This window comes from Ursus americanus, chromosome 32, assembly GCF_024610735.1.
Source record: "Ursus americanus isolate L20-20 chromosome 32, mUrsAme1.1.p, whole genome shotgun sequence".
Classification (NCBI taxonomy): domain Eukaryota; kingdom Metazoa; phylum Chordata; class Mammalia; order Carnivora; family Ursidae; genus Ursus; species Ursus americanus.
The window spans coordinates 7,914,579-8,200,177 of record NC_142158.1 but is presented as its reverse complement, the minus strand read 5'-3'; the positions used below and the strand labels follow the sequence as shown (position 1 = coordinate 8,200,177).

At 49.1% G+C, this 285,599-nt stretch overlaps 3 protein-coding genes, 1 long non-coding RNA gene and 1 other non-coding gene across 7 annotated transcripts in view; 2 read left to right on the top strand and 3 right to left on the bottom strand.

The window, feature by feature from the left end:
* The first annotated feature begins 63,219 nt into the window (after positions 1 to 63,219).
* SLC22A23 (solute carrier family 22 member 23) lies at positions 63,220 to 236,251 on the top strand. Its single transcript, XM_045811557.2, has 10 exons — positions 63,220 to 64,451; positions 101,519 to 101,622; positions 107,355 to 107,509; positions 188,225 to 188,393; positions 207,334 to 207,461; positions 215,547 to 215,649; positions 217,622 to 217,854; positions 219,487 to 219,519; positions 220,723 to 220,846; positions 232,248 to 236,251. Exons 1-10 carry the CDS (start codon positions 63,786 to 63,788, stop codon positions 232,603 to 232,605), a joined length of 2,073 nt encoding a protein of 690 aa, XP_045667513.1. The 5' UTR covers positions 63,220 to 63,785; the 3' UTR covers positions 232,606 to 236,251.
* Positions 135,131 to 135,235, bottom strand: LOC148107310 (U6 spliceosomal RNA). The gene has a single exon (XR_015722671.1). It is a non-coding gene; the product is annotated as a U6 spliceosomal RNA (small nuclear RNA).
* PSMG4 (proteasome assembly chaperone 4) lies at positions 207,455 to 252,992 on the bottom strand. 3 transcript variants are annotated; one of them, XM_087858239.1, is made up of 3 exons: positions 252,693 to 252,992; positions 241,329 to 241,404; positions 207,455 to 208,657 (listed from the first exon to the last, which is right to left on the bottom strand). In XM_087858239.1, the coding sequence occupies exons 1-3, from the start codon at positions 252,864 to 252,866 to the stop codon at positions 208,560 to 208,562; spliced, it is 348 nt and encodes a 115-aa protein (XP_087714365.1). In that variant the 5' UTR covers positions 252,867 to 252,992; the 3' UTR covers positions 207,455 to 208,559. The 3 variants fall into 3 exon arrangements, with proteins under 3 accessions (XP_087714365.1, XP_045667623.1, XP_087714366.1); XM_045811667.2 differs by lacking the exon at positions 207,455 to 208,657 and adding an exon at positions 238,122 to 238,311 and having other exon boundaries at positions 252,693 to 252,905; XM_087858240.1 differs by lacking the exon at positions 207,455 to 208,657 and adding an exon at positions 238,318 to 241,188.
* A 1,202-nt stretch (positions 252,993 to 254,194) lies between these two features.
* LOC123801601 (uncharacterized) lies at positions 254,195 to 260,282 on the bottom strand. Its single transcript, XR_006782272.2, has 3 exons — positions 260,152 to 260,282; positions 259,893 to 259,999; positions 254,195 to 256,251 (listed from the first exon to the last, which is right to left on the bottom strand). It is a non-coding gene; the product is annotated as an uncharacterized LOC123801601 (long non-coding RNA).
* Positions 260,283 to 283,069: 22,787 nt separating this feature from the next.
* The window catches only part of LOC123801555 (tubulin beta-2B chain), a 3,200-nt gene continuing 670 nt past the window's right edge, over positions 283,070 to 285,599 (top strand). Inside the window, exons 1-4 of the mRNA XM_045811637.2 lie at positions 283,070 to 283,240; positions 284,085 to 284,193; positions 284,483 to 284,593; positions 284,945 to 285,599. The exon at positions 284,945 to 285,599 is cut by the window's right edge and continues 670 nt beyond it. Of these exons, the coding sequence (XP_045667593.1) occupies positions 283,184 to 283,240; positions 284,085 to 284,193; positions 284,483 to 284,593; positions 284,945 to 285,599 (932 nt within the window). The 5' untranslated portion in view covers positions 283,070 to 283,183. The remainder of the gene's footprint in view (positions 283,241 to 284,084; positions 284,194 to 284,482; positions 284,594 to 284,944) is intronic.

The following is a 285,599-nucleotide window of genomic DNA, read 5'->3' as shown; positions in this document are numbered from 1 at the left end:
ATGCTGAGTATTGACACCATGATTGATGATGGCTGGGCTCCCACAGCACTCACCTAATTGCTTTTTTAAAATTCCTCCCCAAAAGGGTATATTTGGTTAAAGGGAAAGATAAGACTCATGGAGAAAGGGGGGGAATGTGAAGACTGCCCCTTTGGGATGAATACAGGAGTTCACACCAGTGGAGTAATCAGACAGCAAGGGTCCAAGCACCTGACTGATTTCATATCCTCCTTCAGATGCTGCCCATGGCAGCCCCAGCCATGGACTGGACTCATCAGTGAGCTGACCAAGGTGACCTGCAAGGGACAGAATGACTGAGAGTCTCGCAGTATATCTCCTATTTCCATTCCGGGCACCACGCACGAACTCCATTACCTTACCGTCTCCTCAGAGACAGGTGAGCTAGTCTGGGCTCCAGTTTCATCGTTCCTGTATAATCTGTAAGAAAAGGTCAGATGGACTCGACAATGGCTTCCAGCCCAAGTGTTCTTAATTCCAATCACAAACCTCAGAGCCTTACCACCTTCCATCCTCGCAACTAGCCCTCGAGGTAGTTCTCTTTTCATTCCCGTCTCATGGATGAGGGAGCTATGGCACGGAGACGGGAAGTCGCCTAAAATAAGGTCACACAGCATGTATGGCGGAGCCCAAAATTCAGATCTGTGTCTCCCTGACTCCAGGATCTGAATTCTTAGCTAACATGCTGAATACTGCCTGCAATGGTTGATTTTATGTGTCAACTTGACAGGGTCACAAGATGCCCGGACATCTGGTTAAACGTTGTTTTATCTGTCTCTGTGAAGGTTTTCCAGAAGACATTAGCATTGGAATCCACAGACTGATGGAAGCAGATTGCCCTCCCCAGGGTGGGTGGGCCCCATCCATCCGTTGGATTAGATGGAATAAACAGAACAACTGTTGTGTCAAATAGAACAAAAAGGTGGAGGAATGGGGAGTTCTCCATCTTTCTGCCTGACTATGAAGCTGGGACATTGATCTTCTCCTGTCTTGGGACTTAGACCTGGACTGACACCACTGGTTTCTCTGGTGGTCAGGCGTCCAGGCTCAAAATGGAGCTGTACCCATGCTCTTCTGGGTCTCCGCTCTTGCATACAGACTGCGAAACTTCTCAGGCCCCATAATCACATGAGCCAATTCCTCATAATAAATCTCTCTATATAGATAATAAGTTAGATACACATACAGATACAAATGGATCCTATTGGTTTTGTCTCCCTGGAGAACCCTCTCCAGAACAAGCAAAACTCATCTTTTGTGGTTCTTTTCTTTTTGTCAATTCCCTGGGATATGGATGATGAAATTAGGGGCAACTGGGGGGCTCCATTGGTTACGTATCTGCCTTCAACTCAGGTCATGATCCTGCGGTCCTGGGATGGAGCCTTGTGTTGGGCTCCCCGCTCAGTGGGGAGCCTGCTTCTCCCTCTGCCTCTCTCCCCCTTGTGCTCTCTCTTTCTCTCTCCCTCACAAATAAATAAATAGAATCTTTAAAAAAAAAAAAAAAAGAGGGGCTGATGAAATTAGAAGTCTGAGTGATAGTATTATCACCCATCTCCCTAGTCAACAGTGGTTGCTATTATGTTAAACCACTTCAGCATAAGTTCATTATTGTTAGTAGTGAACTTCTGAGTTAAGGTGGTTTTACAGAATTTCTCTTCCCAATGCTCAATAAAAGTAAGGGGAAAAAATTACACTGGCAAAAAAAAAAAAAGGAATTTTCTAATAGCAACCAAGGGGGAAATGAGGAAGAATGTGGCATGGAGGACAGGCGGTCAGGCAGCTGCCACACTGCTCCCAGAGCCATAATTGTGGTTCCCCTAAATCCTGAGAACCAAGCTAGGAGGAGAGCTGTCTCTCTCTCCTCTTCTGACAGAGGAGTAGTGGAATCATTCGTGGGGTAAAATGGGTAAAACAGGGAAGTGGGTGAAGCAGGGCCTGACCTAAGGCCTGGGGGAGTGCACATTGTTTTGGGGAAATAATCTGAAACCCTTAGCACAGTTCCCGTGGGAGTGGGGTTGGTCCTGCAGCTGGGTGGAGAAGGGCCCGTCACCAGATATGAACGAAATTTCCTTTCATGAAAGAAAGTCTAGACAGTCCAACAAACGTACCGGCTCACGTCAGTTGAATTCCTTCTTTCTACACCTGCGATTCTCTGAGGCAACAGAAAGGGAAATACTCAGGCTTCAAACTGCTCATAGAGAAAAACAACTTGGTCTCAGAGAAGGAAGGAGTAATGCCAAGTTACCATCTTTGATTCAGAGCAAACAGAAGGTCTGCAGAGAGCTACTCAGGCTTGTGTCAGATGAAAGAAAGGGCTGGGCAGCTAAGCAAACACATAGCACAAAGAACAGGGCAAAGGAAGGGGGGCGAGGGGTGGGGAGGGAATTCACCAAGAGTTCAAAGCCGAGAAGACAAAACGACAAGGCAAGAGGAAAGGGAGACCGCACGCCTAAAGAAACAGCTAATGAACAATGAATCTATGTCATCATAAAACACACGCGTCACACACAAGTAAGAGTTACGGTTACCAGGGCGCCTGGGTGGCTCAGTCAGTTAAGCGTCTGCCTTCTGCTCAGGTCATGATCCCAGGGTCCTGGGATCAAGCCCTTGCTTCTCCCTCTCCCTCTGCTGCTCCCACTTCTTGTGCTTCCTCTCCCTCCCTCTCTCTCTCTGTGTCAAATAAACAAAATCTTAAAAAAAAAAAAATAGTTACGGTTACCAAACAGAACGTGACTGATAGACAACGGAAACTGGGACGATGCAACAATATAAGTATCCATTTGCTGGGGCTGCCCTAGAAGTGTCACCGGCCGGGGGGTTCACACAACAGAAACTGATTCCGCCACAGTGCTGGAGGTCACCAGTCCAAATCAAGATGTTGACAGGGTGGGTTCTTTCTGGAGGCTGAAGGAAAGAGTGTTGCAGGCCTCTCTCCTAACTTCTGGTGGTTGCCAGCAACGCGGGGCATTCCACGGTGTAGACTGCACCACTCCGATCTCTGTCTTAGCACAGCTGTCTTTCTGCTGTGTGTCTGTGTCAGAATTTCCTGCTCCTTATAAGGACACCAGTCACTCGCCGCCTTAGGGCCCACTGCAATCCAGTACGACCTCATTAACTTTATTACATCTGCAAAGACCCTATTTCCAAATAGAGTCACATTCACAAGTACCAGGCGTTAGGACTTGAGCATATCTTTTAAGGGAACTCAATTCAACCAGAATTAAGGGTATAACTGAATAGAATTAAGAGGAACAGACACGGAAGCACTATGAGAATGCCAATATTTTCATCTTCATTTGGAAAGAGACAACCAATAATGTTCTAAAACCCAGACACAGAGCATCGATGTGTCTGTGTGTGCATACAGATATAAACCCCAAACCGAATTTTTCTGTAAACTCTTATATTTAGAGAATATGCGGTAAAGAAACATTTACGTAAGGTTCAACAACTTCAGTTTATTTTTGTTCTTTTATAAAATAAGTAAAATTTAAATGGAATGCTTTTTGGTCTTTCATTCTAGTGACTACTTACGAGGTTGTTCCATGAAGCATTTCCAATACCAACTTCCTCCCCGACAACCATCAAAGCCATGAGAAAGCATATGACTAAGTCAGTCTTAGTCATGTTTGAAGCCCCCCAGCTAGCAGCATGCCTGCTACATAGTTGCCATATAAATGCTTGCTAAACTGGCTTGTTTTGTTGCTAATTATGCGGACGGTTGTACCGGATAACGTACAGCAAAACCACTGGGGACATGCCCTCTGGACTCTTGCACCATACAGGCACGCGGTGTCCAGTGTTCGAAGACTACATTTTTCATTTCCTTTTTGCACCCAACTGTCTAAGTATGGGAGATTCATTCGGGACACAGCTGAGGGGGAGACGGCATGGTTGTCCTCCGATGGGCTGACCCTGCACTCAAAGGGAAACGAAGCCCTTCTTTCTGTCTGGAACGTATTTCGTGCTCCCTGCTCCGAAGTCCTGTTCTCTGACAACATAGTCGTTTCATCCACGGACAACAGAATCTGCTGGTAAAAAGCCAAGGGTGAATGGGTCAGCTCCCTGGGCTCAGTGCCTTCCCGGCAGAGGCGTGATTACCGCTGAAGAACGGAGCCTGGGTCCGGGAGCAGATGTGGCTGCTGACAGAAGCGGCCAGGTGTGCAGCCTTGCACACCCACTCCTGCGTCAGCTCACCCCCAGCTTATCTGGAAGGCAGCAGAGGGCTACTCAGGGCTTAGGGAAGCTACAGCAGGCACGTGTGGAACTGACCTTAGCTGCTAGAAGCAGGCTCTCGGGAAGGAAAACCAGGGCCGGATGCCTCTCACCTCTCTATCTGCATCTGTCTGGTGTAAACGGCTCTCTCTCCCTCCCTATCCTTCTTGCTCTCTCCTGTGCGCCCCAGTGCAATCAATATTCTGCTCCATCGCAGCTTCGGGACCTGACAGGCTGTGTTTGCCATTCCTGTGCTGACTCATCCATGGAGCCCATCACGGGCCAAGTGCTCCCTCTGGCCAGAAATGCTCCTCAGTCAGATCTCCAACTCTGGCTTATCTTTGCTCCAATCGGTTTCCTTTTTCCTTTTCCCCAGAATGTCATTTCGGTCTCCTGTGCCCTGCCAGCCTGGGAGTCCCAGAGAGGCATCAACACAGGCTCGGGGGGCTGCAGGACACTGATGGAAGTTGGGCGCGGGAGAGCGTTGTCCCTCGTAAGTATCAAGAAGCAGCAGCTAAAAAAGAAGGAAGCCCACACGCTGGTGACCAAGGGCGAGGTCTGGGGCCGAATGACACACTAGAAATAGCTGCAGAAGGGCATACTCTGTGGCCAGGTTTGGTTGGATTTCCTAATTTTGTAACCTAAGAAGGACAACGGGGTGGAGAAAAATAAACTCTCGTTTAAATTCTTTCCTAGAATGTCAGCTGTCAGGTGATAGAGATTTCCAGCTGGCGGAACCTCAGAGATGACTGCTTTCATCGTTCCCCAGCCACAGAGGTGGAGCCAGAGGGATGCCAAGACGGGCTACGTCTCCAAGGTCAGACAGGGGCCAGGGGCCTGCGTTTCAGTGCAGGGCTGTTTTCCTGCCTTCAAGTGTGAGCTCTTTGCGTCGCGCCATCGGAGTGCTCCTGCTGTCAAGGGCTTTACTCGGCAAGGTCTGGGCTTTGAAACAGCTGGCAGAGAGCGATTCCAACAGAGGCCTGCTCAGGGATGGAAAGTGTGCTTGCAGCCGGTGGTGCTGGAAGACGGCGCTGCAGCCAGGGGCTCCGGGTGTGGGCAGGGGTAGCGGCAGGATAGACTGGGACCAGCTTCAGCACGGAGGGTTCCCCAGAGATTACAGGAGCGGGGGCTCTCATCGGCCTCTCTATTACACTTCGGGGGCAGAGGACAGACAAAATGGCCTCACCCTGGAACTTCTGAGGAAGGTAGTGAGCAATTCTGCGTCTTTAGGTCATCAAGCAGCAGGATCTCCTGAAAAGTCCTCCTTGCAGCCTGTGGCCATCTCTGCAGAGAGAGTGCTTGGCTCCCATCTACTCGGCTCCCTTGGTCTGCAGTGAAGGGAGGGCGGGGGGCAGGGGGACGATCATAGGGAATACTGGGGGATGAAGGGTAACAAGGTGGGGAGATAGGAGGAGAGAGCGAGGGGATGGGGAGTTGGTGGGGGACCTGATGGGGTATGAGGACATAATGCGAAGAGAAGAAGCCAGGTCTGGCTGCTGCACTGTGACCCCCACAGGCTTACTCCAGCTAAAGCTCGGGGCTCCCAGGGCTGCTGGCCCACAGACTAAGGGGAGAAAGCAGGGACCAGCAGGGACTGATCAGGCCCAGCTGCTACTCCAGGGTCAGGGTCTGTCAGCTCAGGGTTCTCCCAAAGGAGCCCGTGCATAGGCTGTTTTGATGCAATTGTGGGCAGGAAGTAATAAAGTGAGGGAGGGGAAAGAAGACCCCCAAGGTACCTTCTTTAAGGCTGTGAAATCCCAGGATCATAGACTCAGAGTTGAGAGTCACCTTCGAGGCCATAGGCCCATTGGTGCACCCCGTGTAAGACTGTCTCCTCAATCAGCCTTCTTCGAACCATCCCGAGAGCGCGCTCGTCTCCTTGCAGATTAACCATTCCATTCGCGTTGCTGCCTAGCTGCTAAGACATTCATCATTATACGGAGTCGGAACAGGCTCCCTATAGCCTCTAGCTTTTTTTTTTTTTAATCGTCTAGCCTTTATTCTAATCTTTCCACATGATTCTCAGAAGTCAAATTATTACAGCTTTGTAACACAGTTCAGAGGTTGTGTGTGTGTGTGTGTGTGTGTGTGTGTGTGTGTGTGATCTTGGCAATTACAAGCAATTAGCAAGCAATCCAGTGATTTGTTCAGTTAGACGTTATCAATGACTAATTCAAAAATCATATTTTTGTTTTATAAGTCGATTTGAATTTATGAATCCTAAAACAATCCATAAAAACCCAAGCTCAACCAACTTTCCAAATGTGATGCTGGAAATATTAAAACAAACCTCAGGCTTTTCCCAAGATGCACCTCCCATCTTCAATAATGATGGATTCTGCCAGGTCACTGAGCCCAGAACCTTCCAGTCTTCTTGCTGCCTCCTTTTCTCCCACCCTGGTGCCAAGTTTGCTGGACCCGTCAGCACCGAGAGCCTGCCCTGCCTTCCGTGAGCAGCACAGGTCTTCCTTCGCCCCCAGCCCACCCCTGCTCCAGGCTCCAGCTCCTCAGGCTGCCTGTCCTGCCCCCAGCATGGAGTCCAAACTCCCCGAGCTGCCGGTTCGCGTCACCCGCCCAGGGGCCCCTCAACACCCCACCCTCTGCCTTAGCAGCCCCAGCTTCTTGCCATGCTCCCTCTTCTCTCAGTGCATTTGAACTTGGCACTGGACCCCTAGCCTGGGCCCCTCCAGTGCGCATGTGCCAGTCACATCTCAGCCTGCTCTCCCCAGCTCTCTGCTCCTGAAGAGACTCTATCCCCCTAGGCCCCTCAAAGGAGCTGGCTTTTGGTCTGAAACTATCTTTTTTGTGCATCAGCCAGCCCTTCTCTTTACCACTCACCTACCTAACTCCAGGTCCTAAGACCCCTCCCTGGAGCTGTTGGGCCATAGCCCCTCCTTGTGCGGCACTGGGGTACTGTGCATTTCTCTTCTCTTCCTCAGGGTGACCCCTCCCAGGTCTCCATGCATGGATGGCCTCCACCGCAGAGAGGCCCCACCTATGTCATTTGTGGCCACTTCTCCTGTACCCGGCACTGCGCCTGGCCTGCACGAAGTGCTCAGTGCATAGCCGTGAGGAGCGAGTGTCCCCATCTACTGAATGCAGCTCAGATCCCCACAGAGCCCTATAACGCTAATCCTAAAATCCCTTTCCATCCTCCTCTCCCACTCTGTGTCCTTGTACAGGCTACACGTAGCCGACTGGCTGCTCTTGTCTCCTCACATGGACTGGAACATTCCCACCATGAGACCCTTGCTCACAATAATAGGTAATATATATATATATATATATATATATATATATATATATATATACTATGTATATATAACATACTAACACATAATAATATCCAATTTTATACATTAACTTAATATACTAAATTAAATGGTAGTATTAATATGTGATGCTTAATAATTACTAAAAATATATTATTGCACATCATCTGTTAATATAACAATATAGCAATTAACATAAAGTGATATCATATACATAAGATATTGATATAATAATACATCACACATAAGATATTATATAATACTGTTATAATCTAATAATTTATTAGTGCCCATTACTGAGTATTCATATATTATAATTAAATAAAGTGGTATGCACAATTACACGTGTGTATGTGTATGCATAAGAACAATACTCACTACATCTTTTCTGGGCCAGCTACTGTCCCGGACGCTTTGCACTCATTATTTCATTAATTCTCAACAATGGCCCTATGAGTTCAGGTCGTCTGTCTGCACCTCACCCGCCCACCCCTACTACTCACTGAGTGTGGATCTATCCTTCCCTTCACGACATCAGTCCTTTCTTTACACCCCTTGGGTGCTGAGCATGCCCCAGGGTCTATCCTCTCCTATATCTACTAGGACACAAGGGATACATGGGAAGCCCATCAAAAGCCAGAGGGTAGCCTGTCCCTTCCGTTTACCTCCAGCACAGGAGCTGGTCCATAGCTGCTCAGACTGGATTACACAGGGCTCCCACGACAAGCTAACGCTCCGTCTAGAGACTTGATACATAAACAGGTGAGTGATTCATACATTTGCTCATTGTGTTCTGCTGCAGACATTAGTTTGGCTGAACCTTTGGTATGTTTCTTAGACCCATTAGTTGAACGGCATCTATTCTGTTAATTTGCTCATGATATGCAAGTTCCACCAAAATTCAGACTTAAAACACAGGTCTGATGGGTGGTTGATGTGGGAGGGGCCAGGTGCTCTCTCCACCTGTTAAGGAACGTCCCTATACTCTTCACTTACAAATGAAAATTCGTTGTCCAGGACTGCACCAGAACCCCCCCCCCGCCCAACGTGACTCATCCCACAGTCATGGAGGGTCACCTCTAGTCCCACCATCTGACTCCCTCAGGCTACTGGGAAGTGCACCAGGAATACCCTGGTCTGTAGCCGCCGCCTCCTCCCTCGAGGACTTCAGGGCCACTGATGGCCCCTCATGCACGCCCCTCCCAACCCTGGCAGCCTCTGCCTTTCTCAGCTCCTTTTCAGAGAGCTCAGTCGAAAACCTGCCTCTTTCTCACCAGGAAGCAGGGGCAGCTGGAGGCCTATGGGTACCCCAAGAAATGAACATTTTAATGGAATTTAATACCATTCAATGTCCATTTCGAGGAGGAGCTGAGTGCTGCTGCAGCCCCCTTCCTTCCTATCCCCTCGGGGCAAAGCTCAAGCGCCACACCCTTACCCCAAACAATTCTGCTCAGCCCCCCCCCCCCCCCAGTTTATATATCTAGTCCGGAAGCCAGACGGACAAAGCCCGCCGGGAACTGGGGTTGCGCTCTGTACAGGGCACCCACGTTGACGTGGGTGGGGCTCACCCCTCACACCGAGTAAATAGTCAGGGATTCTTCCCAAACACATTGGGCCATGTCTCCCTGAGTCACGTTCTGCAGGTAAATGTCATTTTTCTCTTCCCCGTTACATTTCTCGGAACGTGAGAGCGGTTGTCAGAGGCCAGATTCCCCAAAGCAGGGCCCGAGGCCAGGATTTGTGGGCATGTGATTTATTCAAGGTGGGACAGCAGAGCAGGAAATGGGAGGCAGCCACACACGGACCCATCCCGCAGATGAGTCTAGAGTGAAAATTACTCCTTGGACCTTGTCCTCTGTCAGAGCAAGGGACTGGGCTTTCACACTCCTTCCCCAGACAGCTGTTGCTAAAGCCCACCCCACCCCCCGTGGGGATGTGACTCCCAGACACTTAAGGGACCACAAAGACAGGCCACGTTCTCCAGCCAATCCAGGAGAAGGGACTGCCATCAGAAGCAAAGCTCAAGGACGCTGGGCTTAGGCACCCAAGAACCAGTGGGGCCATAGGGACCTGGGTAGAGTACCAAGAGTGGCCACTGCAGTGGCCCCATATGGAGTGGCACTGGGGCCATTGTGGCCCAGCTGGGCCACTCCTTAATCGGGAGCTGCCAAGAATTGGGGATTAATAACCTAGTAGAATCCAGTTATAATCCTGGCATCGCCAGGTAACCAAGATGAACCTCCATGGTAGTCTCTGTGTGTGTGTGTGTGTGTGTGTGTGTGTGTGTGTGTGTGTGTGTGTTGTGGGGATGCATGTGTGCATGCACACACACACACACACACACACACACAGTGGCAGATGGAACACACGCACACAAACTCTCCTGATAGCCTTCAGAGCACAGTGGAAGGGCAGTCAGTAAATGCAGGAGCGCATCTGCCCCTGGCTTGGAGAAGACTTGCCCAGGTGGGAGCGCCCTCCATCCTGCTCGACATCCAGCGTCTCCCCGCGCGGCATCTCTGCCCCCGTGCTGCTTCTTCCTGCGCCCACCTCTCAGCGCTTCTGGGTCTGTTTGCAAAAGAGCATCTGTTTCCTGAATCCTGTTTCCTTTCGTCCCTGACCTTGTGTCTTCCTTTGCATCCACAGGATTTATTTGTGAATCCTTTCCTGGAGCACAGTTTGTATACAAACCCTTCTCAAACTGTTCTCACAGGGTCCTGGAGGCTGTGTCCTCGGCCCATAAGGATTCTGAGTCTTTGAAGCACTGGGCCACACTTTATAAGGCAAAGAGCTATCTGTTTCTAGTGATTATTATGGTTTCTCCCAATCTTACTGTGGCCAGAGCCTGCTGGCGGGGAGGAGGCCACCTCACAGCCCCCACCCTTGAGACTGCACCTGACGTGGGGCGTTGTGAAGATGCCACAGAGAATATAAGGAGCATATTCTAGAAGCAGATGGCCAGCTTTGAGTCCCATTCCTACCACTTGTTAGAGGGGGGTGTTAGCTCCCTTTCCCCATCTGTCAAATGGGGGTAATAATAGTAACTACCCACCAGGTTCTTCTAAGAAAACAAGATCATGCGAGATTAAGTGAACAAAATAAAGTCTGGAGCACTGTTAGCATTCCAGAAATTAGTGCTGGGAGGCACAATCACAGCGGCCCCTGTTCTTATCGTTGTGGGGATGGACCCAAAGAAGAACATCTCAGAGATTTCCTCCAGTTTTGCAAACCGAAGTCAAATACCATTTGCTGGCCATTGGCACTAGGAACACCCAGATCCCAGGGGCAAGCTCGGCTCCCTTGCATGTTCTCTTGGTCCTGTGAGAAGGTGGTACTCGTCCCATGGCAAAGCCCAATACCGACTAACTCACTGGACCTGCTTCAGGTGGAAGGAATTTACGTGTGTGGCTGTGTGTGTGTGTTGCAGTCAAAGCAGTGACTAGTTATGGGAATTGAAAATAAGATTGGCTAATATTGATTCACTTGATATTCCTCTGGGTTTTAAGACAACAACCGTTACAAGGCAGAATCAAGCTCAAATTGGCTAAAGGCAGGAAGGAGCTCATACCCTTCAGCATTATCTTCTCCCTAGCCACTCACCCAAACTTTCTTCTGTTTTAGCTTTTTACTTTCGAGTAATTTTAAATTTACAAAAGAGTTATAAGAATAGCACCAAGAATTCTTATCTATTTTCACCCAGGTATCAATTATTAACATTTTTCCATATTTACTTCATTACCCTTATCTCAATACATAGGAATATTATTTTTTTCCTGAGCAATTTGAAAGCAAACACCCTTTACCCCTAAATATTTCATTGTGCATTTTGTAAGAACAAGAACATCCTCTTACAAAACCACAGTGCAATTATCAAATTCAAGTAAATTGACATTGATACAATACTATGACCTAACTGACAATACATACCCAATTTTCATCAGATGTTCCATTAACATCCTTAATGGATATTTTTCCCTGATCCAGGATCCAAACAGGACCACACAGCACCTGTAATTATCATGTCCTTTGTCTCTTTTAATCTAGAACAGGTCCTTACCCTTTAATGTCCTTCAAGATCCTGATTTTTTTTCAGCTTTATTGAGGCATAACTGATAATACTCATATTTTTGAATAGTATAGACCATCTTTTTTGGAAAATGCCCCCAGTTTGACTCTGTATAACACGTTCTCATGAGTAGGTTTAGGTTAGACATTTTTGGCAGGAACACTACTTGAGTGGTGTGTTCTGAATGCATCCCATAGGGAGGGACTTAATATCAGTCCCGTTATTGCAAATGGTAACATGCTCATTGGTAAAGTGGTATCTTCCAGGTTTCTTGACAAATCATTGTTTCAAAGAAGAAATCAACTGTGATTTAAAGATGTGAGTCAGCCATCAGTAAATTTATAAATTTAACATAATCCTCCGAAATGTACTAATAAATTTCCTTCCCTCGGAAGTAGACAAGCAGGTTCAGTCAAAATAAGTAAGCAAGCATAGCCCGGAAATCCAACCTAGAAAGTAAATGAGGAGGGACTGGTCTCCCCAGTTCTTAGAATCCATCATAAGGCCTTGGTAATTAATACAAAATGGCACATGAATAGCCACACAGCCTGATGGAACAGAAGAGAAAATCCAGAAATAGACCCAAATGTACACAGGACATAAATATATGGCAAATATGGGTACCCTAATCACTGGGTGAAGGTGCACTTTGTAATAAACAGTGTTGGGACAAGTGGACAGCTGTTGGGGAAAAGGTAACGTTGGAACCGTACTATACCTAGTACACCAAGGTAAATTCTAATTTAAGTGTAAAAAACAAAACTATGGAAGTATTACCAGTAGGCATTCTATAACTGTGCTGGACCTCCTCCACTTTCCACCCCCACCCCACAGAGTTCTGACCGACTCACCTGCTATTCCCTGCTGTGGAAGGCTGCTCACATGGTTGACACCAGTAGGATCCTGCACCCTCCGGCCAACGGGGAGCCATGACAGGACAGAGGAGGGCCTGAGGGAAATGAGGGCAGGGTATTCCCTTCCTGGCTTCCTCCTGCAGGCCACTGTTTCCCCAACAGACACGAGTGCTTTTCTCTACTTGGCCTGGTCTACACAGCTCTCTTTCCCTCCTGGAGGAGGGAAACCTGTCTGCCCCTCCCCTCCTGGAGCCCAAGGGTAATGACACCCCTGTTGCTCCGAGGCCCTGATTCTTGCACCGCCTTGGGGGGGCGGGGAGTGTCCCTAAATCTTGTCCACACTCTCTTGTAACTAATCCCTTTGTACATAAACTCCTCTTGAATTATCCTAATTGGGACTCTGATTAGGACTCTGACGGATACAATAACCTTGGAGTCGATTGGCATATCTATGTCTCAAACTCCAAAAGCACAAAAAAAAAAGAAAGAAAGAAAGAAAGAAAGAAAGAAAGAAAGAAAGAAAGAAAGAAAGAAAGAAGAAAAAAGAAAGACAGAAAAGCTCATCATTGTAACTGGAACCAATAGCAACCACTTCTACGGAGAAAACGTAATCAAAGCACACCACAGAGAACACAGACAGCAACTAGGGGAAACATCGGCAGCTCAGGACACAGAAGAGTGTCATCTCCAAAAGATGTAGGGAGCTCTGAAAGATAAAAAAGAGTAAGACCCCAAGACCAATAGAAAAATGGGCCAAGGTCACGAGCAGTTCACAGAATAAGAAAGCCAAATGGTCCCGCACACCTGTGAGCACTCATAATCACAGACGCGAAAATTGAAACTCCACTAGGACACCATTTTTCCTCGTTCAAACTGGAAAACTTCCAAAGGTTTGACAAAACCCCCCGCTGGCTCTGTGCGAGGGAAGCAGATGTTGGTCTTCCTCAGTGGAAGGACCAAACGACCCAAGCTCCTGGGGGTGCAGCCATCAAAATTTCAAACGCACTTTCCCTTGGACCCAGCGACCCTGCTCCTAGAGTTCTGTCTCATCAGGATGAACTGACATCGGAAAGATGATTCCTCACAGCGTCATTTGTGATAGTAAAACATCTGGAAACCACCCAAGGGTCCACGTCTGAGGAACTGGCTAAATAAACGTAGGATTTATTCACACGCTAGAATAGCCTGTCCCTGTAAAAAAAAAAAAAAAAAAAAAAAAAAAAAAATTTTTTTTTTTTTAAATGAAGAAGCTTCCTGTGAACTAAAATCAAAATATCTCCTGGACCCATCACTAAGGGAAAACAGGGAAGTGTAAAAGTATGTTCTAATGCGGTATGCTAACTTTGGGGTAAGAAAGTAGGAAATAGGAACATCATTTCTGTGTTCCTGTGTTGGCGGAAAGACGCACTGAAAGGATACCAAAGAAACAAACGATGGCAGAGACTTGGGGTGGAGGCAGGAGCGCGTGGCTGGGCAGTGGGGGAGCAGGATTTCTCAGCGCCTACCTTCCCCGTTGGTTCCATTTTTGAACAATATGAATGCGGCGCCTGTTCCAAAAGATGAAGAAGATAAAAGAGGAGGGAGGAGGTGACGCAGAAGGCTCAGATGGAGAAAATGAAAAGAAGACCAGAAAGAAGACGAAGACAAAGGAGATGAGCGTGGAGATGGAGAAGGGGACCGCGGTGCTTGGGACGGAGGGCGGGGTGAGCTCTCGGCTCTGGAACGGTTTCTCGGGTTAGGAGAGCCACAGACAGAGAGGCAGAGGTAAAGCACAGGGGCTTGGGAATAAAAGGGACCTCGGTTTGACCTTGGGGCTTCTGCCTTCTTGCTGAACGGATGAGTCCCCCTCTCTGAGCCACAGTGTGCTGATGGGGAAGCAGAGAGAGTAGTACTGACTTCACGATGCTGTTGCAAGGACCCAATCAGGTTAATATACACCCATAGAAGGCGCTGACTCATAGGAAATATGAGATGTTCTTATTTTTATAGCTCTCAGGCAGCTATGTTGAAAGGTAAGAATTTAATTGCCCATGTAAACTCTTTTTACCGAAAATTCTCCCTGGAAAATGAAATTACGGTCTTCCAAATAAATACCGAGCCTTCTATTTCGAGTTGCATTGCTGAGGGCTCTTTGCTCTGCTGTGCTTCCATCATTTAATTAGCCTCCGTTAAGGATACAAAATGTCAAGGCACCTGCTTTACTCTCAACGAATGCAGTGTTGGGTTTTCCTCTGTCTTTCCATACTCCCTCCCCCTTGGTCTTCTCTCCTGTCTTCTCTCTCCCTTCTCCTCTTTATTCATCTCCGTTTTGTCTTCTACTTTCGCCTCCTTCCCTCTGGACCTCTGTCATCACAAATGATCAGAATGTTAAAAACGGAAGCGACCTTAGGAGACCAATAGTTCTATCCGCTCTTGCTGCAAAAACAGGTGCAGAGAGGAGTGTTCACCCACGGGCCACAAAGTGGAAAGAGGGGAGGGGGCAAGGAGGAGTCCACCCCCGCTGGTACCTACTTGTACTGCCCCCTCTCCAGCTCCTTGTCTCGGCCATGGATCTAGCTCTGAGAGGCAGGAGAGCCTGGCCGTCATCGGCTCTCTGCAGTGCGCTGTTTAGGGCATTCACTCTGTGCTTCAGAGCGTAACCTTTGTCAGAGCCCAGGAGCGTGTTCTTGCAAATCAGAAGCCTTTTCTCCCAAGACTACCATCTCTGAGTTTCCTTTCTCTTGGCCATGCCTTTTTAAAAAGTATCAAACTGATACATGTGCACAATTAAAATCAAAAAGAGTAAGTCTCGTGATGAAAAATTGTACCTTGAGCTCTTCGCTATTCTAGTCTTTGCAGCCCTGATTCTAAATAATGTCATTAGATCATGATTTCTCAGTTTATTGATGTTAGACATTATCCGCTGATTTCATGTCGTGAAAACTGTGTTCTGCATCCCCTTGGCGCTCCCACTCTAGCTCCACCGCCTCCACCTTCTCCATATTCGCTGGATCGATCGTCGGCATTTACAATATTACGACCGGACACTGTGATTTAATTCATTCCGTATACAAATTTTTAAGTTTATTCCCCTGGATCTAATCATAGCTATCAGTTTTAGAGCCAATCATTTCTGTTTGCTTGCTTCGTCTCATTCTTCTTCTTCTTTTTTTTTTTTTAAGATTTTATTTATTTATTTAACAGAGAGAGAGACAGCCAGCGAGAGAGGGAACACAAGCAGGGGGAGTGGGAGAGGAAGAAGCAGGCTCACAGCGGAAGAGCTTGATGTGGGGCTCGATCCCATAAAGCCGGGATCACGCCCTGAGCCAAAGGCAGACGCTTAACCGCTGTGCCACCCAGGCGCACCTGTTTCATTCTTCTTAAAACCCTCAACAAATCATGGAAAACTTCTGAATGTTATTGCTCACCTGCGTGATCAAACATATCAGATATCTAACTTACCTATTTCAGTTTTTTTCTAGGCTACAACTCCCCTAAACCCTCAGTCTTCCGGCCTCAGGCTGGACCAGAAGCATCAGTGTGGTTTCAGATTCTCTTGTCTGGAGCTTACCACTTGCTCCTTGGTGCACCCTGTTTTCTGTAGCACATCCTCAAATAATTCCCATGAAATTGTGCATAAGAGGTCAGTATTTTTAGACCACACATATCTGGCAAATGTCCTTATTCTACCCTCCCTCTAGATCGATAAATCAGTAAGTTGAGAATCATTTCTCCCTGGTCCTCTGGCTTCTATTATGGTTTTGAGAAGCCCCCATAAAATCTGGATTCTTTTGCCTTCATATGGAACTTTCTCTTTTCTCCCCGTAAGCTTTTAGGATCTGCTCTCCTTACTGGTATTTTAGTATTTCTGCCATGTGCCTTAGTCAGGGAGTTTTTTTCATTCATTGTGTCGGCCACTTCGTGGACCTTTCCATCTAGAAAGTTATGTATTTTGTAGTTGAGCTGTACGCTTAAGATTTTGCGTGCTTTATTTGTTCTACCTTAATCAAACTTCAAGAACAGGAAAGGAAGAGCCTATTTTGGAGCTCAGAAGCTAAAATGGGCACATTCTGGGGGTGCCTGGGTGGCTCAGTCTGTTAAATGTCTGACTCTTGATTTCAGCTCAGGTCATGATCTCAGGGTTCTGAGACTGAACCCCACATGGGGCTCCACACTCAGCTCAGAGTCTGCTTGTCCCTCTCCCTCTGTTCCTCCCCCCACTCTCCCTCTCTCTCTCAAAGTCTTTAAATTAATTAATTAAATAAATGAAATAAAACGTGAATGCTTCGTGCCTGTGTTCCCTCTCTTGAGGCTTCTAAAAGAGAGGGCAAAGGCAGTAACTCTGTTTACCAAACTCAGTATCACCGAATTCTGTCTCGCCTCCCTTACCTGGCTTGCGGATCCTTAGCCTCTCAGATGGGTGGGTGTTCTTATCCCCATTTCACTGATGAGAAAATCAAGACTCAGAACACGTAAGTAACATTCCCTAAAATCCCACTGCTAACTCACATTTCAACCTGACTTGGCATCTTGCTGACCCACAAAGAGGACGTTTGTTTTGTTTATTTATTTATTTATTTATTTATTTATTTATTTATTTATTTGTTTGTTTGGTGGAGGTTAAGCCTCCATTTGAGACCGTTAAGAAAATGCCAAAATTTCATAAATTTTCTGCTCCCTATGTTAAATTCCTATCCATTTGGAAATATTTAATATCCTGAAAATAACATTTGTTGATATAAATAACTACGAAAGGTACCGTGGAGAAATAATAGTAAATTAAGGTGTTTCTGGAATTCAAAGAAATTCACTGGATATATTTTTTTCTGCCATTATGGTACATATGAGAAAATGCTAATCATTGAAGAAAACCAAATGAATCTACGTGAAACACTATAATCATGCATTTTATATGTTTATGTGTTTTTACAAATGAGGTTTGCAAAAGCACATAATTACATAAATTATAAATTATTATTTTGTTCTAAATGTAATTTATAAATTATAAATAAGCCGCAATTTTGGGAGACCATGAATCTTGGGGAGTAGATGATGCTTTTATTCCTAGTCTAATCTGTAATATTTAAAACAAAAATTAAAGGTAGACAGACATTCTTTGGACAGCCTCTGTCTATCCTGTGGACGTTCATATCGTCATCGGGATGTCTTTAAATCTCCTGAGGTGAGTTTTCATGGGTCGCTTCCAGATCCGCACCACGCCACCAATGGACAATTTGCCTTGCAATCCTCATGGACTCAATCTCTTCTGTACCATGTTGGCCGGATGCAGAACTCAGGCTCTCTCCTGTATTTCCACAGAGACCAGCTGCCAGGAGACATTTGTGAATTTGGCACATTTCCTCAAGTTTTGTAAAAGCTCGCATGGCAAAAACACTAAAAACCTTTGTTTGCATGATGTAACACAATCACTCCTTTCTTCATCTTTACCTACAACAAGCTCTTATTTGTATCTTTTTTTTAGTTAATCGAGGTGTAACTGACATATAACATTGTATCAGTTTCAGGTGGACGCCATCATGGTCGGTACATGTATGCATTCTGCAGTGATCACCACAGTGAGGTCTCGTTAACGTTCATCACCTGCAGTTAGTTATTTCCTGTGCTGAGACCTTTGAAGATCTACCCTCTTACAAACTTTCAAATATACAGTACTGTATTGTTAATTGTATATGTATTGTCACAGTGCTGTGCATGGTATCCCCAGGACTAACTTACTTTATAACTAGAAGTTTGTACCTTTCACTACCTTTGCCCTTTTCCCCCACCACCCAGCCCTCACCTCTGGCAACCACCAATCTGTTCTCTGGGCTATGAGCTCAGTTTCTTAATTTTTCCTTTCTCCTTTTTTTTTTTTTTTTTTTTTTTTGGCCTCCGCATATAAGTGAGATCATACAGTATTTGTCTTTTTCTGTCTGGCTCATTTCACTTAGCACAATGCCCTCTAGGTCTATCTGTGTTGCTATCAATGGCAGGGTTTCCTTCATTTTTATGACTGAATAATATTCTGTTGTGTGAATATATATGATATGTTCCTTCTGTATTCATCCATTGGTTAATTAAAAGCTTCTGTTCTTAATTCCAATTCTGGAGTGCTCCCCTGGAGAAGCATAAAAGGGGTCAGGGAGGAACAAAAGAAGGAGAGGACACCGGCTGCTAAAAGGAGACGTCTGGGGGCACCTGAGTGGCTCAGCTGTTAAGCGTCTGCCTTCGGCTCAGGTCATGATCCCAGAGTCCAGGGATCAAGCCCGGCATCAGGCTCCCTGCTTGGTGGGAAACCTGCTTCTCCCTCTCACGCTCCCCTTGCTTGTGTTCCCTCTCTCACTGTCTCTCCCTGTCAAATGAATAAATAGATAATTAAAAAATAAAAAATAAAAGGAGATGTCTGTGTGCAGCTGGTGTCACGCCCCAGACCTGAAATTATTTTGCTTCCCATTTTCTCTTTCTGAACCTGTAGGGAGGTGGTGAATCTCTATCTCCCAGGTAGACTCCGATGAAAATCTAGGCTCCCTAAGGCTAGAGAAAAGTATTTTAAGGTTCTATGTTTTCTCCATAGAATACAGCAAAGATTAGTAATTTGTAGATTACCTTTTAATGGGCTAAAAGGTATGGCATTCTCTTGTCCATTTGATTCTAAGGCGATATTTTACATTTTTATAAATATATATACTATATTTTTAGAAATATATATGTGATATATTTATATTTTCTATTTTGGCACTGACCGCTCCTCCAATAACCACAGAGGCGGAAAGAGAGCTCCCTGTTGGATCTCCTTCCTTGAAAAGAACAGATTTCTTCTGGGGGGTGACGGGGCCCTCCCTCATGTAAACATGGAGAGTAAGCCAACAGCCAGCTGGATCCCCGTGGGTTTTCCCCACCAGGTGCGCTGCGATCCTTCTAGCTGATTCCCACTTAGTCTACCTATTTCTTTTCCAATTCGGTGCTACAAAAGTCAATTAAGCATCGTGGTTTCTCTGGTGACACAAAGGCCTCAAATGAAGAAGGACTACTCATTGCTGTAATAGAAATCTGGAGAAAATGGAGGTAAATATTTCCCTGATAAATGAAATCTTCAATTGGGCTCTCGTTCCACAATTAAATTTGCTAGCTTAGCCTCCTGGTTTTGCCATGCAGTGATTAATGCATTAAACCAATTAAACTCTAAGTAACTCTTCACATTTGTTTGCCTATTTTTTAAGGCGCACACACAGAATTAGTCTGAACCAGAGGTGTAATTTATTTGTCTGCGATCTTGAGTCACTGAGTTCCCTCGGGGTATCTTTCCACTGGCTCTTTCTTAATCTCAACGGAGTGGTTTTTTTTTTTTTTTCAAAACATGTGATTTATTTAGAAACCGGTTACCCAGCAAGAACCCAAGGTGTGCCGTGTTTCCTATTTCAGGATTTGCTCACATGACTTACGAAACATCAGGACTATGCGCTCTGTGCTTGTACCGCTCTGAATTGGTACGCGGCGGTGCGTGCTGTCACTGTGCTTGCTTCCTCCCAGAAACCGGAACTGGCCACGCTCCAGATGCACCTGTCAGGAGTGCGAAGGGAAAGTGAGAATGCGTGAGTGACAGTCTTCACACACCCTTTCAAGTCTATTAAACTTCTTGTCAAAGTTTTTATTTTAATTCCAGTTCTCGTACAGTGCTGTCTTAGTTTCAGGTGTGCAATATAGTGACTCGACAGTTCCATACGTCACCCACTGCTCATCACAACACGCGTACTCTTTAATCCCCATCACCTATTGCACCCATCCCCCTCCTGCTCCCCTCTGGTGACCATCAGACTGATCTCTATAATTAAGAGTCTGTTTCTTGAGAAAGACAACTATCATATGATTTCTCTCATCTATGGAACATAAGAACTAGAATGATCAGTAGGGGAAGAAAGGGATAAAGAAAGGGGGGGTAATCAGAAGGGGGAATGAAACATGAGAGACTATGGACTATGAGAAACAAACTGAGGGCTACAGAGGGGAGTGGGGTGGGGGAATGGGATAGACCGGTGATGGGTAGTAAGGAGGGCACATATTGCATGGTGCACTGGGTGTTATACACAACTAATGAATCATCGAGCCTTACATCGAAAACCGGGGATGTACTGTATGGTGACTAACATAATATAATAAAAAATCATTAATAAAAAAAAAAAAAAGAAAGCACTGTGATAACAAGTAAGTCTACAAATAAAGTTTCAGTCTTATCTTCAAAAAAAAAAAAGAGTCTGTTTCTTGCTTTGTCTCTCTCTCTCTCTCCCTTGTTTTTCCTTTTGCTTGTTTGCTTTGCTTTTTAAATTCCACATATGAGTGAAGTCATATGGTATTTGTCTTTCTCTGTCTGACATATTTAATTTAGCATAATACTCTCTAGCTCCATCCATGTCCTTGCAAATGGCAAGATTTTGTTCTTTTTATAGCTGAGTGATATTCCATTGAATATATACGGCATCTTCTTTGTCCATTCCTCAGTTGATGGACACGTGGGCTGCTTGCATATCTTGCTGTAGTAAATAATGCTGCAATAAACACAGGGGTGCACGTGTCCCTTTGAGTTCGTATTCTTGCGTTCTTCGGGTAACTACCTAGTAGCTCAATTGCTGGATCCTAAGATAATTTTATTTTTAACTTTTTGAGAAACCTCCATACTGTTTTCCACAGTAGCTGCACCAGTTTGCGTTTCCACAAACAGTGCAAGAGGTTTCCTTTCTCTCCACATCCTCACCAACACTGTTGTTTCTTGTGTTGGTGATTTTAGCCATCCTGACAGGGGTGCGGTGATACCTCCTTGTAGATTTGGTTTGCATTTCCCTGATGATCAGTGGTGATGAGCATCTTTTCATGTGTCTGTTATCCATCTGGATGTCTTCTTTGGAAAAATGTTTATTCATGTCTTCTGCCCATTCTTCAGTTGGATTATTTGGTGTTTTGGGTGTTGAGTTGTATAAGTTCTTTATGTATTTTGGATACTAATCCTTTATTGGATATGTCATTCGCAAATACCTTCTCCCATTCCGTAAGCCGCCTTTTAGTTTTGTTGGTTGTTTCCTTTGCTGTGCAGAAGCTTTTTATTTTGATGAAGTCCAAAGAGTTCATTTTTGCTTTTCTTTCCCTTGCCTCAGGAGACATTATCTAGGAAGAAGTTGCTGAGGCCAATGTCAAAGAAGTTACTGCCTCTGTTCTCTTCTAGGATTTTTATGGTTTCACATCTCACATTTAGGTCTTTAATCCATTTTGAATTTATTTTTGTGTATGGTGTAGGAAGTGGTCTAGTTTCATTCTTTTGCGTGTAGCCGTCCAGTTTCCCCAACACCATTTGTTGGTGAGTCTGTCTTTTTCCCATTGCATATTCTTGCTTCCTTTTTCAAAGATTAATTGACTATGTAATTGTGGGTTTATATCGGGGTTTTCTGTCCTGTTCTATTGATCTATGTGTCCATTTTTGTGCTAGTCTGTGCCTATTTTAATCACTACAGCTTTGTAATACAGCTTGAAGTCCGGAATCGTGATGCCTCCAGCTCTGCTTTTTTGTTTCAAGATAACTTTGACTATTTGAGGTCCTCTGTGGCTCCACACAAATTTTAGAGGAATGTTTGTTCTAGCTCTGTGAAAAATGCTCATGGTATTTTGATAGGGATTGCATTACATGTGTAGACTGCTTTGGGTAGTATAGATATTTTAACAATATTTGTTCTTCCAACCCATAAACACGGAATATATTTCCATTTCTTTGTGTCCTCTTCAATTTCCTGCATCAGTGTTTTATGATTTTCAGTGTACAGATCTTTCACTTCTTTGGTTAGGTTTATTCTTAGGTATCTTATTATTTTGGGTGTAATTGTAAATGGGATTGTCTTCTTACTGTCTCTTTCTGTTGCTTCATTCTTGGTGTGTAGAAATGCAACAGGTTTCTGTACATTGTTTTTGTATCCTGAAACTTCACTGAATTTGTGTGTCTGTTCTAGCAGTTTTTAGGCAGAGTCTTTAGGATTTTCTATGTAGAGAATCATGTCATCTGCAAATAGTGAAAGTTTGACTTCTTCCTTACTAATTTGGATGAATTTTGTTTCTTTTAGTTGTCTGGTTGCTGCGGCTAGGACTTCCAGGACTATGTTGAATATAAGTGGTGAGAGTGGACATTCGTGTCTTGTTCCTGACCTTAGGGAAAAAGCTTTCAGGTTTTCCCCATTAAGGATGATGTTGTGGGTTTTAAGTCTATTAAATTTTATGGCACTGCAGCATTAGATAATATGTTATCTAAAGTTCAAAAGAAGTTTTCTTCCTAAACGTTTACTTAGCTTTTGGCCTTAAGCTAAAAGAAAATCAAAGATGCACATAATTATTAGAACCCAGCTAGAAACAAGACCACAGTTTTTTTCCAGACTGACAACTCTTCTAGAACATTCATGAAACTCTATGGTGCATGGCCACGAAGACACCAGTACTCAAGCTTCAGGTCTGCTACTACTTACCATGTAACCGTGGATGAGAGACTTACCCTCTCTGGGCCTCAGTTTCCTGATGTATGAAATGGGATTAACACCTGGTTGGCCCAACTCACAAAGTTGTGTTTGGATTCAAATGATTTCAAGCCTGTGGAAGTCCTTTGCAGTGTGTGAGGTCGGCCTGCCACAGAGCATTGTTGGTGGCTTTTTATTATTGTTCTCAACGACTCCTTAGAGAGGTCTACAAAAGGACCATGTGGTGCAGGGAGAAATTATCAGAGTGCCTACAATTTTACTCTTAACTTCTCATTTCTCTTTCTGTGCGTGGTTGTGGAGTCTGCGATGTGTGTGTGTTTGATGGGAGACTCGCTTGCTCAGCATCAGGTCCAACGTTGTGGTTTGTCTTCCTGACTGCGAAGCCTGGAAAGCTGCAGAACACTGCCCAGCTCCCTCGTGGCCAAGGCTCCACAGCGTTTGAGCCCTGTGTATCGACCGTGTTTCTCGCTGCTGTAAACTTGACTCTTGCACATCTGCCCCACATGCATAGACTGACCGAGCCATAGCCTGGACAACCCAGTGATCTGCCTGTGCCACCTTGTCTCGGTCTCCTGCCTCCGTTGTCGTGCCCCCCCCACCTTCCCCTCACACACCAGGAGGAGTCTTCCTGGGGTGGGGGGCACTTTCCAAATACAAACCAACCAATCAGAGCCCATACCCCCAACCACCCACCTCCTCTATGGGCTGTCACACTCCAGCCACTGTCTACCTGCTCTGATCACCCCAGGGCTAGGGGCCAAACAACCAGGGACAGCTCCCATGCCCCCGGGTCTGCAAAAAATTTCCAAACTAGCCCATCCTAAGCCTGCTTACCCCACTTCATCTACTCTTTCCCAAAGAAACCACAAGAAAGACTCCTTTTTTAAAAAAATGATTATTTATTTGAGGGAGAGAGAGAGAGAACAAGCAGGGGTAACAGCAGAGAGGGAGCAGGGAGCCCAATGCGGGGCTTGATCCCAGGACCCAAGATCATGACCTGAGCTGAAGGCAGACGCTTAACCGAATGAGCCACCCAGGTGCCCCACAAGAAAGGCTCTTATTCACGTTTCCCTTCTCTTCCTCTGCCTCCTGGATGACCCCCGTGCTTCCCGTGTGGTCCTATGTGGTATGCGCTTCTCTTGGGATCAGTGAGAAATAAGCTATCCTTTCAACGACAATCATTTCCTGATCTGTTGGCCTCACCCACCTCCAACTTTCTATTAATACACTGAATTGTAAAACATCTGCGAATCAGCTGCACTCCCAGGAGACTTGGAGTTGGAAGGTTAAGCGGAGAGTAGGTGGGCCATCGACTTGCCGGGTCACCCAGGTGCAGCGTGGCTCTGGAGCTCCAAGTTCAGGACCAACTTCCTGCCCTCTGCTTGGCTGCTAAGGTTCTCTGTTCCCAGAGCCAAGGGATCCTGCGTTTGTGCTTCCTGACCCCACAATGCCCTGAGTGGCAGAGGTAGGGCTCCGTTGTCAGGCTTGGTCTGCAGTGTGATCCTGGGGGCCTTGGCCATGTCCGAGTCTAGACTATATTCCTCTAGCTCTTTGTAAACACCTGATTCTCCAGATTAAATCTCTGTTTAGACTTTCTATTATCTGTAACACAGCCCTGCCTGATTCAATATTTCTTGGTAAATGTATCACATAGGATCCGGTCAGGAGACAGAAGCCACAGGACTCACGTGGACAGAGAAAGTTTAATATGTAGAATTATTGAGTAATACAGGATTCACTCCTAAGAGGGGTAGAAAAGACACTGAAAATACAGCAGTAGCCAACGCAGGTGGCAGCCACTGCTTCTGTGATGGAGGGAGCACATCCCAAGGAAGCGACACGGTTGGACAGGGTTTCCCTCCTCTCCCCATGGCTGAGATCCGGACCTCATTGCAAGGTGTGGCTGAGCTCGCCAAGGGTCACGGGCTGGTGTAGGACGCAGCTCGCCTTGGTGCCAGCAAAAATGGCTAGAAAGGCTCCCGCTGGGGTGCACCCTCAGGGTGTCAGCAAGACCCGCTGTGAAGTCACCTGGGCCACCCACAGAACAGCCGGAGGGAAGGTGTTTTGCCCTGTGCCGCTGGTGGGGAAGCTTCCCAAGGGCAGCCAGGGCGTAGGTGCAAGAGGAAAAGGCCATGGATCCAGGGAGAGAAGCCCCTTCCTTTTGCAAGCCTATCCCTCTGGGTCCATTCAGGACAAAGAAACCGCACGGTGATGTGAAACAGGCAAACTTCCATAAAAGGAATTATTAGCCGTATGGGGGATGGGAATAACGAGGGAGAGGCTAGTGAGACACAAAGAGAACTCTGAAAACTACAGGAAGCACAGATAGAAGAAGGAACGATAGCTCTGGGACTAAAAGAGAGCTCCCCGAGGAAGCAAGCACACCCCACCGAGCGCTGCGCTCCGCACCCTGCTGGTGACGTCACAGCTGCACCTGGGTCAACAGCAGATGTGTTGCTCTGGTGCCTCACCCACAGAACTTGCTGGAAATCTGTCCTCTAAAGTACCCCCGGAAAGCTGTTCATGGGAGGTGTCTCAGTGGACTTCCTCCGCTGCAAACCTCGTGAAGGGCATGCGGGGTGGGGGGGGGGGGTGCTGACCTTCAGTTGCCGTTGGCGGCCATGCCCTGCAGGACACAGATCCAGCTCCAGAATCACAAAGTAGCTCAGAGCAGGGAAGATTTGGTGATACGAAGCACTAAATTGATCCCTGATAACAGTCTACCCCTTGGCTACTTGGCTTCTAGATGCATTCTTTTACACACATTTGAACTTTTGTGCTCACCCCTTCCCCCCATGAGGAGGCGCAATCGCCATCATCACCCCTCCTGTTCAGTCATGGTGCCACCGAATATTCTGTCACCTAAAGACTAAGTGATAAAGTTAATTCATATATGAAATAATAATGGAAGGAGAACAGAGAAGATGACACACAAAGATACACATCTAAGCAAAGAGAAAAGAGGCCAGCTGCTTCAGGTCTCCTTTATGTCACTGGACACAGGGCTGTAACTGGTACCCATGGCTTCCTTCTTTCACCTCCCGTTCCGTATTTCCCTTGCCTTCAGCCAGAACCGCAACGGGTCGCTTAGGTCATAACCTGGTAAAATGACCTGAAACTTCATTGGCAAAATGGTCTGAATCCTAACTAGTTCTTCTCCCCTTTTTTGTGGGGGCGGGGGAGAGGTCTGTAGTTTCCTATAAACCTCCACTACGAGGCATGGAAATATTTGGAGTTACCCGAGGAATCCCCTGGGTTCCCCTCGCGTATCAGGATTGATCACTCCAGCCGTCAGAGGGACCTCTCCCTCTACCCAGTGGTTAGTGGCATAATAAGCCCGAAATAGCCTGGTGGCCGTCTCTACCACACCACTCAGTGAAACCGTCACTGTGTCCAACACTGGAAGCACTAGCCCTTGGACTGTGATCTCCAAACCAGCAGAGCTCAGAGATGCTGGGACAAGAAGCACACTCTCTGCGAGCAAGTTACTAGTGACAATGGCGAGAAGAGCAGCTCTACTTCCATTTCTTGATTCCTAGATCCGTGGATCTTAGCAAAAGAGAAACATCCTTTAAGACAGAATCCCATTCTTTGGTGTGCTGTGTCCCAACTGGCATTCCAACCGAGTCTTCACGAAGACATGCCCGCTTCCAGCTCGGCCAGCCGGCTGCTTCCCGCTGAGGGAGTATACGGCTAATTTCATGGCAGGAGACCATCACCGCACTTCCTTCGCTGTGAAGTGATTTCCTTGATCAGAAGCCATGCTGTGCAGAATACCACGACCGTGAACGAGGCATTCCAGAGTCCACAGCGGCAGCCCTGCCAGAGACAATACAGAGAAGTGAGGCATAGCTGTATCCTGAACATGCGGTCCAGTCCTGTGAGGATGCCCTCTGTCCCCGCCATGATGGAAGAGCGCCAGCGTAACCACTCTGCCCCAGGTGGCTGGCTCGTCTCCACAGGGAATGGTGCCATCCTGGGGACTCAGGGTTGGTCTCTGCTGCTGGTAGATTAGGCCCTCAGGAAAGATCCAGGCTGTCTAACCTAGAGCCAAGAGATCCAGTGGAGTTCTCCTGATCCCACAACTGCTTGGCTGAGATAGAGGTAGAAACCCCCTTGCCAGATTCATCCTATAGCGTTTTTCTAGGAATCACTTCTAGGATCTTAGAGCCTATTCTTCCAGATCTTTCTCAGCATTGAATTTCTTGTATTAAATCCTTTCTGTTTAAATTTTCTCTCTTCTGCAATTAAACCTTGTGTGTTATAGTGTTTTATAATTAACTATTTGTACAATAGTACAATCGTATGTGAATATATTTGATATGCCTGATTAGTTTTTTTAACCAATGGATATGCATGATTTAAAATTTTTTAGAGACTTTTACCTAGAGAGCATGCAGTGGTCCCTCGTGGGCATAAAGATTTACGGGACTTCTGGAACACTGTAATAGTTATTAACGGGTTATTTGAACCAAGCTCAAATTTGCTCTAGGCTCGTGAAGCATGGAGCATGGCTCTCTGCCATGGCCACATGCTCGTGTGACCCCTGACACAGGTGTGAGCAGTTGTTTGAACATGCTGCCCTCCTAGGGGAAAGTGGTTGCTGCTTCCTCCCCCTCCTCCCCCTCCTCCCCCATCACTCCTCCTCTCCTTTCCCTTTCCCCTCTTTCTTCTCCTCCTTCTTCTTCTTTTTCTTTCCAAATCACCCTTAGGTCAGATTCCTTTTCCTATGCCTGGACTATATATCTCAGACAGACGCCTTAACCTTTATGATTTTAATGGATGGTCTTATGGTACAAAAAGTTACGTTGGGTCTCAATTAAGCCTTTAAGGTCAGTTTTAGTCTTTCGCTGCTTTCCAACTTCACCTGACGTGGGTGCAGAGACACACAGTGGACAAGGGAGCCACACGGCTGCTCGGCCATTTCTCTGCCACAAAGCTCCCCTCCACTCCACTCTCCCTGCCACCTCTAACTCCCAGAGTGGGCGGAGGGGAGAGAGGAGACTCAGGAAAATGACACGGGACATGTGCCAGTGTCATATCGGTGGCCTCTGGAAGTGGCCTTTCTCCCACAGGTGGCCTTGCGCGTCCCTTAGAGACCCCTCCTCCTAGGACCCTCCCAGTGCTCCACAGCCGGGGCAGGCTGTGTCCCCCCTGCTTGGCCATGGCCAGCATCCTCTCAGCTGCCACTCTCGGAGGCAGACCCCGCTTCGACTCTGTCTCTCCTAGTGGCAGGTCCCTCGGGCATGGTCCCATCAGAACGGATCACTCTGGCTGCGTTCTCCACAGTCCATTCGCCTCCACTCCCCGGTCCTGCTGCTGCAGAAGCCGGCTCTCTTCCGTCGGCCATCGGGCAGCTCCAGCCACCTCTGCCTTGGGCTTCTTCAGGCCCTGGGATTTGTGTCCATGTGAAGTTCTCTGAAGGTGCCCCTCCCCGGACCAGATGTGGATGGGAAGCCCACCCCTCCCGCCACACACAGCCTCCCACAGACCCTCCCCAGAAGCCCTCGTTCCCCACCAGGCTCTTCTGATCAGTCCCAACGTGGGCAGGAAGTGTGGCATGGACAGAGCTGGCAGGGCTGGAAAACATCTGTCTGCTCTACAAGGTTGGCTCTTCTCCTAAGAATGTGTCCCTAGTTTTTGTTGTTGTTTCTGTGTGTGTTGGGTTTTGGTTTGGGTTGTGCTTTTATTTTGTTGTTCTGGGTTTGGCCCAGAAAATAAGAAGACAGGAAAAGCGGCATCTCGACACGGGCTTACATTAGAATCTTCCTCTCTTGGCTCCAAGACACATTCGGGTTCTTCACGTGGGTATTGTTCTAAGAATTCTTAGAGGTCAGCAGGCTCACATGTTAGCATTATGCCTATTTTTCCACTAAGAAAACGAAGGCAAAGGAAACTAAGGGGCTTGCAGGGGCCACACAGGGAGTTATCCCCGGAGGCTCATTTGAATTCAGCATTTCCCCACATTATTTTAACAGTCTATACCCACCGAAGAGCATTGCCCTTCCATGTCCTAGCACATCCGTATAGTATCACAACGATATGAACCAGACTGGAAACAGGTTGTCAGCCAACGTTGCTCATAGACATAGACCTGGTATATGGGGAGCACTGCGGCTGGTTGCGACATTTCTCACTCATTTGTAACCCACGCCACCATCACCTTAACACCTAGATTACGTGGGCCTGAATCCCTACCCCAGAACTTGTCCAAGTTCAGTGCCATCGCCAGGGTTTCTCCTGGTTCCCTCTGGTCCCATGCACTCTGCAGGTGAATTCATTCTGCAGTGTATCCTTCCCCGGGCACGTAGCCCTTCCTGGGCCCAGTGTGGGTCTGGCCCTTCCTGAATCTCCACCAACGAAACAGCACACACACGGAGCCTCTGTGTCCCCAACACATTTCCTGAGGACGTGAGGAGAAGGAAGTTTTCATCAGACTAAAGTCAACGCTCCTGTTCCTGATCTTTTTCAGCTCCTCCGAGACCAGGCAGTGCCCACCAGCCACACCCTCCCGGCCTGCCCCCCAGCTGCACCAGCGCCCCAGGTCAGCTCAGCTCCTTTCTCCCCGTTTACATCATTCCTTCCTCCATAATTGCTGCCGGGAGCTCTGAATTCCTCCCGTTCGATTTTGTAGAGTAACTCTTCAGCTCTCCCCGCCCTGATGCCCAGATCAGCTCTGCACTCTTCTGGACAAATCCAGATCAAGAGGCTTGGCCGAAATAAAGGGGAGCTTTTTCATTAATGGCACAACATTCCGTGTTTACTCGCTAACACGTCCTTTAAGAGAATCCAACCTCCTCAAAAAACAGATGGATTTGATTTCAAACAGCAATTTGTTTCTTTTTTTTTTTTTTTAACATGCTATATTTATTGAAGGAGGGCCAGGGAGGCCCCCACTTGGAAAGACTTTATATTTCAAGCTGGTTGGATTGATGAGGGTATTTTAAATCATGTAAATGAGAATTTCCAATCCACGCGACCCCTGCTCCCAGCGATGAAGACAAAGTAGCAGAATTCACTTAACTACGTCACAGGTATCTTTCAGTCAAGATGGGACGGCTAAAATCAAATGACCCTGAAGGAGCAATGAAGATGTTCAGGACAGATATAATAAAAGAAGGAGTGAAAGAAAGTAAATTTCTTGTGCCTCCATACCGCACGTGTGCCCAGGTCTCCCTTCCAGCGGATTCGGGCCCTGCGGATTGATCCCGCGTCACTCGTCATTCCTTGTCTCACCCTCTGCCTCTCCGTAGACTTCCTGAACACTTCCTGCCGGGCATCCACGTCTCACAATCCAGAAACAGTTTCTTTTGTTGTCAGTCAGCCTACTCCCCAAAGCCCCCAAATGGGTTTCTCAAGTTGGCACATTTTAGGTGCCCGTTCTCCCAATAGACCCCAGACCTCACTAATCTGCAATGGTCATTCCACAGGACAGATTTGCTTTCCTATGTGACCATCAAAGCATTCCTTCTTCCCTTTCCAAAAAGAAAAAAAAAGTCAAATCGTGTCTAAGCCAACTAGTACACTGTTCCTTCTTTCTATTCCTGGTTTCTTTTCCTCCCTCAGTCAAGTATTTTATCTCTGCTCTTGAGGCTAATGGCCCCAAATTAGTACCAAGCGTCCTATTTAAGTCACTTTTAAAATAGCAATAATGAGGGGTGCCTGGGTGGCTTAGTCGTTAAGCGTCAGCCTTCGGCTCAGGGCGTGATCCCAGAGTCCTGGGATCGAGCCCCACATCAGGCTTCTCCACTGGGAGCCTGCTTCTTCCTCTCCCACTCCCCCTGCTTGTGTTCCCTCTCTCGCTGCCTCTCTCTCTCTCTTTCTGTCAAATAAACAAATAAAATCTTTTTAAATAAATAAATAAAATAAAATAGCAGTAATGGAATTGGAATGTAGCTTTTACCAGGAGGAGGAGGAGGAGAAGATGAGGAGGAGGAGGAGGAGGAAGAAGAGGAAGAAGAAGAGGAAGAGGAAGAAAGAGGAAAGAAAGAAAAAAGGAAAGGAAGGGAGGGAGGGAGGGAAGGAGGGATGGAGGAAAGAAGGAAGGAAGGAAGGAAGGAAGGAAGGAAGGAAGGAAGGAAGGAAGGAAATGTCAAGAAACTGGGCATTAAGGCAGGCCAGCTTTGAGTCACACCAGAGTCCTTTTTTCTCTCCCACAGACACAATTTCCATCCCGAAAGCCTTTCTCTGTCAGTGATCTATTGCTTTCAGGCTAGCTTTGTGTAGAAAACAAGTAATTTAGGGGCACCATAAAAGCTTATTGATTACCAATGGTCCACTCTGTGGTACGTACTTAGGCAAGGAGAAAGAAGGAAAAATATACATAAGCCCCAAGTTTACCTCTGCAGAAATAAATGGACCAAATACCAATATGGCACCTTCCCAGCCCAGATCATTTCTTGCACTCATTAAAATTCAAAAGCAGTGATCCAAGTGTGTCCTGGAGGAAACTTCCCAGAGTCTCACTAATGGATCTCTCTAGCCTCCCTCTCCACCTCCAGCAAACGCTCTCGGAGAGAAGAAGGGGAAGAAAGACAGCGGCTCTCACCTGGAGCGGGTCTCAGAATCACCTCCGAGGCCCGTGAAACCACAGCTCGCTCACCCCACCCTCCAAGGTCAGGGTTAACTTGCATTTCTAACCAGTGCCTGGTAATGCTGGCGCTGCGGGCCCCTCCCTGAGAACCACCGGTTACGAAGCTGTCAACTATGGTGGTTAAGAACACAGACCCTGCAAGTCAGACTGCCCGGATCCAAGCTCTTTCTCCACCCCCCTCACTGTGTGGCCCTGGGCAATTACTTGTTGGTGCCTCAGTGTACTCACCTGTAAAATGGGAATTAAGGCTACAGTCCTACTGCATAGCATTGTCAAGAGAATGAATGCACTTATGTGGATAAAGCACTTAGAACAAACCTGGCACATGGTAAGAATCATGTACATGCATTAGCTAATATTACATATTTTTAAATTTAGATGATCGCATTGTTTGTTCCGTGACCCCAGTCTGGCCCAGAGTAAGGAAACCCGGTCTGCCAAATGTCTTATAGGTGAGCATGCATTGTCCTCTCAGCTGTTTGCTGTTAGACTGACTGAGACTAGTCAACCCATAACTGGGCCTCAGTTTCCTCACCCATGAAATGGGAGGGTTGGATAGTCAAGGTTCCTGTTAACATAGACACAAAGTGATTTCTGTAACTCTTTGAATGTCCCTGGGTTGTAAACTACACCCAGTCACACCTTCCTTTTGAACTTTCCAATGTGACGGGGGTCTGAGTCCCGTACCCGTTAGACTGGCTGACGGTGTGCAAACTTGCTCTTCTGCTCCCCTTCTCTTTGCCGGGCGTATCTCCCGCCTCCCCATTTGGTTATGGAGGAAAGAAGGGAAAAGGAGCTGAGTCGGACGCTGTATGGGCACCTCCCGTAATCCTCAGGGCAGCCCTAGCGGGCAGGTGGCATTGCCCCATTTTGCAGATGAGGAAAGTGAGCCAAGGAAGATAGTAACCAGCACAGAATTATCCACCTGGGAGACAACGCCGCTGCAATCTGAGCCCTGGTCAGAGGCCTCAGGGAGACGCTCAGGGGTGGAGAGGCACGGGTACAAACAGACACAAACGAACACACCAGAATGCCCCCAGAGGGTCCAACGAAACAGAGTGGGCACTCTCAACACGTGGCTGCCAGACCAGTTCTCAGTGGCTATTTGACGCCATCATCCCAGATTCCACCATTCAGCAAGGGGTGGCCACACCCCTCATCTCTGCCCCAAAAGCTCCACAGGAGAACATGGGGTGACCAGCTGCCCTCCCTGTAGTTCCTTCTGCTTGTGGTCAGGAAGCTTACCACTTCCTCTCCAAGTCTGCGCCCCACGGGGAATTATTCACGCATGAAGGCCTGGCCCCTCACCACCCCTCCAGGGGATTTCTGTGGCCTGCACCCCCCCATTCCCACACCCCACATGTTTCTACCACAGCATCTGAGACACTTTACAGCATGCTTTCCTTCCCCTCTCTGGCCCCCAGTATGGGCTAAATTGCATCCCACACACACAATTCACATGAGAAACCCTAACCCCAAGAGGAAATGAGGGTTAAATGAAGTCATTAGCACGGGCACCAATCCAGCATGACAGGTGTTCTCATAAGAAGAGGGGGATCAGGACACAGACACGCAGAGTGAAGACCGTGTGGGGACGCAGGAAGAAGGTCATCTACGAGCCAAGGAGAATGGCCGCTGACACCTTGATCCTGGACTTCCAGCCTCTAGAACTTGAAGAACTGGATTTCTGTGGTATTTGTTACAGCAACCCCAGCAGACTAATACGCCCACCCCCAACAAATGTAATAAACAGCTTGTCATCTTAGAGATCAGCACTGTTCATCCCAGAAGGCCTCATGTCCGGGATAGTCCCTGGATCCTAGGAGGCCTTTGGTAAATGGATATTGACTAAATCAATGGATGTGTCCAGATATACACAGGTATACATATATATACCGTATATACACGGGCCTAATGTTTCAGTAAAGCCCTATTATGTCCCTCACATGTGAGGTAAACAGGCCCCTCACCCCTGCCCAGAGCTACGCTTGCAAAAACAACAAGCAAAGGGGATTGGCTGCAAACACGCAGGTTTTACTTTTGCTGAATGCAGAGACGATTTTAAAAGAGCAGTCCCTGACACCCAGATGCTGGCCTGGCCACGCTCTTCTCCTACTGAACGTAAGCCTTGGTTGGCACAGGACACCAACCTCAGATGTCAGTCTGAAACCACAATAAGATGAGACAAAGCAAGGCCACTTCATAATTTCATCTAAGCTCAGACAAAAACAAGGTCACTGTACCACCCACAAAAATACTGCCCCCAAAGGGTCCTCTATGGGCTAAAATGAGTGACTGCTGCTTTGCCAATTACAGCTTCAGGTTGTGTTAGTCTCCCCTCCCCATAAAGATTTATTGAGGTGCCCAAAGAATTGTTCCCACTTTCTGACAGCACCCAACCTCCAACCAATCTCTAGAGCCAATCCTGGCTTCCTTATCATGCAACCCAACCCCCGGTCCTATAACAGGTCCTTTCTAACACCCTCCTACTGAGATCCCCAGGCTCCTCACGGTGAGGTTCTCACTGTAGCTAGTAATGAACCCTGCTTGTCCAAGTGCAAGGGTGCCTCTGTGGTCTCGGGACTGAGCCCTTGACAATGCTGTTCAGTTGGCTTTTGTTTGATGCAGCGGATATGTTAAAAAGCAAAATTATAAGAAGGGGTATTAAGAGGAAGATGAAGTAGAGCCATTAAAAATTAAGAAGAGAGCTTTGGCAATTTCCAAAGAGAGAGACAGGATTGGAAGCCGTATTAAAGAAGGTTGCCTCCGTGGGGGCAACCCTTTCCTCCACCTCCCAATAAGACCTGCACTAGCATTGGTACCACTTGCTAAACTCTTGAAATTGGGTCTGGGATTGGGGCAGAGAAGGGCTGAGTCTTACAATACCCGACTGAAGAAACTGGACTATAAGCAGATACCCCAAGAGAGGTGAGTGGCCCCCAAAACTATCTATTGGGCTACCGAGCCTTCTTCTCCACCAGTCTGCAAAGTTCTATAGAGCAATTTGATAACGAGAATAATTTAGTCCCCACAGCGTCCTACACAGTGCTCTGGCCGTGGCGGGTGCTCAGGACTGATTAAGGGCCTGGGTGACAGCGACATCTCTCCGACCATTCCAGGAAACCCTTCAGCCTTCTTAGAAAGCTGGTCAGGGGACCCACCACTACTCTACCCATGGCTGATGGAATGAGCACTGGGCTTCTGGACCCCGGGCAGCCAGTCCAAGGGCTGGCTAGTGGTCCATGAAGGGGTCCTGATCCGAGGGTTCAGGGGACCAGGAATGACAGTGGTGGATGGATAGATTCTGGTCCTTTTGTGGGCAGGGTGTATGTAAAATAGATAGAAGACAGCATGGGTGAATTAGTTTTTTGTATGACTGCTGTAACAAAGTACATGGCTGGCTTCACAGAAATGTATTGTTGCTTCATCATGGAGACCAGAAATCTGAGATCAAGGTACTGATAGATTTGGTTCTTCCTGAGAGCTGTGAGGGAAGAATCTGCTCCAGGCTTCTCTCCTGGGCTTGTAGAAGGACATCCTCATGTTCATATGATGTTCTCTCTCTCTGTATGTCTCTGTGTCCAAATTTCCCCTCTTTGTAAGGACATCAGCCATATTGGATTAGCACCCACCTGGATGAGGTGGAAGGTCACAATCTAACTTGACTTCCTCTGTCAAGACCTGTCCCCAAATAAGGTCACACTCTGGGGTACCGGAAGTTAGGATTTTGGCATAGGAAGGTGGGGGGGGGGGTTTTCAATTCAGCTTGGAACAGTGAGTAACTGAGTGGATACCAAAGCAGATATTTGAAAAACATCATTTTGGAGGCACCGGGGGTGGCTCAGTTGGTTAAGCGTCTGACTCTTGATTTCGGCTCACTTCGTGATCTTAGGGTCATGAGATCCAGCCCCAAGATAGGCTCTGCGCTCAGTGGGGAGTCTGCTTCTCTCCCTCCTCCTCTCCCTCTGCTTCTCCCCCTGCTCACATGCACATGTTCTCTCTCTTCCCCTTAGATAAATAAATAAATCTTTGAAAGACATTATTTGTGCAGTCCCTTTCAAACTGTAATATGCCCATGAGTCATCTGAATACCTTATTAAATACAGATTCAGATTTGGTCAATCTTGGGTGGGCCCTAGGATTCTGTATTTTTTTATTTTATTTTTTTAAGATTTTACTTATTTATTAAAGAGAGAGAGAGAGCGTGAGCAGGGGAAGGGCAGAGGCAGAGCGAGAAGCAGACTCCCTGCTGAGCAGGGAGCCCAACTTGGGGCTCGATCCCAGGATCCCGAGATCACAACCTGAGCTGAAGGCAGATGCTCAACCCACGGAGCCACCCACGTGCCCGGGATTCTGTATTTTTAAAACAAATGGCAAGATGATGCTGATGCTGATGCCGGTGGTCTATGAACCACACTTTGAGTGTGGAGAGAATAGGACCTCTCCTAGGATCACCATTCTCCTTCTGAAGAGGACTCCTGATGCATGAGTAAGACTGGCCAGTTCTCCGCGGTTCCTTGTGTTCTGTGAACTCAGGGAAACAGTCCTCAACCTTCACAGCACATTGGACCCGCCTACGGAGCTTGGGCAAAGTCTTCATGGTCCCACCTCCCAGAGTCCAGATTTGTCTGGGATAAGCCTCAGGAGTTTTAGAAAGTCCCCCAGGTATTTCTTCCATTGCTTTCCAGAGTACCCTTTCCATGGGTCATATATTTATGTTTTAACAAGTGCATTTGTTCAGTAAGTGACCCTGCTTGTGAGGATTTCAACCACCAATTTCAACGGTGAGAAAGTAATTTTGGACAGACAAGTCTTTTGTTCTTCCAATAACAGAATGAGGTCACGTTAGGGCTTCGTGAGATCGTCCTTGCCTCAGAGTATAGGGGGCTGAGACATAGGCTATCTTGTCAGGCCCCTGATTTAGAACAGAGACATTTACTCATTTTCCAAGAATTCACGGAGCTGTGCTCAGGGCAAGAACCAGCTCCCACCCTACACAACACCTGTAACCCTCAAAGGACAGGAAACTGTCTTTCTGTTGTTGGTGCTTTAGCAGAACGAGGATGTCTGGATGGAAGTGGGCCTTCTGCCCCAGGTTCTCTAGGGACCATGACCCAGTAGACTAGTCCCAAGACCAGGTGCTTGAAAAGCATCAGATATTAGCCTCTGTAGGCCTGTTAGTGTTGGCAGTGGAGGCAAGAAGCTGAGATCTGGGGAAATAGGAGAATGGCATTTCCGAGAAGAGTGGCTTTGAAAAATCATATAGAATTTGAAACAACAAAACAAACAAAAACAAAATGGGCCCCTGTTAGGTTCTTTGTCCAGGCGTACGACACCTGAGCGCTATGTCCTGAATACCATGTTATTCAGAATGCGTGCCCCACACTGTGCTGCTAACCGCCCCCTGACGACTGCCTCCCCCCGACCATAAGTCCCCTCTTGTGAGGCCGTGTTACCTGCATCAGAGAGTCTCCAGTATCCAGCACAAGGCCTAGCACGTGGCCGCATCACGTGCTAGGGGGGCAGGCTGTCCACAGGGTCCCTGCTCTATTCCAGTGCCCGGCGCATGGAGGAGTTCAGCAAGTATTGATGAATGAGCATCGGGTGACTGAGGACCCCAAGGTCAAGTTCTCACTATCCAGAGGCATGCCCTACCCTGTAACTTTTCATTTTTTTTTTAAAGATTTTATTTATTTATTCGACAGAGATAGAGACGGCCAGCGAGAGAGGGAACACAAGCAGGGGGAGTGGGAGAGGAACAAGCAGGCTCTCAGCAGAGGAGCCTGATGTGGGGCTCGATCCCATAACGCTGGGATCATGCCCTGAGCCGAAGGCAGACGCTTAACCGCTGTGCCACCCAGGCGCCCCTACCCTGTAACTTTTCAGATGATTCCATCTATGCAGATTGATGCAGCTTCAGTGGGAGAGAGAATGGAAAGGGTGGGAGATGGCTGCTGGGGGAGGCAGGGATGGTGAGTCACCTTCGACCTTGACCTTCCCTTTTCCCCTGAACACAGTCTAGGCTCCAAAAGCCTGGCCACCTAGTTTCCTGCCCACCACTGAGATCTGAGAGTCCAGAATCCAAGCGGCCTTTCTATAAAGTGGTGTTTCTTTATAAGATGACTGAAGTGTCCTTGTTGACAGCTCCTCTGTCTTACATTTCCACTGCTTCCCACACAGTTCTGCCCTGACGCTCCCAGCCTTGCCCTCAAGTGACCCTGAAAGCTGTCTTTTTCCAAATGAAGCCCCAGCGCATTTTTGCCACTAGCAGGCACCTTCGGGCCAGGACTGTGCATCCTAAATAAATTCAAAATAGCTCAGCTGATATTTTGGAAACTGATTAGTAACCTGATGTTTGCTCAGCTCAGCTCTTAAGTTGAAATCTATTCCTATCAATCAACTATAGGTATGGAATATCAGTTGAGAGGTCAGGGCTCTGCCAGGTCAAAAGGAAGCAGAAAGGCATTTCTTTGGTGGTCCCTACCAGAAAGCATTTTCCCCCTTGTCTGGGGAGGCCAGGTAATGCTGAGGACCAGGCACTAGGTGCTTCACTGTGCATTGTAAGTGCTGAAAGTAAAAGCAGTCGAAGGATGGGGAAATGAACCGTGGCAGGTGGAGGAGGTGGGGTTGGGACTTGAGCAGGGGAAGCACCGAAAGGGGGAAACATGGGGTTTGGGGTGACATGGGCATGAAGGCACAGAGGCAGGAAAGTCATGCTGTCTCAGGGCACCTCCGGGAGCCTGGTGCACCTGGACAGCGTGCACGCTGGGACAGCTGGTCAACAGGGTTACCCAGCTGGGTGGGGCCGGCTGACAGTGGATGTGCAAAGCCTTGATGTACGAAGCAAGGCAGGTAATGCAGAGAGACTGGTCAGGAGGCAGAACAGGGCGAAGCAGAGGCCGCAGCGACACTAATCAGAGAGGAGTAGGGGAGGATTAGGAGAGGCCAGCCTGGCCTGGGGTAGGGAGTTGGGGATGGGAAGGAAAGAACGGCTCCAAGGTAAGAATGGCACGATCCGGTGCAAAGGACGGAGGAAAGGAAAGCTTTCGGTAAGAGGTAAAAAGTTTTGACTCGGGAGCTCCTGGGTGGCGCAGTCGTTAAGCGTCTGACTTCAGCTCAGGGCGTGATCCCAGCTTTCTGGGATGGAGCCCCGCATCCGGCTCCCTGCTCTGCTGGGAGCCTGCTTCTTCCTCTCCCACTCCCCCTGCTTGTGTTCCCTCTCTCCCTGGCTGTCTGTCTCTCTCTGTCAAATAAATAAATAAAGTTCTTTAAAAAAAAAGGTTTTGACTCTGCTAGGTCAAATGTTTAGGGCAAATTCTCATGACATGAAAATTAGCTGAAGAGTTATTTTCTTCCTTTTAAAAAAATTTTATTATTTTGAAAAATTGTGCTAAAATATACATGACATACAATTTACCATTTTAACCATTGTTCGAGTGTAAGGTTCAGTGGCCTCAAGGACGTTCACCGTGTTGTAAAACTATCACCCTCGTGCATCGCCGGAACCTCATCATCTTCCCAACATGAACCTCTCTACCTATTAATCACTACCTCCCCAGCCCCTCTCCCCCAGCCCCTGGCAACCTTCCTTCTACTTTCTGTCTCTATGCATTTGATTGCTTTGGGAACCTCGTATGAGTGGAACTATCCAGTATTTGTTTGTATCTGGCAACGCCTTCAAGATCCATCCACATGTAGCACGCGTCAGAATGTCCTTTCTTTTTAAGGCTGGATCATATTGCACTGTGTGTATAAGCCACATTTTCTTAGTCCACTCATCCCTTGATTGACATTTGGTTACTTCCACCTCTGGGCTATTGTGAATAATGCTGCTGAGGCCGCAGGCGTACAAATGTATCTGTTCGAGCCCCTACTTCCAATTTCTCTCTCCGATCCTGTTTTCCCATAAGTGAACCAAATCACTTCTTCAACATTTTGCTTGGGAATCTCCTCTGCGAAATATCCAATTTTATTGCTTGCGAGTTTCACCTTCCACAGAACCTGAGAACACGGCTCAGCCAAGTTCTTTACCACTTTATAGGAAGGATCATCTTTCCCCCAGTTTCCAGTGACACATTCCTCATTCCTGTCCATATTTCTACCAACCTTCTGCCCGTGGGGATACACGTATCTTCTAAGATAACAGAGGCTTTCCCTCCAGCTCTTCTTTTCTCTTCCTGACACCTCACCAGACTTGCCTTTAACATCCATATTTCAACCAACAATCATGTCAGGGCAGCTAAGCTTTTTTCTGGCATGCATCTTGAAACTCTTCCAGTCCCTCCCCCATCACCCAGTTCCAAGGCCGCTTCCACATTCTGGGGGGGTTCTTACAGCAGCACACCAGTTCTTGGTACCAGAATCTGTATTCGTTGGCTCTGGCTGCCATACAAAATGCCGTGGACTATATGGCTTCAGCCATAGAAGTGCTATTGTCTCACAGTGCTGGAGGCTAGAAGTCCAAGATCAAGGTGTGGCCAATTCAGCTCCTGGCTAGAGCTCTCTTCCTGGCTCGTGGACAGCCACCCTCTTGCTACGTCCTCACATGGCCTCTTCTCTGCACACATGTGGAGAGAGAGAGATCTCTGATGTCTCCTCCTCCTATAGGAATACCAGTTCTGTCACGTTGGGGTCCTACCCTTATGACCCCATTTAACCTTAATTACCTTCCTAAATGGCCCATCTCCAAATACAAGCACACTGGGGGTTAGGGCTTCAGCATAAGAAACTCATTCCACAATTCAGTCCATAACAGCATCCATCTGTTTAAGTGACATCATGGAATGAGCACTGGCTTTTGAGCAGCTCAACTTCTGCTCTCATCCTGGCCCTACCTCCTCGAGAAGCCATTGAACCACAATAGGTCTCAGTTTTGTTGTGGGAGGAAAACATGACCTTTCCCCAGAGTCGTAGAAAGGATTAAATCCAATCATGCATGTGGAGGCATTCTAGTGCCCCGCACACCTAAAGAATTTCTCGTCATGGCCTTCCAGGCCCCCATAAGTGGTCTAACAGTCAAACAACCAAAGCCCATTTCTATCCTCATCCCTGGGGGGCAACCTTCATACTGACCTTTTGCCTGCTGGTAAGTGCAGGAAGGGTAGCCTCCTCTTTTGGGGGTAGTTTTTTTAGGTACTCTGTTTAGAACAGAGACCAAGGATAGCAAATACTGTGTTACAAAGGAGTCTCGGCAGTGATCAGCCTCGGCAGGGCCTGACTGGGGGGCGGGGTCTGCCTGGGGCATGGGGGAGGAGCCACACTTAGCCCAGAGTACCTGAGGCTTTGGGTGTCAGTCACTGGGCTCTTGCTTTTTTAATTTCCTAGGTTCTCAGTAACCCTGCCAACACTCTCCAGTATGGGGATTTGTTGTCCCAGGACATGGAACCATGATATCAGAAGGTAATAAGCACTGTTTAATGATTAAACCACAAAAGGACATCCTGTGAATCCTCAGTATTCCCAGAAGTGAGCACAGAGCCATACACGAAGTGAATATTTGATGAGTGAATTCCCACGCACGCGCACAAGGCACTGCTGGGAAGCATGGCTAGATTTCATGCCTCGAGCTTCATACTTTGAATTACAAAGCAAGCAGAACAGAAGACTGCCACACATCATCTCAGAGAAGACAAATACTTAAGATAATTAAACCAAGAAATAGTTACAAGCAGATATACCTATGTTGACATGCATCTTACTTCTGTATGCTGAGTTCTTTTGTCATTCTGTCATTTAGGGTTTCCCATGCGGTATTATAATTACGTAATTCTATTTTGTCTCTCTCATTAGACAATAAACTCCTTGCAGGCCAGAAGCCCGTCTTAATCTGTGCTGCCATAGCCTGCTACACAATCCCCCACATCTTCAGGGCTGTGTGTGGGACGGATGACTCAACAGATAGACGGGCAGGGGTGCTATGAAGCTCCCAGAGCTGGAGATGCCAGCCATGGCTTCCTTTTCTCGTGTCTTTCTCCCGTATCCCATCACCTAAAGGTACCAAAGTGGCACCACTTGATTTATTTTGGTCTTTGTGTCTGCAAACGCATACATTAGCTGGGTTTTTAAAAAGAGGTGGCTACTCAGAAGCCTGGAATTAGATATTATTTTGGTGCTCGCAGAGCTAATTATGGGATTTGAAAAGATGCCCTTACCCCGAACAGGAATTGTGAGGCTTCCTATTTTTTAATGTAAAACATGAAGTAAACATAATTCACTGTCATTTTTAATGTCCCGGTACATTTCAGAGACCCACTTAAGATAAATGATTTTCAAATGCCTGATCAGTCTGGTTTGAAAGCCTCTATGGAATTAATGTTCTATAATGTATTCAAATCACTTTAAATCCAGGTCCTGCTTTGATATTTGTTTTTCATTGACATCATTGATAGAAGTACAAGTTCACATAAATAGGACATTGCCAATGGGATGTGTTCTGCCCCAGCCATTAATTCCAGGGCTCATTTTCTAGCTCAGCCCTGATGAGCAGAGAAGTTGCAAGACAAGCCACTGGAAATGTTTATTGTGACACATAAGTAGTCAGGCAGGATAGAGGTGGAGGAGTGTAAAAGTGTGTGCGTGTGCGTGTGTGTGCGTGTGCGTGCGTGTGTGTGTGTTCAGCTTCAGATACTCATATAGACAGAGGAAAGATTTTGAAATCTGTCAGATATAACAGAAAAGAGTTTTTAAAATAGATCCACATGGTTAAAATTCAGAACAAGTGAAAACACTGAAAAATTCGTACATTAAAAAGTCATTCTCCTACCTCTTATTTAGTAGTTGTTGGTATGTCTCTCGAGCATTCCTTTGTGCACATGGGGATATATTTTATTTCTCCCCCAAAAAGGATGATTATAAAGGAGAAATGCAAATTCCAGATGACATTTATTAGGTGTTGACAACATGCTTTAAGTGTTCATTTAATCCTCAAATTAATTCTAAAAGGTGAGGGTTTTTACTATCCCCACTTTATAGATGCAGAAACTGAGGCAAGTACAGACTGAATTAAGTTCTTGCCCACGTGAGCGGAGAGGCAGGATTTGAACCAGGCAGGGCTGGAGATCCTAATCTCTACCTTCTTTCCATTTGAGCAGAGAGAAAAATCTGCAGAGTTTCTGTTCTCTCCAAGAAGAGAAACTATTTTAGAATCAAATAAATCACTACTCCTCGGGTATTAGAGAGGCCAATGTGGTCCCTGGAATATCAGGGTAGAGTAGCAAAGACTGTCCCCAGACAGAGAGCCATGGAGGGGTCGTCACTGCCACAGGTTGCCTCAGTGTCTGTGAGGGAGACCTGTGCTCCTTTTGAGTCATGTCCAAGGTGTGGTAGAAATGTAGACCAACGTGGCCAGTCCTTCTGTCTACTCCAAGATGAAGTCCAAGCCCACTGGAGTGTCAGGACCTAGCTAGCAGTGAATTTGCGTACCCAGCACTTAGGGCAGTCTCTCACCTATGAGATGCTGAATGAATGGATGCCCAGAATGAGAAATGGAACAAGTCACTAATCCATTCGGGGAAACAAGGGGCGGGGGGGGTTGCAGGATAATTAAAAAAAAAAAATTATTTGGTCTTTGTTCCCAGTTCCTGGCACGGATCTTCTAAAATTCTCGGCATTTTCTCAGTGATGGGCACGTCTTTTGTTATTCATAATGAGCTCCTTTCGACCATACCTGAGTTTATGCTGATGAGGCCACAACTGGTGGGTCCCTAGACAGCTTTAGGATGGTGTTGGTCCACAGAGGGACCACCACGTGACCAGAGAGCTAGAAATTTCAGCCCCGCTCTCTGACCTCCTGGGAGAGGAGAGAGCTTGGAGGTTGAGTTCAACCATCAATGGCCATCAATGGCTGATCAGTCATGTCAAAGGAATGAAACTTCCACAAAACCTCTGACAACAAGGCTCAGGGAAGCGTCCTGGTTGGTGAACATAGTGATGTGCTAGGAGGGTGGTACACCTCAACTCCACGGGAATGGAAGTGCTTGCACTCAGGACCTCTGCAGACCTTGCCCTACACATTTCTTCCACTTGGCCACTTCAAATTCCATTTGAGTCATATACTTTATAATAAAACTTTAATTGTAAGCATAGTGCTTTCCTGAGTTCCACAAGTCATTCTAGTAAGTTCTCAAACCTGAAGTGCACTGTGGGAACCCCTAAATTTGTGGCCAAGTTGGACAGAAGTATGGGTCACCTGGAGACCTAGGATTTGCAACTGGCATCTGAAGTTTGTGGAGCTGAGTCCCCTAGCCCGCGCTCACTCTGGGTGGTTAGTGTCAGGATTGAACTGAATTATGGGACATCCAGTTGATGTCAGAAAAATGGAGAACCGTTGAAAGGACATGAGGGTGTTAAGGCACCCAGAGTCTGGTAGCAGAGAGAAGCTGTTGCCACCCCTAGACCTGTTAGGACAAGCAGAAATAAGAGTGGGACCTGGGGAGAACGGGATGAGAAGAAGCCACTCGGGCAAGGGCATTCGTCTTGCGTCTTGCGTGGGGCTGGAGCCGAAGATTCTGAGGGAGTTAGGGGATTCTCCCATCTACCAGTGAGTGCCAGCCAAAGACCCCAGAAGTGAGCAACACATTTAAAAACCGAAAGAAGATTAAGAAATAAAATGGACAGCATCAAGACTTGCTTTACTTCTATTGAGAAGAACTTACCAGCCTTTTCAAGCAGACCAAACAAGACCACAGCTGTGCAATAACTATTATAAAGAGACATCATTGTACTAATAGTTCAGAAAATAGTTAAGAAAACTGCAGTCAAGTTTACCTGCAATACTGTGTTGACTTTTCTCAACTGACTCCTATTGTTGGCAAAATCCTGAGTTAGCACACCTTTATGATTTCTTAAATAATATCTAGAAAGCAGCAACAACAATAGAAGAAGATTGACAAATTGGACTACGTCAAAATTTAATACTTCCATCTAACAAAAGTCACCATAAGTGAAGTTAAAACCAATACCGACAACAAAGTAAGCCACAGACTGAGAGATAGTCACAATGCGTGTAAGCGATAGAGAGTTTGTATCCAGTATACACAAAAACCCCTCTACAGCATTGTTTTTTAAGAATGATCAATTGGGGGGCGCCTGGGTGGTTCAGCCGTTAAGCGACTGCCTTCGGCTCAGGTCATGATCCCAGGGTCCTGGGACTGAGTCCCACACAAGGCTCCCTGCTTGGCGGGAAGCCTGCTTCTGCCTCTTCCGCTCCCCCTGTTTGTGCTCTCTCTCTCGCTGTCTGTCAAATCAATAAATAAAATATTTTTTTAAAAAAAAAGAATGATCAATTGGGAACAACCCAAACAACCAATAGGGAAATGAATGAATGAGTTGCAATAAATTTATAGAAATAATACTAAAAGAGCAGTTCAAAATAAACGTACTAGATCTCCAAGTATCAACCAGGTCAAATTTGGAAAACCTAGAATTGAGTAAAAATGTAAGTTGCAGAAAACTGTATGAAGTATATTTATCTAAAATACAAACACCACTAAGTATTGAATATCTACATTTACACACATAAAAACATTAAAGCATGGATGGAAAAGAGAGACCAGGATCAGAAGAGGGGGCTGCTGAGAGCAGGGCGAGGGGCAGGGTGAAGGAAGGTGGGAAAGGATTGCAAAGTTACCGCTAAAAAAGCATGAAGTGGTTATGCAAACATTTGTAAAGTCTGGATGGTACATGCTTATATTATTCTCTGTAATTTTTGTGTGTTTGATATAGTTCCGAGAGAGAGAGAGAGAGAGAGAGAGAGAGAGAGAGAGAGGTTCTTCCAGGCATTTGGAGCAGAGCCACCCTGAGCTACTTGCTGGTCCCTAAACGGCCAGGGACACCTCTTCTCCACCCCTGAGACTCAAAATGGGGATGGCCAACAGGGATCACTAGCAGCTTCTTGGAAGATCTCAGGTCCAACCCAGACCCGAAGATTCAGAATCTGCATTTTGAACAAGCCCCAGGTAATTCCTAATGTAAGTCTGAGCAGCCTCCACGAAACTGCCCCCGCTGCCCCCTCCCTCCTGCCCACTGCCCCATCACTAGCCGAGCCCTCAAACTCTGACCTGCATGTAGCTCAACGATTGCCTATTCTAAGGTTTCTTTGAATCCCTGTCTCGGTCAAGAGTTGTCTGTGCGTGCAATATGCGTCCTTTTCTCACAACAGGCAGCATTACCATCATTTGCTAAATGGACTGTGAATTCCTTGTTGGTCGCATTAGCCTTTGGGCGGTTGTCCTTATCACAATATATGGCACATGACACGAACTCAAGGAATGTTATAAGAATCAACAAGAACCACGTTTTCAGGCACCAGTAAGGCCATCGTCCATGCTCAAACGGCTCATCCAGGGAATGGGAGTGTCTGTTCTAGGGCACTTTAATACGTGGAATCAATGTCCTACCACCTTTTTACATTCTCAACCTAAAAGAAATTAAATTTACTTTTAAATTTTCAGCATTTAAGACAATGTGCATGCTTAACATTTTGTAGCAAAGTGCTGTTGTTCTTTTTGGGGTTTTTTTGGCGGGGAGAGGGTGGCACACCTTAGTAAATTGATGTAAAAAATGTCTCTACTTCAGGAACTCTTAATCTTTCCAGAACTCTGGGCCCCATTTGAGGCCTAATGAAGAATGTGGATCTTCTTCCAGATAAATGCACATAATTTAAGTTTATAATTTCAGTATCTACAAACTCCAGATAAAGTCCAAAAGGTGGTGCAGATACCCTTACTTAGCATCGTCCTAGAGTTTTCCACAGTGTCATGTAAACAAAATGTGTCTGTGGACATTCCCTCCATATGACATCTTTGACAGTGACCTCATTTCTTTTGCTACAGAAACAATCCCAGCAACCCACTGAAAATCATGAACACCTTAAAAACTTTTACCATCACTGGCTGATAAAGTGGGCTTTGTTTTGTTTTTTTTGTTTTTTGTTTTTTTTTAAGATTTATTTATTTGGGAGAGAGAAAACAAGCGCATGAGCAGGGGGAGGGGCAGAGGGAGAGGGATAGAATCTCAAGCCAACTCCCCACTGAGCGTGGAGCCTGAGATCATGACCTGAGCCAAAACCAAGAGTCAGACCCTCAACCGACTGAGCCACCCAGGTGCCCCTAATAAAGTGTTTTAAATTTGAATTAATCCTACCGTTTCCACCGAAGAGTCTAGAAGACAGGAAGTCAGCACTAGAATCAACACTGAGAATCAACACTTACAGTTGGAGGCGATCACAGAGGAGGGACTGGACCTGAGCAAGGAGTGAGTCCTGTCCTCAGCTGCCTGATCCAAACAATATTTTATCAAGTGGCTTTTATTTTCCCTTTAAGATACACAAAAAGGTCCTTGGTAGCAGTCAGAAAAGCAGTGGAAATCTTTTATTCGATTTACAAGTGCCATCTAACTACGACATGGTTCAAGCATGAAAAATCCCCGAAGTATCAAGAGATGGGAGGAGCCACCTGCCTAAGACTCTGGTGATGTAAGAAGCCCAGAGCCTGAGGTTTACCTCCCCCAGGTTGTGCTCATTTGCCTCCAAGAAAAGCCCAACGCCCGCCGCTCTCGGTGAGTGACCCCCAAGCCCTTTGGGAGAAACGCCACCTTCCAGAAGCGCTCATCTCCCCTGACGCTCAGCCCTTGGAGCTGTGAGTAGTTAGTACGATAATAGCACTAATATAATAATGAGCGTTTGCCCTGTTCTCAGCTTTGCAAAGCTCTTTCACTTTGTGTCGATCTAGCATTTTAATTATGTTGCCAGAAAGAAAGAGGAGCTTCTTTCTCCACTGAGGCCCTGCGCCCCCTGACAAGCCCCCCCCAGAACCCCCCCCACAAGCCCCCCCCCCCAGAACCCCCCCCCCCCGACCTGTGTGGCCCTAGATAAACGCTGAGTCACGGGAGCCTGGGCTGTCTGCGGCCCTGTTTGTGTGCAGCTCTCAGATATTTGTGAAACGATTCCCTGGGGACATAAGGCAGCTCTTCCTAGAATCAGAGTGAGGTCAGAGGTTGGTTGAAAGAGACAGACATTTTTTAAAAGGGCAGAAATTTCAAGCAGGGCGGAATTCACGAACGAATTCACGTAGCCCTTTCAGAAGGATGGCCTTTTTCTCCGGGACTTACATAATTAAAAATCTGGAGATAAGGTGAAATTTTGAATGAGTAACATTTTATTTTGGATTTTGAGCTACTTTCAATATTGCACTGATGTTTGAAAAAGAAGCCAACTTCATCAAAATAACAGAAGGACACGATGGTGGTGGAACTTGCTTCCACCTGTGGCTGGTTACCTAAATTCATGTGCACCAGCGGGGGTCCACGCAGTTCTTTGTGGGTTCGCTGGTTTCGCCTTGTGCTCTCCCTCCCTCCACTCACGAGTCGCTGAGCCCCTCCTAGTCTGAGAATATGAAGCTGGGTCTTCAGAGAGCTGGCGGTCTCTGGGATGAACTCAGAGAGAGCTCATTTTAATACACGTAAGCTATTTGTTTACGAAGAAATGAAGTAGAATCATCAGTGTAAAACCGTCATTCCTGCTAAAGGGGAAAAGGCCCTGTCGAGGGCATGTCAATGGTTTTGTTATGGATCATAAGACATTCTACACAAATTCCATTTCCAGGGAGGCTAAGCATCAAGGATGTGTTACTGGGAATCAGAAGGCCTGAGCCCTAGTCCCAGGCTGGCCTCTGGTGAACTCTCTACTTTAGGTCAAAGGATTCAATTTCTCTGCGGCCTCAGTTTCCTCTCCCAGAAGAGGCGGCTTCAGGAAGGTGACAAGAGGTTCCAATCAGCTTTATCATTTGTTATCATTCAAACACTGTATTTCCCGCCTGAGAAAGGGAGAAGTTATTTTTTTGTTGTCTTGGAAGAAAACCAGCTGTGGTGTACTAGCAGACTGGTACCAAGCCCAGCCCCGAACGAGCTGCTTCCATCCCTCTTCTCTTTTGACCAGCGACCGTTGGTGGCCACCGTCAGACCTTGAAACAGATGAAAAGAATGTCCTCCTTGCCCTGGGCAGGAGTACAAGTGGCTATTTGCAAAGCGACATAAAGGCCGTCATTAGTGGGAGTTCACACTCGGTTTAGAGCAAAACAACATCTCTCAGCAACAGAGACCTTCAAGCGGTGAAGCCAAATTCCAGCGTAGACACTTCCAGAAGGGAGTGAGGAATCCATGTTGAAGGGGAAAATGAGAGCCATCTGATGAGTCCAGAAACCGTGGTAGCTAGAAGAGGAAGAGGAACCACCCGAATTATCTTCCCCGAAATGGCCTAGGGAGCAGGTCAGCATGCTCCCCTGACGTGACCGAAGATCTCTATCCAGCTCTGGGTAAAGGTGCATTGCTGTTGAAACTTGCCAACTCCTCATCGGCAAGCTTTCACACTCTGAGATTTAATTAGGTGGGAAGGTGAACCCATCACATGTTTACTCCTTTGAAAGGGGAAAAAATGAAAAGAGAAGAGAGAGAGCACAGAGGAACAGGACTTTGAATTCTATCCTTTTATCTCACCGCAGTTAGAAAGCAAGGCCCAGCCAAGTAAAGGCAAATATCACACATACCTTTATGTGAAGGACGTATGGGCAAGGAAGGATTTAGATTCTTCACCCATTTCTCTTGGGATTCAGACTCTTGTCACTCTCGTTAAATGAAAACGTGAAGGATAAAGGGGTAGTATTTTAAAGTGGGACCAGAGAAGAAAGAAAGCTCTTTAGCAGCTAGCCAGAACCTGATCTCGAATTGTCTTGTCACAGGGTGAGGGCTCCCCTCCCGAAAAGCTTTTGTGTGCCCCAGAACTCAGTCATTACCGTTAGAGCCACCTGAAGGACGACAAAAGACATTCATCCTCCTTATTTTATACTCACAGATCCTTTTTAGCCTCACATGGTATTTCGCAGTTTAATCGCTAAACTGGTTTCAGTGGACTTTTAGCTACTTTTTCTTAAAGTCAAGAGCGTAAAAAAAAATTTCACAAGAGAAAATATTCAAAAGGTTGTGCCACAATCTCCAAATGCAATTTCTAGAAGAGAGGGCCAAGAAAGGTTTGAACAATGGCTGCACCTTTTTCACAAGACTATTGTCCTCCATTGAAGAGGAGAGAGATTCGTATGTACACATTCAGGTCTGCTCGTTTGAAAATATCCATTTCTGTATGTAAAAGTCTCATCTGATGCAAGGCATTTTTAAATGAATTAGGTGGGGGGGGAGGCAAAAACAAAAAATGGATTCACTGGTCATGGAATTTAGATTCTCCTTTTTTGGAACTTTGCTGCAGAAAGGCTCCCCCAGGATCTCGAGAGGTGTGCTCGGCTCCGTCGATGACCCAAACCAGCTCTGGCTCTAGCCTGGGATGGTGGATCCCTAAGGCCTCGAAAGAAAAGTGAGGGGTTGAAGTATTCTCACCTGTACTAGTTCCGTTTGCAACAATGGGATTTTCTGAGCATCTCACACAATGAAGACGGAGAGGGAGACACAGAATTCTGTCCTCCAAAGCCTTTTCAGTGGGAGAATTTTTCTGAACCTGAAACAAAAGGGAGTCAGGCAAATGTATAAGAAGCCCTCTTTGTGTAGGGTCCTGTTTTGTTCACCGACTAAAGGTGAATGCCAACTTTATCCCCTTGATGAGGTAAATGATTCCTGGAGAGCTCAAAGGGCTCCAAGATGTCTCCAGGGAGGGCAATGGGTGACAGTCATGGCCTGCAGACCTGTACGTGGGCATTTTCTTGTAGGGAAGCACTTTGGGGGTTCCCAAGGCCACTGGTGTTAGAGCAGAGAGGAAGTTGATTCCAGGAGGAAGGGCACTCCCACAGGCCAAGGAAGTCCAGTAGGTGTGACTTTCTGCTGGGAGGATGGGGAGAGAAAGGGGCAGCAGCCCTCTGGCCGGGGATGGGCCCTGTCGGGTCTGGACATTCACCCAGTCCAATCGCAGAGACCTGCGGGAACTCCCTGCTTTACGAAGCTCTCTCCTACCAGAGCTTGGGCGGGGGGGTTCTTGCTGCGAACTAGAGAATCCTGAGCTCCGCCGCAAGCCCGAGTTCCGGGTGTGAGTCCTAGTTCTGATACTGTGTGACCTCGGGCAAGTTACTTAACATCTTTCACACTTGCCTTCCTCATTCCAAAATGGTGCAATGGGGCTTCCTTCATAGGTGCGCAGGGTACTTTAAGTGAGGTAACGCACATACAGAAAGGTGCTGGAGGACTCCAGAAACGGTAGCTGTGATCGTTATTAAGGTGATAAGGAATGTGTCCAATTTCTGGCTCTGTCAAAGATGCAGAGCTACTTGCCCGCGGCAAGATAAGGCAAGCAGGATGAGCTAAGGCCAGGACCTAGCATCAGAGCTGCCTGGTGGACAAAATCGGGGCCAGGGAGCAGGGAATGCTCCTGGGTGGGCTGGGTCAGGTGGACGAGACACAGCGTGACGGTTCTGCACTCTTCGTGGTGTTTTTGTAGCCTAGTCGACAAGGTGGAGGACCGGCTTGCCTGCCCCTGGCCAAAAAGAGGCAACCAGGATTTCAGGACAATCCACAAAGGTCCGGGCCAGCAAGCATTCACTACCAGGAAGTCTGACCACAGGCAGCAAACTCCAGCTCTGTGTCTGTCTGACTCTACCGTAGAATTATTTAGCAGAGCTAATGGAATGAAAGGTCTGCTGGGGATTCCAGCCTCTTTTCTCTATTTGATTGCTGTTGAAATCTGACCTTGGGTTTGTAGTGAGGAAGCATCAGATAAACCCAGTATAGCTATCTCAGGTGGTTGGGGTCAAGATGATCGTTCTGATAGCACCTGAAAAATACTGGATGTTCGTGTAACCATTTACGTTTGCAAGTCCCCTTTGTTCCCATTATCTCATTTGCTCCTCACAGCAGCTCTGTGTGGCAGGTGGGTGAGGCACATGTTATGGTTATTCCCATTTTACAGTTGAGGAAAGCAAGGCTCACAGAAGTGATAGGACTTCTTCAGGCTCACACCACCAGAAGGTTTTAAGGTTGGGACAAATAGTCGGGAAGTCTCACTTCAGATGCTGTTTTCCTACCAAGTGTTTCTCGGGTTTGAGATTTTTATCCTTGTGTATTTAGGCTCTGATGCCTAGAGGCAGACCGTGAAATGGGGCTTCGGGTGCCAGGAAGCCAGCAAGGGAATTGGGGCTTTTGTTGTCCCACATTCACCTGTCACAGATTAAGGCGGAGCTAAACTCCTAGGGACTTCCCATTCCTTTGACAAATCTGCTTCAGTAATTCAAGAGCAATACTTTGGAGGAAAGCCTGAGTTGCAGGATGGTGGAAGCAAAAGACCCTTAAAGCTGGCCTCCCTCTCTCCAACCCCCAGACCTCCAAAAATAGTTAAAAGGGCTCTGAGCCATCTAAGCAAAGCCCTGACCTCATTGCCCATGGTCACCTTAGCCGGAGGGCTTCGGAAGGTCCTGCATCCCTTTTGCCTGATGATGGGTCATGTTAATAGGGCTCTCAGGCTTGCTTTAGATGAAAGATAGGGTTTAATTTGGAGTCCTTGGGGTTTTTGTGGTAGCAGTTCCCTCTAATTTTTTTGCTGAGTTATCCTGAAAAGGAGGATGCTTTCCTGACACAGTTTGTAACTAGCAACTCACCTACTTTCTGTTTTAGCTTGGGGACCCAAAATGATTTCTATATATTTAAAAATCTAGAATTTGCACATAATTTCTAACAGGAACAATGGAAATGGACATTGTTGTTTCTCCTTCCTGTAACTGGGCCTGGGCAATTCTACTATTCCACTTTCAATCATCATGGCTCAGAGGAGGCTAAGGCCACCTCCATGACATGTGACTAACCTCGGCCAATCAGAGCATCACAGGCTGGAGACCACAGTGATAGGGTCAAAAACAGTACTGACCCAACCCAGCCATAAATCTGAGTCAATGAGATTGGCTGTGATATTGTTGGAGCTTTTAGAAAACAGGCATTCTCTTCCTGTTGGAGCTGCCAAGGGTGAACTGGGGAAACACCACACAGAGCCGAAGAATGAAGGTCGCAGAGAAGAAAACAAATCCAAGAGGTGGAAACAGACCAGGATTCAGCCATGCCTAAAGCCATGCAAGCCTTGGTCTTTCTGGTTACATAAGCTAATGAAGTCCCTTTTTGGCATAAGTCAGTTTGCCTTGGGGTTTCTATAGTTGGGGTATGAAAAAAATACTAATGCCCTGACAGTATTGGTAATTTCCTACACATTTTTTGCTATGTAAGAAAGTATGATGAGGGGGCGCCTGGGTAGCGCAGTCGTTAAGCGTCTGCCTTCGGCTCAGGGTGTGATCCTGGCATTCCGGGATCGAGCCCCACATCGGGCTCCTCAGCTGGGAGCCTGCTTCTTCCTCTCCCACTCCCCCTGCTGTGCTCCCTCTCTCGCTAGCTGTCTCTGTCAAATAAATAAATAAAAAATCTTAAAAAAAAAAAAAAAGAAAGAAAGTATGATGAGACCCTAGTCTGCTGCCTAAAATAAGTCAATTTTCAGATACTGATGTGAAAGAATTCACTTTAACCTTAGACTCACTAGCCAGCACATTCTATGGGGTCTCTTCATTGTTATTTGTATCCTCAAAGAATACAAGCATTTTTCTAATTTCATAAACATGTAAGCTGTTCCATGGTGGCTCAGATGATGCCCTCGCCAGCCCTGGTTCTTTGTCTCATAGTGGCCATAAGGACAATTTCTGTGGGTTGGTGACCTCCCCGGTATCATTTTCAAAAAGTGAGACATGACTTACTGTACAGCCCACTGTACTGTACATTCCTACTCCCAGATATTGACCCAAGAGAAATGAAAACATATGTCTACACGAAGAACCATATACGAAGGTTCACAGAAGCTTTATTCAAAGTAGCCCCGGACTGGAAACAACCCAAACGTCCGATAACGGAATGGATAACAAGTTCTAGCATAGTCACGCAATGGGACAATACTCAGCAATGAATAAAGAGGAATAAAATACTGAGACATGCAACAAGGTGTGGGTGAACCTCGTATGTGTCGTGCTGAGTAAAAGAAGCAAGACACAAGAGCACATGTGCTGTACGGTTCCGTTTAGTGTAAGTTCTAGAACAGGAAAAACTTATCTATAGTGAGAGAAAGCAGACGAGTAGTTGCCAAGGTCATGTGGGGGGTGGGGGGCTTGGTTGCAAAGGGGCACAGCAAACCTTTTTTGGGTGAGTGAAATATCTTGTATCTTGATTGGGGTGATGGTCTCACAGGTGTATCCATCACAAAACTGTACATTTGAAATGTGTCTATGTAAAATATACTTCCATAAAGTTTTTTTGAAGTGAGGTATTTCCCTAGGACTTTTCTTAACTTCAAGACTCAATGTTTATATTTAAATAGTATCATCAAATTTTAGCCTATAAATACTATATTATTATAATTATATTAGTATATCATATTATCATAGAAATGCCATGAGGTCCATAAAATTGTCCAACTATGCAATTCTCACTACTACCTTTGTATTTTTATTCCTGCTGTCCCTTCAGCTTGGAATACACTGTTTCCTCTTCTCTCCCTGACAAAATCTTATATATCGTCCCATTCTTCATTCATTCATTCATTCATTCATTCCCCAAATATTTATGGAGTGCCAGACCTTGTGACAGGCAGTGGGGCTGTTGAGACATATAAATCAGGGGCCCTGCCCTTTAGGGACGTATCCTAGAAAATGGAGTTTTACTTGAATGTCCTGAGATTTATATGCCTAGCATTTTCTGGCTGATACAAAGACCATCAAAGACCGATAACCTGGAGGTATAGGACGCTCTATTACATTACCTGAAAGTGTGTTGGTTTTTCCATACCCATTATTTTGCAGCCTCCCTAAAGGTTCTATGTTAACTTTAAAGAAATGAAATCTTTGAGGAGGTTAACAAGACAGGAGGAAAATATCTCTGAGAAGTTAAAGGGAAACTTGGTTTCGGCGTGTTTCTACCTCTATGATGGAAACATGACAAGGTATGGGAAAGTAACTCAAGTGAAAAGGAGATCGAAACAAAGTGATAGCTGCCAGCTTTCTCAGATGGGGCTTGAAGCTCCCCTGGGCTTGGTGGCCTTTTATACAGACCAGAGCCCGGACCCCAGCTGACAAATTTGCTGGTGGCATCTTTTAACATTTTAGAGTATTTTTAAAAATCAGTTACTATAACAAGCTTTTATTAAGATTTATTTTTTAATTATTTACATTTTCTTCTGCTTCCCCATCAACTTTGGGTTACAAACCATTAAATCTTTACTTGATTCAAAATATCATCACAGAGACAGGACCTGTGCAGAGCAAAATTACTTACTTACACTTAAATATTAATGTTTGAAAAGACTGTTAAATCACCTTTTCAAAAGAAAGTTTTTACTTTAGAATAGTTTTAGACTTTTTAAAAAGATTTTATTTACTTATTTTTGAGAGTGAGAGTATGCTTGGGGCGGGGATGGGTGGCGGGGCACTGGGGAGAGGCAGAGGGAGAAGCAGGCTCCCCGCTGAGCAAGGAGCCACATACAGGCCTCAATCCCAAGACCCTGGGATCATGACCTGAGCCAAAGGCAGACCCTTAACCAACTGAGCCACCCAGGTGCCCTAGAATAGTTTTAGACTTCTAGAAAAAGTTGCAAAGATAGGACAGACAGTTCTCATATGCCACACATCTAATTTCCCCTATTATTGACATCTTACGTTTGTCACAACTAATGAACCAGTTTTGATACATTTTTATTAACGGAAGCTTATAGTTCACTCAGATTTTCTTAGTGTTTACCTAATGTCCTTTTTCTGTTCCAGGATTGCTTCCAGAATGCCATATTACACTTTGATCATCATATCTCCTCGGCCTCCTCTTGCCTGTGATAGGTTTTCAAACTTTAGATCACCTGGACAGTTTTTAGTACTGGTCAGGTATTTTCTAGAATGTTCTGCAATTAGGATTTGTCTGATGTTCTCCTCATGGTTAAACTGGGGTTATGAGTTTTGGGGAGGAAGATGGCAGAGATAAAGAGCCGTTCTCGTCACATCCTGTGGAAGCTTCATGCTACCAACGTGTCCTATCACTGTTGTTGATCTCGGTCACCTAGCTGAGGTAGTGATTATCAGGTTTCTCCACTGTAGCTTTTCTCTCTCTATCTTTTCCCCCTCCCTTTCCATACTCTCCATTTTGGAAAGAAGTACTCTGTACAGCCCGCACTTGAGAGTCACGCTCGACCTCCTTGAGGGCTGTGTATCTACATACATTCCTTGGGATTCTTCTACCTGGGAGATTTGTCTCATCTTCCCATTTCTTTCTTTATTCCATCATTTGTTTATGTCCGTATGGATTCATGAGTAGTTATTTTAGACTTCGGGTCATTATACAACACTACTTCATTCTGTCGTTCAAATTAGGAGCTCTTTTCAGTTGGCTCCTGTGACACAACCCTCCACGGCAGGGGTGGGGGGTAGAAGTGGGGCGGTCATCCATTTCTCTTTTTGAGGCACACCACAAGGTGCCCTGGGCTCATCTTGTATAGTTCCTGCCCCAGTCCTAGAATCAACCATTTCTCCAAGGAGCCTTGGTTCCTTTTGTTGGAGAATGGTATTAGAAACCAAGAACTGGTTCTAGGTGTGCTCATTGCTACGGGGGTGTTAAATAACCTTTTGAAATAGCAAAGGTATTTTACTCGAGTTTAAAAATTTAGTTTCATTTTTAAAAATGGTGTTAACAAAAAATGCTTCAGTGGGGGCGCCTGGGTGGCACAGCGGTTAAGCGTCTGCCTTCGGCTCAGGGCGTGATCCCGGCGTTATGGGATCGAGCCCCACATCAGGCTCCTCCACTATGAGCCTGCTTCTTCCTCTCCCACTCCCCCTGCTTGTGTTCCCTCTCTCGCTGGCTGTCTCTATCTCTGTCAAATAAATAAATAAAATCTTAAAAAAAAAAAATGCTTCAGTGACTTTATATGCTGTATATTATTTTGCTATAGAAACACTAAATTTTTATTCAAAGCACTATTCGGTGGCCCACAATTTAGAGTGACAATAATATGCATATGTGGCTAATTTTTTAAATACAGAAGATCCTTCAGGACTATCTAAGAGCCATAAATTCAAACCAACCTTATTAGAGACAAAAAAAATTATCTAAAAAATTTTTTTAGTCAAAACATCTTGCCTCGGGGTGCCTGGGTGGCGCAGTCATTAAGTGTCTGCCTTCAGCTCAGGGCGTGATCCCAGAGTCCTGGGATCGAGTCCCGCATCAGGCTCCTCCACTGGGAGCCTGCTTCTTCCTCTCCCAGTCCCCTGCTTGTGTTCTCTCTCTTGCTGGCTGTCTCTATCTCTGTCGAATAAATAAAATCTTAAAAAAAAAAAAAAAAAAAAAAGAAGTGGTGTTAAAAAAAAAAAGTCTTGCCTCAGAAAGTATATTCTGGATCTATGATTTACCTCATTTAGGATTATTCCTTACTCTCATACTCTTCTAGCTTCTAGTCATTGAAAGAAATCAGCTCAATAGATTTACATTTGGCTAGAACACCTAGACCAAACAGTAGTGAGTTTTTCTTCATCTCCATTTAGTTTAGTAGGGAAAGAGGGGGAAAGAGTTGTTTAAAGAGGATTATTTTATCTATCTTAGGAAGTGAAAGATCTCTTTCTCTCAACCTTTGTTACTTGATTGTTGTTCCCACAAACCCTCCTGACGATGATTATTTTCAGATTACCCGTTCATTGCTGAAAGCCCCAACATCCATACTTGAAACCTGAGGTTCATCTGCAAATCTGGGGATGATTCTCCCACGCACCAGAGGCTGTTTCCATACTGGAAGGAAACACAGAATGTTCACAGGTCAGTCCTGGAGTTCTATCCTTTTTCTGTGTGTGTGTGCGGGTGTGTGTGTGTGTGTGTGTGTGTGTCAGAGAGAGAGAGACAAAGAACATTCTTAAGCACAATGAGGCAAATGTGACATCTGTGATTTTTAGCAAACAGAAGCCAACATCAAATTCTAGACCAATTTGTTATACTAATTGTTTTTTAACTCAATTAAAGGAGTTCACAATTAAATTTTGAGCAAGCTTTTAAAAGTAATTCAGCCTTATCAATCACATTTACAATTGAATAGCTTTTTGCATGGAAATCTTATCATCATTTTGTTATTTCTTTTACTTGGCCTTTTGATCAGGAAGGATGAATTTGGCTGTGCTCACTGTGTAAGTTTTTCTTAAGATATTACCTGTAGTTTTCCTTTGGATAGATTACATGACATTTTTATTACTTCTGCCAGCGAACAAAAGTAGCTTTTTCATTTTCATTTATGATAGGCCTTGTAAATGTCAAATTCCTTGTTAGAAAGTCAGAGTTAATGTTCCAAAAGTCAAAGGATGATATAACTAATGTTCAAGTAGATACATTTAGAGTTCGAGGTAATTTCGTATCACTTTTTCTAACCCCCCACCCAAATCAAGATAACCTACTTTCGAACAATTATTTGAAAGAGAGAAATCAAACTGTAGTAAGAAAAAAGAAAGACATACTATTCCAAACTGTGATATCTATCTATTATTTCAAGTATAAATAAAAAACATGAGCATACAGAGGGGTCTGGCTGGCTCAGTCAGAAGAGCATGTGACTCTTGATCTTGGGGTCGTGAGTTCAAGCCCTATGTTGGGTGGAGAGATTATATAAATACATTTTTAAAAAAGTGAACATACAAGTAAAACTAATGTGAAATCCATTTGCTATGACTAGTATTATACATTCTAAGTTAATTAACCCTGACACCAATTCCTTGGAACTCACTTTACAGAATTATGGAGGACTTAAAATTAGATTTCTATCAACTTTAGAAGTAAGCTAAATTTTTTTTTCCTCCTGTTATCTCCAAGGAAATAAAATTGTTCAAGTGTATTTGTGATGAGATGGTATCTTTCTTTTCTTTCTTTTCTCAATTTTTAGGAAATTGCAAACCGATAGATTGTTTAACATGCTTTCAAAGCAAGAGAGAATGGCTCAGCTTCTTCACAGTGTTAAGTGACGAAAGTTCAACAGAGTAAATTTTAAAGATCAAATAGGCTTTATTAATTCATTTCAAGTATAAATAAAAAACATGAACATACAGATTCACGCTCAGAGATGCGAGCTCCAACAGACTACAGAAAGGGAAAGGTTCTTAAAGACAGGACAATGAAGTCATAAACAAAAAGTTTCTTTTGGGTGAGATTACCTTCTTTTGGGGACAAAAAGGTCTCAGTGTGTGGATTACCTCATCTTCCTTTGGGGGAGGGAGAGGGCCCATGTGACAGATGACCTTCTTGGTACTGACCAGAAAGTTCTTTTTTTTAAAAAAAGATTTTATTTATTTTTATTTATTTGACAGAGAGAGAGACAGCCAGCGAGAGAGGGAACACAAGCAGGGGGAGTGGGAGAGGAAGAAGCAGGCTCCCAGCAGAGGAGCCTGATGTGGGGCTCGATCCCAGAACGCCAGGATCACGCCCTGAGCCGAAGGCAGACACTTAACAACAGAGCCACCCAGGCGCCCCTGACCAGAAAGTTCTTGACTGACCAGTTAAGACTACATTTCTGGATGTAGGTTATATGTACAATTAGGTTAGGTGTTAAGCCCCAGTTTGACAACATGCCCTAGCATAAGTGACTCCATTTGGGGCCCTTGGTTTTCTTTTTGATAATGGAGATGGCTGAGTTCAGGATAGTAATATAAATTAGGGTCACAAGCTCAGATGCTTTGGGGGACCAGACAAATGACAAGCATGAGGGGTGTGTGCCAGGCATGGATGAGGGGGAGCTGGGAAATACCTGCCCATCTTCTATATTCGAAGGAAGCACAGCCCTGCAAAAACAGGCATCGGGGCGCCTGGGTGGCACAGCGGTTAAGCATCTGCCTTCAGCTCAGGGCGTGATCCCGGCATGATGGGATCGAGCCCCACATCAGGCTCCTCCGCTATGAGCCTGCTTCTTCCTCTCCCACTCCCCCTGCTTGTGTTCCCTCTCTCCCTGGCTGTCTCTATCTCTGTCAAATAAATAAATAAAATCTTAAAAAAAAAAAAAAACAGGCATCAAAAGGGCCGCGGCTTCTTCGTTGTTGTTTTTATGGTTTTTTAAAAAAAAATGTTCAGTCTCCTGATTTTCAAACATTGACTATTATTTTTCTGAGAACATTGTGTGTGGTCTGTGAGCTGCATTTGGCTTCCAGGCCAATCGTCTGCAAGCTGATAACTGCACACAAGAACTTCATACAAGGAGCTAACCCATTAACCACAATAACTTATAATAAGAAATATAATTGTTCAAATGGATTCTCCTGCTGGCCGATCTGAGCACTGTGTATGAGAGATTGAGCAAATAGGAAAAGGTCGCTTGGTGACTTAAGAATCCAAGTAAACAGAGTTGTAGGATCCTTGATGATAATATCAGGTGATAATAACTTTTTTTAAAAAAGATTTTTACTTATTTATTATTTGACAGAGAGAGAGAGAGAGACAGCCAGCCCGCGAGAGAGGGAACACAAGCAGGGGGAGTGGGAGAGGAAGAAGCAGGCTCCCAGCGGAGGAGCCTGATGCGGGGCTCGATTCCAGAACGCCAGGATCACGCCCTGAGCCAAAGGCAGATGCTTAACGACTGAGCCACCCAGGCGCCCCCAAGTGATAACTTGATACACTCATTTATTCAGCAAATTGAATGTCTCGAGTGCATTGAGTGCCCTGTGTGTGCCAAGCACTGTTTTAGGCACCAGAAATACAGCTGAGTACAAATAGGAAGGACCTGTCTAGATGCAGGAGATAATAAATAAAGAAGTAAATGAGAAAACTAGCACTTGATAGTGAGCAACCAGAAAAGTAAAAGAGGGTAATGAGATAGCGGGTTCCTGATTGGCTGCCCCACACTAGCTGGTGAGCCTAAATACTCACGCTGGAGGTTATCAGAGTGTCAAATTCCTCTTCTTCACTCCTCGCATTCTAGGTTCCTCTGTGAAGTCGTTTGTGATAGAGCTTAGTGAATTGAAGGCCAGTTTAAGTTGGCTCCTTTTTGATCTTGACTGCGTTTGGGGGAGGGAGCATGTTGATCTGAGAGGGATTTTGTCAAACCTCTAATCTAATCAGGAACTTAATTACAAGTTAAGTCAGGGCGGGGTCAGGCCTGCAGATGGCTAATCGCGAACATTCTATGTTGGTTCCTTTTAGCTTGGATCTTGGAGGGTACCATTTTCTAGTGTGCCTCCTAATTCTGGACTGTACCATTTGAGGATTTTTTAAAAAAAACGTTTTGCTTATTTACGTGTTTGAGAGAGAGCGGGCACGCACAAGCCTGGGGGAGGAGCAGAGGGAGAGGGAGAAGCAGACTCCCCACTGAGCCGGGAGCTGATGTAGGAAAGACAGGAAAGACCCTGAGAACAAGACCTTAAAGGAGCAGAAAGGCAGATGCTTAACTGACTAAGCTTAACCGCCCCCCATCTAAGGATTTTTATCACCTTTTGGGGACAAGGACTAATAAATAGCAGCTTGGCAATGAAACTTCACCCCAGAGTTAGGGTTTCTCCCACCTAAAAATGCATATTAACAAATATCTCTTAAAACTCTTCCTGTGCCAGGATGGCTCAATTGGTGGAGTGTGAGACTATTGATCTCGGGGTTGTCAGTCTGAGCCCCACATTGGGTGTAGAGATCACTTAAAAATAAAATATTTTTTAAAATTAAAAAAAAACAAAACAAAAACCCCCAAACTCTTCCTATGGTATTACAATCTGCCCCTGCACGTTAAAATAGAGACACCCTGGAATGTCCAGTCAGAAGGTATGGGTTCAAAGCCCATTTCTTTGGCTCTGCTGTGGGCCAACTCTTTGATCTGGTGCACAGTTAACCTTTAGAGCCTCATCTGGCAGACCCACCTCTTGGGGGTTCCATGAGGACTGAATGAGAGTGTGTATTTGAAAGCCAACCCTGCAGAATTCAATATGATTTATTATTACGATTGGAATGGCCTTCAAGGTCCCTGGAAATGCTTATTTTGTGATGAGTGCTAAGAAAACAAAGGGTCCTTGTGACTTTGGGATATAGAGGTAGAACTCAACACAAAATAGAACTCTCCTGGAAAAATCAGTCTCTGAAGAGGAAATAAGTATCTGTGCAGTTATATTTAAAGTCAGAAATAAAATGTTGATTTTATATAATAGTAATTGTGGTGGTAATAAGACACAGCTAACATTTATTAAGTACTTTCTCTGTTCCAGGCATGGCAAACACTTTGTATTTATTATCTCTTCTAAGGGAGAGAGGGGAGAAAAGAAAAAAAAAATCAAGGTAATAAATAATATGAACTTGGAAAAGAAATCATTACTATACAATGTGCCCTATTATCCCCCCCAAAAGCTCTTTAAATACGTGCAGGTTTTGAGACCCAGTTCTCAGAGGACTGGTATCTTCTGCAGCCCCATGGGTCCCTTTGGCCCACAGTTATCTAATCTCCCCTTCTCAGCTACTCAGAAAAGTCCATGACCTCCGATCCCCGAGGCCCAGCTCACTAACAGACTTCAGAAATAATTTTTTTCGCGGATGTGCCAGTATTTTAGTAGTAAGCACATGATGCCCACAAAAGAACTGCAGCTTAAAAATGTAAGCAAATAATTGAAACGCAAACGAATACACTCAGTATGCGTAGCTTAGAGTGTATTCCTTTGTAAAGCAAAAGCATGGCTTTCACGTTTTCCCCCCAAATCATACTGGAAATGGATTACTCTAAGACTTCCATTAATAAACTTCTCAGAATGTGAAATGTCTCCAACATGTGGGGACGCCGGGGTGAAAGGTGCCACGCTATTCTCATTGCTGCCAGGCCCCAGGTACAGGAGGAAATATGCTAATGCAGCCGTTTGCCGCAGGGCTGGTGTTATTTATATAGCGCTGGCTGGGCAAGGTTCGAGCTGGAGCTAAGGAGAGGTGGGAGAGGTTTGTCTTCTTGTGTGGACACAGATGTGTGCGCCTGTGCACTTGGCGTTCGAAACGTGAATTCAAGATCTCGGGGAGGGGGTGGGGAATACCATCACTGTTCACGTTTATGTGTATACAGTATAACTCGTGCTGGCGATGTATCCTTTTAGCATTGTACTTACACAGAATGCATTTTGGAGCGGGGAAGACATGGCGATTTGGGAGTGGGTGCCGCGCATCGTCGCCGGTGACCCGACGCTGCGGGTGACCAGCGACCTGAAATTGGCAAATGCGCATTCTTGACACTGCTCTGTGGGCACAAAAATCAACCATTATCTGAACCCCGAAAAAAGTGCGAGGGGGTTGCTCCCGAATGCTGGCGACTTTGGTCTCAGGACCGGGAGTGGGGTGTGGACAGCGGGTAGTGGGCACCTCTGAAGCGAGCAGAGGTCACCGAGACCCGGCGCACGGGGGTGGGTGGAAACCCCTCGCGGCTTCGGGAGCCGAGCCTCGAAGACAACCCAATTCACACGCTCGGCGCACAAGCCGACTCCTCCGGGACCCCCAGCCCACCCGCGCCTGCTGCGCCGCGCGCCTGCTCCTCCTCCACCTCGCCCGGCGCGGAGGGGGAACAAGCAGGGGATCCTCCAGCCAGGCAGGCGCGGGGTGTCCCGTTTCCCCGCCCCCTCCCGTGGATCCCGCGGCAGCGGCGGCGCGTCCAGGCTGGAGGGGGCGCTCGCGCGCAGGAGCCGAGCGCAGCAGGTGCCGCGGTTACCTCCACCTCGGCGGGGGGAGAGGGGGCGGGCCGGGGGGCAGGGGAGGAGGAGGAGGAGAGAGGCCGGCTCGCGGAGCCGGAGAGCGCGCGGCCGGCTCGGCAGGCTGGGACCCGAGCTCGCGGCTTCCGGGAGGCGCCCGAGGCCGGATAAATACATCCCGGGCTCCCGGGGAGAAGCGAACGCTGCCCGCGCCGCCGCCAGCGCCGCCCGCGCCGCCCGCACAGCTGTCCGCAAGGCGCCGAGCCGCCCGGCTTAGGTGCGGCGCCCGCTCCTCCTCCTGCGGCCGGAGCGGAGCAGCGGAGAGCGGCGGGCTCGGCCGCCGGCGCCCGGGCCGCGGAGCCGATGAGCGGCGGCGGCTGAGGGCCCGGGCCGGCCTCTGCCTGCCCTCTGCCCGGCGCCCGAGCGGGGCCGCAGCGCCCGGGGCGCAGGGTCCGGGCCGGTGACATGGGGGCGGACTGAAGCACCCGGGGCGGCCGAGCGCTCTCTCTTGAGCCGCGGGCCCTCCTCCGCGGCGGCGGCGGCTGCGGGCGCCCGGCCCGGCGCGCTCTGCCCGGGGCGCCCGCGGGAGCCTCCGCCGCGCTTCTATGCGCCTCTGCGGGCGCCGTGGGCCCGGGCCATGGCGATAGACCGGCGGCGCGAGGCGGCGGGCGGCGGGCCCGGGCGGCAGCCGCCCCCGGCCGAGGAGAACGGCTCCTTGCCGCCCGGGGACGCTGCGGCCTCGGCGCCCCTCGGGGGACGCGCGGGCCCCGGCGGCGGTGGCGGGGAGATCCAGCCGCTGCCCGCCCCGCATCCCGCCGGCGGCGGCCCGCACTCGGGCTGCAGCTCGGCGGCGGCGGCCCCGAGCCTCCTGTTGCTGGACTACGACGGGTCGGTGCTGCCCTTCCTCGGGGGCCTGGGCGGGGGCTACCAGAAGACCCTCGTGCTGCTCACCTGGATCCCGGCGCTGTTCATCGGCTTCAGCCAGTTCTCGGACTCTTTCCTCTTGGACCAGCCGAACTTCTGGTGCCGCGGGGCCGGCAAAGGCGCGGAGCTGGCGGGGGTTACCGCCACGGGCCGGTGGGACGCCGGCGACGTGGCCAACTGGACCAGCCCCCCGACCACCCCCTTCTCCACTGCCTCCTGGGGGGCCGCGGGCAACCTTAGCAACGGCAGCGGCGCGGACGGGGGTGACACGCCACCCCTGCCGTCCCCTCCGGACAAGGGGGACAACGCCTCCAACTGCGACTGTCACGCGTGGGACTACGGCATCCGCACAGGCCTCGTCCAAAACGTAGTCAGTAAGGTAAGGGCTGCGACCGCCCCGGCCCCTTGTCCTTCTCCAGAGTCTTCCGCTCCTGGATCTCCTCCACCCTTCCCTCGTTCTCCCTCCGAGCAGACCGAGGTCCCTTAAAGCGATGCTAGCCTGTGTGTACATGCATCTGGCATTGGCTTAATCCTCCGTCCCCGAAACGAGATGCATTTGCTTGAGTGTGAAGCGGGGGCTTTTCGCTGCCTTCCTCGAGGAAACTGCCTCCCAACCCTAACGGGGCTCCATAGCCTTTCCTAGTGTGCACCCAAACTCCTGCCCGAGTGCACGTTTGGAAAGAGAGCCCCCCCCCATGACTTGACCTCCCTTCCCCTACCTTTCCAGCTGTCACCCTCATTCAGGCAGAGGTGGCCCTCGAGAAAGGTAAGGCCGCTGACCTGTCAGCCAGCCAGCTCTGAAGACTCGCCTCATGCAGGTTTGATGGCTGGAACCAGGATCTCGGTTCTAGTCTTCTGCCGGGCTAGTGGTCTCCCACAAACAAGTCTCTATCCATGAGACCAATGTCATATTCCCAGATGTTCTTTCTGGCAGACCTCAGTCATCCCGTGCTGGGTTTGGAAACAGACTAAAGCCAACTAAAGAACCCAAGTTAGAGCCAGAGAAGCAAAGAGCGTTTGCAAATTCCCTTTCTCGCCTCATTGTGTTCATTCCTCTCCAGAGATTGGTATTTTTGACTTTAGATTTTGCCACAGTGGTGTTCCCTCAAATGTTTTCTCGGAACTTCAGTACTATCTCTAGAGTATAGGAAGGAAACTAGGAATTTGTTTTGTATCCCCGGACCAGCGCGGCTCTCACAGAGCAGCTGCTTTTGTCTGAAGCAGCGAGACCCTGGGAAGCTTCAGCTGAGCAGCCGCCTTGCTCAGAGTCCAGACGAGCCCCTGCAGCAGGGGGATGGCATTGTGTGAAATGGAGCAGCAGTGTTTTTTGAGAGGAGCTGTGTGGCCAGCAGAAAAATGGAGACTGGGCAATGTCAGAAAAATCGATCCCTAAGACATCTCTATTTTGTAATTTTTCTTAACATACAAGAGACGTTCGTTAAGCAATTTGTGTTTTTTGTCCCTTCTGTGTTTTAAATAACTCATTTGCATTTCAAAGTAAGTGTAGACCCCTCCCCCCTTCTGGGCAGTTCTGGGACGAGTTTTAAATGCTTTGTTTAAAAGTGAGACTGAAATGCGACAGAGTGCGTGTGCTTTTCCTCCCCAAATGAGTGTTAGTAAACAGTTGTAGCTCATGGATGTGTAAGATGAAACTCTTACATCATCATAATCATTGTTTTAATCTTGTACCAACGTGGCAAGAAATGATCTGTCCTGTGGGAACTGCCAGGATCAGCTGTTAACGGGGAAGATCCTTCAGGCTTGGTTCATTCACCTTGACACCCCCCAACCCCAGCCCCAGCGCCTCTCCTTTCCAAATGTGCTGCTGTGACTCTGTTTCCCATCCGTGCAGGGCAACATTTGTCTTTTGTTACCAGCATGGAAAAATTCAGAACAATGACTACAGTGACTATTTTAACACCCTTTGTATGTCTGTGCAAGTAAGGATTTGGCGACATTTTCAAATACTTTAAACCGTTTTTTAGTAGAAGAGGAATAATAGAGATCAAAGCAACTGTGTTTAGCCGGTGCTCTGTCCTAGGGTCAGAGGGGAGGGGAACTTGGAAGTTAAGAGGTGGGATGGAGCATCATTATCCTGGTGGTGGGGACCCAGGAACAGCTATTCACACTCTGCCGGATGGCGGGATGAGAGGACTAAAATAGTCCTTGAAAACAGGCTTTAAAGGCACAGTGGAGAGCTGGCCAGTTTTTCTAAATTAGCACTCAGGAGGGTCAAAGATGGCAGTAATGTGTGCCGTATGCTTTGGGGCTGCTAGGCAAGACGGGGAGCTGAAGACCTGGGGACAATAGTTAGAGACACATTTTCTTGTAACATAAAGACTAGAAAGGACATATTGATTTTCACGCACAAATAAGATCTAAATAAAAGCCTGTCCTTCTACAGTGTTCTATTCCATAACAAAAGCCTTAAAGAGCCCTTGAAGCACATTTGGCATATACTGAGGCCGACTTTCAGCGTCAGCTAGCTGTGCCCACCGGCTACTGTATCACAAGGACAGATATGGAGCGTGCACTGTGATGGGTGTGCAGTTCTAGGGGTCAGCTGCCTGTCAGCTTTGTTTGTTAGAGCAGAAGTGGAAGGTGTCCCCTTCTGTCAGTGGATGAAAGTTCAGTCTGAGAAGTTGCCTTTTGTACCCTCTTTCCCCCGCTCCATACCATGATCTAGCCCCTTGAAAATAATCTCACACCATGTCTCTGTCATTAGATTTCCCTCCGCTTATGTCCCCCTCTAGTTAGTGTCCTGTTCTATCCCTAAGTGTTAGGTGGGGAGGGGATATAGAAAAACTGCCAGGCATATAGTACGTTCTATTGTATTATATTATACGTACATATTTTATTAGGAATATATATTATATTACAAATATATCATATTCTAAATATACATTATGAATGTATGTTATACGTCGTACAGAGCCTGTCACATGTAGGCTGCAATAGCACCTACACCCGTGAAACTGTCAAGCCAGTTAGAATCCCAGGTTATTATAGTTAAAAGGGACCTTCAGGCTGACAAGCCTCTCTCCTCTCCTGATTAATATCGCTGACATGGGTGCCCCTTCCAGGATGGGAAAGGGGGGCCCCATTGGCTAGGCAGCTCACTCCATAGTTGCTCTTCCTTGCAGACAAGCATGTTTTGGGGTGAATGTCACTCAGGCCATCTCACGCCTATTCGTATGGCTTGCTCCTCTGAAGGATTCTTTTTCCTTTATATAACACGTGTTCAGATATCAGAGGATACCCAGGTTTCTTTCCTGGCTAGAAAATCTCCAGCTGCTTCAGCCATTCCACACATGACAAAATTTGCCATACTGATTGCTCCCCTTGGCGTGTGTGTCTCTTAAGCATGAAACTCAGAACACAGCCGGGCAGGCCCTGTGTGTCCTAATCAAAAGCGACCCTGGGTGGACACTCACGAAGCCTGCCGTTGATGCCTGAAGGCTTTCAGTAAACATGACAAGCATCTATCTCAAGACCACGGTCACCAAATCTTTGTGGGATTGCGTTGTCAAGGATTTCTCAGGCTACACTTCTGTGACATGGCACACAATTTAGGTTTCTTCGTAATAGTTTTGGGTTATTAGAAGGCTCCTGTTAGGATCTGTTTACTTCTATTGGGCTTTGGTATTTGTTCCAAAATTTTCAACGCCTTCAAAATAATAATAATGATATCACCTTTCTCTTGTGCAACCCTATAAAGTTTTCGAAACGTTTCCTTTTATTATGTTACTTCCTTTTATTAAGAATGTTGAATAATCCAAGGCCAGTCTTAACATTATCGTGGATATTCAATTAACTCCCATCTGGGTGGGCCCAGTGCTGTGCACCTTAAGCCCTGTGTTCAGATTCCCAGTGACATTCCTAGCTCCCCATTTTATCTCCCAACCATGCCTTTCCGAAACAAATCTAACAAAGTTCTGCTGTCACTTAGAGGTCAGCTCTGGGAGAACTGAGGCCAGACACGGCTCCCTGTCCAACACCAGCTTCCCCTGGCAGCTCAGATTGTCAAAGATTCTACACAAGGTTAAAAAAACACAATACTGCTGACTTTAAAATATTCCTCTTAATAATTTGCATCGTTATCCTGTATTGTTCTAAGTGAATCCTCCTTGGTTTCCAATGCTCACCACTTCCTCCAATAGTCCTTGGAATGTTGCCAGAAATCAGTGTCAGCTGCTAAACTTTCTAAGCTCCATTCTTTTTCTGTATATAAAGTTTGGGATGTTTGTCCCCGGTCTTCTGATACTTCTTCTGTTCTCCATGAATTCTTAAAGATTGCTGGCTTTCATCCTGTAAGTACATCTGAGAGTTGTTTAAATATCCTGGGAAGTAATTTGTATTCTTTTTCTGGGGCTCAAGTGTAGAAGTATTTAAAGTGATTCAGTACAATTTAATTAGGGTTAAAAATAATTACAATTTCATTGCAATAGTAATATTTTTAAAATAACCCAGTGTCAGGTCATCCCAGTGGTGGTTGGCTTATTTTGTCTAGTGTATACAACACAACAGTGAACATCTTTATGCATCTCTATTTTTAGAAATTGACTAATAGATAATGCATGCACATGGTACAGAAAGCAGACAGTAAAAGTAACATTGCCTGCCATCTCTGCCTCCAGTTTCCCTCTTCAGAAGCAACCATGGTTACCAGTTTCTTATGTATCCTTCTAGAAATAGCCTAAGTATATTTTCATTTATATACTTGTCTCTCACAAACAATGGCATAGTACATACATTGTTCTATGCCTGTTTCCACCAATATTGGGGATGGGGGCCTATCACTAGTGAGAGAAGCCCTCATTTTGCATCTGTAATATGTCTGCATAGTATTCCATTGTATGAGCAAGCCATACTTTAATTAGTCACCTATTAAGGGGGCGCTGAGGTTTTTTTCCAGACTTTGCTGTTACATAGTATGTAATGAAAATCTGGCATGCATGAAATTCTTAAAAGTGGAGGGTCGAAGTCGGCTACATTTTTATTTTGATAGATGTTAAATGCTCTCTCTAGAGAATTTACCAATTTCCACTTCATCTGTCATGCTGGAGGTCCTGTTCCCCATACGCTCCCTGACCAAGAACTTACCACACTTTGAAATGTCTCTTAGTTTGATCTGTGAGGTGTATTTGGTTGTTGTTGTAATTTGCATTCCTCTTGTTATGAGGGAGGTTAAATGTGTCTCTGAAATTTTTTGAGCCATTTGTTTCCTTTTCTTTGAACGGCCCTCCTGGGGTCCTTTGCCTATGTGTGTGTTTTGGGGGAGGAGTATACAGAAGTACTTCCAGCAGAAAGTAAATTAACTCTCTGCATGTCTTGTAAATGTTTTCCCCCTGGCTCTCTGTTTGTCTTTTTCTTTTATTTATAGTGTATTTGTTATGTAGACACTTTTGGTTTGTACAGATTCAAACTAATCTTTTCTGTTAGGCTTTCTGGGTTTTGCATTAGATTTAGGGCTTCCATAATCCCAGAATATTAGAAAAAGACCTTCATACCTTCTTCTAATATTTTTTTGATCTTGGTACCTCTGTCATTTGGTGTTGCAGATATCTGTTTTGCTTTGATTAAGCTAGTAGGATAAATTTCTAGAAAGGGAAATAAATATGAGGTCCCTGGATATAACCAGTGTTTCATGCAGGCTTCGACTTGCTCCTAACAATGTCCTAAAAACTGCATTCGGCAGTGGCAGAAGCTAAACGGTTGTTAAATAGCCCTTGTCATTTTTGGGGAGCCAACACTCTGCCCCGTGCCGTGGGGTTCACCTTTCCTGCATCTTCTTGTTCTGAGCTGGCTGCAAAACTTCTTTTTCTTCTCTTTCTCCTCCTCCTCCTTTTCTTTTTTTTCTTCCTCTTTTTCCTTCTTTGTTGGTAGCAATTTTTGCAGGTCTCAATTCATTTTGGCCTTCAGTCCAGAGTAGGATTGGGTCAAAAGTTGACGTCATTTAAAACCATGATGGGCTTTCTGAATGTCAGTCCTGGCGTCGCTGCAAACCAGCAGGGAGCGGGACCTGGCTTGGTCTCTACTGACGCTGAGCCAGTGTAGCCCTCTCTAGCCGGCTGCACGCTCGGGAATGTCTCGGTGGCTTCTGATCAGCCATGGTGGGAGCATTTACACCATGGAATTGGCAAACACTACACGTTGGGGTTTTATGTTTTCTGCAGAGATCCAGGTGTTAAACGATCCTTACGCCACTAAGCGTGACCCTAGGCTGCTCCTTCCTTCCTTTTTCTTTCTTTCTTTCTTTCTTTCTTTCTTTCTTTCTTTCTTTCTTTCTTTCTTTCTTTCTTTCTTTCTTTCTTTCTTTCTTTTCTTCCTTCCTTTCTTTCTTTCTCTCTCTCTCTCTTTCTTTCTTTCTTTTCTTCCTTCCCCTTTCTTTCTTTCTTTCTTTCTTTCTTTCTTTCTTTCTTTCTTTCTTTCTTTCTTTCAACTTTTCTCCCTCCTTCCTTTCATAGATGAGTCACACTTTTGGGCCGAGCTTTGTGCTATGTGTCCGGGATACAATGACAGCTATAAGCAGTTCTGCTCCCATAGAGCTTATAGACTAATGAGGGAGGCACACCTTAACTAATTAATAATAATCCTTTAATTACACGCAGAGTTAAGTGTGTGGAAAGACAGGGAAATGAAAGACAAGAACAAAAAGCCTGGCCTACACTGACTGGTCTCTGAGTGCAACTGACATCTGAATTGAGATCTTAGGTCTGAGTGGGTGAGAAAGGAGAGAGAGCAGAGAGAACAGCATTTGCAAGGGTCCTGTGGTATGTGAGAGCTTAGAATTGCTAGGAGACAGTGAAGGTGGGAACGTGGCAAGGGGTGGCTATGAGTCACATTCAGAACATCGGCCATGAGATGAACCAAGTCAGGTGAGGGGATGAATTGGGATGGAGGGCGGCAAGGCAGAGCAAGAGAAGGGGAGCTAGGATGGGAAGTGGGGCTCTGTGGAGAAGCAGAGGGGAGGGTGCAGAGCATTTGATGGAGTGAGGTCACCTGACCGAAGGTCTTGGGGAAACCGAGTGGTGCGGGCCTTGGGAAGGAGGCCAGCCAGCCCAGGAAGAGGTTCTGAGGAGCAGCTGTGGGAAATCGCTTTGCAGCTGCAGGCCCAGGCCAGACTTGGGGCAGGAAGCAGCCCTGGCCTATTGAAGTGTTCCAGCATTTTCTCCTGCCCTCCTGCTCAAAAGGGGGGAGTGCTAATTGAATTTGAACAAAGCTGAAAGACCCTGACATGGGAGACCATCAGTCTAGAGTTTACTTTGATCCAACCAGCTTTACCTTTACCAAATGCCTAGTATAGGTAAAAAATATCGTCCTGGGCACGGCTAGCGTATAATACGATCTCTTCGTCCAAAGTCCTCAGTTTACAGATGGGAAGACTGACGCTGGAGTGAGTATGGGGGGTGGCTCTGACTTATCCAGAGCCACCAGCTCTGGAGGGGCTCGAATCCCGCTGCCCTCACCCTGCAGGGTAGTCTTGCCTCTGCCCAGGAGCGGCCCCCACCGGGAGAGGGGCCAGCAGGCGCTGGTGGGCTTGTTTTCTTGGGCTTGTTCCTTTCCTCTGGGCTGTCGGGGTGGTCGGTGGGCTTGTGCAGACCGCCTGTCTGGGCAGATTGCGCGGACCTCCGCTCCTTCTGCCTGGTCAGCCCACTCGTCTGGGACGCCCTGTCCTCCCTCCTTCAGCCCTGCTCATCCTCGCTCTGCTCTCCGCCCTTGACTGGGTCCCTCTGTGCCAACACCAGCTGTGTGGCGTTCAGAGTGGCACCTGGTCCTCTCCCCACTGGAGCTGTGTCTGACTCGCCTTTTACCCACCAAGTCTTCACTGTGACTGTCTGAGCTCACGTGAATCTGAAACCGTGAAAAGAGGAAGAAGGGCTTTTTCGTGTGGTGGGAGTGGGTTCACGTCCTGACAGCTGCTTGGGACCAGCAGGTATTACCAACAGCCGGGACAGTCACAGGTACAAGGCCGTTAGCGTTATCTTTGGGAGCGGCAGGAAGCTCATTCTAGCGTCATCGCTCCCTGACCATGAGGCTAGAATGAGAACAGCTGGGGAGAGCCCCCCCCAGCCGACCCCCCCCCCCCCGCACCAAGCAAACCCGAGGAACCTGGGGATCTCAGATCCCTTTCTCCCTCCTGTGTGTGGGGTGAGGACCAGCCGAATGAGTCATCTGAGAAATACTTCAGTGGGGAGGAGCCCATAGGACACACCTGGGAGAGTGATTTATTCCTTGGGCACTCCGAGGTGCCTGTCCCTTCCTCTCCGTCCAGAAACCCATCACGGAGGGGTGGGGGGGCAGGTGTGCCCTTCCTACGGGACGCGGGAATCCAGGGTGGCCTGAAGAGTCTGACCAGAACGGACCTCTAGTCTGAGGAACAGACCATGTAATGGCTTTGTTTGTTTTCAGGTCACTGGTCACAGGGCTCCAAAGGGTCTGAAAAGGAAAAGGCTTTTCTGGCCGATCTCGAGGAACAGGAGAGCAGGGCTCTGCCAGGGGCTTCACACCCCCTCAGAGGTCTTGGCTCAGACACTTGAGTTCCTGCCATTACGGGATGGAGAACCAAGTACACGTGTTAAAAAGTCTGGGCTAGCCGTGCTGGTGACAGTGGATCACAGAAACTGGAATTTTAGAGGAGTTGGTGGTAACTTTGGACCTCAATGGCGGGGGTCAGAGAGCTTACCTCGGGGGCAGGTGTAAACAGCACAGAGGGCCAGGCACCCCCCTAGGGCTGCCCAACCCACCCCGAGTGCTGTCGTTGCTGACTTGTCATGGGAGGGCCGTGACTGGCCTCAGTAGCCTTCAGACTTTGATCACCTGTGACTTGGGGCTTGTCCTTTCCTTTGCTCAAGGCTTTCAGTGCTGGCCATTATGTGTGGGCAGATGTTCCTCCAAACGAGTGACCTAGAGAATGACAAGGCCTTTATTTCTAGGAAAGAGGGGCAATGGTTATTGACTGATTGAGGTGGATTTCCCCTAAAATAAATCACTGCTGAAATAGAATACCGCCCAAGGGCTCACCACACCATTCCATTTGCATAGGATTATATTCCATAATACCTCTCGTATGACTCTTGGTTGCAAGTAAGGAAAACAAACTTCCCGTGACATTGACAAAACAGGAAAGCAATGTATGGGAAAAATGCAGGAATGACTCCGGGAACCTAGGGTGGGATCTGAGAGCAGAAAATTGTGCAGGGGGGGTTGAATCAGGAGCCCTGCTGCCACTGCCCTTCTGTCAGAAGCCACATGTGCTCTCAGCCCTTCCTCCAGAAGTCGGTTTTGTTCCCCCTACAGACTGACTTTGTCCATGCTTTTGCTTACCTCGTCAGGCACCAGTCAGCACGGAGGCCTGCATTCCTCTGTCCATTCCACGTTCCTGGGTTCAAATCTGATGCCCAGGCAGGGTTCAGAGTAGGGGATGCAGTTACCCAGCACTGGGGGTCTCCTGCAGACCATGTGGCCCAGGGTGGTAGTAGCCATTCTTTATTGGGGTGGAAGGGATTAGAGGTGAATCTTTTTGGCAATTAATCGAGAATAATTAAATATTGATAATTGAACTATTACATATTTTAAACAAAGTATTCTTTTTCTTCCTAAACACTCAGGATTAATTTACCTGGCCCCTTAAGCTTAGTATAGAACTGGCAGAGACACTCTCCCTGAGGCTTCTTTTCTAGAAACCGGGATACATGGTCTCAGTTACTAGCTCCAGATCAGAGAGAGAGCTTGGAACAAGCCCTTGGGCAGTCCCTGAAACAGTTTTACAAATTGTGACCCCCACCCCTGGCCCCACACAGGGTGAGTGTCTGTTTTTCCAAAATTTTATGCTGGTCAGGACCAGCTACGTCATTTGCTGGGCCCAGTGCAAAATGAAAATGCAGAACCCCTTGTTCCGAAATGATGAAGATCAGGACAGGGACAGCCTAGCATTAAGCCAAATGCGGGCCCTTCTGAGCAGCGGGGCTTCTGGTGGGCTCCAGCCTGCCGTCTTTCACAAAGCCAGCTGTCACTGCGGCGAAGCTGAGCAAGGCTCCCTGAGCCCTTGCAAGTCTTTCTTCCAGATTTTTCAGCGTCTTTTCTGCTTCTCTATTCCTTGGTTGTGTTTTGTGTCTTTTTCTGGATTTCTTGTAGTCAAAGTGAAACATCCTTTTTGTGGGTCCATTTTTTCCCAGGGAACAGCTTCACAAAGCCCTAGCCAATTTTGTTTTGAATGTTTAGTTCGCTCAAAAGTATGCAGCAGCAAGAAGGAGCCACGGACGGAACCGCCTTACATTTGAAAACACTGCCCCAGAAGTGAGACAGTTGGTTTACTTATCTGAGCAGTGAACCAAACAGCTGAGTCATAGGAATGTGTGGTAAAGAATGTTAAGTCATAGGAATGCGAGTTAAGTGTTTATCGGCCATTTTTTTTTTAAATGGAGAGGAGGGTCAGTCCTTCCTCTAATTCTGCCAGCTAACAGACACACTTTATTTCTTAGTGTCATTTAAAGAAGAAGTGCAAAGGGGATGATACTGGCATAAAACAGCCACCGGCGTTCCCGTGGTCACATTAAATTATGGATGGGTTGTGCACTCAGCATCGTAATTTGCACAACAGAGTGTTTCCTCCCAGATTAGATTAAAAGCTGCTTTTTCTCTGTGTGTTTAAAAGATGCTTTACAAATTGGGCACCCTTGATTGTTACATACTGAGGAACGCCACTGTTCTCCAATGAATATACATGAGCGTTTGCAGTGAACACCAAGTTTTTGTCCTACTTTTTAAAAAGTTTTTTTTTTTAATTGTGGTAAAATACACATAACATAAAATGTACCATTTTAACCATGTTTAAGTGCCAGTTGAGTGGGATTAAGTACAGTCACAGCGCTGTGCAGCCGTCCCCACCGTCCATCTCCAGGACTTTGTCATCTTTCCAAACTCAAACTCTGTCCCCATTCACCGCTAAGTGCCCACCCCCTCCCCCTGCCCCTGCCCCTGCCCGTGGCAACCGCCATTCCACTTTCTGTCCCTGAATCTGACTACTCCAGGGACCTCACGTCAGTGGGACCGTTCTAGTACTCGTTCTTTTGTGACTGGCTCCATTTTACTTAGCGGAATGTTCTCAGGGTGCATCTACATTGTAGCACGTGTCAGAATTTCCTTCTTTTGTAAGGCTGACCAATATTCCATGCTGTCTAGACAGCATTTTGTTTATCCATTCATCCACTGGTGGGCCCTTGGGTTGCTTCCACCTTGCGGCTGTTGGAACTAATGCTGTGGACATAGGTGTTGTTCTACTTTTTGAAGACCGTTACGTAGAACCCCTTCATCCCTCCCCTCCCGTTAGAGGTGATTTCTGCAGCCACTCGTGTGGCACCTGGCCCTGGTCCTTCTGTCAGAACATCTGCTCTTGGGCAGGCCTTCTGCTCTGCCTTGGGTGGGTAACACAGCTGGGTAGGAGATGGTCTCTGCCCTGAAGAAGGAGCTCGTGGTGTAGCCAAGACAGTTGGTACATGGAGGATCCTAGGCCCAGTGTGGGACCAGCTGAGATGAGCGCGTTGAGGGCGGGAGCTAGGGTGTGGGGTGCAGAAGTGGGCACACCCAAGAAAGCCGGCGAGGTTCGTGCTCGCCCTGGGAGTTCCCACCGTCGGCAGGGGGAGCCCGGTGCTGCGGCCTTGAGCTGGGCCCTGAAGGAGGGCTGGGGTCTTGAAATAGAAAGGGCCTCGTCTGTGGAGGAGCTGACAAAGGCTGGGAAGGGCCTGGTGCAGGGCGCGCAGGGGGACACCTGCAGCAGAACTTGGGGCCCCACCGCACAGGCCCCCAAAGTCCGTCCTTGGGGATCGGTTGGGTTTTCCCCAGTAGATAATGTGTTATCTGAGGTTTATGACGGAGAAATGAGAGTAGAGACCCAGGGCACAAGTACCCCCCGGGCCCAGGCTGGGTCCATGTGGCACTGTGTCCTCAGGGCCCCTATGGCAGGCCTCCTGGCTTCTGTCCAGCTGCCATGTGCTGTGCCTGGAGCGCGCGTGTTGGCGTGGGCGTCTGTGAGAACCCTCACCAAGCCCCCGGCACAAGCACGTCAGTGCCCCAGGGGCAGCGGCCCTCGCCCTGTGTGTCTGTGCTCTTGGGAAGCACCGGCTTCACCCTGCGTCCCTGCCTGGCCTGCTGGGCCTCGTGGTCTCTGTGCCACAGATGGTGGCAGCTTGCCTGATGCCAGATCCCGGGACTGCTTCGGTAATCTCAGTCAGCCTCTGCGTGGCGCTGGCAGTGACTGCTCAGTCCTTGACACTCTCTCCTTGGGACGGGGGGTGGGGGAGGCGACTTTTCCGCATTTTTCTTCTGTTCAGCTGGTTGCTCTTCTCCTTCGGGAATCCTTTCCACCACCTGCTCCCTTCAGGTGGTTCCCCAGAGTCTCAGTCAGCTCAGGCTGCATAACAAGCACCACAGACGGGGTGGGGGTGGGGAGCTAACAGACATTCACCTCCTCTCGGGTCTAAAGGCTGGAAGTCTGAGATCAGGTGTCAGCAGGGCTGGTTTCTTCGGAAGCTTCTCTCCTCAGCTTGTGCCTGCTGTCTTCTCCCTGGGTCCTCACACGGCTTCCCTCTGTGTGCGTCTGTGTTCTAGTCTCTTTTTACAAGGACACCAGACCTGTTGGATTAAGGCCCATCCCAGTGACCTTATTTTAAGTTAATTACCTTTGTAAAGGCCCCATCACCAAATACAGTCACATTCTGAGATACGAAGAGTCAGGACTCAACAGTTGAAGGTTTAGGGTTTTCTGTGTGTGTTTCTGTTTTGGGGGGTGATATAGCCCATAATACCCTAGTTCCGGCACACATGCTGAGTAGGGCAGCAGCAGACCTTTATCTGTGACTCGGATGTCTCCTCAGAGCCCTAGCTCCGTGTGTTTGGTTACCCGCTAGACCGACTTCTCATCTGGCCCCTGATCTTATCCACCCCCCTTGCCTCAAATCCCAATGTTTTTGGTCCTAAATTGATGATGAGAAGCTTTTTTTACTTCACTGCTTCAGATCCATGACCTTCAGGATGAAGTTGGGCCTGGTTGGCTGGTTTTCAGGGTCCCTGATGGTCTGTCTGTAGCCTGCATGCTTCTCCTGCACGGGCCCCATCATGGCCATGCAAGGACCCTGTGCTCCAGCTTCCAGTTTCTCAAACAACACTTGACCATTGCAAGCGGTGCTCCTTCCGCCCAGAATCCACCTGCCCTCCCCCATCACCCCATCACCTTCTTTAAGCCTTTCCTGGCTCCCCATCCTCCGCCCGTGCTTTCCTGACCCGGATCTGCATCCGCAGCGCCTGGGTCTCATAGGTGCTCACCTAACATTTCTTGAACGGCAAAGGTAAAGAGATAGTAAAGGGGCCGTGACTCTCACCTGGGCAAGGTAAGGTGATTTAGTTCTAGGATGACAAGAAGAGGAAGAGGACAGGTGGTACATAGGTCAACTCAAATTCCAATGAGTTTATTGAAAACGAAGAAATAGCAGCTAATCAAACATAAATTCCTACTGGGCTCTGAAATGGGTTATGTGTTTACTTCAAGACACCGTTTTTTAGACCTTTACATCCCAGAGCCTTTTCTTCTCCTGAAAGTGACATATTGAACTGGTCTGAATCTAGGCGTGCAGCGGTGGTGGCTGGAGTTCTTAGAGTCATCTGGGAGACCCAGGCATCAGTTGTTTAAAAAATTTCACTGGATGATTTCTGGGTGGTATAATTTCCCCCCAGGGGACGCCGGGCGATGTCTGGAAACATTCGTGGTTGTCACAGCTGAGAAAGGGGATGCTCCTGGCGTCCAGTGGGTAGAGACTAGGGATGCTGCTGAATATTGCACAATGCACGGACGCCCCCGCAGCAAAGAATGATCCAGTTGAGCATGCCAAGTCTGAGAAATCCTGGTCTGGGCTAGTACAGAAGTTCATTGTGTTTTCTGACCATACCCAACAGATGGCCGGGGTCAGCCCGGGTGAGACCTTGGCTTCCCTGTAACCCACAAGGGGAGCGTTGGTATGCGGGCTCTAGGAGATCTAGAAGGGCGAGCCATCACACCAGGAATTATCACAGTGCAGCCAGGACCCCTTTGCCCTCCGTGAAGAAGGGGTTTGCTAAGTGCGTAAATGGTGTAAACTGAGTGTCAGCGGGCACGTCTAGCCGACCTAGGGAAGCACATTATGAAACATTGCCTTTGCATATTCATGTACAAACGAATGTTGCTAATGACCCAGTCACTCATTGAAGTAAGTCCTTTGAACCTCTGCTTGGAGTAATGGTTAATTACTTGAAAAGGAAACATTTATTTGGAAGTAAAAGGTATTTATTTTCAAAATGTCTCCAATTCAGACTAGCCTTTTCCATAATTAATTCCCATTAAGGTGGTTTGATCATGTCTTCAGCAGCAGGAAATAAGAAGCCCCCTGGGGGACACAGACACCAAGCACTAGAAGAGTCCAGAATCAAACATAAACACTGTTTACATGCACTGAGTAACAGATCGGTGTTGACCTCTCCCTTGGGCACAGGCAGGGAACCTGAAGTGGTCCTAGCATGACACTATCTGTGCCGAGGGCCAGCTGCTGTGAAAGGAAGCGTGTGTGGTGCTGGCTGGGGCTGCTGGGGAGCCCCCTTCATGAACCCGAGCCAGCCTCCCCGCCTCAGGGAGGTCCAGACCTCAGGCAGCCTCAGCACCCTCCCCAGCGAGATCTTTCCTCCCTTAGATGTTCATGGCATCGTCTGTCTGTCCCACTCATTTGTAGTATGTTTTGGGAGTTTGTTCTTGCTGTTCTTGGGATCTCTGATAAAGAACTATCAAGGGCCACAGACGGTCAGACAGCTGAGCTGGGCAGAGGGTCTGATCTGGCGCTCAGAAGGAACTTCCAAGTAGTGAATAAAGACGCTTCAACTAGAGGTCGTCCAGGGAGAGGTAGTGAATTGCAGGAAGGTGATGTGTCTTCATAGGGGCCTCCTTGTCCCTAGAGCCATATTGCTTGGTGAGTCATCAAATCTTCTGTGTTCCAAGATAGGGTTTTTATTATTTCAATAGAAGTTTTATTGGGAGATTTTTCTGGGAAGTCCCATAAGAAGCAGCTTTTCAAATATGGGTATCGTCTAGGCTATGAGGGTGTTTGGGGTTTTGTTTTTGTTTTATTTTTGGTTTTGTGTATTTGCTGATAATGCATTTGAATGGAATTGAATTGTGCTTTAAGTATAAGCAGTGGTTTCTCTCTTTACTTTCTCATCTGTCGTCGGATTCTTCCCCATTTATAATTCTAGTTCTTTTTTGACAGAGTCTCAGATAAGTGACTAACAGGAGGGATGGTGAAAAGGAAACTGTGACCTTGATTATGAACCTCATCTCCAAAAGCAATTTTGGGGGAAACTGAAATGACCTTGAACAGGCAGAAGGTTACCAAGGAATTTAAAGACTCCTAGTTTATCATACTGAAAATAGGTTTTTAAATCTGCAGAAGGCATTTTCTCCTTTAGTCTGGGAAGGCAGTGACACACAGCAGTCTTTCTTTAGTGATCTGTTTGAATCTATCCAGTAAATATAGTGGTCTAATCTCATGTAGTTAAAAGCATATGCAGGGAAGATAGCACACAGGGAAAGTCCAGAGTAGTGTGTCGTATTCAGGCACTGTGCTGGAGCTGCAGGGGAGAAGGAGCCCGTGAGGCGTGCCTTGAAGAATGGTGGTCTTGGGGGCAGAGACGAGCAGAAAGGGGGGTGCCTGGGTGGCTCAGTCGTTAAGCGTCTGCCTTCGGCCCAGGGCGTGATCCCAGGGTCCTGAGATCGAGCCCTGCATCGGGCTCCCTGCTCTGCTGGGAGTCTGCTTCTTCCTCTCCCACTCCCCCTGCTCGTGTTCCCTCTCTCGCTTGCTGTCTCTCTCTCTGTCAAATAAATAAATAAAAATAAAGTAAAATAAAATAAAAAATAAAACATAAAAAAAAAGAGATGGGCAGAAAGGGAGCAGTCTGCACAGAGGGAAGCAGAGAGCCAAAGAATGGTAAAGAGGAAGAGCAGGTATGAGTGGGGAATAATGTAAGAATGTGAGTCCTGTGGAAGAAGTGGGGGAAGCACTTGTTTTCCATTAGGAGGGGAGAACGCACAGTGTTGGAAAGGGTTTGAAAGCTTGGAGGGTTCGTTAGGGTGCTGTCTGCTGCACATCACAGATCAAACCTCCGATCAAACAGGCTTAAAAACACATACAGAAATGCCTATGATATTTCTGAAAGTCCAGAGATAAGATAGGCTCCCCTGCGTGCTTCTAGGCCTTCCTCAGCATCGGTTCATTCTAATGCTGTATTATTAGTCTGTACCACAACCTGAGGGGCTTAAACGACAGAATTTATTCTTCCCGGTTCTGGAGGCTGGAAGTCCAAGATCAGGTGTCGGCAGGTCAGTTCCTTCTGAGGCCTCGCTCTTTGGCTTGCAGATGGCCTTCTCCCTGTGTCTTCACACAGTCTGTCCTCTGCATGTGTCCGTGTCCTCATCTCTTCTTATAAGGACACTAGCCAGTGATCTCATTTTTAACTTAAACCTCTGTCCAAACCCTTTCTCCAAATACAGTCACGTTCTGAGGAACCGGGGGCTAGGACTTCAACAGATATATTTTGAGGGGATACAATTCAGCCCATAACAAATGCTGGTCCCTTGTAGTGGCAAGGTGGCTTCCCATGACACCTGGTTATTTGCTGTCCCCTTCCCCCTTGTGACTTGTACCATCCTTGAGCATGGTACGTGAATGCTCCTCTCTCGTCGACCCTGCCTCATCGCATACCTGCCCCTGGACCAACACCACTCACCAGGGAATGCCCTGTGTGCACTAGGGATGGGCCACCTGATGCTGAGTCATATGGGAGGAGGGTGCCTGCCCAGCTGGGTTCTGCAAAGAATGGCACTGGCGAGAAGACGCGTTGTAAATGACTGGCTCAGCCCATTGCTCTCTGCAGAGGAGGCTGGACTTTGGCAGGTGACAGAGGGCATGAAGGATTTTGAGCCAGGTCACGGCAGCATGACCTTCCTGGTGCCCTTCCTATCCCCGCCGTGTACTGGATGCTTCGAGCAGGCCGTGTGTGTCACCCTTGCAATCAGCCAGTGAAGCAGCCCCATTACCAGCATCTGCCAGGTGAGGAAACGGAGGTAGAGATGCGACAAAAGTTGGCCAGGGACACGCTATTATAACTGGTGAGGTCAGCACCCTGCGGTGCGTCACCCCAGCTCCAGCATCTACGCGTTCTCCATCCGCCCAGCGCCACCTTTTCAGAAGACAGAGCTGGCTGCGCTGGAGACGAGAGGATGCTAAGTGCCTGTGCTGCTGAGAGCGGGGCCCCGGCGGGGCGTGTGGAGAAGGGAAAGAGACCACACTCCCTGGTGTAGCAGACGAAGGCAGGTGGGAGGGCACGAAGCATCCGGGGGTCTGAAATCAAGACCCTGGTGGGATGGGTTCCTTCCAAGGGCTGGGAGGACAGTCTGTTCCAGGCTTCTCCTGGCTTCTGCTGGCTGCTACAATCTTTGGTGTTCCTTGGCTCGTAAATGCCTCGCTCCGATCTCCCACCTGCACGTGGCCTTTTCCCCGTGTCTCCCTGTCTTCACATCATCCTCCCAACATCTCCGTCTCTGTGTCCAAATCGCCCCTTTTCCTAGGGACCCCAGTCACACTGGGTTAGGGCCCACTTTAATGATGTCCTTTTAACTTGATTACCTCTGCGAAGACCCTGTCTCCAAATGAGGTCAGGTTCTGCGGCACCAGGGGGTAGGACTTCACCAGAACGTGCTAGCGGGACACAATTCAACCTACAACAGAGTCCTTTCAGGGAGGAGGAGGAAGGTTTGAATCACTGGGACATGGTGGTTTTGTCTTTCACATCAGTTTTGCAAGAAGAGGGCTTTCCATCTATGTTATCTACTGTGGGAATCCAGGTGGTGACAGAAGGGGGCAGGTACAGAGAAGAGGTGGCCAGGAATAGGGTGGGAGGGCCCGTGGGGCACGTCATGGGGGTGGGGGGAGGGGAAGGAAGAGGAACGGGACACTGCGGCAGGACTGGGCCTGGTGTCTCACGTGTCACCACTGAGTAGTGACGACAGCCCTCCTGAGAAGTGCGCCTGGCTCCTGCTTACTCAGAAGGAACTTGGAGTTCAGAGAGGCTAGAAGAACATGGCTACACGGACCCCGCTGGGCAAAGTGGTGGGGCAGTATTTGGGGCACGGAATGTCTGCGTTCCAGTTCCTGCTGGGACACCACTACCTGTGTGAGCGGGGGCTTCTGCAGGCGGCCACCCCCGGGCTCCCTCGGAGGGTGCTGCTAGCCCCGTGTTTCAAGGGAGGACTTTGTAAACCCAGGGTAGGGCTCCTGCTTTGCTTGCCTTCGCTACAGTTACAATAACGCTCTTGTTTTGAACTGATGGACAACCCATAACCACATTTGTTAAGCAGCTCAGGCCTTGAAACAGCAACTGTATGAGCTGTTCGCTCTCTGTTCCGAGTGCTTGGCCTCGAGATCTGCTTAGGCAGAAGGGAAAGTACGCACGGACGCCTTCCCTTCTTGCGGTTAATCTAGCGCTCTGAGATAGCGAATGGTTGGTGCCCTGTGTAGCCCCTTCCCCTTTGCTGCCTGCCTCCCCAGAACTAGCAGGGGAAGGAGCCGCGAAGCCCCCATCAGTTGGCTATTTCTGTCTCGTCTTTGGGGACTCATTTAAAACCCTTTCCCAGGTTTTTAAAAATGGAGGTATAATTAACATGTTGGTGAAAGGCACGGATTTTGAGTGTATAGTTTCGTGGGTTTCAGCTCCTGTTCCACCCAGTAGCCACCATGCAAATGAAGATCTAGAATGGTGCCTTCGCCCCGGATCCGCCCGTCCAGCCAGCTCGCCCCCATAGGCAGCTGCTGTTTTCGTTTCCAGCGCCACAGCTCAGCTCTGCCTGGTGCAGAACGGCACGGACGTGGAATCACACCGCGCAGGCTCGTGGCGGCCCGTCCCCCGGCGCCGGCTTCGGGACTCGCCCGGTTCCGGCGTAAACCCGCCGTCGCGCCCTTGCGTTGCCGCGCGGTGTCCCTCTGCATGTGCATACCACGTTTTGTTGCTCTCGTCACCTGTTGATGGACCCGTGTGTTGTTTCCCTTTATGTGGCTATGCCACATGGACAGCCGTGAACATTATAATCTGCATTTTGCACGTCTTTTCTGGTCCTTACTCCCTTTTAGATCTAACGTTTAAAAGTTGATTGACAGAATCAGAGCAGCTGGTGAGGAATCTTGACTTGTTTATAATCTAGGCAAGTTTCCTTCTTTGTCTTTTCTTTTTAAGGGTAGAAGCTGGAGTGACAGGGTGCCTGTGGGGGGGGGGGCTACCATCTCTATGGGGTGGGAATCTCAATACCGTTTCCCTACCGAAGTTAGATGTGGGTTTTTGACTGTGTGGGGGTGGGGGTCAGCACCCTTAACCCCTGCCTTGTTCAAAAATCAACTGTAGTTTTTGGGCGCCTGGGTGGCTCAGTCGTTAAGCATCTGCCTTCAGCTCAGGGCATGATCTCGGGGTCCTGGGATCGAGCCCCACATCGGGCTCCTTGGCTGGGAGCCTGCTTCTCCCTCTCCCACTCCCCCTGCTTGTGTTCCCTCTCTCGCTGGCTGTCTCTCTCTCTCTGTCAAATAAATAAATGAAATCTTTGGAAAAAAAAAAAAGTCAGCTGTAGTTTCATCCTATCTCCGGTGACACGCAGCGCTTGTGAGCAGCCAGGACTTCCCGCCTATTCCGTAGCTACCTCCTGCTGGTGGGGCCGTGCTGAGAACCTCCTTCTTCCTCTCTTTAAGAAGACCTAGGTAGGGCGCCTGGGTGGCTCAGTCAGTTAGGCATCTGCCTTCATCTCGGGTCGTGGTCTCGGGGTCATGGGATGGAGCCCCGTGTCAGGCTCCCTGCTCAGTGGGGATGCTGCGTCTCCCTCTGCCCACGCCCTTCCCGTGACCCCACTTACGCTCTCCCTCAAATAAATTAAAAAGAAGAAGAAGAAGACCATGACCCAGGTAAGCCTTATGAGGGCAGATAGCTCAAGGGTTAAAGAACCTTCGGAACAAACCCCAAGCAAAACACAGGGTGCACCTATCACCCAGCCCACGGCTGAATGCACACGGTGCCAAAGCCCCAGTTTGTAGGGGCCCGGGCCAAGGGGAATTCTTTGCTGATGGAGCCTGCCCTACAGAATCCTGTTTGTTCCCTCATTGGATTAAAGAGGGAGTTAGCAGGGTTATTTCTCAACAGGGCTGAGGGAATGAGAGGAGGAGAGTCAGCCCTCCCAATCTGTCACCTCCTGTCAGGAAACCTTAAAGGAAGCCATGAGATAGAGGCAGACGTTTCCCACCATTTTTAAACATAGGAAGATGTGGTGTTTTTCACAGGGTCTTTGCATTTCTCTGTGTTTGCGAATCAGTCAGCATTTTGTCAAGAAGCATGTTTGTGCTTGTGCTTACGTGTCATCCCACGATGAACTGCGTTTTTTTAAAAGCAGGTTCAGCAACCAGTGATGCACGTTTAGTGAAAAACAGTTTGGAGATTGGAGACCCCCAGCGTGTTCAGCTACTGGCACAGTTGAAGCGACTGAGTCCAAGCGGAAGGTTCTCCCTCCGTTTGGGTAGTTGGTGCTTTGAACAGCATTTTTGCACAGGAGCAAAGAAGCTTGGTCCCTTTAGGTTTTGTAAAAGCAGTCCCATGATTTGAAAAAACACATTTTTAAAAAATGAGTTTAAACAGGGGCTTTTTTCATGGGCTCGCAGCCAGCTCCCCCTCCAACACAAGTGGCTGTGAGGAGTTCAATACGTGCAGCAGAGACTGGGGCATCGGGGGATGGGGGGGGAGCCAGCGTGGGGCTCAGTGCAGAAGACCCGGGTCTAAATCCCGGTGCTACCTCTTCCCTCTGTGAAACACTGGGGCCTCCTTAGGCTCTAGGAACCTAACTGCCAAGGTGGGGACGACACTCCGTGCAGGAGGCTTGTGGCATCACATGAAATGACCGACCGCAAGCTCCCTCCCAGCAGATTGTGTGCTTGGAGCCCTGCCCTGCGAGGAGCTCCCACTGCAGCTGGCAGGGCAGTCCTGCAGGCAGCTCTGCTGGCGTGTCGTGCGGCTCACGGCACTGTCCCAGCCATTACCTTTAGACCTTTAAAACCGGAAGTAGGGAAGGTCACCGGACGTCATTGAGATCGGCCCTGGCAAATGACAGCTTTCTTGGCTTGTGGCCTGCCAGCGGAGTCACGGATACATGGGCCACTCCCCGCTCTCGCTTGGAGAAGCGCTCTTCCTTTAGCCCCCCCTCGTTCCAGGCTAGTCAACGGCTCCTCATTTAGGTACATTTCCTATGTTCCAGTCCTCGGAATGCCCCTCTCTGTTCCTACTCTCAGAAACACCTGTGCAGCTATCTCAGCTAAGACATGAAAGCGGTTCACACCGCGGAATAAATGACTGATGGGGTTAATCCTCCTCCTCTTCGGGCTCATCCACGTCTTTAAAGCTGTTAATTAATGACCGATCAACCCTCAGGCCCACCCACAGGTAGGCTGGTGTGACCCACCGCGTCCCCTGAAGAGCCAGGCACAGGGATTTGGTTGTCTTCCTCGGAAAGGCTGAGATCCTTCATCAGAGTGTTTCTAACAACAGCAGCATCAAGCAAAAGCTAAAAGGTTTGCTTTCAGTTAACTTTCTAATTCCTTTTAAAATCTGTAACATGGTGCGAAAGGCCCCCTATGGGACCTACCCCCTTGCTCTCGACTCTCCGTCTCTGCCTCCATGTCTGGCCCCGGCGTGGCTCTCCTTCCTGCCCCACACTTCCACCCCCTCCCGGTGCAGCTCTCTCTCACCCAGAGCCCCACGCCTGACCAGGTCACACAAGGAAGTGGTGACGGAAAATGGAAACTTAGACCGTGTGATGCGCTGTCCCAGCACCTGTAGGACATCTGCCATCATGGCCCTTCCATTTCTCAGAGTTGTCATTTCTACTGCTGGCCATTTTCCACTCTTAGACTCTAAACCCTTGAGAGCAGGGACGGTGCTTTCTGCCTGTTATTTCCCTGGGGTGTGGCACTCAGTAGGTAATAGAGTCCTTAGTACTCGCGGATGAGCCCCAAGTGGGCCTGGACTGGCTGCTGGCTGTGGGACAGAGATTGGAAAGGAGAAGCAAAACCTGCTTAGGTGAGGGCGGGACCCAAGAGCTTGGGGTAACCTGTGAGGTTGTGTGAGGTTGAAGGCAAAGATTGAGGGGCGCACGTGAGGGTAGGACATAGGAATTTACAGTCACTCTTCCTTTTTTGGAGAGGGATTTTCCTTTCCACGCTTCCACTCACGGGCAAGTTTGAGGAGAAAGGCTATCTCGCTGCGAGGTGTAGTCACTCCGGTGGTGAGAGGAGGCCGTGCACAGGTGTCTGGACCTTGCAGATTTTCTTGAGATTATAATCCATAGGCCTGAGAATACACAGGAAATGGTTGCACCAGTACTTTCTGCTAACGTCTTAATTTGGGGTTCTCTTCCAAGTGATAATGCCATCTGTGTTTAAGTGACATGGAACCCTGCCGAGCCCATTTCCCCCGTTCGACATATTGGGTTTGTCATTGGTAGAACTGGAATACAATTGAACGGTTCAAGCTAAGATTTAAAGATACATTAAAAACAACAACAACAACAAAAAAACCCCAAATATCACTCTTTTTAAATTGTGGTAAAATATACATAAAATAAAATTGACCATTTTAACTATTTTTAAGTATATAGTTTGGTGGCATTGTTCTCCTTATTGTGCAGTCGTCACCGCCATGCTTCTCCAGAACTTCTTCATCTTGCCCAACTGAAACTTTGCTTCTCCAGGGTCTACAGACTACTTTTTAAAGAAAGAGAGAGGGTCTGCAGTTTCCTACAGAGCGCGCAGGGGCAGCCAGACTGGGCTGATGATGGGCGGGAGAAGCAGGGCGAAGCAGGGCAGCCACCTTGCTTTTCAAGGAGGCTGGATTGTACACAGCTGATTGCCTTTGTTGTGCTTGACCTTTTGCATATCATTTCCTAGGAGTATTTAATGTTTGTCCATCTGTTACCAATTAGCCCTTATAATCTCTTGCAAAGACAGAGGAAAATAGTTATCATTTTTATTTTCTCTGAGCGAAAGTAGAAAAAAAATCCCTATGCTTACTTTCTCTTTTTCCTTCTAATTTTTTTAATTCAAATTCAATTAATTAACGTATAGTGTATTATTAGTTTCAGAGGTAGAGTTCCTTGATTCATCAGCTGCATACAACACCCAGCGCTCACCATCACGTGCCCTCCTTAACGCCCAGGCTTACTTTCAGTGTCCTTGGATTCACATGTCTAGTACCCCACGCCCCCTCATGTGGATTGCCAGGGCCGACAGGATTGTTTGACTCTGGCCTTAAAATCTCAGAATTGTCACGTGTTGTAATTTGCATTGTGATCAGACAGTAGGTCATGAAGGGCACACATAATATACATGGCAACATTTCTCATATTCTGCAATCCAAAAATATACCCTCTAAAGGGGAAGAAGTTTCCAAGGTCAAATAAATTTGGGAAGGGCCACACGCAGATACCCCCTCTTCAGAATTCATGATGCATGTTAACAGAGTCAAGGCTCTGAGAAATCCTGCAAATGAGACATCGGCTTCACTTTGTTTAACTGGGTGTCACCATACGTTATTTGATCATCAATTCCCTTTATGAAATGCACACCTGCTGGTGCCTTTACAGGCGTGCTCCCTCGAGAAGATGCTTCAGCTGCTGACTCAGGTGAATGTGTTTCAAAGGTGCAGCTCTACCTGGGAGCACGGTGCAGGGGCAGGGTTTCATTTATGGACCATTCGTTTATTCTCGTCTTTTGCTTCCTATTTGCCGTCGAGAAACAGGAAGAATGGGGAGTACCTAAGGAGGGGACTTCGTTGTCCCATGACTAGCTTGGTAAAAGCTGCTCTGTCGAATCAGCAGTTCGTGGAGAATATTCATTTGGATTGTCTGAATTGTACCTTTTCAGAGCACGCCTTAGGGCTGCAATGGAATTGGGGTGCCCCGGCTTAGCTAAGCAAGGCCAGGCTTGCGAAACTGAACACTGACTGCAGTTCGCGCTGCCGCAGAAAACCCCGGTTTTCAGAGGGTTGCTGGGAGCCGAACAGCCAGAAGGGGCTTCTCGTGACAAGTTCCTCGGTCCTGTCATTCTAGCCTGTTAGCGGCAGAAGGGTGGCCTCTCTGGAGCTAGCCATCCCAGGCCTGTCGCCAGCTTCAACCTTGTGGAATTCTGACCTTGCTGCAGCATGATGAGGGCTGAGCACATCCAGCAAAGCCACGTTGGAGGGCCACCGGGAGACCACCTGGGGACCACAGCTTGGTCACTTTGCAACTACTTTGGCTTGAAAGGGTCCCTGTTTCCCTTTGTCTTCTTGCTGAGGTTCAGACTGGCTAGCACATTCTCCAGTTCCCTCTCCCACACCTCTGGCCAGGCCCCTGCGGGCTCCTGCGATCTGTCCCCGGGCGAGTTGATGCCCGGTAGCGAGCAGTACCCTCCGGGAGAGGATTCTGGCTTGGATTTAAGGGTGCTTCAGAGGTTTGTTTGAGGCAGGGTCTCGGAGAACTGTCTGCCAGTGAGCGTGTGCCCAGGATGTCAGGCGCCCGCAGTGGAAAGTCAGGGGCCCTCTCCTGGCTGCCCCGCCTGAAGGAGGGCAGCCCCTCTTCTTCTCCCCATCCTCCGGGCTGTATCTGCACATTCATGCTCCCCCTGAGCCGGGCAGCTGAGGAGACAAACGGCACAGTCACATTTAGCTGTCATGTTGCCAGTTCGGCACAGTGTTTTTAGGAGATTAATAGTTCAAGGGAAAAAAATGTAAACACTGTTTTGGGTAGAATAGTGTCGTCTGCTACTTTTTCTCCCTTTGGTCAGAGAAATAGTCTGTCTAGTAAATGATTGTGGAGTCTGGGACCCGGTGTTGCGTTGCTGTTCCCTACGCTGCCGAGGAGGTCAAAGTGAAGGGCATTGCATCCTGAGGTCTGGCGGAGGACTTGGCAAGCGCACAGAACCCCTGTGCCGACCTGTGCCCATTCTCCTGGTGGTTCCCCCCCGCCCCCCCCCCCCGGCTGGGAATACACCCCCCCTCCCCCGGGGCGGCTTCTATCCTGGCCTCTCCCACTCCCTGTGCTGGTGCTGGCCAGACAGACAGGATGCACGACGGTACAAATACCCCTTCTTTTGGATCCCTTAGGGGTAAGCCTCCACGAATAAGGCAGACTCTAAATATCAAAAGCCTTTTTGAAAGTAGCTTTATTCCTCTCACATTCAGATGTTACTTACCAACAGACAGAAGCCCCCAAGGAGCTGCTGAAATGACAGACAAAATTAATGAGTGATAATCACCTTGTGCCAGTTACTACCCTAGACACGTTCTTTATATGATTTTGACTCCTAAGAAGGCGACATTATAGGTTTGCTGACTCCTATATCACAGATGTTGCAACTCAGGCTCCAAGAGGCGAAATAACTTCACCCAGGGTCACGCGAATGTCAGAGGGCAGAACCAGAATCTAAACTCAGGTGCCTCTGACTTGGAATCTGTGCTCTCAGCCATGAGGCCAGCTCTGGACAGTCCCATTCACAGTCCCATTCGGGCTCGAGCTCAGCCCCCCTGCTGGGTTATAAGTTTCAACCTTCCTCCAGGCCCTCGTTTATCCTCTGACGCTCTTCCTCAGCGATATGGTCAATTTACAGCTCAGCCCAAGTGCAATGGAGACAAAGGTCAGATTGGTAAAAATTCAAAAAGTTGTGCTTTGCTCTCCTGCGACCATTTGTTGGGTTCAGTAAGCTGGGACGGGGTGTGGGCCAGGTACAGCCCGAGGGCTCTGTGCCCTCTATTTTTGGTAGGTGGGTGTTGGCTGTCTTCATGGAAAAGGTGCTTGGTACAGTTCCGAGTTGTCCTGCCTTCCAGTCTGAAGTGGACAAAGCAAAAAACATCCTTGTTTGAAGAGACCTTTTCACCGAATCTTCGTGTCCTTTCGAGATGGTGAGAGCAGTGTCGAAACAGGAGAAAGGTTGGGGTAGCTTCTCAACTGCTGGAGTCATATGTTACAAAGAAGATGACTATTTGACAGGAGGCCCAAGATTTGGTCTCAATTAGGATGTTGACCTTGGCTTTTCCCAGCACTTTGGTGCTGACATTTTCTATGAAAACTAAAGATACCAGGATATTCTTATTTTTAACCACGGCCATTTATGAAGCACCTGCTATTCACAGGCTCTTTACAGGTTATTTTTGTTTAGTCACCGTAACGACGAAATAACACCAAAGCCTGCCCTACTTCCACTACCGTCCTGTTTTTCCTTGTACGGAAGTGTTGTAGCCCTAGCAAGACAAACGCTGTATAACCCGTGACAATGCAGTATAAACCGCGGATTGTTTCTATTTGTATGAACCAGAGCTGTTCCTTTGAGTTTATGGGGGGAAAGAATAGGAGTGTTCCTCAGACATGGATTTATAATCTCCTACTGAAGAACCATTTGACCTTCGACTAGTTGTTCCACCTCTCTTGGCCCTGGTTTCTTCGTCTGTAAAATGGGCACACTGATAATAATACCTGTGCTGCAGGATAATTTCGATACCTGAATGAGAGGCTTGTCAGGGCAGCTGGCAGAGTGCTAGACGATGGTAGGTAATTAACAAATGTTAGTTCCTTTCTTCTTAGAGCAATGCTGAATTTATATAATAGATTTGTTCTATGAAGAGAATTATTCATTGTTTTAAACAAATATCTCATATACCCAATATTCTATTGGCTTTTATAAGAAAACTAGAATGATCTTTCCCTGGTGGAAAATTGCTTATAGTGGAAAGGTAAGCGGAAACATTTAAAACTATATTGCCTGTATAGATTTTGTATAATGATTATGTATTAATTATTTAAATTAAATTATATTTGAAGAAATAATCCCAGGGAAAAAAAGGATCAGGAGTTGCATGGCACAGTGAACACAAGCAAACACAAAGAGCGTTTCGACTTCTGGGAGTGGGAGCTCCTGCATGAGGCTGTACCTTTGCACCTCCTCACTTCCAGACATTCGCTTGGGGACTAGGGTTACGGAGATGAGACACGGTCTCTGTCTTCCAGGGACTCACAGTCTGGTTCCGGGGTTTGCGAGCTGTAACTGTGAAGGGCCAAGTAATATTTTCAGCTTTGCGGGCCGTATGGTCTCTGTAGTAACTACTCAACTCGACATAAGCAGTGGTAGTGCCTAAGCAGCCAAAGACGATATGTAAATGAATGAGTGTGGCTGTGTTCCAATAAAACTTTATTTACAAAACTGGTGGGAAGGCCACATTGGGCCGGTAGGCTGTAGTTTGCTGACCCTGAGCCAGTGAAGCAAAACGTGGAAACAATAGGCAATTGCAATATCTCGTGAATCGTAGTCTGGGTGTTTATCATAGTAGAGTGTGCCCCGGGAGTACAGAGGAGGGGTACCTGGTCAGTGTAGGGCGAAGAGACTCCCTCCGTTGAGTTTATTAAACTTGATGAAGATATGGAAATGTGTTCATTTGAAGCTTTGTAATTCCGTACCCTTTTCCTCTTCACTTGTGTGTTTATTAAGGTAATATGGGCTCATTGAAAGGAGAAAAAGCGAGCAGTAGAGAAAGTCAGCATACTATGACCCACAGGTGATATACGATATTAAATAATTTGGGTTGAAATGAATCTGATCCTTTGAATAGGCATTGAGCCAGAAAAATTGGGGTGTGTACGGATATTGTGGGGCAGTTGCAGAAGAGCCATGCAGGCAAAGAGCATGAGGGTTTTTGGGAGCGGGCGGGTGCTTTGGCATGGCTGGGTCATGGCGAGGGTTGGCAAGCAGCTGGGGCGGGCATGTGAATGGGAGGTGATGGGCAAGTTGGGTCACAAAGGGAATTAACAAGCCTGGGTATTAAGTCAGATCATAGCCTGCCAGCCAGTGGAAAGGGATTGAGGCATTTGTCGGCAGCAAATGAAAGACGATTTTCCTTCTGCCTCTGAATTCTTCCATGATTCATCACCTGGGTCATCAAATTCTTCTCATTCCAAAGGTTCCTTGATCCTACTGTCAAAAGTTTTCCATGCTTGCTTGGCTCCTTCCAGAATTAGTGGAGCTGTTTTAAATGTGAATGTTATAGTCCAGTTTTGCTTATACATTTATCATACTAAAAGATATCCTCTAGTCACATATGAAGCAATTTTTTAATTTTTCAAGTTAAAAATCTTCTAGTTACTTAGTATATATTAGTATGCTAGAAGGACATTAATAATCCCCCCTATTTAATGCTTACAGCTGTGGGGGTTTTTATTTCGTTCTTTCGGGTTTTGCAATAGGGCTCTTTAATTTATACGGCTTACTCTTAATTTCCCTTTTTAGAGGTAGTTGGTGGGGCCATTAGTAAAATATGCATTGCAGAATTTGGAAAGACTCTTCAAGGTTTTGGTTGCTAAAAGGGCATTACTTATTTATAGTCTCTGCTGCCTTGTGGGATATGGTTTCCCCAGATGCCATAGAAGGCATTATACCAAATGAATAAGAACATTCAATAATGTAAACCTCCTCTTAGAATAATACGTATCTCTATTTCCTTTAAGAAAAAATCAAGGAAAAAATCAGTGTCTCCTATAGATAATGTTCTATCAGCTACTAAGGGTCTGTTCAGGTGGTTATTTTATGTTTCCTTTTAAAATCCTGTTCGACAGAGGTTTTCTATTTCTAGCCCTTTAAAAATGGTGAAACTCAGGAAGAACCGGGGAAGCCCCCAGTATCAACAGCTGAAGCATTGTAGCTTCCAGCTCTCTTCCAGGGAAAGTGACAGCAGAAGGGCAGCCCGAAGTCACAGTTGTCACTGGAAGAAACAAAGAAACAAGACCGAGATCACTGCGTGAGGGTTAGAACAAATCTAAAATTACTACATTAGTCAGAAATGGGACCATGTGAAGTTTAAGAAGTGTAGCCGACCTCAGTGCTGTGGTTTGGGATTGGGTTTCCTGCAACTGACGGGGAATGCAGGATTTCTAGGCAAAGTGAGTCTTCCATGTAGCCCGAACGGGCTTGCAACAGATTTTTGGTGCCACTACTTCCTTCAACAGGCCACGTTTGGTTTTTTTGGCACTAAGTTCAGATAAAAAGAAAGTTGAAGGGCAATTTGAGTAGCAATTAATGGAAAAACAGAGAAACAAAACTAAAAAAACCCCAAAAAACTCCCAGAGTACCTGGCAAGGGCGTGCATTCTGTCATTTAAGGAAGCTTGCAAGGATGCCAACTTTAATTGGCAGTTGTGTTGGCTACCGTTGACAGTGAATCTCCTAAAATTGGAGGATGAGCTTAGAGGCAAAAGCAGAGAGCAATTTGGGGTTTTCAAAACAAGCAGTACGTCTTGAATTTTGATGGAGTCTTTTAGGAAAAAAAAATCCACATACTGCTAGATAAAAACAAAAAACAAAACAAAACAAAACACTGAAACACACAAGGTAGCTAATGTGCTTCATCGGTCTAACCCACGTAGCGTGCTTCTCTTGTCCACCTGGGACTTACCTTGCAGGTGGACGTGTGTGTGTCCTTGTACATTTCTGTTGTTTCCAGTTAAAAAATGTGGAGATGGCCAATCCACGGTAGAGAAAACCGTGGTTCAGGAGAGGCAGCTGAAATGCCACTTTGGTGGTAGGGGGGGGGGGCGGGGCTGGGGAAGGTGGCAGAAGAATGCTGACCTGATATTTCTCTAAATTCCTACAACTCAGGAGGTTTAAGCTTCTGAAATTTTAAGTGGCATTATTCCCTTTGTAGTTCTGAGCAGAAATGTTTCCTTTTATCTCAACTGACTGTCCTCAAGTTTAGAACAGAGGACTTGCAGAGGGATCAGTGAAAGCATGTGGTTTCTAACAGAGCCAGCTCAAAGGGGGATCTCCACCACAGGAGATGAGACTTGGGGAAATTTTTCTTTTTCCCATTTCTAAGAAACGTTTTTTTGCTTTAGTCAATGAACATTAACATAAGTAAACTTAAGGCCCTGAAGATCTGGTTTCTTTCAAATCAGGTTCCAAACAAGCTCCCTCTAGGCTTAAGTTCTTAGATTGTGTTAAAATGCATATCCTTGAAAAGGTGGCAAGGTTTTTTGGGTGTTATTTTTAATTTTTAATGCACTGTGTGCATGTGTATTTACCTGTATTTTTTCTCTCATAAGTTTCATAGATTAATTGTAGAAAGTTTGAAAAAGTCAAGAAAAATAGGAAATCAGAAATAAAACTCAGTCTTGGGGAGCCTGGGTAGCTCAGTCGGTTAAGTGGCCGACTCTTGCTTTTGGCTCAGGTCATGACCTCAGGGTCCTGAGATCGAGTCCCCAGTCAGGCTCCATGCTCAGCGGACAGTCTGCTTGAGATTCTCTTTTTCCCTCTCCATCTGTCTCCCCCTAATCACTCTCTCCCTCTGTCAAATAAGTTAATTAAAAAAAAAAAAAGAAAGAAAAGAAAACACCTCTCTTTAAAAATAAGAATAAAACTCAGTTTTAATTCAACCCTCCAGAGATCATCACTTTCAATAGTTTGGAATACCTTCTAATCATTTCCCCTATATACGTAAATATCTCTTCTATTTACTGTTTGTTTGTTTTTTTATTCTGAGGTTTTCTCAAACCATTACATGATGAGCGTTTTTTTTAATCATTAGTCTCCAAAGGCAACTTTTGTTTTAATTGGAGTAGAGTTGACATACAGTGTGCTGTTAGTTTCAGGAGTACAACATAGTGATCAGGCGAGTCTGCGCGTTACTCAGTGCTCATCACCGTAAGAGCAGTTGCCATCTGTCATCATACACCATTATTACAATATTATTGGCTGTTTTCCTCGTTCCCATGACTTATTTACTTTCTTCCTGGAAGTTCGTACCTCTTAATCCCCGTCACTTATTTCACCATCCCCCACCCCGTCCCCTCTGGCCCCCACCAGTTTGTTCTCTGTATTTATGAGTCTGTTTCTGTGTGTGTTCATTCATCTCTTTTCTGTTTAGATTCCACATATAAGTGAAATTGTAGGGTATTTTTCTTTGTCTGACTTATTTCACGCGGTATGAGATCCTCCAGGCCCATCTATGTTGTCACAAATGGCAAGATCTCATTTTTTTTGTCGTTGAGTAATATTTCGTTGTGTATATCAAAAGCAAAACTTTTAATGGCTGTTTGGTATCACTGCGCAGAGAGTCAAGTTCCCACTTTTTATTCTTAGAAGTGCACAACCAGTGAACATCCTTGCACTGGGACCTCTGTGGGCGTCTCTGATGATTTCCTTGGGAGAAAGTTCCAAGAAAGGGAATTGCTGGGATGGCAGGTGTATGCGGTTTGAAGCAATGGGATGTGTATTGTTCTAGTGCCTTCCAGAGACACAGTGTCTAGTTTACACTCCTAGCACAGACCTGTACCTCTGTGTTTCTCCTGCATCTTTGGGAAATTAAAAAAAAAAAAATTGGCGGGGGGAGTATTGTGCTTGGATGTTCATTAGTAGAATTGAGTATTTCCCAAGTGTTCTTTAACCATTTGTTTCATATTTTGTTAACTGGATGCTTTACCCATTTCTGGTTGGAGTATTATTCTATATTGTTATGTAAATTTTCGTTAAGTATCCAGAATATTAACTCTTTGGATATTGTAGGGGAGTAAAAAACCCTTTTCCTTCTACCCTCCTAGGTTTTGCGGCTGGGGCCCTGGAAATTTCGACTGACAAAAGGTAGATTAACAGGAGAAAAACCGAGTTTATTAACATATGCAAGGCGCACACGCAGAAGAAACTCAGCGAGGAGGAACCGAAGGGGTGTTAGAATTTGGGCTTATCCAACATCACAAAGAACAGGAAATTTGTAGAGATGTGACAAGACAAAGGAGGACAGGTTTTGGCTTGGGAGGGGTGCAAATGTGGGAAAATGAATACGTGGGGAAACGAATGGAAGGAAGGGTGATTTTAGTAAGTTTTGTTTGCAGACCCATGTCTGTGCAGACTTTCCGTCTTCTTCACAGCCATAAAACTTCCCCAGGAGAGGGGATTTGTGGCAGTCCCCGTCTCAGAAGTTTCTACTTTTCAGTCCGATGTGAGAAGCTCTGAGAAGGCTTCTTTCTGTTCATGTAGGTTCTCATTTGCCTTCAGCTCAAAATAAGCCTTATGCCAAAGTGGCGTATTCGGGGTGGCATACTCTGATTCCCTACAATGTATTTAACAAATGTAGAGCTTCGTAAAATTGTTTATGGTCTTTTTAGTGCATGGAAGTTTTTTGGGGTTTTTGTTTTGTTTTTTTAGAGCGCGCGTGCTCCTGGGAGGGGGCAGAGGGCGGGAGAGAGAGAATCTTAATCTGATGTGGGGGCTCCATCTCATGGCCCTGAGATCATACCTGACCCCAAATCAAGAGTCAGACACTTAACTGACTGAGCCACCACCCAGGCACCCCTAATGCATGGAAGTTTCAAATAATGAGTGCAATAAATCATTTAAGCAATAATTTACATAACTTAAATAATAATTTAAATGAAGAGTAATTAAGTAGGAAGAGTTAAACTCTTACTAGATTATAAAATCTACCAGTTTTTTCCTTAGGTGTCTTTTTTTTCCCCCCTCAGTTTTTTTCTTTAGGGATTTCATCTCCACAGATTGGACCAGTAATCTGTTTTCTTCCAATATTATTATGTTCTTGTTTTACATTTACTTTATCATAGGATTTATTATTACTGAAAATAACATTGTTTTCCTTATGTCTCATTTGTTTTTCATCTTCTTTAGAAATTTCATCAGTTTCCTTGATGAGTATTTTTCTACTCGGCCAAGTCAAGCAGTTAGATCATTCCTTTGAAAATAATGTAAATTTTATTTCTTTTCTTTTAGCTTATCCTGAAAACATATAGGTAGAAAGATAGTCTGCCAGATTTTCCATAACCTCTGCCTTTTTTTTTTTTTTTTTTTTTGGAAACCTGTGCTGCTAAAATTGGGACCACTTTTTAGGGGCATCTGTCTCACTGTTTAGTCCTGGCTGTCAGGTGTCATGTGGTATCACCAAAGAATGTCGCTGGTCTCGGAACAATGGCAAAGACAGCAAGCCTAAGATTATGAAATGGGGCCATAACTTTAGCGCTTTTCTGGTTGTGTCACCCCTGCTGATGAAGTGTTAAAATGCTTAATTAGAGGATTGTTTTCGTTGTACTGTAGGGAATGGATTCGAGGGAGGCCAGAGTTAATGCATGGAGAGGCTTGGATTCGCTCAGGAAGAGAGGCTGGCAGGGCCTACATCCTGCTCTCACCCTGCAAGCTCCATCCCAAGGAAGTTGAATCAGGAACTAGGGTTCAACTTGCAGAGAACAGGAACCACTCTAGGTATTTAAGGAGCTAGGGATTGAATACGGGGAAACAGTATTCACTAAATTGCAGGAGCAGCTGTAGGCCGGGCCTCCAGAAGGAGTCCTAGAACAACTCCCTAGAGCTAGCGTGTTCGGGGAATCACGTCACAGTGAGGAGGCCAGGGAGTCAGGAGGTCACTGTCCAACCGCTGGCTCAGGATTACAGCTGAGCCACCCCCAGAGCAGTGTCAGAGCGGAACAGCCAAGGGAATGTCCCATGTATTCCCCACTGCACAGCCTTCCCAACTCACGTCATCCCAAAACGTAGATCTAGGTTACGTGCTGGAAGTTATCTTGGGGTGTGCAGCTGACTGTCAGAACCTAAATCACATTCGAAACCTTACCTGGAAGGGAGTCCGCAAATGGTTTGCTTTTAGCCTCCAGCTCCCACTGCAGGAACACGCACCGGGATGCTGAGGGCCCCCCTACCGCGTCCCCGTTAAGTCAGGTTGGAAGTCAGGTTGCCTGCAGCTGGAGTGCGGGGGCGGGTGCAGGATACGTTGGAAAGGGAGAATCCTCTGGATCTGGTGGTTGATTTGATGGTGTGCAAAGGGTGGAGAGGCAAGCGGAATGCCAGAGACAAAGCCCATTGTACATTTTAGATTTTTAAAAGTCTCTCAGTCCTTGCCTAGCGAAATGACCAATGGCTCTATCTTACCGAGAGTGGTGCGAACAAATTTCAAGAGTGAGGGTGATCTCCAAGCTTCCTCCTACTTCTGAAATTCTTTTGGAGATGCGACTGTGTCTGAACATATTTTGTCTTCCAGTTCATGTTTGTCAATACGAGAAGTCGTCCAGAAGTCAAAGTCAAACAAAGGGGGTGCCCCCAGCCCCACCCTCCCCGGCTTCTGGAATGTGCATCCAGGGTGGTGGTACAGACAGATCCCCAGGCACGAGGAACCTTATTTTGGGAAGCCTAGGGTTAGTTTGCTTGTTGACTCAGAGATGTTGTCTATTCTTGTGCTGAAGGGAGGCGGTGGAGGCCCCAGCTGGCTGCCCTGTCCTGGGCTCCCCGGCCCCCTCCCCCAGGCTGAGAACAGCAGTGCTTGCCGAGGCTTCAGGCCACCCTTCCTTTCCTCGCTGGCCGTCAGAGCAGTTCTGTCTCTCTCATCTGTTTGTGTTGTTTCCCCCGCACTCCAGCATTGCTAACTGGTAGAAGTTGTGCGTGGAGGTGACCACGGGATGTCTTATTAGGGAGCAGCTAGATTGAGTTGTGGCTGCCCAAGTTCGGGTATGGGTTTTGCTCACATGGCTGAGCTCGCAACAGTGTCGGCGTTTCCCCCCATCTCCCTGAATGCTTTTACTGAAATCTCTTGTCTCCTGGCCCTCTCATCTAAGCCTAATGTGCTCTTTTGCATCACTTAAAACCTCAAATAAACTCATCGGTGGGAAGTCTGGGTGGAGATGTGAGCGAGTGGTTCTCTCCCCCCAGCCAGCAGCTGGTGGCCTCCTCCTCGGCAGCAAGCCAGGGACCAGGTCCCTCTCTTGCCAAGAATGTGCCAGGTCGGGGCGCCCGGGTGGCTCAGTCATGAAGCGTCTGCCTTCGGCTCAGGTCATGATCCCAGGATCCTGGGATCGAGCCCCACATCGGGCTCCCTGCTCAGCGGAAAGCCTGCTTCTCCCTCTCCCTCTGCTTGTGTTCCCTCTCTCGCTGTGTCTCTCTCTCTGTCAAATAAATAAAATCTTTAAAACAAAAACAAAACAAAAGAATGTGCCCAGCTGAGGCTCAGGATTGGGATAGTAATGAGCCCAGGTGTTGGTGTTGTAAACTCCTCTTCAGATTAGCCAGCTGTCCAGAGATGCAGCTCTCACTCTTGGAACAGATTCCTTTGTGGGCAGGGTCCTGTGCTGGGCAGAGAGGAGAGAAATCGATCCAGAAACAGCTTCAGAATGTATACACCTAGCAGGGGACACAGAAAAGACACACGCAGTTAGTTGTGATGCTGTGACCCCCGTGAGAAGGTAGGACCTGTATTTCTGAAGCTGGGTTGCACCTTGAAAGGTGTTTTTTTTTATTAAAAATATATTTACTCCTAGAAACAATATGGAGATGAGTGTTGGTTCTCCAGACTTGCCTCCACAAGCCCACCAACGATCTGGGTTTTACAGTCCTGCGTTCACAGTGCTGAGTAACAGACGGGACTGTTGCGTATGTTTCATGCAGCGTGTGGCTGCATCCTGCTCGTGGTGAGTGGGTTGAACCCCAGCCCAGGACCGCAAAACTCATTCATCATCTTCAGAATGACAGGGACACGGCAGGACAGGGCTGGCCCCTGGTTCTCAGACTGGAGTGGGCATCAGAATCACCTGGAAGGCTTGCAGACAGCACTCCGGGAGTTCTCACTCAGCGGGCCTGGGGCGGGGGGGGGGGGGGGCAAGCACATGTATTTCTAGCATGTTCCCGGGTGAGGCCGCTGGAGCGTGTTTTGAGGACCACGGGAGTAGACACAGAAGAAGATTCACTCTGAAGAACTCCTGTGTCTGAATGCTTAATGATGGGATTCTGTGCAAACCAGCAGTGCCCCGCTCCCCAAACCCATGAATAAATCTTGATGAGAACCGCACCCAAACCATCCACAGCTGACAAGGCCCCGTGCCATCTGTGCCTCCCTTTCTTCCTGAGCCTGGCCTTGGATATCACTCTGGAAGCAGATGGGTAGAGGAGTAAGTTACTCTCCCCAGGTCTCTGGAACCTGGAAAGTCAAACATGCCTTGGGGACATCAGTGAGCAAATGCGTGTCCCAGGGAGTCCTGGGAACTGTGGCAGGCGGCTGTTCTCGGGCTTTGTCCAGTCCACGTGCATCCCTCTGCAGGGACAGGTGCAGAAGTGTGGCTTTTCCCAAAGCCTGTTGAAGTCAAGACCCACAGCTAAGGGCTCCCCAGGGTCGGGGGGCTCCATCAGGCTGACCAGAAGTTTGGAAACGGAGGGCAGGACCAGAGCTAACAATGCCCTATAAGGATCCCCTGCATTATACTCTGGGTCTCAAGATGGACAGACAAGGGGCAGGGGGACGTATTGAGTAAGACAAAGCTGAGATCCTGTTCTGATGTTTCCAGCTCCCCTGCCTCGTTGTGCATATCTCCATCTCCTCTGAAGTTCTTTCGCCGCTTCTTTCTACCAGAAGGAGGGCATCCGATGGGGTGATATGGGGCGGGGGGGGGGGGGGCTGCAGTCTTCACAGCGTCACCAGCAGAGACCCTGCCGGTTTGCTTCCGAAGCCTGGATGTAAGCTGTTTGTAGCCTTGGTCCCCGTGTCCTCATATGTCTGCCACTTGGACACACATCGCTTCCAGGGAACAAATGTGGGTTTGTCTCCTGCTTCTGCAAAAGGACAACAAACACTTGGAGACTTGTTTTATTTTTTTATTAAACAATAAAACTGAATTGTGAAAAGAGTCTAAATGTCGTATTCACGAATCGATAGGCTCTCCCTCCGGGTGCAGCAGACAGTGTGAGAATGGAATAAGGGGAAGCATGAGGGACATTTACAAGAGAGGGAAAAAAGAATGCTTCGTCAGTTGATATTTCAACATTAAGTATTAATCCTGTTTTTAAGACTACTTACAAAGTAGGGGGGAGGTCTTGGGGATGGAAACACAAAAGTTGCTTTTAATCACCTCGTGTCATGATCCCCTGTGCCAGAAGTTGGCAGGGTCTTCCCTTCTCCAGACGGTGACAGTTCTGTGGGCGAGAAGGGGTGCTGGCCGTGAGGACTGCCAGGCCTCCTTGGCTGCTTCCTCTCCCTCAGGTTATGGTCCCTGTGGTAGCTGGTGTAGAAGAACCCATGCCCCCCACATTTCCTGGGGTGCCCCTTGCAGTCTTTTGTAATCTGTCCTGGACTAAAATGTTACACTGCCTCTTGTGGGCAAATTCTATTTCCCGTTGGATTTTCAAACCCATGGAAGGGAGGTCTTCATGGTACGTGTGACCTGGTGCTACAGATGGGGTCCCGATCCTTACTGTGGTGATTGTATTGCCCTTGTGATTAACTACACCTGGCTGTGTATATGTTTTCTCTGATTTATTTTCTATTTGCCCCTCTCTAGTGGGATCTTGTGTGTGATAATGCCTGGAAGGTCCATATCGCTAAGTTCTCCTTACTGGTTGGATTAATCTTTGGCTACCTAATAACTGGATGCATTGCTGACTGGTGAGTACCCATGTGCCTGCTGCACGAACCTTTGGAAGCCACTGCAAGCCTTTGCTGGCTAAAGAAGAGTGGTCAGTGTTAGCTTACTGGTACCGAGGCCTTTCTCAGCCTGGTGTTGGGCTGGCACGGAGGGCCGAAGCCATCACCTGGAGAATTCAGAACTAAAAGGATTGGCCAGTGCATATAACCGACCCTTTTGAAGGGAGAATTTAAATTCATTGCAATTTTCCAGCTGCTAGAATCTAGGAACACCTGCATGCCACCCACAGCCCCATCAGCTCCTGATGTTCACTGTGTTTAGTTGGGAAGAGCTTGAGCACATAGGTTCAAGGCTCTGTGGGCTGGCTCTGAGGACGTAGATATATAAGATGCCTCAAAAAATGGGGAGAGGAGGAGCTAGAGACTACCTGCGAGAACAGAATGAGTAGAGCCGTGCCAACGGGCATCTCAAAACACCACAGAGAGAGGCACAGTCCTGCAGTTGGCTTGGCCAGGAGGCACCTCCGTAGGGCCCATGGGGAGCTGGACCTTGGAAAGTGGGTGGCATTTGGATGACGGATGGGCACTGCAGGCAGAGGGAGGGTGGTGGCCGGAGGTGAGAATGAATGTGCTTTCCTTGGGTGGGCAAGGAGTTCTGAGTGCCTGGAGCAAAGCGTGTGGTTCGTGATAAAGTGATCAGGTGAGGAGGATGGAGGGGGTAGCGAAGAAAATTCTGGTAACAGTAATGATGACGATGATGGCAACAGTATTGGCAGCTACCCTTACTGATGGATTACTGTTGCCAGGCACCGTGCTGAACATTTCCCCACATTAAAATATCCCATCCTCACAGCACCCCTGGTAAGTCGGTACTATTTATTATCTGTTTACAGTGGAAAAACAGAAGCACAGTAGTCTGAGTAAAATCCCCAGGTTCACTCAGCTGCTAAGTTGGAGAGCCCAGATTTGAATCGAAGCCCGGTGGCTTCAGAGCCCACCTCTTCCTGAGTGTGCGACAGCCCCCTGTGTTCACGAGGGTCGCAGCGAGCGCACATCTGAGCAGGGAGGCAAGGGCCCAGCATTGACGGGGTTTTCCAGTAACAGGGCTGCTCAAGGAGAAGGATATGGGGTAGCCGTCCCCCCTCCCTCACCTTGACATTCTTTTATCTTTAAAGGCACTTTTTATGAATAAGGACGTCTTGAACCCAATGACGTCATAAGGGTCAAGAGTGATATGGAGCAAACTCCTTACATCTGTGGCTTTGCCCTGCATTGCCCCCTGTTCCCTGGTTAGCTGACAAAGCTGGTTGAGGCACTCCAGTAAGAGCCTGGAGGGGGGCTGTGGGGCCCAGAGGGGTTCTGAAACAACTCTCAAGTTCTGGAAATTTCTTTCCCAAAAGCAAGCATCTATTTGGGAGTTGCTTTGCATTCACAAGTAAGTGATTTCCTGTGTGTTCAGAATTTGCTTAATCATCATTTGTGAATGCTTCTGAAGGACACGTTTCCTGGGAGCAGTGAAGAGAAGCTGTCAGTGACCTCTGAAAACCTATACTAGGGCCCCCGGAGGGGTTTTTTTGGCAAGGGGTCAGGGGTTGAAGTGGGGAAGTGTAGGGTTTTTTTAAACCAAATCCTTGAGCGTATAGGTTTTCAGAGAAAACCATACTAGTCTAAAACATACTCTAATCCCAATATTTTAACCACGAGGACTTTTGTTTCCCAGTATTCTGCATTGAAATAGGTTAGGAAGATATACAAATATAATCCATGTCAGTTCTTTCTAAAAAATGCAGACTTGGCCGAAGTTTGAGCGTCCTTATTCTGCAATACCCTCCGGAAAGATAATAAGGACTTCTATGAATGAATCAGTCTATGATGGCTTAAGCTGCTTAGAAGTTGTTTTTTTGTGTGTGATTTCTTACTTCTTGCACGTGTCTGCTGTTTGGCACCCCTGATCACACACTAGGCCTGGGGACAAAAGGCAGAGGATTTGGAGGTCTTCCTTTGCAAGCAACCAGAGCCTGGTGTTGCCAAGCCGCGCCTCTGCAGTCCCCTTTCCACGGTCCGTGGTGAGGGGGCAGGGGGTGCCTGCAGAGGCAGGGCCGGCTGCTCTGTGCTGTGGTTTCTGAGCACCTTGAGCAGACTTCAGTTCCAGTTTGAAAGTCTGGTGTTTTCCACCCTTTCTGTATTCATATATTTTTGGCCGTTTACTCCTTGCTAGAGACGTGCCAAAAGGGAAATAAGCACATTTAGAGGGAACTCCAGACTTCACAGCTGTTGGCACCCGTTTCGTGGCCTCATGGGGAAGTTGATCAGGTCATAGGTTAAACTTTCTAAGACTGAAGTCAGCACAGAATGAAACTTCAGTAAGAACACTTTTTCATTTTATTTAATTTTTAAAAATTAATCTCTACACCCAACTCAGGACCCTGAGGTCGACAGTCTCATGCTCTACCGGCTGAGCCAGCCAGGGGCCCCAGGACACTTTTTTCTTTTAAAAGTTCCTGTTTTCCACCCAAGTCTTGTTTGGGAACCTACAGTACGTACTGTCCTATAACGTGCTAGCGTAGACGTTTGCGAGGGAGCAGCCCCATCCATGCTCTTGCTGGATGAGCTCCCTTCCCTCCGTTATTGGTTCTGTTGCTGGAAGTTGTGCGTCTCTCCCTCCAGGAGCCCTCTGCACCCTCTCCAGCTGGCCCCGGGCCCTGGCCTTTCAAGGCTGCACCAAAGGACCCCTTGCCCTCTAGCTCCTGGCTGAGGCTGGCCATGGGGCGGGAACACCAGCTGGAGGTCTGAGAGAGAGACCAGAGTAAGGGGGGGGGGACACGTTTTTGTCCCCAGCTGGGTCTCTGCAGGGCTGCCAGGGGCTGGCTGCCTCCTGTTAGGGGCCCCTCCACACAGGGCCTCTCTCTCTCCGTTCCAAGACCATCCTCCCCACTTCTGCTGCCAGCCCCAAGGTTTCTCTCACAGCTTGCCCAGCCTTTTGCAAACAATCCCTTTACTAAAATCTCCTCAAATCACCCTTTTTGCGTGGGGCATCTGTTTCTCATTGAGACCCGGTATTATTTCCCTGTGGCTGCTGTGACGAATTACCGCACACACGGTGGCTTAAGTTAATTAAAATTCTGTAGTTCACACGGGGCTAAAATCAAGGTGCCGCCAGGGTTGTATTTCTGGAGGCTCCAGGAAGAAGTCCTTTTGCTCACTTTTTCCAGCTTCCAGCGACTGCCCACATTCCTTGGCTCATGGTCTCTTTCCTGGCCTCAAAGCCGGCAGTGACAGGTCCTGCTCACGCCACCTTCTCTCTGCTCCCTGCAGCCACAAGAGGTTCTCCACGTGCTTAGACTGGATCCACCTGAATTATCACCTGGTCTCGGGGTCTTTAACCTTAGTTGCATCTGCAGAGCCCCTTGCTTCCATGAAAGGTAACATAGTCACAGGTTCTGAGGAGTAGGACAGAGACAACCTCGAGAGCCACTCTTCTGCCCCCTTTAGATCCCACCTCAGCGTTAATGGACCTAGGAGTGTGGTTTTGTCAGTCATCTCTGGGGGATTCCACTCTGGAGGAAGCCAGCTCACATTAAGACTCCAGTGATCCTAACATTTGTTGAGCACTTACTAAATCCCCTGCACATATCCACACCTGACACAGTCCCATTCGATCGGCATCAATTGGCGCTTCCAAAGAAAACTCAAGGCTCATTGGAACAAGATTAGTCTTTCCCAAGGTCTTGCAGTGTGTAAGTGGCGAGCCTGTAATTCAGGACTGGGGTGTCTGCTTCTGAAGACCATGCTTGCCCCATAGTTCCTAAAAATAATTTTGACTGACTGAGGTTAGCAACCATTTGGGAGAGAGAGATTTCGAGCAGTTTCTACAAGTTAAAAAAAATAGTAATAATCAAGGATCTTTTCTAAAGTATCAGAACAGGGCAAACCATGTTTGGTGGGCATCCAGGCTGTAGACGCGTAGGAAGGAATCATATGAGGTAAACCTTTAACTGTTTGCTCTGTGGCAGGCATTGTGCCTACAGCCATCATCTCTCTAAATGATCTCAATAATGCTGTGAAGTCAGACCGTTATCCCCATTTAACAGACGAGGGGAAATAACAATGGAGAAGTTAATTCTCGTCTTTGTTTTCAGGAGACCAACTAAGCCATATTCTAAATTTACTTCTTTAAGTGAATTGGGTTTGGAAAAAACTACCTGTAGAGTCTTATGTGACAAGGGATTAATGACCCCAGCACCAGTCCAGGGAAGTAATACCTAAAATCTCTGACAAGAGAGTTGACTCACATTGGCATTGAGTTCATAGTCCTGGCCTCATCTCACTAAGCCCATGTGACTAATGGGGATGGTTAGAAGCCCAAGAAATTATGAATGAAATTGTGCTCTGTAATTCCCTTCCCCAAATTTTCTCGAAATTACATCCATTCCTTTCACAGGACAAAGACATGTGTTACTAAGTATTGCTTTTTTCTTAACAGCTTTATTGAGAGAGAATTTACGTACCATAAAGCTCACCCGTTTTAAGTGTGTAATTCAGTGAGTTTTAGTATGTAGACAGAGTTATAGAACCATCACCACACTCCAAGTTTAAAACATTTCCATCACCTTGAACAGAAATCTTGTATTCGCTTCCCGTCATTCCCTGTTCTAATCCTGAGCCCTAGGCCATGAATCTACTTTCTGTTTTCATTTGGCATGAGAACGACACAAGGATATCTAGGCAAGTTTAAGCCATTCAGCTACTCTTTAGGTGTTTGGGGTATCAGGTGTAGATTTTTTTCCCCTTGACAGATAGTCTACTACTCCAGTTTTTCTGTGAGCTGTCCTTCCAGATCAGGCTGGATTTATTATATTAACTTGTGTGGTGGAGATTTTCCCCCCTAATGAGTTGAAGAAGGAAAAGATGGAGGATACCTTGGGAAGGATGGAGAACCAGTGGCTTCCCGTTCTCTGGGACCACCCCTTCTGTCCTGCCAGCCACGCCTAGAAGGACATCGCCCCCTAGTGGTCACCGATCTCGCACCAGCCCGCTCTGTAAACCGCCAACCTAGCATGTGCGCTGCCCTTTCCAGAAGCACAGTAGGCCAGGTTCTTCCCAAGTCCCTTGCTGTCTGGTGGGCTTCACTTCCAGGTCCACACTCCTTAGTTAAAGTTCAAACTCTCTTAGTTTAGTCTGTGGTCCCGGAAAAAGTATTTCTCATCACGTAGCTGAAATAAATCTGCCGCCGTCAGGTCCTGGACTCTGATAGGCAGTTGGTAGGCAGCGTGGGAGGGCAGGTAGGACTAGTTAACAGCCCAGAGAAAGGAAACGAAGTGACTTGGCTCAGTGTTTGTGTTGACTTTGGAGCCGATTCCAAAGGTCAGCAATTTCTCAAGACATTTTATGCTGGGTGTGTCAAGGTTTGTGTTTGGGGAGTTATTATTGATTTTGTTGCTCTTGCCTTGAATCATCCCCCCCCCCCACGTTCAGAAACAGACTTGCCAACAGGAATTGCGTCCCTGTCTCCATTCTATTCAGTAGCTGTTTTGACCTCTGCCCCATTATGTACAAAGCAAGGGTTTGGGCTGAATCTCCCCGAGGGCCTTTCTACCCTAGATCTACCAAATTGGGTCTGGATACCACAGAGCCTTTTAATCTAGTACTCATTCCACATCTGTGGAGCGCCAGCTGGCTACTGGGGTCAGCATCTAGCATTGCAACCCTGTTTAACGACGCTTCCTAATTTTTTCTCCCCTCTCCGTATGCAGGGTCGGCCGGCGGCCTGTGCTCCTGTTTTCCATCATCTTCATTCTGATCTTTGGACTAACCGTGGCTCTGTCGGTGAATGTCACAATGTTCAGCACCCTCAGGTTCTTTGAAGGATTCTGCCTGGCTGGAATAATTCTTACCTTGTATGCATTACGTAAGTAGGAGCCTTCACGACTGTCTTGAAGATTACCTGGACGTATTGCTGCAGCCGTGAGGTTATGGGAAGGGTGCTCTGCGTGCTGGCGGTTTGGGATGGCAGTCTTTTGGAAGCACAAGCTTCAGTGGCCTCAACTGTTCCGAAAAGGTTTTCTCAAGCAGTGTCTATCTGCTTGAATGTCTCTATCCTGATTTTCAGCTTGGGCTCAGGGCTCATTGAAGGACATGGAGGGTTTACGTAATTTACTTGGAGAAGTAGGGGTCCGCCCACAGCTGATATGGAGGGGCTTTTGCTTTCCTCCAGAATTTTCTGGGTGGACATTCTGCGCACTCCCAAGTCCCGTGCGTAATCGGGCGTTGCTGTACTCGATTCCAGAGGAACATACCGAGGACTGCTCCCGTTCGATTTGGGCTCAGTGTTCTCATTGCCGCTTTAAGAGTTTTTCTTTTCTTTTTTTTTTTTTCTCTAAGGTTATGTAGAGTCCAAAGTTACCACATTCTCCTGTGTCCACATGTGGCCTGATGTGGTCTGGACCTGAACCCTCAGCATTGGTACTGGAAGGGCAAATCTCAGCATTTGTTAGTATTTGCTCTTTTTAGGGTAAAGAAAAATTTCCTTCATTGATCTAACACGTGCGTTGACTCTATTAATTTCCTTGTCAGACGTGGTTTTCTCTCACTTCTTTGTAGTTGGCGTTTGCTAAAACAGCCGCAAGCTCACAGGGAGGAGAAGGTTTAGACCTTGATGTTTTTTACTTATTTTCTGGTTTTATACTTTTTAATTACCTTGTGGAAAGATCTGCCGGGAATAACGTACAACGATGTATAACGCATTTTGCTTGCTTCTTTCCTTTTGACCACTTGGGTAGGGGTCACAGGAAGACAGTGCCCAGTAGTTCTGCTTCTCTTAGATTCTGCGTATAGAAGACTGAATTTTTCGGGTAACCTGAATGTTTGTTCCTGATTGTAGAGAATAGAAATAGAATCAATTTGTAACATAGTTTTATAGTCACAAAGGAGGAATGAGCATAGAGAAAGGTGACAGATGTGTTCTTCCAGATCTGCCGCTGGCGGCTCTGTCTTCCTCTTCCAACACTGAGCCGAATTGTACTTTCTTGGAAATCACTGTTTCCAGTTTATTTGCATTTATTTTGGAATCCTTGTGTCGGGCAGGGAGGGGTTCTTTAGGAATATGTGTGTTCCAGGCCAGCGGGTCTGGGTGATGGCTGTTTGGAGGTTTTGTTTCTTTGAACAGACGACACAGGCATTGGGCTTGAATGTTCCAGACAAAATGCCAGAGGGCTTATTTGGCCTCGCCCCCGCTGTGGTCCGTGCGTCTGGACGAGGTTCTGTGCTCTTTTCTGGAGGGGAGCCCTGGCCGTACTCTCAGACCCTCGCCTGCCCCCCACATGTGCAGGCATGATGGGTTTTCTCCTCAGCCATCCTTGGGAGGCTCCTGGCTCCGACAGGGTGATGTCAGGCCAGTGCATCCTCGTGGATGCCATTAATGGAGACGTCTCTGCATGCCGACAGAATAGAGTAGCTCTGCTCAGGAATGTGGCAGGGAGCATTACCTCCATGTCACCAGCCCAGCGCTCCTCAGACTCAGAGGCAGAGTGTCGATGGAAAACCGCCTTGAACAAAGATGGCATACCAGTTTGATCCTGCATGCCAACCACTAGTGGTCTGCCAGAGAACGCAGAGAACACTTCGGAGGACACTTCGGGACTCTCTGGGGGAGAGCACCTGGAGCCCTTGGCCGTGTCTGCCTGAGATGAGGAAGGAGGGTGGGGAGGGCTGCTCGAAGCTGGCACTTGCCATCTCTACACCTCTCCCTGAATTAAGCCAGAGCTGGAGAGAATTTCTCCTGACCTGCATTGTTCCAGCCTCACATAGAACTGTTTCACTGATGTGTGTTGTGACGTCATGCCATCGGCCCTGTGAAACCCGTTCCGTGCGTACTGTGGGAAAAGCAGCTAAGGATGTGTTTTCAAGAGATTGCATAGCAAGCGCTTTCTACTAGAACATTCTCTGTCAAAGAGCGTGCTTATCCTAGGGAACTGCTTTGCTTTGATCTTGTATGCACAGTCACGTGACCTGGTCATGTGCAAACTTCTTTCTGTAAAGGGCCAGATAGTAAACACTGTAGGTTTTGCAGGTCTCTGCAGCAGCCGCTTGACACTGCCATCATAGGGCGACAAGCAACCATAAATGATACATAAATGAATAGGTGTGCTGTGTTCCAATAAAACTTTACTTAACCGAAACAGAAAGTGGGCCAGGTTTGACCAGTGAGCCATAATGTTTCAGCCACCGATACAAGCAAGTCTCTGTCCTTCCACTGACTTCGACGAAGCTCAGAAGCTTAGAATCTAATCCAGCCACGTGTATGATGAGCCTGACAAGCTGAGCTTTAAATTCCGGCCTCTCTCCTAATTTTATCTGAACTTTCCTCCCTTCATTTCTCCTTCGTCCCATTTTCCTGTTTCCATCATGTAAGTGCTACTTTTTTTGCATGTATTTGTGCCAGGAGCCTTACATTTCTTTCTGAAATAAAGCAGGGCATAAATAAATAATTGTGTTTTCTAAAATTGAGATTACAAGTCAAACATCCTGACAAATATTGTGGCAATGAAAATTTCCAAGTATCAACCAGAGGCGCCCCGTCTGAGTTAATACAGTATCTGGTAGAGCCTAGTTAGAATCAAGCAAAAGGACGTCAGTGAGTACTTGGAGTTCATTGAGCGAATATTGAAACAATGTAAATTAGGGGGAGGTTGGTGATGGCAGAGGACCTAAGACTGGCAAGGGGAATCAAAAATGGAAATGAAGTTGTAATGGGCAGCTGGGATTGGGGTAGGATATGGGATATACTGGGCTGGGAAAGCCCACCTCTGGCAATTTTAGGCAAAGACAGAGGCTGTTGATGAGAAGTTAAGTGGCAGGCCAATAGAGCAGCCTGCGTCTGAATTTCCAAATTAGTGCACTGACTAGTGTTTTATGCACAGGTAATATAAGCACTTAGTTAAGATTTGGGAACTTGTTTTACTTAAAGGAAAGTATTGATAACCCCGGTCACAGGGTCGAAGTATTTATTGACTCTAAAGAAAAGTTTTTAAACTGGCAGCATTGATTATTTGGAAAATACATTTTTAATGGTCCCGACGTTTTCTCCTCCTTCAGCCATACGGTTTTTTTTATCTCACATAATGCGTCTGCTGGAAAGGCTTGTACTTTCTCAGAAGAGACCTAGGTATCATTCTTTTTTTAGTCCTGCAGGTGCTTGGCAATGGGAGCAGGGGAAGTAATGATTGGTGCAGCTTTTCTTTCTAGTGTGGCTTGCCGTGAAGGTGGACTCTTGGCTTTGCAAAATGCTGCTGACTTGGAAAAGTTTTCAGCTTTATGTGCAAGGCTGCCGGAGGTTTTTTTCCTGCTTTGGAATTTTTCTAAGGTGCATTCCCGCTAAATACGCTCTCCTTTAAACTTGTGTTTTCTTCAAATCATCAAAGGGAGATGTGGTTGTGTAATTAGGACATAAAGTCGAGATTATTGGCATCTCCAGGAATCATCACACAGAGGTAGAGTGCGCGCTCACATGAACGAGAGAGAACCAGCAAAGGTGAATGGCTTTGTGTCTGCCTGGGAGACCATTGGGAGACACTGAAATAATTAAACATACTCCTGCTCCATCAGTCGCTACATTGAATCACTTTACCTCTGGACCAGGAAAAAAAAAAGATGGGGGAGAAAATGTCTGCTGGGCAAGAGGGAGGGAACAACAGACCCAGAAAAGAATCAGCGAGTCACATCTCCTTATTTGTTTATGAAAATGAAGTCTTATCAAAGACTAAAGAAATAGTCGCCGTTCAGTACAGGCTGACATGACGTGTTGTGGTATGAATCCTTTCTCCAACGAGAACTCATAACATCACAGACAGGGAAACACAGCATCGTTTCAGATGTATCTTTCTTCAAAAGAAGCCCATGAGACATTATTGCTTTTTAAATTAATTTGATGTTAGATGTAATAAGTCCTACAGGAGAGAGATTTTTTTAATGTAAATAGTTTTTCTAGTTTCTCTCTTCATTTGAGCTCTGTCTTCCCCCTTCCCATCAGTGACAACCTCCCCCCACCAAAACCCCAATTTGAAATAACGAACACTACTTTCTGCTGGCAGAGCCCGTATCTTAGTTACTTTGGGTGCGCGAACATCACTTCTTTGTCCTGTTTTTGGACCCGACAACAGTGAACAATTTCCTTGAAAACTTCTCTCCAAGCTTCACGTTCTCATGGTCATCACCCTCCTTCAACACAGTCAGCCTAAATAACTGGATGAACTGTCCACATAATCAAGCAGTGACCAGAAATGTCACAGGTGACTACGTTCCTGAGTATTTTGCAAAATGAGAAGCCAAGTCTATAACTAGACTCGGAGCAGTCTTGAGTTTGCTCTGGGCGGGGTGATGTGTCCGTCTCACATGGCACTGGGCGCCAGCCTCTCGCTGAAGGGGTTGAGGAATTCCTCATGTGTCGGTGTAGGGCGGCTCGTCCTCACTCCGGCACAGATCTCTATAATTTGATGTCTTTCTGAACGCTTACTCCCCGGAACATATGTCAGTCAACTGGGTTGTTAAGTATCAAAGTCATGCTGTACATTAAAAAAAAAGAAAGGAAAATAAATGGACTGAGCCAGAAGTCCTCCCATCGTGAGTTGCCGAACCGTGGAATGAAGAGAACGGCGATTACCACTGTCGGGTACAGGTGACTTTCCACTGGCTTGCAGCTCACTTCTTCTGGGGAGCAAATATTTGCCCTGCGTGGGGGCGAAGGGACAATTGCACGTGAATGCGTGCTTGGTCACCGTCGCCTTTCTCTCTCACCTCCCGCGGCCCTCCTATTCCTGGGCCCTCCCCAGAGCAGCACGACGGAGCCAGAACCCCGTTCTTCTGGTGGGACCGGCTCTACTGACACGGCTTTTTCCACCAAGGAAATGAGTCAGAGGTTACCAAAAGCCTTTGACAAACACTTTTTTTTTTTTTTTAACAGCTTCAGAAGAATTTGTTTTCTCCAGGTTCAGACTAGAGTAGCTAGGAAATCAGAACAGACTAGGTTTCTGCACCTGTCTTTTTCTTCACTGGAAACTTTCCTCCCCCTGCAGGCAGACTGAAAAGCAAACGGATCGATGTAGAAGCAGAAAAAAAGAAATGAAGTATTTGTCCTGCGCTTCTCTGTCTTCCCTCTGTCCCACCTCCGAGGAACCGTAGCTGCTGGGATAGCCTGAGTCAGTGTAGAAGGCCCTGGAGAGCGAGCCCCAGTCCCTGGGAAACAGGGTGGCAGGGCGGCCACTCAGGGCCGTGCTTGTCACGGGCCTGCCCCGCAGGGGTGAGTCGTCCAGCAGAGAGCCAGAAAACACCGCAGACAGCTCTTTTTTCTCAACCTTCAAGTAAAAATGAATAAACCTTTCTATCCCTACTTACATGTTAGCCCAAACTTGAGTTTGTACTGAGACTTTTCTCTGAAAAAAAAAAAAAAAATACAGTGTCTGTATGTCTGAAGAGCGTGTAAGGAGTTCTCGCCTCACTTGCATGTACGGGTTTCTTCCTCAGAGCCGTCACTGAGACCCGCACACCCAGTGTTCCTCGGTCCAGAAGTTAGGGCAAGGCAGCATGTGTATATTGCCTAAGTGTGTAAGTAGGCTTCACGGCACCTATCTTTTTGGATGTTTTAAATTTGCAGGATTGTCCTGTCTCCAAATCAGAGGGAAAAACAGGTATTTTGATATCTGGCATTTTGAAATTGGATGCCTTTTCCAAGCAGTGGAGGATGTCATAAAAGCTGCGTGTGCATCCTTCAGGACTAGGTCTTTCCCAGACTGGAATTTTAGTGGTTGAAACAAAGTTGTTTCAGTTGAAACAAAGCAGTTCACCACACTAAAGTAGAAAGATCTGGAAATCGGGAGATCTGAGCGATGGTGTGCCCTCTGCCATGGACCGGCTCTGAGTCAGTGACAAATTGCTTTATCTGTAAGCTTCTGTCGCCCCTGGCTCCTAAGTCAGGGCACAGGCTTTCACACTGCGTCCTGTGGCACTGTGCGATCCCTTCCTGGACCCATTTGTGGGGAACGTGGATGGAAACAACAACAACAAAAAACCCCAGTGGATCCTCTGTGACAGCATTTAATACTGCTGTAGCAATACAACAGTAACAACCAAACCAAATGGAAAGCCACTGGTGTCTACGTACCTTCTTTTGAATTCCAAGCTGTACGTCAATGCTGGCAGGGCATGAAACCAGGCAAATGTGTGTGGCCTTTGGATTGTGTGACTGTGTCATGCCAGGAAAACTCTGCTTTAGATAGTTTATGTTTTGGGGTTTGGCGACCTTCTTGGAAACACAAGACTACTTTCTCCTCACTCATTCGCTTGGCAAATATGCAGGGGCTTACTAGGTGCCCGGTTGCTCCAACTTGAGCCCTTACGGGGCACCGTCAGGTGCTGAGCGCACAAAGGCAGACATACCTGCCTGCCCTCCGGACACTCAGAGGTTAGTGGGTAAGGATGCAGGAACAGGCCCTGGTTGAAGCGAGAGTGTCAGAAAGTGACCCCTGAACCGTGAGTTTGGTAGGGTCAGGGAGAGTGGGTGTTTGCTATTTGCAGGGGTGCTGGGAGGCCAGAGAGCCTAGGACATGCCAGATACTGTGGTTGGGAAGGACGCTGGGACCGTGCGTGAAGGTCCTATCCTCCATGACCCTAGGACAGCACCAGGCTCGCGAAGGGTCTCAAGCAAGAAAGGCAAATCTTTATGTGCTTTGGGGGATCACTCAGGCTGCGGCAGAGGAGAGCAGACCAGGGGAAAAAGTCAGGCTCAAAGCTGGGAGGCTATTGTAGGATCCAGGTGAGGAAAGAGAAGATTCCGAAGAAGGCCATGGACACGAGGGAGAAATAAGGAGGTGCAGTCCACAGGCAAGCTGACTGAAGAAGGGGGAGAAGGACGAGGCGGGGACAGGTGACCAGCTTGGATAAGTGGATCGGTTTCCCTCCAACTGGTGGGGCAAGGGATGCAGCCCAGGCGTTCTGATTCCAAGGCCTGTAGATTGTGAGGCTCCTGGCTACTCTCTTCCTCTGGCCGGTTTGCTGGGGGAAGACGACAGCTTCAGTTCAGATATGATGACTTGGTGGTGCCTTGGGGACACCTGAGGGGGTTGATTCCACAGGTGAGTGTCTCTTCAGAAGTTCAGGAGCAAGGTCTGTGTATCCTCAGCATCCTGGTAGCCGTTAAGGGCCACGGAATACCTGAGATCACCCAGAGATTGTGTAACATGAGAAATAAAGGGGCAGAAGCAGAACTAGTTGAGGGAGCTGGGAGGGGGTAGCCTGAGTAGTCAGTGGAAAGTCCAAATAGGCCGATGCCCAGGAGGCTAGGGCAGGGGCCGAGCAGGGTGTCAAATGATGCAAGACCAGGATTGAGAAATGTCCATCGGATGAAGCAACGATTGCCCAGTAGGACAGAGGCAACTAGGGCAAAAGCAACCGTCGTTCAATTTAGTGATTAACATAATCTGTCTGTTTTCAAGCATCGCTTTTACTTCATGTATTCCGCACAGGAGTACCGTCTTGTCCTGATGTCAAGTATTTGAGAAAGAAAATCTTTTTTTTTTTTTATTGTGGTTAAATGTATGTAGCATAAAATTCACTATTTCACCAATAAGTGTACAGTTCAGTGGCTTAAGTACAACCACATTGCTGTGCAAGAAAATACCTTTTTTAACAGTGGTAAACGTTCATCATAATTGGGTAGAAAAACATTGAATTGGGAGGCAACTCTGTAATGACTTTTTCCTTGAAGTCACCTGAAACAGTCCATTTTCACAGCTCAGTAACTGGGCCCTCAGAGCCTCAGTGAATTAGAGATGCGATTTTGTTCTCCCCACACTGAAGGCAGCGTCTGAAGACCGCACTCCCCCTCCTGTTCACACGTGCGCACACGTGTGTGCGAGCATGTGTCAGCAGTGGAAAAGCCCCTGGGAGGGATCCCAGTGTGGGGTGTGAGCCGTGCCCCACCGCTCACCCACTGGGGTCTTGGGCCGCGTACTGAACAACTCAACCCATTTTCTCATCTCTGAAGGACTGTGCGGACGGATGAGTGTAATCACCGTCAGTCCAGAGAAATAAATGGTGGGCGCCTTGCTGGGGCGCCTGCTTCTTCCGTGTGACAGCCGCCGTTCTGCTGAGGGCAGGCATCCCATACTGAGATAACCAACACTTTTCTCTTCCAGTAGGGCCTTCTCAGGTGAGGGCCCCTCTGAGCTCAGAGCAAGCTTGGAAAACTAAGCTAAAGAGGAACTTTGGTCTGGGGCTGGCTACCAGCTTAGCATCCCATAGGAGAATAACTTGGGGGTCGGGGGGGTGGGGGGGTAAGAATCTTCTTCATAATCATTTCTCCTGTGGCTCGTTTAATAAAGTACTTCTCCTGTAACATCCATTCAGAGCTCCACAGACTGCCTTTTAAAGGCCCTAACCACTTTGGGAGTCGAAGAGGATAATAAGCCAAAGGAAAAAATTCTTCTGGACAAATTATACGTAGAGACCTTATCTGGTCTGTGGGACATGAGTACCTGAGTATCTAATACCCCACTATTTGTTGAGAAAAGGCACGAAAGTAGAGTGCTGGTAGCCATTTTCAAGATTTATCTTACACATACTCAAAAAAGCTCTCCCTTTCCCTTCCCTAAAAGCGCCTGTATGCATTTTCTCTGCAGTTTTAAATGCTAGCTCAGGAAACTTGCTCGCCGTCCCTTACTGCGGCCGTTGGCCTGCTGTGGTCCCGCTGTTTGCCGTGTTCTGCCATGACGTTTCCACACCCCCAAGCAGATACACTTTAGGGCCCAAGGGAGATTCTGGAAGTCTGCCAGGATGGAGCGATCTGTCCCCTGCACAGCATCCTCCTTGCGTTTGGAAGCTGCAAGGTGCTCGTGCCTTTTGAAAGTATATTTGCCCTCCTCCACATCGGGATGATAGCACCTCCCATTTTTGATGCGATTTGTGTGAAAACGGATGCTCCCAGGACAGGTGTGAGTGGGGTAGGAAGAGGAGCTTGGCTGTGAAATGGCACAAGGCATTCTCTTGTTCTTTCCATATGCCTCCTCAGGAGGAAAAGCCGTCCAGCCCCTCCTTCCAGTTGCCAGTCCAAAAACGTACATGACCTGGCCGGTATGTGGGGTGCGATGATGGCCAGCACCTTGTCTTATTTGTTGGTTTTGCTGCCCCTTCTGGAGAAGTGTTCCTGCCACAAGAACGAGCCCCCCCTCCCCCACCCAGCAGCTGGGCCTTCGGGGACCACCTAGGTGTCTGAGGCTGAGCTTGGACGCCCGTTAGGCTCACTCCTGGATTGTGGGGACCCATTCACCTCTTCTCCCTGGACCCCACCGAACTCCGTGGCGGGCGGGCCCTCGCTCCCCCATGTTTGCAGCCCCTGCTGGCCGAGACTCTGGATGTGGTGATTCTCAGGGCAGTTGGACTCTGGGGCCCCTAGGCATCTTCAAAGCTGTGCCCTCTACCCTGATAGAAACCGGTCTCGGGGAGTCCGAGGAGCCAGGGAAGCATGACAGCTGGCCCGGATGCCCCAGAATGAGACCGCGGGGCCACTCCGGGTGGCATTCTCCGGCGGCCGAGCTCGACAGCTCGGGGGCCCCGGTGCGGGGTTCCCTCTGAACCTCCCGTGTGGAGCACAGAGCCGGGGAATGAGGGCTGTCCGATTGAGGACTGTTGTTCTGCTGTTTTCTGTCCCTTCCTCCTTCCGTGGGGCCTTTGATGGTTCTGCTAGAGAAGGGCACTTTGTGTCTTTGTGTCCCACCAGAGTTGGTTCTGCCCGCTCTTCCTTGAGAGCTGAAAGGTGCCTGTGTCCCTCCCAACCTGTGCCTTTTGAAAGCATCAAGGCTTGATTTTTGCTTTGTGCCGGTTCTGGGAGAGGGCTCAGAACTCTCTCCAGGCCTTTGTCAGGATGGGGTGGGGGAGGAATTAGGGCCCTTTCCTTCTGACCCAGCCCCCCTACTCTGTCACAGCACTTTTACATGAGAAAGAGAGAGCTTTTGCTAGTTCTGGTGCCACTTGGAATTTCTGGCTATTCTTGCCTGACATGTATGCAATTTCTCAGGCTGGCAGAGCGGTCTCTATATACAAGGCCCTGGGCTCAGATTGTAGATGTGACAAGGGGCTCAAGGTGGAGCAGCAGGTGGGGGTACAAACGATCTGCCATGTTGATAAATATTATTGGCGCATGTGTGTGTGTGTGTGTGTGTGTGTTGGGGAGGGCATGTGACTGCCCTTCCTTTGTATATGGGAGGTGATACTGGGAGACCCCTGGCCCTTGGGCCTGGTCATTTGCTCACTGTTTTGCTGGCCTCAATGCTTGAAGCATGATTTTGTCTGGTTTCTCAGATCTTACTCCCTCACTCGGATGGATGGATGGATGGATGGATGGATGGATGGATGGATGGATGGGTGGATGGATGGATGGACGGATGAATGAATAGATGGATGGATGGATGGATGGATGGGTGGATGGATGGATGGACGGATGAATGAATAGATGGATGGATGGATGGATGGATGGATGGATGGATGGATGGATGGACGGACAGATGGGTGGATGGATAAGTAGAAAGTCTCACTGCTTTCCTTTTAGAGAGAATCACAGACAGCTCTGATGAGCAAGGGTTAGACAGAATAGCTGAGGGGAACCTTGTGGGCTGACTTCCCTCTTCCTGCACTCCCGCAAGCCCCCGGCATGTATGGAGCACGGTGTATGAGCTGAGTAGTACTTTGATGTTAAGGAATAAAAAGGAAAACCAAAGAGGTCATGATGATAATTGTTCGGTAACAATAATAAGGCACTTATTTATTTATTATTTATTTATTTATTTTTAGTTTTTTTAATTTTTTAGTATGTTCAGTTAGCCAACATATAGTACATCTAATAAGATATTTATTGAGCATTTTCTAAGTTCAGACGCTGTGCTAAGTTACTCGTTTATACACACCCCCACACATATATTTTAAATTTCATACTAACACTATAAAGTAGAGCCTACTAATGGCCCCATTTTACAGATAAGGAAACGGAGACCACTAGTCCCTGGACCTTGTCTGCTTCCCTAGTGGGGCCTTTAAGCAGGAACTAATACTTACTGGACTTTTACCATGTACACTGATGCTGTGCTGAGTGCCATATGAACGTCTCATCCACGCCACCATTCTCTGTGTGGGCACCATTACTGTCCCCATTTTATAGATGGAAATTGACCTGTGGGGGAGGGAACCTGCACAAGGCCCCACACCGGACTCAGAGGAGCTGGGAGTGGAGGCCGAGTCTCTGACTCCAGTGTCTGTGATTGTAACTGCTGGGTTGTTTCGAAGAGCCCTCTTTTTCTTTGTCTTAAAGTATGTTGTTATAAGATTATTTAAACGTGTACAAAATATCCTGTAAGGAGTTTGCATTCGTTCTTACAACTTCTAAATAACTGTAAGATCAAATTGTTAACATCCGGTTTGAAAGCCAGCACAATCCAAATTAATAGCGGTACTTGCATGTGACGGATGGTGGTCTTTCCATGAAACAGAATCACCGCTCTCCTCGTTGGGTTAAATAGCAGAAAGATATAGCTTCAGATCCGAGTTCATATTTAATCTCTTCTGGCATCTGGACTTGAAAAATCCCAGCGTTCATGATGCCTTTTGGTGTGATTTTGCCGTCTAAGATGATGTCGACGATGCCAGCGCTTGCCGGCACGGACCACTGCGACTGCCCACCCCACCACCGCTCACGAGCACGCCGCAGTCACTCAGTTCAGGGGGATGCCTCCCGATGGCTCTGCTAACCTGGCCACTCTCTGGAAGATCCAGTTAGATTTGTGGCATTATTAAAACGTTAATTCAATAGCTATGTAATCCATTTATGACTGGAATTGAGACTAGAAACCTTCACGATGGACTCTTGTGCTAACAAAGTTGGCCTTTACAGACATGGCAGGTGCAAACCTCACACCCTCTGCCCGACTCCAGGCTCCACCGAGGTCCTGGTGCCTGTGCCGTCAGACACGTGTGGCCACGTGGTTCTCCTGCCACTGTCTGCAGACCACTGCATTCGCGCAGCCTAGCACGGCGACATTGGGCCTTCGTGAGCGTACCCTCTAGATGCAGGTGTGGCTTAGAAACCTCGGGTCCATCCTGGGCTACCGGCTCCTCGTCGAGGTGAGCCAGGTTCCACCTGTGTTAATATAGACTGAGGTTTTGACTGAGACTAGAACATAATATGTAAAAATAACTGTAGACTGCCAAGAACACATGCACAGACGGCCACAGTCTCCTCACCCCACTTCAGAAGTCGGTGCTCTAGAGCGTGGCCCCACTGGGGTGACCCACTCTCCCTTGTCCTCTTCCCTCCTGCCCTCCATTGCCAAGTTCATTACTGTGCTGACGGCTTGGCTCCGACCTGCTTCCTGCTCCCCTGTCCTTTCATGGTGCAGCTTCTGCTCCGCCTCTGTGGCTCGCTCTCCAACACGCTGAGGGGGAGACCCTTCCGCAGCCTGACCTCAGCCCCTCTCACTGAGGAGCCTGGCCAGCCCGGTATGACCTCTACGGTGGGGGCTGTGCAGAGATGCCGAGGAGGAAGGGCTGGGAAGGTTTTCCCGAAGAGCTCAGGCCAAAGGGACAAGGTGTTTGGGCAGTGGAGAACCATCGCCGGCTTTTTGTTCTCCGTCTTGGGGAGAGAACTCAGGGGATTGTTCCCTTCCTGTCCCATGGGCTGCCAGAGAGCAGTAGTAGTTTGTGCAGTTTAACAAGTCGGACAGAATATTTCCCCCTTTGATGGCTGCGGCATCGCTGGCCGAAGTCACATGGAGAACCGATCTTCCAAATCTGTGGTTCCCATAAATGAAATTTACCAAAACCACGCCTCTTCTTGATGGTTTTGTCACTGAAAAGATGGTCTTCTTTGGAATCATCGTGCAGCTTCTCGTGTTCTAGGGGGTTTCTTGAGTCTCGTGCACGCGGAGCCTACAAGGCACGTGTAAGGATTACTGTTCGAACTTTCGTGTGAGTTTGGAATTGGGGAGTATCAAGGTACTCAAGCATTACATGAATCTTGTTCTTTAAAAGGGTTTGATTGAATTACAGAAGGCACCACCTAGTGAGGCCCAAGCTGAAGTCCCCGGCGATCACGGAGCCCAAATCCCATTTTTCCCTTTGTAATCATTACCCAAGAACACAGTGGTGTTCTCTGACCTGTTCGAGGTTGGATCTGATTTTCCATTTCCTTTGCAGGGTCACTGGAGGGTCTTATTTCATGTTCTCTTCAGGGGATAATTGCTCTTTTGCTGTTTTTCCAAGCTCTCCCTTTTGGCATTTTTCCTTTCGGTCATGTGACAGTGGAAGCGAATGTTTGCACAGTTGGCTTTTCCAGTCCGTCACGGCTGCTCTGGCGTCTGCATGGAGTGGGGAGAGGGGGCCGTCCCTGGCACCCTGCCAGATCACTTTTGCTTCCCTCCACCCTTTTCAAGGGGATCATAATCAACTGGGAATGGAAGAACCAATGAAAACCTTAGGACAGTTACCTTTGGAAAAGTTATGCAGCCCTTTCAATATTTTCAAATATTGAAAAGTATGATGAGCAGTTTATAAACCCTAACCGGAAGCATTTGGGCAAAAGAGGAGGAACAGTAGCTGTTGTGGGTCTCCCTTACAAAAGAAAAAACAAAACCAAATGGGAAAATGCACACTGCTTTTTTCTGTCCCATTCTCTGCCACACGTAATCCCATGAGACAAGGCAAATTGATCATAACCATTTTTTTTAAAGATTTATTTATTTATTTTGGAGGGAGGGAGGGATGGAGGAAGAGAGACAGAGAGAGAGAGAGAGCAGGGGGAGGGGCAGGAGAGAGAGAGAGAGAGAGAGACTCCCAAGCAGACTCCAAGCATGGAGCCAGAGCCCGATGCGGGGCTCGATCTCATGGCACTGAGATCTTGACCTGAGATGAAACCGAGAGTCGGTCGCTGAACTGACTGAGCCATCCAGGTGCCCCACAAACTATTTCTGAAGAGGTTTGGACCAGAGCTTTCTGAGAGAACGTGCTGTCACGATGGAAGTGTTCTCTCTGCACCGGCCAGTGCTCTCACCACTAGTCATGCTGGAGAGGTGGCTAACGTGACTGAGGAGCTGAATCAGTCGTTTTTGTTCATTGTAATTAATTAACTTTAAGTAGCTTCAGGTGGCTGGTGACCTATTGTATTGGTAGATCTGCCAGAAACGTGGCATTAAATCATCTCCATACGATTTATATCCTCAATTTTGACCTCCCTACCAAGTCCTAAATCCTCTCTCCAGCTGCCTGGTGGACACGCATAGGCACTTAACTTCCGTTGTGGCCGACGTAGTGCCCTCATCCTCCCACATGCTCCAAGCTCCCGCTCCCTGGTCTTCTCCAGTCTCAGTGAGGAGAACCGCCAGCCATGCAGGTGCTCAAGCAAAGATGTTCGAGTCACCCCTTCTTCCCTCGCTCGTGGTCAGCCTGTCCCCTCAGATCTTCCTCCAGATTGTATTCTGGGTCCCTCCAGTTCTCTCCACCTCCAGAGCAGCCCCCTGAGGCAAAGCCTTTCATTTCTTGCCTAGATCACAAGAGCTTCCTGCCCGAACCTCTACAACTCGTTCTTCCCTTACAGCCGGGGCGATATTTCTACAACATGAGTCAGACCTCATAGTCGCCTACGTCACTCTGTGTTAGTTAACAGTAGCTTCCCCGTGAAAGACTGAAAGCCAAAACAACGGGGATTTAAACAACGTAGAAGTTTATTTCTGCCACCACTGTGATCTGTCCAGGGCTGACAGGGATAGTCTGACGGCACCAGGGTCCCAGACCCTTTGTGTTTGCTAATCCGGCCGTCACGTCCATATTCCAGCCTGCAGAGGGGTGGCAAAGAAGGGGAGGGAGCACTTCTCCCCATTAAGGTCACTTCCCAGAACTGGTAGGTGCTACTTTGTACATCCCACGGGCCACAGCTCGGTAATCTGCCTCCCGCTCCCGCCAATTGCAAGCGTGGCTGGGAAATGCTGTCTTGTTTTGTACAGACATATGCCTGCAGGAAGAGGGGGAGCATGGGGGTCGGGGAAGACTAGTGGTCTTTGCCACACCCTCCAACAGCTTTTATCGTGAGATGTAAACTCCTCACCGTGGCTGGTGAGGTTCCGTGTGGTCTGACCCCTGCTGCTCCCACACTGTATTCCAGCCAAACTGACTCTAGGTCATTTGTACAAGCCTTTCCCTCTGCTAGAAATGGTCCACCCCTGACCTCTGTGGGCCCGGCCACATCTTGTCACTGTGATTCTGCTCATGTGACCTCTGCGGACCTTTCTCAGACCACCTGTCCAATCAGCACTCAGAAATTCCTTTAGAATCACCTGCCTTGTTTTAAACATCTACCACTTCCTGAAATTATATTTATTTATTTGCATTTCCATGCACACCACTCACCCACTCTAGAGTAAACTGCACAAAAGCAGGACCTTACCATTCTTTTTCTCCACTATGCCCTCTGTACCTGGCACAGAAAGGGTATCTAAATATGAGTTGGTGGAATGAATGAACTCACCGAACAGGATGGAAGTCTGTGCAGCAGTAGCACAGAATAGATGTAGCTGTATGATTATAAAATAGTGAAGCTGGATTAGTTCAATTTCCACATGATAAATGTGAGCGTAAAGGACAACTGAAGTTGTCATATAGCTGGTTATAAATAGTAGAGATCATGTGCTGAGATTTCTCGTGACATCCTCACGAACTAGATCGATTTGGACAGGACACCGGAAGAGTTGGCTGGATTTAAAAGTGAGCTCCACCGTGTCCCACGACTATCGATTAAGGAACTGGTAGCAATCAGAATAAGGTCCCAGCGACTTGGTGAGGGCATCTGTGTGCAAATCCTGTTTTAATGAGCCTAAAATTAGGGGCTGGTCAAGAATGAATGATGACATAGAGTCACCATGTTCCCTTGTCTTACTGTTTTTAGTTAATTTCCCGATGGGTCATTGCCATTGTCATCCTCGTAGCTCCGTGAGTGAGGGGACAGAGCTGATCTTGCGTCCTCTGTGTGTCGCACAGCGCCTGCCCGGTAGGTACCCAATAACCCAGTAAGAACTTTTGAGGGATTAGTGATGCATCTCTAAAAGATGGAAACAGCCTCATCAGGGGTTCCTGTAAGTTTAAGAAACTCTTCAGCATTAGAAAGAGTTAGGGTGCTGTTCCTCTATATTCCATCCTTACAGTTCACCAAATTCACTTAAAGACTGGAACCGGTATCAACAGTAAGTATTCTGGTTCACTCCTACTGGCACGTGGGGCTTTTAGGCAGGACTCCAGCGTCAGTGTTAAGAGTCCTTGGCTCTCACTCTGTCCAGCCAATGGTTTGACCCACAGCCAGCATTTTATTTAAGCCCGTAGGACCTAAAACTCATGTTTTGAAAATAAAGCAGAATTCCGAATATTCTATATCCTCCCTCAGGGTCCAGTGAAGCATACCAGACTCGGGAATGCAAAGTGTCCCATGGGGGGGTCCAGGCCAACTCCCCAGCTTTTATCCAGCCTTTCACGTATAACAGATTGATGGTGAATTGGAGCCAGGATAACTGCAGGGGATACATCTCAGCCTAGGTCATTTCTTAGCAGATATTTAAACCTGCAGGTGAGCACGAAGTGGACCCCAGAACTCTGGCCCCCTGAGAGAATTAGGTTTACTCTGGGCTCTAAGGACGTTTCCTCATGCAGAGCCTGCGGACTGAGGTCATTGCAGACGTGAATAGCATTCTGGGCCTGCACATGTAGGTTTTATTTATTTTTTAATTTTTTTATCATAATAATATTTTTTTATTTTGTTAGTCACCATACAGTACATCCCTGGTTTTTGATGTAAAGTTCGATGATTCGTTAGTTGCGTATAACACCCAGTGCACCACGCAATACGTGCCCTCCTTACTACCCATCACCAGCCTATCCCATTCCCCCACCCCCATCCCCTCTGAAGCCCTCAGTTTGCACATGTAGGTTTTGAATGAGGACTTGACTAGGCTTCGGGCCTGGAGGAAAGAGGCAGTGCGGTGGATAGAGGGACACAGGAAGTACCTAGATCTCTCTCCATTCTCATGGAGGGGAATCTTTAAAAATCTGAATAGTGTGTTCTGTTATTTAAAACCAATTACTTGAGATGGCTGAGTGTATGTAAATGTCCCAGGCAATCGTGCATTTTTCTTCCAGACCTTTTCTTCTTCAGTGTCTCTGGATGTGAGATTTAGTTTAGGCCAAGAGGTTGTCAGGAGAGCCCCATTCCCTTATGCCTGGCTGTGGCTTTCAGCTGGTGACTGTTCCAAATGAGCTCACGGACAGATGGTGGCAACTGGCCTGGGAATGCCAATGCCAGGAGAAGTCTGTTCATCTCATCCAAAACTGGGCCTGTTTCTGAAACACAGAATTATGATGTCACTTTCATACATTAGCTCGGCCTTTGACTAGCTGAGTATTATCTTTTGGAGACAAGTGACCTCAAGTTTGCAGAGTTAGCAAAAAAAAAAAAAAGGCCATCAGTGGGGCAAATCTTTGAAACTGGTTGCGTCGAACCAGCAATTGGTTCTTCACTACTAACTGCCTAATGCAATGGGTCTCCAGCGGCGGGCCACGACTTGCAACGTACGCTTCCCGGGGTGTCTTCTGAGGTTTTCACAGGTCGGGGACGACAGCCTTCTCTCCCGCCCAGGGCCAGTAAGGTGCCTTAGCTCTATCACCCTAATGAGTTCAGACCTGCATGACGTTGGACGGGGAGGGGTGGCTGGGAAACAGCCTGAAAAGGTACAGATGTGGAGTGGTCGAGAGCCCCAGAAATCCATCCCTCCTGCCTCCTCAGAGAGGCCTTCCCTGATGTCCACTCAGAATTCACTCGCTTATTTCTCTGATCACACTTTAATTCTTTGCATATACTTAAAAAAATTTAAATTGTGGTTAAAAAATGCATAAAATTGACTCTCTTAACCATGCCTAAGTGTGGAGCTCAGGTGTGTTAAGTTATTCACGTTGTGCAGTTGTCAGCACCAACCATTTCCAGCTGAAACTCTGTCCTCTTTAAATACTAACGCCCTGCTCCCCTCTGCACACCCCCCGTCCCCCGGCAACCGCCCTTCTGCTTTCCGTCTCTATGAATTTGACGACAGTAGGGACCTCCAAAAGTAGGCTCATCCGGTGTGTGTCCCTTTGTGACAGGCTTGTTTCACTCCTCAAGGCTCACCCATGTCGTAGCCCGTGGCCGACTTTCCTCTTTACCCCTGAGTAATACTCCCTTCCAGGTACAGACTGTGTTTTGTGTGTCCGTTCGTCTGCGGATGGCCTCTGGGGTGGCTCCTACCTTCCGGCTGTTGAGAGTCAGGCTGCAGCGAACGTGGCTGTGCAAACCCTGCTTTCAGTTCTTCTGGACACACACCCAGAAGTGGGATTGCTGGGTCCTGCGGGTACCCTTTCCTCATCCGGGAAACAAAAGCGCTGGCCCTGGAAGCCGCTCCGGGCGCTGGGGCTGCCTCCAAGCCATGCCTGGCATGACCGCCGGGGAACGGGGGCCCTCGGAGCCCCGCCCGCGGGGATGGCTGTTGCCGGCGGGGCCACTCTCCTCCGTGGCGCTAAGAACAGGGCTCTCAGAAGGACCGGGAGCCTCCCGTGGCTGCTTTGTTTTGAGTCCCTCCCCCGACTGTCAGAGAAGCCAACTTTTGGAGAAATTGGGAGAAATGAGTTAAAGTGGCCACTTTCAGAGTTCGTAGATGTTGGCTTTGTTGATGGTTTCCGTGGAACCACGGAGTGTTTCATTTTCCTTCTCTCTTTTCATCTGGGAGGCCTGTCTGCCCCCCGCAGTGCCTGCTAGGGCCGCCTCCCCACAGCAGCCCTTGCTGCCCCCTCCCTCCCCTCCCCTCCCATCCCTTTCGGAACTCCTAAGTGCTTGCTCAGCCTTGGCGCTCACTGTCATGTTTCTAGCTAATGTTGAGCTGAGTCATTTAAAAATCCGTCTTGCCAAGGAATTAAAGACCTAGGGGAAGTATATTTTTTAGGATTTTTTGAACTTTTTCATAGGAGAGAGAAAGAAAGCGCACGAGAGCATGAGGGGGGGCGGACAGAGGGAGAAGCAGACTCCCCACTCAGCAGGGAGCCTGACATGGGATTCCGGACTTGATCCCATGAGATCATGACGAGAGCCAAAGGCAGGCACTTAACTGACTGAGCCACCCAGACACCCCTAGGAAAGCTACTTTTAAAAACATATTGCTATTTCCTTCCCATGTCCAGCAGGGACTAGTTTCACGGGGAGTTTGCGCTCTGGGTCAGTTGGGGTGCAGTGCGTCTAATTTGGCACCTTGCTGCTTGACCTCAGCGCGGGGTCACTTGTCGTAGTATTTTGGCGGCCCTCATGGATTATTCTGTGGATGCTGTTTAGAGAGGATGAACTGAAAAAAATTAGGTGACCAAATTTGCCCCCACGACATCCCCCCACTAATGCATCTCTCCGTCCTGGCAGCCAAGTGTCCTCTGAGGCATGTTTCGCCCGGAGGGCGGGGGGTTTTGTTTTCCACACGGGCCGGTAGCAGGTGCTCGCGTGGGCTGCCGTAACTAGGTGGACGGGCGTGCCCTGCCCCGGCCAACCACTTGCTGTGACCTTGGGGGACTTCCCCAAGGAACCCACAGGCTTTCAAGGGAACCAAGACAATTGAGTCCAACAATGAGGGACAAGTCTAGTCTGTAATCAACTCAGCAGTTGTGTGGCTGAATTAAGGCATCCATGTTTTGGTACTCTGTGTTTTATTGTGATAAAATATACATAACATAAAATTTCCCACTGTAACCGTTTTTAAATGTACAGCTCGGTAACATTAAGTGACTCACCCCGTTGTGCACCGTCCCCACCATCCCTCTCAGGACTCTTCCATCTTGCAAAACTGATATTCTATGCTCATTAAACACTAGCTCCCCCTCTGCCTCCCCGGAGACCCTGGCTAGCATCCTTCTACTCTCTGTCTCCACGAGTCTGACTGCTCTCGCTTCTCATCTCAGTGGAATCATCCAGCTTTGTCCTTTCGTGACTGCCTTACTTCACTTGGCACAGTGTCTTCAGGGTTCAGCCACGTTCTAGCCTGTGTCCGACGTTCCCTCCTTGTTAGGGCTGAATGATGTCCCACTGGATGTCCACACCATATTTTGTGTATCCACTTCTCTGGGGACGGACACGGGGATTCTCTCTACCTTTTGGCTGTTGTGGATAATGCTACTCTGAACATAGCTGTCCGAGTTTGCGTTTGAGGCCCTGCTTTCCTTCCTTTAGATCCGTACTCAGAAACAGAGTTGCTGGGTCACAGTCTTGAGAACTCTTAAAGTCACTATATTCTTTGGAGAAAATCTTTGGAGATCTGGCCTAACTTACTGTAAGCATTAATAAGTAAAAGATTATGTTGACATTGTTTCAAACAGAAGTAACAGGAGGCAACGAAACACGGTCATTATTGAGTAATTAAGGTCCGAGTTTGAACTCGATGGTGGATGATGAACCCAGAAGACAGAGCTGGTCTTCTGTTTTGTTTCTTGGTAGCATCATGTATACCCCTGCATATTCTTGCTGCAAGAGAGGTGTGGGTTTTGGGTTTTTTTTTTTTAAGATTATTTATTTATTTATTCGACAGAGATAGAGACAGCCAGCGAGAGAGGGAACACAAGCAGGGGAGTGGGAGAGGAAGAAGCAGGCTCATAGCGGAGGAGCCTGATGTGGGGCTCGGTCCCATAACACCGGGATCACGCCCTGAGCCGAAGGCAGACGCTTAACCGCTGTGCCACCCAGGAGCCCCGAGAGGTGTGGTTTTTAACTGATTGTCTCGTTGCTATGATTTAAAAGCATTTATAGCACTTCTAGTCTTTACTTACCTATACTTTTAAAGAATTAAGCATTTTAATTTTTTTATTTTTAAAAATTAATTAATTTATTTATTAGAATTAGGCATTTTTAGGTAGAATGCCCGTTTAAAACGAGAATGATCTGGGGCACCTGGGTGGCTCAATCGATTAAGTGTCTGCCTTCGGCTCAGGTCATGCTCCTGGGGTCCTGGGATCAAGCCCCACATCGGGCTCCTTGCTCAGTGGAGAGTCTGCCTCTCCCTCTCCCTCTGCCTGCCACTCCCCCTGCTTGTGCTCTCTGTCTCTCAAATAAATAAATAAAATCTTTAAAAAAATAAAATGAGAATAATAGATTAAAATCTATTATTATGAAGTTGACATCTGGTAGGAGATTCTTTATTTTAGAGAAGGATCATCTGCTTTGCTTTGCAAAGGCACCACGGAGTCTCTGTACCATTGTAAGCTAGTGCACTCACATTCGTCTGGACTAGTGCACTAGTATTGCGTTCAATGTACAAAAAACTGACCTACCCAGGACTTTTGCGTTTCTGCTTATCGCCGTCTATAGTCAGTAAGCATCTGCTGTATGAGTGACGTGCAGGCTAATTTTGGCCTGACGCCTTCTTGGATTTGTTCGCTTGTTTAAGCAGTAGGGGTGTCCGTCATTCTACACACACACAGTCCCTGGCCTTGTTGTCCGCCCAGCAGAAGCCAGAGGGGACTTGAGGCCAGCCGAGTAAACGGATGTTGCCACAGCAAGAACAAGTTTTTTAAAAGACGACTCTGATCCTGTCGCCACACTCCCTTTCTGAAATCCTTCAAAAGCTCCAGTTCCTTTTGGAATAAAGTGCACATTTTTCACTGTGGCTCACGAGGCTCCCTAGCGTGGCCCCAGGGGACCTCGCCAGCCCTGCTCTCCCTACGCAGCACTTTGCTTGCTGGTTTCAGTTCCTTGGAACGTTGCAATATCTTGCATCTCTGGACTCCTGCACAAGCTGTTCTTTGCTAGAACACTCTTTTCGTGACATCTTCTCCGCTGGGGGAAATTTGTTCCAGTCCTCAAGTGGCACGGGCCGTTTTCTGTAGGGATTCTGTCCTGGCCCCGACATCTGAGTTAGTGGTCCCTCCGCTGTGTGCCCACACCGCCCTCTGGGGTTTTTCTTACTGAATCCTAGCGCTCATCGCACTGTTTCTACTTATAAAATTTAGTTCATTCAAATATCAAGTAGGCACGAAAGGGCTAACGAAATACAGGTCGGCTAGAAAAGATGCTGACACCTCGCACGTTTGCGTACTCACCACCCAGTTCTAGAAAAGGAATATGGTCACGACTTTTGAAATGCTCTACACAGCCCCTCCGCAGCCATCCCTGTCTCCCTGCTACCCTCCCACTAACCATGAGCCTGGCCGTGCTGGTACTCCCCACCCTGCTTTTCTTTATGACTTGCCTCATCTTTTGGGATCCATAAACAACATAGCATTTCATTTTGCGTGGCTTGGGGCTTTTCGTAAGTCGAATCACGCAGCACGTGTTTTTCTGTGTGCTTTTTCTCACTCCACAGTATTCCCAAGATGCGTCTGTGTTGACCTTTATGGCTACGACTCATTTGTTTCACTGCCATGTGAATACATCACCATTATTTGGCCTGTAATTGCCTTTTTGCATATTTCTGTGCCTTCTCTTTCCCTTAGGCCCCATCTTTATCCTGACACACAATTTTAAATTCCCAAAGGGCAAAGATTGAGTTTATCTTACCCACTTTTGTGTCCTAGTATCTGGCACATAAGAAAATATTTGTGAAGCGAGCCCTGTGCCCTTGGGTCTAAGGGTTGGCCCATGAATGGTAATCAACACAAACCCATTCTTTGGGGTTTTTTGAAGATTTTATTTATTTATTTATTTGAGAGAGAGAGGGAGAGAGCACGTGCACGTGTGTGTTGGTGAAGGGGTGTGCAAGCACAAGCCAGGGGAGGGGCAGAGGGAGAGGGAGAGAGAGAGAGAGAGAGAATCTCAAACAGACTCCACGCTGAGTGCAGACCCAGATGTGGGGCTCGACCTCACAACCCCGAGATCACGCCCTGAGCCGAAGCCAAAAGTCAGACGCTTAACTGACTGAGCCCCCCAGGCACCCCAGCGCCACCCCATTCTTACCTGGCAGAGGCCTTTGCTCCCTGCACCCTCCCTTGCTGCAGCACTCTGGGCCAGGGCTCAGCAAACTTCTTCTCTACCAGGCCAGATGGTAACTATTTTAGGTTTTGGGGGCCATATGGTTTCCCATGTAACTACTCAACTGCCTTTGTAGTGTGAAAGCAGCCATCAATGATCCATAAACAAATGGGCGGCCCAGTAACACTTTATTTACAAAAATAAGCCCTGGGCCAAATCTGGCCCACAACCTATGGTGTGCCAACCTCTTCTCTAAAGGACTTGCCAGGTTCCATGTGTCGAGTTCCGGCCGATGAGCTGTGAGCAGAATTGACATGTCCCTGCTCTTCCGGAGTATTTAGTTACCTATTGACCAGTACTGCTGTTTGATATCCTGTGCCTTCCAGGGGGACCCTTCCACTCTAGTACAAACAAGGACAAACAGAGTAGGCTTCTGGCACCTTATCAGGCCCTGAGGCAAAATGATATGGCTGTAGTCAAGGTGGAAAAGTAGCAACTTTCAGACTAGGACCGAAATGCATCTTCGAGGTTGTCATGCATGTGTATAACGTATAGACTGGAAGCATGGATAAAAATACTGCTGTAATATTTGAGTTGCAGGCCGGGACAGAGTTTGGATCTCCACCTTGCCATCTTTCATCCCAACCCTTTCTTTCCTGGTTCCTTGCTGGCATCTGAGGCTTGAGCTGGCTCTGCGTACAGAGAACTGAGAGTTGGTGTCTCAACTCCGCCAAGCAAACCGCATACAGCCTGATGGAGAAAAACGCCGACTTCTATTTGTTGGGTTGCGCAGAACAGCTTCTTTGGAGAGTGCTGAGTACAAGTGGAGGAATAACACGCACTGGGCCATTTTCCTTACATTAACGTGGACCCCCTTGCGTTCACGATATGGGAGCAAGCCAGGCAGAACGTTGCAGTGAAAGAAAGCAGCCTCGGACGGATTGGTTAGAAACCTGAGTCAGTTTTGGTCTTCTCATGATTTAAGTGCGGATACTTACACCTACTGCACAGGATTATTGTGAGGAATGCAATTTGCTCATTGCAGTAGCAAATTAGTTTGAAAGAAATACGGCTGAAGGGAGGTCTGGACGATGAGGATAAGAAAAAGAATAGGGTTGACAAAAGCCAGTGCTCGCCATGCAGTGTTGGGCGCTGTCCTAGCTCCTTACTCCTCATTCCGCCCTTACAGTGGCCTGGGGGAAGACACTATTACTGTCCCCCTTCACAGATGGTGAAAAAAGCACAGACAAGGCAAGTCACTAGGCCAGGGTTGCTTGACTAGTAAGCGGTAGAACCAGGATCGCTATACGTGTGTCTACCTGGAGAGTCCCCACCCTTCGCCAGGACACTGCTTCTCGTGGTATCGTTACTGATAATTTAAGTTTGGCTATTGTTACATTGTTATTGGGGAATTCTCCTGAAACCCCTCACCGCTGAAGTGACTTGGTCAGTCCCATTCTGCTTTCCTGTAATTGACATAGAAAGTGGTCTAGAGACATCAGCCATTTCTCTAAGGACACAGAGCAGCCAGGAAATCCTATCAGTGTCTTCACATAAGATGTGTACTTGAAACATTTTAAAAGAGTGAGCTGCACATAACAAAGTGTGGCTGTCATTGGTGCCTTTTGCCAGTATTTCCCTTGAGATGAGGCAGGCCCGTGTGTCTAGTTCTGGCCGATGAGCTGTGAGCAGAATTGACATGTCCCTTCTGGTCTGGAGCATGTAATTACCAATGAGACAGCCTCGAGGCCTGTAACACATCACCAGCAACGTTCAAGGTGGTGTCTGATCTCTGAACCCCGCACCCCAAGTGACAGTGATGAGCAGAGCCCCCCACCAACCCTCAGTGGGCATGAAATAAGCTTACAGTGTTGTAAGCCGCAGCACGACACAGCTCGTGACTGATACGCAAACCTGCGGCAGTTTTCTGTCCTTGCGAACAGCTTGTTTGTACAATGTTTTTTAATTAATGTGAGTTAGGACTAGCATGAAAGAAGATTAGCGTTGACCTTGGGTGTAGAGAGTTTTGTAGAGAGTAAATAAGTTCCCAGGTTGGGGTCCAGTTCCATAAGACTTTGTGCAAAGTCTTTCCTGATACTGTCAAGAAATGTTTGTTGCATTGGCAGGCCATTGTTAGGGGACACAAGTGTATATAAATACTATTAACTGGTACTTGTAAGTTACTCCCTTGATATTCTTCCTATCAATTCCTGGTTACTGTGGTTTATAGGAAGGCCTTCTACCCACAGCTGACACAGCTGGGTCGGACCTTGCAGGGCAGGCTAGTGCAGGTGCTGTGTTCAACAGCATCACCCCGAGTTGCCCAAACTGACTTCTGTTCATTTGCAACTTCCACCAGCCTGTTTCACTTGTCAAGTTTGGGTAAACCAGTCACCCTGTTGGCCCTGTAGAGTTGATGTATTCACGTATCGAGCACTGTTCCAACCCAGAACCTGTTTTCTGTCAATTGTGTCTTGAACACTTAGGATTTCTGTATCTCTCACTTCTCTCCCCTTTATCCGTCACGTGTTCTCCATATTCTTCTCTGTCCCTTGCTCACACACAGGCATTCTTTCTGCTTCTCCCTTGCCCCAGCCCCAAAGATATAAATCGATCCTGTTCGCAGATCCCTGACACTGGGGAAATGTCTGCACATCATTCATCGTCCCTAATGAACAAAACTGCAGGAACCCTTTGAAAGGCTTCTGCTGGGAACTGAGGGAGGCTGGAGCAGTCATCAGTAATCTGAGCCCACCCAGCTGCATGACTTCAAGTGGCAATTGCATAAGTTTCTGCCTTAAGCACATCCTCCACAGCTTTAGGTTTTCAGCTCGTGTTCCAGTGACACGGAGCAGGGGTAGAATTAGTGGGAGAAATTTAATATTGAGGGAAAGGAAACACGGCAGCGTTCCAGTCCCCACGAGGTATGTTTGCCTTTCTCTTTCACAGAAGCTAAAATTTCCAAAACCAAGTAGAAGTGCTGTCCGCCCCCCCCCCCCACCCCACGCCGGCAAGTGTGATATCCTTGAGTCATTGACAGCGTCCCATAGCAGGAGATCGACATTTCATCCGTGAAAATGAGAAGCATACCCTGAGCTTTCCCAGGGAGCGTTTGATGATCTTTAAGGTTTATAGATTATCATTAAAAAGTGGGCCTTTCCCTCAGAGAGCTTCTAATCTAGTACATTATAAGACGTTCGCCAAGAAGAAAAGACGTCTCTGGGGAAGAAGACACTTAAGCCCCTTTGGTAGATGAGAAAGATGTTTTAAATTTCTGCTCTGATCTCCACGCAGCGTTAGAGAATGGAACTTGTCTCAGAGGCAGGCTGGGTATAGGAGAGCGTCTCCAGGGAGCTCATTAAGGCGATCGGGCTTACATCATGGAGAAAACAGCACAGACAGGGGCGGGCTGGCAGGGACGCCCAGGCCAGGCTGTCCTATAAATACGGGCTTTGCTGGGGCTGCAGCTTCGGGCCCAGACTGCAGCCCAGGGCTCGTCCTTCCTGTTAAAATCTGCTGAGACAAGAGGTTAAGAGTTGTACCTACAGCGAGACAGAGGGTGTCTGAACCCGCATCAGAACTGAGACCTCTGAGTAACAGTCCGATGGCCCTCAGATGGTGACGGGAGGCCGGAGTTGTCAGGGAGCATATACAGAAAGGAGAGAAACCGATGGCTTCTCAAGGAAAATGGAGGCCTATTGCCTGGAGGGTAATGACAGTAATGGGTGTCTGTAAAAAGTTTTGTTTCAGTGCCCCTTGAGTCTTGCAGGACAAAGTGCTGACCGTGTATGTCGTGTTGTTCTGGGAGTGGCCGCCAGGCCGTGGGAGGGCCTTGAGGTGCCCTCGGAGCAGGCATTCTCTGGAGGAGAGAAGACCCCAGGTGTGAGGCGTCCACACCTCCTTCCTAGAGCCCCTGCCCTGCCTACGGGAGGCCCCGCTTGTCTCAGTGGTCTCCTGACTCTTTCCCTGCCCCAGCCTCTTCCTTCGCCAGTGTGACTCTGGGCGCCTGTGGTCTTTCTAGAATGCTGATGTTCACTCTCCTGTAGCTTAACTGATTTTGCTGCAGCCCACAGTTGGAACAGCCTGACTTCTCTATTACGGTGTGGCCGCACTGGATGTGACCCACACTAAAGCCAGGGAAGGGGGGTACCTGCCCATCCTCACGTCGCTTACGGACCAGAGGGAGGAAGAGGCGTCTGCACCCGGTCTCGGCACAGTTGGTGCACCGCAGGGGCTACTGCCCCAGCCAGGAGGGTGGAGGGCCCCCTGGAGGAGGTGCCATCGGAGCAGCGGGAGGGCTCTTTCACCCCTTCCCCAGGGCTCTCCTGCCCTTGGAGCCCCTCTTCACTCTGCTCCCAGCCCTCTTCCCCACACCTTCATCTGTACCCTTACCTCTACCTGACATGCCTTCTCCCTCCGTCTACCATTTGCATTTCAAAATTCTTACCGGCTTCTCATTGAGCCAAATCAAAAGGCCTTTTTATTTTCCTTTTTTAAAACATGGAATGCTTCCTGACTTTGCCTATCATCTGGTGCAGGGCCCACGCTGATCTCCTCTGTGCCAGCCAGTTGCAGTACGTGTGCTGCCCAGGCGAGCACAGAAGGCCCTTTCTCTGCACAGGTTCACCATCTCCCCGCCTCCAAGCCGGTGTGCAGGCCCCTCACTCTCTGAGCCCCTGCCCCGCTTGACTTTGCCTTTTGTATGACCAGTATCCCTTCTGCCTCCAGCCAGCCTACCGGGTAGATGTGTGTCCCATTGGGTTTTGTCCAACGGACCCAGCACAGTATTTGTACAGTGAACTTAGGACTGAGTTATATTTAACAGACACTAAAATGTTTGTAATACAGGTGCGTCAATTAAAGATGGATGCAGGGTGGCTAAAAGTCATGGAAACTTAGCAGGGAAGAAGGACACGAGCATTGAGAGCTGAGCAAGCCTTCCTGTGGGAGGGAGGGCTGGAAGTATTTCAGGGCAGGGACAAGAAGGTGCGTTCTACAGTGAAAGAAGATGCTTGGTGACACCAAGAAATGCCAGCTGCAGGGTATGAGGACAGGGGTGGTGGAAGGTGGCAGGGCTGGTCGGGGCCCAAACATGGCTCCGAAAGGTCAGCTTAAGAGGAGAGTTCTGGCAAAGGGGGCAGGGGGGTTCCCTTTGCACCATGATTTGGTGTTGGCCTTACTTGGCCAGGGCACAGCGATGGTGACATGAATTGCTCCAATCAGACCGTGAAAGGAAAAGGGAGGAGGAGGAGGCTGGGTGTCTAGTGTTTGGTCTGGCTTCTCACTAGTGGGGGCCACTCTGAAACGATCGCACAATAAACGTTTGTATCCTGAAGCCAGCAGTCGTATTTGCTGCTGTGCTCTTACTGGCACAATTGTTTAATGAAATCTGAAGAATCTTTATTACCCCAAGTGCAATGTGTTTTTCCAGAGAAATATATATGGCTATAAAGTATTCAAAGACGAAATACAGAAAACACTTCCTAATGCCTGCTAGAAATGGAATTGAAATCCACACAGCACCAAATGAATTTATCTCCACTCTTAAAATTCCTAGTTTACCAACTACTTAAAAGGCAAATTCAAGTAAACAGAAGAGGCATGTGCTTTCCTCCAAGGGGAATATTTTAATCAGAATAGAGACAGTTGATAGACATTTCTATCTGGATCTCTTCTTTCTGCCCCATTAAACCAGAAATTGGTCTTTGCCAGGAGTGACCTAGTATATAATAATTACCTGGAAGGGGACCATTTTGCAGAATGGCTGATCCTGTCATATTTAATACCAGCCCGTATACTCAGTGCAGATACACACAGCTGAGGCTTCCTGTCCCCTCCCTGGAGGCACAGACTGTACACGGAGCAGTAAAGGACAAATGCTGCAAAGAGGTTGCACGGTAGGACTGAGCCACCGTGCCCGGAGCTCGTCTCTCGGCCACACTCGGAGCCCTGGCACCAGCCCGCGGTGCCCCCGGTGCCCCCAGCGGGGGAGCTCACCGTGGCGCACCTCCACGCCCGTGGCGGGTGGCTCGCTGGCTGTGTCCCGGGCAGGATATGTGGAAAAGCAATTAGCTTCCTGAGGGTCAGTAGCTGATATTCTATTTCCAAACACAGAATGTGCCCCGATAGAGTCATGAGAATTAATCCGACCCCACTGCAGTTGCGTAAGCAGTATTTCGAGGGGGTGGTTTGTTTTGAAGCTGGGCGTACTGGAAGCCTCAGATGGTGAATAGGGGTGGGTAAAGCCACCTTCAACTAATTCATTTCCTCTTGGGCTTGCTTTTAAATTTTTTCTGCCTTTTTTTTTTCTCGTAGCTTCTTGTCATTTGAAGTCTCACTTCTTACAGCTCTGAAGACTGCTTGTATAAACATATTTTGTGTGTGAAATAGAGAATGTCTGTATTTTCTGCCCAGACTTCCTTACTCCTGTCAGTACCGCCGTGACTCACGAGGTCGCCCGTGCCCCCCTCGGACACCCCTGCTGCTGTAATTAGCTACCAGAGTCCATCCATTCTCTCTTCAGAAATGGTGCTTAAAACCCACGGCTTCCGTCCTAATTCCAGCCCGAATCTACTGGAATCCTAAAGAGTCAGAGTGGGAAGGAATGGCTGAGATGGTCAGGGGCCCCCGGGGGCTAAGAAGGGGTGCTCTCGCTCACGGGCTGCCCGTCAGTTTGAAACTCTGACTTTTCAGGGTCGTCATCATTGGATTTCACTCACTTGACCAAGGCACAGCCCTCCCTCCAGCCAGGCGTCTCTTGGTGCCCCCACCTAGGCTGCTCGTTGCTGGGTCCACCTCTTTGCTCCCCTTGTTACCGCCACGTGGGTTCGTGGGTTCGTGGATTGCCTGTTTTCCCTTCTGACTCTGCAGAACGTACCTTTGAGATCTCCCTCGATGCTCCCCGAGACCTATCAATGCCGCTCTGCACTGTGCTGACCTCCCGCTCCCGAACGGTTGTTCTCTGCCGTCTGTGTGCTCCTAAGTGCTTACCGTATGCGAAGTGTGGAGCCGTGGCCGAGACCCAGAGGTGCGCGGGCCAGGAGCCCAGCCACACAGCTTCCAGTCTAGCACAGGCGTTAAAACGCGCATATAGATCATTGTAGTGCAGGGCGCCTGGGTGGCTCAGTCGGTTAAGCATCTGCCTGCTGCTCAGGTCATGATCCCAGGGTCCTGGGATCAAGCCCCACATCGGGCTCCCTGCTGAGTGGGGAGCCTTCTCTCTCTGCCTGCCGCTCCCCCTGCTTATGCTCTCTCTCTCTCTGACAAATAAAATCTTTAAAAAAACACACTATTAAAAAACATAATTTTAATGCCGGGTGGCATGTAATAAATACTATGGTTGTTGAAGATGTGGATACAGTTGATCCTGTTTCTGCTAGTTCAGAACTCGGATTCTGAAGCCAGAGGATGTGCTGCCATTAGCTAGTTACGTGACCTGGGGCAGCACTTCCCCTTTCTGTGCTCGGCTTCCTCGTCTGTGAGGATGGAGGTAGTAAGAGCGCCCCCTCCCAGGGCTGCCATCAGAATTACATGAGTGGACATTGAAAGGGCTCAGGACAGGGCCCGGCATGTAGTAAGCAGGAGGTGAGTGTTAGCTCTTATCACCTCCACCTGCTATCCCCCTCATCCTGGTGGTCCTCCCCATCACGGTCTCTTACACCTGGCTGCAAATTTCAAGGACAGAAATCACAAGGTTAGTATCTCACTGAGCATGTGATGGGTGCTTGGTCAACACGGAATGGGACAGTAGGTCATCTGACCCCGGTTCTCATGCACTCGTGCTTCAGGGTCAGTACAGTGCGTGGCCTCCCTCTCTCCCCCAGGCCTCCCTGTGCCTGGCACAGCACATTCGCCGAAGTGAATTGGCTGAGGATGGATGTGTCAAGAGTCCCCAGGATGGATGGGGGAGTCACTAGAACTCACAGGACTCAGCATCGCAGCATCCAGTTTGGCTGTGATTTATTACAGCAAAAGGGTACAGAGTAACATCAGCAAAGGGAAAAAGTGCAGGAGGCAAAGTCCAGAGGAAACCAGGCTCAAGCTTTCCGGAGCGCCCCGCGGGTGGAGTCACGCCGGATGCACTTCATTGCTCCGGCAGTGACTTGGGAGGACATGTGATAAATGCTGTCGACCGGGGAAGCTCATTAGAGACCCAGCACCCAAGCCTTTTCCTGGAGGCTGGTCACACAGGCACCCTCTGCTGAGCACGTACCAGATTCCAGACTCTCCAGAGGAAAGCAGGTGCTCAGCGTCAACCACGTGGTCTGTACAAGACAGTGCAGCCACGGCGAGCCGTGCTTGTCCGTTAGGGCACAGGAGGACTCCTGAAGTCCAAGTTCCCAGATGCCAGCCAAGGGCCAGCCAGGCGAGGAGACCTTTCTAAGGAGAGCAGTCTCGAGTCTGCTGTGTTGACTCCGTTGTGCACAACAACTCAGACCAAAGCTATGTGTTGAGCAAGCTTTTGACTAATTGGCATTTTTCAGGAAAAAAGAGAAATCTCATCCCCTTGAGCATATTTTAAGCTTTTCATTAATATTTGGTGATGAAATAATAATGGGGAGAAAGATTTGAAGCTATAATTTTGAGAGGAAAAACCGTTCAGAATTTCAAAGAGAATTGTGGCCTAAACCGTTCTGCAATTTCTGCACCCACGGACTTGCACCCAGCACCCTGCGTTGTGCTTCCAGCTCCCGGTGGCTGCTGTGCACGGCAGAGCTGGGAGGCCAGAGTGCATTCTGAGCCCCCCCTGACACGCACACACACCCTGCAGCAAGGACGGGAGACCCAGGGGAGCCTGATTCCCCAGGCGGCAGAGCTGCAGGCTGGTCTCAGGCCTGCGGACTCCACCCCCAGGCATTCTTTTCACACAAGAAAATACAGCTCAAGGATAGGAAACCTCTCCCTGTCCTTCTCCTCTGCCCTGCTCCGTCCAGGACCTGGACAGGACTCCCAGGACAGCTGTTAAGAGGAATTCCACGAGCTTCGATGGTAGTGTGCCTTGCCATTTTTATTCTGCATTTTAGAATTCCTGTTTCCCGTTACCTCTTGCTGCATTAACACCCTCCTTTGAAATACCAGAGGGACCTGATTGACTGGCCTGATGTATGTCCTCTCACTGAGGAGAAGTTCCCTTGTGCCAGACTCCTCAACCTGGAGTGCATATTTAAAGTGCCAGCTGTGTCCAGCCTTCTGCCCAGTGTTCATGCCCTTACGGCCGAGCTTCGACTCCGGACCAGGTTAACCTGCCCGTGTGAAAAAGCACTGACCCTTCTGGCTTTTCCAGCACCTAAAACTGCTTCTCAGTTTCCTCATCTGTAAAATAAGGATGATCACAGTACCATCCTAGGCCCTCGGTAGTGCCTGCCCTGCAGGACAGTTCTGGGCTTCACAGAGATGCCGTTTTTATCAGTTCTAAAATGCATCCCCCTCCCTCCCACATACGCACACTCCAGCATTTGTGAGATCGGGGGAATGAAGCATGAGCGACTACGGACTCTGAGAAACAAACTGAGGGCTTCAGAGGGGAGTGGGGTGGGGGAATGGGCTAGGCTGGTGACGGGTAGTAAGGAGGGCACGTATTGCATGGTGCACTGGGTGTTAGACACAACTAATGAATCATCGAACTTTACATCAGAAACCAGGGATGTACTGTATGGTGATTATGATATAATAAAAAAATATTATTATAAAAAAAAGAACACATCTTACACTCAGTGCTAGGGTCAAGAAGTCAACCGGCAACTTCTCCTTTCTCGGTGGTACATTCAGTAAGGGCACACCAGACAATCGACAGCACCATAGATGAGATGAAATACTGTAAAAGTCGGTAACACTTAACACAACGCCTCGCAGGAAATGAACGTCCAGGATCATCAGTTGTCATTGCCATTATCAATGTCATTGTCATCGTCAAACAGGATGCCCCTCCAAGGAAGAGATCAGCTGTTTTTTCTGTTTAGGTGTCTAATTTTTAGAACTCACAAGACAAAGATTCTTATCCCCACTTGGCAGATGAGCAAAGTGAGGCTCGGGAAGTCTGGGCAACTTCCCTTCCCCCCCACCCCACCCCCCTGGGGCTGGCCAGGAGCAGACCCGGAGCCTGCAAGCTACGGCCCACCAGCCAGCTCTGGCCAGCTGCCTTTTTCATGTGGTCTGAGCTCTGAGTGGTTTTTACATTTTTTACGAGTTGTAAAACATCAGAAGGAGGGTAATATTTTGTGACACGTGGAAATTATGAGGAATGTGAATTTTAGTGTCTGTTCAATAAAGTTTTACTAGCACACAGCCCTGCTCATACATTTACAGTCTGTGGCGGCCCTGGTACCACAAGGGCAGTGGGGACAGCTTCAGAAGCCACATGGCCACACAACGCCTGAAATATTTGCCATTTGGCTTTTTAAGGGGAAAATTTGCCGACTCCTGGTCTAGCTCTTTGCGCTCTGATGTGTGTCCTTTTGAGGAAAGAGAGTTTCTTGCTCATCGATTCACCTTCCATACTTGGTAGGCACTCAGTAAGTGCTTGCTAAATTGACTGTCTGTGATAGGCCCTCAGTCTAGGAAGTAAGCCTCAAGTCGTGCCGGTTACCATGGCACCAGATCAACAGCAAAATAAAATGCCCATAAGCTCAAGGAGAGGAAAACCAGTTACAGAGACTCTCCCAGGCACTTTTTCAAATGTTCCTATTCATGTTACAGTATCTCTTAGAGAAGAAATAAAACAAAACGATTTCTTAAGAACGAGGCCACATTCCAGGAGAAGCTGGGTGGGTAATAAGTCTTAGGTAGGAGGTGTTTTCAGAAAACAGAGCACTTATCAGTTCGCTGCTCGTCCGCCCTGGAAGGCCTACGGTGCAGCTGCCTTGGGACCAAGTGCAGACCGCAGGGGGTGCCGCGGTCAGAAGACCCTGCAGCGGGCGTGGAGAGAAATGAGTCCGGGATGTCCTGGCTTTGAAGGCCTTGTTGGTTTCAAGAGATCAATCAAATTATTGAAACTAAACCAGGATCGATGTTGCCTCCTCATTAAATGTTTACAAGGTAGGCAAACATCAGCACACTCAAGGTCATTGTGGGGACTTGCTCAACTTGGAGTTTGAGCCAGCAGCTGGGCACATGGGCCCACAGTCAGGTGATGGGTGCTGCCTCTGACTGCAGAAAGCAGGTCGCGCCGAGAGGCACCCCAGGAGCATCCTGCGGCCGCAGCTGCAGCAGCCTTGGGCAGGAACAGCTGGCCGACGCCCGAGGACCTCCGCCAGGTACAGCCCTCCCTCCTCGCCCACCTGGACACTGTTTTCTCTGGAGCTCAGCAGTCTTGGGAAAGAGCGACATTCTTTACACCTGTGTGGAGAGAGCTTCCTACAAAGTCAGAGCCAACAGCCTGGGCCACCTGCCCTTGGAAGTCTGTGGGGACCACTCCCCCCCCCCCCCCGCCCCGGGTCCAGGCCCCGGGAAGACTTGAAGTTCCTCAAGGACCAATTCAAGATTCTTCAAAACTTGCTTCAAGCATTTATAATTGTTTATTAAATAATTTCCCTTTAAGTCATTTCTCCCCCAAAAACCTAATTTAAAAAGATTTTTTTGCCTTCTTAGGTGGGGCTGGCCACCTACAGTTTTATACAGAAAATCATTGGAAAAATAGGTTTAGAAGAAAAAAATCCCCAACCAAGGTGTTTTTTTTAAAAATAGAAGCACGTGTTCCGTAAGGTGAGGTTCAGCACATGGTAATCCGTCCTCTGACAGGTGTCCCCACAAAATCGGATCTAGTTTTGGATAATTCGCCTCTCTCTCCTGAAAGAACAGTACAATGCACAACAATGTTAATTGTGGCTACAGTGTACTGAGTTTTTCTTTTTTCTCTGGAGTATGGAAGTGTCCCTCTACGGAAGGGAAAGTTTTGTAGGAAAAGCGTTATGCTTAAGATATATTGAAAATCACTTCGAGTATTGAAGCAATATTGTTTCAACACGTACACATTTTAAGGCTGACGCATTTCAGCAGTGTTTGTGTTCAAATGCTCGTGTGGACTAGGCCGGGGCCTTTAAAGAAAGCATTTCGAATTGAGAACCCAAACATGTTTAAACCGTTATTTCTAATAAGCAAGTTACGCATGAACTTCTGGAAAGCATTTGAGAGGTGGAGATTGCCTTGAACATAGGGTTGGAAGAAAATTATAGGGAGTTGATGACTATAGTTCTTGCTTGTAATTTTTTTGTCCTTGTATTTTTAATAAGGGGCCCTGCAGGGTGGGACCCCAGGATTCACCTGCTTTCATTTAGACCCCTTCCACCTGGAATATCCCTCTCTCTCTCTCTCTCTCTCTCTCGTAAAGAAATGCTTGAAGGAGGCTGGAGGAATTATCAGCTAAGTTCAATTATTCATGGGAATATTAAGAAGGTAAAAAAAAAAGTATTTTCCTAAAAAAAAAAAAAAACAAGAAGTAAACCTCACACTTTGACAGTCAGAATTAGGTTAAAAATAGAGCCATCTCTGGGAAAGACCGTAGAATTTTAATTAGCTCATCACTCTGAGCCGTGCTGACGTGTCAGCAGGTTGGTCCCAGGGGGGATGCCAGGACTTCTGTGCTGTATACACATTTTTTTTTTCAGTACGTTTAAGTACAAACAGGAACCGAAGTGCAGCCTCTCCCCGGGCTGCAGGGGAGCCCGCCTTAGGAACGGCATCCATCTCGGAGTGAGCGTCCCTGCGAGCCTGGGGCAGAACTTCCTCTTCCCTTTGTTATTTCCGCCTCTTCTGGCTCTTTCCTGACTCCTGTTCTCCTACCCCCTCCCCCTTCACTGCCCGAGACTCTCCCTTCTCTTGGAATCCTTTTGCATCCTTTATGGCATCGGAGGGTTTGTTTTAATTTCCCTGAAATCTTGCAGATTGAATTGCCCATCTTTGACTTATTTCAGCCTTTAATCGCTCTGACCCACTTTATGTTGAAATTTGGCCAATTTGACAGAAACGAAAGCTCCTTTTAAAGCAGTACTTTTGAGTCTTCTGAATCTTTTTTGGGTCAGAGACCCCTTTGAGAATTTGATGAATACTGTGGGCCCTTCCCCTGGAAAAATGCGCGTCTCACACATGCACACACACGCACTCACCCACCCAGTTTTACACAAAAGTACAGAATATTCATCGTTATCCCTAAAACACATCTGTGGATCCTAGAATGAAAACCACGGCTCTGGTTGAGCTCAAGGGCCAGGAAACTGGGGGAGCCTGACGAGTGTCCCAAATGCTGGCATCATGTGGAAGACGCAGGATGTGAAGGACCAGAGGGGCAGTATGTCCAAGTTGGAGGTGCCATCACATATTCTATCATATAGAACCGAAGACTCAAAGTTTGGTTGAAAACCCTGGTACTAGAAAACACCTTTGGTCCAAAAGGGTGGGGATCTAGTGGTCGTGCCTTCCCGCCCCTTGTCCCCATCCTCAGTCTCCTTGGCCTCACTGGAACCCAGTGATAGGCTTTCCATGTGATGAATACTGATGTTTTCCTCTCAGGATGATTGTTAAGCCATGGTGTGAGTGCCGGTCTCCTCCTGTCGCTGTCCATGACCTAGATGGCGCTCAGCCCTGGCTGGGGTGGCCATGGACCTGCATGGCTTTGGGGGGGGGGCGGTTTGCGTGGGGAGTGCGATGACCACAGAGCTGTCTGCAGGTCCTGCAGCCTGGACTGGGGCTGCAGGAGGAAGGCCTGCAGGTGCCATCAGACCTGGCTCCTTAGTGCCTGAGCTGAGGGTGTAGAGACACAGACACTTTCAGTGATGACCAAAGAACAAGGCTTTGAACAGCCGCCTAACTGCACCTGCAGGGACCCTCCTCCTGCCTCGAGAGTTTGATTTCCGGACTGTTAAGAAATGTGCTTTGCATTTCTGAAGCCTAGGGGACTGGAGCAGCTGTGACCTCCAAGAAGCCCAGGAAGGCAGGACGCTCCATGGAAAAGAGCGTTTCCCTCGAGGTACACGTGCACTTTCTCTAAAGGTTCACTCATGGCAGTGTCTTATCCAGAGTTTCCGGGGCGCCTGGAGTGACTGAGGCCGTGTTTGTGGGTAACTAGTGTCCTGCTCATGTGCGTACTGCCGAAGACTTGAGACCATCCCCTGCCCTTTCCTTCTAGAGGAAATATCAGGGTGATTGCTGCAACATTGACAAATCTCAGTGAAATTTTATTTTGAGTAGAGGACGGGGTGGGACGCAGAGGCACTTGCTCAAGCGTGATTGACCTACCGCTGCTCCGAGGTCCGCAGCGGCTCCGCTGGGGGTCGGCTCCGTGGTTTAGTACTCTCCCTAAGACTGTTATCTTGGGTGGGTGTTCTGCTTGTGGAATAGGTCCGAGTGAGTTTTGTGGACCCCAGCTCGACACTTGTCTTACGGTAACAACAAAAAAGGAGTTTTTTAATGGAATTATTCTGGATAATCCATCGTGGGCAGTCTCTATGGTTATAGGTTTAATCTGTGTTCTTTAGAGTTTAATTCCTTGTCAGTAACACTGTCAGATAGAGAATGTGTGCTCTCCAGGGGCGGGTACCTGCCAGCCTTGTTCACCACTGCATCTGCACAACCCGAGCGGGGCCGGCACACGGTGGGGACTGAGCAATTAGTGACTGATGGGGCTGATGTAGCAGCCAGTATTTCAGGAAGTCCTATCCTTTCTCCGAGCTTTATGCCAAGATCAGTGTACTGCAGTCCCCTCCCGTGTCTCCCCGGCCCAGAATACAGGACGGAGGACCCGTGTAGCCACAGCAGTTTTGACACCTTGGCGACACAGCAGACCCCTGCACCTTATTCTCATGTTCCTTTAATTTCCCCTTGGTTCCTGGGGACTCAGAACAGCTTTGCCCTCCCTCTGAGCCACTCTCCATCCCACAGCCAGAGTAGCCTTTCTACATCCCAAACCCATCACCTCCCTCTGTGGCTTCGGATCCTCTCCGCGCCGAGTCCCAGGCTTAGCCCATGCATCTCCCGCCGCTCCCTGTGTGGTGCTTCCCAGCCAGGCCCAGCCCGAGTGGCAGGCCCACAAATGGCTATGGGACATTTTTCCTCCTCCCCTGGGTGGCTTCCTTGGCCTGGAGTAACTTTTCCCTCTCCAGCTGCTCCTTCACATCGGGGCTTCATAAGCTGACCCTGAAATGCAGCAGTGGGGTCACCTCCTGGCACCTTCCGCTACCTCTGTGTTGAATTTAGATGACCTTCCCATAGGACCTCATCCCGTGATAGGAGCAAGGCACTTGGGAGAGGTGTGATCTCATTCTGTAGTATGAGCAAGGTGCCCAGACCCAGGCGTGTCATCACACAGGCATGTGAGCAGAGTGCATGGGACAGGTACGACCCCAGCCCACAGGGCTTTACCGGCACTGGTCCTGTTTGTTTTTTGTTTTAACAAGGGAATTGAGTATGAAAGAATCTTAACCTAGGAGTCTGAGAACATGGATTCTGGTCCCAAAGTCAGGCCTTCATTAGCTCTGTATCCTGGGGCAATTTACTTCAGAGAGCTGATCCTCAGTGTCTTAAAATATAAACTGAGAATTGCACCTGTTCCATGTTACCCCATGACGCAGGATCAGATGCACTCGCACGTGCAGGAAGGCTTTTCTAAACTAGAAAGCTCTGTGCCAGTGGTGTTGTCAAGACCCTTGGTTTTCATCTTCAAGTGAGATAATGTTGCAGATTTGGGTGCAGGCTGGATAGTGGGCTGTTTTTCTCTGTATATGCCTTACCTTTGTCTCATCCCAAATGGACTGATAAAAGTGGCTCCGGAGAGCTGGTCGTCAGAGGCATGACTTGGTAAGGTGCCTGGATGTTGGGCCGTGGATGTTGGGCCATGCTGCGGTCCTGTGCTTCCTGGGCCCGCGGGTCAGGTCACGTAAAGTCGGCACCCATCTGGGCCACCAACTAGACCACACTTGAATCTTGTGGCCTAAAGGGGAAGCATGCTCTTTGACTATGCATAGTCAGTGGCTAATGGCTCGTGGGGTCAGGCGGTCCCTTGCTCTGTCCCATGTCCCTATGTCCTCTCGGAAATGTCCTGCTGGTACCGCTGAGTGTGCCAGGATAAGAGCGGCAACGGGCAGTGGAGTAGTTGCTGAAGTGGGGCCTGAGCAGAGGCTGAGTTGGGCTCCCCCCACCGCTGCCCCTGGAAAAGCCAATTTCTTTCTCCCCGGGGGCATGGCTGTGGTTGAAGCAAGGAGGGGCCGGGCTGCAGTGCGAGATTTTCAGAGTGCCGTTGTCCTGGGAGAGTAGGAGGCAGGCCTCTCCATGCTGGGGGTACCACGGCCTAGTCTAGCCGTGGCCACTGGGCCCCCACTGTGCCTGGGGCTCACCTCAGGCAGCAAGCAGTCTGTCTCGTCAAGGTGACCCCTGGACGGCTGGGCAGTGAGTGGGGAACCGAGTCCCTGAGCCACGTTCTTACCTCCGCCTTCTCCCTTACCGCCCTCACCTTCCCTCTCAGCTTCTCCTCAGCCTGCGTCCCCTGGGCCGTCACTGTTCCCTGAGAAGGAAGGCTGCCCACGCTGCAGCATCCAGGCAGCCCGTGTCTTATACGTCCTGTTCTGGCTGCTGGCCTGGGCCCTGGGACAGAGCCCCACAGGCTCCTGCTGGCCCTCTGCCCTGATGTTACATGGTTGTTGAGCAGTCTGAGCCTCTCCCCTGCCGCTCTGTGCGGGGAGGACAGAGGAGCTGGGGCTGCAGGAAGAAAACACTGACTGGTGGACGGGAGAGGCAGTTGCTTGTGTTTATTTTGTTTGTTTGTTTTGAAACGATAGGAACCTAAGTCACAGGGAAAAATGCCACTGCTTAAGTGTGTCACACTTTTTTTTTTTTAACAAGGAAAAAGGGTCTTTAAGAAAAAAAAAACTGAGGTCAAACTGTTAGATTTCAAAGAGTGAAAATAGCAGTTCTCATTATCCCATCTTAGAAGAACCAGACAAGTGAAGATTCTCCTAATCTGGCCCAACCATCACTATTACTGTTTATAGCAATGTGAACCAAAATAAATATTCATTGAACAACTCCTTCCAAACTGGAAAAGAATGTGGCATTCTGGCCTCACTTTGTAACCACTGAGTCTGGTCCCCATCTCTACCACATGCTACACCCTGTTTCCTGCAGTTGTCTGCTAAAGATGGCTCCTTCCACTGCTGCCTCTGGCGCAGAGATTAGCAAACTATGGCCCACCACCTGTTTTTGTAAATAAAGTTTTATTGGAACACAGTCCATCCCACCCCAAAAAAGGCACTTCCTGTCCTCAGCTGATTGGAGAGCCCATTTCTGACCTCGTCAGAAGTTATGGGTGATGGGCTGCAAGACAGGCCCTGGGGGTCGCAGTGAAGAGCCCCCGTTAGACTTTCTTAGGGCAGGGGAGGCCACATGCTTTCGGCGCAGGGATCAGGCTGCCTGGGCTGGCCAGAGACCGCCGGAAGCCGTGGTGGGCACAGATCCCACCAAGTGCTGCCAGCTGGGTGGGAAGTGGGGTGAACAGAATGCTAACAACAGAACAGGAAACTGTTCTCGGCTGAGTGCTGAGCCGTCAAGCGAGAACGCGGATCAAAACTCAGTTCCTCAGCCTCTGAGCATCCATCATTGAAAGGCTGCTAATTGGCTGAGCCTGTTTAATATTTCATTCACACCCATAGAAACGGAGAGCCTGGCCCGTGGCAGAGGCCAGCACAGAACTTTCCTCTTTCCCCCCACCCTGTTCCCCTTGCCCTCAAAAATCTTGATCTGACGGCCTTCTGACATCTACACTTAATTAAGATTCCCTCTCCTGGTTAATGGGGGTGCTGCACGCTTCTGGGACCTAAGCTGGGCTAGCTGTTTTCGACTGCTCAGTGTGACCAGTGGAGAGACAGACCATGTACAGGGATGACAGATTGGGGATCTCCCCCTGGTCCCAGAACTCTGGTCCCGTATTACCTTCTTTAAAAATAGGGGCCTGGGGCTTTGTGGGGGGTCATTAATCCTAATCCTACAGAGCCTGGCTCCATGGAAAGACCCCAGGAGCACCCCAGCAGGCCCTTACCTGTTGAACAATTATTTGGGTCAAGAAAGGGTTTCCTTGGGTGTTTCAATGCCTGATTCAAATGTATCCTGATGTTATTTGAGTGCACTTTAAGATGATGACGTGTGTGTGCATGTACATACCCGATAGAGGTTTGCAGAGCTTTCTGTTCACCGCTCTGCCTATGAATCTCTGAGGAAGGTGAACCAAACGTTTCCTCTGTGTTTCTATGGTCTCCGCGTGGCAGCACAAGGCGGTACAGTCTTTGGATTTGGGGTGTTTTCTGGATCCGACTGTAGTCCCCCACAGTAGGCACTGTGTCTGTGTGCTCTTAGCTATGAGCATGGGAATTGGCTCATATGTCACACTGTGCTCATGTTCACTGCATGGGTGCCTTTTGTACTCTATTGAGATGGCCTTGTGTTTCTTAGTGCCCCAATAATGAACGCGATTCCACGGAAAGAATATTGGGAAAGAAAGCTAACGAGGGTTTTTCTTGGATCACATAGGCCGTGCTGTTGTCAAGCCTGTGCTTTATAGGACGGGTGTTCCCGGCCCTTTCAAAGGAGAGTGAGGAATTAGTGATGCGGAGAGATCGCTCCCAGGGCATCAGCCCAGTCCCTCGCTCTCTGTGAAACTGGGAATGAAAGTATAAATCTGGAGACCCAAATCCCAGAATTTTGGAGATGGAACTAGGATCCCCACTCCCTCTCAGGACCTTGGCCTGTGTGACCTCTCCCAGCTGCTCACTTTTGGACCCCTCCATCACCATGACGGGCTGGTCCTTACCTGGCCATGATGATGCCGTTTGAGGTGACCCAAGGCACTCAAAGTTATGACAGAGAAGGACAGGATGGGGGATAAAGCACCCATTGGCCAGATTTAATTCATCCTAGTTTTTAAAAAGGTGAAAAATGATGTAGGTACCATCTTAAAACTTCTTAAAAAGGGAGGGCTCGGAGGACCCAGCATCCTCCCTCTTGAAGTGCTGTTTGGTTGTGGGTGATTGTTGTTATTTTGGTAAAAAGGCAATGCAGAGGTTGTGTTTTGTGAGATGCAGCTACAGGGCTTCTTTGGGGTGAGGAAGCCCTGATCGAAATCCCAGCGGGTTCAGGTCCCGTCGTTTGAGCCATCTAACTAGGGGGCAAGCAAAAAATGCGTAGATATAGAAAATACATGAACTGTGGAAGTATAAAACATGGGCTGCTTTCTGCACCTTGGACATGGGGTCCCTCTGGCCTTATGCTTCTCTGCTGCTGCATGTACCCTGCCCTCCCCCTTACTACCCGCTGTGCTCCCCCCAGCTCGTGGCACCCCTCCCTCCCCTCCCAGGGAAGCCCCCTTCACTTCGCCCTCCTCGGCCTACTCCTGGCCCAGGCTGGATGTCCACATTCCCGGTGGTGTCTGTGGGAGCACCCCCGCCTCTGGCCTGTCCCCATTACAGAGCGCTGAGCTCACGGTCCTCTTTGTTTCCTGAGTACCTGGGACAGCGTCTGAGGCTCGGATGATCAGGGAAGTAGGGATAAGTGGAAGCATGGGGATGTGTGGAATGCGATTGTGGGGGTTGACCTTAGGAGATGAAAAGGCCTGGAAGCAGCCTTCCCCTGTGACTGAGCCAGTGCCCGAACGCTGACCATTCGAATGTAATTCTCTGTTAGAAGCCACATCAGACAGAATTGACTACTGAAGAGTGGAAACAGCAAGCTCTGTGAATCACTTCTGCCTCTTGGTGATTGAGTTTATCTGATCCCCCTGAAGGAAAAGAGGGGCCAGCACAAGGATCCTTGTGTGGGTAGGGATGGGGTGGGCACACACCCTAGGGGTCAGAGTTTCCAAGGACAGATACTCCTACTGTACATTTTCTGGGGCTTTTTGCTTGTTTGGAGGAGGGGGATTTTCTTTATGGTGGTAAAATACACATGAGATGAAATTTACCATTTTCACCACTTTGAAGTAGACAACTCAGTGAGATTAACTACTTCACACTGTTGGACTACCATTCATCTCCAGAACTTTTTCATCTTGCAAAACTGAAATTCTGTACCCGTTAAACACGAACTCTTCATTCTCCCTCCCCCCAGCCCCTGGCAGGCACCCTTGTGCGCTCTGTCTCCTTGAATCTGACAACTCTAGGGACCTCATGTCAGTGGGATCATACAGTATTAATCCTTCCATGACTGCCTTGTTTCACTGAGCATAACGCCCTCAGGGTCCATCCATGTCACGGCATGTGTCAGAGGTTCCTTCCTTCCTTTTTAAGATGGAACACTTCTCTTATAGGTAATGTACCCCATCTTGTCTATCCATTCGTTAGCCGATGGCCACTTGGGTGGTTCCCACCTTCTGCGGCTATGAGTAGTGCTGCTTTGAACAGGAGTCTACAAGTATCTTTGAGTCCCTGCTTTCAGTCATACGTATGTATCCAGGGTACGTATGGAATTGCTGGGCCTGACGGCTGGGAAGTGGCATCTCCTAGTGTTTGGATTTGCATGTCCCTAGCAGTCAGTGAGGTTGAGCACCTTTCCATGTGCTTACTGGTGGTCTGTGTATCTTCTTTGTGTTCCATTCTGTTTTAAACTTGCCCTCAAGATACTTATTTGCATGGTATTTCCGTGTGTGGCCTGAGAGGCCCCACTCGATGGCAGAAGCTCGATGGGCCGGAGCGGCCAGCCTGGCTCACAGGGTCTGCTGCCGGCCCGAGGGTGCAGGTGCGCTCAGGGAGCTGCTGCTTCTAGCACTGCCCCAGAGTGACGTGGTGCAGGGAGCCCTCCTCCCTGCCCCTTCTGAGCGCAGCGCCCATGCTGTTCTCGGCCGCCGCGATCTGTCCTGTCTGTCTGCGGCACTGAGGGCATCCAGAGTTTTCTGCTCTGCAGTTGTCTAACTGGGGCTTCCCGTCCTGTCACACTGAATGAGCGGGGTGCGCGGGCTGGGGGCGGGGGGGCGGGGGGCCAGGGGGTGGCAGTGACCCTGACGTGAAAACGCCATAGGTGGTGGAGGCCGGGTTCAGATGACCCGGGAGGACCAAAGCAGGGGGAGGCCAGAGCCTCCCTTTAGAACTGGCAGCGTCTCCTGGGACCTTCGTGGCCTCACGAAGGCAGGTCCCTGCCGGCTGCTGCTTCACGGGAGCTGAGGCTCCAGCTGATCTGTGGTCATCGGGTGACCCCGAACCCTCCCCGGGGACTTCTTGACACTCATCACTAAACCCATGCTCTCAGCCTCTTCTGTGCCTGCCGTCTTTCCAGGGCTTGTCCTTCACTCCGTCTATCTCGGCCCTTCTCTTCCCCGGACACCCCACCCACCAGGCAGCACAACCTGCTGACGTTCCCCCTCAAGGTCAAGTCCAAATGCTGATTCCCCTGTGAAATCCTCCCCAGGATTCAGTCCTGCAGCGCACGCATCACACCTGGGTGTGCCGCGTCCCCTGGGCCTGCGCCTCCTCCCTCAGACCGCCGGCCCCGAGCCGGGGAACGCGGCTTACTCATCTCGGCCTCTCCCCTGGCCTAGCGCCACCGCATCCTCCTTGCTCCGTAAGTAGACGGAGTGCATTTATTCTGCACGGCCGTCATTCTGTTTTCCCTTAGTCACCCTTATTCGGTGTTTTCTCTGGGTCAGGAGCTGGGCCTGGAATGTGGCATGGTCCCTAGACTCAAGGGGATTTTAATTTGGGTAAAAAAAAAAAAAAAAAGAAAAGAATGTAAATTTTTGTTCATGACATGCTTTTAGGTATCTGTTTGCTATTTAGAAAGGCATAAACAACACAGTCTATGCAGCTGAGTTTTTGAAAGAGTTGAGATGTGTGGCTAGTGCCGCGTGTGAAACGCTAGGGAAACACACCTCCTCGGTGCTTGAAGTCATTTCCTCGTGCTGATTTGTAAGGCGAGTAATGGGTATACCATCTCCGAACCGTGTGTGTTTACACGGGAAGGCTGTCTGGATAATTATTAGCAAAGACTTCGCCCAGGCTGTGGCCAGTCCTCCCAGCTGGTTGTTTGCACTGGGGGTTTTACAGTGCATTTGACCTTTGCTTGAGGTAAGGGAGGGTTTGTTTGGCCAAAACAGTGATAAATATTCCCATGGCATTTCAGCGCTGCTGGATCTTTGAGACCGGGAATGTGATGTGGGCGCTGCTCAAAATGTGAGCGTCCCCTCCAGCGCCCGCCTGGTCTGGCGTTTCTCGGCCGGTTGCGGTTTTCTCTTCCAGGCTGCGTTGCTGGATTGTGTGCTTACCGCTTGTCCGTGTGGTCTGGCCTGCCACGGCCTCTGGGACTTGCCCCAGGGGTTGGAATCCAGAAACCTGTGCCTCTCTTGGAGATACTACTTGGCATCACGGTGCCCATGAACTGACCTTCCAAGGGGGCCATTTCCTATGTTGGAAATGGGGGTAATACTTCATATCCCTATTTATAGGATTTGGTGAGGGCCCGTGAGGTAACACCTCTGAAACTGCTTTGAAGGGCTTGGGCGTAACCGGACACCTTATTATGGGTGATGGTTGGTCTCCAAAGCCAGGGGTCCAAGCCAGCCAGTCCTTACGCTGCGCTGGTAGGAGGGTGATGGCATGGCTATGGCCCAGCTCTGGACTTGGGAAGAGAGGTTGCACGCACACGGGGCCTGGCCTACAGGCTCCGCTCTAAAATAAACATGCTTGTGTCTCGAGCTGAAGATTTGCCCAGAGAAATGGGAGAAGCCCATGGGAGGGTAGTGTGGCCTGGCTAAGTGTAGGGTCAGATGTATTTTCAGAAGCAGACGAGGAAGTGAGGGGCAGCCAGGATCACCCCCCTGAGGCTTCCCCTTCCCAAGAAGGTTGCCACCGCCCCCGGGATGGGAGTGCAGCCCCTTAACCTTGCCGGCTGATAGGTTGGGTTTAATACGCTGTTTTATGAGCCAGTTCTGTCGGCTGCTAAGTTGCTCTCATCTCCTTTTGAACAGTTCCTGTAGCCAGCAGCCCACATCCCAAGGGCTGGCAGGCTTCGGGAAGGCGCTTACAAGAAGCATGTGTGCTTTGATTTCTTTTATTATGATTAACTAGGAACCAGTTCAGACATCAGATATCTACAGAACCCGCTACCCAGACCCAGAAACAGAGCATCACTGGTACAGTCTGGCCCTCTTGCCCCACGACTTCCCCCCCCCCCCCCCGCTGCTCCTAGGAGTTTTGTATTGCTGCTTAGCGTCCCTGTGCATTTCCTTTGGTTTTACCACATCTCTGCTTACCCCTCAGCAGCATCTAGAACGCCGTCTCATACAGTTTTGTCCTTGTAAAAAGCTTGGGATAAGTGGTATCATACTGTCTTTGTTCTTCTGAACTTCCTTCTTTTTTTTTCTCTCTTAAAACTCAGCTTCGTGCTCGGGAGTTTCGTACATGTTGACAGGGATAGAAGGAATGAAGCGGAGTGATGTCAGTTTTGATAGCTACGGTTTACTCAGGATTGAACAAGGCCTTAGGACTTGCCTTGAGAAATAGCAAAGGAGCAAAGTGGGTGAGCCAGGAAATCGGGTTCTGTTTTGTCTGTGTCAAAATTAAAGCTTGGAAATTTGTCTTTCCCCTATTTTTTATTCTAAGTTCAAAGGCTTCTGCCATACATAATACGTTCATCTCTTTCCTCTGATACTCTCACTTCAGATTTTCAGTTTGGCGATAAGGAAACTGATGACGTTGGGGCCTCCCTGTTCATCTTCTTTCACAGTGTAAAGATGAAGAGATTCTAGGTGGTATTGGGGAGTGAGATTATTTGTTTGATTGGCGAGGGCAGTAACCACAAAGGAAGGAGACCATTTCCAAGCTGCGGGGGGATAAGAACCCAAAGATAAGGATTTAAATACCAGCATGTTGTATTCACAGAGAGGCACCGTTTTGTTTACTTGTTTGTTTTTCATTTTGTGAGCCCAGTAATAGAAGCCTCAGTATTTTTCCTGTTTTCTATTTAAAGAAAAACGTGCAGCACAAAGGCATGCAAATGCTTCATGTTTTCAGGGACAGATGGAATCAATGCTGTAACCCCTCTGACGCTTGGATCCTTCCTTTTTCTCCTGCGCCATCTTGCCTCCCCACGATCGGACAGAACTACCATCTTAATTGACAAGTAGTAATTGAAGAGGATGACATTGAATTATGAGACTCGGCAACCAATTACATGGTAACTTGGCTCAGCATAGTACCTTCCCCATTGTAGACATTCACTAATTATTTGATTGATTAGTAGGAAATTAGAGGTGGTGTGAATAATTGAAATCTGAGCAGCCTCTCCAACTCCTTGTCTTTTCCCTAAGACTCTGAATGGGCGTCGACTAAAACACAGAGACCGTGTTTCAGTTCATGCATGTAGTTCCTCTGCTAACAAATGGTGCGCCCAGCATTTATTGAGTGCTTGCTGGATGCTGGGGCCTGCCACTGAGGCACAGAGCCTCTAGTGTGGCTGTGGCATCTGACCACCGTACGGGATTCTCTGTGATCGAGGCACATACTGAATGCCATGGAGACATGGGAGGAGAATCTCAAACTTTCTGAGATTTTCTTTCCTTCACCTAATTTGCCTTTAGGTAAAGGTGCTGTGGAACCAAAGGCAGAAGAAGGGAGGGTGTCTGAGTGCTCTTATTTCCTAGCTTCTTGGCAAATGTACGTTTCCTATTGAACTCACCACTGAGTCCTCTTGAAAGAAGTATTTTGCCCCTGCGGGGCAAGGATCCGTTCCATTCTGTCACGCTAAGCAGCCTGTGTGCTTCTGGTTTGGAAGTTTCCCTGATCCTTTCATGGGGCTCTTGTCTTGGACTTGCCAGCTCTAAGGAATAAATATGTGTGATTGGTGTTGAAATTCCCACAAGCCATTCAAGTCTGCCAAGGAGCTTTACCTGATCGGGAAGATAGTCTCACTCCTTGTCACTCCAGGGAACGCATTCGAGAATTCAGTCAACCTGCCCAAGGAATGGTACTTTTTTTTCCCACTGTCTTTCTAGAAAAAGCAAAGCAGCCCACTCACAGGAGATGTGGAAAAATCACTAGCTAGGATTTGGAAGGAGCCTCTGCATGTGGCTTTTTTAGTGCTGTTATGTTCAGGGCCAGAGCTGAGGTCCTGGGAAACGTTCACTAGTGGAGGAGAGAGGTCCTCCCCAACTAAGAAAGGGGCTGCGGGGGCTACCTGAGTCGGGGTCCTTGGGGACAGCAATTCCTAGAAGCAGGACTCACACGAGCACATTGGGGTGGCAGAAAGAACTTGTCAGAGCTTCCCTAAGAAGAGGCCATCCCCCAACCCCTCCCACCCCACCCCCACCTGGAAGAGCAACACTTGACCCATTTGGTGACCAAAATCCCAGTAGTTCTAGGGGCGCCTGGGTGGTTCAGTCAGTTAAGCATCCGACTCTTGACTTCAGCTCAGGTCATGATCTCAGGGTCATGATGAGATCGAGCCTGGTGTTGGGCTCCACACTGGGCGTGGGCCCTTACTTGATCCTCTCTCTTTCTCCCGCTGCCCCACCCACCCAGTAGTTCTAGTCTTTGTGTTTTCCGTTGAACTTTTTTCCTCATGGCTCTATCTATATGATTTTCTTTAAAGGGTAACAGACACCTAAATCAGAGCTGGGATGTTTCAAAGCCGAGGGTCTCCACGTTCTTGGTTGGATATGATCCAGGCCACTCGGCCACATGACCTGAGAGATTCTGAGATTTGGGGGCGATACGGGCAGTTGGGTAAACTAAACCAGCCACAGAGAAAGGTGAATTTGGCAACTAGGAGAGTAGGGGGCAGAGGTACCTTTAATTGGAGTTCTGGCTGTGCTGTGGAGAATTCAACAGACAGAGCTTCTCCTTTTTTGTCCATTTACTGGAGAACCAGGTTGCAGTTCGGGCAGCCCCGTAAAGCCCCCAAGCATCTGTGTTTTGCAGCCCTCCGCTGTCTCTTCTGCCGAAAGATATGGGTTTTTCTTTTGGACACTAGCAATTCGTATATGTAATTTTAGATTAAGCAGGGTGTTGGCAAATCTTAGCTTCACCTGATGTGTTGTGGGACAGTCAATATTTGTACAGTAATTATATTTACTTACCGCCTTCACTTTCAAGTAAGACTTTTTGCTCTGTTTCTCAGCAACAACCATCTGTTGAAACAAAGCCAGTCATGGGGGTTTGGTTCTGTCAGCAGCGGGAAGGTCAGGTGGGCTCTCTGACCTTCTCCCAGATGTTTGCAGGCCTCTCAACTTGTGGGCATGGTGGACCCAGGTGTGTTTCCAAACTCTTGTGCAAGCCTGAAGTTTTGCTGTATGCCTTCCCTTCTCAGCAAAAATCCCTCACTCAGATTAATGACAGAATTGTAACCTTTAAAAAAAAAAAAAAAACTGGTAAGCATCACTTGTGGTTCTTAGAACTCAAAGAAACTTGCTGCTGAGACAGTTGGCGATTTTTACATGATGTGAGAATATGATTTCAGGACCCAAGTGATTCCATTTTCCACAACCGAGGTGAGTCCCGGTAGAGGCTTCTGATTTGCAGATGGAAAATGAGACCGAGGTAGAGACACGAAGACCCAAGCCTGTAGAAATTAAACCCTTGCAGTGGGCTTTCTTTCCCTTTTGTTATAAACCATTGTTAGAGTGGAAGCTTGGTATGCTCACTGCCTCTCACAGCGTGTGTGTGTGTGTGTGTGTGTGTGTGTGTGTGTGTGTGTGTGCGTGTGTGTGTGCACATGTGTGCATGCGTGTGTCCCCTGTCGGAGTAGGACAAGAGGCACTTGTGCTTTTCCTTTCACAACCTACCCTTCTCTGCGGTCCCCATAGGCCCAGGTTCCCGCTCTGTCTTTGTGGCCCACCTTCCAGCAGGGGGAGGCTGGGGAAAGCTTTTGTCTCAGCTCTCATCTCACACGTCTTGGGAGTAGGAGCAGCCCTGCCAGTTGGGCCTTGGGCCATCATCAGCCCTGAGCTTTCCTTCCTGCTCTCCTGTTTGCCGTGGCCACAAGGGAACTAGGGCTGCCTCCCGGGGTTGGAGGGCGGGGTTCCCACCCTCTGCAGAGAGCAGGGCAGGCCTTGGCATTGTTTTCCTGGATCCTGCCCACCTGGGGGTATGCATATCTGATGGGAATCTGTGAGAGCCTTGGTCTCCTGCCTCTGCCCACAAGGAAGCACCAACGCTCCTTGGCTACCATCTTGTTACCAAATAGTAAATGGTGGCCTTCATGAGGCCAGCTGCTCTGGGGCTGAGGGGGGGCTTGGGGGAGATGTGGTGGGTCTTCAAAGTGGCCAATGGCACATTCCTGGGCTGAAGCTGGGACAGGCAAAGAGGAGAGGTTTCAAGCGCTGCTGGGCTTGAGTGGGAACAGAGGTGGGGGAAGAAAGGGCCATTTATTCAGCGGCAGTGACTGCTCACTAGTTCCGACTGTACAGTCGGGAGTGCCCGCCCCGGCCCGGAATCCTGAGACACAACCCCGGACCCGTAGTCCATTGCCCATCTCAGCCATCCCACCCCCACACAATCTTGACATTTGTCTTTCTGCCGGCATGAGCGATAACACCGGATCACTTTTCCCCTTACCTTTTCCTTCCCCCCTCCTTTTTCTGCCCCAAGAAGCTAAATCCCCAGCACTTTCCACCGTACTCTGATTACACCGGACAAAGAACGCTGGGCTGTGAAGCTAGCAGGGAGATTTCTTTTTCTCTGCTGTGGGAGCCTCACAAAAGCTAGGGCTTTAGCTGTGGGGCCTCCCCAGCTCTCACTTTCTTTCCTGTAATTCTATACAAATGGCATTAGCCTTTTACGAGGCCTTTGTTTGCAGCCACTCTGAGGGTCCTTTTCAGCTAACGTTGGTTTCTTGAATTTTAAGTGAAATGTGTTCTGATCTGCCTGGTGTTACTTCTTATGGAGGAAATGCAGGCTTGGGATTGTAAGTTACCAAATGCAAAAGGGATAGCTTTTCAAAAATCTTTCTCTTCCACCACAAATTAAATGCCTCCATGAGAGAGAGCATTAAAAATTAAAATGCCCTTCGCTGATGCCAACTCATCACCCTCGGAGCACAGGAGTAAGAAGGGCCATCTCCCCCACGCCCTGAGAAATTCCGTTTGTGTTATCTCTCCGATGGGAAGGTAGCTCAGCCTCCTTGAGGGCTCTGTTCTCATAATAAAAATCATGATTTGCTTACTTTAAGTGATGTTACTGATTTTTTTGTTAGAAACTGAAATAAGACTATAACATCCTATCTCTGACGACCAATTTGATAATAATCAGATAATTAATCAGATAATTAATTAATCAGATAATCCCGTATACCTATCCCAGCCTTAGACCATGCGCCAGCTCGCTTGTTCTGTAAAGGGTCAGAAACTCAGCATCTCGGGCCACATGGGCCCCCCGGTCTGTGTCGCTCCCACTCAGCACCGACATTCTGGTGCGAAAGCAGCCGCAGACAATCTGGAAGTGAATGAGCGTGGCGACGTTCCAATCGAATGTTGTTGGCAGACGCTAAAATGTGAATTTCACATACATTTCTCACAAGAAATATTATTCTTCTTTTGGTTGTTCCGAACCATTTAAAAATGTAAAAAACCATTCTTAGCTCGCACACCGAATAAAAATAGGCAGCAGGAGATGCAGAACGGGCCGCAGGCAGAATTTGGCCCACGGGTCATCGTTTTCTGAGCTCTGCTTACACTTGGTCTCACCCAGAAGGCTGGGAAATGATTCCCAACCCGATCATAAAGCAGTATTTTAAAACTGCAGCTCCCTAGCACATTAATCGGTTCTGAGGTCCATTTGGGGGGAATCCTTCTTACCATCTGGAAAGAAAAAGAGTAGAATTTAGTACAGTGCACATAGTGAGAGTCCGGTGTTTGTCATGAAACTTTTGTTGCCGGGAGGTGTGTACTGGTCACTGTGTGGACTACTTGGAAAGAATGTTACGTCAGCCGTGGCCCGCCCCCACCCCAGACTTTTGTGTACCCCAAGGAGCACAGAGACTCAGGAGCAACAGCGTGCTAATGTTTTTGCCGATGAGAAGGGGGACAGAGGTGAGTGTGGTCGGCTCCCGACGTGTATCGGAGGTGTCAAGGCTCAGACGACCAGGCCGTGTCTCCTGGGTCTCTAGCTGGAGAGAGACGGGAGCAACAAGCGAATCTCTCTCCTCATGATATTAGGTTGTTTGGGGCACTGCTCACGGAAAATGAATTTCCTCCTTTCATGTTTTGCTTATTTATTTCTAAATAGTTCTAAGAATCCATCTTTACCCCTCTACTCTTCTGCCTTCGCAGATGCGGTGATATTTAAAGCCCTTGGTTGGATATTCAGTATTCTCCACCAAACAGAAACACAATTGTGTGTGGGAAGAGGGACGATGCATTTTAATCTGATAAAAACTCCTTATGCCAACCGTAACTGTTAGCCTAACTGCAAGCCAGGCTGTGAGGAGGTGGAGGAGGAGGAAGGAAGGAATATTCGGGTACTATAATAATTCAGGGCCGACAGGGGATGCCCTATAGGCCTAGAGAGGGTTCCAGAAACTGCAGGGGCTCCAGGGCTCTCCTGGGGCTGTGGCTTTTGCATTCTGGTGGTCAGAGTCCGTGGGGCTGAAAAGTGTGCCAGTAGGTAAGATAGGGAGGGCGGAGGAGACTGACCCTTAGTTTCCTGCCTTGGGCCAGTTCTAGAAAATGGGAGTGGGAAGGAAGGAGGAAAAGTAAGGGACAGAAACATGTTTGGAGGTTCCCACTGAACAGTGTGAAGTGCCAGCCCTGGGCTTCCTGGTGCTCGAGGGCAGCCTCACAAGAGGGCTCTGGGCTTCCTCAGCTACTGAGGCCTCTACCCAGAGGTATAAAGGAGCAGACAGAGTAGCCCTGAGTCCATCTGGATGCTTCTGACCGAGGAGTGGGAAATGTTGCATTGAGGAGCTGTTGGGAGAAAGGGAGTGCTGGCAGAGCCAGAGGGAGCGTCATGCTTCCGTGTTCTCTGGCTCAGATGATGTTTTGTGGCTTCCTTATTTACCCAGAGGGAGAAATGTTTACTCTTCTGAAGGGATAATGAAAGATTGGCTTCTATTTCCAGGGTGGTGATGAAGGGTGAAGTAAAGGGTGGAAGAGAAGAGAGTATCAGTTGCTTCCCTCCAGAACAAAGAATCTAAGTGACATTAGACATCTTCTCCCCTGCCCTGGCCTTGATGTGTAGGTTAGTTCTGACCTGTAGGTTGGCTGGTTGTCTCCTCGTGGTCAAGGACCCTTGCTGTGAGGTTCAGTGACTCTTTGTGCAGGTGGAAGATTTGCGGCCCCATTTCCCCCGGGGCACTTTCTCAGTTGGCTCTGGAGTGAGTGGACATGGGCCCTAGTGAGGTGCCTAGCCTCAGGTGTTTGCAGGTGGGTCCTGGGAGTAGTGAAAAGCACCGCACCCGGCTCAGGATCTGAAACATGGTGGACACTCGAGGAATTGCTGAATTAGTAAATGCAGGATGGCAGACTGTGTCATTCTGTCCACAGGGCCAGTGTCCTATGTGTGCACTCCCTCAGATGCACAGGTGGGAGCCAGTCACCAGGCAGTGGCCTAGCTAAATACAGAATCGTGAGAGGAAAATGAATAAAATACAGACTGCTATTGTCATTCTAAGCCAATGGCCACAAATCAGCCAGAAGACACCCTTGTAGATGTAAGAGGGTAGAACAGAAGCTCGTGGAAAATATAGCCCCCACTCCAGGGAAGATGGTAGCTGGGCTTTGGTTTAAAGTTAGGACCCCATAAGTTGAATTAGTTGAACCAGGCAATGGTAACAAAGCAACTCCCTGTCTCCCTTCCCCACTTCCTTCTTTCCCCAAGCACAGAACACCTGTAACGTACAGGCACTGAGGATTAGTATTGAAGATATGGTACACCCGTAGGTCTAGGGCAAAAGATCTATATCTGATTATACAGATAATCAGATACATGTATCCCCCCAGGTGGGACAAGTGCTATGAAGGAGGAATCTAGGGGGGTATGAAGGAACATGGGATGACCAGATTTAGACGATAGGGCAGACAGAAAGAGGCTACAGGGACCGGGAGGGTTAGCAAGGAGAAGGACAGGAGAAGAGCATCTGGACACAGGTTTCGGCCACAAACGTTCTAAGGCTGGGAGAGCAGACCAGCTCAGCATGGGGACAGGCAGAGAGGGAGAGGCCATGGACCGGGGATGGCCTGGGAGGAGGAGGACGGTGTCAGACGGAATCATCAGGTCTGTGAGTGGCAGCAGGTGCTTCTTACTAAGGAGGGGAAGCTGGAAGAGAAACAGTGTGAGAGACCCACGAGACCCAAGCAGAGATCAAGCCGCTGGGACATCCATGCTGTGGTTGGGTCCTGCTTTCTGTTCCCCAGGGGAATGACCAGGTATTTCTGTTGCTGTTGAATCCCATACGCTGCATACAGTTCTGCTATTAGAAGTGAGCTCTGGGGCAGCTCGCCGGGTAGCAGGTCCAGTGCTCAAGCCCATCAGCCAGCGGACACGTACCCAGGGCCCGTTCTGGGTCAGTTTTCACTAGATCTTGGGGAGTTACCAGGAACTATGAGAGGAGGATCTGACCCCAAAGCAAGTTAGGGTCCATTTGGGGAGATAAAGACGTACGTATATAAGATAAAGTGTACGAAATGGGAGGAAGCTCGATGCCCAGCAGCGAAGAAATGGGGAAGGAAATTCATGGTGTGGCCATCAGTCACAGCTCATGCACTTGTGGAACATCACATTTTAACGATTTTATTTATTTCTTTTAGGGAGAGAGAGAGAGAGCATGAGTGGGGCGGGGGGCAGAGAGAGAGAGGAAGAGAGAATCTCAAGCAGACTCCAACATGGGACTCGCTCTTGCAACCCTGAGATCATGACCCGAGCTGAAATCAAGAGTCAGCCACTCAACCCCCTGAGCCACCCAGGTGCCCCAAAACATCCCATTTTGGGGGACTGTTGAATGCTTGAGGAAGTGTTTACAATGTCACGCTAAATAAGGAAAGCAAGCTAATAACCAGTTTTGTTTTTTAAATAACTCCTTAACCAATCGAGAGGAAAGACTCGAATATGAACAGGGGGCATTTACTTAATGGAGCCTTACCCGTATTTTCAAAATCTCCCACGGTATGATGTGCCTTAATGTGTAAGGTTAACATGGGCACGTTGTTCTTTAAATGCTACAGAGGGGTATAAGCTGTATGTCAAATGTGTGTCCTGACCCCACACAGTTTTACCAGGTCCTAGGATCTAAGCTGGATCTGGAAAGGTGGGTAGCCTTTGTCCTGGGGGTCAGTAAGGGCGGAATATTTCTAAGAGGAGGATGTTTCTTTTTTTTAATTTATTTTTTTTTAATTTTAAAGATTTTATTTATTTGAGAGAGAGAGAATGAGAGAGAGAGAGAGCATGAGAGGGGGGAGGGTCAGAGGGAGAAGCAGACTCCCTGCTGAGCAGGGAGCCCGATGCAGGACTCGATCCCAGGACTCCAGGATTATGACCTGAGCCGAAGGCAGTCGCTTAACCAAATGAGCCACCCAGGCGCCCAGGATGTTTCTTGACCACAGAAGACAGACCAGAAGGCCGTGTGCAGGACAGACAGCTCAGGGGCACTGCCTGGGTAGTGTGGTGGTGGGAAGACAGAGAAAAGTCACCGGAGGTGCTGGAATTCTAGTGACCCTACGCGTGGGGCTCCAGCAGAAGGGTCTGAGTAGCAATGTGATTGTTGAGGGATGATCTTGTAAGCTGTGTGGCGGATTTGGAGGGGTTTGTGAAGGAGGGGACCCCCCCGAGCTGGAGCAGTATGATAGAAATGAGGAGGACAGTCAGATGTAAGAGGATCTGTAGGGAGAAAGCTTGTGGGATCCAAAGATAGTCCAGGTAGGGGGAGGAAGAGGCCCCCAGCTCTCACCTGCGGTGATTAAGGGGTGCATATGCCTTTAACAGACAGAAGGGGTCAGTGGAAGAGTTGACTTCTGGGTGGGGATGTGGCACATTTAGTTTCAGATGTTCAGTATTGGGTTTTCAACATGGCAGAAACTTGCAAGCAGAGAAACAGAGCTGGAACTTAGAGGCACACAGTGCCGGCAGGGCACGGTGGCATCGTTGACGTACCAGGGGGGAGTCGGCGTCTCTGAGGCAGAGCAGGCGGTCTCTGGCTTTGAGCAGGTGGGGTGTGGAAGAGGTTCACTGGTACCAGGGCAAACTGCCCACAGGTTGTAAGTAGAACATCTTCTATTTTTTTATTTAAAGATTTTTAAGCTACACCCAACATGGGGCTTGAACTTACAACCCCGAGATCAAGAGTCACATGCTCCCCTGCCTGAGCCGGCCAGGCGCCCCCAGAACGTTTTAAAGGCTGAACGGAAGCTCCTTAGTAGCATAGGACAGCCGACAGCGAGCGTAGTTCCATGTGGTGTATTCTCCAAAGTCAGAGCTGCCTGCAGCGGACTCCGTGCCGTAGAGAATTCGAGACCCCCAAATAAGGGAGAGGCTCAGCTATATGTACAGCAGGTTATAAACCTAAAACAAAAAGAAAACTTAAATGTCTTCGTTATCAGGTAGGCCGGTTCTGTATCAATGAGCATCTGGGGCAGAACTTTCCAAACAATGGAAGCCTGTGACTGTAGTCAGCAGCTCTGACCGTGTGGACCGTGCCACCTCGCGTCTGTGTAAATACACGTCCCACTTCTTGTCCTGGGAAAGGCAGCATGTGCGTGTACTTTCTTTATAATTTAAAAGTGAGTGGCTTCCTGCTAGGAAACTGTTTTCTTCGGAGGAGTGAAGACGGATTGCACGAAACTTAAACACATGCCCTCGCTTTTGCGTCTCACACATTGGCGTCTCTGTGGCCATCGAAACACCTCTGTGCTCCTTCCCCAAATGCTGATGCCTGGACTCTCCCGGACTGGAGAACATAAGAGAGGTGACATTAACGTGGACGAGAATAAAGAATTCTGACAGAGCCATACGTTCTTCACATTTGGATGTGGGTGCTATTTATTACAGACGTGGCGATGGATCTTTTGTCAAGTATTGGACGATAAATAGCCATTTTCTTTGTATAATGGAAGCTTGCCCAATGAGGGGTCCCCTTGTTTCCTGACACTTAAAATTTATTGAATGATTTACCAAGAGCAGAGAGACAGTTGCCTCGGCTCAGGTTCCCAGGGCTGCCAAAAAAAAAACAAAAAAAGTTTAAACAGTGTTTCCTGTGCATTTCCTTCCAGCTACCCAAGCGTCTTTATTCAGTTTTAAGGAGGCGGCAGGCAGACAGCTTGCAAGAGGCTTGTCCCTGAAGCTATAGAGACCAAAGGTGATGATCCTGGAGAAGTGCGTGATTGCTTGCCGATTACTTACTTTAAATGCTTAAAGTCTGAAATTGGTTCTTCTAAGATGTGCTGTCCGTTTCTACCTCTAGAAGAAAGATCTTTATGAATCATTCCGTGCATTCAATTTCATTTCATTTTAGTCTTCAACAAAACTCCAAACATTCTAGAATTGTTCTTAGTTGTCCAGGAAACGTAGAACCCATGCTATCTGGTTCCAGAGCCCAGGATCTTAACCCCACGCTTGTGTTGAACACCACTGCTTGTATGCTTTGAACTTGTCAGTAGAGCATTTACTGGATTCATTAAAGGGGTCCAGTGGGGGCTTCTGTATCTGTTGTGTTTTATTTCTTATCCTCACTGAAAGCAAAGGGGGAGAGGGAAGATGGCAAATGGAAAGACTTGACCAAGCCAAGTGTTGGTCACCCACATGTTTTCTATTCTTTCTTACATTTTTTCACTATACAGTTGATCCTTGAACAACACAGGTTTGAGCCATATCAATCCACTTATACATGTGGTTTTTTTTCAATAAGTACAGTGCACTACTATATATGTATTTTCTCTTCCTTATGATTTCTTTAATATCATACCTTTAATATCTTCTTTTTTCTTTAGCTTATTATAAGAAAACAATATATAAAACATATACAAAATGTGTTATGTTACTGGTCAGTAGTAAGTAAGCTATTGGTAGTTAAGTTTGGAGGGGGAGTCAAAAGTTATATGTGGATTTTCAACTGCGTGGGAGTGTCAGTGCCCCTAAACCGCTCATTGGTCAAGGATCAACTGTACTTGAAATATTTCATGGTTTAAAAAAAAAAATTTTGAGTTCAATCTTGATCTCCTTTGTATTTACATTTTCTTGAGAATGTTTGCAAAGTGTCTTTGTTTCAACACTTTAACATCAAGAGTTTAGCTCAGTGCTTTCTAGTCACTTGGAATGTGACTAGTGCCTATTATTTAATTTTAATTAATTTAATTTAAGTTTAAATTTAAATAGCTATGTGGTCACCATATTGGACAGGTGCAATTCTGGAAGAAAACACTGCAGAAACCAGGATAGTCCTTCAATGCTATCAGACACTGGGCTATATATTTTAATTTGTGTATCACTCTTCAGAAAAAAAAAAAAATCCTCTTAAAATATTGTAGGAATTAATGAACCAAGTCTAAAATGTACTGAAGAAAACAGTATCCTAAATATTTATAGAACGTAACTTCCTTCCTGTACCGCCTTGTACTTCTCCTTGTCCTTTTCCCAGTGAAGCCTCTCTCTCCCTTCCTGTGTAAGAGCTGCTGGCTCGCAGGTCCCAGTGTTTGACAATAATGAGCTCTTCACTAGGCTTAACTACGTCCGAGTCCCTGAGTCATCTATCAGTGTCATTAGGTTTGGAAGCAGATGGACAATTGAAGAGCAACCTATGGTCCGTAGACATTCAGCTGGTTGCTGAGTGTGTAATTATGTCTCAGCAAACACTGGACAGAGCCCTTATTGATAAGCATAGTTTATTAAGGGCTGGTCTCGTTCACAGTCATGGTGATAAATTGTGCTAGTCTTATTGAAAAGAGATGACTAAAAGGAAGCTAGTGTGTTTGGAGGGTGGGGTTGTTTGCTTTGTTCTTAAAGGATAAATATGGTGTTTAAAATCGAAAGGTCTGAATTCAAGTCCTGGATGTTATAGCCAGCCTCTTGGGGGTACCCTGTAAAATGGGAATAACGCTTGCTTATGTGACAAGAACGTAGTTAGGAATAAATGTCGTGATGCCGGTGACTGCGTTTGCTAACGAAGGGCCCAAAATAGACCACTGTGGTATAAGGATTATTTTGTGATGAAGGCATTTGAGAAAGGACGGACACAGGAAGAGGCCTTCTCTGCACTCCCCTGACAGCCTCAAAGCAGATCCTTCCCAAAGAATTGAACTATCATAAACCTCCTTCAAGAGAAGCTTCCTGTACCAGAGGGAAAGAGTGGCTCCTGTCACCCAAGATGAGAAATTGCTCAAACAGACTTTATTAAAACAAACCTTACCTTCCAGTAGTTTCATTCATCTCTTTTGCAGTCATTTCCCACCATTTATCATTCCTTAAAATCCTAACTCCCTCCCCATGTTAAGACGGTATATAATCTCTAAATTCTAAGCACTTCTTTGAGCCACCGTCTTTATGAGCCCTTGCATAACCACCTTCACCAATAAACTTTGTCTTTTCTCTTGCTAATCTATTATCAGTTTAATTCGCAGGCCCCCATTATTGAATCTAAGAGGATATAGAAAAGCTTTTCCTCCCCAACACTAACAAGTGTCTGTGTTCCTTATACAATGGTGGTTTGAGGTGGAAGGAAAATCCCAGCAATTCTGCTGACCCTTGATGACAAAAGTTCTCAAGCTTTAATGTGCATCAGAATCTCTTGGACCCCCCTGTTCAACTCTGGCTTCTGAGGCTCCACCCTGAAAGTGTCTTGGTTCTGTAGGTCTGGGCAGGGAAGTCTGATGAAGAGGGTTAAGGAAGCCACACTTCCAGAAGCACTGCTTTCAGGGACCCCTGCTTATGGGAAGATCAGAAAGTGTAGGGGATGACCCAGGGTGGCCTTACTTGCATGGTTTCTGGGCTGTACTTCATTCTGAATTTCAATTTTAAGTTTAGTATTTGGCTGCCTAAATGAAGTGAGGTATTCTTTTTAGTTTTGCCTTATCTCAATATGCTAGCTACTGTTAAACAGCAAAAATTCAACTGTGTAAATTTGGAAGATCTAACTGGCCTTGTGATGCAGAAAGCATCCGGGCTAGCTAGTAGGGGGAGCTCCAAGGAGTTGTACAAAATGGAAGGTTTTCTAGGAAGGAGACAGAACAGGGAAGTGATTAGCAAGACAAATAAAAGCTTGTTTCAGGCAAGGTCACCTTCCTTTAGGGGGAAGAGCAGGGGTCTTATTAGAAGATTACTTCATCTAGGGGATAGGCTGGTGATGGGTAGTAAGGAGGGCACGTATTGCATGGTGCACTGGGTGTTATACACAACTAATGAATCATCGAGCCTTACATCGGAAACCGGGGATGTACTGTATGGTGACTAACATAATATAATAAAAAATCATTAAAATAAAAAATAAATAAATAAATAAATAAATAAATAAAAAGAAGATTACTTCATCTTCCTTTGGGGGATGGAGAGGGCCCTTGTGACAGATGATCTGATTGGTGTGGACCAGAAAATTCCTGACTGGTGAAGAACTCCATTCCATGGGGGAGGTTCACACTGTAATCAGGTTAGGAATTAAGCCCCAGTTTGGTGACTTGGCCTAGCAAAAGTGACTCCATTTTGGGCCTGTGGTTTTTCTTTTTAACACTACACAAAGACTTTTTGAAAGGGTTGAATCATGTTAAGGAGACATATGTCCTTAAAATACCAAGCCGTAACAGGCGTGAGTTGAAATCAGAGTTCCGCCAGGGCACAGGGGCTGCAGGAGCACCTGGCTCCGGGGTCCTGAACGGACCAGGTTCTGCTGCTTACCACTGACAAGATCCACAGGTAGAGAGACTAGCGGTGGTGAAGCAAGAAAGGAGTTCAGTTCCATGAGGCCCACACTGGGAGGACAGCAGACTAGGGTCTAAACACTGTCCCAAAGTGCTTTCATCTCTAGTAGATTAACACCTAGGAGTAGAATGATTGGATCCTATGGCAGTTGTATGTGTAACGTCTTTTTTTTTTTTTTAAGATTTTATCTATTTATCTATTTATTTATGAGAGAGAGAGAGAAGCAGAGGGAGAGGGACAAGCAGATTCCACACTGAGCAGGGAGCCTGACATGGGGCTCGATCTCAGGACCCTGAGATCATGACCTGAGCCAAAGGCAGACACCTAACCAACTGAGCCACCCAGGCTCCCCATTCCAGGTTTACGTAAGGAGAATGTGGGACAGAGGTCAGTGGGTATGAGCCGGTCTGCGGTGAAGGTCAGGTCAATAATGTCTTGCCGTCAATCATGGGGATCCCCTGGCTTAGGACAGTCCTTGTTGCTGGAGGGGGTAGTTTCGGCTCCCACGGGGGATGCTGTGCCCACAGCGTCTTCCTCCTGAGATCAGAGAGAAGCTGGAAAGAACTTAATTAGAAAGCTCAGACTGAGGTCAAAATGCAGCTTAAAACAGTGACTAAAAATTAGTTTTCACTCAGACACACCCAGAATTTAAACCGATACTATTTACCTAGAGGAACAAAATGCTAGTGTAGGAGTTATTAAACTTAGATGATCTTCCTACTCTACTAGGCAGATTGCTTCCTCTCTCCATGAAAACAAATCCGTTTCATCGCTTGGGCCCTAGGAGTTGTTCAGGCAATTACAGAAGTGCATGGAGATTGGTTATATGGCTTTTTAAAAAAAAAATTAACTTTTCTTTTTGAAGACTTCGATTATTTATTTTGCATAAAGCACATCACTCGGATTTTATGTGGTTTTTCCCAACCCACGCGTGGGGAGGGTAAGGCCCAGGCTGGAAAGATTCCCGCCCCCATCTGTGCTCCTCGCTCTCTGCCCCACCCCCAACGCTGGCAGGAAAGCTCTGGTCACACACAGAGATGATAGATGAATTGTTCATTTGGGTTCTGCTCTTCTGCCTCCTTCTCTTCTCTCAACTTTGTCAAAGGCAGCCCAGTGTGAATCAGAAGGGCTGGCTGCACGTTTGCCCCCAGACGTCTGGGATTGTTTTGTGTGACATATTTACATTTGAATGTCGCCTGAGACCACAGAAATGACTAACCAGTGACTGCCGCATCCCATCCAAAGTGCAAGACGCATCCCATCCAAAGTGCAAGACAGGGGGCGCCTGGGTGGCATAGCGGTTAAGCGTCTGCCTTTGGCTCAGGGCGTGATCCCAGGACCGAGCCCCACATCAGGCTCCTCCGCTATGAGCCTGCTTCTTTCTCTCCCACTCCCCCTGCTTGTGTTCCCTCTCTCGCTGGCTGTCTCTATCTCTGTCGAATAAATAAATAAAATCTTTAAAAAAAAAAACAAAAAACAAAGTGCAAGAGGGGAATGGCTTTTTCTGTGTTTTTATGTTCTGGACCCAAGAGAGGCGGGGAGAGAGAACCAAACAAATCCACTTAGAAATTTTCCAGTGAGGTCTGACAGTTGTCTCACTAAACCTGACTTCATGGGCCCTCAAGACTTGGCCTTGACACAGCGCCTTGCATCTATAAAAAGAAGGCTTTGGGAATAAAATCTTTTGAACAACAACAAAACAACACATTGCTGTGGCTTAACTTTCCTAAACTGTAAATCCTTCGTGTTTAATATTTTCCTCTCAACCCGATACAAGGGAATCTTCCTGAGATGCCTCGTAAGGGCATCTGTGTCAGCCCGGCCACGACCTTGATGTGGGGAGTATTTCTCTTTACAAAGTACTATGCGTTCTGAGCACTTTTCCCTCAGAACCAAGAACTCGAAGGAGCCATATAATCCCTGAGTTCACAGCAGGCCATTTTGAATAGTATGAAATGATCAGAAGGCATCGTTGTGTGCGGAATGTGATGTCAGTGACCCTGGGCACACGGAAGGTCAACGATGGGGCTCCTGACCATTCAGCTTTCTTCCGAAAGAAGGAATGCAGTGTGAAAACACTACTCTTTTAAACATAAATACTCTAGACCCACATTACTTCCATTCTTCAAAGGCTAGATGTGTCCATTCCAAATGGTTCTCCATCAAAATCCACAAATACCTTGGGAAGATCTCTCTGCTCTGCGTCTTTGGCACATTGTGGGGCTGGGCTCCCCGCATCAACCCCATCTGTTTTCCATAAGAATTGCACTCTGTTGCTCTATAAATTTGCTATGGCCATTATCTCATCCTTTTTCACAACAGGCCTTGGAAGTCTTTTTTTTCCTTTTCACAGTAGATCATTCAGCAAGGCCTTTATACTGTGGTTAGAAATCCAGTCATTTTGGAAGTTGCCATTCTTATGCAAAAAGTCCCCAAGTCTTGCAAGAGTTAGAAACTTCTACAAAAGTTCTTTTATATCATGGTTACCTGGAACTAAAGGGGCATTTTGGTCACAGCCTCTGTTACGGTGGTGAACGGGCCCCCTGGCCAGCCCACAGTTGGACCGTCTCTGAATTATACTGATGTGCTGTTTTAGGGCACCAGAGCCAGCATGCTAGACATGCTGCCGTATATCATCGTTTTCTTTCACTCTTGCTCCAGCTCCTGCACATGGTACCTATGATCCTTTCCTAAGAGAGACACAAGTATGTTAAGTACCCTGCTTAATGCCACGTACCTGGTCCTCAGAAGATGGAAAGTCTAACCAGCTTCGAAGCTTCTGTTCTCTCCACTGCCTTCCCCAGCCTGTCTCTCTTGGATAAAACTGTTTTCGTAGGAGAGTCTGTGGGAAAGCAAGAGAAGGAAGGTGGATTCTCGTGGAAACAGTCGTTTTTAACCCCATGCATCTGCATCAGGAGCCTGGCCTTCCGGCAGACAGTCCAAGGCACTGTGAGTTGGAAAGCTGAGTCTCCCACCCCAGGAGGGATGGAGCCAGGGCTGGGAGCTGGGCTGCACCTGGGGAGTGGGCAGGAAACAGCTTTATAGCGAAGCCTGACGCGGTCTTTGAAGACAGATCATCATCTGTCTCCATCAAAGGCCTGTGTGCATGATGCTGGGTGATTGGACTGGGGGGGGGGCACATACTAATTTTATTTTTAATCAAAATTGGTGGGGAGTTTTCAGGGATGCAAAACCCTGATTGGCCGGCCAGAAGCTGGCATGGATTTTAATTGTGATGGGAATAACAGCCACAAAGCCACGGTGTCTGCTAAGGAATGACTGGCTACCGTCTTCTTTGACCCTATCATTCTCTCTGTCCTCTCCCCAGCCCACCGTCTGGCACTGCCACCACATCTCCTAGATTTCAGGTTAGGGATTCATGTTCTCTATTAAGCCCTCCTGGATGCCTCCCCCTCCCCCGAAGCCCCTTCCTTGGTGTCTCCCTTGCCTCTTTCTCTCCATCTCAGCATTCTTGATGGAGCTGGAAAGAGCCAACGTTCTCAGACAAAAGGAAAAAATCCAAAAGTCTACATCTTCTTGTACAATTAAGCACTTTTAATTTTGCACACTTTTCTTTCTCGAACAGCATTGTTCCTTTTCGAAAAGAATTACCGAAAATTATCACACAATTATAAAATGTTACAATTTTAAGAATGTGACTGTAAGGCAGGAAAGATCTTTTTCCTCCACCCTCTTAGGTTCAGTCTCTGGGGCCGTGTAAATTAAATTGACAAAAGGCATACAAATTTTATTTGATGTTAATATTTTAATTTTCATGTGTACACAAGGTCTCACAGAAAAGAAAGCAAAAACCCAAAGAAGGGGTTCGCCTTCTCCGTTAGCACTGAGAAGTTATATATAGTTTTTACTAAGAGTGGTAATATATGGAGAGGTTGTCTGCAAAAGAAAAAGGGTCAGACTTCTAGGGTTGGTGCATTGTAGAGATGTCAGTCTCGGGGGGAATGACGGAAGCTAAGGCTCTTTCACAGAGCTGTGTTATGAGGACTCAAGTTGGGGCTACCTCCAGTGACAAGAGTCATCTCGTTTCCTCTTCCTGGGACAAGAGATGAAAAGGGGACACCTGCACAAAGGAAAATGTATTGCCCTGTCTTTAGGCAGAAAGGAGGGGGCCAGAGTGGCTTTTCCTGTATCTGCTGTTTCTCAGCTACTTCTAGCTCAAAACAGTCCTACGCACAAGGTGGCATGTCCTGGAGTGGCATACTCACATCTCCAGCCTTCCTTGTACAGATGAGAAAACTTAGTCCCCAGGGGAGTACTCGCGGGTCACCGGAGCCGTGCCGACCAGTGGCCTCACTGGGCCTTTCTCCCACTCTGGCTGTGTCTGCCCTTCATAGACCCTGTGCACGTCATCACGAGGGAATACGGACCCTCCTGTCACCCCCCGCCCCCAGCTGGGCTCCACAGAGACCTGTGCTTCGAATCTGCCTCTTCCCTTTACCGGCTGTGGGTGGGGGTGTGAGCCAGTCCGGTAACTTTGCGGAGCCTCACCCAAGAACGGTAACACCTGCCAAACGGGGTCGTGCAGACGGAGTGCAAACAAGATGTGTGTGCAGTACCCCGCCCTGCTGCGCGAGGACCTGGCTGCGTTACTGAGGCTGCCCAAGCCTGTTCATCCGTGTTTGCAAAACAGACCTAAGAGTTGAGAGTAAAAAGAAAAGAAGAGGGCACCTGGGTGGCTCAGTTGGTGAAGGGTCTGCCTTCGGCCCAGGTCACGATTGTGGGGTCCTGGAATCAAGCCCCGTCGGGCTCCCTGCTCAGTGGGGAGCCTGCTTTTCCCTCTCCCTCTGCTGCTCCCTCTGCTTGTGCTCTCTCTCTCTCAAGTAAAATAAATAAAATCTTTAAAAAAAAAAAAGGAGAAGAGGAAAGGTGCCACGCACAGTGACGGGCACACACAAGCCCTCTGTAATTGGTAAATGCCGTTGCCCAGCACCACGCTGGCAGCTCAGTAAATGCCCAACCTTTGGCAGCACAGACCCCCCGGGAGCCATGGTGGGGGTGTGGGGGGCGGAGATACTCCAACAAATAGGCCTGCAAGCTTTGATGTGGTAGAGCGGCTTTGAGGGGCTGGTTGCCTTTGTGCTTGGTGCAGAGAGCCCTCAGAGGCTCCACTCGTGACAGATCCTCATGCCCTCACGTCGATGTGCTTCAGGAAACCTGCCGTCCTGTCCTCCTTAACCGGATTCTCTGGCTCCCATGGAAAACCGTGCCTCTCTCATTCTTGTTGTTTGAATGCAGCATTTATGGAGTATCTGGCCGGTGCTGAATACAATGCTAGACATTAAGAGGGACGCAGAGAGGAGCAAGCATGGTTTTCATTCTCAAGGAGCTCATGGTTGCACCAGGGGAAGGCGAATAAGAGGTTCTGGAATGCGCTTGCCGAGTGCTCTGGGATCCAGAAGGAAGAGGTTACGTCTGGCTTGGCAGTCCAGGAGCTGACGAAGGAAGGTGCAGGGATAGCCAGGCCTTAACAGATGGAGGGATTCGAGTAGACAGAGGCACAGGGGCTGGGAGTGGCGAGGCAGGGAGGCACGATGTAAGCCGTTGGAATGGTCTCATGTGCCCTGCACGTCGAGTCATGTGAGGAGAGCCAGAAGTGAGAGGGAAATGGGCCAGGAAGCTGAAATCAGAACCGTCAACAGCATACTCAGAATTGGGACATGACTTGGCATTTTCAGCAATGTTGAAATGTAACAGAGCTGTGCTGTAGGGTCAGTAATCTATCAGTGGTGTCAGACGAAGTAAGGGGAAAACCTTGAGAAGCTATGGTAGCAGTTCGGGTGAGAAATATCACGGGTGGAAGAGGAAACATGCCACGGAGACTCTTGTCTTCTGCCTCCAGACGCCTGGGGTGGATGATCAGAAGGACGTTCTGGAAACATTTGCTGACTGCCAGGTTGGGTGACATGCACATCTCGGCGTGTGCACTTTCCATGGCTTCCAACAGCACCTCTAGGAGTCAGCAGAGCAATATCGGAACGTACTGCTCCCCCGGGTCCGGATTTGAGTTTGCTGCGTTATAAACTCTACATCCTGGAGCTGGAAGGACAGACGGACGGAGTCCCCCAGGAGAGACAAGCACCTGACTTCCCGGAGAGAAGAAGGGCACACTCCGAGTTGTAAAGGCGAGGCCCCTGACTCAGGTTTAAGAGGCTGAATGGCTGCCTCAAGGCCACACTGCTGTCCGTGGGGTCACAGTAGGGCTTTGCCAGGTGGAGTAAACTCCAGTCCCGCTGTGGAGGAGTTTGGCAAACATGTGGGGGACTTAGCTGAGGAGTATTCTGTTACTTGACCTTATAAATGTGTCACTCAGCATCGATTCACTGAGCCCACACTGTGCATGCCATAGGGCACGGGTGCAGTGAACACAGTGTGACCTTTGAAGTTCCCTGGATGGGACTTCAGAGCAGCGCCCTCTGAGGCTTTGTTCCCACTTGGGACGAGAGGCTTTGCCGCAGAGCAGACGATGTCTCCCAATTTCCAGGGCAGGACTTGGTTGAGGACTAGTGTTCTGAACTGTCAAATTCCTCATCTCCCCACCCTCACCCCACGTACAGGAAATCCAAAGTCAAACACCAAGTAGAACAAACTGTCGGAAACAAGATGGCCCTGGGGCAAGATGGTGCTGGATCTTAGAACATCTCAGAATCTCCCACTCACTTCTGCTGAGGACACTCCACTCCACTGGGTTGGGAGGAGAACCACCCATGGCTCCTTCTGGCCAGTACATCCCCTCACCAAAGATCTGTTTCTTGAAAATCCCTTCCCAGATTGTTGGCCTGATCTGACCCTTTGTTCAGTTGGGAGATGCTGTTGGGTTGAATATGGCACAAAGGGGTTTTCCAATTTGGTGGAGGAGGAGAGAGCTAATTTTAACTGACATATGTCATGTCAAGTTTGATTTTTGTTTTTATTGTAATCTCCATTTAAAAATAAACCAGGAGCAATCCAGGTGACTTGTATTCTCTAATACAAGTAAAGCGGTAAAGCCCAGAGAGCCCCAGGCTTGGAGTTCATGCCTGCTTCCGCTCCTACCAGCTCGCTCCGCGACCTTACTTTCTCCTTGAATAAAATGAGCCGTTTAGGTGAGGTTCAGTGGCCGCAGGCGGGTGGCATGTGGCCAGACCCTGACCCTGGGCATGTTTTGTGTGACCCAGACAGTGTTGTATTTTCTAACTGAATTTAAAGGCCTTTAAACTGGGCAAGCACCGGCTGATGGGCCCGCCCCGAGCGCCAGGTCCATGTCACACGTTTCTTATCTGCCTGGCATTTGACTCCACCGGCACCTGTGGGTGTTCTGTGAATTTCCTTTTATCTGAAATAGACTTGAGAGTTGAGTTTCTTTGCAACCCCAGGTCTTTCCTGCCCCTGCCTGCCTTGCCGTTTGGGCCTTGGAAGAACTATTTTCTTCAGTGGGGGAAAAAAAAATCACACGTCTGGTGATAGGAAAAAAAGCCAGCGTCCACTCACTCCAAGGCCAGTAGGCCAACAGGTATTACAAGCTGAAACGCAGCTTTATTCTGTTTTATTAATATGCTAAGGCTGCAAAGGAGAGTTAATCGTGGGATCTCAGGCTTAAGGTGTATGAAACTCTGCCTACGGTTTTCAGAGCAATGATTTTCAAAGTGTGGTCCCTGAACCTATAGCGTCTGCATCACCTGGGAACTTGTTACAAACACAGATTCCGGGACCCTGCCCCCAGACCCCCTGAATCGAATCCCCAGGTGTGGGGCCCACAAGGCTGTGTTTTGTCACCTTGAAAATGGAATGATAAAAGAGTACCTACCTTGGAGGGTGTAGGAGGATGAAATGATGTAATATTTGTAAAGTGCACGCAGTGGTTCTCGAAGTTGAGACCCGTCAGACTCGCTGCAGGGCTGGCTAGCACAGCTTGCTGCATCAACCCCAGAGTCTGATCTGGTCGGTCTGGAGAAGGGCCCTAAAAGTTGTGTTTCCATCACGGTCCAGGTGCTGTTTATGCTGCTGGTCCAGGTCCACACTCGAGAACCAGGGTTCTAAGAACAGCCGCGTGATAAGTCATCAGGGAGAACCTGGGGCGTGGGAAGGGGTAAGGATTGCTCTTCAGCATGGGCTGAGCTTCCCTGATGGAGTGACACTGGGGCAGAGACGCCAAGGAAGGGAGGAGAGGCCCATGTGACTCTGGGGAGGGTGTTCCATGGACAGGGGACAGCCAGTAAGTGCAGCAAGGGGGCCAGTGTAGCCAGAGTGACATGAAGGAGGGGGAGAGTGGCAGATGATGAGGTCTGAGGGGTGCGGCTGGGGTGGAGATCACACGAGGTCTTGAGTAATTATGAAAGGCTTTGTTTTGCTCTGGTGCAGTGGGAGGGTGACATGACGTGTGAAATTATCCATCACCCAGAGCGATCGTGATTATTACTGCTGCCTCTTCCGAATTAACAAAGTCCTTTACAAAATCATTCAAGGTGAAACAATGAAGGATGGAATTAGAAAAGCAAATCATGATTTTATACCCCCTAGTGAAATAATTGATACGGGCATTGATCTTCAGAGGATGCCAAAACCAGTAGCGAGAATGTTAGCAAATGGTTCCAGGACGGGAGGCTGAGGTGCCCCCACTGGAATCGTCGGTTCCTCTTCACATCATGGGAAACAGGTGCGCCTCATGGCCGCTGCGACAGGAAGTGCAGACCCACCGTGAACCCTTCTTAGCGAAAACGTTGAACTTGAGTCCAACCAGATCTTTAGGTCTAGCTTCCAGCTTACGTTATGAAGGAACCATGGGAAAGTAATCACGTAAAACCAGAACCCCTCTGGTTTCTTCAACAAGACAGGGTCACGGGGGAGAAGGAGATGGGGAGGGGCTTCTCTAGCTTGAAAGAAACCTAAGGGATGTACAACATATAGACCCGATTTGGACCTGATTTTTAAAAGTACAACCAGATGGAGAATTTTGAGGTCATTGAATAATTTGAACACAGACTGGATATGAAGTAATATTAGAGAATTATGATTTTGTTAGATGTAATGTCTTTATGTAAGGAAATGTCCTTTTGATAAAGAGCCATCCATACATTAGTATTTAGAAGTATTTAGAAGACATGATTTCAAGCATTTGATTTAAAATATTACAGGAAAGAGAGAAAGAGAAAAGAAGCAGAAGAACCAAGAGAAGGGAACCATTGACCATTGTTGACCCTAGCAGATGGTCGATGGGGATTGATGATACTCTTCTCTCTTCTTCGCGAACATGCAAACTTGCAAAAGTTTCTTTTTAAAGTACAGATACAAGAGAAGATGGGTATGTGAGAAAACGTGAAAAAGGGAAGACCTTGTTCAGAAAGATTCAGTTACTAATAATTCTTCCCTAATTAGGAAAATTATTCCAAAGAGTGAAATGCATTCACTGTTGCTACATGTTGAAGGTAATGATACTATGAACTCACATTGCGATTTTTCTATTTACCATAAACCCAGCCCCCAAGTTCTCGATTCCTTGCCAGTCTCATAAAATAACGACAATATTGGCAATGTTGATGATGACAAATAAAAATTGGATCATCTCTGCGCTCTGACACTTGGGGAGCTAAGTGCATGCCCCCGGAAGTCAGAGCTGGAACTAATTTAGGACTATTCTTTTTGGCCACACCTGCTGCTTCAAATTGCAAGGCCTGGAGGCTTCCTTTGGCTCCCATGCATAATCTAATTACGCAAACGGGATCCATCAGTAAGTGTGATCTCCATCCACGAGTGGACAGTACCAGAGAAAATGAGGTTTGAGGATTGTTCTTCTGGAACTGGCAGCTGGGAAACCTGGATGGGAATTTCTTTTTTTTTTTTTTTGAAGATTTTATTTCATTTATGTGACAGAGACAGCCAGCGAGAGAGGGAACACAAGCAGGGGGAGTGGGAGAGGAAGAAGCAGGCTCATAGCAGAGGAGCCTGATGTGGGGCTCGATCCCATAACGCTGGGATCATGCCCTGAGCCGAAGGCAGACGCCTAACGACTGTGCCACCCAGGCGCCCCCGGATGGGAATTTCTAAAATGTGTGCTTGACCCTAAAATCACCCACTCTGTGTCTCTGCATGTTCACTTAGCTTGAAAAGGAGCCACAGATCCGAACTGCCGGGATTTCCGTGGACTTGAGGCTGTTCTGGTGTTTGAAGTCGTTTCTCTCCTTGGATTTTTCTTCTTTTATTAAATACCAGGAGACGAAAAAAGCAGTATTAACTTGAATTCTTAAGCACGTACTGCTGAACATCACTCGCCGGTTTTTACGCAGTGTCTCTAAGCAAAAACACTGGTGAGCCTTTAAATCCCCATCCTCAGTTTGAGGAACTGTAATGTTATTTTTTAAAAAAACAAATGAAATAATTTATTATCTGGAAAGGAAACTGAACTTCATGGCTCATATTGGGTAGCTGGGTTTTATGGTTGACATGTCCCCAGATGTCGGTCAGCGTGTGACTGTGTGTGGACCACGATGAGTGCACATGGAGGACTAGCTCCTGCAGATTTACCAGCTGTTCTCAGCCACCATCAGTCTAATTGATTCCACTGTAGAAATCGGAGAAAGGAGGAACGTAGGTAAAGTGACTAATCCAGACAGGAAGAACCCGTTATGCTGCTTTTCATCTGACAGACAGCTGAGCCCCTGCTGTGTGCCAGGCACTGTCCTGGGCTCTGAGGAAGGGGGGTGAGCAAAGGCGAAGCAGCGTTGGCCTTCATGGAGCTTAGATTCTGGCAGGAACACAGCACAGAGGCCGTACCCACCAGGGGCTGTGTTTGAAGAAACCCCAGTCTGCAGCAGCGGAGTGGGGAGGCATGGGGGGCTGGCTTCAGCTCCTACCTTGTTCTTTCCTTGGCTCTGTGATCTTGGACACGTCACTTAATGACTCTGGGCTTCAGGATCCTCTTGTGTAAAGACAAGACTTACATCATAGAGTCGCTGTGCAGATGAAGTGAGTTTCATGGGTGCAAAATGCCTACCCCAGTGTCTGGGCCACAGTGAGTGGGAGTTACTCAGGCCAGCAGTGGAGACATTGTCGTAGGTCACTCAGCTGCTAATTAATCCAGTACTTCCACATTTGAGCTTTACCTGCCTATGTCCACATGTCTGGCAGACCCTGGAATGTGATTTGTAAGAAATAGCTCCATTTCTGTGTTTTTTAATACTGTCTTTCTCCAAAGAGAGAAAACAGCCTTTCAGACTCTTCTGACCATTCCTTTTTGTTGGCAGGTCCTAAATGAGGAGGAAAAGGGAGTTCTCCACGGGGAAGGGAAGATGCGGAGCTGTTCTGATAATAGCAACCTTTTACAGTCATACCCGCGAATGCTATTTGAGTCGACATGACTGGCAATTTCGGGCCCTCTTGCTATAATAAGGAATTCCACAATCACATGCCCAGAGGTCTGTTTTTCAGGCTCCTGGGGGCCCGGAGCCCTCAGCCGGGCCGTAATTATCGAGTGGCACATTCACTCCCAGGCCCGGCTGGGTGAGTGGCCGGAAGGAGGGCGAGTGCGGCGAAGAGGGGAGAGGCTCGCAGGTGGCAGGAGGCAGGAGGCCAGAGAGAGATTGGAAGGAGCTCTCCTTGCTGGGAGGGGAGAGAGAGGGAGCCCACAGGGGCTCGGGGGCTGCTGGGAGGGGCCTCTGGTGGCGGCCGGGCGGGCAGCAGCGCCCGTGAGGCTGAGCCGAGCCAGGCTGGAGGCCGTCAGTGCCCAAGGGAGGCAGGTGGTGTTGCCAACGCCTGGTCGCCCACATGAGGTGGGAGGATGCCCTTGAGAAAGCAGGGCCTCCTCGCAGGGGGCAGTCTTTCTCCCGCAGCTGCCATGCGCTGCTGAGCTGTTTGATAATAGAGGAGGGCTGGCAGAGGGGAGGGAGGGTGGGTTCTCTTCGTAAGGACCGTGAGTTTGGACAAGCAGCCTGTGTGGATGGCGTGGGTTCTAGCACGGGGCTGTGCAGTGCGCTCGCAGCGGCCCTGTCGGCCTTTGTGTGGCCTTGCCCCCTCGCGTGGTGGCCGGTCCGCACTGTGTCTCTGTAGGTCTCTCCGTCCCCAGGCCATTCCTGGAGTCGTGTTTAATTATGGTGCTTAAACACGGTGTGCGGAGACGCTGTCCTTTCCTGAGCGGGTCTCGCCTCCCTCTCCCGAGCCTTGTGACGGCTCGTCCTATGTGGACAGGTGTCTTGGGTCCAGAGTGGCCCGGGGCCGTGGAGCCAGGGAAGCCACTGTTGTTCTACAGTAGGGTGTCTAATAAGTGTGCTGAACCTGTTACGAGGAGTGTGTGCTTTTATCTTAATGTAAAGATTTTATTTATTTGAGAGAGCGAGCACGAGCGGAGGGGGCAGGGGCAGAGGGAGAAGCAGACTCCCCACTGAGCAGGGAGCCTGATGCGGGGCTCGATCCCAGGATCCTGAGATCGTGACCTGAGCACCGACGGAGCCACCCAGGCGCCCCAGAGTGTGTGCTTTTATACACTTACAGGCCTGCTTCTCCTCCCTGCAGGCCTCTCTGCTTCTTTCCTTGGAATCTCCTGTATGAATTAGTGAGGGGGAGGAAGAGGTAGGCCTGGGCTAGAATGATGCACCGCCAGGGGGAAGTGGCAGGAAGAGAGGGACGGCTGGGGCCTCGCCCTCCCTGCCATATCTGACAGCCTCGGCTGGGTTCTCTCCAAGTAGCCTTACCAGCTTTCCCCGGCTAGCAGAGGCTACTGAAAAACAAGAATCCTATGCTCTGGGGCTCGTGCATCATATCACATGGTTTGGGTCACTTCTGACCAAGTTTTGCCTAAAACACGGGCTAGTTTACATCCCTTGTGGAAGAACTGAATTCACTGGAGTTAGTGTCTTGGCGACACGCGCCCACCCAGAGCCTCACGGAAGCGGCCTGAGGTCTGTAAGGACAGCAGCGAGTAGGAAGCCTTGCACAGCAGCTAGATACGTGCCCGAGTGCGGCGGGTACAGTTGTTATCTACTTTATAGATGACAGAACAGGAGCGCAAAGAGGTGAGTAGCTTCACCTGGCCTGGCAGAAGCAGGGGAGGGATTTAACCCCTCTGTCACCCATTCTGGGGCCTCCACTGAGCTCCCCCGTGCAGGGCACACTTCCTCATTCTCTGGTGTGGATGTGGTCGGCCACCTCCCTATAGTCCTTCACTGCTGGCCAGCTCTGATCCAGAAAAATCCCATAGGCTCATTTTAGAAGAGCTAGGAGCATTTAGCAATCGCAAGAAAATATAGACTTCAACAGCATACAGTTTTTGAAATAGATACTGTAAGAAAGAATAGGGCTGGGTTTTACCCACATATTATAGGATGGGACCTGTCTTTTTAAGCCTGGTTCTAACGTGGGTTTTTGTTTTTTTTTTTCTTAAACAATTGTAATTCCCAAATCCAGTGAACAGTTAGGTAAGTGTGGTGGCGGGGGTGGGGAAGGTAGGAAAAGACTGTTTCCTGCCAGCAAATTCCTTAGGCACGAGCACGGAGGAGCTCGTCTGATGCCCGGGCTCTGTCTCTCGCCCAGCGCTCCTTGCCTGGAGCTCCTCAACACACGGAGAGCCTCTGGTCCGACAGCGCCGCACCCCCGAGGGGGCCTGAGCGGGAGGTCAGGTGCACCTGCTGGTGCCGAGCGGTGCCGAGCGCGCGTACCCACGGAAACTCCACGTTATCTGAACGGGGCATTTTGTTTCTGATTAAATTGTATCAGCAAGGAGTTTCTGAAGCTATTATTTGGCATTGAATACCAGCTAAACTGTAGGCTCTTAAAACCCATCGGGCTGGACGTGATGACTCATTTATGCCTAAACGAGAAGGCAGAACCTTTGGCTATTCCGCAGGTTGAGGTTCTTGGTGGACGGGCTGGGGTGCTCTCTAGAAGAGCTTGGCTTTTTTCTGTAGCTGTCACCTGACTTCTAGGCTCTGCCTGTAGCATCTCCCGTCCGGCCAGGATCCCCCAGAGGTGTCCTGTCACCAGCCCATGGAGTTGATAGAGGCCACACTGGAGAGCTCCTAGTTCAGAGGTCACAGTGGAGCCGGATTCAAGTATAGGAGCCACCTGGACCCACCCTTGGAGCTCAGCACCCTTAAAACCATTCAGACCACATGGCTAATTTCAGCTTCTGCTTTGATGCCATCACTTCGAGTGGGAGAGAGTTTAAAGTTTGATCCACCTGCCTCTTAGTGGCTCTCGTGGGATCATGGAATTTCCAAGCGGGATGGGACCTTAGAGAGATGTTTGTTCCCTTTGCAGATTGACCCTCAAATCCCTGTTGGGGAGGTAGTCAGCAGGACAAAGCATCTTCTCCCTAACCTCTTGCTCCCAAAACAAAGATAAAAGCCATCATGGTGCTTTCTTCTTAGTGCAGAAGGGACGAAATCCTTTCTGAACTCTGAAGTTTAATTCTTACACCTTGCCCCCTCCCCAACTCTAAAGCTTTCCTCTGCCTGGTTTTGCTCTGATGAAGGATGCCCACGCTGCGCACCCTTGCCTGTCCCCGGTGCCATTTTGTCATCCAATCTGGGGAACCCATTTAAGGGCCATCTATGTGCTTAGCCAGGAGAATAGAATGATGCTGCCACCTTCACAGGCTTTGACTTAGATGAGGCTGGGGAACCAGGCCCAGGCTGGCCTGGACGGGGAAGCAGGGTAGGTATCGATCCATACTGGCGACACTGTAGGAAGGCCGGTGGCCGGCTGGGCCAGCTGCTTCTGAGACAGGGCTGCATGAGGGACCTGTGTGACCTCGTGTGAGTTTAAGAAACCTGATCTCTGTATCGAGGCTCAACCAGAGAAACAGAACCAGGAGGAGATATACAGGAAGAGATTTTCCACAAGAAATAGGCTTACACAGTTGTGAGGGCAGGTTACGCAGATCTGAAATCTGGAGGGCAGGCTGCAGGAAGGATGGGCTGGAACTTGGGCTCAGCGTGAAGCTGCTGTGAGCAGGCAGGGTGTCCTCTTTTTCCTCTGGGAAGCCTTAGCTCTGTTTTGTAAGGCCTTGCTACTGATTGAGTCAGGCTCACCAAGATTATCTAGGATAATCTCCCTTCAAGTCAACTGATTGTGGACTTTAACCACATCTACAAAATACCTTGATAGCAATACCTAGATTACTGTTGATTGAATCGCTAAGAACCTACCCTAGTCACGTTGACACATCACGCGGACCTCACACCCTCCTTCCAAGGAGCAGCTGTGGGCCGGTTAATGACCCCCACACTTTGATGACCTGGTTCCCCTTGGGTCTTTGTCCTCCATCACCTGGAACGACCAATCTGGGCAGCACCCTTCTTGTCCTCCAGGAAATCTGTAAGAATCTGGAAGCTTCTGAAAAGCTAATCTCCCTAGAGTTACAGCCCCTGAAAAGATCTCCCGCCCCAACACTGCGCTTCTAATAGACCTCACAGAGGGGCTTCAGGCTGCCCCTGTCCCCAGCGTGCTGAGACCGTTGTGGTTGTAATCCCCAGTTTACAGCCCGATTGCCTCCACCAAGGCATAATTCCTTGCTGTTTGATTCTCGTAACGTTCTGCAATTCTTCTGCTTACCGTCAACGTCTATCAAGCTTGGAAGAATAGCTTTTCAGCCTTCTCCATTAAGGCGTCAGGGGAAAAGTCATTTAAGAGTAGGGATTTCTGATGTGGTTTTCTTAGATTCACTTGGTTCTGTGTTTTAATTGAGGGATTATTGCTAGGCCTGAGAGAATCTCTGTGATATAAAATATATGGAGAAGAAAGAGTATAGACTGTCATTGTACGTTCTCCTGTTCAGTCTTTTCGAACAAAACTCATTCCTACCCTGAATCCATTCATTCATTCATTTATATTTTTTTTAAGTAATCTCTACACCCAATGGGGAGCTCGAACTCACAACCCAGAGATGAAGGGTCACATGCTCTACGGACTGAGCCAGCCCGGTGCCCCTTCAATCCTACCCTGGAATTCAACAGATCAGGTGACTAATAAAGAGGGCAAATGAGACCAAAGAGTGACTTGGCAATAATTATATTATTATAGATGGTAATAATCCATATTATTACTTAGAAAAACCAACATATCACATTTTCTATATGCAGCCACTCTATGCTTATTGAATGCCCACAATAGTCCATTTTACAGATGACAGAACTGAGGCACAGAACTCACAGATGACTGAACCAAGGTCACAAGCTTATAAGTGCTGGGGACAGATTCAGGCTCAGGCTGTCTGGCCCAGAATCCAGGCTTTTCATATTTAAATCTATGATGCCTTGCCTAAGATGATTTTTTTTCTTTTTGTGACCCTTAATTGTTTTACATAAGGAAGGGGGGGTGGGGTAGTTGCTGCCCACAAGTGAAAGCCTGCTAAGATGACTTCAGGGGCGCCTCCCACGAAAGTGGCTGTGAAGAGTGTTGTGCAGAGCGTGCCGCCTGGGCCACCCCTGGGGCTCCTGACCAGTTGGTGGTGCAGAGCTATGCATGGCTGCCTGTTGTGGCCTGTTCCCCATGATCCCCAGGTCCTGAGGAGGTGATGCCACTGGGGACACCATTCCCTGCTGCGGGCAGGTTTCCCTGCCTTTCAAGATTTTATTTATTTATTTGTTAGAGAGAGAGCACAAGTGGGGGAGCAGCAGGCAGAGGGAGAAGCAGGCTCCCCGCTGAACAAGGAGCCTGAGGTCCATCCCAGGACCCCCGGGATCATGACCTGAGCCGACAGCAGATGCTTAACTGACTGAGCCACCCAGGCATCCCTCCTGCCTTTCAAGACCAAGGCCAGTGGCCCTGGCCTCGGGGCTGTAGACATCTCCAAGGTGTGTGAACCCCTGTGCCAAGTGCTCCCGTCTGCAGAGCCGGGAGCAGGCCTTTTGTGTGCGGAAACCATCTACCTGCTGTCCCTGTCCCCTGCCCCCGGATGCCAGGACTTAAGGCTTTAATGCTCTGATGTATTTCTTCCTCTCTTCCACTTCAGGAGAACTGATTTCTCATCATCCAAAAGGAACATGTGATTAGTGGCAAGCCTAAAGTGCCTGCGGTTCTTTGATAATTGCTTTTTTTTTTTTTTTCTTAGCATCTTTATAGCCCCCTCAGAACCTAGTAGATTTCGGGCAATTTGGAAGGGATTTCTGGTGAATCAAGGCAGAAAGGTCATTGTATCCAAGTGTCATTCCTGTGTCCTTTCATCAAATTGCTGTGTTTTTCCATTGCCCTGGCAGGAATGCTAAAATACATGGATGGGCCAGAGCGCTCTTCCATTTTTCTACCTGGCGAAATAAAGTAAAATCTCTGCTAAGATTCCTTGCAAAAGCAGGAGTGGAGAGGTCAGAAAAATGATGCTACTTATTCAGCTCTCAGATACTGTGTCTGGGAGGCAAAAACATTTCTCGCGCTGTGGGTGAGGGTAGCGTTTTGGGGAAGTGCCTCGCCATGAGTCATCCAGGGATCTCGCTAATATGCAGAAGCTGATTCTGGAGGTTCGAATGGGGCCTGAGATTCTGCATCTCTAACGAGCTCTCAGGTGGCATAGATTCTTCAGGACCTCACGCGGAATTAGAGGATCCTTCCACCCACCTATGGGAGAGGGATGAGAGAACCCTACTGGAGAGAAACTATGACAATTAATCATTGTCATGTCGACTGGAACGCTGACATATGTCCCTGTCACAGCATGTCATTTGCAGCAAGGGCGGGGGCGGTGATGGTGAGAAGTCAGACTGTGGAATCATTTGCCCATCAAGGGACAAATTTCCGTTGGCCTCCGCAAGCCCACACCCTCGTTAGGGAAGTTGCCTTGTGATCCTTCGTGCGAGAGCACAGAGTGGAGACCAGCGTGCGGGATGAGACGTCCCGAAGAGGGTCTGCAGTAAAGCTTCCATGGTTGCAAACAGTGTCATACTTACACAGAATTAGAGAGGCGGTGAAGAGCAAATACACGGGCTGCGTGCCGTGCCCGCTGCACCTGCCGGCCCGCTGACGTGAAGCCATCGTGCCGTGTGAACGGTATCTCTCTGGCTTTGTTTAAAGCTCACCTGGGCAGCCGAGTGCTAAATTTTCTCTTCTGTGACGAGCCTGTGCCGAGCCCAGAGCAGCGCAGTCACCCTGGCTCGTGCCGACTGCTGGTTTCCACGGCACATCTGCCACTCGTGCCTACTAAGCGCAAGCCAGCGCCTGCGCCCGTTCGTCCTTTCTAAAAAGACCCCGATCCGTTATTTTTAAGAGCAGAAGTGCCAGATCTGGAGTGACTACCCGAGTCCCACTAGGAAGTGATCGTTTAAATGAACCCAGCCCGTGTCTATGGAAAGGAAGGGCATCGCAGTTAGTGGCCGGGAGAGACAGGCTGCTTCATCCTGTTTTCTTAATTAAATGGCAGAAAGTCCTTGATAAGCTCCGAGCAGCAAGGCCAGCTTCCTCTCCCGCTCAGCTGTCGCTGATGATCGCCTGTTTGTGGAAATCTTGATGACTTTATTATTCTTTCCGTGCAGTTGAGCTGGTGTAGATAGCGGCCGGCATGGGGCCCTATCCTTGTGAGGGCTGACCCCGTCCTGGTGGCCGAGCGCAATGTGTCTGTTTTCCCCTCAAACCTGCTCCCCCCCCCCATTGCCTTTCCACCTGCCGCCTCAGCTCTGGTCCCGAGACAGCCACCGGATGGGCCACAGCAGCGGCCCCACAGCCGCTGGAAACGGAGGCATAGAAAGTATTCTCTCCCAAGGGTCTTTGTTCTTTTTTAAAAAGTCATTTTAACTCTCCTTTTTTTCTTTTTTAAGGCAAACTTTAGGGAATACGGGGTGGGGGGGGTTTGCAGAAGACGAGCAAACAAACCGACGTGCTCCGTGGGGGGGGCGTATAGAGCTCAGCTGACGTTCTCCCGCGGAGGGCCTTGCCTGGAGGAACTCACATACGAGGTCTGCCCTGGCCGGCACTTGGGTGCTGCGGCTGACGGTTCTGTGACCATCTTTTTTACTCAAGGTCAGATGAAGAGCATGGATTCTTGCCAACAAGGGGGCCATGGTGTCCCTCCGTTCAGGAGACATTTATGGAAGGCAGACAGCGGTGCTGTTTTGAAGCTCTGAAGATGACTCAGGCTTGCCTCTGCCAGAGAAGCTGTCTCTCGTGGGGACAGAGACAGGGTCGTGAGACACCCCGATGTCACAGTAGGCTGTGGAATTCCAGCAGGGAGAAGCTTACTACATAGTCCAAGTCTGCTTTATTGATTGTTGGGGTGGGAGGGGTGTTGTCTTGTTCACATAGATGAACTGTGATGCCACTTGGTCTGTCTTGGTCTCACAGCGCGAATAGATGGCCTGGAACTCACAGTTCCAAAGGAGCACGGGAGTCGGGGCCAGAAGGAAGGGGGCGTGCAGGTGGCGGGAGTGAGCAGATGGACATTCCTGGTGCTCTGTCCAGAGGTGGAGGGGGCCCCCTGATACAGCATGGTCCAGGGAAGGAATGGCAGCAGGGGGCATGAGACGCAGCAGCACGCCGAGAGCGCAGGCAGTGGAATTGTGCGGGGCAAACACCGCATCCCTGTACAGAGCAGCGTTTCCCAGTGTCCGGGCTTGGCCACTGTGAATTACAACGTGCTTTCGCCACTGACTTGCTCTGTGACCTTGAGCAACGATCGCTCCCTTCCCAGTTCAGGCCTCAGTTCATGCAGCTGTAAAAACAAGGATCTCAACGTGGACGTACGACGGAGGGCTCTCGTGGCGGCCAGCAAATAAACACGATTTTACGGTGCTTGGTTGTTGGAGAAGGTTCACTGACCCTGGTGCACCCGTGGCTGCTCCAGGCCATGGGGCAGGGCGCTCACGTCTCTCTTGTCCCTTCTGTGTTCCAGGAATAGAGCTGTGCCCGCCTGGAAAACGGTTCATGATCACGATGGTGGCGAGCTTCGTGGCCATGGCGGGGCAGTTCCTCATGCCCGGGCTGGCCGCCCTGTGCCGGGACTGGCAGGTCCTGCAGGCCCTCATCATCTGCCCCTTCCTGCTCATGCTGCTCTATTGGTCGTGAGTATCCTCCCCACGGGCCTCACCGCCTGCTGCTTCTGCCACGCTTTCTGGGGGGCGCGCCCCCTGGGGAGGAGACACGTGAAGCAAACGACGGGGGGCGCCCGGTCCCCCAGCTTCTGGCTGGTTTCAGCTTGTGCTTTTCTTGTGAGGGCATTTCCACTTTTGTAAAATTTCACCTTTCAAGCATGGTATCTTGGGAAATGGTGAAACCTACACAAAAATCGGCAGAAGAGAGTGGAGTGAGTCCCCGAGTGCCCTGCATCCTGCTCTGGGCACCTGCCCCCCATCAGTCCGGCCGGCTGCCTGCTTGCTGGGTTAGTTTGACAGGATTTTTATGAATACATTTGCAAAGGGAGGAGTCTTGTGTTTGTGGGGGGAACTGCGGAGACGTTCCGGGGTGATTTAGGAAAGCCCCCATCTCCTCTAGATTAGGGATGGGCAGAGACTACAGTCTGTGGACCAGATCTGGTCACCATCTGTTTTGGTAAATAAAGTGTTATTGGAGCACGGCCACGCCCACGTGTTTACATACGAGTCATCTCCAGCGGCTTTCATGCTACGATGTCAGAGTTAGGGAGGGTACAATGGTCTCATTGGCCTACAAAGCCCAATATTTACTCTGTGGTCCATGACAGGAAGTTTGCCCACCCCTGCTCCTGACAAGTCCACTAGGCCTTTGAGAACCAGGTGTAACTTTGGCTTTTGGCTGGCTGGCTGTAGGGAAGAAAACAACTGAACACACTAGGCTAGGGGGTATGACTAGGGCAACTAGATTTCTTTAAAACTCCCGGAGGATTGATGTTTAGCCAAGGTTGAAAAACCCCGCTCTTGGATAGAGAGATGTTTAGGGGAAAAAATTAGTGTTCGGCCTTTTTTTTTTTTTTTTTTTTTTTAAATAACTCCTTTCTTTCTTTCCGTGCCCCTCCCCACCCCTCTTCCTGCCAGCACTCCCTTCACACGCAAGTACGAGACACTGCAGCCTAGAGAATACATACTACGCTGTGCTGCTCTTATTTGGTCACTGATGAAAACCAATTTCTGGCAAGAAGTCAGCTGTGTCACAGCTCTAAGTGTTCGCTGGAGCAGAGAAGGCTCCTTAATTGGGCTTCCTTTTCTAAGGTGCCAGGGAGGGGAAGAAAGCCCCTGTCTTTTAGCTTCATGGGCCCGGCCCCAGCCCCGCCCTGCAGGAGGTCCTGCCGCAGAGAAAGAGCAGTGAGTGAGGGTACAGGGTGCAGAGGGTCCAGGCCCAGCTCCTGCAGAACAAGCCGAGCAGCCGCAGGGAGCTCAGATAAGGGATGAAGGAAAGCCACCTGCCGGGAGCTGCTCAGCAGGGACAGCTGCCCAAACCGTGCCCCACCCGCCACCCCTCCCCCAGGCTTCCTGCAGCCTTCATCACCCCCCTCCTGCAGGAGCCAGGCATATCTCAGGACCCCCTGCTCCCTCCAGCAGGGCGTTGGGAGGCAAAGAATGAAATCGTTTCCCAAAGCGGGATGGGGTAGGCAGTTCTTCCTCCCATCTTCTAGGCAAGTCCTTCCTGTCCCTTCCCTTGCTGCATCTAGAGCGGGGCCTTGCTTGTTTTGGAATTCAAGGGCATTTATTTATGTAGCAAGTGCTTATCCTGTGTTTACTCTCCGTCACACACAAATCGCAAGTACTGTACAAATGGTAAGTTATCAGTCTTTGTATTGCATCACCCCACTGTACAGATGACAAAACTGAGGTCACCCAGCTGGCCCGTGAACCCCAGGCCCCTCTTACCACACGCAGTGCTGTCTCCTGCCTTCCATGAGCTTTTGTCTCTTGTCTCTGACCACTGGAGCCCCTGGCCCTGGGAGAGAGCGCTGTTGTCCTCGAGGATCCCCTGTGACGTCTGCCGTCCTCCCACCCACCTCCTCTCACTTCAGTGCCCATGGGCCCCCGGGGCTGTCTGCTGGCCTCTGGGGGCCCTGGAGGCCTGGGGCCGGAGTGGGCACAGCCTCCTGGAGGCTCACACTCCTGTAATAGCTAGGCTTCGAGTCTCTGCCAGGTGCTGTTGCCACCTGCCCCAGGTCGGACACCTGGCGGGGAGAAACGGCAGGGAAGGCTCTGGACTAGGTCCAGGGGACTGACCTACAAGGTAAAGGACTGGGGTTCCTGTTGATCTTATTGTATTTTTTACTCAAATTTAAAAAGTGTATCTGGGTTTAATGGCAAGTAAGACATTCATTTCTTTATATCATAAAACCTAAGAAAAAATTCTTTGAAGCTCACAAATGTAAAAACAAAATTTTCTAGTGAAAAAGGTGTCCAGGGTACTTTGATAAGTAAAACGTGTCCGCAGACCAACAGATGGACGGACGTTCCAAGTCACTGACGCCACGTGGTCGCAGCTCTGGCGCGGCAGTCTGGGGTAGACCAGCTCTACCCGAGTATGGTAACTGCTATGGTCATCGTCATCGTTTTGTATTTCTGTTGTTCTCTAAGATGCTTGGCACGTGTCTGACCTACAAGTGCTGGTAAATGTGAGCTGCTTTATGGCTACGATTGTGTCACCTCTTAACACGCATGGAAACCCGGGTGTAGCGGAGGGCAGGCTAAAGAAGTCAGTGGTGAGCGATGCATCCCACCTCGCCTCTAGCCTTGAAAGACTCCCGGCTTTTTCCCCTGCCCTTCCTGCCACCCTTCCTGCCATCACTGCCCGACTCTGTAGCTTGACAAGCTGCTGCACGCTGCTGGGGAGCGGGAGGGAGCTGCGGCACGGCCAGCAAGGCCAGCTGTGGATGCCAAAACCCTGACACTATCTCGCTGCCCTTTTGAGAGCAAGTCTTTACGGTGGGGGCCAGGGGGCTGTGCCGTGTACTTGGTACTTTGGAGCCCCTCCAAGAGCAGACGTGGAAGCAGGTGTGTGAACAAGGACCCCAAACCAAACCACACAACACAGAGTCACCGACACGCAGGGGCTTGGCGTGGGAGCGGTAAGACACAGGGTGCCGATTGAGCGGAAGGGATTCTCTGGTCCGGGGGTAGGCTGTACTGACAGGGACCCTCCAAACACACACCCAGTGCTGGATAAGCTATCGCATCAACCAAGTATGTCCGCAGTGCTGTGCTCCAGGGCCAGGAAGGGGAACTCCCAGGGCCCAGACCAAGGAGAACATTCAAGCTGGAGTGGACTCGGAGGCAGCCTGCCAGCCATCTGAACCGGAAACAGGACCAGGGAGCTTGAGTCTTAATCCGTGTCTCGAGGGTTGGAGCTAATATCTCAGGCCCTTTATGCACGTATAACCGAGCTCCTTGAGTGAAGCCAGAACTCCAAGCTGTCCTGTTGTAATGACGGGATTTGAAAGTCTTTGCCTACCCCAGGCACTCACCTCCAAAGCTGGCTGATGCCTCGGACCGTGGGCAGAAATGGTCCGCCTTGAAGACAGTGGAGCCGTGAAGTCTGCCCCACACGTGGCTGTGTATTCCAGACTCCCAGCACTTTGTAAGGCTGAGAAATTAATGTCAGAACCGGTGAAGCTTGTTGGACCCTCAGGCTCAAGAATGAAACCTTCCACGGAGAGTCACTGGAGCCGGGCACTCAAGACTCACATGGAAGAAAATTCTCATCAAGGATGAACTCACAGCCAAAATTCACAGAGTCCGTGGAAATCCATTCTGAGGGCCTGAAACTATAAACTGAGAAATTTGCATCTCAAGAACTCTAGGAAACAGAGCAGTCTGAAAAAGAAGTTGATTCAAATAATTTATTAAGGCAGTTACCCCTACCTCATGCCAAATGCTGTCCTAGTTACAAAGTATTCTAGATACTGTGCATGCCTGTGAGCAAAAGCTCTCATGGGCATATGGGGGTGGGAGGGAGCCCAGAGACCGTAAACCCATGCTCGAGCAAGTAATATTCTTCCAAGTAACCAACCGCGAGACAGGAGATAAAGCAGTGAGATAGAGAGGAACAAGTTAGGGTGGTTAGGAAAGGCATCTCTCGGGGAGTCATATTCTGCTTGACGCCTCAATACATGATCCAAAAGAGGAAGTCCCACAAAGTTCTGGGTGGAAAAATAGGCAAATGGGAAGAGCAGGGCCAAAGCTGGCCTCCATGTGGCTTCTTCTGGAGGAAGACGACCAGTAGGACCGAGTGCTAAGGACAAGCTCAGACACACAGCCACATGCGGCCTTCACGATGGGATTTTTCTTCTTTTTTTTTTTTTTCAAGGGAGGGGCGCACAGAGGGAGAAGCAGGCTCCCCACTGAGCAGGGAGCCTGATGCGGGGCTCGATCCCAGCACCCTGGGATCATGACCTGAGCCGAAGGCAGATGCTTAACTGACTGAGCCACCCAGGTGCCCCTCAATGGGTTTGTTCTAAAAGCCACAAAACCCCATGGAGGTGTAAGCAGGGGACGAATGTGCTCTGGCAGGTGCTCGGACAAGGTCTCGCTGTCTGCCGCTGGGGCTGGTGGAAGGGTGGCCGAGAGTGAGACAGTGCGAGGTCTGTGCCAACGGTGGACAGGGTGCTCACCTGGAGAGGCCTGAGTCCAGGTGCGTTTGGGAGTGGCCCCAATGAGAGGTGCTGGCGGGTCTGCTGCGGCCCATGAGGCCAGGAGAGCCACAGCCCGGGCTGTTTTCTGGGGTAGGGGGACAGGGCTGTCTGTGGCACGGAGGCCCCGCCGGCGACTGGAGCATGGAGTCCTGTCCTGAGGGGAGAGCTCAGATAGTAACAGAAACGAGCCAACTAGCTGGCGAGAGGAAAGGTCTGATCTTGAGTCTTGAGGGCAGTGGACGAGGCCCTGCGGAGAGCTGGGATCCCTGAGGGAAATCCAGCCCGTTTGGAAGTGTGGGTTTCGTATTTCCCGGGGTGAGTGAGGCCGGCGGGTCAAGAGATGCCGGCCACTGAGAAGACAGGCTGTTGCTCTCGGTTCCCAAGAGATGGGGGCACACCATGTCCCGGGGGCCCCACAGGGAAGCACCAGCTGGTCAGGAGGCAGAAGGAGGGAGGAGAATGGGGGCAGGAGCCTTCCCTGCAGTTTTCCCCAGAAGAAAGGGGTGAGGCGGGGCGAGCAGGCTCCGGGTTGGCTAGTGTGAGTAGTTTCTGCAGGCTCTGGGGCACAGGGGCTGTCCCTGGCTGGCACCTGGCTCTGGGGTGACTAGAGCAGGTGGGCAGTGGCCGGACTGGGAGAGCCCACAGAGGAGGCGGTGGGCTCGGACTGGTTGGTTTGTAGCAGAAAGGTGCGCTCACAGGTGAATTGTTGGCTGCCCTTAAGACCTGGCTAACCTGGACAGGGGGGCAGTCTTCCCTCTCAGAAACATCAGGAAATACAGGAAATAAAAAGGCGTGATTAATATGCAGCCCTACAGCAGCTCCAGGGTTACAGAATGCTCTGGAATGAAGTGAGCCCAGGGCTGGAGAAGCCGGTCAGGAGGAGATGGCCCCAGCGGAGGTGTGATGTGCCCAGGGACTGGACGGGCTTTGACAGGGGGTGTGGTGAGTACAGCTGGGTCCCAGAGAGGACGTGGGGCCTGAGTGATTAGTGCCCCAGCAGGTGGAGCCTCGACAGGAGATGAACGTCATTGCACACGCTGCGTGGGGATGCTGCCAACTCCGGGGTCCAGGCAGGACCAGCTGCTGTCCTGCGGGGTTTAGGTGAAGGAAGAGCTTCTGAAGCTGAGCGGCCCAAGGGAACAAAGGGGTGTGCTCGCTGGGATGTTGGATGCTTCGCAGAGTCAAATTTAGGCACATTGTCAGGAAGCAAGAAGGAAGAAAGGCCCCTGTGAAGATTGCTCACCTGAGGGAGAATCCCGGCGGAGGTAGTGGGTGACTGCACGGACAAGGCCAGTGCCTGTGGCTCAGATCCACACTGTCTTCGTCCCCCAGGACACTGGAGCCTGAGAGAAGTGCTTGCTTAGTCATTTCGCTTGGACAGGTGTGATCACTGAAGAAAGGGCAGCAGAGCGTCAGGAGTCATCTAGAAGGAACTCATACTGACCTGTACTTTTTCCAGAATGAACGTGGAATTCTTCCAGGGTCACAGAAAACAACTGGGGTTGGGGGAGGGGGAGCGCAGATGCCGTATCCAAAACACCAGATGAAGGCAGAATCCAAGAGAACGTCTGCTTAGATCTGCTGCTGAGCGGCGGGTGAGCCCCGAACGGAAGAAGGGGTGGTTGGAAGGGCTGCGGCTTTGTAATTGCACAAAGTGTATAAAAGCTGTCCCTGCCAGCTGGCTGCAGTCTGCCCCAGGACACACGGCTCGGTGACAGTCTCCTCCTCGGCCAGGAGCCCTCAAGCAAGGCACAGCCGGGGACAGTGTGTTTGGGGATCCAGGTCTGAGTTAAGTGAGAACGTCTTAGAAAACCACAGGGTGGAAAGTCAGAAAGATGATGCACAGAGCAGGGGGCATCAGGTTTTGTGGGGGGATCTGACTACGGGAGAGGGAGCCAGAGTAAGCAGGCGGTGGAGAAGGCAGCCGCGGGCACCTGCCTGAAGAGTTTGCAGGGGACAAGACGAAGTAGGGATTGCAAGAGACGGAGATGTCCATGCCGCTCTTCCAGAATGCTGCTACGTGACCTCGCCATACCTTCAAATGTGAACTAATGCTGCTGCGTCCACGTGGTTATTTATAAAAACAAGTGTGTGCACGTCGGCTTTGGACCCAGTGTGTGCTGGGGGGCCGCTGCGATGCCCACTCAGTAAGGTCCCCAGTGAGAGCTCTCACTGCAACGTGAGAACACCACCCGTCTTCAGGCAGTGACTGCTGGGTGTCGGGGTGTCATTGTGAACACAGCGGACACCGTCCTGCCCCGTGGAACAGCTCAGCCAGGAGGAGAAACATCACGTGGTTCCCAGCCTGTGCCTCTGCTCCGGAGAAGGCAGTGATGCACACTGATTTGAACATGTCCTCCCATTTTAGGGACACTTTTCCCGAGATCGGCTGCAAGCTTCTGTGTGTAATGCTATATTAACCATTAACCTTGGATTAGGTTGGTGGGACTGTTCCTGTTTTTAGCTGGGGAAACCAGGGCACCCAAAACACTCGGAAGTGTGAGAAAGTCACTAAAATCAGGTTTCCGAACATCCGTGGTTCTCACCGAGTGGTCCCCGGACCAGCAACCTCGTAACCGCCTGGGAACGTGTTAGAAACACAAATTCTCAGACTCCACCCCAGGCCTCCTGCCTGGGTCCGAGTGTCTGGGGTGGGGCGCAGGTCTGTGGCTTAAGAAGCCCTCCAGAGGATGCTGACGAGCGCTCAAGTTCTAGAAGTAGGGTGGGTACACCACAGAATAAAGGCCGGATGTCTTGCACATGGAGCGAGGGACCTGGTCCCCCCGCCCCCACCTCCAATGAAGACTGTGTTGAAGCCTGAAGAAGATCTGAGTCAGCTGTGGAGAAGCCACACTTCTTGCAGGAAGAGGTTTCTGGGTTGTGCAGGGAAAGGAAACAGATGCGATCCTTGAGGATCCGTGAGCTATTCCGCAAGGCCCAGCTGTCCAATCCCATTCATCTGCAGAGAGCAAATTTGTCTTATCGTCTCAGACAGCAGAAGTCCTAGGTATTCCCGGAACAGATGAAAGAAGGCAAAAAAATCTGGATCCTGGATCTAACACTTTTATCTGCACTGTGAGAACATGAACCTATACGCATGTGTGTTTTGGAGTCTCAGGTTACAGCCTGAAGGGTGATGGGAGGGACAGGTCTCTCCTGCCTCGATTTCCTGTCCCCTGAGCAGGCTCGGGGCGTCCTCCTGTGAGTTTATGCTTGGGTGCGACCTTCCACCCCCGAGCAAGAGCGTTGGGTACGGCTTTCTTTTGCTTCCTCCAAGACCATTAGCCAAGTACCTGTAGGGAGGGTTCTCATCTTGGACTCACCTAACGTGCGTTTGCCTGAGCTGCTTCGAGAAAGGACATGTTGGAAATGTGTGAAGGTGGTGAATTATTAACCGCGTTTTGTTCGGCTGGAGTTTCATCCTGGCAAGAGAAAAAGCGCTGTTAGCAATCAGTGTGATCACCAAAAGTATCTGGGAAGGCAGTAAGAAGGAGATAATAAACCGTACGGGAAATAAGGAGGAAATTAGAGAAAGATCAAGCCGCACTGCCTAACACCGAGAATAAGTAATAGTACCGATTCCCCGAATGAAAGATAAACCTTGAAACAGAGGAAATCAGAGCACACTGTCGTCAAGAACTCACAGGGTAGAGGAGTAAAATAATTAAAACTCTTAGGAGAAAGGTATGTGCTAAAAGGGATTTTAATTTTTAAAAATTTCAAGGAAAAAAGCCATTGTAAAACATTTAAATGGCCTCGGGTTAGATGAATATCCAGCATAAAATGTACTAACAGTTCCAATGTGTAAACGGTCCTAAATATCATTGGCTCTTTTCACGTAGCATCAGAAATATTTTGGCCAGAATAATACTCATTTTTAACATTTCTGGAGGGTTTGCTCTGAACCAGGTACCGCCAAGCTCTTTCAATAATTTGGCCCCTTGGATCCTCCCGGTGACTCTCTGAAGGAGGTCCTAGGAAGGCCTCTAGGACAGATGGAGAAACTGAGGCATGGGGCTATTCGGCAGCTCGCTTTGCGGTCCTAGAACTGGTACCTGGAGCCGAGGTGTGAAAGCCAGCAGGCCACCCAGAGCCGGCATGAGGACCACTAGCTTCTCGGCTCAGTGACCATGCAGTGATGCTGCTGGGCCCAGGGGTTGGACCCAGCGCGCTGGGCAGATGCTGGGAGCACCGTGTGCGGGGCACAGAGCACACTTCTCACCAGCGGAGTCTTCTCTTAGTTCCTCTTGTTATTTAGCATTTCCCTAACATGTACAAAGACATTTCTTAAAATCATTGGGTTATCAGTACCTTCCCTAATGGGGGCTCCTTAAAAATGTGTTAAATGGATGAATTAATTTGGCTTGTCATTGTTGAAATGATTTTAAAAGACCCCTTAAAATTTTGTGTGTGTGTATATATATATACATATATATATATTCATTCCAGCAATTATCAGTCTTTTTTCTTGCCCACACACACATGAGGGACACAATACCTTCTTCCATCGAAAACAGTTTTATTTCAGAAGCGGGTCAAAGTACCGCAGGCTGCCAACTTGATTACTGGTAAAGGAAGGGCTGCAGGGCTCCCAGCACAGCAGGAGGGAAACGGAATTCGGTTATACCAACAGTAAAGCCGCACAGGAAAATCTTTTTCTCAAAGGAGAGTGGAAGAGGTGAATCATAAAAAGCATATAGCCTCTGGGAGCTTGAAAATCTGCAGTGATTATTTTTATAGGTTATCAGATAGTTAATTTGGGGAGACTTCTAGGAAATTTAAAGCCAAAAAAGAAATGTACTCAAATCCTATTTGGCCACAAATTATCTAGATGGGGGAAAGAGTAGGTTAATACTGACCAAGGCAAGTGTATAAATAAAAATGGTAGCCGACATTTCAATCATAACAATTGAATGAGCAATTAAAAGTGAGATCAAAACGTTCTCCGACTTGCTGTTTGGGGATCTGCTAATGGCGTGGAATTTTAGGGAGCCCTCAGGCAAGACGTTGCCCCATTTTTAACTTCTGAGTCCGCAGAGATTATGTAAAATAATAGGAACCCCTGTAGTCAACAAAAGTGCTTCCGAGTCCAAGCAGAGAAAGACCTGTGAACGTGGGAACATGTGGTCCTTAAATACCATGTCCTGTGCCTGGGGATGTAGCCTCGAGCTCTAAAGGCCAGTGTGACCAGCCCCTTTGTCCTCACCGCACCGCAGGCCTAGAATGTGCTCCGACATTCCATCTCACTGGGGATGCTTCGGGCCAGCTGGAGGATCACAGAGTCTTGAAACCAGGCTGACCGCAGGGGGCCGATGTGCACACGCGTGTACATGTGTGCACGTGTGTGTGCGGTGGGAGTGGTGGGGACGGATTGCTGGCAGCAGGCAGAAAGTGGGTAGACGGCCCTCCAGTGACTGGTGCCTGGTGATAACTGGTAAGTGGTTGTCCCACTGGCCACTGGCAAAAGTCCCTGTGGAAGGAAACGGAGTGAGGCCGAGGGGCAGAGCGCATGTCTGGTGCTGTAAGAAGTGGGGGTCCCGGACAGATCGGGCTGACTTCACTCGGTCAAGACTGTTTCTGTTGAGGTTGGGAGGGGTGAGCACGCTAATGGCAAGAAGCTACTTTCCAGAGCCGGGTCCGAGGTCAGGGCGGAATCCGCAGGGGCCACCCTGATGACAAGTCAATGAATCTGGCCTCCGTGGGCTTCTTTATCATCAAGACGGGAGCCACCAGGTCAGGGGAGACTGACTCCTGGAAGGTTGGTCGGACTCCCAGGACAAACTCTGATACAGAGGTGCCAATAAAATTCCAGTTAGAAGCAGCAACAGCGCAGAGCCTGTTCCTTCCGTCCACTTCTCTCCTCCACTTGTTTTTCAACATCACAGTTTTTTTTTTATCGGTTGCAAAAACGCCTGCCAAATTAATTCCCCTTACAGCATTATTTTTTGAATGCCCTGGGTGCCTTATACTTTCTGCAGCCTGATAATTGCATACATGGATAAATTAGTAAACGGATCAGGGAAAAGCGGCTATAAAGAGAGAGAACATGGAGGAAATTAACCCAGGTACCCTCAAGGCTACAGAACATTTTTAGGTGAATTCCAAGCATTCGTGTTTAGAATATGAACTGAGGAACATATTAAATTTAAGGAAATTTAAAGGAATATTAAATGTTAAATATTCTGGGTTGCTAATTTAAAAGGCTAGCTCTAAAGACATTTTCGGGACCAACTTCATTCCGCAAACCCTAGAGCAGAATTAGAATATTTGTACGGTGCATGGCTATAATCAGCATCTTCTTACCTTTCAGAAGAAGCCAGCACTTACCATTAGCCTCGTGAAATAAATCTACGTAGAGAGTGTTGGTGCCGGGTAAGGCCTTGGTGTCCTTGCACACCCCGTACCCTGTTCTACGGATGTGGGGAAACTGAGGCCCAGAGGGTTAAGTGATTTGCCCAAGGCCACAAAACTTGTATATAAACCCGGGGTTCCTGATGTATTCCCTCTATAATTTTTCTGTAAGGGAAGAAATACGGCCGTTAGGTGTATACTATTTTGGAAAACATCAGAGACACAAGTTCTGAGTTTATGTGACAAATAAGTGGGATGGCCATTTAATTATGAAAGAATTTTATATTCTATAAAGAGATTTACAAGAAGAATTCATTTGCCTCAGGAAAATTTGAGGGTTTAACCATCCGAAAAGCTGATTGTTATTTAATTTTATGATATTCATCTCTCCTCCCTAAATTACTAAGTTTAACTCAAATCACGAATTTGAATTTTTGTTAAAAAGAGCTAATTAGTATTCATTTGCTATCCCCAGAACTGAACCGACTTACCTTTCTTCATATATATACCAAACAGAACTAAAGTTTAAAAAAAAAAAATCCAAGTGGAAACTTATCTACGGGAACCAAGCCTATGTTTTTGTAAGAGCTTTGGACCAGAAACTTAAGATATTGTCCCAGCTTGCATTTCATTCACTTCTAGACTTTGGTTTCATTTTTTAAATTTTGAGACTCTTCTCAGAATTTCATAGCACTGTGATACTTGGCAATACCTTGAAGTATCAACAGCTAGAATCACCTCTTTAAGTCAGAAGCGCTCTCAGTGCGCATGGGCGGAGATGCTTTTCACATACACACTCAGGGAGACTTCGCCTCTACAAAGCCTTCCATGACTCTCCTCCGCCAGCCCCACCTGTGTCCTACCCCCTGCATTGGATGACCTACTGGAAGGAAGCTCTTACCCTTTAAGGCATCTAGAAATCGACCTGATTTTTTCTTCTGGCAGGTTGATCATGTCCCATACACAGGATTCCATGAACAATGGACATTGACAGTGTGAAGGAATACCTGTCCACACACGGTTCACTCTGAATTTAATACTTCAGAAAAACAAACAACTCGAGGCTAAGAATTAACAGAGTATAAGCTGTTAATCTTAACTTCCTTTCTGTTTTTCTTCATGAATAAATATTCTAGGACAGTAACTGAAAGAGTATAGACATGCTTTTAATGCAGAGAATTGCCAAGTTGGCGTCTTATCCAAGCAGGTGCTAAATGAATTAGCGAGGAGACAGCCTAGGTGGTTTACTTGCCTGTGTCTGGTTCTCCAATTGGGTAGAAGAAATACTTGGTTTTATCTTTAAATGTCAAGGAAAAAATAGTGACTTCACAGTATTATGAAAGGATCACAGTACTGAGTTTTAATTACTGATTCCACCGAGTGACTGTAGGTGTGAAACAGATCCATGAATGGAGATCAGATGGGCTGAAGACTTAGCCAAATGACAGAAAAAGCAGGAATGAAGGCAAAGACAGGAAAGTGTATCAGAAACAACACATTACTATTAAGTCATAGAGGACTGTGGTCTGGAAAGCATGTGGTGAATCAGGGAGTGCTAGAGAGGAGAAGCAGATAGGGTTCTCCTTGTCTGAATGGCACGCAGACACACAGCTTGGAAGAACAGCCATCTAGTGGGAGCAAGTAGGAGAACATGGAAAGTTTATCAGCCTTGACATAGTAACATCATTTACGTGATACCATTGGGAAAATGGTTCCATGTAAGTAAATTTTCCATATAACTCATTAAGAGTCAGCACTTTATTGTAACTGTTTAGTGGGCATCTTTCTAAAATAGACTTTCCTGCTTTTTAAGCAACACTATAAGCATAGTGTGATGTGGAGAAAATCACACTGGTCTAGAGGTCTAAAGACCAAGGTCCAAGTCTGACCCTTCCACTGTTACCCCCCACCCCGCACTCCCAACCCCAGGAGGCATGGTAGGGGCTCAGCCTTTGTGCTTTGCCCCGAGGGGCTGGGTGGGTTAAGCCAGAGACCTCGCTCTGACTCTGATGTTCATTTTTGTAACTTTGCCTTTTCTTGGTGGGTGATAAGAGGGTTTGCATTATGTCATCAGGCACATTCCAGTAGTGCGAGCCTTCATGGTGTGTGAACTGTGCCACCCGATCGAGATTGAACATCTGTGCTTTCCCATGTTGGCAACTGTCCACTGTCCTTCCTGAGCCGATGTGCCCCCTCCACTCCGAACGCCTCTCCCCATTCCTGTTTGCCCTGGGGCTTTCAAACCTGGAGCATGGGTGTCTGAGTGGAGACCTCAGTCTGCTTTCCAGGGAATGGCCTCTGAAAGCTCCTTGTGATTGAGTCAGAGGCCCTTTGCATGTGATTGCTGGTCTTTGGCTTTTTGTAGAATAATTGAGGCTCCAGGGTAAGTGGCCTATAGGTCAGTGGTTTTATGATGTTCCAAGTTCAGGCTGGAAAATGACGTTGCCCAGGTTGTTCTGAGGCTGGATCGGCCTTGTGTCAGGTGACCTCAGGTCACAAGTCAGAAATTAGTGTGGGTTTGATCCAGGACCTCGAAACAGAAACCACGGTACACACGTTTATGGGTGATGGTCTCTGGAACACTGGTGGGCAAACGTGTACCAGTCTGGAAGGAGGGGAAGTTTTGAGAGTGAAACTGGCATTTTTCACTGAAAGTGGGGGCACTTCGATATCGCAGAGGAAGCACTGAGATGTGTAAATGTACAAGGGCCCAGAGTGTGATTGGAAGGATTCGTCCCCAGCAGGCAGGTGTTAGCCCCTAGACGGGAGGACGGGGACCATGTAAGTCCACCAGGATTGAGGCAATGGGTCCAGGGGGGCTGCAGTATTTTATTATTTTTTTAAGATTTTATTTATTTATTTGAGAGAGAGGGAGAGAGAGCAGGGAGGGACAGAGGGAGAAAGACTCTGAAGCAGATTCCGCACTGAGCACAGAGCCTGACACAGGGCTCGATCCCATGACCTCGAGATCATGACCTGAGGTGAAACCAGGAGTCGGACACTTAAAACACTGAGCCACCCAGGCACCTCTGTTTTAGTTTTTAAGTAGAGGATGGATTTATCTGTGATTTGCTTAATGAAGAATTAATTTCATAGCTCAGTGCGGAGGGTGGCTCGCCTCTGACTGTTGTGGGAGGCTGTCAGGCGAACAGACAGAGCGCCTCCCGCACAGCCCCCTCTGGGCAGGCACCCCCGGCATGGTCCACAGCACCCCCCCCCCCCCGCCTGTCCCAGATTCTGAAGTGTCCGAGCCCCGTCAGGTGTTCAGCTACTCAGCCTCAGACGCACGATGCTTCTGCGGTGAAATGTGTGTGCGTTAAAGACGAGCGGTGCCTGGAGACTCAAAATGCTCACGTCCGTTCGGTCTGGTTCTGCCTCCGTGAGGTCAGGCCAGTGCCCGTCTCATTGCCAAGCGAGTTAAACAGTAAGGTTTTTGGATTTCAGAACCATTTGGATTCTGGAATTATGACTACAGGATCTAAGCATCCCAAACATAGTTTGGAGAAGGCCTTTGAACAATCCATCGTTTGCCTTGGGGCGAGAGGCCCGGCAGAGCTGTGATCCTCGGCAGAGGGGAGACAGGCGTGTGCCTGGCCGCGCCCCTCCTGTGCCCTTACTCTGCTCCGCGCTCTCTTGCTGTGTGGGGGACCAGAGCAGCTGGAGTGGGGCTTTGCCCACATGCTTCTGGCAGAAGCCCTGGGGCTCATGGAACCACCTGGCTTGGAGCGATCCCAGCCTGAACATCTCTCTAGCTGTGGGTTCGAATCCAGTTCTGCCACTCGATCGCTATGTCATCTGGGCCAGATACTTGGACTTTCTTTGCCTCCGTTTCCCCATCTGAAAAAGAGGGATAATAATAATACTGCCACATAACGACCTTGAAAAAATTAAATACTTCCAGCTTTCGAAACTTCTTGCTCTGCTCCTGTGGGTTGAGGCAAGCCATTGGCCCTGTGGACGCTTCCTTTTCATGGAGGAAAACTGGGGGCCGCTGCAGAGCTACCCCCCAGAGAAGCCACTGTGGCTTTTACTCCCGGTTACCTGTCGTGGTTGCAGAAGTCACCCTGAAGGTCACTTTCTTACCGTCTGCACGGAAGGGTGCACCGGGCAGACACGGCCTCCTCCTGCCTACCGTGCTTTTTTATTTTTGTTGAAAATGATCGATTTCTCTAAGGTTCAGCCACCTTCCTCCTAGGTGCTGGGCTGTTGGCTGGCTTTTTAATTTGCATGGTGTTATTACATTATGTATTTGTCAGAAGAGATTGCATTAAGCTCCCATAAAGTGGCCACACTGCACGTGATCCAAACTAGAAAGCCATCTCTGGGCCGGCTCCTAGGCCGATAGTCCGGCGAGTTCGTTATGGCTTTGTAGTAAAAGTAGGTACGCGGTGGGCATCATAAAGCTTCATCATTCCGTACAGACGGCCTCTGGGCTCGCGGCATTCTGAAACAGCTGAGGAAGCATCGCTAGAACGGTAGTCCCGAAGTGCAGTCACCTGAGTGCCATCCGGGCATGGGAGGGTTCTTTGCCACATGCACCCAGGCGAAGGACGTGGGCTCCTGAGTCAGACTGCCTGGGGTCAGTTAAGCTCTGCCACCTAACAGCTCTGCAGTTCGGATGATATACTTGAACCTTCTGTGCCGGATTGTTCTCATCTGTGAAATGGGGGTAATATCACTACCCCGTCACAAGCTCGAAAGTATCCAGTACGTGGGAGATGTGCAGAAGAGTGCCTGGTGGTTGTAAATCCGGTCCTAGGGAAGGCGGTTTGCGATGCTCTTGGAGCTTCTGTACCTGGGCCCTGCCTCTCTCCCTCTCCTCGTCTCTTCCCAGCTCACAGTCAGCGTTCCCGTTTTACCAGCTTGCAGTCCCCCAGACACATGCTGTTTCATGGCCCTGCGCCTCTTCTCGGGGTCCTGTCCCCACGCACACCCCACAGCGTACTGCACCCGCTCATCTCCCAAGAAGCCCAAGCATCCCGCCACCCTACAGAATCTTCCCCGGCACCCCCACACACACCTGCCCACTCTGGTTCTTGGCCCCAGTTGTGTCCCATACTGTACAGACTTCTATCCAAATCACTTGTAAACCGTGTGTGTGTGTGTGTGTGTGTGTGTGTGTGTTTAATTACTTTAGTTGTCTGCCTATCTATTTATGTACAGAGCTCTCCTCCTACAGGACTCTTACGTTGAGGTCAGGGATGTACCCATTTGGGATGCATCAACACCTATTAGAAACAAATAACTTGGTGACAGACGTCTGAGTTCCAAAAGAGGCCCGCACCCACTTCTTAAAGCTGATGATCATAGCATGCCTTTGCAGATGGTGCTGTCCTTGAACCCTCTTCTACAAGCTTTGCAGTTCTCAAGGATTCTCTAGGAAGAAACTTGCTCATTGTCGTTTCTCATAAGGATGTTTATTTTTCCTATTGATTTTTATTTATCCAAAGTCTATTGTCTTTAGGCATGATTTGGGGGTGACAAAAAGGAGGGATAGAGGGTGACAGGGCGTCAGGAGTAGGGCAGCATCCCTGAGACCCGCGAGCCCATGCGCCACCAGACCGCACATGACGCCTTCCCCCGGGACCCTGGTCTCCGTCTGTGGCTCGGAAACCTGGGAAGAGAAGCCTCTTGTCCTGAAGGCCCCGGGCTCTGTGGGTCCTGGTGGGGTTTCATGCCTAGACTGATAGGATATCAAGAACAAAAATATTGGCTTTGTATGCACAGTGCAGGGCTTTCCCTTGAAGACAGTGACGTCAACTAGCCATCGCTTTGTAGTTTCCTGGAGCTGTCACTCACCTCCCATTCAGGGCTCAGAACTGTTCACAGAGCATCTCACGACGGTTCTCCCCACCTAGTCCCACCCTGTCGGCAAAGCTTTAGGGTAAACAGAGGAAGAGGACCTCAGCTTGCTGGGGGACATGAACACCCATGTTCTGGTGGCCGACGTTCCTTGCTTGTTTACTTGCTCTGTGCCTTCAGCCCCGGGTGCCTGGGGATCCCGGCTGCTGCCTCCTGGGCTCTGGGCCTTGCTCTTCCTGCATCGTGCTCCTTTCTGCTCTTGATTTCAAATTCCGTTCCCTTCTGTGGAGTTTGTGCCATAAGCATTTGATGTAAATTAGTTCAAATTACTTTTAAAAGGACCCCAAACTTTCTCATGTTGTAGACCATATTTTACACTTCAGACACCACCTGCAAAACACGTTGTGCTGTCAGAGTAATATATGAGCTGGTTTTCTCAGATGCCTTCTAAAAAGATTCTCCCAAATTGGCTAAGCATATTTGGGCCACCTGTGAACGTGCCCGGCTGAGGAAGGCGGCAGCTCTGCACTGGGGTTGGCAGTGGGGACCCCTGCTGAAAGGCACCCCGAAGTCCAGGTGGCTCCCGGGTCTGGTATGCAGGCCACAGCCATGCAGACCCTCGCCGGGCCCAGTAGTCAAGGGCCGTGGCAGGTGGCCTGCCACATTGTGGGCTGTCCTACGGGGCATCTGGGAATTGGGGATGCTTCTGAGCTGGCCTGAGGCTCTCTAGCCAGTCTCCCCAGCATTGTTGATAGGAGCGCCTCTGATCCACTCAGAAGGCCCCTGCCATCACCCACCCGGGCCCAGCTGCTCAGAACGGCCCCTGCGAGGAGGGCTTCAGCCAAATCATGACCTAAAAGCTACAGTCCGAGGAGCAGCTGAACCCACTTCTCAGTACCCAGTAACTTGATCAGACATATCGGAGAAAGTACAACATGGAAAATAAGCTTGCTTTCATAGTTGTGTGTGGGATCGTGCATGAACGAACGGAAGACCCACAGTCCAGCTTCGGGAATACTTTAATTCGAGGCTCTCCAGAGCTTGCACGGCTTCTGAGAAGTCGCTGCAGTGAAAACTTCTTAGCGGCATCAGTCACGACTCCTTGATACCGCGTAACTGAAATAAAACGGGGTGATAACTAGAGCCCGGGCCTGATGTCCAGCTTTTGCTTTCCTCCCTGTTAGGGCTGCCCCCTCTTCTATGGTCAAGTTCGAAGGGAACATGACCCCATCTGTTACTACACAAGTTGTCTGTGGCTGCTTGGGCACGTGGCAGTTGAGTTAACCACAGAGACATCGCTGGCCCGCAAAGTCTAGAATATTGACTGATATTGTCCAGGAAACGTGAGCTGACCCCTGCTCCAAACAGGCGCCCTGTTCTCCTTGATTGACTTGTAAATACTGTCATAAAAGTAAACTTAAAAATGCGCCGATAGTAAAACCGTAGTGGGTTTTTTTAACTGGGACTCCGCACAAGCTCTCATCCTAAAAACAAACAAGGAGTCTGTTGCTAATGAAACTTGAAGCGTGCTGGCTTGTGTGGCCTCATCTCAGAGATGTGGCATGCGGCTAGCAGCAAAGTAATTCTAGAGCTAAGTCCTGGGAAAGCCTTCTTCAAGGGTTCGAAAACTGAAGATAACTGTCCAGTGGCTCACGTCGTGCATTTTTTTTAGATTTAAAATCATGCTATTAATATTGGGTTTTTGTGACAAAATATAACAAAAGCAGCCCTTCAACAAACTGCTTAAACCTGCTTTAGAAATTCACGGTTAGTTTGAAAAGTTTACACTGATTTCTTGACACGATTGGTAGGATTGTTATTCCTATCTGCTACCTTTTGAAAATCGTAATTTTTATACTTTCTCAAAAAAAAAAAAAAAATAGACCCCACCCCTGCCCACAGGCTAGCTTCTCTGATTCAGCTCATGAGAGTCCTGAACATTCACAGGCCTCCAGAATGTCACCCACCTGTGAAGTTTCTAGGCCCAGGACAGAAGTTGTGTTTTCTTTGTTTTTGTTTTTTAATGATTTTATTTATTTACTTGTCAGAGACAGAGAGCACAAGCAGGGCGAGCAGCAGGCAGAGGGAGAAGCAGACTCCCCGCTGAGCAGGGAGCCCGATGCGGGGCTCGATCCCAGGACCCTGGGATCCTGACCTGAGCTGAAGGCAGACGCGGAACCCACTGAGCCCCCCAGGCGTCCCGAGCTGTGTTTCTTGATGCCCTGCAGAACTGAAGACATTCACCGATTCCCTTTGTGTCTTTGAAGGATATTCCCCGAGTCCCTGCGGTGGCTGATGGCTACCCAGCAGTTTGAGGCTGCAAAGAAGCTGATTCTGCACTTCACGCAGAAGAACTGCATGAACCCCGAGAGTGACATCAAAGGCGTGATGCCCGGTGAGTGCCGCTCCCTTCAGCCCGGCAGCCCCACCCCAGTGGGGAGAGGCGCCACCGGTCCCGGGCGAGGAGTCAGCACGGTCTTACCACGCGGCTGCGTTCGCCGTTTCCGTCGTGGTTGGTCTGCAGCTGGACCAGGAATGTGAGGGAATTGAAATTCTCTCCACCTTCTAGGTGTTGGATTCTTTCCTGGTCAAGTCTAACACCCTGCGGTGCCCCACCTAGCCTGTCCGGACCCAGGCGTGAGGCACGAGCCTCAGATGCACCCAGTCGCCCGGGAATATTTGCGAGGGGTCCAGCCGAGTCTGGTACACAGCCGTGCCTGTCAGCCAGGTTTATACACCTGCAGAGCCCTGGCCAGGGGTGGAACCGTCCACACCGCCTCTCTCTTCCCAAGTACGACCCTCAGAGATGCCACTGTCCGTTTCCGTCATGACCTATGTGTTGGGCATCTGAAGAAGTAGGAAAGTAAAGTCTTTTCATAGAGCAGTTTAGATTCACTTAATTTTGGGGGGAGGGGATTTTTATTTACATTCAAGATAGTTAACATATAATATATTATTCGTTTCGGGGGTCGGATCCGTAGAATGTGTGTGTATCGGGAGCCTCACCGTGAGCTAGATCTGGGCTTTCAGGCTGGGGATCCGTCAGTATCACCAGGAAGTTGTTAAAATCCATAGTTCCGGTTCCCTCCCTTGTACTTAGAGACTCTGATCCAGCAGATTTGGAACAAGTTCTGAGGAACTGCATTGTTCATAAGCACGAGAAGAGATTCTGATGTGCACAGACCCTTTGAAAGTCCTGATAAAACCAACCCCAGGCTCTGACCCATGGCAACAGCTGATGGTACTGTTGCTATAATTTCCCAGGAAAATACTCTGCAGGCCCTGCCCAAGAGAGACTAGGTACATCCCCCCTTTTCACCATGACCTGAAATTCTGTCGAACAGAAATTTACTAAATGCCTGCAGTGTGCCAGGCACTGTCCTAGAACAGAGAAGGAAACGGCTTACAGCTTTTTCGTGCAGCTTACAGGCAAGCAGGGGAAGGCATACAGTGAACAATGAAATGTACAATCCATCAGGAGGGAGGCATGCTGTCAGAAAAATCCAGAGTGGAGAGAGAGAGGGTGGTGGCGAGGGATCACAGTCAGACGCTTGGGGGAGGCCAGCTCCAAGGTAACAGGTGAGCAGAGACCTAAGAGAGGTAGGAGAATGTATGCGTCACGTCTCCATTCACAACGGGGAAGGAACACGTGGGAAATCTGAATCACACAGGCCAGAAGGGGCTTGTGGAATCAACTATTCCATGGTTGCTAGATAGGCTTTTCATTAGATTCCTGATTCAGATCTAGGGTCTGTGGTCAATACAAGTTCCCCAGATGCTGCGGCTTGACCAGAATGGCGTCCGTGCCTTGGCCTGGACCCATGACCTGGGAGGGGGGGACAGCAAGGCTCGGCTGCATCCACCTGTGGGGCTGGCTTGGTCTGCCTGGCACTCCAGCACAGGCAGACGGGCTTGGGAAGCCTGGAGCCCTTGCTTTACTGGAATAAAGAAGGCCATGGGCCAGGTCTGCTTTACACGAAGAGTATTGAGTGCTGGTGCTTTGCAAAGGGGCCCACGGTTCCTTTTTATCCAGTGACAATGAGAATAAATAGGATGATATTCACATGGTGCTTATATATGTTAGTCACTTTTCCAAATGATTTGCAAATACTAAATATTTAATGCTGAGTGCTTTACGTATATTAACTTAGATTTCTTCACAACAGTCCTGTGAGAGAGGTAGTATAATTATCCTGAATTGAGGAGAGGAGGCTGAGGCACAGAGAGGTGAAGTGTCCTGGCAGAAGTTACACAGTTAGTAAATAGTTGAGCTGGGACTTGAACCCAGGAAGCCCAGCGGAAGCAGCTCCACTCAGCTGCTTCTGAGAGAGGAGGGGGATCTCACAGAGACACCCCTGTCACTGTAGAGAAGAATGAGTATTGAATTCATTTCCCCTTTGGGGACCATGTCTGCTCATTTCGGAATGTCCAAGCCATCTTCCCAGACTTCTCCAGGCCCCATTCATTAGCAGGTTAATGCTCTTAAGTCCTACAGTATAATCTGTTTCTGGCATTTCCCTAATGAAATCACCACATTCCATTTCTTTCCGGTTAAAATATTGTCTGGGAAAAGCTTGTTTTCTCAATCCTAATTATACTGATTCATTTTCCTCCTATTTTTGGAAAGTGGTATTAAATCTTTTCCCCTTTCCTTGCTTATGAGTTTTGCTGCTGTCCCTGCACGAGGCGGGGGAGAGGAGGCTGACACATGTGACTTCAGCCCCACTTGGGAGGGTTGTCACGGCACTCACTGCTGGGGACACACAGTTCCCATCCGCCTCAGACCTCTGCTCACTCCCTGCTGTCAAATGCCTTGATGCCAGCGCTGGGGGAAGGCAGCTGTCTGTTTCATCGGAATTGGCCCCTTCCAACTTTCGGAGGCTGCTTTTATCTGCCTGGAATCTTCTTCCCATCACCTCATCTTGTCCACCTACCAATCCCTGTCCCTTACCTGGTCTACCTGCCCTGTCTCCATCTTGCTGCCCGTCCCTCACACCACCTGCCCAGAAATCCCTCAGCAGCCTCCCAGGGCCTTGTAGCTAGAACCGCAAGACTGCTGAGACCCTGTCTCACCTCTACCTGCCTCTCGAAGACTCTGCAGCTTGCATTAGGCTCTGAGAACACACTGAACTGCAGGTCGTCCCTGCCCCAGTTCTTCCTGGGTGACACACCACATTTGCTTCTCGTCACAGCCTTAATGAGGTCGGTCCTCACATCACCCCTGCTTAACATACGGGGAAGTGGGGCCCAGACAGGCTAAGTGTTGGGGAGCATTGCCGCCCACTGCCGATGTCCCTCCATGTGGAAGAAGCAAGCCTGTGCAGGGAGTGGTGTCCTCTGTCCTCATGCATCAGGCCCTCTCTGGGCAGTGCCCCCGGAGAAGCCCGCCCGGCCCCGCATTGCCGGGATGGGAGGATGCGTTCCCACCTCAGGTCCAGGTGGGGCTTCACCCAGCCCTTCTCAGTAATCAGGCTTGGATTCTGCCCTCTCCTGCCCCGCTCCGTCTTGTCGTTCTGTTCAGAAACAGGTGAGAAGCGGGTCTGTGTATCCAGCCACCTCAGTGTCCCCAGGGCTAGGTCACTTGCCCAGAGTCCCAGCACTAGTGAGTGATGACACGGAGGCTGGCCTGGCTGGCTGACTCCGGTCCCCTGCTCCCAACCCCGCTGGCGGCCACCTCTTCCTCCTCCTCCTCCGGGCTTCAGGCCAGCTGCAGCCAGGTGCCTGGAGAGGCCATCACAGAGGCCAGCACTGCTGTGTCACTTGTCACAATTTGGGGTAGATTTTAAAGAGCGAGCTATCTGAGGTGACTTTGATAAGATCCCTATAGGCGTTCTCATCCGCTTGCTTCGGAACACTTATTCCTAATGGCCAAGTGCCATCATCTCTACATCTGTACCTGAGGGGGGAGGGGCTGCGTGGAAGAGACAAGGTGCTGTCTCTGCTTTTGCGCATGCGCTCAGGGCCTCCCAGCCACTGCCTTGGAGCTTTTAGTGCACACATTTTATAATATGGTTCTGGTAGCGGTGGGGCCTGCTGCTCCTCCTCCTCCTCCTGCTGCTGCTGCTCCTCCTCCTGCTGCTGCTCCTCCTCCTCCTCCTGCTGCTCCTCCTCCTGCTGCTGATCCTGCTGCTCCTCCTCCTGCTGTTCCGCCTCCTGTTGCTCCTCCTCCTGCTGCTGCTCCTCCTCCTCCTCCTGCTGCTCCTCTTCCTCCTGCTGCTCTTCCTGCTGCTCCTCCTCCTCCTGCTGCTGCTCCTCCTCCTGCTGCTCCTCCTCCTCCTCCCGCTGCTCCTCCTCCTGCTGCTGCTGCTCCTCCTGCTGCTGCTGCTGCTCCTCCTCCTGCTGCTGCTCCTCCTCCTGCTCCTCCTCCTCCTGCTGCTGCTCCTCCTCCTCCTGCTACTCCTCCTCCTCCTGTTGCTTCTCCTCCTGCTGCTGCTGCTTCTCCTCCTGCTGCTTCTCCTCCTGCTGCTGCTGCTCCTCCTCCTCCTGCTGCTCCTCCTCCTCCTGCTGCTCTTCCTGCTGCTTCTCCTGCTGCTGCTGCTCCTCCTCCTCCTGCTCCTCCTCCTCCTGCTGCTCCTCCTCCTCCTGCTGCTCCTCCTCCTGCTGCTGCTGCTCCTCCTCCTGCTGCTGCTGCTCCTCCTCCTGCTGCTGCTGCTCCTCCTGCTGCTGCTGCTGCTCCTCCTCCTCCTGCTGCTCCTCCTCCTCCTCCTGCTGCTGCTGCTGCTCCTCCTCCTGCTGCTCTTCCTGCTTCTCCTCCTCCTCCTGCTGCTGCTCCTCCTCCTCTTCCTTTCTTCTTTCCCCCACTTTTTGTCTTTTTTCCCATTTCTAGAACTGATGTTTTTCCAGTTTCAGCAGGCACGCATTAGCAGTGTACACAGTATAAAAGCAAAGCCAGTTAATCTCACCTCCCCCATCCAAACAAGTGCAGATGGTCATCTGTGTGCCTCGAGTGATCTTGCACTGTCTTCTCCTCAATCTGTGCTGTCCCGGAGAAGCATGGTTTGGCCCCTCACGTGGATCTCTCCAGCATGTAGAGGTCATGACTCCTGTGTGTCTGCAAGGACACCTGTCCGTTCTGCAGCTGGTGGGGGAGCCGGGACCGTCTTGGTCAGCCAAAGCACTGGCCAGGAGCGCACCTGCTCACCGGGGCCATGTGGGGCTCCACCCGCTTTCCCTGTTTGGTCCTCATATCAATGCTCCGAGTCAGGGGCATTGTCCCACTTCCCAGCTGAGAAACTGAGGCACAGAGCAGCTTTCCCAAGGAAGCTCAACGAAAAAAATGAAGACTGGGATTCTGCCAGGTCTGTCCGAGCCCTTGCTGCCTCTCAGGTGAGGTTGTGACCTGACAGGGATCGGCTGAAATGCAGAAGAGAGGGGACAGGGGGCTTCAGGGTAGCGTAGGAGGAGCCCACTCGTCAAGGCTCCATAAGCCCTGCTTGGTTTTGTTTTAGACTCTTTCTCATGGCTGTGAATCCAGGGGATCGGAGAGCTTGGGAGGAGGGAGACGGAGAGGAAGTGCTTTTAACAGCCACTTCCTTGGTGCTCAGGTCTGATCAGCTCACGCACGCCTTTGTACTTCTGTGCAGCCACGTGCACGGCGGACTCAACGTCCGGCTGTCGGTCTGATGACTGGAGACACGGAAAGTCACCTGATGGCTCTCACAACTCAGAGCTGGGGCATTTTTGTCCCAGAGACATAGACTGCGCGCTGAGGAAGTTTTAGGTTGTTGGTAATAGGCTGGTGATGTGTGTGCCAGAAACAACATATCAATAGCCCCAGTCAGGTTAATTTAATTCTGTTTAGAATAATGCAGTTACCTCTGTAGACTAGAGTCAGTTCTGTAGACCTTGGGCTCTGCAGTTTAATGTTATTTTAAAAAGCCCCCAAACCCACCACTCAGATCACAACTGCAGCTGCTGCAGCTTCTTTAAACGTCTGTGTCATATACAGTCATGTATTGGCCGTTAGGTTTGGGCCACATTACAGAAAAGAATTTCAACTTCTATAAACATTCTAACAGCCGTTTTCTTCTTGGACGATGTCCATGGTGAACAAGTGTGGCTACTACAATTGATTCCTGATGAGTTTGATTTTTTTTTTTTTTAAGATTTTATTTATTTGAGGGGCGCCTGGGTGGCTCAGTCGTTAAGCGTCTGCCTTCAGTTCAGGGCGTGATCCCAGAGTCCTGGGATCGAGTCCCACATCAGGCTCCTCTGCTGGGAGCCTGCTTCTTCCTCTCCCACTCCCCCTGCTTGTGTTTCTTCTCTCGCTGGCTGCCTCTCTCTCTATCAAATAAATAAATAAAAAATCTTAAAAAAAAAAAAGATTTTATTTATTTGAGAGAGAGAGAGACCCAGAGAAAGTGTGAGCTGGGGGGGGTGTGGTTTGCAGAGGGAGAGGGAGAAGCAGACTCCCCACTGAGCGGGGAGCCCGACATGGGGCTCAATCCCAGCACCCTGGGATCACGACCTGAGCCAAAGGCAGATGCTTAACCGACTGAGCCACCCAGGTGCCCCCTGATGAGTATTATAACAGTGAAGATACTCAGACCATTGGATCCAGCATTATCTGTTAACCATTCTATTTCCACGTTCTTTAAAAGTTTTTTAGTGTTTTAACCAAGGGGAAAGGATATTTGTAAATCAAAGTAGCCTATGTTTGCAGAGGGGAAAATAAAGGTTCAGAAGACCTCGGGAGTTGGGGGGATCCATGAATAGACAGCTGAAGTGCTAGCTGTTCTAGCTTGTACAGAGACCTCAATTTTGCACCTAAATATGGGAAGGAAGAAAGTTCTGGAAACCAGGTGGCAGGGCATCCCTCAGACATCGAAAGGCTTTTCCTACTCCCTTCAGTGCCCCAGCTGGTGACATTAGTCCAAAAAAAAATTATTTAAATAAGTAACTCCTAAATCCTCATGGTTAAGCACCAGATTTTCCTTCAGACTGTAACAAATAAGGTTTGTGACCCTCCTGCCATGGGATGGCAGGAAGGAGGTAGAAGAGGAGAGTTGAACTGGGGACATCCCGGGGTGGGAATGGCCCTAAGAAGTACCAGAGAGCCCTTCAGCTTGGTCTCTTCTGCAGACGCTGCTCTGGGGTCCCTCCTGAGGCAATTCTCTTTCTTCCAAGCTCGGAAGCCATTCCTCAGTAGACTGGGCCTTCCCACCCATACTGCTTGTTTTTGTTTGGTTGTTTTGCTTTTGTTAGTAAACTTACTTTGAGGTTTACAGAAAAGTTGCAAAACCAGTACAGAATTTCTGAATACCCTGCACTCTGTCTCCCCCATTGTTAACATATTATCACAGGACCATTGTCTCCGTTGAGAAACTGCCCCTGGTACACCTGACCGACCCCAGTCTTTCCCTGGATGTCACCAGTCTCTCCATGAATGACCGCCTGTCCCAGGATCCCACTTAGTGGTCGCACCTCCCCAGCCCCCTCTGGTCTCTGCCTGATTTCTTGTGGTCTTGCAGTCTTGAGTTGCACGGGCCACCCAACCGATGGGTTAGGTCTCCTTTTCCTTTTTGAGCTCCCGAGTAGAGAATGACTCCCCGAGGACCCGCCTGGCCGGGAGAGCAGCAAGGGGCCTCAGAGGCTGAGTGTGGGACCTTTCTGCTCCCAGACGCACGGGGAGATCCCAAAGGCGGGGGCATTTCCTTGGAAAGAAAAAAACCTTCTCTGTGAAACGGCCAGGTCGGCAGCGGGGCTTCGGCACGCTCTCGTCAATGTGGCGCTGGAGGCTGTGGGAGTCTTTCCAGAACGGCTTTCAGAGCGAGTCTGAGCCTCTCGAGAAGCTCTTTCTCATGCCCTAGGAGCTGCGCACAGCGCTCTGAGGCCAAACCATGTCCGTCTCGCTCAGGTCGCAAAGACCTTCGAGCGTGCACTAAGATGTGTGTGTATGCGTGTGTGCAGACGCTCGCGGCTGCCCTTCTGCGCACACGTGTTCGCTCACGTGTGGAGCTGGCCTCAGCAGGTGGCTGCACCCTGGGCAGAGTGGAAGGAGCGCTGCAGCCACACGTCGCTGCTCAGGGGGTCAAGGAGCGTAGGCGCACGAGCCGCTCCTGGCCGCCGAGCAGCAGGCAGGGCAGGCAGCTCAGATGCTGCACAGAAAAGCCCCTCTTGGTCAGTAGGGCCTGAACCGGATTAGTGCCTCCGTAACCTAGAATGTCATTTGGTTTTGTACCCAGGCAAAGCGGCGTGAGTCCACCCCAATGGCTTATTTGTTCGGATCCTGCTTCTAAAGGCCTCGCAGTGGCAAGGGACACGGACGGCACGTGTGGGCCCTTCAGGCCCCACGGGGAAATTGGAACTGCAAAGCTAGTGTCTCTGTGGTTCATTTTCTATCCTGAGAGCCAGACCCTATCCCCTGGCTTAAAGAAAAAAAAAAATGTTTCCCCTTGTCATGATGCCCAAATTCGGGAACATCTGGGAGGCCGCCTGCCCGGGGCCTTGCCGAGAGGTCACAGGCCCTCTTTCCCCGCAGAGCTGGAGAAGGAGCTTTCCCGGAGGCCCAAGAAGGTCTGCATCGTGAAAGTGGTGGGAACCCGGAACCTGTGGAAAAACATCGTGGTCCTGTGTGTGAACTCGTGAGTCTCAAGAGGGACACGGAGAGGGCAGAGGTCAGGGAGAGGCTGGAAAAGAGGGGGGCTAGAGGAGCGGACAGCGGGACCCTCCTCTTCGCACAGCTGGATCCTGAATTATGGCCATACAGGGGCCTCTGACCAGCCCAAGGCTTTGCTCTTCGCTGAGAGGCCCTGGGTTAAGCCCCAGCATCAGTGTTACCAGGAAGGTCTTTCTCGTGTTGACTCACAGTTCAATAATCTCGCCCTTCCCTGACCACACAAGGTGGCCTTCACTCAGGGTCAGAGGTCACTTAAGGTGAGGGGGTGTTAACTCTCATTTGATGTTAGAGGCTATGTGGGGGGGGGGGGGGGTTGACACTCGTCCGTGAAAGGCCTCAGGATTTCTGTCTGGGAAAAAGAGAGGCCCAGGGTCAGGGCTCTGGTCCCACCGTTCCCTACAGCTGTTTTTATCAAAGCAGCTCCACTTAATCAGTTCTCGATGTGGGGGTTCCTACATACACCCTTGTCCTACACTCGGGGAGACAGAGGCCTTAGGCACACGGTGGGTCAGGGCCCGAGCCCTGAGGCTTCAGCCTCCCCGCCCAGAGCTGGCTCCCGACAGGGCCACCATGCCGCTGTCCAGTCTCAGACAGACGCTAGCTAGCTAGGCTAATGGGACCATTAAAAATGCAATGACCTCTCCAACTTTTATTTCAGGGAAAAAAACACAAATTGTGACATAGAGGAGATGCCAAGTTTCCATTTTAATGCTTCATGTTTGGGGGAAGGGGAATCCATCTCTCTGACCTTGTTACCTGTTGTGGTCAGAAGACTGCCTTTTTACCAGCACAAAAAGGTAGAAGATTTCCATGAGACTTCAGTAGGCTGAGAAGCAGAGACAGTCAGCTGGGATCCCGAGAGAGGAACCGAATCTCACCGGTTGCTCGATGATAAAACGATGGCCCCAGCAGGCCCTCTGCGGAGGATTTCCCAAGTGGAAATGAGTTCACTTGGCAAACAGCAGCTTCCTCCTGTGGGGGCAGGGGTCTGTTGCAGTTGACCTTGACGCATCCTCATGGTGTGATAAAAGCACTTTGATTTCCCCAAAGCACGGAAGAGGGGTTGGGAGAGAAGGAAATTTTTGGCTCTGGGACGGCTGCCGAGTGCTGATGTCATGAATGAGCTCTCACGGCGCTTCCCACGTGGTGCGCGTGCACCTGCAGCCTCGTGGGGGGGGGCGGGTGCATTCAGATTCCCATTTCCCAGACTGGACATCTGCCTCCAGCGGTCCCGACACACGTTTCCCAGCAGGTTTATATGATCCTCTGGGGGCAGGAAAGAGACTTGACCCAGGGCAAAGGACGGGCAACAGTGATAAATTAAGAGTGGAAACAGAGTCTCCCAAGACCAGATGTCTTCATTTGGCCTGACTTCCTACAGCTTTCCCAGGGCGTGTCTGTCAATAGCAGCAGGAATGGGTAGTTCTCTGGATGGATCCCCGAGTTTCCAGAATTCTGAATGCTAAAGGAAGAGGCAGAGGCCCAGATAGGCAGGATGTCTTCGAAGTTGTCCCTTGTCAGCTCCGCAGACTGGTGCAAGCTGCTGAACCTCCATAGGCCTTTTTGCCCATCTGTGAAATGGGTCTGACGGGAGCTCCTAGGGTGCCCACGTGGGACGAAGTGAGCTGATGCGTGGGGAGTGCTTCGTCATGCATGCTGGATTTGTTGGATGGTGTTTGAACGGAAGGTCTCACTGCTTTAACGCCCCCACTCTTCTGCTAAAGGATGGCGGAGGAGAGCGAACCTCCCCCCCCCATGAGGGGCAGGCTCCTGTCGTGTCTCTGAAGTCCCTTTGCCTTGCACGGGTCATGCTCTCGCTCGCGGTGACAGCATGTTTGCCGTGACGTGCCGAGTTGCCTCTTTCCTGGTCATTGATCCCTCCTGCCTCTGTCCGCCTGCCCACTGCCCCCCCCCCCCCGGCTGTGTGTCTCCCCCAGGCTGACGGGCTACGGGATCCACCACTGCTTTGCACGGAGCATGATGGGCCACGAGGTGAAGGTGCCGCTCCTGGAGAACTTCTACGCCGACTACTACACCGTGGCCAGCATCGCCCTGGCGTCCTGCCTGGCTATGTGCGTGGTGGTCAGGCTCCTGGGGCGCAGGGGCGGGCTGCTGCTCTTCGTGATCCTCACCGCCCTGGCCTCGCTCCTGCAGCTCGGCCTCCTCAACCGTGAGTGGGGGGCGGGGCCTGGGGCTGGGGGGCGGAGCCTGGGGGAGGGGAGCTGGACTGGGACAGAAGGGTGTTTGACGGAGCTGGGTGAGACTTGAGGGAAGTGTTCTGTGACCTGAGCTATGATTCCGAAATCAACAGCTTGAGGAAAGTGCCTCGGGAAGGAACGTTTGAACTGGAATGTCCCTGGTGACTACCGTGGATGGAGTGCACCGTGCTTCCCCCGCTCCCCCGCCCGGCCCTGGGCCTGTAACTGGGAGCCTTCCTGGCTACACCTCATTCCTTGCACATGAGGCCCCCTGAGCCCCAGTGGGCATGACTTCACGGAGGCCCAGCCTGTGCCTTTGTCATACGTCACGTGATGAGAAGAACAGAGTGCCCTTTCATGGGAAATCAGGGGGACATTTTGACAGCCTTGTATTAGGACACTGCTTTTCGGCAGCTGTTCCCAAGTTTATCAGCTTGTCTTTGGGCCAAAGAACTCCTAAGTGAATGTTAAAAATAATTCACAGAAAAGCTAGAGAATCCATGCAGGCCCTGCAGCTGTATGACGGGGGCCTGACAGCTCCCCGTGCAGGGAAAAAGCCCCAGGCATCCCTCCGACCCGCCCAGAGCAAGGCAGCTGAACCTTCTCACACCAGGCCCGGTGCCCCTGGGGAAACGTGCCCAGGAGAGCCCACCCGAGCGCTGGGAATTCGACTCCGGGACTGTCCCGGCGCAGCACACATCGGAGCTGCTGAGCAAACAGAAAGCCTTCTCGTCCTCCAAGGTGTGGGAGTCAGCGTCCAGAACAGAAGAAAAAGAAAAAACTCAAAACTCTCTCAACCTCTTCATGCAAACTGGATTAAAGAGCAGCTCCTTTCCAACTCGGGAGCAATGTTCCTAATCTGGTCACGTTCCCATGCATTCTGCCTCTTGCTGGGAGACGGGTCTTATTTTCAGCTGTGACAAATAAGGGAACAGAAGTGGTGTCTGTCCCCTGGTGGGGGCTGCCCAAGCTACCCTCCCAGGAGCCCTGTGCAAGCTCCCGAGCTTTGGGTGCAGGGAGGGGCAGTGCCTGGGAGTGTCACGGTGCCCTCTTTGTCCCTGAGCAGGAAAGCCCCAGGAACTAGGTGCACGCGAGAAGCCAAGCCGTGAGCATCAGGGCTCAGAGCACACAGAAATGCCGCCCCACGGATCTGCCCCCGCGGTACTTGCTGGGGCACAGACTGCAGCAACCCGCGAAGAATTATTCACAATGAAGTGAAGCCTTCAGTTTGAGGCCTAGAAGAGCTGCTAGAGTCTCTGTTAAGAGTTCCGTTTTATCCCCGTATTGGGAGGCCAGAGGTGTTTTCACCCTCCCCTCCGACAAAAAGAGCTTTGTCCGTCGGGTGCTAATCCCCGGAGGGGACTCTATTACCCACAGGTCTCTGCATCCTTCTAGCACTTGGCCCCCAGCAGGTGTTGGTCCTGCTCCCCAGTGGGCCTGGCAGGGGGGCAGTGGGGCCAACCCAGAGCTGGAAGGGAGTTCACTGAGAACCCAGTCACATGGGAAAAGGTAGTGGCTTCATACCTAATGGCCTTTCTTTCTCCTCCCCTTGCCCACTGTCTTCATCCTCGTCCACATGGGGGCCGTCATTTCCGGGGGCGCAGTGATTGGGAAGTACAGCCAGCATCCAGACTCAGGTGAGCCTCCAGTGCCCGTGCGGTGCACTTGACCGCTTTTTATTGCACCCAGATGGGCCTTTTCATCAAGACTCACAGACCTGTGGTTTCCCCTCCCTGTCTCTCTCCCCCTCTCTCCTTATCCTTCAAGAGTTGCAGCTGAAGTTGGCCGTAGGTTGGACACTATAAGCATACATTTGTATTCTCTACTCCTTCTCGCCTCGAGAAAGAGCACCTCGTTTCCCTGTCTGTGCCCGGCTTGCACGCATGGCCTCCCCTCTCCCCCCGGCCTCGGCAGTCAGCCCGGGGCCTGCTGCAGCTGCTCTTACAGACAGTGCCTGGGTGACATCAGAAAGCCCCAGGGAGCCTGGACACCTGGCTGACTGTGCCGCCAGGGGAAGCTGCTGTCCCCCTTTGTCCCTCACGGCAGCTTGCTGCTCTCGGCCACGGGGATGGCAGAGCTGCTGGTCGCATGTGCCTGGCCTGCCCCGAGCCCGTGCTGCCGAGACTCTGCTGTGAGATTCCTGCATTCAGGATACAGCCTTGCAGGGAACTGGGCTGACCAAATGTATGACCCCAACCGCATGCCAATGCTCTGTGCTAGATGCGGCCTGGGTGTGTGGTCAGACTCTGGTGTCATTTGCAAAGTGCTCGGGTCAACTGAGCACTGTCCCTCCAGGCCATAAATTCTTCTGTTTGGGTTATTGGAGTTTTATTCCCGTCGATCCAGCCTAGCATACCGTGTCCTAGGTACTGGACAGGTCAGATCTGAGGCCAGAATAGCCAGGGCTCTCTGGAGGCAGAGGCCTCGTTTCTCCGAAGGCTGGGATAGAAGGGGACGTTGTTACAGCCCCAGGGAGACCACCAGCCTTCCCTCCTGCCAGGCATGGCTTGTGGCCTCCGGAATCCTGGCCGAGTCCGTGTGAGCTACAGCATTCCAGGCCCACAGGGAATCACGGGAACCCCAACAAAGCCTTCTGCCAAGAGGGTCTGACCTGTTACACCTAGAGGTGCTCCCCAGTCTCCAGAGGGAACTGAGTGCCCCAGGCTGCACCCCGCACTGGGGAAGGGGGATGGGGGAAGACCCTTCATGTGGCCCTAGACCCTCCCCTGTCCCTTGTCCAGCTGCTGTCTCTGCATTGCCCCCCACCACCTGCCTGCCAGCCTCCTTTTCCCTTCCCTTCTGCCCGCCCCCCTCACTGTCTCCCTCTGATTCTCCTTCAGGTATGAGTGATAGTGTCAAGGACAAATTCTCCATCGCGTTTTCCATTGTGGGCATGTTCGCCTCCCACGCAGTGGGAAGCCTCAGTGTGTTCTTCTGTGCAGAGATCACCCCCACGGTAATCAGGTAGGTCATGGGAGGTGCCCCACACCACGCCTTCTCCCTGAGACTCCGGAGGGGGCTGGGTGTCGTAGCAGGGCTCCTGCGGAATGAACCAGCATCAGCTGTGTCCCGCCCTGGCCTCCGGACCAGGGTGCAGCATGCACGCCGGGCATGTCAGGGCTTCCGATGGGGAGCTCTGCCCTGACTCTGAGGCCCCTGAGAGTCAGCTGAGAACTTGACCCTGGGCTCCATCCAGGCAAGGAGCCAGAGGAGCAGGGAGGGTGCAGGAGGCGCTGCATGGGGGTATTAGCTCGGGCTTAACCACTTTTGTCTTAGCTCACGGAGTGACGTTTGATCCCTTCTTGGTGCTAGTCCCAGATAGTGGTACCTGGATGCTACCCACCCTTGAATGTTATTCAGGTTACAGCGTAATAAAAGGGTGTGTCTTCATGTAAAAGGGCATCACTTAGCTACAGAATCATGTCATTTTCCTGGTAATTACTGTTTGTGACTTACGGAAGAGCTCTTCGGGACTGGCATCACACTGAACTTTGCATGGGAATATCATTAGCATTGCTAACACACATGCTTTTGGAAAATATAAATTGTGAATAAATTAGGCAATTATTCAGCTGTGAAAGAAAACCCAGAAGTCAGCATGATGACACCCGTCCACCCTGACTTTCCCACGCAGGCAAACAAGTAGAGCCCAGTACAGTTCCAGGCAGGACTCGTGCAGACTAATTACTTTAGCCCCTCGGGTGCTAGTAAGGGCTCTGGGCAAAGGCAGGTAGGTTCACGGACTTTCTTCCCACATTTCCAGGAGTCATGCTGACAAGAGATCTTTCACATGACCTCATTTTGCTTCATTCTCCCAGAGTTTTACAGTGCACACCATGTCTGAAGGCTACTCGGTGCCTGTGGGATACAATGCCAAGGAATTGTGTATGTAAGGAAAAAAGGAATTGAATGCCAAGTAATTCATCCTGTTCGGACCCTCTCCTAAGCGAAGAGAACAGCCTGAAGCTTATTTCAGGCTCCAGGTTGCAAAATGCCTCAGGCAGACAGCATCTCCCTCTGTGTCTTTTCTTTACCTAGTTAAAATTTCCTTCCTTGACCAAAGAATCCAGCGAAGAGGGTTCTTTCACTAGAGCAGAAGTCAAGGTTGGACCTCTGGCTTTCCAGCTGCTCTCTCTGCAGACTGGTGTGATTGTGGACCTTTCTTTGGGGGTGGTCACCCCTTAACTCTGCTGGTTGGTGGACCTCATTAGTCATTGTTGCATTTTGCTTAACAAGCTAAACTGAAGGAAAAACACTATCCTCTTCCTCTTCGGTGCAGACCTGCCAAGATTATTTGGGGATAGAAACTCAACAAATACGTTCTTCAATTTGGCTTGCCAAGATGACACACTAGAAAAAAATTTGACCTTCGGTGCTGTTTTTGTACTCGCAGAGGGATGAAAGGAGATCGAGTCCAAAGGGGGTCTCTGGCCGGGAGGGAAGGGGTCCTGGTGTCACTCCTGAACCCCTCCCCTTCAGCGGCCTGGCTCTTTCTCCCAGACACAGTCGGGGATAGTTCCCCTGCAGTGACCTGGGACAGAAATTGACCTTCCTCCCCTCCCCTGCAGCTAAATCCCAGATAAACGAGGGAGAGCGGCTTGGGGTCTGTTTCTCTTTTACTCACTGAAGCCTAATTGACATACAGTGTTTCAGGAGGTTCATTTTTCTTAATACCAAACGAGCCCTTTTCTACCAGGCTGTTATTAAAAACATCCCTTCTGAACTACAGCAGTCGCCCCAGGGAAGATGCCAGGACTCACTAACGAGAAGCAAATAGGAGGATAAGAACTTTTTTGCACAGACGCTTGTGGAAATCCGTTGTCCAAGGACAACAGACTCACTGGAGTCTAATGAACGTATTAATTACTGTTGTGCGTGAGATCGCATCCAGACTTGGTTGCAGAGACGTGCTTCCCTCCCCCCCAGGCCTGGTCTGGATGCTCTCCACTGGCAACAAGCTGTTGCTCAGGTCGCTTCCTGAGGCTTCAGAAGCTGGCTGCCTCTGCAGGCAGATGGGGAGGACCCTGTGTCTGCAGCACCCTCTCCCCCTGGGCTTGGTTAGAAGGGGCCCCGGGGCCTGGTCAGTCTAGGAGCAGTCGATGGCTTTTTTGTGCAGGACTATCTTTTCTAGGCAGTGTCTATCTGGAAGCTGCAGGCGGGAGCCCCTGAGGCCTTCACCGTCCTCCTCACCCCTCACCAAAGCGGTCAGTTCAGAGAGGAGGCAGGCAGGCGCTGGCGGTAACAAGCTCATTTCATTGTCGGCAGCTGCACACAGGCTCCCTCAGGGCCCCTGGGCCTTCGCTGTTACTGCTCTGTTCTGTCTGAGCTCAGCTGCTCATTCCCGATATCTCCGGCTTTCTTCCCCTTCGGGCTATCCCACTCCCTTCTCCAGAAACTTCTTTATTAGAACTTGCTTTCTTGGAGAACTTCCTTCTGAGTAACTCCTCCCTATTCCCACCTTGGGACGAAGAACTTGGGCCCTGATGTCCTCCGCTCTAAAGGTGCCTCGAGAACAGGCACCAAGGACAAAGATGGCCTGTGTAATGTGGCATCTGGAGTCTGTTAAACTTCTTTAAAAATTCATGTCTTAAATATATGTGATATATTTACATATATAATACACACATACATAGACAGACACACACACGGATAGAACGAACAAATGCTAAGGTCCAGGAGCGAAGGCACGCAGGCTAGGATTCAGAGCAGGATGGAGAACAAACAAAGCGTAGGGGATGTGGCCGCGAGCCTCAGATGCGGATCTTCCGCCAAGAGAGCGGATGGAGCTGTGTGTGATCTCAGAGGCCACTTCCCTCCGCGCGGCCCTAGGCAGGTCCCTTAGCCAGACTTCATCTCTGCCCTAAAATGAGACGAGTTAGGACTGCCTCGTTACAGGGTAGTGATGCTGAGGGGAGAAAGAGAATATAGAAGGGTCCAGCCTCAGGAGATGACAATGGATATTATTAATGATTCCTACCTGAGTATTTTTGGCAGTTATATTTATTTCTGCAAAACTGGCACAAATATTTGTTTATCCTTGACTTCACAGAAATGGAGTCAAGACAAATTAAGTAAGACAGAAGAGGAAGTGAGAAATGGGAGGTTTGTTTGTTCTGTTTAAACTCAAGATGCTTGGTGTTCACATGTTTAAAGAACGATTTGAAGACTCTGGAATTCTTAATTTAAGCTTGCTACTTCTAATAATAAGTCTGCCTGTGTATCGCCTTTATATCCTTAATTTAGATATTATTACTAGTGAATTAAAGATATCCAGTGGATATTAAAATTTTCTGTGCTCCTAAAGCACAGGGAGGCGAAATTTGCACACACACACACACACACACACACACACACACATGTCCCCCCCTTCTTTTATTTGTAAATTGAGGTGGCTGCCTGCTTTGATATTTACACATGGGCATATGCTGCCCTCTAGTGACAATCTAAAGAAAAGCAGAAAATGCACAAAGTTAGCATTTCAGGGGAGGAAAAGGAAGATAAGCCCCTGAAACCCAAGCGTGTAATAATGACCCCATTCTCTAAACGGAGATTTCACAAAGACAACACAAAGCCAAGAATGGTATAACAAATTCTTTCAAAAGCGTTCCTAACCTTAGTGAAAAATTTCAAGATAAAACCAAACAGAAAATTGCTTTTGTGGAAAAAATACATAAAGAAACACTGCATATTATATATGCACACGTATGTAGACTGCATTTTATATATGTACACACACTTACATACGTGGATACTTACGTAAGCTGTCTAATCCTACCGTAAATATATTTGACATGATTTATTAATATAATATATATTTTGGCATTATGAAGCAAGACTTTGTCCCAGGCTGACCTCTGTGCACACCCTTCCCCGTGGGTGTGTACTCTCCCTTCCTGGAGGTTAACTCTCATGTGGACTTTATAAGCACTGAGCAAGGTCAGTCTCCATCTCTGCTTGTCCGTGCCATCCACGTGTGGTGACAGGGAGGTCCCACGGAAACCCAGAAGCCCTCAGAGAAAAGGACGTCTTCCTGGTATTAAAGCCCCAAGGAGACACATCCATTATCCCTGGCATCCATCTGTCCCTTGCAACAGCCTGTGGCTTCCGGAGTGGCCACAACAACCAGAAGGACGAAGCAGCTATTTCAGGTGTTCGTGTTCTTAGCTCCCATCACATCGCTCTTCCTGACGGTCACCTATTTTTAGCCCGCCCCATTCATTTGGGTGAGCTGACCTTCCTACCTAGGAAGCCAGTGTAATCCATAAACATCCAATATTTATTAAGCATAAATAATACGTACTGGTTGGTATTCTAGAAAATAATCCTTGCCCTTGACAAGCTCATGGACTAAATAAGGACAGTAGGCATACGAAGAAATACTAACAGAAAGGTGCAGAGTGTCTTCAGAAGGTGGTCTGGGACCCTCTGCTTGGGACGGGGGCTGGTATCTGGGGGATGCCCCCCAAAACATTACTATTCCTTATTTGTGTCCCCTTGACAGCCCAGTAGCACAATGGTGTGACTGTTCCTACAGCCCTTCCCGTCACTCCCTTGGCAAAAGGCTTTCTAACACATAGGACTGGTGACATATCACAGCCTGGGTGAGAGGTGGCTGTCTTTTCTTCCATAGCTAAGGCTAGGAAATTCCATCACTCGCTGAGTGTACTAGTTATCTATTGCTGTGTAACAAATTATCCCAAAACGTAGTGGCTTGCAACAACACGGGCTTGTTGTCTCACAGTTTCTGTGGGCAGGAGTTGGCAAAGCCTAGCCAGGCCCCCCGCCTGGGGTCTCCCACACGCTGCAGTCCCCCAGGGTAGGATCGGTCTTCAAGCTCATTCAGTAATTGGTCTCGGTGTGTTCGTACTGCTAGAGCAGAATGCCACAGACTGGGTGGCTTATAAACAACAGTAATTGAATTCTGGAGGCTGCAAGTCCAAGATCAAGGTGTCCACAGATTTGGTGTTCAGTTAATCTGCTTCAGGGTTCATCAACGGCCATCTTCCCTCTACCCCTCACACAGTGGAGAGGTGAGGGAGCTCTCTGGGTGCCTTTTCTTTTTTTTTTTTTTTTTTTTAAAGATTTTATTTATTTATTTGACAGAGATAGAGACAGCCAGCGAGAGAGGGAACACAAGCAGGGGGAATGGGAGAGGAAGAAGCAGGCTCATAGCTGAAGAGCCTGATGTGGGGCTCGATCCCATAACGCCGGGATCACGCCCTGAGCCGAAGGCAGACGCTTAACCGCTGTGCCACCCAGGCGCCCCTCTGGGTGCCTTTTCTAAGGGCAGGAATCCCATTCGTGAGACCTAATCACTTCCCAAAGTCCCCGCCTCCTAATAACCATCACACTGGGGATTAGGAGTTGAACATATAAATTGGGGTGGGTGGGGGGACAGACATTCGGACCAGAACAGCGGATTCAGTTCCTCACTAGCTATTGGACCAAGAGCCTCAGTTCCCTGCTGGCCGGAGGTCACCTTAGTTCCTTCCTTGCCACCTGGAGTAGAACAACGGAACAGCTTGCTTCATCGAAGCCAGCAAGAGAATCTGCTAGAAGTCAGTCTTTTGTAACCGAATCATGGAAGGGACATCTCATTACCTTTGCCATATTTTATTGGTGAAAAGTAAATTACTAGGTCCAGCTCACACTCAAGATACAAGGGTATGTACGCCTGGAGGTGTGAATCATTGGGGCCATTTTAGAAATCTGCTGGTCCCTGCCCCTGAAAACCTCTTCAGTCTGTGAGGGAACCCCCACACAAACACAAGAGTCTTTGGGCTCCCCGAGCGGGCTGAGGGAGGGGACGGGCGGGGCAGCTGGGCAGAGCACTTCTGCAGCTTGGTCAGCCTGTGCTCTGGAAGCCTTGGGGGGGGTCGCAGGGGGCACACTGAAGGGACAGGGGCCCCAGGAGGCATGTGTGTATGCGAAGGAGCAGCAGGAGGGAGTGAGGCTTCGTTCCAAAGGGGCAGTGAGCCGGAGCAGGGGTCCCTGGAAGGATGGGGGGGTGTGAGGCAGCTTCAGGAGCCATCCCGTGGCGGGTGGGGGGGGGGGACTCGGGGGGTGGGGAGAGGAAGGACCATAGCGGTGCCAGCACACTCTGCCCCCCTTTGGAGGCTCTGGACCCAAGAGAAGGGCTCAGCTTCTCGTCCTCCTTGTCCTCCTCGCAGTGCTTGAACTTGCTCAGCCCCCGGCCCAGCCATCAGGCTTCTCCCCAGTGCTCCCCGGAGGGACACCAGCACCCCAACCAATCCACTGATCTCCCTGTCCTCCCTTCACCTGCAGCTCTTTGTTGCTTGTTCAGTATTAATGCAGCAAGAAAGACGTTAGAAATACAGCACTATTTCTGCCTCGTGAGGCCAATGAAGAAGGAAGAAGGAGCTTAGACAACTGGGGATGATAACAGCTAGCGTGTGCTTGGCACTTCCTGGCCCGGACGTAGGGACGCCAGCGCCCCGGTCTCTGCTGATGTGCCCTTCCTGTCTCCTTGTCTGAGCCTCCGTGAGGCTTATGGGTGGTGGAGTCAGAATTCAAACCCAGGCCCGCTGGCTCCTGACCTGTGCCCTTAACCGGCGCACTCCGGCCCCAGGAGCAGGAGCGTGTATTTGGAGGCTGCTCCGGCCTGGCCTGTGCGTGCAGGGCGCTGGGCCCGGCGGCCGACGGCTGCCAGGCTGGACGCCGGTGAGCCTCCATGCCAGGAACTGTGCCAGGCCTGGGGACCGCGGGAAGGGCCCCCTCTCCCTCCTCAGCAGCATGTGAGGAGACTGCTGCCGCCTGGGACCTGGCAGAGCTGAGCTGAGCGGAGAGGCCGGAGCCTCCACACGGGGCGGGGGGGAGTGAGGGAGAGAGCCAGGAGCCGGGGGCTTGGGGGTGCGGGTCAGGCAGATGTGGGGCCGGGGCTCGGCCAGGGGCAGGAGGGAGCCCTCGGAGGACTCTGGGAAAGGGAGTGGCATGATCCACTCCACATTCTAGAAGAGTCACGTTGTCAGCAGTGAGGAAAGAGGCCAAGAGAGTAGGAGGATGCAAGACAGGCCAAGTAGGCGAGTGTGACCCAGATGGGCTGAACTGGAAGCCATGGGGCTTGGGCACGGGTTAAACAGAGGGGCTGGGGCAGGGGAGAGTCTGGCCACTCCCGGGCTCTGGCTCTGTGCGGAGGGCAGTATGCCCCACCCCTCCCCACCCAGCACGAGGGGTGTGAGGAACGCCCTCCCGTGAGCAGAGATACAAGGCCTTTTCTCATTTGGGGTTGAGAGAAGTGACGAGAGCAGTGTCTTTTGTTGTTATGAAATGTTACAAAATGAGGAAGGGAGACCCCCCTCACATTGTCCCACCCACACACACGTGACTGTCATTCTGTTCCATTCTTTGAGAAAAAGTGTTTCTTTTCTGTACTGATTCCTGTCTTAACCATCAACTCTGATAGTCCGCGTTACGGTGGCCCTAAGGGACAGCTGTCGACCTGGGCAGCCCCAAGACGCCAAGTCCCCCTTGTTCCTGTCACTTGTGTGGATCTAGGACTGGCCAGCCAGAGAGCCTGCTGTAGATGGCAGGGACTCTTTGGGTTCACTATTGACAGCAAAGCCCCTGGGAAGGCCCCAGGGAGAGGGAACCCACTGCTGAGCCACATGGTGGGCAAAGCAGAGTGGACCCCCCCCCCCAGCCTGAGCAGCAGGGGGGACAGGGGAGGCCTGGGTGGCCGGCCCACACTGGCAGCTTTGGGGCTTTGTGTCAGCAGGAGGCCCCAGTCCCCACAGCCGGAACAATTTGGTGGGTTTGTTTTTAAAAGCTTTACTGCGGTATAATTTACATACCATGTCGTGCATCCATTTTAAACATACAAACCAATGATCTTTAGTGCAATCATGCCCATAAATCCAGGTATCGGACATTTCCATCACCTCACAAAGTTCCCTCCTGGTCCTTTGCAGTCCGTCCCTGTCCCCACCTGCAGCCCCAGGCAATCACTCATCTGCTTTCTGTCTCTGTAGATCTGCTCCCTGCCCCCCGGCTTTTTCAAAATTTCGTATACATGGACTCTACAGTCACTGAGTGTAATACTTTTGAAAGCCGTCCACGCCGTGGCAGGTGTCAGTACTGCAGTCCTTCCTGCAGAATACTGTTCCCTTGTACGGGATCTGCCACACTTTATCCATCGCCAGGTGATGGATTGGGTTTCTTTCTGATTTTTGGCTGCCGTGAATAATGCTACAGCGAACATTCGTTTCTAAGTTTTTGTGGGCTACAGGTTTCCTGTATCTCATGAGAGTGGAATTGCTGGGTCACACGAAGGTTTACATGTAACTGTTTCAGAAACTGACAAGCTTTTCCACGGCCGCTGCCCCACTTTTCCTTCCTGGCGGCCGTGGCTGTGGGTCTCGTTCTCTGAGCAGCCTCACGAACACTTGTCAGTCTCTGCCTTTGTGTTTTGTTTTTTTTTTAAAGATTGTATTTTTTTATTTGAGAGAGAAGGAGAGCACAAGCAGGGGGGACGGCAGGCAGAGGGAGAACCAGGATCCCCGCTAAGCAGGGAGCCCGATGCGGGACTCGATCCCCCGACCCTGGGATCATGACCTGAACCGAAGGCGGATGCTTAAGCAACTGAGCCACCCAGGTGCCCCCCGTCCTCTGCCTTTTGGATTGTTGCTGTGTTAGTGGGTGTGAGGCAGTATCTCGCTGTGGTTGGGATCTGCACCTGTCTACTGACCAGTGACACTGTACATCTGCTTGGGTGATACGAATTCTTTATAGTTTGTACAGTGTCTTTGAAGAAATGTCTAGTCCAGTCCCTGTCCCATTATTTAAACTGCTTGTCTTCTTACAGATAGTTCTTTATGTATTCTGGGCACAAGTCCTCTTTTAGACATGCTCAGTAACCACGTTCTCCCAGTCTGTTTCTTCTCTTCCCATTTTCTTGAGAAGTATTTTGAGGAAGTCCTATTGATCATTTTCTCTTCTAGATCCTGCTTTTGGCGTCATATGTAAGAAATCTTTGCCTCACCTAAGATCGCAATGATTTCCCCTTATATTTTCTTCCTAAAAGTGTTACCAAAGGTTTAGCTCTTACATTCAGGTCAGTAATCCATTCTGAGCTCACTTTCATGTATGATGTTACGTAAAGGCCCAACTTCTTTCTTTTGCGCGTGGATGGCCAGTTGTCCCAGCCACTTGTTGAAAAGACTCTCCTTTCCCCGTTGAATTTGCCTCTGTGAAAAGTCAGTTGACCATAAATGGAAGAGTTTATTTCTGAACTCTCAGTTGTCCCACTGATCTGTCGATACACCGGTACCACACTGCCTTTATTACTATAGCTTTATACGAAAGCTGAAATTGGGACGATAAGTCCTTGAATTCTGTTATGTTTCAAAATTGTTTTGGCTGTTCTGGATCTTTTGCATTCCCATATAAATCTTGGCATCAGATTATTATTTTCTGGGGAGAAAAAAACAGCATCTGGAAATTTGATAGGGATTGTGTTGAATCTGCACATTCCATCTATGATGGAAGAAGTGCCATCTTAACAGTACTGGGTCTTCCAATCCATGAACATGGACTGTCTCTTCTTTATTTTATCTTTCTGATTTTCTCTCAGCAATGATTTACAGTCTTTAGTATACAAGTCCTGCATGGTTTGTTTTTTTTTTTAGAGATTTATTTCTTTGAGAGAGAGCACGTGTGCACATGCGAGGGGGGAGGAGCAGAGGGAGAGGGATAAGCAAACTATGCACTGAGCACGAGCGCGACGCAGGGCTCGATCCCGCAACCCTGAGACCATGACCTGAGCCAAAATCAGGAGTCAGACATTTAACCGACTGAGCCACCCAGGTGCCCCAAGTCTTGCATTTTTTTATTTCTAAGTATTTTGTTTTTTTGATGTTACTATAAATAGAATTTTCTTAATTTCACTTTCAGCTTCTTTGTTGCTAGCATGTCCACATACAGTTGACTTTTGTACGGTGAGCTTGTGTCTCAAGCCCTTATAGGTCAGTATTTTGGTGAGTTAGACCTACCTGCAGTGCCAAACAAGAGATTCTGAGGCTCCGCGAGCGCCTGCTGCAGAAGCCTCCTGCCTACGTGCATCCCAGAGGAAGGGTCACTTCACTGAAGGGTGGTGCACGGCTCTTAAGCAACTCCAGTGAAAGTTCTTTAAACCAACTGAGGTCCACATTCCTGTACCCTCTGCCCACTGGCCTGGGTCCGCACTCTGATGGGAAGCAAACAACTCTACTCCCCCCTCCTTGAGACCAGACTCTGTCCACCGGGCTCCTTCACTGCGACTGCAGAGCAGACACCGGCCAGCCCTCCCTGGCCTGTGCATTGCATGACACGGTGAGACCGTGACCTCCTGTCACGTGAACACCATGGTCCCCTTTCCTGCAGCCCAGCACTGCACTGCTTTCTCAGAGACCACATGATACTTTCTCCCCTCAAATACGCTTTTCTGTCAGAGGAGAGATGTTCGAGCTATGATGGATTTTTTTAAATGTTGCCTATCTACTAATCTCTGTGGAACTTTGGTAGGTTCCCCAAATGGCAGAGGAGTGGAGATCAATGGCACATGCTCAGGCTCACATTCAGTACTTTCTGAGCTCGGTGCTGCTGTGACTTTCTCTCAGTGACAGCGTGTGGCTTCCGGCACAGTAGCTCACAGAGAAAGGACCGCTTCCACTGGTGCTGTGCAGAATGATTTTAGGAAATATACAGGACACAGCAATAAGTAGGAACTCCCAGAAAAATTACTTTCCTTTAAAGTATCTTCCAGTCTCTCTAGTTCTGGCTGGAGAAAATCTCTGAGTGCTGGTATGTCTGTCATATTCTCTCTTTTTTTTTTTTTAAGATTTTATTTATTTATTTGACAGAGACAGCCAGTGAGAGAGGGAACACAAGCAGGGGGAGTGGAAGAGGAAGAAGCAGCCTCCCAGCGGAGGAGCCTAATGTGGGGCTCGATCCCATAACGCTGGGATCATGCCCTGAGCCGAAGGCAGACGCTTAACGACTGCACCACCCAGGCGCCCGTCATATCCTCTTTAACCCATTAATCCACCTCCCGCCTGCCCACTGACCTGCTTCTACCTGAAGAGCAAACCTAGGGAAATAGCATAATTTAATAACACTTTGTCCTTGCATATTATTTATGGCGTGTGCTTTTCCATTTACAGTAGTATTCTAACACTGCCTTTCAAAATAAAAAATTTCGAGCTGGCGAGAGAAAATATTAAGTAGAGGGGGTCCGAAGATAGCCAAGGCGAAGGCGGTCTGGGATATCGGGCAGGTGGGATGCTCGGGGGTGGGGCCAGGCCCCGGTCGCCCGTGATCCTGCTCCCGTGCGCCCCCGCGCCGTTAACCGCGCGTGCTCGTGCTCTCGCAGGTGCGGCGGGCTGGGGCTGGTGCTGGCCAGCGCGGGCTTCGGCATGCTGACCGCGCCCATCATCGACCTGCACAACCAGAAAGGCTACTTCCTGCACCACATCATCTTTGCCTGCTGCACGCTCATCTGCATCATCTGCATCCTCCTGCTGCCCGAGAGCAGGGACCAGAACCTGCCCGAGAACATCTCCAACGGGGAGCACTACACCCGGCAGCCGCTCCTGCCGCACAAGAAGGGGGAGCAGCCCCTCCTGCTCACCAACGCCGAGCTCAAGGACTACTCCGGCCTCCACGACGCGGCCACCGCAGGGGACGGGCTGCCCGAGAACGCCACGGCCAACGGCATGAAGTCCATGTAGCTCGGGGCGCCGTGGGCTCCAGGGGTGGGGGGCTGTCTGGGCACAGGTTTACAGACCAGGGACCGAACACGTGGCTGGGGGGGCAGGAAAACCCAGTCCTGCTGCCGATGCCGCGGATCGCAAGACTGTCGACTGGGGTGGGGGAATTCTGTCTTTCCAAAACTCTAAGGATCGTGTGTGTGCGGAAGCAAACCCTTCAGACTTTCTTTTCTGCCATGAGATGTTTGTATTTATTTCGGTCATTTTTACGAGAAGCACTTTATTCCCTTTCATCCTGACTGATCTCGAAACAGAACCGCCTCCTTCGGAAGAGGGACACGGTTGCCGAGGAGGACGCCGTGAGTAGCCAGCGCGGCGGCCCTGGAGGTCACACGCCGTCCTCGCCCAGCACCCCGCAGAGGAGCCAGGGGTCCCTCGCTCTGGGCCCGCGCCCCCCAAGGCCGCCTGTGTGCGGACAGACTGACCTGTCGTGGAGTGTCTCCACGACCGCATTGTAGGCAGAGTGAAATGTAAATGATTAGGTTTTTGCTAGAGTCTGTGTATGGTTTTTAAAGGGGTTTTTGTGTGTGTGCGTTTGTGAGGTAAGAGCTTCTGTTCCATGTGTTGGGGGAAAGCAGCTCCCAATGTCATTAAAACCAGCTTAGTCTTTCCTTCGAGATCATCCTTTTGTACTTGATGCTGGAAGCTCCTTGGGGGAAAGTGTAAACATTTCACCAGAAATCCTAAGTAACGAGTGGTACTAAGGCCACGGTTTGCCGACACGGGTTCGCCTGGCCGAGCTCACGACGAGCAAGGGTGTGGAGAGGTGAGGCGCGGTCACGTCATTAATTCTCCTTCCCGGGTTTAGCTCCAGCAGGAAAGTCCCCTCTGTCACACTCAGCTTCCTCGCCAGCATAATCTGAACACGTGGCTGCTTTCTGAACTGAAAACCAGTAGGAAACTAACGGACACAGACCACTGAGGCAAACCCACAGGAGCGAGGGGTGCTCTCCTGGACATGGCCCGTCACCCACATCTCGAGCACACGCCGCGTAGAAATCACCAGCCTGGACGACTGTCAGCTCTCACCACTGACTTCAGCTGAGAGACTGCAAAGCCTGTGGGAGCCACTCCCCATGCAGCCCTGCCTCTACCTGCTTCCTGCTTCCTGTCACTTCCGTCAGCACACAGGGGGGCTCAGGGCGAGGAGTGGGACTCTCACAGGTGAGTCCACCTGACCTCCGGCCTCTTCAAGCATCAAGACCAGTTGAGAGAAAGCAATAACTCACCAAAGTTCAACACCCACGCCGTCCCCAATAGCCAAGGGTTTTCGTTGTGTTCCTCATTGCGTCCCAGACAGTGAAGGCTTCCTCCTGCCCTTCCGGGTCAGGCTTTCTGTGCCTGTCCGAGGGGCTCGTCACGGGAGACTTGGAGGGCCTCCTCAGCGACACCCAGGAGGCCACAAACAAACAAAGTTTCCTTGGCGCAGGCAGGCACTGCCTTGTAGCAACACAGGCACCCGAACTTTTGGACAGCCTGGTTTCTTTCTCGAATTGTCCACCTCCGCACTTTGTAACACATGTCTTTGCTGTGAGCCGTGTTCTTCCAGGGAAATTGTGGTCTCGAGTCTGTGAAGCAATTAGGTGACTTCCAACGGACAGCTGCTAGAACTCAAAAGGGCCAGAAAAGAGGTTGACGTGACTTCCCTTTCTCCCCTTCCAGCTTTCCACCCAGTCTGTCCGCAGTCCACCTACCACCCTCCTCCAAAACTGCTAGGCCCCAGTACGAGCCCGCTGATGTGATAAAAACATGGTGAGGACGGGAGCCAGCTTGCAGGCACGCGCGATTCCAGGGAGTAACCCACAGTCTCATCACCGGGACCTGGGAAGGAAGGCCGCCCAGCAGTCTGCCCCAGCTCCACCCGCTCCTCCACACCTCCCTTCATCTCTTTTAAGTCACTTTTGTTCCATGTTTCAATGTTCGTCTGCATTCACCTTAATTTGAGAAGATCTTTACATTTGTGCAGGCTTCATGTGCCAAACTTGTGGAATACCTTTTGCCTTTTTTAAAGTACTGACTACAAAGCCACCCGGCGGGAAGACCCAGGAAGTCCAGCACAGGACGTGCGCAGCAGCCAGGCCACTGGGCGGGTGGGAAAGTGGGAAGGAGCCGGTGAGGCCCCCGCGGCCGCAGCTGGCCAGGTGTATGTCTGCGTCCCTCCCCCCAGCGCTAGGACAGCCCACTTGCTGTCCTCCAGGACTTGGGCGCGTTCCCTTGCTGGCCACATGGCCCCTTCTGTGAGAAATGTCCTGAAGCTGTCAGTGGTCCGGACTAGAAGAGAAGCTGGCTATGAGGACTGGGCTCTTGGGACCAACGGCTAGCAGATGTGAACACGGCCAGCTCACCAACAATCAGTGATGTCTCGGCAAAGAGGTTGCACAGCTCTTCTCTCCCAGCAGCCTCGGCGTTAGGCTGAGCTTCTGTTCTGTTGCTGTTCGACTTCGGGATATCTGAAGCTCTTAAGGAACGCCTTTATGAGATGTAGACAAAGCAGAAAAGCTTCCGTGCGGGCTGAGCTTGGGGATATCCCGTACCAAGTGAGCAAGGCAACAACTGCGCCTGCCCAGCTCTGCGTGGGAGGGGGCTGCGGCCACCAGCTCCCTGGCACGGGTCAGTAGTGCATGGACTCCTTGGTCCTGTTTCCTTCGTGCTTAGTGAGGAAACACTTCTCAGGCACCTGCTGCTTCAAGTCCGCCTTCCCCACCACCTCCACCCCCCTGCTGTCCCAGGAGACCTCCCAAGGGACGTGCTCCAGCTTCCTCCTCCGCCACCCACTCCTGCGTTCTGCTATCCTATCAGGGAGCTGTGATCCCCTTCCAGTAAAAGTTATGCACAAATGTGAACACCTGAGACAGGGCTGGATCTTTCTTCATCTTGTTCTTTTCCAGAGGTCAACAGTAACACCACATACCCTAAACGTTAGTGCCCCAAATAGGAAAGTTTTAAATGCTTGGTTTTCTAAGAGTAGAATCACTTGCAACTAGGGGAAGGGGGATGGTAAGTTGGTTTGGCCACAAAACAGAAAGAGAGCAAAACTAAACCTCGTAAAGGAAGTAATTGCACTCAAACATTACCACTTCCTAGAGCCAAACAAGAAATGACTGAAGTGCCATTAAATGACCCGTGTGACCATCGCATCGCCCGGCCCCTAGGTGGCGCGCGGGCGCACGCACGTGCTGGGGGAGCCCACACTTCAACTCTTCTAAAGAACACCTCACTTTAATGTATTGTGTGTTTTGGAAAAGCAGTACAGTGTGTTATGTCTAGTGGGGAATACTTCCCTCCCTCTGTCCTTTCTGCAACCCCACATCTGAGGTTTCTATGTAAGAACCGTGTTACTGTACATGTCGACCGGGATTACTCTGGAGGTGCTCATTCATAGCACAAGCCTAAATTGAGTTCTGAACTGTCGTTCAAAGCTAAACGTCTGCATGATGTCACATCTGTTGTACCTTTGGGGAAAATTTGTATGTAAATGTACAGAAATAAAAAATGTTGCCCCATTAACAAATTTCCACTGGAATGTCTTCCCTACCTCATCTGATGGTATCCAATGAAGGGCATTTCACGACCATTGACTACAAGTAATAAAAACTCTACCTGTTTATGCAGCTCTCACTGTCCCTGCTTTAGCGCCTCTGTAAGCCAAGTCTTTGCTCTCACCCTGAGGGGACAGCGGGCGGCCTCTCACCTCGCTTGCAGGGTCCTAGTCTGAAAGGCAGGCAGAGGCAGAGATCGGATTGCACACAAGCTGTTCACTTAGTGACGTTCTCAGACACCTGAGAAGCGGGGGCCATCAGCAAATTGAAGAGTTCTTTTCTCGTTTGTATTGATGTCCTGCTAACCCATGGCCTAGAGAGGTCAAGAAAGGACTCTCTTACACTGTGATTCTGTGAGGAAGTTCTGATAACCCAAAACTCTTCTTTAATGTAGTATTTTTTAACAAGAAAACACGATTTCTTTAATAAAGTATTTATACCAAACTCTTCTCTCCACAGCCCTGATTTTGTGTTACTTACTCTTCTTAGAGAGGCGCCCCCTTCCAAGCTACGATCGTGGTGGCCGCGGCCTTGGAGGTTAGCACAGGAAATCTGCAAAGGAGGCAAGCACCTTGAACCCCAGACCTGCTCCTTTCAAGTGCTTTATGCCTTGGCCAAAGTGTAACCACCGCTGGCTGCCTACCACAGACTCAAAACGAGACTTTTGCCACCGCATGAAACCTGTTATAGGGCCCTAAACAATCTGCCTCCAGCAACAAAAGGGGTCCAGACGGACCCTGGAGATTAGAAAGGTCTTTGCCAGCGGTCCTCAGCCTCGCCTGTACTGAGCAGCACGCGGCGAGCTTTTCAAATCTGCCAAAGCCTGGGCCCCAGGCCCTCTGAGTCTCTGGGGAAGGGCCAGGCATGGGCGATCTCTGAAGGCCACCCCCAGGGATTCAAACACAAAGCCAGAGTTAGGAGCCATTGGTCCATGACATACTGGCTTTTGGAAAAGGGGGTGAAAGAAAATGTGTAGCATGGGGAACTAGAGAGACTGGAATCCACTGCAGGTAGCAGGCAGAAAAAGGCTAAGGATTAAAGGTAACCAAAGCAACTGCTTGGGACTTGGGAGGAAAGAAAGACAATGACAGCAAGAAGAACAAGGAGGAGCTAAACCATTTGGATCCATAACAATGAAGCAGATAAATACCACAGCTGGCATCTGAATCTCCAGGACGCTTTCGAGATCTGCGAAGCATGTACATATATTTAGTCCTAACAATAACCCAGCAAGGTAGAGTATTCCCAATTTACAGGTGAGGAGGAGTTAGAGACTTCACCAAGCCCATAAATCCAGTGAGCAGTGTGGAGCAGGGCTCAAACGCAGGCCCAAGGGAGAGCACAGCAGGAACAGCAGTGAAGAGCCGAGCCAGGGAAGGGCTCGGCCGGAATGGGACGGAAGGAGATAACCTGACACGTATTTTATAAAGACCTATTACTTTCATTCTAATTGGGAGTGTACACAGCAGAGTCAGGACTAATTTACCTCCTTTCTGGATTATCAGATTAGCCCTCTGCAGTCCCAACAAAATCCCACTTTAACCCGGTCCCTATTACCGAGCGGCCACACGCGCACTTGACTGCTATTTTGCTCTTCTCCTTCCCCAGGCTGATGGATTGCAGCTTTTCGGCCCACACTCTGGTGAGCGGAAGAAGGGAAGTCAGATTAAGATTTAAAAACCAAATGTAGGGGCGCCTGGGTGGCACAGCGGTTAAGTGTCTGCCTTCGGCTCAGGGCGTGATCCCGGCGTTATGGGATCGAGCCCCACATCAGGCTCCTCCGCTAGGAGCCTGCTTCTTCCTCTCCCACTCCCCCTGCTTGTGTTCCCTCTCTCGCTGGCTGTCTCTATCTCTGTCAAATAAATAAAATCTTTAAAAAATAATAAAATAAAATAAAATAAAAACCAAATGTAAACACATTAACCTACTGACAAACAGTGAAATTCAATCCATTTATTTAAATGTATATTGCACATAAGTTATAAATCCTCACTTTTGCCACTCTGCTAGAACTTTTCCGGAAAAGCCTCCATTTCTTCCTTGATCCTGTTTTCTACCAGTAATGCGAAGTTACTGTCTGTGTTTTGAAGGTTATAGCTGACAAACACCTGTTTGTTGGTCTTCCTGGCTAAAAAGAGAAAACACATGGGCACAGACGTGACTGAAATGCCTGGAGACTGTGAGCCTCGCACATACCTGACAGCGGAGCCGGGCCTGGGAAAAGAGAATGGGGCTGTAGGGACAAAAGGTTCTAATATTTAATGCTCCTCACGGCAGCGGCTGCAAATGCAGACTACGGTCACGCAGACCCCCTCCCACTGTCCACAGCGCGGGTTCCGCAAGGGTGGCCCTGGTCAGCAGTGATACCTGGGAACTTGGCAGAGACGCAGATTCTCAGACGCCAGCCCAGACCCACTGAGCCAGAGAGGCAGCGGGTGGGGCCCGAGAGCTACGGTCACAAGCGCTCCAGGGGATCCAAGCCCTAACGGTTGAGCCGCTGTTCTACGTAAAAAGTTGGTTTGCTTTTTTTTTTTACTTTTTGAAAATACAGATAATATTAATTAAAATATTTAAGTTCTCCGTCAGTACCACCCTCTCTAGCAATCCCGCTCCCTTCCCAGAGATACTCCCACGTGTCTGCACATTTGTTTAGATAACACGCGCACGCACGTACATGACTACGCGTGTGCACATACACGCAAACGCAGGACTTCCAATGTGACGCTGAAGATATGTGCTAGCCCTTTCTACAGAACCAGTAAGAGCTGAGGTGCACAGCTCCAACTGCAAGAACCGCGCCCAGTGCCACGCCCAGAATCTGGAACACCCTGCGGGCAGTAAGCCTTAAACCAGTTCAATACCCACCACGCCCTCGCTGGGCCTCCTCCCTCGGCCTCACCGCACACACAGGGCAAGTGCGAACTCCTACTCCCCACAGAGGCACCCCCCCAGCCCACAGACATGCCATGCCAGCCCTGTCATATGTGAGGTGAGGATGGGGAGGCTAGTACCTGTCCAGTCACAGCCTGCCAACCTACTGTCGTTCAGTGGCAGGAAATTCCTTGGCCCCAAGTAGAGGCCACTCTGATTCCAATCACTCTACTTGCTAAGAAGGACCTCACAGGGAGTAAAACTGTGCCCGCCTGCACCGTCCACCCAGCAGGCCCACCTCTGCCCTCTGGGCTGCCACGAAGTAAGGATGCCCCATGCACACCAAAGCCCTCCAGTGTTTCTGGGGTTACTCGGAACCCACTAGATCTTCTCTTTTCCCACTTCCCTTCACCCTCCATAGAAGATACTCTTTCAGGATGCCTCTCTCTCCCCATTACCCCTCCAGACAAGTAACGCATTTTCAGCTGCAGGGTCCAGACCGAAGTTCGAGGGGACCAGCACAGGACAGGGCAGCGCTGGATGGCTCCTTCAAGATCCCAGCACCCGGGCATCAGCATCCCTTTGGCGCGGCCTGCCGCCACATCATACCACTGACTTTTCCAGCCTTTTCCGTGTGCCTGTCCTTGCTGGGCAATAGCTAAGGGCTGCCAGGTTTTGCTGACACAGATGCGAGACAACCCTTCATTAATATCTGAATTTAATAATTGGTGAGGACATATTTTTTTGTCTATGTTCTGTTTCAATTTATACATATTATAAATTGATGTAAACCAAACAAGAATTTTAAAAAAACATCATTTGCATGAAACTAAGAAAATAAAAAACAAACAAACTAGTTTGTTGCATACAAAGTGCTACTAGGCTTCCCCTGCAAGGATTCCCTGAGCCCATTTCACTTTATTGGCATAAACGATTTATTCATGGCACAGAAAACAAGCTCCCACCAGCCTTCTCCGGCAGAATCCGTCTCCTGCCCTGGGGCGATCAGTGCTCCACACACATGAGCACGCCCGTGTCCCCCCGGACCAGGCAGGGCATGACACAGTATGTCAGCCCTTCAACACTGGCCGACGCACAGGGACGTACGTAGGAACAAAGGGGCGTCTCGTCTTCAACTTACTTTTACATGGTTCAGGAAAAAATACCAACATCCACATAGGGAATGATACCTGGGAACCCGGGTGAAGGCTAAGCAGGAACTCCCTGTAAATTTTGAGGCAAATTTTCTGTAAATTTAAAATTACTTCCTAATAAGAAGCTACCAAAGTAACTTACTAGTTGGGTAACTAGTTGGGTAACACTAGTTACCAGCCAGGTTTCTCTAACTTTGGGCTAAAGAAAAAGTACAGTGGATGTTTCTGTAACACCACAGCCGCCCACGTGGTCTCTGCCCTCCGCATGCAGGGAAGCCAGAGCGACAGGTCTAGAACGACCCACCGTCACCCTGTCCGCTACTCCCCTGCTCCCCATCCACCGTGCAGCCATGCTGGTCACACGGGGGCTTCCCAGAGTGACTGGCATATAAACACCACTGAGCAGGGATCAGGTTGACAGAACTGTCGGCACCACTCAACTATCGTCCTCAACATCAGAGGCCGGGCCTCCTTCGCCTCCACCCCCAGAGCCCGGTGCGTCCAGGGCACTAGCAGGGACACTGGTGCACACGAATACCGAGGAGAAAGAGTCTGCCCCGCTGTCCCACGTCCCCGGGCGCCCTGCACACTGGCAGGAGCAGGGCACAGCCGTCCTGACCTGAACTACCTAGCTTTTTACAGGACGTTATGTTCCAGGCGCAGGAGAGGGTGGAGCCTTCAACCTCACGTTCCTGCTTACCACCCTCGACGCCACACTCCGGTCAGGCCAGTCTCCCCTCTCGCCAGCTCTGCACACATGGAGAGTGAAGGACGGTCCAGGAGGCGACCCCGACCCACTGCCTGATGGGTACTGTGGGCATCACTCACTCTCTCCTCCCACGAGGAGGTAACGCGCTTACAGGAGGGAACTAAGTCACCTTGTCACTCATCCGCCTGGACAGCAGCCAAGGCAAGACATGGGAGCCCCGCGGGAACATGCTGGCTGAGACAGTCAGGGACATGGGCATGGCCTAGCCCTCCTTAAAGAAAAACCAACATACAAAGGTCTGTGCTTCTCTCTCAGTATAAGGATGCGTTCGTTCTAGCGCCTGGCCTCATGGTTCCATTTAACAGCGAGATCCCCATGTGCTGCTTCTGCAGCCCCAGCCGCGGTACGTACCCAAGCGCTGCGCAAGGCCAGTGGAGGTCGTGTCAGAAGTGTCTCCGAGGAGGGAGGTAGACACGGGGATGGAATCCTAAAAGGAAAACAAAGAACACGATGCTGCTTTTCCATCAGCCAAGCTTCTGTGGCTTCGGATTCTTCCCAAGGGTGGCAGCGGAAGATTCTGGGAGGTTAGACACATTTACCGAGCGAAGGAAACTCTGGCGTCTGCGTGGACGACAGGGTAGGCTGACCCTCCACTGCATCTGAGGTCAGACAGCTGGCACAGATGAAGAGCAGTCACGGAAGCTGGCATCAGTGCGTTAGCAAGTTCTAAGACTTATGTTACATAAAAGGCTTGTTTTAGTGTTGGAAACTCCGAAGCATGCTGAAGGGCCACATTACAACCAAGAGGAAAGCAAACAAGATCATTAAGGGCACAGCAGGAAGACAGCTAATCACAGAGTCTGGGTGCCAAGTGCCTCCGGGTCCCTCTTGCCCCCAAGTTAGCCATGAGCCCAGAAGGCAGGATGCCTATCTCCTTGTCTGGGCCTGTAGGAGAACACACAGCTCCACTCCCCTGAAGGTGTCTGAGCTCTTCAAGGTCAACGAGGGCCCCATGACTTTGCAAAAGGGCACCAGCCATCAGTGTCCAAATAACAAAAACAGACACGTCAGGATATGTTTTGACCAATCCTCATTTCAGATAAGAAGCAGTAAAACTAAAGAAATAAATGTGGCCCTTCTGAAACACAGAAGAAATCTGACCACCAATTTCTATGGAAGTAATCCCCTTTACCATTAAAATTGCTAGCTTGAAAGAAAAAAACTCGCTAACTTATAATATGGCCAAAATTCTTCTTTTATCAAAATACTAGCCTTCTAAAAGAAATAGCACTCAGTACAGAGTCAAGATTTTTTTTTTTTGCCTTTTTTAAAAATTTAATTATATTTATTTATTTATTTAATTTAGATTTTAGTTAACATACAGTGCGATATTGGTTTCAGGAGTAGAATTTAGTGATTCATCACTTGCATACAATATCTAGCGCTCACCACAGCAAGTGCCCTCCTTAATGCCCTTCACCCATCTCGCCCATCCCCTGCCAACTCCCTCCAGCAGCCCTGTTTGTTCTCTGTCCTTAAGAGTTTCTTATGGTTTGTTTCCTCTCTCCTTCTCCCCTTCCCATAAGGTATGTTCATCTGTTTTCTTTCATAAATTTCACCTATGGTATCTGCCTTTCTCTGACTTATTTCACTCTAGTTCCATTCACGTCATTGCAAATGGCAAGATTTCATTCTTTTGACGGCTGAGTAATATCCCATTGTATGTATGTACCACATCTTCTTTATCCATTCATCAGTCCATAGTTTGGCTATTGTTAATAACGCTGCAATAAACATCGGGGGGCACGTAGCCCCTTCGAATCTGTATTGCTACTAGTACCTCTAGTAGTATAATTGCTGGGTCACAGGGTAGTTCTGTTTTTAACTTTTTGAGGAACCTCCGTACTGTTTTCCAGAGTGGCTGCACCAGTCTGCATTCCCACCGACAGTGCACAAGTGTTCCCCTCTCTCTACATCCTCACCGACATCTGTCGTTTCCTCTGTTGTTAATTTTAGGCCTTCCGACAGGTGTGAGGTGGTATCTCATCGTGGTTTTGATTTGTATTTCCCTGTCAATGAGTGATGTTGAGCATGTTTTCATGTGTCTCTTAGCCATCTGGATGTCTTCTTTGGAAAAATGTCTATTCGTGTCTTCTGCCCATTTCTTAACTGGATTATTTGGTTTTGGGGTGTTGAGTTTGAGGAGTTCTTTATAGATCCTGGATACTAACCCTTTATCAGATATGTTGTTTGCAAGTATCTTCTCCCATTCCATAGGCTGCCTTTTAGTTTTGATTGTTTCTTTTGCTGTGCAGCAAAAAGAAACTTTTTATCTTGATAAAGTCCCATAAATTCATTTTTATTTTTGTTTCACTTGTCTCCAGCAGTGTGTCTAGTAAGAAGTTGCTTACAGCTGAGGTCAAGGAGGTTGCTGCCTGTGCTCTCCTCTAGGATGCTGATGGATTCCTGTCTCACATTTAGGCCTTTCATCCACTTTGAATTTACTTTTGTGTATGATGTAAGGAAGTGGTCCAGTTTCATTCTTCTGCATATTGCTGTCCAGTTTGCCCAACACCATTTGCTGAAGACACTGTCTCTTTTCCATTGGATATTCTTTCTTGCTTTGTTGAATATTAGTTGACCATATAGTTGTGAGTCCATTTCTGGGGTCTCTATTCTGTTCCATTGATCTATGTGTCTGTTTTGTCCCAGTACCATACTGTCTTGATGACTACAGCTTTGTAAAGAGCTTGAAGACTGGAATTGTGATGCCTTGTTTTCTTTTTCTTTTTCAGGATTGCTTTGGCTATTCGGGGTCTTTTGTGGTTCCATACAAATTTTAGGATTGTTAGTTCTAGCTCTGTGAAAAATGCTGGTGGTATTTTGATAGGGATTGCATTAAATGTGTAGATTGCTTTGGATAGTATAGACATTTTAACAATGTGGGTTCTTCTAATCCATGAGCATGGAACGCTTTTCCATTTCTTTGTGTCCTCTTCAATTTCTTTCAAAAGTGTTGTATAGTTTCCAGAGTACAGATCTTTTACCTCTTTAAGTTAGGTTTATTCCTGGGTATCTTACTTTGGTGCAATTGTAAATGGGATCGACCCCTTGATTTGTTTTGCTGCTGCTCTGTCACTGGTGTTTAGAAATTCAACAGATTTCTCCACATTGATTTTATATCCTGCAACTTTGCTGAATTCATGTATCAGTTCTAGCAATTTTAGGTGGAGTCTTTCGCATTTTCTCCATAGAGTATCACATCGTCTGCAAATGGTCAGAGTTTGACTTCTTCCTTGCTGGTTTGGATGCCTTTAATTTCTTTTTGTTGTTTGATTGCTGAGGCTAAGACTTCCAGTACTATAACAGAGCGAACATCCTTGTCTTGTTCCTGACCGTAGGGAAAGGCTCTCAGTTTTTCCCTTTTGAGGATATCAACTGTGGATCCTTCGTATATGGCCTTTATAATATTAAGGTATGTTCCATCTATGCCTACTTTGTTGAGGGTTTTTATCAAGAACGAACGCTGTATTTTGTCAAATACTTCTTCTGCATCATTGACAGGATCTTATCCTTTGACAGGTTCTTATCCTTTCTTTAATTAATGTGGTGTATCATGTTGATTGATTTGCAAATACTAAACCACCCCTGCAGCCCAAGAATAAATCCCACTTGATCATGGTGAATAATTCAGTTAACGTAGCATTGAATTTAATTTGCTAGTATTTTCTCGGGAATTTTTGCATCCATGTTTATCAAGGATATTGGCCTGTAATTCTTTTTAGTGGGGTGTTTGTCTGGTTTTGGAATCAAGGTAATGCTAGCTTTGTAGAATGAGTTCGGAAGTTTCCATTTCTATTTTTTGGAACAATCGGAGAAGAACACATATTAACTCTTAAGTGTTTGGTAAAATTCCCCTGGGAAGCCACCTGGCCCAGGACTTTTGTTTGTTGGGAGACTTTATTGCTGACTTCATTTCTTTGCTGGTTATGGGTCTGTTCAAATTTTCTATTTCTTTCTGTTTCGGTTTTGGTAGTAAGTTTCTAGGAAATTGTCCATTTCTTCCAGATTGCCCAGTTCACTGGCATATAATTTTTCATAGTATTCTCTTATAATTGTTTGTATTTCCATGGTGTTGGTTGTGATCTCTCCTCTTTCATTTGTGACCTTATCTCTTTGGATCCTTTCTTTTTTTGGTAAGTCTGGCTAGGGGTTTACCAATTTTATTAATTCTTTCAAAGAACAGGCTCTTTTGTTAATCTGTTCTACCGGGGGAGTTTTGTTTCTATATCATTTATTTCTGCTCTAATCTTTATTATTTCCCTTCTACTGGCTTTAGGCTTTATTTGCTGTTCCTCTTCTAGGTCCTTTAGGTATAAGGTTAAGTTGTGTATTTAAGACTTTGCTTGCTTCTTGAGGTAGCCCTGTATTGCAATACACTTCCCTGTTAGGACTGCCTTTGCGGCATCCTAAAGGTTTTGGATTGTCGTGTTTTGATTTTCATTTGCTTCCATATATTTTTTTAATTTCTTCTTTAATTTTCTGGTTAACCCATTCATTCTTTAGTAGGATGCTCTTTCAACTCCATGTATTTGAGGTTTTTCCAAATTTTTTCTTGTGGCTGCCTTCAAGTTTCATAGAGTTGTGGTCTGAAAATACGCATGGTATGATCTCAATCTTTTTTGTGCTTGTCGAGGGCTGACCCAGTACGTGATCTATTCTGGAGAATATTCCATGTGCACTCAAAAAAAATGTGTGTTCTGCTGCTTTAGGATGAAACGTTCTGAATATATCTGTTAAGTCTATCTGGTCCAGTGTGTCATTCAAAACCAGTTTCCTTGTTGATTTTCTGCTTAGATGATCTGCCCATTGCTGTGAATGGGATGTTAAAGTCCCCTGCTATTATTATCAATGAGTTTATGTTTATTATTAATTGATCTGTATATTTGGGCACTCCCAAGTTGGGGGCATAAATATTTACAATTGTTAGATCTTGTTGATGGATAGACCCTTAATTATGATATAATGCCCTTTTTATCTCATTATAGTCTTTGTTTTAAAATCTAGTTTTTCTAATGTAAGTATGGCTACCCTGGCTTTCTTTTGATGTCCATTAGCACGATTGATGGTTCTCCATCTCCTCACTTTCAATCTGCAGGTATCTTTAGGTTTAAAATGAGTGTCTTGTAGGCAACAGACAGATGGATCTTGCTTTGTTTTTTATCCATTCTCACACCTTATGTCTTTTGATTGGAGCATTTAGTCCATTTACATTCAGAGTGATTACTGAAAGATATGAATTTGGTGCCACTGTGTTACCTGTAGAGTTGGGTGTTTCTGGTGATATTCTCCAGTCCCTTCTAGTCTTTGTTGCTTTTGGTCTTTTTTCTTCCACTTGAAGAGTCCCCCTTAAAACTTCTTGCAGGGCTGGTTCAGGGGTCATGAACTCCTTTAGTTTTTGTTTGTATGGGAAACTCTTTATCTATCCTATTCTGAATGACAGCTTTGCTGGATAAAGAATTCTAGGCTACATATTTTTCCCATTCAGCACGCTGAAGATATCCTACCACTCCTCTCTGGCCTGCCAAGTTTCTGTGGACAGGTCTGCTGTGAATCTGATGTTTTCCTTTGTAAGTTAAGGACTTTTTTCCCCTTGCTGGATTCTTTCCTTGTCCACGTATTTCATGAGTTTAACTACGATAAGCCTTGTTGATGGTCAGCTTTTGTTGAATTTATTGGGAGTTCTCTATGCTTTTGGATTTTGATGTTTGTGTTCTTCCCCAGTTTAGGGAATTTCAGCTGTAATTTGTTCAAATAAACCTTCTACCTCTTTTTCTCTCTCTTCACCCTCTGGGACTCCCGTGATATGAATATTATTACATTTTAATAAGTCACTAATTCCCCTAAGTCCATGTTTGTGATCCATTACCTTTCTTTCCCTCTTCTTTTCAGCCTCATTATTTTCCATAATTTTATCTTCTATATCACTGATTTGCTCCTCTACTTCGTACATCTCGTTTTTATGGCTTCCACTTAGGATTGCATCTTGGTTATAGCATTTTTAATTTGGACCTGACTAGATTTTAGTTCTTTTATCTCTGCAATAAGGGATTCTCTTGTGTCTTTTATGCTTTTTTCAAGCCTAGCTGTATCCTTATGATTACTGTTTTAAATTCTAGCTCAGACATCTTACTTCTATCTGTATCGATTAAATCCCTGGCCGTGAGTTCTACTCCTTGTTCTTTCTTCAGGGGTAAACTTCTGCATCTTGTCATTTTGTCCAGAAAAAAAACAAAAAACAAAGACAGAAAAAACAAATAAAAAAACAAAAAAACAAAGAAAAAAATAGCAAAAAAAGTAGACCTTGGGTGTGTTTTGGTCTGTTTGTTAAAAGAATCTAGATCCAAAAATTTTCAAATGAATAAATAAAATAAAATGAAAATAAACAAAAAAATAAAAAATACATTAAAACATATAAGTTAAAAAATAAGAAGAAAAGGAATGGAAAAAAGAAAATAAATGAATAATAAAAAAAAAAATAAAGAACGAAAGTAAAAAGGAAGCTAGATCCTATTTCCCCTAGAGCTGAAACTTTGCAGCACTCTACGATTAGTAGACTTGGTACCAGCCAGTTGTTTGTGCTGGTCTTTTGTGGGTAGGGGCCTGTTGGGCTGATTCTCAGGTGGCTTGCCCTAGTGGAAATGGGCTGCCGGGGCGCAGGGGAGCAGGGCATTATAAGCAGACCATCCTCCATTAGGTGGTGCGTTTTGCTCCCTGAAGACTTTCTGAGCTGATGGGCAGGATGAATATGGCGGCGACCCACACACTAGCCCTGGAGCTGAAAGTTCTCACCCCCACTCTTCACTGAGCCCTCACGGAAGAGCAATCAATCACCTCTCATGTTCCCAGTTTCCATCAGAACCCTGCATTCACCCTGCTTGTACCCAGGCTTTTTTATCTCAGGCATATAACTTAGTTTCAAAACTCCAAATTTTAGGAACTCCCAAGGCATGGACCCACACTGTTCCTCTGGGCGAGGGTCTCCCCGCACTTTTGCCATCTGCTGCCCATCCCAGGAAAGCAGTCTCACCACCTCACAGCAGTTCTGCAGTGTTTAGTGAAATAGCAGAAAGCCGGAACCAAGACCTGCTGCTCTTAGCCAGCATCCCCACTCCTCTGCCAAGGAACAACACAGCACCTTGGCACCACCCATTCTTCCTGCAACCCAGGGAATCCTCAGACCACCCTGTCACTCCTGGCACTCTGCCCTGCTTCACCACCTGAGCACCTTTTAGCCAGGGACGTGACCCACAGTAGCGGACTGCTAAAAGTTCAGATTTTGCACTCCACTGCTTAAATACTTTGTGGTAACCTCCATAAGCAGGCTCCCTCCCACCTCTGTACCCACAGTTATATCTCTGCAAGCCAACTCTCCACACCTCCTACCTTCCAAAAGGTGGTCGCTTTTCTACCGGTAGACTTGTAGTTTTTGCTCTCTCAGACCTCAGATTGATTTCTTGGGTGTTCAGAATGATTTGATAACTAGCTGTGTTCGCAGCACAAAACAAGCCAATATGCCTCCACCATCTTAACTCCTCCCCACCAGGAGGCAAGATTTTTAGAGGAACAAGCTTGTGCCACCAGAGGCTCTGGGGTGGGCGCCCCTCCCCCACACTGTCTAGGTAGAGACAGGTAAACTGAATAAACACCTACTATGTGCCAGATACTGTGAGCAGGGCACAGATCAGAGACTGCTCCTTGTCTCCTAGTGGTTCAAAGTCACTTCAAAACGAGAAAGAACTTGTTCAGGTCTATAAGAGATGATCAAAAAACACAGGATAAGAATGAAAGCATTTACTGCAAGCTTTTTTGTTGAAAAGATAACAAAAACATGAACGCAATTAACGTTTACTGTTCACACGTTTCAAGTTCAATATTCAGCCGTATGCTAACAGTATTTACAGTTAAACTTTTAGAAACAGAAAATCTACCTTAAGGTGATCGTTTCCCACCAAAAACAAAACTAAAAACCACATATTGTTACCCTTAGTACTTCATTATTTCCAAAACCATACTATGCCCAGCTGGCCTCCCAGGCACACACGTGCTCAGACAGTTTTACTACGGCTGGAACAACACTGTCCACTCCAAGTGGGCCCAACAGGTCCTAACTCACCTGAGCACATAAGGCCCCTATATCATCCTTGTTCTAAAGCCTGTCAGTGCCACGAACAGACCACGTGACACAAGGCCGGCCAGCTGGAAGAGCAGCACAGTGGCATGGTTTTGTTCCTATACAGTCTTGTCTTACATGTGGGGGGGCTGAGGGGGAAGGGACGAGGGGGAGACTTCACAGACCCTTTGGTGCCACCGTCCACGCATGGGCCAAAAACCTTTTTCTAGGAAGGGCCAGAGGATAAATCATTTGGTTTTTATGGACTACAAGGTCCAGTTGTTTTTTTTTTTTAAAGATTTTATTTATTTATTCGACAGAGATAGAGACAGCCAGCGAGAGAGGGAACACAGGCAGGGGGAGTGGGAGAGGAAGAAGCAGGCTCATAGCGGAGGAGCCTGATGTGGGGCTGGATCCCATAACGCCGGGATCAGGCCCTGAGCCGAAGGCAGACGCTTAACTGCTGTGCCACCCAGGCGCCCCTACAAGGTCCAGTTTTGACCATGTGACTGCCATCAAAATACAAAAGCTGTGACAGACACTACTGAATGGCGCGCAGAGCTATGTTCCAATAAGGCTTGGTTACAAAAGGAGAAGGCAGGCCAGCCCCTAAGCCATGGTTCGTCAAGCCCTGTGCCACAGGAATCTTGTGTTTCCTGCTTTAAGCTATGGTCTACACCTCTTCTTTCTAGCTGGAGAGTGGGTGCTCTCTGGAAGACAACGTACAAGTATACAACGTGGCCAAGGAATAGGACTGAGCTTCTAACAGGTCTGGTAACTGAGAGTGGCCCCTTTTCCTTTTCCTGCCTGATCTTGGTGGAGTGTGAGCTTCCAGTTGAGAAAATATAGCCTACTAAGAGCTATGACTACCACATGGTCAGACTGCCGAAGTGCACCAAAGCAGCCCACAGGAGGAATCTTGAAACTGATTCAAGGAAGCAATGCCTGGTCTTACCAATGAGCAGTGCTGGGCCCCATGTAACCCAGAGCCTTACCCACTGTCTATGATGACAGCCTAAGGACTAAGACAGAAAGAAGGGAAGGTGAGGTGGCTCCAAGGCACCACAGTCTCCAAACACACAGCCCCACCCATAACCCCGTGGCCGTGCAGGCCCTTTACCTCTCCTCCAGTGAAAGAAGAAACTGCCACCTGCCCAAAGGCCCAGCTGCCGGTACCCACCAGAAAAGAAATAAAAGAAAACCTGCCCAGGAAAAGAAGAGCAAGAAGGCAAAGGGCAGAATAGAGATACTGTGTGAAGATATCCAGGAGTCCCATTCAGAGGCTGTCTCCTTCCCAAAGCTTTGCCCAGGTCTTGCCTGATGGCTCATGCCTCTGATTTCCTACCACCCCCAGGTCCCCTCAAGAGATTACAATCCTTACTGCCTGCCAGGCTGTAGGTTACTGGTAGCCCTCCCTAGGAAACCTGGAGTTCCTGGAGGGGGGCCTCATTCATTCATTCAACAATTTAATGAGTAGCTTGTCAGGCACTAAGGTTACAAAGACTCATAAAACAGACAAACCTCACCACACCACCACCACCACTATGGATCCTGATGATAAACTGCAGAAGGAGCAAAACGTGGGGACACGCCAACGTGCTACAGTAGCCAAGAGGCCCGTGAGTGGGCAAGGAGGGAAGCGGGAGCAGGGGAGCTCTACCAGGTAACAGAGCCCAAAGGGTTACTGTAAAGTCTCTGAACTGCGCTCTGAGTGTACCTCTTGAAAGGTCTGGAGCAGAGGAATGACAATATCTGATTGCTGTCTACTGCCCTGTAGAGAACTGGCCATAAGGCAGTGTTGTGGGCTGAATGGTGTCCTCCAAAAAGATAAGCGTCCATCCTAACCCCCAGCACCTGTGAATGTAACTTTTTTTTTTATTAGAAATAGGGTCTCTGCAGATGTAATTAAGCTGTAATTTAAGATGAGGTCATATTGGAATAGGGTGGTCCCTTAATTTATTATGACTGGTGTCTTTATAAGAAAAGACATAGAGAAAGAGACACATAGAAAAGAAGGCCAGTGACATTGCAAGCAGAAATCTGAGTGATGAAGCTGCAAGCCAAGGAATGCCAAGGACTGCCAGCAACAGCAGAAGATGGGAGAGGCATGGGAAGATTCCTCCCTCAGAGCCTCCAGAAGGACCAGACCTACTGACACCTTGACTTCAGACTTCTGGCCTTCTGAACTGTGAGAGAGTTAATCTTAGTTGGTTTAAGCCACCCAGCTGGTGGCACTTTGCCACAGCAGCTCTGAGAAATTAACACAGGCAGCAAAGGGGGAATCAGGCAAGGAGCCAAGGAGATGCTGCAGGCTTGGCCCAGGGTGGCAGGCCTGACAGGAGGTGATGGGTGTGTAGAGGCCACTTTGAGGCAACCAACTTGAACAATGGAAACCTGAGTACACAGAAGGGCCCACAGTGACCTCCAGCCTCTTGGCTGAATACAAACAGGCCCATTAGGCCACCCACCTAAGCCCTAGCTAACCAACAGGTTACTTACACCCCAAAACAGGTACCATAAAAAGGAGAAACATTCCATATGTTCCCATACCTCCTCACTTTCCCCCTTAACTACAGTTCCCCAACACCGCCTCCTGCAGACAATCTCTCCCTTGCTGTCCTTCCCGCTGCTCCCTTGCGGTGCACTCAATAACCTTCTGTCTCCTTTGTTGTGCCTTGGGTGAATTCTTTCACAGACCATGCCAACGGCCTCCGCCTGAAGAGGTCGCCCCACAGGCTGGTTGGATTCCCCCAATGTTTTGATAGACCGCAGTGCCTACAGATTCACTGACACTCCCATGTGGAGAGCGGAAGAGAGAGTAATAAAAGTTTGAATGGAGTTTCCACAACAGCAATGGGCTGGCTGTGAAAGAAGCAAGTGTGTGGGAAGAGGCTAAGAGTTCGGTCTTACATAGGTCTCGTGTGAGATGCCTATTAGACTTTCAGGCGGAAACATAGGAGTCCGAAATTCAGGAAAGAGGTCTGTATTAGAAACAAAGAAAATTCGGTGTGGTCAATATAGGGAAGGCATGAAAACTAAGAGATGAATGCCATCCCCCAGGGCGGGCGTGTGACCAGAGAGCAGAGGTCCCACGATGAAGCCCCAACGAACACTCCAACTACAGAGAGGGGCTAGAAGAGCCAGCAGTGGGGCGCCCGCCTTAAAGGCAGTGCAGGAGGAGAGAGGCGGGGCTCAGCTGGGGGCCCACGTGCCGGCCCGAACGCACCCCGTTCCCCTCGGGTGGTGCAGGTCTGGACCGGACCCCGGTTCCCTAAGACACCACAGGAAGAGTTCCGGGGAGCCCCCAGGCCCCCCTGGGCCCAGGAGAGACCTGAGGGCCACGCCCGCGCACCTAGAGGGCCGGAACCCCTTCTGGTCCCCCACCTGCGCCGGGACCCTCGGGTACTTTCCATCCCTGCCCCCGCCCCCACACCGGCCCGCCCCCTTGGGCCCCCACCCACCACGCCGGTTCGGCCTCCCCCGCCGCGTCCCCTGTCTTCTTCCCCCCCTCACCCCAGCCCCGGGCCCCTTCAGGACCTCCCGGACCGCATTCGCGGCCCCTCTCCGCCCGCCCCCTCGCCCCGGCCGGGACCTGCACTCACGTAGCGGTTGCACATGGCCACGGCGAGGTTGCGCAGGTGCGGCGTGGCTCCCACCCACAGGAACAGCGAGTCCGTCAGCCGCATGACATGGAAGTGGACGAGCTGCTCCCACAGCCTCGCGCTGAAGTTGTGCAAGGAGACGTCCCCGCCGCCGGCGGCCCGCGGCCCCTCCATGCCGCCCGGCGGGCCCAGTCCCGCTAGCGCCGAGACTCTGGTTGCGCTGCGGTCGCCGGCCGGGCCAGACCCAAGCAAGCGAGCGCCGAGAGGCCGAGCGCGCGCCTTCACTTTCGGTCCTGGCGGGCCCGGGGAGGAGGAGGGGCTAGCGCGGGACAGGGGCGGGGCCAGGAGTGGGCGGGGCCGGGCTGCTAGCCCTGGAGCCGTAGGCAGAGCGGAGACCGCGGGGCTCCGGCCTCTCCCAGAGCTGGGGTTTAGTGAAAACCTGCGGTTATCAGCGGCAGGGGCAGGGCCGGCGTCAGGGCGGGTGACCTCAGGATGTTCAGGGGTGCCGGGCCGAGCTCGCCCTCGCTTGTTCCCTCTCTCCTCCTTAGTGCTTGATAAGTAGCCTTGATGTGCTGGAACTAGCTGCACTGTCTTCTTCCCAGGTCGTGATTTTTAATTAGTCTCTTAAGCGCTCTTAGCGCAGCCACCTCCCATCACATCGTCTTTGGTTTGGTTTATCAAAATCCTCCTCCCCTAGGAGCCCTGTACCTACAGGGAAGACTTGAATGCAGCTAGCCTTTGAGAAAGGCGGCGATATTGCAAGAAAGCCTCCAAAAATTGTGACCAGTAAAGTTGGCAGGAGGCACTCTAAGACTCACCCCCTGAGGTTTGCAAACACATCCAAGCCTGGGCCTCGGGCTGAGTTTTTAACCTTTCTGAGACTCTGTTTCCTCGTGGACAAAATGGAAATAAGAATAAGTACTTTTCGGAGGAGTGGAAAGGCATAGGCGTCAGTATGGGAAGCAGGGTTAAGGGTGGCCATTATAACCCCTGCTAAGGGACCCTTTAATTTGAGTCACTTTGGGACACTACAGAGCTGAAATAAGGAAGCCTTCAATATAAGAGAGAATGAGGTAAAAGCAAGCAGGATCCATTTTGTCAGGTTCTGTTACAACAGACCATTGCTTTTTATGTCAGAACTATCACAGTCCGGGGCGCCTGGGTGGCACAGCGGTTGGGCGTCTGCCTTCGGCTCAGGGCGTGATCCTGGCTTTGTGGGATTGAGCCCCGCATCGGGCTCCTCCGCTATGAGCCTGCTTCTTCCTCTCCCACTCCCCCCGATTGTGTTCCCTCTCTCGCTGGCTGTCTCTATCTCTGTCGAATAAATAAATAAAATCTTAAAAAAAAAAAAAAAAGAACTATCACAGTCCTACTTTTTAAATCTCTAATAGGTCTCAGTAGACAACATTGAAATGTAAAAGGTTAAGTATTTTTACAGGTTTGTTCTATTTGCTAATTATCGATGACTCAATACAAAAGTTAACTTTCAGGTCAATACTTTTAACAGCTTTATTCAGGTATAATCGACGCACAGTAACTACACATTTAAAGTGTGTAAATTGAAGTTTTGAAGTATATCCCACGACACCATGGCTATGATGAAGATAGTGAACATGTCCACCAACCCCAGAGGTGTCCTCGAGCCCCTTTATAACCCTCCTGTTCCCCCCCAACCACTGATATGCATTTTGTCGCTTCCGATTCGTTTGGATTTTCTAGTTTTAGATAAATGGAATCGTAGAGTGTGTACAGGTTTTTTGCCTGCCTTTTCACTCATAATTACTTTGAGATCCATCCATTGTTGTGTGTATCAATAGTTCACTCCTTTTTATTGCGGAGTGGTATTCCGTCACACGGCCACACCACTGTTTGTTCATTCTTTCACCTGTTGATGTTCATTTGGGCTGTTTCCAGTTTGGGGCTGTTACACTAAAGCTGCCACCCATATGCTTTCATCTCTGGTAGATAAACACCTAAGAGTAGAATAGTTATATCATATGGCAGTAGTATGTGTAATTTCTTCTTTTTTTTTTTTAAGATTTTATTTACTTATTTATTTACTGAGAGAGGGAGAGAGAAGCAGAGGGAGAAGAACAAGCAGACTCTGCACTGAGTGGGGAGCCCAGCGTGGGGCTCAATCCCAAGACCCTGAGATCATGACCTGAGCCCAAATCATGAGTCAGGCACTTAACCAACTGAGCCATCCAGTTGCCCCTGTATGTATAATTTTTTAAAGAACTTAATGAACTGTTTTCCGTAGTGATTATACCATAACATTCCCATCAGTGTATGGAGTTCTGGGTCCTCCCCATCCCCATCAAACAGCAAGGACCACGTCAACTACTTGGTATGGTCAAGCTTGTTCATTTTAGCCATTCTAAGCAGTGTGTAGTGGTATCTCATTGTGGTTTTACTTTGCATTTCCTTATTTACTAGGGAATCTTAGTTCATACTTCGTGTCATACACAAAAACGAACTCAAAATGGTTTATAGACCTAAACATAAAACTTTAAACTATAAAACTTCTAGAAGAAAACATAGGAGAAAACCTTTGTGATCTTTAATTAGACAAAGATTTCCTTTATAAAACAACAAGACCCGTAAAAGAACAAATTGATAAATGGAACCAATGGAGCAGATTATCTCACCACATCTCAACCCTAACACCCTCTCATGCTTCATCCCCTAGGAAACAAACAATTTTTAAAATGAGAATTTATATCTAAAGAATCCAGAAGAACTGTCTGGGGAAACTGAGGCAACTAGTTAACAGCATATTGCCTCACGGTCCTCCTCCACACCCACTCAGCACAGGTTGAAGTGAACTCCTCTCTGCTCCTACAGCTGGCTACTGAGCACTGCTGGGAAAACCACCTGACCAGCAGGCAAGGGTCACAATCAGGCATGGCCCCAACAGCAGCTGCCCCTCAAACACTACCGTGCACTCCCTTAGACTGTGTCCTGTCTCATTTACTCTCAGGACTATTATCCTCAAGCCCTAACCCTATCCAAGCTCAAGTTCACCAGATAAGGTGCTTCTAATTTTACAAAGAAAATGGAGATTATCTGGCTTAATTTCCCCTACACCTTGTCCTTCTACTCAAACCCTTATCTTCATTTGATCCATTCTTACTACCTTCTCCTCCCCCCATTGCCTTGAGTTTCCCCTCCTCTCGTCGAAGGTTAATCTATCCACCTGTGCTCTGACCCTATCCTTCTCCACATCCTCAAGAGCCCCACACTGTCAACTTTGGTGGCTTCTCCAAAGACTCTGTGGTGGGCTCTGAGATGTGCCACCTACATCCCCCTTCAAGAAAGGACTTGTCCCAGCTGCTGGAAATGGTGTTAGCAGACTGTCATCCACTATCACCTCCTTTGGAGTCTGCACACCCTTCCCAGGACAGCTCACATTCGGTGACTGATGGAGGCAGCAGTACAGAGGCCAGGCCATTTCGGCCCAGTGCAGGACAACTGTGAGGGGCCGTTTTTGCTCCAGAGTGCCATGGATTCCGCTGAGGCTGACTTCAAGAGTTGATTCACCCCACAGCATCAGAAGAAACTGTGGATGGAAGATCAGGAGGCTGAGTGCAGTCACCCCAATAAAATCTTATGGCCCTTTGGCTCAGTTTCTGGACCTGGAACCCAATAACTAAAGACATGGCCAGGTCCCCTGCAACAGCATATTAAGTATACACAGTATGACCATCCAGCCCCTCCCTGAAGAGACCAAAGGTCATTTACCCAGGTAACACTACACTAGGGAAAACGAAGACCTGAACATCTCAAGAGTCCAAGTTGGAATTGAGATACGGAGACCTGAAGTGTCTTCATGGTCCTCCTGCTAACATGGGGGTGTGCAGGAACCAGACAACACATAGTGTCCTGGTTAAGGGTCCATTTGGCCTGCAGAGCAATCTGGGATCATTCGCCTGGTCCCTGAATATATAACTGGGATAGGCATATTTGGAAGCTGGCACAATCCCCACAGGGGGTCCTTGGCCTGTGGGGTAAGAGCTCTCATAGTGGAGAAAGCTCTGCGGAAAACCATGAAACTGCCCCTTCCCCAGCCAAGCAACACTGCATGGAGGGGAGGATGGTGGAAATTAGTGCCAGCCTTAAGGACCCAGAGGCTGTAGTGGTGGTGGTCTTCATCATATTTCTACTTCCCCAGCTGAATTCTGGAAGATGATAACAGACAACAACAAACTCAACCAAGAAGCAGTCCCAACTGCACGGATGCAGTAGCTTTGATAGAGCAGTATAGTAAGGCTGCAGGGACATAATATGTGGCCGGCGATCTGCGATACGCATTCTTTTCTATTCCGATCAGAACAGAGGAGCAGAAACAGCTTGCATTTCCATGGGATGGACAACAACATTCACATAGAGTTTTGCCCGGGACCATGTTCGCTCCCCACCCTCTGTCAGAACATCGTGAAGAGATCTAGACTGTCCAGACATCCCACAGAATATCACACTGATGCCCTACAGTGCTGTCACCTCCGTTTCACCAATGCCCTGTGTTTAGTTTGCACCTCTGGCTGTATGGGGGATCCCACAGAAAGGGCGATGAACGAGGTAAGAGCCTGAGCTTGGTTTTCAGATAGGTCCGTGCAGGGGCGCTAGCTACAGCGGTTGTGCTGGAGCCTTACTCCGGCAGTGCGCCTGGTCAGCCACGTCATGTGGCCAGAGCAGGAGCCCAAGGTTAGAGTGCACATAGACTCATGGGCGGAGGGCCAGGCATTGGCTGAGCTGAACAGGAAACTCTGGGGAGAAAGATTGGAAGACAGAAGACAGGACAGGGAGGTCTGGGGAAGAGGCATGTGGATAGAGTGTCCACCAAGGGTGAAGATCACTGGGTCACCTGTTATCACCCAGCAGAGAACACCAGTAGACAGAATGACTCAACAGGTTGATGTTAGCCCCTGTCTTCTACCCCCCCAGGGCTGGTACAATGAATGGCCAAGAACGAAAGATCCGTGGTAGCGGAGGTGGTGGTGATGCAGGAGTCAACAGCATGGAATTCCATTTACCAGAGCTGTTCTTGCTGCTCCCATCACCAAACATCCTCCTTACCAACAGAGGCCCAGACTGAGGCTGCCATGGCACCAGGCCTCAAGGAGAACTGACTGCTACCCCCCAAGATATGGGGCTCTTTCCACCCAGAAGGGCCAGTAATTGGTTCTGATGGAATAGAACCACGTTCCAGGTGTGAGCCCTCGTGCCATCATCTGGGCTCTTGCAGAGTGAGTGAGCTTCCAGCATGGCATCACACGGAACATCACGTGAGACGGCCAAAAAGGTGGGAGAGTGGGCCCAGAGCCATGGGAGCCTCTGGCCACATCACACCATCTGTGCCACCCACAAGCTGCCCACCGAAGACCGAAATGCTCAGAGATGGTAATTTAGGAGGATGGAGAACCATCCCCCCCAGATCCTCTGTGTAGCTTGAACGAAAGGACTATATATGGTGCTGTGCTCCCAGCGGAAGACCATGTAAGTCAGGGATCCAAGAGTGGAAGCAGGAGCAGCCCCTCTTATCCTCACTCCCCCCACCGGAACAGGGCCGTGTGCTTCTCCAAGCTGCACTTACGGACTGCAGCAGTAGTGGTCCTGCTTCCCAAAGGGAGAACACTTCGTCCAGGGGACACAGCAACAGTTCTGCTCAGTAATTAGCTATGGCGGCCACCAGGCACTTTGGGCTCCTTGTGTCTAGAGCCCAGCAACTCACAAAGAGGAGTCACCGTCCTGGCAGGGGAACAACACCCTCATCATAAGGGGGAGATAGGGCTGCTGTTACCAGGTAGGGGCAGGGAGGAAAATGTCTGACACTCAGATGGGCTACTTGGGTGCCATGCGGTATGCCCTTGCTCAACTGTGACAGCAAATGGACCCAAATATAACTCGGGCCTAAGGGCAGATCCTCCTTCCAGGAAAGAATTGTTGCCCAGTTGCTGGGACCACAGGGCCCTCGAGAGTCAACCCCTTTAGGGATGACCTCTGCTACTGAGAGCTGCCTTGCCCCAAGGTGTTTCCTGTGATGGGGGGTGGGGGCAGGAGGCTCTCTGATAGAGGCAAGGGAATAAAGATACAGCCACTTTGGCCCCAAGCAGTCAGCTCTGACAGCCATGTGAACTCCAGAGCTCCCCATGAGGTCACGGGAGGCTTTTCCTTCTGCCTCTGTCCACTCGTACTTCCTCTCACTCCCCTGCAGGAGTGTTGATTCCAAGGGTACTCTCTAATAACATATGCAGACGAAACTTTCCGAAATTGCTTTCTGGTGAACCCAACCCGGGACAGGCTCCTTCTGTAGCCTGTTCTCCGCTCACCTTACGCATTCCCTGGGCAATTTCATCCACGGCCATGAATTTGCTTGTTACCTAATCTCGAAAGTATGCATGTACGGCCATCATTGCTTTTCCTAGAGGCGTGCACAGGCCCAGCTGCCTGCTGGCGATTATTTCTTAACTGTCCCCCACAGCGCCTGGCCCTTCGGTGTGTCCATACCCAATTTCATCTTCTCTTCCACCCTCTCCCTCCTGCCCTCCCCCCAGCCCTTTCCTTCCTGTATTCCTTGGGCGAATGTTCCGCCACTCCCTCGGGTTTCCAAACCGCAACTCAGGAGTCTTCTCTATTACCGCAAAAAGGGCTGCCCACGGCTTTCGCCCACACTCCTCCCTCACACCCTCACCACCCGCACTTCGGGCCTGGGGCAGACCTTGCCCTTGATTCTCTTGCATGAACTGCTGCCCTGGCATTCGGGCTGGCTCTCTTGCTTCCTCCAGGGGGCCTCTCTCACTGTGGCCAGAGAGATCTGTCAAATGAATAAACCTGCTTTTGTTATTTTCTCTAATGAAAACTTTCTTCAGGGACGTTTAGCCTCAATGCCTTTGCAGACATCTGAGGCCCCCGGCCCAGCTGCCAGGCTGCTTCATGGCTGTCCTGTCACCCACCTGCTGCTTTACGCTCTGACCACAAATACCAAACTCCACCAGGCGCCCAGAACCTACCACCACCTCTGCTTGCCCTGTGCACCATGTATTTGCTGCCCCTCCCTGGGCCTGCCCCTGACTTACCTGCTGGAGAAACCACTCGTCCAGAAGTCAACCCCAAGAGCACCCCTCGGGGAAGCCTTCGCTGCCTTGGCGGGCAGGCACAGCCCCTCCTGGCCCTTCAGCTTACCTCCCATAGAGCACTCACTTTCTGTGATGGCCTGTTTCCATGCTCATCGTTCTTCTTGAAAAGCTCCTTGAGGGCAGCTACCAGGTCTGCCAGCTTCGGCGCCTTGCCCAGCATGGACCGTGCACCTAGTAGGCACCAAAGAAATATTGACTGAGTGGCTGAGTGAGTAAATGAATACATGCTGGAAGGATAAATAAGGGCCTCCTCGGGGCCTTGGGCTCTAGGCCTGGCTCCACCATTAATTAGCCTGTACGCCTCTCTTCTAGGTCTCTGTTACCTTAGCTGTAAACTGAGAAGATTGGCTAAGAGGATCTCTAAGGCGCCTTCCAGAGCTAATGCCCTCTGAAGATCAGATAAGAATGCAGAATGGTAACAAGATCCCTGTCGTCCCTCGGCCCTGAGCAGGAGGGTGCAATTCTTCGAGACACCACTAGGTGGCAGGTGGGAAGGAAGCGGGCTGACTGCGGGGTAGCTTTCGCTTTCAGAAAGCAAGGGTGAGTCGCTGGGTTCTCACTCTTTGTAACTCAGGAACTCTGTCGGGGGCAGTCTTTTCTCCAGGCTCTGCAATTTTAGACTCAGCTGAAACAGCAGGTCCTGTTTCTCAGGTAGGCCACAGCCCACAAATGCAAAAGCACCCAGCAGCACACCGCAAAAGAGGCCAGTCTCCCAAGGGTCGGCTTGAAAAGAGGGCAAGAGGGGCATCGGTGCTTTCATTCATCCCTCTCCTCTTTCTGCCACCAGTTTGGGTTGTGAGACTTTGTCTGGTGTGAATTTCAGTAGGAACCAAGCGTTACAGGATTTTTTTTAGATGACAGATAAGAAAACTGCTCTGTGGGGAGGATACCGGTTACCTCCCTTCCAGGTGAAGAAAAGTGAGGCTTGGAATGACAACGCACGCCGTCTGAAGAGAGAGCTGCCCCGGGCATGTTCACAGTGCAATCAGTGAGTCATAAGAACATCCAGGATGTTTTCAGCATCACAGGACTCTCTCATGAGATCCTTGGGCATTTAATCCAAAACCAAACCCAAACTCCGTCATACGCCATGATTGGTGATGTGGTGCTTGGTTTCATAATAGGCTAGGTTATGCTACAGTGACATTTTAATCCTGCAAGGGCTTTGGCACTGGGGGGTAGGAGGTAAGGTGGGAGGACTCTGCTCCGTATAGTCCTTCAGGGGACCCAGACCATACCTGGGGTCCCAACAGCAAAAGAGAGATCTGCACTGTTGGGTCAGGCTTCGTGATGCTGTGACCTAGAAGTGACATCTCAAATCTTCCTGTGGCCAGTAGCCAGAACCTGTCACCTGTTGCTGCCTCTCTGTGGCAGGAGGGAGAGGTTTTGTGGAAAATATGGGAAGCAGACAGAACGTCTGATGAGCGCCGAATGTCCCTGCTATAGAGACCACTTTTAGGCAACAGGCTTAAGCAATGAAAACTTGAGCAAGGCAAGAGGACCCAGAGCGACTACCACACTGATGTACATGGGCTCATTGAGTGTCCCACCTTGAAATGGCCAGAGTCCCTCACGGACCAACGGGCTACTTACAACCAGGCACAGTTACCAAAAAAAGGAAAATTCCATAGGTTCCCATAGCTCCTCACTCCACCCCATAACTATAGCCGCCCCCCACCACCTCTCGGCAAACGGTCTTTCCTTTGCCGTCCTGCCTGCTGCTCCCGTGCAGTGTATTCAAGAAACTTCTGTCTCCTTTGATCTGCCTTGGGTGAATTCTTCACCGCCTGTGCCAATCAGAATGCCCCACCCCTGCCGCAGTGGCAATGTACATATATACACATATATGTAAGTCATATATGTATGTATATATATGATTTACTGAGAGTTGCTACATCTGCTGTTCAGTGTTTGTCTAGATTCTCCACTGAGGAGCCCCCGTGGCCTGGGGTCAAGAGGCAAAGCCCAAAGCTGTGTTCATCACCCCAAGTGGCCTTTCTCTAATCTAAAGAGCATAGGGGCGCCTGGGTGGCGCAGCGGTTAAGCGTCTGCCTTCGGCTCAGGGCGTGATCCTGGCGTTCTTGGATCGAGCCCCACATCAGGCTCCTCCACTATGGGCCTGCTTCTTCCTCTCCCACTCCCCCTGCTTGTGTTCCCTCTCTCGCTGGCTGTCTCTATCTCTGTCGAATAAATAAATAAAATCTTTAAAAAATAAATAAATAAAGAGCATAGAACAATTCACATTCTGTTCCAAATGTGTTCCTCCCACCAAACCCAACAAACTCTCTGCAACGGAACCCATTAAGTCCGCCTCTGTTCTAGTTACTACGGATGAAGCTTCCGCTGCCACCTGGAGCTACCCCTCCACCTGTACACCTGTCCCCCTTCCTCCTCACCTTCTCAAGGACAGCATACGAGCGATTCATCCCTCTCTCTCCTGCATCGTGGGTTTTCTCCCCTGCACTAGACTGTTTTCATCGGCATACAGACACGATCCTACAAAATATCTTTCCTTGTCTCACACCATTGTGATTCCCTCCCCATGTCTCTGCCCCTCTCCAGCAAAACCCCGGAGAAAGGCTTCCACGGTGTCTCCAGATCCTCTCCTCCCTTTCTCTCCTGGCCTCACTCCAGCCAGGCTGCCCTCCCTTCATGCAGCTGCTCTGGCCAAGGCCACTGAAGGGCTCGAGGCGTCACGGCCTGGAGCCTCAATCAGTCTCTTCCTTGGCGCTGGGGCGGGGCTGATCCCTGGGCTCTGTCTCCTTCCTGCGGCCCGCCTCCCAGTGCCTCTGTGGTTTCTCACTCACAGTCCCAGCCTGCCCCATGAAATTCCCCAGTGACATTCTCTCCTCCAGCTGCTCTCCCTGTGAGGGACCCTCCCCCAGCCTGCGGCTTCCGTACCTTCAACACACCGATGCCTCCCACATTTGTGTCTCTGAGGTTTCCTGTGTTCCAGCCCTGTGCTAGAGTCAGCTGTCTACCCAGCACCCCCACTTGAACGTGTGTTGGAAACTTAAAAGGGTCCCCCACAAAGCCTGCCTTTCCCACAGTCCTCCTCATCTCAGAAAGTGGCACAAGTGGCACCTGCATTCTTCCAGGGAGTCAGGCCGCAAACCTTGGCCTCCTCCCAGACCCCTCTCATCCTCCCCCTGTTCACGTCTCATTCATCAGCAAACCCTGCTGGCTCTGTCCAGACGCGCTGCGGCCAGCTGCTCCCCCTTGGCTCCCCTCTGGACTCCTGTGCTGACCTAAATGGTCTCCTTGCCTCCACCCGCATCCTGATACCATCGATTCTCCACATAATGTAACAGTCAGAGTGATTCTCTCAAAGCAGTTTTCTTCTTACCTCATTTCTGAAGTAGGAGGATTAGGCTCTCATACCAAAATTGTCTAATCCAAGCAGTCTGTTTCCAAGGAAGATCTCGAGAATGTTGGACTTTCTTGGTGCTATAAGAACCATTCATATTTTAAAATTTTTCCCTATCAGTCCCCCTGAAGACCAGTATTCTCAAGCACATCCACCCCCATCCCTGCCTCCTCCACCCCTACTTCCCCCACACACACACACCCCTCAACAAGTGCAGACAAAATATTTTTGCCGGCAGCAGCTGTCCCATGCCATTTCTTAGCTCACAAAAGAAAAACCCCTGCCCAAGGTCTAATGTCACCAGACTCTGGCACTAAAGGAAAATAAGATAAATCCTATCACTTTGCTTCAGAGGTGGGGGAAAAAATCTCCAAGTGGATTGGAAACAAGTTGAAGGGTGTCACTGTTAGTCACAGGCAGAAGCAAAAGAAGAGATTTTTATAACTCTTTGAAAAATGTCGATATAGTTTCCTTAACCAACTAAGCTTCCATACAGTTCTGCCTTACCCAGAGGACGGCTGGTAAGTCAACTCAGTCTCTGCCATTGGACTGGGAGCCCCACCAAAGGCCCCCGAGGGCACTGCCCCCTTCTTCACTCCGCCCGACTCCGCAGGAGCCCAAATTCTCTTCTTCCTCAGTGCAGGTGCAGATCTGGCTCGGGATCCACCGTGAGTGGTGAATGAAAATGTTCCTCCCTCATCAGGCTAGGCCAAGGGAGCAGCCTACATGAACACCCACTTGTTTTAGAGGAGGAAACACACACAGGCTTTAGGAGAGCAAGGCAGGAAAGGGGCTTCCAAGAAGAGGCAGTCGGGCAGCCACACCGCGTGGCAGCTGGTCTTTGCCTTACTGCCTCCGCTTCTTGCAGCAGCTGTGATGACACGCTGAGCTCTGAGCAATAGAGTATTGAACCTGGATCTCCAGACAGATTGCTGCAGAGACGAGTCAATAATGAACAATGGTGGGCAGGGCACAGACCAGCCAGTGAGGGGTTGAGGCGCCAAGTACTCACAGGTCAGGAGCTTGAGGAGGGCTGGGTCAGGCCGGACAGGTCGTCAGGACCTGAACGAGGGGATGGGGGATACCAGTCAGGCTGTGAGAAGAGAAGAGGGTGTGCTGGGGCCAAGGGGGAGATGGATGTGGGCAGACCCATGGGCAACTCGTATCCTGGGAAGTAGAGCAGCCCAGCGGGTTAAAAGCAATGGCACCCACTTGAAGACTCTCCTGTCTCAGTTGAGCCTCACAAAAGTCCTGGGAAGTCAGTATCATGATTCCCAAGGAAATGCACGCTCGCGGCATAGATGAGGTGCTCAGAGGCACACAGGGCCTGTGGCAGGGCCGGGCCTTGGATTCTGCATCTACCCGGAAATCCTCTCTCCCCAGCCGATCTGAGGATGCTGAGGATGAAGGGGGAATTCCCCCACACAACCCGAATTTTTAGTATTTCAATTAAGTGTAGGCTTCCATATGATTTTATCTTGTGACTCAATCCTTTTTAGATGAACAAACTCATACATAGGGAAGGATTCTTTTCATGGACAACGTGTACCCTTGTTTAGTGGGGAAATATGTGATGGTCCATATGTGCGACTGTGTTGGGAGGTTAGTTTAAGGCTCTGGAACACATGTAGGGTTAATAAGATACAATAAGACTCCCCAGGAAGCAGAGACAGCTCTGCTATCACAGGGAAGATGGAATTTATACCCCTAGTCCAAATCCGTGCCGAGTGAAAGACCATGCTGTCTGCTGGGTGAATCTTCTGATGCTTTATTAGAATCCTTGGCCTGACTTCAGAGCCTTATGCCAGAGATAAGCCATCATGGAGAATGGCAGAACAAAAGACCGTTTCTCTCCATCTCTCCCTCTCTCTCTCTCTCCCCTCCCGCACCCCGGCCCGTCCCCCTCCCTCCTGCTGAAACAGATCATGTGATGCTGAAGCAGGGATCTTTCTGCAGAGGCCCTGTGGATGGGAGGGGCAGGTGGGCTGGCTGTTCCGCACACTGAGGGTTTTTTCCGAGAATGTTGAAAGCCTTTCCCCGCATTGGTGCCGGGACACTGCATGAGTCATGGCCTGTCTGCCAGCCCGGTCACTCGGCCCTTCTGATTCCCCACACATGGCCCTTTGAGTCCCGATGGACTCGAAGCCTCCACCCAGTCGGTAGATGGTTCTATTCTCGGCACAAAGGAGATCTCCTTTGCAGAGAATATGGCTGCCCCGGAGGGGGCCCATTTCTGCACTTGTTTTTTCTTCTTGGCCTGAAAACAAGCACAACTACCCGATATATAAAGATGCAGCCCACGAATGCAGCCGTGTTTCAAGCGGAGTCAGGGACTAAGCCAAGGAACAAATGAAAAGCTCCAGTGACAGAATGTCCATTCATCGGGTTCACTCAGCAAACATTTACTGAAGCCATCTGGGCTCCAGGCACTGCACTGAGTGCTGGAGAGACACAAAGATGGCCTTGAAACCAGGGACCACACCTCCGGAGGGCCGTCCGCTCCCCGCCGCTCCTCACAGGCAGCCGCGCGGAGAGGGAGACACAGGCTCGCAGCCGCGGTTCGGCTCGCCATGCACGCCCTGAGGGAGCTGAGCACGCGTGGGAGGTGTGTGTGAACGTGCAGCGAGATGAATGAATCACACAAAAGGAACCAAGGCACAAAAGAGCACATACTGTCGGGGTCTATTTCTCCAAAGGCCCAATACGATGAAACCAAGCCCCCATGCTAGAGGTCAGGGCAGCAGTTACATTTCGGGGCGGGGGTGGGAGGGAGAACACCGAGGGGCTTCTGGAAGGCTGGTAGTGTTCACTAGGACATGCATTGAGCTGAACACCTATGATCTGACAGTTTTTTTGAATCCAGCCTTCAATACTTTAAGAATCTATTTATGCCCATCTTTACATATTTTTGGATACTGAATCAGAGAGCGGGAGGCCTTTAAAGGCAACTGTTCCATGGATTATCTTTGCCCAAGACCATGTCTAAGGAATTCTGTCCCCTTCAGTATCCACCCCAAACTTTAGGATGTCTTCCCCTGAAGGGTCTTCTTTATGGCCAATCGCAGTCCGTAAAGTAACAGCCATCAAGCCCACTGATCGTAATGATGGCCTCTGTTTGGCACAGAAGGCCATCCTTCTTACGGTGAGTTCCCAAGCAGCTTTTCATCTGTTCGTGCACATGGTTATCCTCCAAACATGACTGAGTTCCTACTGTGTGCCAGGCACCAAGGATATCAAAAAATGGAGACAAAGCTCTTTTTAGTGAAAGAAAGGGACCAGCACAGCAGGTGCTTGGCTGAATATAAACGAGAGTGACTCCGCGGAGTTTCCCAGAGGACAGGCAGGGCTAATAGGAGAGCTTCCTGGAAGAGGTGAGAATAGAGCAGAAAGGCAGGATGAGGAGTCACAGGGACAAGGCTGGGCCCCCGGGGGGCACAGGCAGAAGAGGGGAGGAAGCCAGCTGGAGGAACTGCAAGGTGATCAGAAGATAGGACAGTATGAGAACAAAGGCGGGGCCACAAGGCGGAGCCGCCTGGGAAGCTGTTAAGAGCAGCAAGATGGAAGAGAAGGACAGAGCTACACTCAGCAAGAAGCCCCCAGTCAGTATGGTGCCATGAAAAACCCTCAGCTGAGTGTCCGGCCACCCACTTAGAGAGGCAACTGCATCTTAAAAAGGAAGGGTGCTACCATATGGGGGACCCTTGAGGGCATCACGCTCAGCGAAATAAGCCAGTTACAAAAGTACAAATCCTGGATGGTTCCACGTATACAGGCTCCTAGTGTAGTCAAATTCTCAGATTCAGAAAGTGGAACGGGGGGCCACCGGGGGGTGGGGTGAGGGGAAGGAGGAGGCAGTGTTTAATGGAGACAGAGCTGGACTGTGCAACCTGAGAAGACTCCTGCAATGGACAGTGGTGATGGTCGCACAGCATGAAGTGAACGTACTTAATGCCACGGAGCCATATCCCTAAAAACGATTCAGATGGTAAATATATATTATGTGTGTTTACCCTAATTAAAAAGAAAAAAAAAAGGGTGACCTTGGTTTGGAAAGTCCGTCATCCTGTGAAGGAATTTAACCAAGCCCCACCACCCTAAGGGGCTTCTGTGTATTTTGCTGCACAAAGTATAACAGGTCCTCCTCCAAGAGCCCAGAACAAGTCCCAGATGATTGTTGACTCAAGCATGATGCTATTTTACAGTTCTCCTAGCTTCTGAATCAACTAACCAACCCCACGGGGTCCAAAGCCCACTTTCTGGACACTGCTCTCTGGAAGCCGTGGCCCCCAGCCCACCACACACAGCTTCTCAGGACAGTAGGAAGTGCTTCTGAGGACTGGCCACTGCAAGAGGAGGGCACACCCCCTCCGCTCTGGCCCCAGGCAATGCCTCCAGGAGAGCTGATTGTCTCAGTGCAGGCTGAGGAGGCCAAGGGTCAAAGGTGAGGTAACTTGCTCACAGGCCCACAGCTGCTGGGCTGAGAGAAGCCAGTCTGCGCTTTTCCCACTTACCCTGCTCAACTCCCTTGTCCCATCTTTCCTGCCAACAGCATTGAAACGCAGGTTGCCCTTTGCAGGTCTGACGCCCAGATGTTTCCCCTGAGCATTTTGGCACATCGGATGACCTCCCGCCCCGTAAAAGAACAATGGAGAGAGTAGTTACCCATCCGTGGGCGCCCACCCCACGTTCAGAACTGTGCTCAGAGCGTGAGGTGCTCACTGGAGCAGGACGGGGAGGTACTAATCTTCCCTAGTTTTACCGTGTAGTTTGCTGTTTGATTCCAGACCCGGTGCTTTTCCCACTGTGTTCTTCTGCTTCATTTGTGCAGTCTGGGCTCCCCTTGGAAGTGGATGCAAGGCTTCCGTCCAGGTCAAAGAGAACATAACTTTGCCACAGGCTCCTTGGACCTGCTGCTTCTCTTATACCCCGCCCAGCCTGCCCCTTCCCTCTGGGCCTCCGACTGGGCCTGATTTCTAGTCCCACAACATCAACAGCAGTGAAACTTCTCTGCAAGCACCTGATGCACCTGCTGGCCAGCCCGTGGGAAAGACATCCATACCCTCCGGGATGGATGCTGACCATTCCTGGACCCAAGTCCATCTGAGGCTGAAGGATGGGCAAGCTGGGGCCCGAACCCTTCCCTCCCATTGATCTGTCCTGCCCAAATGCACACCATGGAAATTCTTGCAGCGCGTGGGAGACGACCCTAGAGTGGAGGAAGCACCTTCTCGAGCTCCTCTTGTAGCTTTCAAAGCTTCGTCACTAAGGTAGGGCTCAGAGCAGAGGACAGGGCTCATTGTACAGGCCTTCAGAAAGTCTTGCTAGAATCTTCAAACTCTAATAGTGGATAAAGGCATAAGCTATGGGATCCATAATCTGGCTTGTATGGTAAGGGTGCACTGTCTACTCACGGCTACAAATATAAACCCCCCATGTGGTCACCAGCACCCACCCCACTGCACCCCAATGCACACTTTTATGGAAAAGCCCACCCCCCCAACTCAAGGTTATCTCAGTGGGCTCCTCGCCGTGCTCACCCAGTGGGCTCTGAGCCTCAAGGCTGGAGACTGGGGCCAAAAGAATCCCTTTCAGGAATTTGCGTTTGAGACCCAGGGAGATTTGCTCTCTCTCTCTCTCTCTCTCTCTCTCTCTGGGTGGCTGGAATGTAGCAAAGGGGGCTTGCAAAGGCAGTATGCACACCTTGAACGTGGGAATGTGGACACTTTCTGGGCATGCAGAGAGACACAGAGCTCTAAGGGTTTGTTTACAGATCTAAACCTTCCATGCATGTCTTTTCTATAAGTGTTCTGCCAGCGAACGTTCTGTATTCTGAGGCCTCAGCTTTTCCAACTGGGCTTTCATACTCCCCCGTCTGGGACTTCACAGGAGAATAGCACACCTCTCCCATCAGGGATCTTGCCATGGGCAATGCTCCAGGGGCAGAAGACTCTAAGTTGCTCCCGAGTCCCATGCAGAGAGAGATGGAGAGCTTAGTGAGTGATGTGGAGGCAGCATGGCCTGACTTCACCCCGGAGTCAAACTCACCATCCATCTCTCTTAGAGCAAGACATCATCCTCTATGGATGGAGGAAGGACTTGGGGTTTGACCAGAGCAGGAGTCTGAAAGTATCATAAGGCAGTGCCGGATACTGGGATTATAGGGGGAAAGTGTACATACTAAGTGGAAAATAAATAAATAAAGCATAGTAGGTGGAGAGACCTGAAAAAAGTAGGAGTCATTAAGTCACTGATGAACCAAGGTTTGGGTTGGATTATGTGTAGAAACATGGCCGGGACAATGGTATCCAGTTGTATGTTTACTTCAGCAATATAGCTTAAGGTGACAGTTTATTAGAAGCAAAGACAATGCAAACATTTCACACACATGAGATCAGAGAGGCATCTCCACTGCGGAGGACAGGCCTGAAGGCCAAGGAGAACCGAGGTCAGCCACGTGCAGTGTGCGTGTGACCACACACGCCTGCGTGCAATAAAATGGCGAGTTTGGTGAAACAACATACCTACCCTCTCCCTGCAAGAGCTCTCACTCAGTAGCTAGAGACGGACGATCATGGGGCAAAAAGGAAAAAAAGCAAAATTCAATGAGACCAAATGAGCAATTTTCAATCCAATCTCTGCCGTATTTGTGCAGGCCACGGGTATGAAAGAATATAGACTCAACAAAGCTACGTTCCAGCGTGCGGCTCACGGGCCAGGTTAATCCGGCTGGGATGTGTTACCCTGTGGTTGTAATGACACCCCGGGACCCCTTGGTGCCAAGCCGGAAAGAGTTCAAAGCACATGGTGATGTTATCTCATCTCAAGAAAGCACGTTATTATTCTCATTATTCCCGTCTACAGATGAAAGATGCACTGCGGGGACAGGTTGGCTGGCTTGTTCAAGGTCTCCCAGCAGGTCAGTGAAAGGCTGAGGAAGCAAATTTGGAGGGACACCTCTCCTTCCTGGTGAATTAAGCTGTCTCCTGTGTTCCGAATCCATTTGTCATTGCAAAAATAGTTGCCTGATAAGAGGACCTGCCTTCCAAAGCTTCCACTGGCTAAGCTGACATGAGTAAGTATGTCTGGGAAAGTAGATTCACTTCTGTCTGCGTGATCTGACCTGTGGAAGAGCCCTACAGGTGGAATCCGTTTAGCACTGAAACTGCACTCTGTCCTGGCTTCAGCTATTCCATGAAGGAGTAATTTTTTGGGTGGCGGTGGGGCGTGCTGTTTAGTCTGGGTCTTCCAACGTGATTTTCTCAGAAACGTAAAGGTCACCTTAGTGATGATTCTATAATAACTAAAGACACCAATTTTTAGGCTGAAGGTTTGTTTCTTTGTTTGTTTGTTTTCAACGAAATCCCAGGATCAGTCACTTTATTTTCCTCTACCAGGTAATCTAAGGTCATTCAGATAGAGAAAGAGGGGGAAAGGAAACAGAGCGGTGGGGGGGGGGGGGAGGGAAGCCGGATTAGAGGCTGGAGCCGTGTCCTTGCTGAAAGCAGCAGGGTGACTGGATAACCCCGACGGCACCTGTGTAATCAGCCGTCCCAGACATGGGGTTATGCAGTGCCACCCGCGTCCCTCCTGACCTTCGATTACTCCGTCTCATCACCCACGTTACTTAGCAGAGAAAAGAAGAAGGTATGGGAAAGAATCAAAATGGGATGAAAAACATTAATGAAGGAGAAAGGAAATAAAAACGGAAGGTGGCAAAGCGAAGCGCAGGGCTAGCCCAGGAGGGCGGGGATTTATGCCTGATTCACACACTGCTGTCCTTCCAGTGCCCAGAACACTGCTTGGCACACAGTAAATATTTGTTGGGTGCACTCGATGGCCTGTAATGTTGTTTTAAAGACGGACTGGGTGTGCCTGGCCGGAAGACAATGCCGTTGGCCCTTGAACAACACAGGGGTTAGGGACTCCCCAAAAACTTAACGACTAACAGCTGCCTGGAAGCCTTACCAATATCATAAACAATCAATTAATGCATATTTTGTTTGTTCCATGTATTATGTACCGCATTCTTATAATAAAGTACGCTAGAGAAAAGGGAACGTTACTCAGAAAATTCTAAGGAAGAGAAACTCTATTGACAGTACTGCACTGTATTTACTGGGGAAAACTTCACCTGTAAGTGGACCCACACAGTTCAAACTCGTGCTGAAGGGTTCAAGGGTCAACTGTGCTTTCAAAGGCCCTCAGGGTCTTACCATGAGCTTCCTAGTTCACCTGGAGGAGGAGGCCAGCGCCATCCCATTTTCCTTGGAAAGCCTACCAGGCCTTTTTCCTCTGCCCACCTAGGGAAAGCACCAGTATATCACACTTGGTCCTACACCTAGAACCACGTTTTCCCTACCTCCCCTCCCACTGTGACATAACGCACGCTCCCTGGGTTCTTCTGATCCTGAGGAAAACCGGGTCATGGAAGTCCACGCACCTTTGAAGTGGGAAGGTGTAACCACTGTCAGGAGCACATGTGATTTCAAACCATTTCTAGAACAAAGGCAACAACTGGTACAAAGGAACGAGTCATGGGTGGTGGCACTCCGGACCACTTGTCTCCTGAGTGAGGACGTGAGTGGAGGAGCGGACCTCTTCACCACACCTCAAATTACATTAAGGTTTTCTTCCTCCATTTTCCAGTACCTTGACAATTCCGAACCCTAAAAACATTTATTAAAGGTATTTCATTTTTGTGATGTTTTCATGATGTTTACACTAATTTGCTAGTTACTCAAGAACGAAACGGTTGCTCATAGGTCCAGCAGCTTTATCTTCGGAGTCTTTTTTACTTGTGGCTCAAAATGCACAATTTGTTTAGGACAGTCTAAGCAAATAAAAAATTCAATAAAAATAGTACAATGGAAATGGGTTGAAGCCTAGAGGATGTTTCCAACAGTCCGGTCATTGTTGTGGTGAAGGTCTGAGAGAGGCCTGTGCGTTATCCTGTGACCAGCCATGAGAAGAGGGTCAGGTCTGGAGCCTGAAGACATTCCTGAATCTTGCAAAAAGTGGAGACAAATTGTCTGTCCCTGGTCCTGGGATGGGCTGCAGGTTGAGTGGTCTTCTCAGGTCAGAAGAAGAGTGTGTGGGGCCTCGATTCTAAGAGGTGGACTCTCTTCAGGGGCAGAAGACATGTCCTTCAGTCCATGGGAAAGCCTACTTCAAGTGTACAATATTCCCTAAGTCTTGAGGAAAAGCCCCACAGAAATGAGACATGGAAGAGGGCACAGAGGCCCAGAAGTCACCTGCGGGGACGAGGTGTCCAAGTGGACTCCGTGGGCATTTTCCCATAGAATATCTGGGTACTCTGACACCAACGTTCCCTTTGAAACTCATCACTGTAAAAGGGAAGAGGTTTCTTGGGTTTATTGATGAAGGCTCCTGGAGGGCATGTCCCAGGAAATTTTGTTCTAGAAACCTCATATGATCCCCGAGGACCATCCACAGGTCATCTGGGGCATATCTCTTCCATAATAGAAGAGAAACTCAGAGCTATGGCTGCATCATCCGTGGGTACGGGGCAGAGTTTGTGGGCACCTCAATTCAGTGGGTACAGCAGAGGATTTCTCTCTGGGCGACCAGGCTTAGCTGCCTGAATTTCTATCCCAGGCCAGCATATTTCCCCTTCACTCCAGCGAGGGTAGTGGGCCAGCTGTCATGAGCTTTCTCACCGTGAAGAACAGTCTGGGGGTTTATCAGATGTCTCTGTTGGCCATAATTCATTCATCGTGTCTTCATTCCCTGCTTGTAAGTTTTCACTTCTTCTGCAGCTGGTAACTTCCGTTGTTTCTCTTCCTATTTATACCAGTCGTGAATCAGCTGCTTTTTCAGAACCATGGATTTCTCCAGCTAGAGGTCATTAAGGTTCTGTACTTTCCACTGCTGTGCTCTGGTTTCCAGCAGAATTGTGGCCACGTGGCATGCCTAAATGACTCCTCACCAGTCAGCTCACCTTGGCAACAAAGGACTTAGCAAAGATTTGTCTATGGGCCCTTCATCTTCCTCCTTCTCTGATTTAAGAAAAAAAAAAAAATCCCACTCCAGTGATCTGCCTCTGTTTCAACCACACAATGTAATGATTTAAAGTTTTAATTTCCTACCCTCTGTGAGCAAGTCTTCTTGGACGTCTTCCTAAGCGCTCCCGTGTAATATTGTCAGTCTGCTGAGCCCAGAGTGTTCCTTATTCCAATCATCTTTCCACGATAACTGCTCCATATTTCTCTTAAATTTAGTCATTTTCTTCTTAAGCCTGGTGGAGTTTTAAACATCTTTTCTTTGCGGGTTTAGCTTCATTACAGCATACTTTTGCCTCTGAAAGTTTTACAAAATTCCTTATAAAAACGTGATGTTTTTGTAGAGTTTTGACTCCCCAAAAGCTTGTCCTATTTCTTTACAGGGCATTTGTCTTTACTTGTCAAAGAAGCAGATTTTCTGCTGCAATGTGATTCCTTTCTTCGAGCCCTCTGACCGTGCGTGTCACTAAGGCCACTTACCTCAGACTCTTCTTTGCCTACTGAGTTCTTCCAAAGGTGCCCTTGTTGTTCTGATCTTCTGTCTGAAGTCTTACAATTTGTGAAGGATTTGTTTTGTCACGTGATCTCTTTGACCGGCTGTGCAGTCTGCTGTTCCATCACTTGATATCTTCTGCTCCTTGTGGCAGAAGGAGCTTTCAGAATAAACTGGCCAACAACCAATTCCCTGTGAGGCGGTAATAATTCCAGTTTGCAGGGGACTCAAAGGTCTGGCAGCCTCAGGCCCTCGGCCAGGGTCACCACCAGCATCTTGGAATAACATTTCCAGCATCCTTCACTGAAGGAGCAGAATGGCCGCCATCTGAAGGATTGCCATATTTGTTTCTAGGCTATATTCAGAGGCACCATTCACTATCTCTTAGGTCAAAAGCTATCAAAAACCCTACCTTTCTAAGGTCTATTTCTACATTCTCTGGGTTCCCTTTCTTTTCCCACAAAATGACTCACAGATACTATATTTCCTTAGTTCTTCTATGTTCAAAAATATTTGTTACCTTTGAAATTAAAAGGCAGTGTAACTGAATATACAAATATTAGGACATACTGTCTTTGAAAATTTTATAAGAATTGTTCTATTATCTTTTAGAATATTGTTTAGAAAAGTCTGGGACAACTGTATTTTTTCCACCTTTATGAATGACTTGATCTTTTTTCTGGGTTGCCCAGAGGATTCTTTCTTTACCAGTGAGGTCTAGAATGTTGATATTGACTGTTTCATCTTTCCTCTAAGTTCATGAAAGATGGGATTTGCATTTTTGTTTCTCCTCCTCCTTTCGGGAGGAACAAACCCACTTTGTTCTGTCATCTCCAGACCTGCTCATGAAGATAGCTGTCTGATTTATATGCTGAGAAAGAGGACACAATCAATCAATCAATGCTGATTTCTAAGGACTGAGTTCCTTCTCTCCTTCTCTTCTGCGCTATTAGGTAATCTTCCCCAGGAATGTCAATCGTGCATTAGCAATGTGGATAAGAGAGGGTGCAAATGCAAGAGAAGGACTGAGCAGCTGCTTGGAGGGAATTGAAAGATCATTCCAGAGAAGGCCCCATTTTCTGGAACCTACAGTATCCACTACTCTGCTGGAACAGCAGAGTTTGAGAAGGATGGCACTTGGCCTGGCTGGGCTGGGAGGTAATGATGAAGAAGGAGAAGGACTGTTTCTTATTACTTACCTGCAGCATAACTTGCTCCTGCTTCAAGTTAGAAATAACCAGGTCTTTTCCCTGTGGCTGTCTATTTGAGGTATTTTATTCACTCCAGGACTATTTGTTGTTTGCCTATACTTAGTTCCAGGCAATGTGGGAGATACCAAGGCTAATAAGACATGGTATGGTCCCTGCCATCAAGGAGTCACAAACCAGTGGGAAACTGAGGCATCTATGGAACTAACTCTGATCTAATCTGAAGGTCAGAGTAGGACAGGCAAGAGCATACTTTGTAGTGTGAAGAGAAACTATGAGAACTCCCTTTTATACTTATTTCCTAGAAAAATAAGTTACTCTTTGAATAGTTAATGTTCCAGATGACACTGGTGTCCTTACAGAATGCTTCTGTCTTCTGGTCACATGTCGTGTATCAGTCCTTGGAAAGGGAGGTCCATAAAGGAGAGATTGACAGTGGGTTTACTGATCATATTATCTGGATTTTGCTCCACTGAGTCTCACAACAGGACAAGAGGCATAAAACCCTACAGCAAAGAAGTTGCAAATTGAAGAAGATACTAGTGTTGTAAACACATAAGGAAATAGCAGAGCTGCCACTCTGCTGCTCCGACAGGCTCTTAGTCAAGCCCACTTTCAGGTCAGAAAGCCGTGAGGGGGGCGCCTGGGTGGCACAGCGGTTAAGCGTCTGCCTTCGGCTCAGGGCGTGATCCCGGCGTTCTGGGATCGAGCCCCACATCAGCCTCCTCTGCTATGAGCCTGCTTCTTCCTCTCCCACTCCCCCTGCTTGTGTTCCCTCTCTCGCTGGCTGTCTCTATCTCTGTCGAATAAATAAATAAAATCTTTAAAAAAAAAAAAAAAGAAAGCCATGAGGAACTCAGGTGTGGCAAGATGTGGACCAAAATAAGATGGAAAGTTCTAGAAAAGTGTATTTGATATCAACACCTGATATCATTAATGATGTATCTCAAACTAAGTATATATCCCTTGAAATACTGGCTTATAACAATACACATATATAGTTTATGATAAATAAATGTACATATATTGGGAATGTATGCTCAACTTTTCTTTTTTCCTGGAAAAGCTTGGTGACCACAGCCTTCATGTAATAAACGCAAGAACCTGTAGTAGGCATGGGAAGAAACTTACGGGTATGCATAGCATAAGCAGTTCATTGTTCCTGGCAACTGGGGGGATAGATCACAGATAGTTGAGCTGCATCATGAAGAGTGAATGAAATGTCACCAGAGGAAGAAGAGGAGAGGTTCATTCCAGGTTGAAGGAACAGTATGAGCAGAGACTCAGAGGCTCAGAGAACATGGCCTAGAAAAGAGAGCAATAGGCAAGTCCAATTCTCCTGGAATGTACTGTGTCTAGGTGGAGGGGTGGCTGGTAACCCTGGAAAGGTGGATCACACCCAGATTCAAAGGACCTGAATTCTATGCTAACAGTTTGGACCAGACATTACAAGCTATAGGGAATCAGTGGAGACATCTGAGCAAAGAAATCCCATGGTCCAATTACTAGTTTGGTTGTCTCTGACATCACTTTCAGTGGTAGATTGGCCCAGGAAAGGGTTAGAGCAGGCAGTTTTATAGGCTCTAACAGGATGGGGTTGGACGGGGTGGTAGTCAGCAATAAGGAAGTCATGGCCAGCTACTGGAAGGTCAGAGGCCTGTCCTGCCAGCACTCGACAAGAAGACGATCAAACCAGACAGGCCCAAGAGGGCAGATGCAATGACAGGAAACCCTGACCAGATTAGGAGGAAAAAGCAATGAAACCTTCCCTGCTTCCTGCCCCAAGTAATGAATGTCCCACCCCCTGATTAACAACTATCAATAAAAGATAGGAAACCAACCCCCAGGGCGAGCAGCTCTCTCTCCAGCTGGAGCTCTGCTCCTGGACCTTTTGCTTTAATAAACTTTCCTCCTTCTGTTACTGATCCACTGTGCTGCATCCTTGAATTCATTCTGTCCTTGAATTCATTCTTGTGACAAGATCAAAAACCTTGGTGACTCCTTCCAGACTGGCTAGGTCCAGGTCCCAGGGCCCGGGACTCCCCAGTTCACCTGCAAAAGAAGGAGCAATAAATGATGATATTGACATTGGTTTTAAGAATATCTTTCTATCTTTCTATCTACCTATCATTATTTACCTTTCTTTTTTTTCTTTTTTCTTTTTTTTAAGATTTTATTTATTTGACAGAGATAGAGACAGCCAGCAAGAGAGGGAACACAAGCAGGGGGAGTGGGAGAGGAAGAAGCAGGCTCATAGCGGAGGAGCCTGATGTGGGGCTCGATCCCATAATGCCAGGATCACGCCCTGAGCCGAAGGCAGACGCTTAACCGCTGTGCCACCCAGGCGCCCCCATTATCTACCTTTCATTGAGAAACTTAGAGCTCTGTATTAGCACCAAGACAAAAAAATGCCGCTTAATATTGAGGAGATACTAAGAAACCAATCCTGTTTTTTGTGTTTTTTTTAAATTGTTGTAATATGCACAAAACACAAAACTTGCCATCTTAGCCATTATTAAGTGTAAATTCAGGGCATTAAGTGTATTCTCCAAATGCTGGCAACCATCGCCACCATCCATCTCAACTCTTCATCTTGCAAAACTGAAACTCTGTCCCCATTAAACACGAACTCCCCATTATCCCCTCCCCTTAGCCCCTGGCAACCACCATTCTTTCTTTTTTTTTTCCCCACCGTTCTTTCTGACTCTATGAATTTGACTATTCTAGGGACCTTATATACATGAAATCATATAGCATTTGTCTTCTGATAGCTGGTTTATTTCCTTAGCCTAATATCTTCAGAGTTCATCAGTGTTGTGTCAGGATTTCCTTTTTTTTAAAGGCCGAGTGATATTCCATTGTATGTGTATGCCACCTTTTACTTTTTCATCTGTCGATGAACAGTTAAGTTCTTCCACCCTTTTGCTGTTGTATATAATATTGCTGTGAACATGGGTGTACAAATATCTCTTTGAAATTCTACTTCCAATTCTTTTTGGTATATATGAAAAACACTATCTTTTAATAAATTTCCTCTCTACGGGGTTATTTTGAAAGAGGTAGTGAGTTTCCCCGGAGGTTCCCTTAACGCATCGTTTTCTTGAAAATGTACCACGGATGTGTGGTGGCACTCAAAAGTAGGCTGGGCACGTCAAGTCCTTAAGAGTTCCTGTTCAGAAGCTGACCCGTTTCTTTCTTCAGCGAAGACAGTTAATATCCACCAGACATCTAAATCCAAGAGACAAAGGGTGTTACCATAGCTATGTGTGTATCTGTCTATCTATCCAAATTACACAGGTTTTTTGTTTTTTGTTTCTTTTAGAGTGAGAGACAAAGAACAAGTGGGGAGAAGGGTCAGAGAGAGAGGGAGAAGCAGTCTTTGCTGAGCAGGGAGCCTGATGTGGGGCTAGATATCAGGACCCTGAAATCACGACCTGAGCTGAAGACAGAGGTTTCACTGAGCAAGCCACTCAGGCACCACTGTTTAGTTGTTTTTTTGTTTTTTTGTTTGTTTGTTTGTTTTTTTAAGTAGTCTCCAAGCTCAATGTGGAGCAGAACACAGGGATTGAACTCAGGACCCTGAGACCAAGACCTGAGCTGAGATCAAGCATGGGAGGCTTCACCAACAGAATCACCCAGATGCCCCTCAATACACAGTTCTAATTTTATTTACAAGGCAAGCAAAGGTCTAGGGGCAGAAGTAGAAGAGCAATGGGGAGCTGCCTAGACCTTCCTGGGCAGCAGCGGTTGGTGGAACAGCCTCTCAGGTGGGGTGGCAGACCTGCAATCATGCTACTCCACAGCCATCTGCCGCTGAGAATGGCTCCAGAAGCCTATCCGTGCATGTGGACTCAATTCATTTCATAAAGGATCAATTTATAAATTTGTTGATTTCACCAGCCGCACCTTGCAAGAGGCACCCTGTCAACGTTAGCATTTTGTAATGTTCCCATTCAGAGTACTTCTACTCCTGTGTTTCTGTTCCCTACATGGTCTGGCTCTGTATGGAGAAGTGCCATTTACTTACGATTCGCTCTCTGGCTGCCCCCCCCCCCCCCCCCCCCCGGCCAAGGATCTTACAGATCACGGATACTGTGGGGGAGGAGAGGCTGCTTATAAAAGGGAGGCGGTGCCTTGGAAAGCCTGGGTTCTACTCCCTCTGCCCTTTTGTATGACAAAGAAGGCAAATCTCTTTCGGCGAAAGCTCAGCACTCTCCGCCTGGACTGAGGCCATTTTAATCCAAATTCGAACGCAGGCAACGGGAAAACAACCGGCCTTACCGAGCAGCAAAAGTAAATATTTCCGCACTGCCCTGCACTCACGAACTCAGAATTTTCCCTGCCCATTCTAGTCTTCTGTTGCCTGGGCCAGCTGGTCCCCTCGGAGCCCCACGACCTCGGAAGGACAGCCCGGCAACACTTGGACTAAAAAAGCACCAGGGCAGCTCTGCGGGGAGCTGCTGGCTTCTCGTCGGGGGAGGGGAACGCCTGGGAGAGGAAGGGGGAGGACAGTGGGATAGCAACAGAAAGAGTGACAAAGCTGAGAAAGCAGAGGTCTCGGTGGGCCCAGGAAGCCCGGGCACCACCTCCTCGCCACGGTCACACCATGGGGTTGCGCCTCCTTCCTGGGCCTTCGACTCCTTTACGTCGTTGTTGGGATTGGTAGCTTTCCAATATTTCTAGCTGGAGAGTATTGAGAAGAGTAAAAAAAGGAAATAATGATGGATTTGCAGTCTCTTTCAATTTCTCTTCATTCATTGGCCAAGTGTCGGTTGCCTAGGAAACCGCGTGCGGCTAGCGGCGGAGTAGGCTGTCAGGCTACCCGGGATTGGGGCTGTGTATGAAGTGGGGAATGCGAGCAGGCAGCAGGGAAAACCGAAAGCTAGATGTCTTGTAATTTCAGTAAGTGTGTTAAAAAACAAAAAACCTTGCTTGAAGAAAACAATGCTTTAAAAATTTACTACCAAATCAGCAGTACAGTGCTACTTATCAGACTTCAATTAATTAAAATAATGACTGTGTGTAATCGTAAATGTAATGTAATGTAAAATCACTTGAGAATTTGCCATTGAAAATACTCTGAATATTGTGAGAGCATATGCAACTTTACTAGCTTCAGGGGTATCTCACCTCAACCACCCAATCTGTTATGCATAAAATAAATGTTGGATTTTATTTTATGCTGCGTTATTTTTACAACTGTCTGGGGAAGGGAAAATTTAGAGATATTGGTACATCATTAAAGCTAATAGCCTGTAAGTGATGGTGAAATATGTTGTCCTGACACCCTTCACGTCTGATATACAATGACCTAGGTGGAGAAGAACTGTGTGAAAGAAAGAAAGAAAGAAAGAAAGAAAGAAAGAAAGAAAGAAAGAAAGAAAGAAAGAAAGAAAGAAATGCTAGAGGACCTATCTGAGGCCCAACCCATTTATGCTTTGGAGGCCCCTTACCAGCCTCTCCCCAGGAGCTGTACCGAGAAAGGATGATAAGGATTAGCAGATAAACGGAATGAGCGGGGAAAGATTTGGCTGTCATCAACGTTCAGGCTTCCGACACAAAATCAGCTTCTTACGAAAATAAAAATTTGCCGCAGTATAATCCAAATTGGGAGGGGGGGGCATGGAGAGGCATAAAGCCCTTAACAAGAGTGCCGGCTCCGCAGAGGCTGGGGTGGGCGACAGTACCCGCAGATGTATGAAAGGGAGGGCATCCGGGCTTTCAAAAGAGTGAGTTCCAGCTTCACCCTTTCCCAAGCCTTTCCCCCTAAAATAAACCTGAGAGGAAAGGGCTCTATTATCCACATAATCTCGAACTCGCGTTTTCACCCGATACTCTGCGGAAATCTGGCTCTGAAACCGAAGCTGAGAAAATAAACGGTTAGGTGAGGAAGGCTGGCGGCGGGCTCAAATTTCCCGGCCTGGAGCGGATCCCCTGGGGCGCAACGCTCCAGGGCCCCTCGGGGCTGGCAGCCAGGCCCTCACTGCTGGGCGCGCGTCTACACAGAGCGCGGGTGCAGCCCCAGCTGGGGGCCTTCCCGCACGGCTCGCTCCCACCGGAGCCGGCATCTCCGGGTCCGGGTGCTGACACCAGCCACAGCTCTTTCGGCCTGAACGTGGTCACCTTCACCGAGAGCTGGGGCGCCTGGAAGACGGGATTGCAGCCTGAGTCCTGTTTTTAACTTGCCGCGGGACCTTGGGAATCGTTCACCCTCGACGTTTCTGCGTCCGTAGGAGCTGGATTAGAAACTCGGGGTCTTGGGTCTTTGGAACCCTCAAGTGGGGCATGTGGGCGGACCTTCTGCTCCTCTGCCTCTCGCCCGACCCCATCCTAACCCCAAGAAGGGAAGCCGCGTCTGGGGAATTCTGCCCCGAAGGTTCAGTCTGGGAGCCATGGGTGTTTGGGGGAGGCTGGGCTTTTGTTCTCTCGGTTTGTCTTTGTGCACTGGAATTGAGTTGAAAGCCCCCCTTCCACCTCCCAGCGGGAAAGAAAGGCGGTGACAGCTTGCTGATAGTTCTGGGAGGGTCTCACTCAACAGCTGCAGGCTCCGCTCCCCCACGGGAACCCGGGTCATTCGGCCCCTCTCGCCAGAGGATGAAAGGGGGTCACGTCACCGCTCAGACGACCCGTCCCGTGTCGAGAGCGGAAGGGGCGCTTCACCCCTGGAATTGCAGGGGCCTGGTTCCAGGTCTGTAGCGAACATTTCAGCCACCCTTTCCGCTCCCACCCTTAAACGCAAGCAGGTTGAGCATCCTCTCCCCACCCTCCACCCCCACACATACACACGAAAAGTAACAAAGAGATCATCTCCTTCGACCACCTAGAAACTGTGGATTTGAAAGTGTCAGTGCTCCGAGTCTGCGCACGCGCTCTGTGCGCATCAGGGTCTCGGGTGGCTTCTCCCTCGCTGTGCCGCAGTTTTTAGGCGTGTCCCTCACCCCCATCAGCAGCACGAAGGTTGGGGACCTTGTGGCCGCCGCAGGGTCCAGCACCTCATGAAAGATAAGAGTGTTAGCCGTGCAGTGGGCGATGATCACCCGCGGAACCCATTTCCTTACTGGACAATAGATGAAGCAAACCCAGAGAGGGAGAGCGCTGGGGATGTGATTTTTAAAAACTCAGCTGTGGGAGGTATCCCACACATTTGTGAGCCCTTTGTTCTACCGCAGCCCCGCCCCCCGGACCCCACCCTCGTTCTGACCGCTGGACAGTACCTGTGCGCCGACAGCCACACCCACCCCATCCACTCCCAAAGAACAAAAAGCCAGCCCGCGAGGTGAAGGGAGCTGGGGACTCTTGGAGAGAGTCGGATGGGGCTAGAGAGGGCGCGGAGGTTGCCCCACCCCTGGATGCAGCAACCTCAGTGAGAGACAGCAAGAAGCCCTTGACAGACAAAAGAGAGCAGGCGGATGCAGGGGGCAGGGCGGGGGGCTCCCTGGGGCTCCTGGGCTTTGGGGTCCAGGGTCACGGCTCTTCAGACCCCAACAGCCTGATCACACACGATTTTCTCCTGGGCTCGCCTGTCCCCCCAAGGCTCTGTGTGACCAAGTTTCGGCCGCTGGACAGTCCTTGGCTTCTAGGGTTGGGGAGAGAGGCAGTGGTCTCACGAGGGGCGGGTAGCTTAGGGGTCTCTGGCCTTTGGCCGAGCAGGCGCCTCAATCAGCGCTGGCTGTGCAACCTACGCCACCCTCTACCCTTCCACCTGCCCGCACCCGGAGCACAGCGCACCTAAGGGCCTCTCCACCTGCTCCAGTCTCCCTGCTCTCCGGTGCCAGCTCTCCCCCCACCACCGGCCTGCCACTGGAGTCGCCCTCGCTTCGCCACCCTCCCATCCTCCTACCCTCAGTGCCTTCACCTACCCCCAATTCTCAGTCCCCAGCTCTTCCACCTCCCCCCGCCCCAAGTCCTAGACAATGCCCATGCCTCCACCCTACTACCCCAAACCCCCACTCTTCGCCCGGTCCGCAAGCCTGTGCTGATTGGCTGCGGGCCCAATGTCCAGCCCCCAGGATGGTCCTTGGGGCTCAGAGCATTACGTCAGCGGGGCCTGGAGAGCTCTAGCGCGAAGGGGACTGGGGGGCTTGGGCTGGGGGCGCGGCCTACGCGGACCGCCCCACCCTCCTTGCATAAAAGGCTGAGTCCGCGGGGCCGGCGCTCTCAGCCAGTCGGTTCCCGAGCGCGTTCCCGGTGACCCCGCAGTGGGTGTTTAAGGGAGGACGGACAGACTGACCAGACGCCGACCAGTGCCAGAAGAAGCTAGCTAGCACCATGCGTGAGATCGTGCACATCCAGGCGGGCCAGTGCGGCAACCAGATCGGCGCCAAGGTGGGCGCGCCGGGAGGGGAGGGGTCGGGGGGTTGGGGTCCCCCGGCCTGAAGCCCTTCGGAGTTCCTCCGCGCCAGCCTTGACATGAGCAGGCCCGGGGCTCCCCAAGCACAGACCTTCCCGGCAGCTTTGTGTGGCAGTGTGGGGCGTGGGCTCGGAGGCGACTTGGCGGGGGGGGGGGGCGGGGGGGGGAGGAACCTTGCTTTCATTTTTGCTGTAACTCATTTGGAATCCCGGCCGCTCCTCGGTCCCTGCTTTCTCCCTGCTCCTCACTTGGCCAGGCAAGCTTGCCTGGAGAAGGCGCGGGTGTGTCCGCGGGGCTGTGAGCGCGCGTTTAGGGGAGGGGCCGTGACACCGGGAGCAGTGGTTTTATCCGCTAGAACCCCAGTTGAGCTGTGGGGGAAGGGAGGAGAGTGATTGTCTTGCCGTCTCTGGACGTGCTTTGAATGTCAAACCACCCTCCTTCAGTTCCCTCCGGTCCTGCTCCCCTGCCCACCCCCTCCGCCCCTCCTGGAGTCCCTGTGCGCCCGCCTCCCGCCGCTGCCCGCAGCTGCGACTCTGAGCGCGAACTCCGCGGCGGCGCGAGCCCGCGGCTTGCTGCTCTAGCCTACCCCCCTCCGCCCCGCCACCCCGAGAGACCCCCGCCTCCTGCTGCCCGCAGCTGTTCGGCGGGGAAACGCCCAATTTCAACTTTCTGACCCTACGAAATGCAAGCCTTGCGGCTGAGCCAGGTCACGCTACCTGAAAGTTTGGGTTTTTGGAACTGAGTCGAGGGCTTTCGTTGTGAGGCTCGATCTCTTGAGGGGTCAGGCATGGCTAAATGCAAACTTTTTCTGTGTCTTAGTTCTGGGAGGTCATCAGTGATGAGCATGGAATCGACCCCACTGGCAGTTACCATGGAGACAGCGATTTGCAGCTGGAGAGAATCAATGTGTACTACAATGAAGCCACTGGTAATTGCCTTACCGTTCCCCCCTCCCCTTCAATTTTTTTTTTTTTACTCTCCTGTCCCCAGGACTAACTCCAGGAGTGTGGCCCCAGGGGAGAGTGGACTAGTGGATTTAGGATTCCCACTCTTTCATGCAGGATTTTAGTGGGTGGTTCACAGCCAAAGCCTTTGAGAATCTGATCAGTTCTGTGTCCTTTGTTTGGGGACAACAGTAGTGCCTGCAAAAGGGGGAAACAGCCTTTCTCTTTAGAGCTCTCTGCCTGCACGCCTAAGTCCAGCTGTGTTCCCTGCAGGTAACAAATACGTACCTCGGGCTATCCTGGTGGATCTGGAGCCGGGCACCATGGACTCCGTCAGGTCTGGACCATTCGGCCAGATTTTCAGGCCAGACAACTTCGTATTTGGTGAGTGACTGACATGGCTGATGGCATGGAAGGCTATTTGACACTGTACAGCTCAGGGTAGGAAAGGAAGGGGTAGGAAAGTACTATATGAAGAACACCCCGTTGTGTGCCCATTCAGTCTTAATATAAGTTAAAACAAATTTGCCTTTCAACCTTTAATAGCCAGGTATTCCTAGCCTTCTTTGTTTATAATTATATCCATAACCAAACATTTTCATGTCTGGCCATTTTGGTGGTAATGTGAGATAATCTTATCTGAACACTGACTCATTGATCTATATTAAGGGCTTTAAGGTAAAAAAAGAATTTAATCCAGTCATCAGTGACTTATGAAGTCTCTCCCTCTGGCAGGCCAGAGTGGTGCAGGAAACAACTGGGCAAAGGGCCACTACACTGAGGGAGCCGAACTGGTGGACTCGGTCCTGGACGTGGTGAGGAAGGAGTCAGAAAGCTGTGACTGTCTGCAGGGCTTCCAGCTGACCCACTCGCTGGGCGGCGGCACGGGGTCCGGCATGGGCACGCTGCTCATCAGCAAGATCCGGGAGGAGTACCCAGACCGCATCATGAACACCTTCAGCGTCATGCCCTCGCCCAAGGTGTCCGACACGGTGGTCGAGCCCTACAACGCCACCCTGTCCGTGCACCAGCTGGTGGAGAACACAGATGAAACCTACTGCATCGACAACGAAGCTCTGTACGACATCTGCTTCCGCACCCTGAAACTGACCACCCCCACGTACGGAGACCTCAACCACCTGGTGTCGGCCACCATGAGCGGCGTCACCACCTGCCTGCGCTTCCCGGGCCAGCTGAACGCCGACCTGCGCAAGCTGGCCGTGAACATGGTGCCCTTCCCGCGCCTGCACTTCTTCATGCCCGGCTTCGCGCCGCTCACCAGCCGCGGCAGCCAGCAGTACCGCGCGCTCACGGTGCCCGAGCTCACGCAGCAGATGTTCGACTCCAAGAACATGATGGCCGCCTGCGACCCGCGCCACGGCCGCTACCT

Bases quoted from the DNA above. Each gene is read 5' to 3' on its own strand.
- PSMG4 (XM_045811667.2), bottom strand. From the start codon at position 252,866: ATGGAGGGGCCGCGGGCCGCCGGCGGCGGGGACGTCTCCTTGCACAAC. The intron at 241,405-252,692 runs GTGAGTGCAGGT...TTTTCCTTTTAG, and splicing joins TGGCCATGTGCAACCGCTAC to GATTCCATCCCCGTGTCTAC. The intron at 238,312-241,328 runs GTACGTACCGCG...TTCTCTTTTTAG, and splicing joins TGGCCTTGCGCAGCGCTTGG to CCAGGAAGACCAACAAACAG.
- SLC22A23 (XM_045811557.2), top strand. From the start codon at position 63,786: ATGGCGATAGACCGGCGGCGCGAGGCGGCGGGCGGCGGGCCCGGGCGG. The intron at 64,452-101,518 runs GTAAGGGCTGCG...GCCCCTCTCTAG, and splicing joins TCCAAAACGTAGTCAGTAAG to TGGGATCTTGTGTGTGATAA. The intron at 219,520-220,722 runs GTGAGCCTCCAG...ATTCTCCTTCAG, and splicing joins CAGCCAGCATCCAGACTCAG to GTATGAGTGATAGTGTCAAG.